The sequence below is a fragment of the Apodemus sylvaticus genome, chromosome 4, assembly GCF_947179515.1.
Source record: "Apodemus sylvaticus chromosome 4, mApoSyl1.1, whole genome shotgun sequence".
Taxonomy (NCBI): Eukaryota; Metazoa; Chordata; class Mammalia; order Rodentia; family Muridae; genus Apodemus; species Apodemus sylvaticus.
The window spans coordinates 83,519,032-83,747,596 of NC_067475.1; the positions used below are offsets into that span (position 1 = coordinate 83,519,032).

The window sequence follows — 228,565 nt, forward strand, 5'->3', positions numbered from 1 at the left end:
GATCTACAAAAATGGATTTAATTTATCCAACCATAGTATGGGTGTGGGTGTGTGTATACAGAAGAGAAGTCAATACCAAGTATCTTTTCTCTGTCACTATCTCCCTATGTGCCCTGTTTTTGTTGTTTTGATATTTATTCTTTAATCTTTTAACCATACAATTGTTATCCCCCTCCCAGCAGTCTGCCCTCTGACTGTTCCTCATCCCATATCTCCCACCCACCCCCACCCCTGTCTACCACCAGACCTTCCTACTCCCTGGAGCCTCCAGTCTCTTGGGGGTTAGGTGCATCTTCTCTGACTGTGTCCAAACCCGGCAGCCCTCTGCTGTATGTGTGTGTGGGTGTATGCTGCCTGGTTGGTGGCTCAGTGTCAGAGAGATCTCAGGGATCCAGATAAGTTGAGATTGCTGGTCTTCCTATGGGGTCACCCTCCTCTTCAGCTTCTTCCAGCCTTTCATTAATTCAACCACAGGGGTCCCCGACTTCTGTCCATTGGTTGGGTGTAAGTATCTTTATCTGTTTCAGTCAGCTGCTGGTTGGGCCTCTCGGAGGGCAGCCATGCTAGGCTCCTGTCTGTAACCATACCATAGCATCAGTAATAGTGTCAGGCCTTGGAGCCTCCCCTTGAGAAGGATCCCAAGTTGGGCTGGTCACTGGACCTTCTTGTCCTCAAACTCTTCTCCATATCTATCCCTGCAGTTCTTTCAGACAGGAACAATTCTGGATCAGTGTTTTTGACTGTGGAATGGCAACCCCATTCCTTCACTTGATGCCCTGTCTTTCTATTGGCAGTGGGCTCTACACGTTCCCTCTCCCCACTCTATGCCCGGTTTTTTTTAAAGACTGGGTCTCTTCACTGAACTCGGAGCTTACTGTTCGGCTATTGGCTGGCCAGTGACATGCGCCCCCAGCCCTATCCACCTCACAGGGCTGAGGTTGCAGATGCATGCTGGGGATCTGAACTTAGGTCCTCAGACATGCAGAGCAAGCACTCTAGCCCCACCCACATCCTCAGCCCCCACTTTATGTTTAAATCAGTCATGAACATGTTCAGGCTACGTGGTGTCTCATTAAAGTTGAGACTTTTCAGCTTCTTTTGCAAACTGGATGATTTAATAATACTACCAGCAACAAACCAGGGGAGGAGAATGGATCGGACTCTAAGATTCTATGGTAGAAAGTTCACTCCCCAGAGGAACACCACCATGCGCCCCCCGCCCCATTACAGTCCATTCTTCCCTAAGTCCAAAGTTGACAAACTGACTTGAAATTGAATATTACTTCCAAGTCCAGAAACTTTCATGCCATTTTGCATTAAATTTGTAGATTAACTCAAAGCAACTCATCTAAGAAAACAAAAAGGATGCCTGAGAAACACCTAAAGAAATGTTCAACATCCTTAATCATCAGGGAAATGCAAATCAAAACAACCCTGAGATTCCACCTCACACCAGTCAGCATGGCCAAGATCAAAAACTCAGGGGACAGCAGATGCTGGAGAGGATGTGAAGAAAGAGGAACACTCCTCCATTGCTGTGGGATTGCAAGCTGGTACAACCACTCTGGAAATCAGTCTGGCGGTTCCTCAGAAAATTGGACATAGTACTACCTGAAGACCCAGCTATACCACTCCTAGGCATATACCCAGAAGATGCTCCAACATGTAATAAGGATACATGCTCCACTATGTTCATAGCAGCTTTATTTATAATAGACAGAAGCTGGAAAGAACTCAGACATCCCTCAGCAGAGGAATGGATACAGAAAACGTGGTACATTTACACAATGGAATACTACTCAGCTATTAAAAACAATGAATTCATGAAATTCTTAGGCAAATGGATGGAGCTAGAAAATATCCTGAGTGAGGTAACCCAGACACAAAAGAACACACACAGTATACACTCACTGATAAGTGGATATTAATTAGCCCAAAATCTCGGAATACCCAAAATACAACTGACAGACCACATGAAGCTCAAAAAGATGGAAGACCAAAGTGTGGATACTTAGATCCTTATTGGAGGGTGGATCAAAACACCCATGGCTCACGGCCAACCCATAGACTGAGCATAGAGTCCCCAATGGAGCAGCTAGAGAAAGGACCCAAGGAGCTGAAGAGGTTTGCAGCCCTACAGGAGGAACAATAATATGTATCCCAGAGCTCCCAGGGACTAAACTACCAGCCAAAGAGTACACATGGAGGGATCCATGGCTCCAGCTACAAATGTAGCAGAAGATGGCCATTGGTCCTGTGAAGGTGCCCCCAGAGTAGGGGAATGCCAGTCAGGAAAGTGATAGGAGCAGGAGATTAGTGAGCAGAGGGAGGGAGGGAGGGAGGGAGGATGGGATGGGGGTTGTCAGAGGAGTAACGAGGAAAGGGGATACCATTTGAAATGTAAATAAAGCAAATATCTAATAAAAATTAATAAAAAAGCCGGGCAGCGGTGGCGCACACCTGTAATCCCAGCACTTGGGAGGCAGAGGCAGGTGGATTTCTGAGTTCGAGGCCAGCCTGGTCTACAGAGTGAGTCCAGGACAGCCAGGGCTACACAGAGAAACCCTGTCTCAAAAAAAAAAAAAAAAACCAAAAAACAAAAAATTAATAAAAAAGAAAAAGGATGTTTCAATTCAAAAGGATGTTGACTTGGAGTCAAGTATTCTTGGGTGTTCTTTCAATATCATAATTTTGTCATTTTTCCAATTATTTTTATGTCCTTAAATGTATTTGGGGTATTTGTTTGTTTGTTTCCATCTACAAGGAATTTTCTCTTATATTTTATCTTTTAGCTGGAATTATTTACATACCAAAGGGTGATTTGTTTTGCATATTAATCAAATATGATTTTGCATATTAATCAAATTTTATTAATTTTTGTGGTGGTAAGGATTGAACCTGGGGGAGTTCAAATGGTGGTACTTACAAGCTTCTCCTTCAGTGCCTGTGTGTAAGTTTATGCTTGTTGCCCTAGGTTATTGTCTGTCTGTCCAAACTCGATCATCTGGGTAATGTAGAAAGAAGTCAGCAGTTAGCTCGTGGTGCTAGAGTCTGGGAAGAGGCCCAGTGACAGCATCTGCTTTGTATTTGGGGAGGTAGTCCTTCCCTCTCTTCCTCTTTCCTTCCCTCCCACCCTCTTTTTTCTTCTTTTGAGTTTTTGCTTGGTTTGGTTTTCAGACAGTCTTACTATGTAGCCCTAGCTGTCCTGGAACTCACTCTTTCAACCAGGCTAGCCTTGAACGCACAGAGATCTACCGGCCTTCACTTCCCAGTACTGGGATTTAAGGCATGCACCACAATGCCCAGCTCCCAGATGAGACCTTGCTGCATGTAGAGGTATGAGTTCAGGTCCTGGTTTGATGCTTTGTTCCGAGAGCACAATGTGATGCTCACAAGCATGGGCTCTTGGCCCGTTTTATAGTACCAGCTATCTCTTCCTGTGGAGTGGGCATTAAATCCAAACAGTGGTGGGTTACTCCCATAACATCTGTACCGTTATTGCACCTATGGGCCTAGCTTGCCAGCTTAGTTAACTCACAGGATTCACAGCTGGGTAAGACTGACAATGGCTCTTTTCTCTAAACAGCCTACATAGCACCTTCCAGTCCTATGAAGGCTAGCCATCAGGGAGGAAGTCAGCACCAAGTTGGTTTCTTCATGCTTATAACCATAGAAGAACATTTTGTTTATTTATGCTTTGAGTATTTTTAGACAGAATGCCTATTGGGTTTGTCAAAGAGTTTTCTTCCTCTCTGTCTAGAAAGTGTTATGATCTTAAATCTACTGAGGAAAATGGTGTTAATGTGTTTCTTATTGTATAACCATCCACATTTCCCTTGTATAAAATTCTCTTGATTGCAGAGAGTTGTTTTCTTCATATGATGTTGAGTATATTTACAATGTTCTTATGAAATATTGTTTTATAAATTTAGTACCCATGTTATATTTGCTTCCTAAAAGATATTTGGATATTTTATCATTTCATGTGTTCCTGAACAGTTTATGCAATATTGGGAACATTTTGTCCCTGTAGTATTCAACTATTAATTCTGAAACAACAAAAACAAAAGTTAGGTCACTCCTTGTGTATTTCTGATAGTTTGTCTTCCACTTAAAATGTGGAGATATCGTCCCAGGTGAGACCACAGTTTAATTCACTCATTTTCTCTCTACTGTGTCTCATGAATTTGTAATGTAAATTTGTTGAGCCAAGATTGGCGGACATTTGGTTTTCATCTTATTTCAGACTATATTGAAAGAACATTTCTAAACATATCTCTTGGCACATTTGTGGGAGTTCTGAGAATGAATTCCTTGACCAAAAAAAAAGTCCTATTCATGAAGAATTAATCTTCTAAAAGGAGCTCGAGACAGGCCAGGCAGAGCTGAGGGTTATAGAGGAGAAGAGGAAGGGCAGACTCCAGGGCCTCGAACATCTCCACAGAAAAACCATCTACAAGTAGTTTATTTCTAAGAAATTGTTTTGTTTGTTTAAAAGATTTGTTTAAAGTCAGCTGGGACTCTTTTATCAAAACAGAATTGTGGACAATTTTGCATTTAGTTAGGTTTCATTAGTGGAAGAGTAAACATAATTTTCCACGGTCACCAGGCTGAAGACTGGCACTGGAAAGCCAACGGGCAAGTGCTTTCTGAAAACACTCTCCAGTCACCACTTCCCAGGGCAGAGACTGCATTGGATGCAGAAAGCCTGGGTTACTGTGTAAACCTGGGCTTGGAAGGCATCGTGTTTCTCATAACATTTTGAAAAGTAACTATGGGAACTTTTAAGTCGTTTAAATCGAACAGATGTACATTTTTTCGGTTCAGTTGTGGTTGTTAGCATGTTTAAGTAACCTGCCTTTTGCCTGTGTTTGTTTCCAGTGCAGGGTGCTAGGTGAGCGCTGGAGACCCACATCTGACTGGTTTGACCTTGCTCAGTGAGTTTCCATTACGGCTCTTTGGTTTAATTCTTAAGTCGACTGGAAAAAATATTCTGCCTTTGCATATACTTCAATAAAGTCAATTTATATCTACAGGGATTGAAATGGCCCATGCTCATTTTTTTTAAGACAAAAAATGGCATATAAAATAATAGCAGTGTTTTCCTCAACAGATCCCAAAGAAGAGCCTCCTTTTTGGAACTGTGTCAATAGTTCATGTAGTATGACTTCAGGGAATGCAGTGTCTAGATATCACAGTTCCTTTGCTTAGCCATGGTCAAGTGTCTGAGGAGATGCTTCAGCTTCTGCAGCAGAAGGACATCAGCAGTGACAGCTAGAGTGAGCCACAGTGTTAAGTGTATAATAAGATCATCTCAGGAATAAGACTAGAATGTTAGAACCAAATATAATCTAAAGAGACAGACGCTCCCAAGGCCATGTTGATTTTCATCCCTTTCATTCCTGTTGGCCCAGCACCTCCCCCAGTATTTGACATGAAAGGGTCACATGCTAATCTCCAGCCTCCAAAAGCCTCTCACGGCTGCTTGTCAGTAACTGTACTGTAAGTTATAGCCGGCTGTCAGGCAGCTGTTGCTATTGAGCCGTTTCCCCTCAGTCCTCTCAGCTGTGTCAAATGATTGATTGCCACTCAGGCTTCTCCTCGCTCAGCGGCACTTTCCGTGATTTGCCCTGTTAGTATTTTGTATTTTGCTTTAATTTGAGCCCTTCCTGCACAGTTGGGCTTCCCAGTCTCACCACCATCATTTCACCCACTTTCCATTCTAGACTCCACTGATGCTGATGACAGACCTGCTGGGTGCTGGCAGGAAGCTTCAGTGTCTCTGCCCAGTGTCTGACGCCTGTGTTGCCTGATTTTTTTTTCTTGACACATTTCCACAGTGTTTCATTAAACTAAATTTTCCAAATAAGAAAAATGCCATCCCTTCCCTTATGTCCCGGTACTTTAAGGATCAGTGAAGTTGTTCAGGACATTGCTTGTACATGTTACCCACGCGTGTGCGGTGCTCTTCTCCACTATTCAGAATGTTTGATATTTACTGGCTCATATTTGTAAAAACTTGGTTTAGAGACTGGTGACACAAACGTAAACAAGCAGGTTCAAAGGTAGTGTGACGTATTGTGGTAAGATATTAGGTCACACTGTGAACCCCGAGACTGTGTTATTCACTGAAAAACAACCCTGGTTCTAGTTGTGGTCTGGATCAGCCCTTTGCACATACCTTTACTGGTTGGGATACAGACACGCCCTTACACACACCTTTAATCCCAAAGAAGGTAAAGTTAGTTTGTAGAAGGGAGCACCCATGTGCGAAATAATACCGAATGGAGTGGCAGACAAAATGACGAATCAGAAAAAAGATTTGACAGAACAGACTATGCCTGACTCTCAAGAGAGGATAGAGAGGCAACATAAGAGGGAGCAGCACAGACAGGGAAGTGGGAAGGGGTGGATTGGGGAGCAGGAGGAGGGAAGAGGGTTTATGGGACTTTTGGGGAGGGGGGATCCAGGAAAGGGGAAATCACTTGAAATGTAAATAAAGAATATATAGAATAAAAAAGAAAAAGAGGGAGCAGCACAGCTGGAGAGAGGAGGCAGCTTTACTGGGTCAGTTACAGAGAGATGGGCTGGAGACAGAACAAGCTAGACACAGGTAAAGACGAGTGAGCCAAAGATTGAGAAGGACCCAGAAGAGTACAACAGATTGCCAGAGTTAGTCTGAGGCCAGGCAGAGCAGTTCAGTCAGAGGCTGAGAAAGAAGCCCATTTGAATCAGTCAGCTGAGGAGCTGGAGTCAGAACAGCTGAGCTGAACCAGCCAGCCACAGTTCAGAAAGAACTAGAGAGTGTGAGCTTATTCAACAGTAAGTCTCAGAGGCTGAAAACATTCTAGGCCTAGTAAGATTGTGAGGACTCTGGAAGCTTCCAGGACGAGGCCTAGGTCGGCAGGAGGCAGTAAGCTTCAAGAGGACAATTACATCAGGCGAATAATAGTTACTGTAAGGAAGTATGAAGGGCCTTGGAGATAGCCCATCTCTTAAGATTTTAACCCAGATTTTTTCCTATCTAAAGGAAATACAGGGATTTAAAGAATGGAACAGTCACCTCTTTCCAAGCCTGCTCACCTGAGTGGGATTCCCAGGACCCCCAGAACCTCCAGGGTGAAGAGAGAACCAACTCCTGAAAGTTGTTCTGACCTCCAGATGTACACTTTGGCATGTATGTACCCAGATGGTTTTTAAAAGGTTAAAGTATGCAGGAAGCCACAGAGGCAAACCCACAGAACTAGACCCTTCCCAGGGTCCCAATCTCTCATTCCAGCACCAGCTCGAGTGAGTGCATCTTTGGAAGTTTCTCCCTGTCCTGGAGCCCAGGACTTGATACTTATTTGAAAAAACTATAACCTTTAGTTTTATTGCATTTATTTTTAAATTTTATGTTTACTGTATAAACATATAAAATCCCCTCTTCACGCCCTTCCATGTTTTATCTCTCTCTTAAATTTATGCCCCATTTTTAAAAAATACCATTGTGAGCCGGGCAGTGGTGGCGCACACCTGTAATCCCAGCACTCTGGGAGGCAGAAGCAGGCAGATTTCTGAGCCTGGTCTACAGAGTGAGTTCCAGGACAGCCAGGGCTATACAGAGAAACCCTGTCTCAAAAAAACCAAATCAAAAAAAAAAAATACTGTTGTGTGTCGATATATTATATATACATGCCCCTCTCCATATAAATATATAGTAACTTTAGACAAATATAAAATAGTACAATTCCCTATGGGTTTCTTCAAACACCCTTAGAGTAATTTATCCCTCTTCCTCCTCTTCCTCTCTAATCCCCCTCCCAGTTAAACCCCCCTCCAGTTCCCCATTTTCCCTCCATATAATCTGCTTTTTATCCCAAGCCCACCATCCCCATGGCCCCTGTAATCTTCCCTGGTTTCTGTAGTTACCCTATGTTGTGCACTTGTATCCTGAGGAATCGGAGCTCTGAGCCCCAGAAGAGAAAGCCTGTGGTGTTTGTCTTTCTGGGTCTGGGTTTCCTCATCCAATGTGACAGTTACTGGATCCATCCATTTACCTGAAGTTTTCATGATTTCATTTTTTCTTTAGCTGATTAGTATTTCATAGTCTATATATACACCGTATTTTCATTATTAATTGAAGAACATTTAGGTTATTTCTACTTCCGCCCTGTTGTGAGCAGAACAGTAATGACCAGTCCATCAAGTATTCATGCAGTTGGATATTGAGTCCTTTGGGCGTATGCCAAGGAGTGATGTACCTGGGTCATGTGGAGACTTAATTTAGGTTTTTAAGAATTCTCCACACTGACTTCCAAAGTGTCGCCACCAGTTTTCAATTTCACCAAAGTGAATGAGAGAGGACATCTTTCCCCATGTCCTCACCAGATTCTTCCCCTCTTTTCCCCCTCCTCTTCCCCCTCTTCTCTTTCTCCCAAGTCCCTCCTACCCTTTACTTCCCTTGATTATTTTGTTCTTCTTCTAAGTAGTACTGAAGTATCCACTCTTTGGTCTTCCTTCCTCTTGAGCTTCATGTGGTCAACAGCTTACTTGATATATTTTCTATTTTCTTATTTAAGATTATTATACTTGTTTAAAAGGTATGGCTTCTACAAGAAGGTCTGGTGAGGACATGGGAAGATGTACAGAGGGTCAGGAAATTGAACAGAGGTATGGAGCAATGGGGGATGGGGAACTGGGGGTAGCAACCAGAAAGTCCCAGATGCCAGGAAAGCAAGAGCCTCCCAGGACCTGACGGGAGGGATGGTATTAGCTGAAACACCCCACAGAGGAGGGAGAACCAGTGGAGACCATATCCAGAGGTTAGGCATGGGCCCCCTGGTTGAGGGATGAGGCCACCCACCTATCTCCAAGATTTTAGCCCAGATTTTCTCCTGTTAAAATACAGGGACAAAGAATGGAGCAGAGACTGAAGGAAAGGCCATCCAGAGACTGCCCCACATGAGGATCCATCCCACTTGCAGACACCAAACCCAGACACTATTACTGATGCCAAGAAGTGCTTTCTGACAGAAGCCTGATACAGCTGTTTCCTGAGAGGCTCTGCCAGTGCCTGACCAATACAGACGGGGATGCTCGCAGCCAACCATCGGACTGAGCACAGGGACCCCAATGGAGGAGTTATGGGAAGGACTGAAGGAGATGAAGGAGCCTTATCTGGCATCAGTGGGAGGGGAGGCCCTTGGACCTGTGAAGGCTTGATGCCCCAGTGCAGAGGAATGCTAGGGCAGTGAGGTGGGAGTGGGTGGGTGGATGGGTGGGGGAGCACCCTCATAGAAGCAGAGTAAGGGGGGATGGGATAGGGGTTTTTTGGTTGTTGTTGTTTTGGGGTGTTTTGTTTTGTTTTGTTTTAGACAGGGTTTCTCTGTATAGCCCTGGCTGTCCTGGAACTCACTCTGTAGACCAGATTGGCCTCGAACTCAGAAATCCACCTGCCTCTGCCTCCCAAGTGCTGGGATTAAAGGCGTGTGCCACCACTGCCCCGCGGGATAGGGGCTTTGCAGAGGGGAAACTGGCAAAGGGGTTAAGATTTGAAATGTGAATAAACAAAGTATCCAATAAAATTAAAAATCAAAAAAAGTAATTTATTATTGCTTATAATGTCCTCGGGCCATATACTGCATTTTAATACAGAGAAAAATATATGTGTGATCATAGCTACTAATCTATTGACAGGAAAAGCGATAATATTGCAGAAAATTACTGATAGGGTTACCTGACAGGGAGATTCTCCCACCTCCACCCTATGGACACTAATTATTTTAAAGCAGAAATTCTAGAGCCGCTTGCTCATTCTGATATACCAGGGTTGCTTCCTGAGACCTCTGCAGGCAAGCCTTCTTTTGAAGGTTACCCGTTTTAGATTTACTGCAGTCCAGTTCCCTCCAAGGGCCCTCTGCAGTAGTGCCTGCTCACATGACCTGCCTGAAGCTGTCCTCTGGCTTTGCCTGTTCCTATTGGAATGTCTTGTAGCTGTTAAATTTCCTTGCATTGTCTGCATAGAAGACCTCTGTGGTCTTGAGTCAGCTGCCTGGGAGGGCAGTGGCTGATATGGTCAGAGCTATTGAATACAGAATTACAGGGCGAGTGATTGGAAATGTTCCACTACCCCCTGGAACATGGTCCTCACACCTGAAACTAGTGGAGCTGGAATAGAAGTAGGCTTGAGCTCAGTCCAGCTCCAAGTGTGAGTTTAGGTAAATTACTCAACACCCCCAAGCCTTCATGTTCCCTTTTTAAAGGCATGTAAAAATGGTTTCAGAGATGTTGAGAGTGTTTGGAGAGTTAATAAGGTGGACACTGTTCTTTAGTACAGAGGTGCTCAGCAGAGTTGTCATGCTCTGAACACAGCTAATTCTTGCTAGAGAAAAAGAAATCCCCACCAGTAAAAAGTACCATGGCCAGAGTGACTGTCATGGCTGTGCTGCACCCCCTCGCCCCCTGTCCATCATGGCTGCCCCACCCCGTCATGGCTCTGCTGGCCCCATCATGGCTGCCCCGACCCTGTCATGGCTCTGCTGGCTCTGTCATGGGTGTGCTGCCCTCGGAGCCAAACTTCACCAGATCTCCCTACACTCCTGCCAACCTCGACACTTCTTCACTTAGAATTCAGGCCAGTGGAAGAGGCTTCCAGAAATCGTAACTTGAAAATAGAAAACAATTTTCTTACAGAGAAACATTGTTCTACCTTCATCAACTTCATAAAGTTCATTGTGTTACCTCCATAAAATTACTTACGGGCTCCTTTGGCCATATCCAGCAATCAAAACTACCTCGTCTAAAATTGTATCTATGGGAAACTATGTTCCCGGCTCCTAACAACAGACTTAGAAATGAACTATTGGAATGTGTCTTGTTTGGGGGCAGTCTGTAGGTCAGCATTTGTAGGTCAGCATTTGTGACTCATTGTCAGTGAAAGAGAAATGGTATTTATTACACTGTTTCTGAAAACTACAGCACATACATTTCTTGATGAGGTCAAGGGTCTAACATTATTTAAAGCAGCAGCCATATAAACCTATCACACTGTGTTGATATCTGGAATCTTATATCCCAGCTACTAACCCAGCAACTAAGATGCACTTATTATCTGCTCTTTAGACATCGTCAGAATTTGCTATTTTTAAGGGAAGCAGAGCTTTGTGCTTTTGCATGTTCCTCTTACATAACTTCGAGCTGAAACCCTGTCCTCCCCCCCACCCTTCCCCTGCTCGGAGGCGTCTCTGCCCATGTTTGGTAACTGTTCCACAGCAGATTCTGTAACTGAATCAAGCCAGCAGAACCCTTATTCGGACGGGTTGAAGCTGAACAGCTCCAGACCTAAGGTTTAAGAATCCCCTGTGTGTGGGCAGGGGCTGCAGCTCAGCAGTGGGGTGCTTGGCCAGCATGGGAGGTCCTGGGCTCTATCTCTAGTCCTGCAAGAAGAGAAAAAAAATGTCTCCTGTGCGATGAATCTGTGGATCAGGGTTGATTTTTAAAGGCAAGGTACTCACGAAATAGCGCATTATTCTTTGTAATTGTAAATTATTATTCATTAGCTTCAAATAAAGTTGAGAGTAAGGCTGTGGTTGTTCTGTAGTACAGGGCCGACAGTGGTGGAAAAACTGTAGATCAAGATCCCATGAGGAGGTAGTCTGAGGACCTCTTGAATTTCCTGATTTAAGATGTAACTATTGGGAGAAAGCTGGTTCTCCCATTCATTCTTTCATTCAGTAAGCGTGTGCTGACAATCAAGGTCTCGTAAAGAGAATGGTTTACTTTGGAAGACACTGAACAAATACCCTAAGTAGCAACTGTAAGATGTGCCATGGCACCAATGCAGGATCCTAGAAAGGTTTAACTGAGGACTGTAGATTCATGTGGCAGTTGGGGGCATTGAACTTGAAACCTAATACAGACATGGCACGAGCATGTGTGAAGACTCTCATGGGAAAAAACAGAACCAACTATGGCAGAATGAGAAAGGCAGAGCCCCATGGCCAAGGAAGGACTGGAGTGGTAAATCTCTCAAAGCGTGTGGCAACTGTAATAGGTTTGCGTCTTTGGAGATAAGACAAAGTCCATGATCTGGGCCTGGGGATTTGATTGGTAGAGTGTTTGACTGCTTTGCATATATGAAGACCTAGATTCAGTTCCCATTACCGAAAAGAGCTGGGCATGATGGTACATGCCTGAAATACCAGCACCAGGGACATGTACACAGGAAGACCAAAAGATCAAGGTCATCATCAGCTGCATAGCTACTTGGCGGAGATCAGTCTGCTGTATGAAACTTTGGGGGGGGGGGGCTGAGGGGGAAGGGGAGGGGTGAGGGGGAGGGAGAGGGACACAGAGGCATACATACAGAGAGGTTATTTAAGTAAAAGAATTAACATTTTCAAGTTTGTATTTTTAAAAGTCACTCTGCGATATAGAATAGTTGTCACTAAATTTTGTAAACCATCTGACTTATATTATTAACAAAATATTTTATGCGATAGGGATGCAGCTCAGCGCCTATCTACCATCCGTGACACTCTGGGTGTCAGGACTTGGGAGGGTGAGACAGGAGGGTCATCCTCAGCTTCATTGTGAGTTCAAAGCCAGCTCGTGGTGACAGAGGTTTAAGTCTGGGAATGGTTGACACTAATAACTTCGTTCCTGTGGGAGGGCAGCGTGTTGTGGTAGAAGCACAGGACAGAGCAATGTCGCTCACTCCATTGCCAGGACTGAGTGAGAGCACAAGGGTGGGCCCGGAGTCCCACCATCCCCTTCAAGAGTACACTTTTTGGGCTGGAGAGATGGCTCAGTGGTTAAGAGCATCGACTGCTCTTTAGAAGGTCCCGAGTTCAAATCCCAGCAACCACATGGTGGCTCACAACCATCCATAATGAAATCTGTTGCCCTCTTCTGGTGTGTCTGAAGATAGCTACAGTGTACTTAGATATAACAATAAATAAATCTTTAAAAAAATAAAAAAAAGAGTACACTTTTGATGACTGACAGAGGCTCCTATTAGGTCCCACCCCTTGAAGGTTGCTCCACCTACCAATAACGTCTGCCTTGGTACCAGCCCTTTAGCATATTAACTTTTGAGGGACACTTAAGATAAAAGTCATAGAAAGTTTCTGGTATGGAGCTGGTAGGGACAAGATTGGGAGAGGATAGTAGTTACAGTTATTGTACTAATCTGGCTAAGAAGTGATGAGAGCCTAGAGCAGGCCAGGGCGGAGGTGCACAAAGAGTAAACCTCTCCTCGCACAACAGCGAAGACTTACTGTGGGGTGGAGGTCAGGCAGGGGATGCGCTGGCCAGCAGTTGAAGGTCATGGACTCTGGCTTGGAGTAATTTTGATGATGTTGTTAACTTTTCTTACAGCTAAATAAAGTGTCATTTAAGTTTTGGAAGGAAAAATAATAAAAAAAAAAGTTGTAAAAGTTCTTTGCATCAGTGTTTCACGAGTGTTTCGTGAGGGCATTTTCTTTAGTGCTCAAGGCTTTTCCTTTATTTGTCTGTCCTCAGTGATGCTGCCGTAGTCCTGAGCATCTTTAAACGTTGGCTAAAAGGACAGAGTTGGCAGTGATAGTCAGAATGGAAACAGGTGATGGCAGACCCACTCAGCCAAACCCAGACCAGACCAGGACCCAAACTAAAGCAAAGCAGCGTGTTCTCTGTCAGCGCTGGGATTACTTCTGCTTCACTTTCTTGGTCATAAAAATTGGAGAGCAAGCCGCAGACTCAGCCTGGCTGGGGATCCCGTGCCATGTGAGGACTCTTTTCTTTTCTTTTCTTTTCTTCTCTTCTCTTCTCTTCTCTTCTCTTCTCTTCTCTTCTCTTCTCTTTTCCTTTCCTTTCCTTTTCTTTTTTCTTTTTTCTTTTCTTTTCTTTCTTCCTTCCGTCCTTCCTTCCTGCCTGCCTTCCTTCTTCCTCTCTCCCTCCTTCTTTCCCTCCCTTCCTTCCTTGCTTTCTTTCAGTTGGCGGATTATAATCTGTAAAGTTAATGCTAATTTTTTTCTAGAAAACAGTCTTTGTAACTCTTGACCTAGCCCTAGAGAAATGCAACAGCTCATAGGTACAGATTTCTATAAAGACCTGGTAATTGTGTTGCTCAGAAGGGGGATTTTCCTTAGTCCAATGCCTCCAGGTCATTTGTAACATCACATCCACCCTTGTGTTCACAAACTCCCCCTGACTGCGCGGCCTGCAGTGGGATCCCCCCTCTCACTGTTCAAGCGAGGCCCTGCTCAGTGCTAGAGGAAAGCAGAGGTGCCTGGACTTGTTCAATGTTCATCAGAGGCAGCTGAGGGATTTACTGAAGGACAATGGGGAGGGGCTGAAGAAAGGACTCAGTTGGTCAGAGCACTCGGTGCTCTCGTAGACGACCCGGGTTTGGGTCCTAAATGGCATCTGAAACCATCTGAACCTCTTGCTCCTAAGGATCCAGTGCTCCCTTTTGACCTCTCTAGGCACTGCATGCATGTGGCACACATGACGATGTGCAGGGCAACACCTATACATGTGAAATTCTTAAAACGTATCTTGAAAACAAAGATGGGGAGAGGACTCATAGTTTTCTTCATTGTGACAAATGTCATGACTGAAAGAGAAAACATCAAGTCTCCCAAGGGAAGTCAAGGCAGGAACAGAAGCAGAAACCACAGGAGGAGGAAGGCTGCTTGGTCGCTTACCCTTCTTGCTCCGGCTCAGCCAGCTTTCTTACACAGCCCAGCACCACTACCTGCCCAGGGACGGCCATATGGGGCTGGACTCTCCCATGTCAATCATAAATCAAGACAGTGTCCCACAGACATGCCCGTAGTCTGATGGAGACAGTGTTTAGACAGAAGGAACAGGTGGTTCCTTCTTCCCAGGCAGGTCAAGTGGACAAGATCATACCCATCCAAACACTGGTCCCTGACCAGAATGGGTGAGCCCTTGCTGTGTAAACCCTGAGGCTAGATGAGAAGAGAGGGAAGCTAGGGGTGCTAGGAGTTTAAGGTAAGCAGCTGTGCACTGCTTGTCAGAAGGCAAGGCACTTCCCATCCCCCAGACAAATGCTACAAGGCAGGGGCACCGGGTCAGAGGACTAAAGAGCACGCTGACGGCAAGGATTCCCATGGCCCAGAATTGGCCCTAAAGCCTCCAGGAGCTGCTAGACCGCAGCGGACATCTTCGTAGCAGGTGACTGAGCAGACAGAGGATCATACACCACGGTCCTTGATATCATCGTGGAAGTCCCCAGAGCTGAACAATACAGTGGGAAAGCAAGGAGGGCGAGTCTCAGAAATAGCTGAAATAAAAAAATAAATTAAAAAGCTGTGGTGAAGTCTCCTGATCTGGGACTTAAAATGGAAAATAAGTTGATGTAGAAAATAAGCTTAGGTTCTTTGACAAAAGTAACTTTGTAGACTGATGAGAGGGAGATTAGTTTTGTATGAAATATAGAAATAAAGTTCCATTTTCCATGACCAGGTCACTGTGTACGCTGTGGAATGTGCTTGGTGTGATCAGGTTTTGTCATACCACAGCTCCAGAATGAAACATTGAAGAAATGATTCTAACTGTGAAGGGCAGAGTCACCTGAACAATCATCACCTGAGGTGGCATTTGAAGATGGAAGAGGATAGGATTTGCTTTTTATTTTTATTTATTTTTTATTTATTTTTTAAGATTGTTTAGTTTCTGGTGCAAAATATGGAAACCAGTGCCTGGTTCGTGGTAGGCAAGGCCTCTCTCCTAGCCCATTAACTGGATTTGTTGACAATAGTGGGCTTATTTTTTTAACATTATTTTATTTCTTTTTAATTATGTATATCGGGGTAGGGCGTATGCGAACACTGGAACCCTGGAATGTTGGACGTCCTGGGCTGAAGCTATAGCACAGGTGCTGGGAACCGAACTCTGATCTTCTGCCAGAGCAGAGGCCCTCTGAAAGGATGGATGTTATTCCCCAGTGTGCTTGCTTCTTTGGTCTTTGGAGATGAGCTCTTGTTATGTCTCTCCAGCTGGACACTTGCTCAGTAGCCCAGGCTGGCCCGGAACCTATAGCAATCCTGCCTCCTTCCAGCTCTGGGGTACTGAGATTACAAGTCTGCACCGCCATGAGATTATAAGTCACCTACATGACGGCAGTTGTAAAGGCCCTGCTGAATGTGTAGTCTCCTGAGGCAGCTTACCCAGTGCATGGACTGGGGCTCAGAGCCTCAGTGGGAGCTAAAGTCCCCATGGACCTTGAGAAGCCAGAGGTGGCGATGAACAAGTGACACCAGTCAGAGGGTGAACCTGACTCCCCTCACTCAAGGTCTGCACTGAGCGGTTGTACCAGGGCTAGCCACCCAGGGCTGTGAGGGTAAAACTCCACACTGGGAGTAGAGAGTCAAGTCCTGTGTGACAGAAACAGCCTGCCAGCATCCTGTGGGAGACTCACAGAGCAACCCGTGTGAGCAGGAGACGGGGAAGAACCCAGACGTGTTGGGAGAAAAACAAAATCAGGCGGAAGAGAGGAAGAGGAGAAAGCATTAGCAGCCCCTGGGGAATTCTGGTGGCAGCGGAAGTAAAAGCCACAGAAGCAGAAAGAGGAACTGGGGCTTCAGACGTGTCCTCTTCAACCCCCTCCCCCGAGAAGCAGCCATACTAGAGGAAGGAATGAAGGAAAATGTCCAGTGTGTACTGTTGACCTGGTTTTGAGGCAGGATGCGAAGCTCTGTTTAATAGAACATTGTCTAGGCTGGAATGGAAGGTTCCTAATCAGGAATGCGGTGCTTTGGTATCACAAGGCCTGAGCCTTCTACTCAACTTTGGAGCTCATACTTGGAAAAAAAAAGGGTAGGCGGAATTGAAAACCTTTTGGGTCATGTTCATGAGGAAAGGGAGGAAAGCAACATTAAAACTAAGAATAGAAGTTATTTTATCAAGAACTTAACGCATGTTCAAGGCAAGTTATAAAAACAAAGGGTGCATGTCTACCTGCAGCCAGCAGCTTGGCCACTGTAGGCAGAACATGAGAAAGTCACTGTCAAGTTGCCAGCTGCGATTTAAAAGATACTAAGAGCTAATGCAGTGTTGTGAGCCGTGCCCTGTTTGCAAAGCCAGGCATAGATTACCACCGTGTTAAAATAGGGACATTGAGCTAGCAAGAGAACTGTCACAGCCAAGACTTGACACTTTTTTAAATGTCTTAAATTATGGTGAAATATGCATAATGTAAAAGGTGTCACCTTAGCCGGGCAGTGGTGGCACATGCCTTTAATCACAGCACTGGGAGGCAGAGGCAGGCAGATTTCTGGGTTCGAGGCCAGCCTGATCTACAGAGTGAGTTCCAGGACAACAGGGGACTACACAGAGAAACCCTGTCTCAAAAAAAAAAAAAGTCACCTTGACTGTCCCATAGGGTGCATCTCAATGGCATCAGGTATATTCACTGACACCATCCAACCTTCAGAAACATTCTCATCTTCTCCATCTGAAACTTTTGTGCTCTTTAAAAATAACTTGCACAGGGCCTGGCGTGGTGGCTTGGCAGTTAACAGCATTTGCTGCTCTTCCAGAGGTCAGGGATTCAAGTTCCTACCACCCACATGGTAGTTCACAACTACCTTCACATTCTTAACTCCAGTTCCATTAGATCCAGTGCCCTCTTCTGACCTCTGTGGGCACCAGACACACGTGGTACTCCTACATACATGTAAGCAAAACCCTCACGCACACAAAATAATAAAATAATATACAAACATTAAAATTAAGAAAAGCTAGCCATTAGCTTTCCGCAGCTGCTGGCAATGGCCTTTCTGCTTTCTCTATCTGTGAATCAACTAAGTTCCTTCCATAAATGGCATTACGTAATGTTTGTTCTTTGGAACTGGTTAGTTCAGCGTACGGATCACCTATGCTGGAACGCGTGTCAACATTTCCTTTTTCAGGCAGAATGAGACTGTGCTTTAATTTTAAGGGAAATGCATAATATAAAAATCTTTCTTCAGAGGCAGGTAGATTCTGAGTTCGAGGCCAGCCTGGTCTACAGGGTGAGTTCCAGTACAGCCAGGACTATACAGAGAAACCCTGTATCGGAAAACCAAAAAAAAAAAAAAAAAAAAAAAGCCCCTATCCCATCCCAAAAATCCTTTCTTTTAAGAATTCTCCATCTTACACTTGCCCCCCTCCCTAGGCAGGTAGAGAGACTGAAGAAGCCGACACAGACACAGCGGTGGTGGCATACCTGCTCACAGTGTGTTGGCAGCAGCATGCACCACACTGCCCAAACTCAAGCCAGCCAAGATTCCAATACAGAGCGGTGAGGTGGGCACAGGTCCCACTCCTACTTGCTTGAGGAGCTATTGGCAATTGGAAGCTGCTGAGAGGAAGGGAGAGAAGGAGGAAGAGAGGAAGGGAGAGAGGGAGAAAGGGAAGGAGGGAAGGAGGTAGGGAAGGAGGGAGGGAGGGAGAAAGGGAAGGAGGGGGAAGGAAGGGGAGGAAGGGAGGGGGAAAGGGAGGGAGAAAGGGAAGGAGGGGGAAGGAGAGGGAGGGAGGGAGGGAAGGAGGGGGAAAGGGAGGGAGGAAGAAAGGGAGGGAGGGGAGGGAGGGAAAAAGGGAGGGGGAAGGAGGTAAGGAGAAAGGGAGGGAGGGGAGAGAGGGAGGGAGAAAGGGAGGGGGAAGGAGGTAGGGAGAAAGGGAGGGAGGGGAAGGAGGGAGAAGGGAAATAGGGGGAGAGAGAGAGATTTTTAAAAGGTAGGTCACGCTCCAGTGGGAGAGTGCACCCCTAGAGTTGTGGGTTGCATAAATTGGAGTTGATGAGTTGTTTTTTTAAAAAAAGGAGGAAGACACAAGCTTGGGTGGGTAGGGTCAGGAGTGAATCTGAGGGGAGTTGGGAGAGTGAATAGGATTCAAATACATTGTATGAAATTCTCAAAGAATTAATTCAAAGTTTCTGTTTCCGTGTGCTGTTTCATACCTTATCAAAGCTCTCGGTGATTACTGAGAGTTCAAGGCCAGCCTGATCAATGGTATGAGACTCTCTGTTTAAAAAAGTATTTTTAAAACTCAAAGAATATGTATCCGGGCCATGTTTGAAGTTGTTGGAGCGGTGAGCAGGTGTATTGATATTCATGAACTTACAAAGGGTGTAGGAGGCGGCCTTCGCCTTGTGGCTGCTCCTGGTCCTCTTTACTCTCTCAACTGGGCCATCTTCCTGTTTTTCATTTTTGTTTTATTTTAGTTTTGAGCTTCCTGAGCTCAAGCCATCTCTCTGCCTGCATCAGTCTCCTGCGTCAGTCTTCTGAGTCCCTCAAGCTGCAGGCATCTGTGACTCTACCTGGCGGCTAGGGAGGAGTTCTTTTTTGTTTTGTTTTGTTTTGTTTTTTTGAGTCAGGGTTTCTCTGTATAGCCCTGGCTGTCCTGGAACTCACTCTGTAGATCAGGCTGGCCTCGAACTCAGAAATCTGCCTGCCTCTCCCTCCCAAGTGCTCAGATTACAGGTGTGCACCACCACACCCGGCTGGGAGGAGTTCTTTTAATCCCAGTGACAAGACACTAAATCCAGACCTTTTGCTGGAAAGTGAGGTGGGATACCTTTGTCTTGCCTGTCCAACAATATGGTTATGTTTTTCCCCAGCCTTGAATGAAATTCTGTGTGGGAGGTAGTCAAGAGATATAGTTATTGATCACCAGTATGTGCCTGAGACTCCGCTCCTCACTTCCAGTCTGAAACCTGTCTTCTAGGGCTCAGAGCTCCACTACCACACCCAAGGGCCTGGGCTCTTCTCCAGCACTCTGTCCTGAGGGAGAATAACCAAGTTCTACAATCTCCATGTCTCCTCTTAGCAGCCCTTTATGGTTTAGGAAAACCAAGAACAGTACTGGAGATTTACAAAAGCAGGGAATTTTATATTTTAGGTGCTTTGAAATAAGTTTTCTACAAATGTCATTTCTTAACATTTGGTAATGGGTTAGCTGTAGCTTGTCTTTCATGATGTATATGTGTCTGTGTCTGTCTGTCTACCTGCCTGCCTGTCTGTCTGTATCTCTTGTGTGTGTGTGTGTCTGTGTGTGTTTGTGCATGTGCATGTACACGTGTGTGTAACTTTTTTGTAATCTTAGTAACTTGGAAGGCTGAGGCCTGTAGCTTGTGAGTTTAAGGTCAGCCTGGGTTACATAACACTGTGCCTCAAAAAAAAAAAATACTATGGGACTTCAGACATGGCTCAGTTAGTTAAGATTGAGTACCGTTCTCATAAGAGGGCTGTGTTGGTTCCCAGCACCCACATAGAGTGTCTCACAACCAGCTATGACTCCAGCTTCAGGGATCCAACACCCTCTTCTGGCCTCTGTGGGCATATGCACTCATCTTCACTTACACACATGCAAACACACGTTTAATGTATATAATGTATGTATATATAATATGTAGATATATGTATCTGAACGTATAGCTCAGTAGGAGAACATATATTTAACATAGGATAGGTCCTATCTTAGGTCTCCAGTATAGAGATAATATAAAAATATTTACCATTTGCAGGTAGACTGTTGGTGGTTAAAGCACATTCTGTTGTTATTTAAAACATCTTAATGTTCATAGAGATGGCGTTCCACTTTTTCTATGTCTTATTCAAAGGGTGATGCTTCGGATCCCTTTAGTCAACAACTTCACTTTGATATTAACAGTGAGCACATCCAGATGTGTGTGTGTGTGTGTGTGTGTGTGTGTCCAGTTCTCTGCTCCTCTGTGGTCTCTTACCCTATCAGGACCGTGGTTAGGTTGATCCTGCCCTTTCGTTCCGCTAAGTGATTTCCGTTCTGCTGTGAAGAGATGCCTTCGCCCACACAGTTGCTGCGGGAGTTCTCACGGGTTTTCTGTCAACCCACCCCAAGTTATTTATATCACTTGAGCTTTGAAATCTGGTAGTTGCGTCTGTAAACTACTTAAAACAAAACTCACCCAGGGTTTCCCAGAAGAGGCCCTGGATTAGAGATACCAGTACGAGAGAGAAGAACATAGGTTCTGGTGTAGCTGCTGGCTTCACTTCTGCCCTCTGAGTTTCCACTTTTATCATCTATCCCTCTGTCACCTTAGCTTTATCTGGTCTCATCTTAAAAATCAGTCCAGATGAAGTCAAACTGGCTCTTCATGGTTCAGACAGTATGGCCCAATGGTTAAGTGAGGGGCCTGTTAAGCTACATTTTTCAGAGCAAATTCAATTTTACATTCCTGCATGATTGTTGCTGATTTGCTCGTTTGTTCAGAAATGTTGCCCAAAATATGCATGGAAACTAAATGGAACCAAGGGCATTCAAGCATCTCAAGAGTAAGGCTAACATCAGGACCATCTTACAGGTTACTGATGCTCATGTGCTCTCCATACATGACTCCTGTACACGGAGGTCCTTACAGCTCAGTGGTAGCGCATTTGCCTGACATAAGCAAAGCCCTAGGTCCCATCTCCAACACCAGAAAAATAAAAATTAAAATAAGACAAGAGGAAGGGAAGGAAGCAAAGGAGCAATTAACTTTACTTGAAGGACACATAAATGAGAGAGTAGTGAACTCTACCTAGGGCGATACAGACGAGTGGACAGGCAAATCTGCCTTAGAAGATATTGACTTCTTCTCAGAGCTGCAGAAGGCTTTACTAGGTAAGATACGGGGCCTCTGGCACTCACCCTTGTACAATTAATTATGAAGTCTATGCTTACATAGCTGGCTTCATCACTTGTGTTGTTCTTATATATGTATGTATGTATGTATGTATGTATGTATGTATGTATGTATACACACACACATAGTTTAGGGAAGCTTAACGAAGCACATGGCTGTGTTTATATTCTTTATATTGTGACTACTTTGTATTGTGAGTAACTGCATCAGAAAGAAATGGGCAAGTTACTGTACAGATCAGCACAGCAAGAACATGGAATTGTTAGGTTTAGTGGGCTTTTAGGGAAGACAGTTCATTCCTGGTGTTCAAGGTAACTGTGGAGAGGAATAGCAAGAGTGCAGTGCTGGAACCGTGGTCTGGAATCGATGTAGAAAGCCTTAGAGGCACCTCTGTGACTTCAGACTTTATTCAAAGTTTTAAAGCAGGGAAAATCAATCTGTATTTTAGAGGAGTCTTTGGTACCAGCAGCAAGGCAGACTGCAAAAAGGGATGTTGGAGGTTCCCATTAGTTATTCTGTGAGTGGAAAGAGGAAGGCCAGAAATTGAAGAGAAAAACTCAGTCTTGTTATTAGGATTAAGCGAATGGAAAGAATTGAAAGTCACCAGGTTTCTACTGTGGGCTTGAACATTGTACAAGAAGCCAAAATAGAAATAAGAGGAGAATCCCGTCTTAGGAAGGAGGGGTTATTAAGACAGTTCTGAGCATTCTGAGTTTGAAGAGCCGATCTTTCCCAGGGAGAGCCATTGTGTTAGCTAAGATCAAGCCCAGAGGAGAATTTGGAGTTAGAAAAAGAGTTTGAGGTAAGATCCTTGGAGCCATTTGATCAGCTTAGTGACACAGAGAGATGACACAGCCAAGAAGAGAAACACTGTTGGCAACATGGTTCTGTAGTGGTTTGGATGAGACTGGTCCCCACAGGCCTGTATGTTTGAATGCTTGGTCCCCAGCTTGTGAAACTGTTCGGGAAGGGTTTGGAGGTGTGGCCTTGTTGGAGGAGGTGTGTCACTGTGGGTGGAGCTTGAGGTTTCTCAGGTCCATGCCAGGCCCAGTCTCTGTCTCTGTCTACCTGCAAGGTGTGGATCGGATATAAGCTCTCAGTACTGCTCTAGCACCATGCCTGCTTGCCTGCTGCCATGCTCCTGCCGTGATGGTCATGAACTCACCCATTGAATTGAAAACACACCCCCATTTAAATGCTTCCTTTTTTGCATTTATTTTATTTTATTGTGAGACTTTTTTATTTATTATTTTTATACACTTCATATTTTATTCCCCACCCTGCTAACCCCTGTCCCGGCCAACCCCTGTCCACCCTCCAACTGTTCCACATCCCATACCTCCTCCCCTCCCCCATCTCCATGTGGATATCCCTACCCCCCACCCCACCTGACCTCTAAACTCCCTGGGGCCTCTAGTCTCTTGAGAGTTAGGTGTATCGTCTCTGACTGAACCCAGACCCAGCAGTCCTCTGTTGTATGTGTGCTAGGGGCCGAATATCAGCTGGTGTATGCTGCCTGGTTGGTGGTCCAGGGGTCCAGGTTAATTGAGTCTGCTGGTCTTCCTACAGGGTCGCCCTCAGCTTCATTCAGCCTTCCCTAATTTAACAGCAGGGGTCAGCTGAAGACCCAGCTATACCACTCTTGGGAATATACCCAAAAGATGCCCCCACCATGCCACAGGGACACGTGTTCCACTATGTTCATAGCAGCCTTATTTGTGATAGCCAGAAGCTGGAAACAGCCTAAATGTCCCACGACACATGAATGGATACAGAAAATGTGGTTCATTTACACAATGGAATACTACTCAGCTATTAAGAATGAAGACATCCTAAGTTTTGCAAGCAAATAGATGGAACTAGAAAATATCATCCTGAGTGAGGCAACTCAGACCCAAAAAGACATGCATGGTATGTACTCACTGATTAGTGGATGTTAGCTAAATGTTTCCTTTGTAAGTTGCCTTCTCAATGTTCAGTGTCCTTTTTTTTTCCTCTTAGAAATTATCTAAACCCAGCAGGTCCTTGTAAATGGAGAGGACACAATTTCAGAAGTCCTTTGTGAACGTTCTGGCACTGTAAGAGGTAAGCTGGCATTCTTGAATTCAGGAGTGTTTCTCTGGTTGTTGAGAGATTTGTAGCTGTAAATAAAAGAAACGCTTTTGTAGAATCAGCTCACCTGGGTGTACATGAGCAGGCCTTGAAATGTCTCACAAGTCCTTAGGCACAGGGGACAGCACAACGCAGAAGAAAGGAACCGCTGGCCTAAGCGGCCAACCATGGCTGTTGTGCAGTGCTGTCATTGTTCAGGGGATGCTGTTGTGCAGTGCTGTCATTGTTCAGGGGATGCTGTTGTGCAGTGCTGTCATTGTTCAGGGGGATGCTGTTGTGCAGTGCTGTCATTGTTCAGGGGATGCTGTTGTGCAGTGCTGTCATTGTTCAGGGGGATGCTGTTGTGCAGTGCTGTCATTGTTCAGGGGATGCTGTTGTGCAGTGCTGTCATTGTTCAGGGGGATGCTGTTGTGCAGTGCTGTCATTGTTCAGGGGATGCTGTTGTGCAGTGCTGTCATTGTTCAGGGGGATGCTGTTGTGCAGTGCTGTCATTGTTCAGGGGATGCTGTTGTGCAGTGCTGTCATTGTTCAGGGGATGCTGTTGTGCAGTGCTGTCATTGTTCAGGGGGATGCTGTTGTGCAGTGCTGTCATTGTTCAGGGGATGCTGTTGTGCAGTGCTGTCATTGTTCAGGGGATGCTGTTGTGCAGTGCTGTCATTGTTCAGGGGGATGCTGTTGTGCAGTGCTGTCATTGTTCAGGGGATGTTGTTGTGCAGTGCTGTCATTGTTCAGGGGATGCTGTTGTACAGTGCTGTCATTGTTCAGGGGATGCTGTTGTGCCGTGCTGTCATTGTTCAGGGGATGCTGTTGTACAGTGCTGTCATTGTTCAGGGGGATGCTGTTGTGCAGCGCTGTCATTGTTCAGGGGATGTTGTTGTGCAGTGCTGTCATTGTTCAGGGGGATGCTGTTGTACAGTGCTGTCATTGTTCAGGGGATGCTGTTGTGCAGTGCTGTCATTGTTCAGGGGGATGCTGTTGTGCAGTGCTGTCATTGTTCAGGGGGATGCTGTTGTACAGTGCTGTCATTGTTCAGGGGATGCTGTTGTGCAGTGCTGTCATTGTTCAGGGGATGCTGTTGTGCAGTGCTGTCATTGTTCAGGGGGATGCTGTTGTACAGTGCTGTCATTGTTCAGGGGGATGCTGTTGTGCAGTGCTGTCATTGTTCAGGGGGATGCTGTTGTACAGTGCTGTCATTGTTCAGGGGATGCTGTTGTGCAGTGCTGTCATTGTTCAGGGGATGCTGTTGTGCAGTGCTGTCATTGTTCAGGGGGATGCTGTTGTGCAGTGCTGTCATTGTTCAGGGGGATGCTGTTGTTCAGCGCTGTCATTGTTCAGGGGGATGCTGTTGTGCAGCGCTGTCATTGTTCAGGGGATGCTGTTGTGCAGCGCTGTCATTGTTCAGGGGATGCTGTTGTGCAGTGCTGTCATTGTTCAGGGGATGCTGTTGTGCAGCGCTGTCATTGTTCAGGGGATGCTGTTGTGCAGTGCTGTCATTGTTCAGGGGATGCTGTTGTGCAGTGCTGTCATTGTTCAGGGGATGCTGTTGTGCAGTGCTGTCATTGTTCAGGGGATGCTGTTGTGCAGTGCTGTCATTGTTCAGGGGATGCTGTTGTGCAGTGCTGTCATTGTTCAGGGGATGCTGTTGTGCAGTGCTGTCATTGTTCAGGGGGATGCTGTTGTGCAGTGCTGTCATTGTTCAGGGGATGCTGTTGTGCAGTGCTGTCATTGTTCAGGGGATGCTGTTGTGCAGTGCTGTCATTGTTCAGGGGATGCTGTTGTGCAGTGCTGTCATTGTTCAGGGGGATGCTGTTGTGCAGTGCTGTCATTGTTCAGGGGGATGCTGTTGTGCAGTGCTGTCATTGTTCAGGGGGATGCTGTTGTACAGTGCTGTCATTGTTCAGGGGGATGCTGTTGTACAGTGCTGTCATTGTTCAGGGGGATGCTGTTGTACAGTGCTGTCATTGTTCAGGGGGATGCTGTCGTACAGTGCTGTCATTGTTCAGGGGATGCTGTCGTGCAGTGCTGTCATTGTTCAGGGGATGCTGTCGTGCAGTGCTGTCATTGTTCAGGGGATGCTGTTGTGCAGTGCTGTCATTGTTCAGGGGATGCTGTTGTGCAGTGCTGTCATTGTTCAGGGGATGCTGTCGTGCAGTGCTGTCATTGTTCAGGGGATGCTGTTGTGCAGTGCTGTCATTGTTCAGGGGATGCTGTCGTGCAGTGCTGTCATTGTTCAGGGGGATGCTGTTGTGCAGTGCTGTCATTGTTCAGGGGATGCTGTTGTGCAGTGCTGTCATTGTTCAGGGGGATGCTGTTGTGCAGTGCTGTCATTGTTCAGGGGATGCTGTTGTGCAGTGCTGTCATTGTTCAGGGGGATGCTGTTGTGCAGTGCTGTCATTGTTCAGGGGATGCTGTTGTGCAGTGCTGTCATTGTTCAGGGGATGCTGTTGTGCAGTGCTGTCATTGTTCAGGGGGATGCTGTTGTGCAGTGCTGTCATTGTTCAGGGGATGCTGTTGTGCAGTGCTGTCATTGTTCAGGGGATGCTGTTGTGCAGTGCTGTCATTGTTCAGGGGGATGCTGTTGTGCAGTGCTGTCATTGTTCAGGGGATGTTGTTGTGCAGTGCTGTCATTGTTCAGGGGATGCTGTTGTACAGTGCTGTCATTGTTCAGGGGATGCTGTTGTGCCGTGCTGTCATTGTTCAGGGGATGCTGTTGTACAGTGCTGTCATTGTTCAGGGGGATGCTGTTGTGCAGCGCTGTCATTGTTCAGGGGATGTTGTTGTGCAGTGCTGTCATTGTTCAGGGGGATGCTGTTGTACAGTGCTGTCATTGTTCAGGGGATGCTGTTGTGCAGTGCTGTCATTGTTCAGGTGGATGCTGTTGTGCAGTGCTGTCATTGTTCAGGGGGATGCTGTTGTACAGTGCTGTCATTGTTCAGGGGATGCTGTTGTGCAGTGCTGTCATTGTTCAGGGGATGCTGTTGTGCAGTGCTGTCATTGTTCAGGGGGATGCTGTTGTACAGTGCTGTCATTGTTCAGGGGGATGCTGTTGTGCAGTGCTGTCATTGTTCAGGGGGATGCTGTTGTACAGTGCTGTCATTGTTCAGGGGATGCTGTTGTGCAGTGCTGTCATTGTTCAGGGGATGCTGTTGTGCAGTGCTGTCATTGTTCAGGGGGATGCTGTTGTGCAGTGCTGTCATTGTTCAGGGGGATGCTGTTGTGCAGCGCTGTCATTGTTCAGGGGGATGCTGTTGTGCAGCGCTGTCATTGTTCAGGGGATGCTGTTGTGCAGCGCTGTCATTGTTCAGGGGATGCTGTTGTGCAGTGCTGTCATTGTTCAGGGGATGCTGTTGTGCAGCGCTGTCATTGTTCAGGGGATGCTGTTGTGCAGTGCTGTCATTGTTCAGGGGATGCTGTTGTGCAGTGCTGTCATTGTTCAGGGGATGCTGTTGTGCAGTGCTGTCATTGTTCAGGGGATGCTGTTGTGCAGTGCTGTCATTGTTCAGGGGATGCTGTTGTGCAGTGCTGTCATTGTTCAGGGGATGCTGTTGTGCAGTGCTGTCATTGTTCAGGGGGATGCTGTTGTGCAGTGCTGTCATTGTTCAGGGGATGCTGTTGTGCAGTGCTGTCATTGTTCAGGGGATGCTGTTGTGCAGTGCTGTCATTGTTCAGGGGATGCTGTTGTGCAGTGCTGTCATTGTTCAGGGGGATGCTGTTGTGCAGTGCTGTCATTGTTCAGGGGGATGCTGTTGTGCAGTGCTGTCATTGTTCAGGGGGATGCTGTTGTACAGTGCTGTCATTGTTCAGGGGGATGCTGTTGTACAGTGCTGTCATTGTTCAGGGGGATGCTGTTGTACAGTGCTGTCATTGTTCAGGGGGATGCTGTCGTACAGTGCTGTCATTGTTCAGGGGATGCTGTCGTGCAGTGCTGTCATTGTTCAGGGGATGCTGTCGTGCAGTGCTGTCATTGTTCAGGGGATGCTGTTGTGCAGTGCTGTCATTGTTCAGGGGATGCTGTTGTGCAGTGCTGTCATTGTTCAGGGGATGCTGTCGTGCAGTGCTGTCATTGTTCAGGGGATGCTGTTGTGCAGTGCTGTCATTGTTCAGGGGATGCTGTCGTGCAGTGCTGTCATTGTTCAGGGGATGCTGTCGTGCAGTGCTGTCATTGTTCAGGGGATGCTGTCGTGCAGTGCTGTCATTGTTCAGGGGATGCTGTCGTGCAGTGCTGTCATTGTTCAGGGGATGCTGTTGTGCAGTGCTGTCATTGTTCAGGGGGATGCTGTCGTGCAGTGCTGTCATTGTTCAGGGGATGCTGTCGTGCAGTGCTGTCATTGTTCAGGGGATGCTGTTGTGCAGTGCTGTCATTGTTCAGGGGATGCTGTTGTGCAGTGCTGTCATTGTTCAGGGGGATGCTGTTGTGCAGTGCTGTCATTGTTCAGGGGGATGCTGTTGTACAGTGCTGTCATTGTTCAGGGGGATGCTGTTGTGCAGTGCTGTCATTGTTCAGGGGGATGCTGTTGTACAGTGCTGTCATTGTTCAGGGGGATGCTGTTGTACAGTGCTGTCATTGTTCAGGGGGATGCTGTTGTACAGTGCTGTCATTGTTCAGGGGGATGCTGTTGTACAGTGCTGTCATTGTTCAGGGGGATGCTGTTGTACAGTGCTGTCATTGTTCAGGGGATGCTGTCGTGCAGTGCTGTCATTGTTCAGGGGGATGCTGTTGTGCAGTGCTGTCATTGTTCAGGGGATGCTGTTGTGCAGTGCTGTCATTGTTCAGGGGGATGCTGTTGTACAGTGCTGTCATTGTTCAGGGGGATGCTGTTGTGCAGTGCTGTCATTGTTCAGGGGATGCTGTGGTGCAGCGCTGTCATTGTTCAGGGGATGCTGTTGTGCAGCGCTGTCATTGTTCAGGGGATGCTGTTGTGCAGTGCTGTCATTGTTCAGGGGATGCTGTTGTACAGTGCTGTCATTGTTCAGGGGGATGCTGTTGTACAGTGCTGTCATTGTTCAGGGGGATGCTGTTGTGCAGTGCTGTCATTGTTCAGGGGATGCTGTGGTGCAGCGCTGTCATTGTTCAGGGGATGCTGTTGTGCAGTGCTGTCATTGTTCAGGGGATGCTGTTGTGCAGTGCTGTCATTGTTCAGGGGGTGCTGGGCTGCTAATGGTCTAGGTAGTTTCCAGCGGTGGCAGAGGAAGAGAAGTCCTGGCAGGCTGCGTGAAGCAAGGCTTGAACACAGTGCAGCCTGGCATGTGGCCCTGGGAAAGCCTGTTAATTCAGGCAGGGGTAGCCATCTGAGAAGCCCCTGGTGGAGAGGAAGAGGGAAGTGTTGGGAGTTAGGCTTTGGGGAGTTGCTGTAGTCAATAGAGTGCTTGCTATGCAGAATAAGGATTGGAGTTCAGATCCCTAGAACCTCTGTGAAAGAAGAGTGTCTGTGAGCATCTGTAACCGCAGCCCCGGGAGGCAGAGAGAGACTGAGTTTGCTGGCCAGTCAGCCTGGCTGAATCGGTGAGCTCTAGGTTCACTGAGCTACCCTGTCTAGAATAAAGTAAAAGTGTGAGTGACAGAGGAAGACATCCGATGTCAACCTCTGGCTTTGGCATGTGTGCACATTCACACTCCTCACGCACAAGTACCCGCACACATGAATACCTAGCACACAAACACACGAGCATGCGCAAATACACACACAGATACACATACCTGCAAGTACACCCAGGATGACAAGTACACACACACATACACATACACACCCCTACCTGCGGGTACATCCACATGTACAAACACACACACACACACACACACACACACACACACACATATACACAAACACCCCTACCTGCAGGTATATGCACATGTACAAACACACACACACACACACCCCTACCTATCTGCAGGAACATCCACATGTACAAACACACACACACACACACACACACACATACACACACACACCCCTACCTGCAGGTATATGCACATGTACAAACACACACACACATACACACACCCCTACCTACCTGCAGGAACATCCACATGTACAAACACACACACACACACATACACACACACATACATACACACACACACCCCTACCTGCAGGTATATCCACATGTACAAACACACACACACACACACCCCTACCTGCAGGTACATCCACATGTACAAACACACACACACACACACATCCCTACCTGCAGGTACATCCACATATACAAACACACACACACACACACACACACACACACACACACACACATAACACACATACACCTCTCTGTCTCTCAATAATTAAAAGTTGAAGAATATAAAACCTTAATGAAAAGAGTGATTGAGAAAACAAAATCAACATTGAATATAATTTTACTAAAATAAACAAATCAGAAGCCATAATAGATAAATCTTTAAAGATAAGATCACAGTTATTTTCTGTGGCTATGTGGAGGATGGGCTTTCTGGAGCAGGTGGAACAGAAATGATAGACAAACTTCAGATGGGCTGAGGAAGGATGGACAAACTTCAGATGGGCTGAGGAAGGAGGGGAGAGGGGTAACTGAAGACAGGAGAACCAGGGACCCACAAAACAGCAAGCTTGTGTGTAAAGCGGAGAAAGCAATGGAATGACAGAATGAGCATTTTGCTAAATTGGCCATTTTTTTAAAACTGTAGTTGCACAATTAATTTTATCACCATCTTAGTCAATGGTAACTCCATCCTTTTGGCTGCTCAGGCTACTAACCAGAGTCAGCCTTGGTGTCCCTGCCTTTCATCCACCAGGTCTTTTTGTTCTCTTGTCAATTTTTAAAACTTTTTATTTGAAATTGCTGTTGACTGCTGTGTGTGTTTGATGTGTGTGTATTCCTGTGTATATGTGTGGTGTGCATGTGCCAAAGCACTGTGCAGGGGTCCGAATACACAAGTATGGAGTCCATTCCCTGCTTCCCTTCCTTTTACGTGAGCTCCCGGTACTGAACTCAGTTCCTCAGGCTTGTGTGGCAAGCTCTCCCCCCTCTGAGCCATCCCGCTGCAATATACTCTCGGAAAATCTTGTATCTCCTTTGAGAACACATTTGGAACCTGACTGCCTCTCAGCCCCTCCACTGCTAATGGCTGACACAACCCACCACAACGTCTGGTCTGGATTGCTCCGCGGGCCTCCTCGCTGGACGGCTAATGGCCTCCCTGTCTTCAACAGGGGCACAACAGCCAGATGGAGCCTCATCGCGTGCACAGCAGAACATGTCACCCTGCTAAAACTCGGTCGGGACTGCTTAAATGATTGCAGAGTAAAGGTCAGCGCATCTGCTGTGGCCTCGGGTGCTCACACCCCTGCACCTGTTCCTCTCTGACCCCATTGCCAGGCCTCTCCCTCACAGGGACAGCTCCAGTCACACGGGCCTCCCGCAGCACCCTCCTGTGCGAGGTCTCAGCTGTGCTCGGCCGAGCTGTGGGGAAATATTTTCTCACATGCCACCTTTTTATCGAAGCCTGCCTTTGTCGTGCTGCTGAAACTCGTGCCTGTCCCCACTTAACACTTCCACGGCCGATCACGATCCCCTCTGCTTCCCGTGGAAGGCTCAGCCAGCTTCTCCTCTGAGGACGATCCCCTCTGCTTCCCGTGGAAGGCTCGGCCAGCTTCTCCTCTGAGGACGATCCCCTCTGCTTCCTGTGGAAGGCTCAGCCAGCTTCTCCTCTGAGGACGATCCCCTCTGCTTCCTGTGGAAGGTTCAGTGCTTCCTTCTCACTGCTGCATGGGACTTGCTTCCTCCCTTCCAGAGAATTCAGCATCCTGGCTTGGGGCTCACAGAGGTCCAGAAATAGACCTGCTTCTAGTCGCTGGCTTTCATGGTAAATGCTGAGCACAGTGTCTGCTGAATGAAAGAGGACGTTTCCCAAGTAGGACTTTTCATTAGACAGACTTAGGTCTTGCCAGTGAAAGAGGATCCATCATTAGTGTTATACAATTGCACTCCTTAGGGTATGGAGACATCTATTAAACAGAATTAATTGTTCTCTTCTATTTTATAATCTTACGTATTGCCTCCCCGACTTTGACATGACACCTTTTGAAAACTATATAAGGCTGCTTATGACCATATATATTTACAATATATATGTATATATGTTTTCACTTTCTGCTAAACATCTTTTTCATTCCCTAAAGGATTGAAATGATCAGAGTCAAAGCAATCTGCCTGGAAACGTACATTAAAATCTTTTTTTTTTGGATTTGGTTTTTTCGAGACAGGGTTTCTCTGTGTAGCCCTGGCTGTCCTGGAACTCACTTTGTAGACCAGGCTGGCCTCGAACTCAGAAATCCGCCTGCCTCTGCCTCCCAGAGTGCTGGGATTACAGGCGTGCGCCACCACTGCCCGGCCGTACATTAAAATCTTAACTTTCCCATTTTGTGGCTAAGCACCTTGAGGCTCAGAATCTGTCTAAAGTCACTCTGTGCTTGGACTATGAGTTAGTCCTGGTCGTCAGGCCTCCTGGAGGCCAGTGGATCAATGATCTCTTATCCAAGATCACCTTCAAAATGGGTTTGGGTCAGTGTGTAGCTATCCAGGTATATTTACTCACTAGCTGGCACTGGATAATAAAGTTGGGGCAAACAGGACCAAGCCGCCACCACTCGCGGCTTGCTTACATATGGATGAGATTTAATTTGAAAGTATGTAGAACCCATTTCTATAAAGCTTTGGCAATCCACCCTCTGGCATTAGCTTTGAGAATTATTAATTAGCACCCTGGTTCTATGTGTACATATACGTCTGCTTTGTAGGATCTAATGATCCTACATCAAATATATTCTTAAGAAATGCCAATGGTAGGTTTTGAAATCTACTAACCATAAGAAACAAACGTTAATTAAGTCAATGCAGCCATTCCATAATGTCTACATAATTTGTAACATGTTGTATACCATAAATATGTATTCTTTTTTGGATATTTAAAATGTTAACTAATTTTTTTAAATGAAGGGGTTCAGCACACAAAGAAACAGTGTAGACCTCGTCAGGTGATACTTTTGTTGGGATTCAGAAGAGTAATTGTAGAAGCCAAGTCAGGGTTGCTCAGATACTTGTGAGGCTGGGGACTTCAGAAGAGATTCCATCATCTTCCCTGTTATATCCAAGACACTCCCAGTGCCAGGGCCTAATGACCCTTTTTCTTTTTCCACTTACAGTTCTCAGTGGTCGCATAATGGAAGTCAAGTTTTCACACGTTTGTTGAAGTGTACAGACTTACTTTAGTCCAGGGATAGATTAACTGTAAACTCAGGTTGAGAATTTGCACCAGCACAGAACTGAGAACACATGATTTTTTTTATCTGTCATCTTTGATAGGAACTCGTTTGTAGGGTAATTGCAGAGATTTTGCAACTGTTTATACAGCATTTGAAATCCTAGACTTCTACTCCCAGGAGATCAGGGTCAGACTGTTTATGTCTCTCATCAGTTGAGTGAGAGTCCCTTTATTATTTTAAATGGTCTCCCCGTCCTGTCCTGCCGTTTCCTGATTACAAACCTTCACCAAGAGCTTGGAACAGGCAGCAGCAATTAGACCTTAACAAAGGACAGGTTTTAAAGCAAGCCCCTTATCTTTCAAGGCACACAAATTTTAAAAGCTGTTTTGTATTTGCGGGAGAAGGGGGCTGGGGGGACGGGGGGGGGGGGGGGGGGGGGCTGGGACCATAAGAAATGGGAAGGTAGGATGGACATAGTCAGGTTTACACAAAATTAAAGGAAAGGCACGCTCTAGTTCTATTTTACAATTTGCTGTCCCTGAGCATTGGCTGTTTGGAATGCAGCCTATGCCCTGTTGGCAGGGATTTGGAATCACTTTACAGTGTGTGAGATGGTAACACATGTTCTGGATCAGGGGCAGGGAATGTTCAGAGCTGTAACTCTGTCTCCCCATTAGTACAAAGTCTTGCAAACTCAAAGCTGGAGAAGTGCCTAAAAATGCTAGGTTCAGTGTGTGTGTGCGCACATGTGCACACATTTATAAATGGAATGCAAATCATAGGCCCAGGATAAATGCCATAAATTGAGGTCATCAAAAAAGATAAAGTCAAAACCCCACCTCCATTGAACAGATTTCCTGGTATTTGGTAGAGATGCTACTTTTTGTGAACTAGAAATACAGCTGTATGCACACTGAAATCTGCACCTAGTGTTACAACGATGTTCAACAGCAGCTGGAGAATGCATCTGAGACTCCTTGGTGGCGAGAAGAAACTCAGCGGAAAGCGTCCGTGTACAAAATTCAGACAGTGTAAGTTGAAATCCGATACCCCTGAGGCATGAGGCAGAAGCTGACTCTTGGCTCTGGAAGCTAAGCAATCAAGGGGCGTGTGTGCGTGTGTAAGTGCAAGCATGAGGCAGGCGTCATTCAGAAGCCTTGGTGAAACCGACTGGCGAGGCTCAGCCAAACGATGAAATGCTGTTCTTCGAAAGATGAGATTTGCACATTGAAATGATCAGAAAGTGTTATTTAAATCCTAAAACCTGTCGAGTTCTGGACACTTGTAATGAATGTCTTATTGCTTTTACTATACCTGTATAGACATGTGTGTGTGTGTGTGTGTGTGTGTGTGTATATTCTCTGATAATGGTCCCAAGTGAATGAATGTCAGTGTCTATGTGATTTTAAATATTCAGACTATAAAATCATCACACAAATCATAATTGACTTGGTATTTTTAGAACATTTTACTAACTGACAACGTGACTGACTTAAGTGTGTCTGAATTATCTATCACCAAAAATTTTGCCAAAAAAGAATCTCATTAAATAAATGGTCAAGAAAAAAAGCAGGCTGGAAAGATGGCTCAGTGGTTAAGAGCACTAACTGCTCTTCCAGAGGTCCTGAGTTCAATTCCCAGCAACCACATGGTGGCTCACAACCATCTGTAACAAGATCTGATGTCCTCTTCTGGTGTGTCTGAAGACAGCTACAGTATACTCAAATAAATAAAAATAAATAAATAAATAAATCTTTTTTTAAAAAAAAAGAAAGAAAAATGGTACAGCTTCAATTAGAGGAAAGATTATCTTACTAATGCTTTTTGGAGTTTAGAAGTATAAAAATTTGCAAAATGAGCCAGGCTTGGGCTAAGGCAAGAAGATTACTTTGAGCCTAGGAATCTGAGGTCAGTATGAGCAACATCTCAAAAAATGAAGAAAGGGGGGGCTGGAGAGATGGCTCAGCGGTTAAGAGCACTGACTGCTCTTCCAAAGGTCCTGAGTTCAAATCCCAGCAAGCACATGGCAGCTCTCAGCCCTCCATAATGGACTCCCTTTTCTGGAGGGTCTGAAGACAGCTACAGTGTACTTACATATAATAAATAAATAAATCTTTTTTAAAAAATGGAGAAAGAAGGGACAGGGCTGTAGCACAGTGGTGAAACGCTTGGTCCATAGTACTGAAAAGAAAGAAGGGCTGCCTATGGTGTTCACGGTCCCGTGTTGATCCCCAGTACCACGTGAACTGGGTGAAACTTAGAAGGTGGAGGCAGAAAATCAGGGATTTAAGTCTATCCTTGGCTACATAGTAAGTTTGGAGAAAACCTGGGGCACATGAAAACCTGTCTCAAAAAAACCATCTCTTGATTTTGCTGTGCCAGGAAACGTTTGTGCCCCCCCCCCCCCCCAAAAGACCACCAAGAGCCGATTCCAATGCAATCACATTAGGGACTCTATTCAAGCTGGACCTTGGGCCACACCACCATCTCTGACGCAGGAGAACGGGGAAGGAGGAAATGGGGTGGGGGGCAAGCCCAGCTTCAGGCAAGCATTTATAGAGGCAGGAAGGGGGTTTCTAGCCTGGTATAGATCTGATTGGGAGGCCATTATGGCCTTTAACACAATTGGCTGGTGCTGGGAGCCAAACCATAAACTTAAATGTTTGCTTTCCTCCTGAATGGTAGTTGCTAGGAAGTGAAGGGGCCGGGGCAGGCTTGAAACTTGGAGGTTCAGGTTTGTTGGGGAATAACCTGAAAACTGGTGCTAGATACAGGTCTTGTTGGAGGGTAACCTGGAATGCCTGAGAAAATGACTTAAAGGAAGACACAATTATTTTGGTGGATGATTTTGGAGGTTTAGACCCATTGCCCCTGAGCGCTCATTTGTCATGAGGAAGCGTGCAAGGAAAAGATTGCATGGTGGAGCAGAGCTGATCAAGACATGGCATCCTGGGAAGCAGAAATAGAGAATGAGGGACTGAGGACAGCGATCGGATTGCCTCCAAGGGCCTAATCCTTTCAACTAGGTCCCAGCTCCCGAGTTTCCACCATAGTCTATCAAATTATGAACTCATCAATGAACTAATCTGTACACAGGTCAGAGCCATCATGATCCAATTATTTCCCAGAATCCTACCTCTACATAGTGCTTCACTGGGGACCAAGCCTTGCACATACGCGCCTTTGCAGGGGGTATTTGTATGGTGTGGTATGATTACACCGTAACACCTTCTTCATCTTAACAGCAAGCATTATAAGGCATTTTTCCCCCAGCAACGTGCTTCTACATGCCTTACTCTATCAAATCCTACCTACCCATTCCCCTTTCATCTAAGATAACACACGGGCTTTTTCTTGAGAGGTGGCCAAACGTATTTAATTTTAATATATGAGCATCATTTTTCCAGAGATCTGACTCTGTTACACCAATTCCCCTGGACAACTAGGACCAATCTAGCTACTTCCTGTCCAGAACCTGCTCCTTGTGAATTGCCAACCTGGGCTTTCTTCCCAATGACCCCACTCCCAGGCTGGTTTATCTCCCTCAAGCATCCAAGATTGATGCTTGAAAAAAAAAATACAGTGTCAGTGTGGGTGCATGTGTGTGTGTGTACAGGAATGCTACCCGTGCACATTTCCACAACACACCTGTGGAAGTCAGAGGACAATTTGCTGAGGTCAGTTCTTGTACTCTGTGAGTCCTAGGATTTGAACTCAGGCCCTCCGGCTTGGCAGCTAGTGCTTTTACCTTGAGGTATCTCACTGTGCCTCCTGCATTTGATAGGGAAAGGAGCACAGAGCCACTTAGGCTGTTTTTGAGTAACAGTTTGTGTGTAAGCAAACACCCTCACCCAAGATGATCCTGCGGAGCCCAGTCTCCTTCTCCTTCACACATCCCACATTTCAGACATCTTCCTCCTTTGCATTTTTCCAGTCGGAAGTTCCTTTCTTTTTTTTTTTTTTAAAGATTTATTTATTATTAAGGTATTTATTATATGTGAGTACACTGTAGCTGTTTTCAGACACACCAGAAGAGGGCATTAGATCTCATTACAGATGGTCATAAGCTACCATGTGGTTGCTGGGATTTGAACTCAGGACCTCCAGAAGGGCAGTCAGTGCTCTTAACTGCTGAGCTATCTCTCCAGCCCTGGAAGTTCCTTTCATTAGCACACCCTCCTTACCTCTTCCTGTTAATGGGATTAAAATGTATACCCATGTGTTATGTATATTTGTCATTGAATACTTTCTCCCTGAGGCTGTCAAACTGTTTGTTTTTTATGCTTAGGGGCTTTACCTGGCCTCTTTCCAGTTTGAGCTCTTATAAATAACACTGCCATAAATAACTTGCAAAACATATTTAAATTGTTTACTCTAAACTCTAGTGGCTAGCACTTATGCCAAGGGCATGGCCATTTTTAGGGCTCTTATCCCTTATTCAGGTTTTCTTCAAGGAAGGGGATTGTCTCAAAATGTCTTTGGTACTGTAGGAGTGGCGTTCTTCAAATCCTTCCCCATACTAAATTTTACAATAATTCACCTTTTTTTTTTCTGGTGCTATGAACTTATATAAAGCAATACTGCAAGGCTGGAGATATAGACCGTTGGCACGAGTTAAGCCTTGGGGTTTAATCCCCAGCATCAAAACTAAATACAATACAATAAAATAAAATGCTACCACAGTTGTCCTGATTTACACCTCCAAGTCAGGCACTCAATCAATAACAAACTATTCAGGGGTGGGGAACACAGGCCAGTGGGGGAAGTACCTGCCACGCCACTGTGATGACCTGAGTTTTAGCTCTAGAACCCACATAAAAAGCTGGACTTGGGTGGTGCATATCTGTGAACCCAGAACTCTGGTGATAATGACAGGAGAGTCACCCTACTGTTCAATAAACACAGAGACAGAGACCTCACAAGAGACTTTGCCTCAAAATAATCATAGTAATTAATAATAATAATAATGAAGTAATAGCAGTATAACAACAATAGCAATAATAATAATGGGAAGAGGGCTGGAGAGATGTCTCAGAGGTTAAGAGTACTGACTACTCTTTTCCTAAGATCCTGAGTTCAATTCCCAGCACCCATGTGGTAGCTCACAACCATCCGGAATAGGATCTGATGCCTTCTTCTGGTATATCTGAAGACAGTGCTGGTGTACCCATATACACAAAATAAATAAATAAATAAATAAATAAATCTTTAAAAAATAATAATGGGAAGAAATGACTCCCCAAAACCTGCCCTGTTGTCTCCACATGTGAACCTGCCAACAGTTTCTCTCTGTCTCTCTGTCTCTGTCTGTCTCTGTCTCTCTCTCTCTCTCTCTCACACACACACACACACAAACAGAGGTAAATCTTTAAAAAGAATTCAGTACTCAGATAATCCTTAATGTATAGTAAAAATTTCATGATGGGTGGGGTAAGTCATTCCATATCATATCTATTGGGAAGTCTCAGGAAGGGGGTGGAGGGGTTGGACCTTTAGTTGCTAATATTGTAATATTAATATTGTAATTGCTAATATTGTTATTGCTACTGTTATATTGTTACTGCTGAAACCTGCATACATATTTCCTCAACCACTGATAATTGCCAATGTTTCTTGGCTATTTATCCACCCTCAGGTTCCAACCCCAGCACACCGCTTCCAGCTTAAAGTGCTCACACAGGATGAGGGCCCTAGGGAGGAGCGGAGGGGGGGGGGCACACAGGCAGCGAGAATGGGAACCGCAGTCCCCGCTCCCCCGCCCTACACAGTGCTCTGTCTCCCAGTCCTGCATTTCCCATTGCTTTCTGGAAATGCAAATGTCTCAGGCGTGCAGCTGTGTGATGCCTTCCCCACAGCCCTCCCCCAGCAGCCCGCAGCCATGGGCTGGGGTTCCCACTCCAGCTGTTTGTGATTCTGCTCCCTGGCTCCCAGCCATTGTCTCAAGGACTCTCTTAAGAGCTGGGCTCCAGTTGGTGATGCTTCCTTCCTACTGTTTCCTCCACGCTACTGTTGGCGGTGGAGTTGCCTCAGGTTATGTCTCTGAGAGTCTTGTTTGGCTACAGTGTTCTTCCCAGGCTGAAAGGCTGTTTCTCTCCACACCAGCAATGGCCAGCCAAGCTGTGAGGATTGAGTTACATGGAATTAGTTCTCAGTGCAGGTGAAGGCCCTCACTAATCGTGATCAGAAGCTTCTATTATGGAAGCATAGAGGGCCACGTGTCTCAAAGGGTGTGAAGTCAGACGCCATATTCTGTCCTCCTGTGAGGGTGTCCTTCTCAGTAACCGAATCGGCAATTCTAGCCCATCCAGAAGGGCATACTTTTATTCTCTCTCTACACACACACACACACACACACACACACACACACACACACACACACACACAGGCACACTCATAACAGAGATAAAGAGGGACAGAGATGGGGGTGGGAAGAATACACATGTACTGAATTTAGCCTGTTGTAGCAAAATGCACTGGCATATTAGTAGAATCAGGGGCTAGGCTGCCTGGGTTTGAATCCTGACTCAGAGGGAGGTTCTCTTGATCTCTGCCTACCTAGGTGAGCATTTGGTCCTTTCATTGTTGGGCATTTTGTTGCTGTTTTATTTTAGGTGTATACTACATGTCCGACCTGTTTATTACATTTGTTTGTTTGTCTATATGGAGATGGGGAACTGCCCTGATGCCTAGATTGGGCTCAAACCTCTGGGCTGAAATGCTCCTCCCATAGCCTGTTGTAACTAGAACTACAGGCTTGTGCCACTGTGCCTGGCTCTTCCTGTTCTTGTGAGCTCTGAAAAGGGACGCTGATCATGGGAAGATGGGCAGAGGGTAAGAAGACTTACCAGGGTGTTCCTTGCTCAGTCAGTGGCAGTTGTATGTGACCTTTGGAGGGACTAAGAGAGCCTTATCCTGGTGAAGGAGACTCTGACTTAGACCTCTGTCAGAGGGGAGAATTGAGGCAGGGCATCTGTGAAGGCCATAGTTTCTGCTAGTCTGGCATTGAAGTTGACTTGGTGACATCATTTTATGAGCCACCTCTCCTCTCCTGCAGTGTCCATCCAGATTTGTCTCATTCGGGGTTTCCTGTCCCTCCCCCTGTTTACATATATATATATATAAACTTTACCAAGTGATGCCAGATGGGCTTGCCAGGTATATGGGAGGAAAACAGACGCCCCCTTTATCACTCCTCCTTCAAAATATGTGGCTTACAAGTCCTGAAACAGCAGGTTGCGATCTGAACTTTATGTGCCAAGCCTAACATGACTGTAATTTGAAGGCACGCTAACTCAGGAAGCTGTGAAGTTGCTCTACATGGTAAATTCTGAAGCAGTAAAAATTGATGAATTTTAAAAGCTCAGGTTTCTGCTTTGCAAGCTCAAGTTTGGGCAGAAAACCACTCAAAGCTCGAAGTGGAAAGGACTTGGAGTATGTATCATTTATGACTGTTTTTAAAAGGCCATGGAGGTGAAGTGTCTAATAGACTGTGAAGCATATTGCAGAGAGGACGAGTCAGATAAATGCTCATTAGCTCTGGAAGCTGGTATACCGTGACTTTGGGGAGCTCCCTCAACAGCTGAGTTATAGGACTTCACTCATACAGTACAACAGGGTTACCTCAGTTAAATGGAAGGAAGACCCCACCCCCCACCCCATCTCTGTTGCTCCTGATAAAGTTGCCTCTGGAATCCTGGAACATTCAATAACCACAAAGGGTCTCTATGGTTCTGATGCTGTGTTAAGAGTGGTCCACGTCTCTGGTCCCATTGTGACTTCTGCTTAGTAGTTCCAGTTACATGCTTTTTGTTGTTGCTGGTGTTGGTCTTGGGTTTGAACCCAGAGCCTCGAGAATGTCAAGGCAAGTGCTCAGCCACTAAGCTATACGCTTACATCTGGTTACGGGTGTTCAGATGATCACTGTGGTCAGCAGGAGTTCAACTACATGTTCTCTTGACGAAGTTAAGAAGTACTGTCCCAATGTATAGATTAAGTATAGTTTAAGTACTAAACTATAGTATAGATTAATTATAAAGTATAGATTAGTATAGAATAGTGTACTATACTATACTAAAGTATAGATTAAAAACTTGTGCTGGGCGGTGGTGGCGCATACCTTTAATCCCAGCACGTGGGAGGCAGAGGCAGGCAGATTTCTGAGTTCGAGGCCAGCCTGGTCTACAGAGTATGTTTCAGGACAGCCTGGGCTACACAGAGAAATCCTGTCTCGAAAAAAAACCAAAAGAACTTGTTTTAAATTCTAGTTTTGTTCTCACTGTCTTATGACTGAGCAATTGACCCCTTGCTTCTTCTGTGTGCTAGGAGCCAGATGCTAGTGTCCTCTCTAGTTCACCTGTAGTATTAGGAGGTGACACTTTTGACAAGCGGTCAGGTTGCAAGGGTTGTTATTATTATTATTATTTTTTTTTTTTGCTTTTAAGACAGGGTTTCTCTGGGTAGCTCTTGCTGTCCTGGAAGTCACTCTGTAGACCAGGCTGGCCTCAAACTCAGAAATCCACCTGCCTCTGCCTCCCAAGTGCTGGGATTAAAGGCGTGCACCACCACTGCATGGCTAGTTGTTATGGTTTGAAGATGAAATGTCTCCACAGGCTCCTGTGTTGGTCCCAGCTGGTGCTGCGGTTTTGGGAGGTGACAGAACTTTTAGGAGGTGGAGCCTAGCCTCAGGTGGTTTCTGTCAGACATCCTGTCACAGGGGTTAGAAAAGTCACTAGCACAAAGGTGGAACCCTCAGGAATGGGATTGGTGCCTTGTCAAAAGACCCCAGAGAACTTCTTGCCACTTCTGTGATAAGAAGACATATTGAATAGATGGAATTAGGAGTTGGGCCTTCACCAGACACTGGATCTATGTTAACCTCAGACTCCTCTTTCTAAAATTGTGGGGAACCAGTCTGTGTCATTTTCAAGCCACCCAGCCTAGAGTATTTTGATATAGAAGCCTTAATGTACTAAGACACTGTGTCTCTATTTCCCCAAGTATAAAACAGTAATAGCAGTACCTATATTCTATGGGGTTATTGGAGGGAAGGAATGACTTACATGCAAAGTATTGAGGGCAGGCAGGGCTTTGTACATCATGAATGCTACATGAGCATTTCTAGCATGATTTCTCAATGGGAAACTCTCAGCAGCTGAGTTCCCATAGTTTAAGACAGTGGTTCTCAGCCTGTAGGCTACAACTCCTTTGAGGGTCACATATCAGATATTCTGCATATAGGATATTTACATTATAGTTTATAACAGCAGCAAAAATTACAGTGTGAAGTAGCAATGAAATAACTTTATGGGTTGAGGGGTCACCAACATGAGGAACTGTACTAAAGGGCTGTAGCATTAGGAAGACCGAGAAACACTGCTTTAAGATGTAAATGGTGATGAAGCTGAAAATGGAGGCAGCATTTCTGAGTCCCAGGGTATGTAGGATCTTAAGTAATGGTTTCCCCAAGACCATGTTACCAAGACATTGCCTCAATTTTCTTGCTGCTCTTAGACAATTTATTGTCTCCACCAATGAGGGAGTAAAACAAGAAAGGATGCAGTAAGGGATCTATACATTTTGACTCCTCAAGCAGACAATTTCAATCTCAACGTGAAACTCATTACTCAGTGTATTTTCTACCTTTGAGGTTTATATGGATAACTGTCTTGGTAGGCCATACGTCAGTACATACAAAGGTCCATAGAAGGACAAGGTCTGTATGCTTAGATGCATGGAGACTGAAAAGAAAGAGATGACAGATTATCACTGTAATGGCACGTGGGAAAGGCCATTTTTATAGTTAGTTGCAGCTCATTCCGTAAGCTTTACAGCTGGTCTTCGTAGGGTTTTTTTTTTTTTTTTTTAAAAACGTTACTACAAATATCCTATATCAAGTAGAATTAAAACCTGATATTAAAAAAAAGGTTTCTAATTTATATTCTTGTCAAGAGACAGGATGATGAGATGAGGTAGAGTTTCAACAAGAGTTAGTTGTTTCACCTCCTAGCCTTAGTTTCTAAATAAAATAAGGGTTGTGCTCGTTCCATTGGGTTCTTATGAAGTATATAGTCATGCAGGTACCATGAGTTTTCAATGCCGGATTAGAAAGAGGAACTTCTCTTTCAGGACATAGTTCCTGGCCCCGAGGCTTGGCCTTTAGTCGGTGAGTCTGTAGAATGCGATGCTCTGTTTGCTTTAGGCATCCTTGAACTAGGGCTTAGCATGGTTAACTCCAGCCACTCTGCCCTGGACACTCCTTGTACAGCAAGCACAACAGCACTACGTGAGTGATGGACTGCAAGAGTCAGATGTGCCGATCAGGACTTAGGGAGTTCAGCAGAGAAAATGCAGCGTGAGGGCTGTTGAGATGGCTCCTCAGGTAAAGGCTCCTGCTCCGAAGCCCGATAACCAGGATTATTCCCTGGCTTTGCACGTGATGCAAAGAGAATTGGCTCCCAGATCTCTGTGAGCATGAGGCCACGCTTGTCCAAACGGCCAGTTCCAGGATAAGATTAAAAAATATGTAATAAAAGAAATTTAAGGGGCTGGAGAGATGGCTCAGTGGGTTAGAGTACTGACTGCTCTTCTGAAGGTCCTGAGTTCAAATTCTAGCAACCACATAGTGGCTCACAATCATCCTTAATAAGATCTGATGCCCTCTTCTGATGTGTCTAAAGACAGCTACAATGTACTTACATAAAATAATAAATAAATCTTAAAAAGAAAAGAAAGTTCAAAGGCTCAAATATGGGTTTAGTACTGGGCTTGAAGAATGAAGACCTTGAGCTGAAGAGCACTGGTTATTGGAAAGGCCAGGCTAAGCAGTCAGAAGGTGGGCACGGACAGATCGCTTATAGTGCTTACAGGACAGCTTTACTCTAGTGTAAATTCTGTTTCTGCTACAGAAAACTACTGGAGAGCTTCATGTGCAACTGGGGCTCTATTTTTCCTTTTCTTCTTTCTTTCTTTCTTTCTTTCTTTCTTTCTTTCTTTCTTTCTTTCTTTCTTTCTTTCTTTCTTTCTTTCTTTCTTTCTTTCTTTCTTTTTGTGAGAAAGGGTTTCTCTGTGTAGCCCTGGCTGTCCTGGAACTCTGGAATTCTCTTTGTAGACCAGGCTTCCCTCGAACTCAGAAATCTGCCTGCTGGGATTAAAAGCTTGCGCCACCACCGCCCGACTGGGGCTCTATTTTCAAATGGCCATTCTGGGTCTGGTACAGTTGTGATGAAGGAACTCGGGAGCAGAGGGGCCAGTACAAGGATGCACAGGCACCTGCGTGAGAGACTGGGGAGCAGGCGTGGTGTTAACAGGATGGTGGAAAGGCAGGCCATGGGAAATGTTCTGGAAGTGGACACATTATGGTTTTGTGATAAATTTAAAGGGAATAAAGGAAAGAAGAATTAAATGATTCCTGGCTTCTGGCTCAAGGAACTAGGTAGATGGTGGTACCATAACCTGAACTTAAGATTTGGAAGTAGTAAGTCTGGATAGATGGAATTAATAATTTAAGACCTGTCTTGTTGGAGATGCTTATAATACAGTGACAAGCAGACAGTTGCATTAAGAGTAGAGCTTCCAGATGTGCTAAAAATTTGAGACTCATATCCTTAAAGATAATGGCAATACAGGACTACATGAGTCCATCCAGAGAAGGCATGAAAGGGATAGAGGACTACATCCCGAGACTCTTGCTTTAAAGTTTGGGCATGAGAGGAAGAGGATGCCGAGAAAATGCCTAGTGTCTTAGCTTGTTTTACACTGCTGTCAAAGAATACTACAGAGTGGGTACGTTATAAGCAAAGAAATGTATTCCTAACAATTCAGAACCTGGGAAACCTAACATGCCTAGTTTGTGCCTGCAGGGAGGGCCTTCTTTTAGGGCAGAGAATTCTTAATAATTGTAGATACTGGAGGTTTCAGGAGGTAAGATGAGGTGAGGTTATAGCAAGTGGCTAATGAGACAGCTCAGCAGGTAAGGGCTCTTACCTCTAACCATGACCCACAGTTCGAGTCTGGGACCCACATGGTAGAAAGAAAGAATGACCTCATGGGTTATCCCTTAACTTTCACACATACACTCACACCAATATACACAATAAATAAATGTAAAAATAATTCTAAAAAAAATGGTGTAGCAAAAAGAATGCCTTTGAGTTAAGGCAGCAGTTGGCATCCCAGGAATATAGGTTTCTACCCTGCTTGTGGGAATTTCCTTCTAGTCAGAGCTGAGGCTTAGATCCCCGTGGCTTAGTGAAACTCTTGGTCTTGTTTCATTGAGGTGAGGCCTAAAAGCGAAGGATGGGCCAGCAGAGGGCTGCTCCATATATAGGAATTATTCTAACATTTGAATGATAAATGGTATATTAATCAATAGCTAGTTTGTGCATTTGAAGCATTAGTATCACATTTACCCCTTTATAGGTGTGCCACATCTCCACAATGGGAATTAACTGTAATATGACTTGTAGCATTTATTGAGCAGTGATGCTTAGCATGCCTTATCACAGCTCATCTTCACAGTACTTCCTGTGACTTAGCATGCCGAATCTTTAGATCATTGGGTTGTTGGGTTTACCACTTGAGTCAAATTTATGTAGGATGTGTTGAGATATAATTTGTGTATAAACTCGCTTTTCATCTGTACTCTAAAAAAATACTGTTCATATCATGGATGTTTTAAAATAAAAACTGATATTATCATATTGTGGTTTTGTGGTGCTGAAGATCAAAGCCAGGGCCTTGTACATGGGGCAAGGGCCGGGCTACTGAGCTACATCCCCAGCCTTCTTTTCCTTTTTAATTTTGAGGCAGAGTCTCATAAAGTTGCCTAGGTGGTCTTTCTTTGTATAGACTCTGTTGCCCCAGGATGGCCTAGAGAGCTATTCTCCTGCCTCAGCATTGCTAGAAACCAGTTTTTATAGGCCTGGGCCACTAGGCAGAGTTGAGGCGAGTTTTTTGTCACTGTGTTTTGCTTTATGTTTTGAACTTATGATGCAGATTCAACAACAACAACATTAAATAAAAAGAGTAAAGGGCTGAGAGATGGCTCAGCGGTTAAGAGCACTGGCTGCTCTTCCAGAGGTCCTGAGTTCAATTCCCAGCAACCACATGGTGGCTCACAACCATCTGCAATGGGATCCCACGCCCTCTTCTAGTGTGTCTGAAGAGAGTGACATGGTACTCACATACATAAAATAAATCTTAAAAACAAAAAAGAAAGATTTTCCTCAGTTTCTCAGCTCTAACAGTCTGTGGCTCTGCCATCGATGGGGACAGCAGGAACACAGCAGAGATACACAGTTATCTTTGGAGAACAATTTTACTTCAAAACATGGAAGCTGCTTAATGGGCCGTCCCTTCCTGTGCTCATGAGTCAGCACGAGGCATACCTCCAGAGAAGGCCGCGTGGGTCAGATTTATCTAAGAAGACAGCTGTGTGATCCTGGATCCTTCTCTAGCCTCGAGGCTCGACAGATACATGCTTCTGGCTTGGTGAACGCCGGTCAATCACCCACTTTGTAAAGACCTCAGTGTGGAAGTAGCAGGCCACCCTGGAAAACCTTTGGTAGAAGAATAAATGAGAGCCGACTCAAATAATGGCCTACGGCAATATTCCTCAGTTTTTTAAGTAGTTCTCATCAAGACGGTGATACTTTTTAGTAGGGGACTTTATTAGTAAAAAGGTAAAATCATTTAAAAATTGGTGGAGTTTTGCATCATGACTTTTAAATTAGACTTGTCAACATTTGCTGGTTTTCTTAGTATGGGTTTAAAATTAGTTAACATTAAAATTAGCATGCAATATTATCATAATAAACAGTATGGGAAGACTGAAACCCCTAGGGTGGGCTATTCAGAGGTTGGTTTTATGGTTTTCTTGGTGTGGCACTGTGACTTGAACCAAGAGCCTTCCATATGCTAGCCAGGCTACGCCACTGGCCCAGGACATAGGCTTCTGTTTTTCTGAGACCCTTGAATGCAGTGAGGGAATTTCAGCATCCGAGGGGCAAATAGAAACCCAGAGAGGTAAAATGAAGCGGGAAAAGAGGGTCCAATGGGATAGGACAGGACATCCTTGCTAGGGACATACCCTGGCAATCTAGGGGGGCAAAGAGGGAATAATTGGAGCTGCTTGAGCTGGGCAAAGCAAAGTGAAGTACGTCTTCATGTGGACATTTGCTCTAATCAAGTGTTACATATGGCAAAGAAATCAGGAGGTGGTTTAACCTCAGTTAGAGTTACATCCAGACAACGAGATTGGGCTCACAGTCTGGTATTATGAAGAAAGCATCCATCGTTCATATTGTCCTTGTCCAGCATCTGACCTGCTATGGGACCACGTTTTTTATTTCCCCATAGTCTAGACTGGAAGGCTCCAGAAACAGTTAAACAGACGATCAATGTAAGCGGACAGGTGTACACCATCACTTCCTGCAGCTCACACTCTGAGTTTCATACTAGCTACGTTTGCTGCACACAGCAAATCAACTTAAAAAGCAGGCAGAAACTACATTTCCAAATATGACTTACAGTGCTTATTAATGTTGGAAACCGGCAGCCGAGCGTGCCCTCCACTTCAACTTCGTTTAGGAAGTGGCTGGCTCACTTTTGCAGTCTGATTCTGTTGGTACATTCTGCAGGGTTCTTGAAGGTCTAACCTAAGCTCTTCCACCTGTCAGGACTTGGACAGTCTCCACAGAGGGCGCTGAGCGCATTACCGCCACGCGGCGCTGAGGTCAGCCTCTCGGGTGTTGGGAGAGCTTTTTATTCTAAATTACAGACCTCGCAGCCACCGGATATCCTCGCTGCATAACTGGCAGTAGCTGTGCGGCTGCACTCGCGTTTCCTGACAACCACAGCAATATTTCCACTAATATCCTGTTCAAGGCCAGGCGCTGGGTTACGATTCATTCCCAGGACCCCTCCCCCGGGGGGTTACTGCCCCCACCGTGGCCCCGGTGTCATCAACAAAGAGAACCCCAGGAAAGTTCACGAGAACACCCTCTCCCCGTGGGCCGCGAGTCCCAGCCCCCAGAGTAAAGCTTCTGGGGGCCCTCGGGCACGTGCTGCGCGCTGTGAGCGTTCGCATTGTCCTCGTCCCTCCGCTCCCCGCCGCGTTCCATCCCCTACTATCTGTGGAGCACACGCGCTCGGGAGCAAGCGGCGCGCCGGCGCTGAGCAGCAGTCCAACAGCTGCGGGGGCGGGCCCAACAGCGGGGGGCGGGGCCGGAGGCGGGGCGGGGCCAGGGCGCGGGGGCGGGCCCGGGGCGCGGCTAGGCGGCCGCGGCGCCAGCAAGCTAGAGAACGAGATCGCTGCGAGCGAGCGCGGCGAGCACCACCATGGCGGGGCTCCGGCGCCCGCAGCCCGGCGCCTACCGCCGCACGGCCGCTGCCGTGAACCTTCTGCTGGGCGTCTTCCAGGTCCTGCTGTCCTGCTGCCGTCCGGGAGGGGCTCAGGGACAAGGTCAGCCCGTCGTCGGGGCTGGCTGTCCCCACCGCCCCGCCCCCCCTTTCTTTTAGGGAACTGTTGAAATCTGTGAGGGTTCGCGGAGGAAGGGGACTCGGGCGGCCGGGGAAGACGGGCTGCTGCAGCCCTGCGATCGCAGCGTCCCCTCGGCGGCTCTAGGCCGGGCCAGGGACGGGCAGCGCGGGGCTCAGGGACCGCTAGCCGCGCGCGCCCCGGAGCCTTTGTGCGCGGGCCCCTGCGCCCCGGGCGCATCCCCCGCTTTGTGTGGCGCGCGGGTGCCTCGCCGCGCCCGGCTTCCTGCAGCTTTGTTTCCCCTAGCCCGGTGGCTTGGGGGTCGCCGTGCCTGGTGCGGCGGCCTCATCCCCTGGTCTTGACCAAGCCCGCACGCCCTCACCTTCTGGACCCCGGGGTCGCCGGCTGGGCATTGTATTGCATCCTTGGCTCACCCGTCGGATGGCCTGCCCTGCGAGGGGAGAAGGAGACTTGTTTGGGGGCAGGCGGGTGGCACGAGGGGACGGGCGAGGAAACAGGAAGCGTTTCTTTTCCGTGCATTACAAACGCGGTGTGTTTTTTGGTGTCCGTGCAGCGTTTGAGCCCTTGCCGAACGTGGTGGAGCTGTGGCAGGCAGAAGAAGGGGAACTCCTGCTGCCCACTCAGGTGAGGAGGACCGGTGACAGGGCGGGTGTGGGCGTGTGAGGGAGGAGAGGCCTGGAGGTTGCCGGCCTTCCCCCAGTGGCACAGGAGCGCTCAGGTCACTTTGCATGGCAAATAAACGGTCATGCCGAGCCTGAACACCTGGCAACGGTGGCTCTTCAACCTCCTCCCGCGCCATGTGACAGGGTGTGAGTCAGGGCCGCCCCAAGTTCAGAAGCTGGGTGTCCAGGCCACCTCAGCAGGCTTGTATGTCTCACAGCCTTGCGCCTGGCTAGTGGCAGCTTCCTTGGCTTGTCAGTGGTCCAGGGTGGGCGGAGGACTTGCTTCTGGGTCTACACTGCTGTGTCTAAGCAGTCGGGTGTGGTGTGGATGGCAAGTGGCTGGAGGTTGGACACAATGGGAATATTGATTTCATAAATGTTAGTGAGTGGTACTTGCTATTAGCCTAAGTAGCTTTGGGATGAAGAAGTGACTTTAAAGGAGTATAATCTTGGAATTCCTCCAAGTGTCTTTAATTCCTGTTGGAACACACCCACTTAAGAACCTGAATTTCAGGTTTTTTCACCCCCCCTACGATGATATAATGATTACATGTGGAAAAATAATTGCTAACGTTTTATTGGGAATCTGTAGCGTAGAGGGCTTCAGGCTGCAACGGATGTGGTACTGCAAAGCTTTTGTCTTGAATTGCATATTTCAGTTATGCAGGAAATGCTCATTGACTTGCAAAAGGTAACCACTTAAACATAATTTTGATGACCGTTTTTCACCAGGAGTGTAGTAGAGACCCAAAATGCATTTGGGGGTGTGTGTTTGGAGTGATAAGAGAACATTAGCTTGCCTGTTTAAAGTGTTTATTTCTTCCCGTGCTGGCGGCAGCATTAGAATCAGGGTGTTGAACTCTTCTCTGCAGTCTCCAGCTTTACCGGTCTCTCTCTCACTGAAGCGGCAACAGTGCAGGCTTTGAGATATTTGGAATATTCATTTTGACCAGGGCCAATGAATTACAGCTTACAGGCAGAGGTGATTTTTAGGAGACATTTTCTCAGGTCTTTCCAGAAGGCCATCAGGCTCCAGGAGACCCACCCTTTGAGGATAAGACCCACTAGCAAGTAAAGTAGTTTTTCTTTCTCTTAAAAGTATATCCCCAACTGGATTTTTAACCCTTGATTCTAAATCATACATCTGTTTTGAAAAGAGTGGAAACAAAAGCTAAAACCAAAACCCAAAAAACCAACAAAACAAAAAACAACAAAAGCCTCAAAGCCGAAATCAGTCGTAACTTTAACTGAGACCCTGTACTTAGCACTTGGTGTATTTACTTTAGTCATATTTGTGAATATCAGTTGTTTAACAGCAGCATGAGTGAACTTTGACCCAGAGAGTTCTTCATTGTTGGGGGCTGCCCTGTGTACTGAAGTATGCTGAATATCATTCCTGGTCTTTGTCCCTTAGATACAGTGACACTTTCACTACAGTTGTGATATCGTCGTCTCTCTCTCTCTCTCTCTCTCTCTCTCTCTCTCTCTCTCTCCATTATGGTTGTTTGCCATTGCTTTAAAATAAGGCCTTGCAATGTCTCAGATACCTCCACTCAGGCGGTCCTCCTGTTTCATCCCTGAGTTAGTTGGAGGTACAGGAATGCATGTCTTCCACTGGCCCTGGCTCCTACCACCAGTTTTATCAAGTGAGAGTGTCTCCAAGATCCCAGGAAGCAGAATTCCTGGGGCCAGATGTCCTGGTGTGCCTTTGCTTTTGGGCTCAACTGAAGCCTCTATGTCTTAACAGGGTAGTGTTGGAGGCCAACCCAGACAGGAAAATAAATGATGGGCAGTATTTGTTTCTGCGTGTGTGAAAGATTGTGCCCAGGAATGGAAATGTCAAGGCCTATGGTAACATTAATTACATCATTTATAGGCTCAAAAGTTATTTTATAAAATGTCCAGTTTCTGGCTTGATTTTATTTAACGCGCATAGTTCAGTTTGTTCTGATAAAAATGGTTAGGATTGAAAATGTGCTACTCCAGAATACTCACCACAGAGGTGTTGATACCTAGGGTACTTTAATCCACGGTGGAGTGAAAGGGAAACTAGTATTCACAGTAATTTTCTGCATCTATCATCTCTATATGTGTGCCCTTTAGATACTGTGCCACTGTGCATATGCTGCCTGGGCAGGGAGGAGGGATGTATGTATCTTAGATACAGAGTATTCTAAAGAAGGTCATTTGGAAGGAGTTCTTTTCAAAGAACTTAGAATTATTTTCAAAAGGTTTTCTTGTATATGTCATAAGAGTCTGGAGAATATTTGTAGGTGCCATGTAAATCTTATACCATCCATTCAGGAAGACCAGAAATTGGCTTTGTACCCTAAAAGTTGTCAATGAGAGGTGAAATTAGAACATCACGATGTTGTGTTCAATGAACAATAATAGAGTTGCCCAATATTGATTATTTATACAGTTACTTATTTGGAAGTATTTTATTTTAACTTTTTCTTCTGGAACTGTAAGTGATTAAGAACTTGTTATTCATCATTCATAAAAAAATCTGAAGTTGGTCAGTAGTGGTACATGCCTTTAATTTTAGCACTTGGGAGGCAGAGCCAGGTGGATCTCTGTGAGTTTGAGGGCAGCCTGGTCTACACAGCGAGTTCCAAGATAGCTGGGGCTACACAAAGAAACCCCATCTTGAAAAACCAAAAAGGAAAAAAAGAAAAAAAAACGGAACTGACTTGTTACAAGCTGCCAGACCATCTTGTCTCTAAGTGTCTAGGTTTGGGTCCTGATGCGTCCCACTAGCCTAAGTCACCCTTTTGTTGTTGGAGGTTGAGCCCAGGGCCTTGCATGTGCTAGGCATGTGGTCTAGTCGCTGGGCTCTATCTGGGCCCAGCACACCTCTGTTTTGTAACGAGTTTTCTCACCGACTGAGTGGGGTATTTGTCATACTAATTTCAGAGGAGCCTCAGGGTGCTTGTCATCTTGGTGGTTTCTCTGCCAACTCATAAGCTTGGTCATGGAAAACAAACACTTTCCCTTGCTGAAGGGGCTGCACCAGGGCAGATAACTCTGTGTGATGGGCTCTGTGGTTAAGCTGATACTGATGTTATTTGTGTGTGTGTGTGTGTGTATGTGTGTTTCTTAATGTCCTAAGGATGGGCCTCAGCCTTACGCATGCCAGGCAACTGGTAGCATTGAATTATATCCTCCAGCTCTATTTATATATTTTTGTTATGTAGTCTCCTGTTAGGAAATTACTTGGTATAGTAATACAAAAAATTGTTTATCAGTCATAATGAGAGGAAAGAAGAACCCATTTGACTTTATTGTTAGAGTTACAGATCTAACCCTTCCCTCCCCCTCCCACCCCCCATTATCCAGCATCCTGAATCCAAAGCGGTGTGGTTCAGAAACCACACAGGCCTTTTCATTAGCTAGTGGTATGTAGCCGCCAGCAGCTACATGTAAACTGGGTTACCTGTTGAGAGAATTTTGGGGTCATAGGGAAGAGCGGCGAAAAGAACGTACGGCTAAGTCAATGTTCACTGATCAAAGCCGTAAACTTTAATGGCGCCGGACCTTTTAACAGTTTGGGCAAACCCTCCCCCCAGACTCCAGGCTGAGTTCCGGTGGAAGTTGTCTAGCTTCTCTTGGAGGTCTTCGTCTTGACTGCTCCGGCAGCTGGGTGGGTCACCTGTTTAATTCAGGAATCCCTATACCAGGAAGAACAATGAACTTAACCTTTACTACGTGCACTCCACCCTAGGTGGAGCAGGATCCTGGCTAACTGGGAGAAGTTAACCTTGACCAAAGTCAAACTCTGACCAAGTGCAAGACTGCCCCAATATGGCTCTGTACATGTCCTCCCTTTTTTTATTAATTTGAACACGAGGAGGTAGAAAACAAGTGGATAAATATCCTTCATAAGAAGGCGGGCCTTAACCAGGAGGGGAAGCATTGACCGTAATTCCTCTTAAATATTGTATAACGTCTTTTTCAGAGGAGGGGTAATAGGCTCCCTTATTATTTTAAGGACAGCCTCTCGACGTTAACCCCTATGCAATTAGGTGTACTTCCTGGGGACTCAGAAGCAGAAATTCACCTCCCCATGCAGTGCTTTGCCTCGCACGTCTCGCTGGTACCCATGTTTGTTCAAAAACAAACACACATAGATCTGAGTTCTATGTGGCTCCCTCTTTGGAGATCCACTTGTGTAAGTTTTGAAGCCAGGGGGGTCTGCAAGTGTCTTTAACAGACATGTAATCTCTCCATCCAGGTGAGCCTGGGTGGAGACAGCCAGTCTGCTTAACAGACAAGGTCAAGAGTTAAAGGTGGAATAGGATTAACTTGTCCCAGAAGTATCCAATTCAGTTGTAAATTAACAACTTTAAGGATCCAAAGCTTGGCCTCTGAGGTGGGAGAGGTAGCCTTGTGAATCAAGAATTAAGCTGTTACTTCTCAGGAAAAGTGGAGACTATATGTTAAATTAACACAGCTGGCTGAAGATTGTTAGCCATCTTCAAAATTGGAATCTTCAAAATTGGAATTATTTCTAGACCAGTCTATGGTTGAGTCAGCTGAGCACAATAAGGAGAAGAGTCATTTTAACTCTTCTAATTAATTTTTCCTAAGCTAGCATAACAGTCTCCATGTTCTGTCCCACAAAGTCTAAAAGCTTGAAGCTAGGCAATTTATCTAACCTGGGACATTTAACAATTGAGGTAAGTCAAGAACATATACCCAATATAGCTCTTATGTTACCATGGTCTGGGCATTCAGCAAGCACACAGTCAGCATATCTTCTGCAGCATTCTGTGGAAAAAACAGAGGACATGCCTTCTCCCCCAATATTAAATCAGGATCATGGCATATGTTAGTAAGTGAATTCCTTCATTTCACCTAGACATCAATATGTCTAATTACAAGATGTCATATACATTTAGCAAGGAGTTTCTTGGCATCCAAATTTTAAAATTTTTTTTTTTTTCTTAAAAACATGTAAGCATAATTTAAATTATATGCACAGGGACACAATTTCCCCTCTCTTCTTTCTTCCAAGAAGATATTGTTTTATTAATTTAAGTTGGAACACAAAGTATAAACCATAACATAGGCAATAACTATGTAATTATATAAAATATAGTTGCTTTTTCTGTTAGAGCAGTTGCAACTAGACAGCCTAAAAATGAATCATTAGTCACATGTACATATTTTTTTAATCTTTTAAATTAGAAATATGAATATCATTTATCTATAATAACTAAGTCCTCTAGGATTAACACCATTACGTGGTAGAGGTAGAAATTGAGGACATCAAGAACAAATCTTTATAATTTGATGTGCACAAAATATAAAATTATTTCAAATACCTAAAGGACAGTCATTTAGAGAACATATCCTTTGTTCTTAGAAATTTGAATCACATTTGTATAAACTGTAGAAATTAAGAATTAGCAGTATTAAAAATGGACCAATCTTAAGCAATTATAAACCATGAGCTATGTATATCTACTATTATTAAAAGCTTGACCTTTAACATCTTAAAAATAGCTGCTATAGCACCCAATTCAGGTATCTGTGTTGAAGCAGGGAGAAACTTAAAGGAATAAACATGTGATCTGATAGTACAAATTATCTTTTGGATAACAATTATTAATTTTGCCTAAAAATGCTTACCATGTAATAGACCAACCATTAATAATAAATTTGATTGTTGCTTGAAGCAAGGAACAAATGTTTCCTACCTTGAAAACAGAGGTTTAAGACCTTCTGTGGCAAGCTTAAAATGAGGTAAATATAAGATAAAGCCAATTAATATATCCTAACAACTTTTGAAAGCCATTTACCTAAAAATTCTAAAAGTCTATAGGAGCAAGGGCCTGTAACAAACATTCTATGAACATTATACACTGAAAATTTTAAGATCTTAACTTCTAGTATTGAAAGAGAGACAAACATTTTTTTCTCACAGGACATAAGGCTGTTAGCCATTCCTTGAGGCAAAAACTTTCTAATGAAATTGCTTTGTTGTTTCTTTAAAATTAGAAGCAAATGTTTTTATAATTATCAGAATGTAAAGTAAAAAACCAACCCTTTAAATTTACAATAATTTTGTAGGGAGTAGACAGGCCAAATGTTAATGCTTTTATAGCCTCCTTGACCTTTCATAGATTTGAACTGCATTTTAACCCACACCTGGATAAGTCAAAAACCTTTTTTTTTTTTTTTTTAAAGCCAAACACTCCCTAGGTGGGGCCTGTAAGGCAGAAACAATTTCTCAAAACTTCCTCACTAGCTTCCCCTGAGGCAGCTCTAAGCTTTGCATTAACTCAAATGTAAATTTTTTTATCTGCCCTAGGATCCACCTTGAGTCCTTGGCAAGGACTGGTATGAGATTCCTCAAATGTAAATATCTTCTAATCTGAGCCTTTTATCTAAGACCAGACCCAAACTATCTGTCCTGCAAGGACATTTTGAGGATTAAACAAAAGAAACCTGTAATTTCATGGTCAAAGGAACCTACTTGATATCAAATACATTTCCACTGAGATCTCCTTTTTAATCTTGGAGGGTTAAATTTTGCTCCTACCATTGTAGCCTATAAACTTGTGGAAAAGAGGCAATGGGCCTCTAAAACCCATAGCTGTATCACTCTCAAAATTATCTTAATTACAAAATGTTAATTACGAGCCTGCAAACTGAAAACTGTAGCCAATGACACACTGATTTTTATTGTAACTCAATGTTTTCTTGCAATATTAGAGCACAATTGTAATTTTGGAAGCAAATCTCAATTTTAAACAATCTATTTTCTTTAAAATCAATGGCAAACACATATTTACAGCACAAGGTTTGTATGCCAGTTCTTATGTTCAAGTGTATAACAGTGTAACTTATTAAAGAGACAATATTTTAAATCTTAATCTTCATTAAGTCTAATCTCCAGGCCAAGATTCACATGAAACACCATGCCAATTTAGGAGCGTCCCAAAGGCCTGTATTTCCTGGATTGCGTCATGCCACGTGGTGTTCAAAATGGCGACTACCCTAAACTACCAGCCTTAATCGTCATGCCACGTGTTCAAAATGGCGACTACCCTAAACTACCAGCCTTAACCATCATGCCACGTGTTCAAAATGGCGACTACCCTAAACTACCAGCCTTAACCTAACTTTTGTTAATAACATTATACCTTTTAAATCATGTGCAGTGACTTAAGCCAATACTCTATAGTCAAGACATGCAAAATATACCTTTAAATCCAATTATAAACAAGAACAAAGCATGAGTGGCGTTAGGCCACGTGTAGTTAGTTAAGATAGCTCTAACACTGAATCACCAGTTTTAAACTAACCTTTTCTTAATAACACTATACCTTTTACATAATAACCAATTAATTTATAACTCTTTAGTCAAGAAATGTAAAGCCTTATATCATTAAAACCAATTAAAAACAAGTATAAAGCGACTACATGAATTTCACAAGCCAAACCAAAGTCTTCCCAAATCTCGAGGTTTCTGGGCTTTTAAGAGCGGCTTTTTCCCCAGCCATGTTTCTGTCTTGGGTGAGTGAGCTACGCTGCTGCAGCGTGGCTTTGAATCAATCCCCACACAAACTGTGGCTAGCTCAAGAGGTTACCAGCAGATGTAATCTTTACCAATTTTTTCTTTTTAACATGAAACAGTCATTCACACAAAGACACAGAGAGGACATAAACATACACATAGACAGTCGGTGCACCGGGACAAACACGGAAAGATACACAGAAAGTTAAGCATGCTTGTTAAGCAATTGCATCCATTTTCCTCTTTAAACAGCTCTTAGAAGCTGTGGACATATGCCTATTTTTAAAAACCCCTTTCTTTTCGCCGAAATCAGCTCTTACGAGCTTTGGGCAAATGCCTACCAAATTCCTTCCCCATATTTCCCTATCTTATCAACCCAAGCAGTCCTGCGCTGGGTCCACGCAGTATGCTTGAAAAACTGTATCCATTCCTTGCACTCACAACCATAGACACGAATTCACTAGCGCTAGTTTTGCCCTCTATGTTGCTTACCGTGCGGACACCATTAATTTTCACCTTTTCCGCGAAGCTTCGCTGGATAGGGCTACCTCAAGAAATTCTCTCGTGCCAGGTCGCCCCACGTTGGGCGCCACTATGTAGCCGCCAGCAGCTACATGTAAACTGGGTTACCTGTTGAGAGAATTTTGGGGTCATAGGGAAGAGCGGCGAAAAGAACGTACGGCTAAGTCAATGTTCACTGATCAAAGCCGTAAACTTTAATGGCGCCGGACCTTTTAACAGTTTGGGCAAACCCTCCCCCCAGACTCCAGGCTGAGTTCCGGTGGAAGTTGTCTAGCTTCTCTTGGAGGTCTTCGTCTTGACTGCTCCGGCAGCTGGGTGGGTCACCTGTTTAATTCAGGAATCCCTATACCAGGAAGAACAATGAACTTAACCTTTACTACGTGCACTCCACCCTAGGTGGAGCAGGATCCTGGCTAACTGGGAGAAGTTAACCTTGACCAAAGTCAAACTCTGACCAAGTGCAAGACTGCCCCAATATGGCTCTGTACAGTGGTAGTTGCGATTGTCTAAGATACCAAACTTTGCACACCTCACTGATCCATGTATATATGGTGATATTCCCTTGACCTGCTATGGTCTTTGGGGGTCTCTAGCAGTCTGTCTCTTTCTCTTGTCACTCCTCTTGGGACTCTCCTCCAGGCTGGTGCTGGGCCTGCTGAGCCCAGGGTGTTGTCTGTGGTGTGAACCATGGATGTTGACTCTGGCTTGCCAGCACTTCATGGCCCGATCCTTTCTGAGTCTTAGATTGCTATGCTGTGGCCGTCATCTCCTTTCTGAATTTCCTGTAGCGTTTCAATAACCATGTGTGCCTTGTCTCTGCTGAGGTTTGAGAGTTCTGCTGTGGCCACAATATTCCCTATGTAGTTGGCATTTAATAGGCACCCATGATGCCTTTGGAGGAGAGGAGGTTGTCACATCTGGCCCTATGTTTTTTTATCCATGAAGTTACTCAAGTCCTAAAGATGGCAGATGGAATGCCTAAGCGTCCGTCCGCTGTCCTGTAATTGTGAACGCCACAAGTCTGCTTGGACTCGCTCATGACTTCCCAAGAGCAGAGATGAAGATACATGGGGCCTTGGTGGGCTGGGTGGGCCAGCTTGGCTTGGGGCTCCAGCACCTGTATAGTCATTGAGCAAACACCAAGCATTGGAATAGCACAGTTGAACGTTACTGACTTAGGGATGAAGAAGGAAACTTTGTCTTTAAAAGTACCATGTCTTGTTGATTTCCTCCGCTCTTAAGTCTGAGGTTATGGATAATAGAAATTGGCGGAAGGTTAAACCAGAACGGTACAGTGAACTTGTGCTTGTTTGTTTGTTTGTTTCTAATCCCAGGCACAGTGCTATGCAATACCTGCAAATCTGGTCAGTGAATCATTAACTAGTATTTGGAAAGCTTTCTGTCATAGAGGTTTATTTTTGGCTTAATCTCTTTTTTGTCAATATTGAAAAATAATGACTAACTTGGGTTGAGAACTGTCTGCATCATTTAAGTACCGTGCAGTTTTCACTCTATATCCATACCCTAAAGAGTGTGGAGTGTTTTGCCTGGTTTATACCTGAAAGACAATGAGGCATGCTGCAGGTAAGTCAGCTGCTGCAGTAAGAAAGTAGTGGGGGGGATTAGAACTCGGCATGTGTTTAGCCCCAGGGCTGCCACTTTTGGCTGTGATCTTATGTTTCTGTATCCTCTGACAAGTACTTTGGTGGTGATAAAGAGTCTGTGCTAGAGGGAAGTAACTTCACGTTTTATTTTGGTCCAGAGAAAGTTGCTTAGAAGTTGTGGGAAAGCCTGAGAGCTCTTAGCATCTCAGAGACAGCTGGGTTGCACTGAGCCTGCTGGCCAGGCTCTGTTTCAGGTACAGCTGGTGTTACTGGAAACCAGAACACCTGCCACTGTGACCCCAGTCCTCTGAGTGAAAAGGGCTCTGTATGCTGCTTTGAAAGATCCTTGAGCCTGCCCTTGAACTCTAGAGATCCTTGAGCCAGCCTGGGATTGCTGTAGCCAGTGCAAGGGCCCTGGGGCATGGGGCGGGTAGGAGGAACAGGGAGGGTTTGCTGTTGGGAGTTTGGTTTTGTTAAACAGATGAAGCTGGTGAAGCCTAGGGCCGCCTTCTAGTGTTTAAGAATGGAGAGAAGGGCCAGTGTCTCCCAGAGGGGTCACTTAAGGCCTCAGGCCAGAAGGGGCCCTACCCTGAAGTATTACCCGGTAGACAAAGTAGTTCAGTTTCTACTGAGACATTTTAATGGCAACCGGAGCCTGCTGGTTGAGAGGGAGGGTATGGGTGTGTCAGGGCCAGTGCTGAGCTGGGCAGACCCTCCCTGAAAGTGTTCAGAGTATAGCTCTGGACACCGCTGAGCTCTTGGAGGCATTTTGTTTTGTGAGACAGGGTCCCACTGTCAGCCCAATTTGGGCTGGAAACTCTCCACCCTTTTGCCTCAGCCTTTGGATCACCCTCAAGTACTGAGCACGGAGGGACACTGAAAAGGCATATGCTGGGGGGGAGGGGTAAGGAGTGACGTGGAGGGAGATGGGTATTGTATTGGTGCTTGCAGGATGGAGTAACACGGCACAGCAGAAAGCCCTGGATGTTCTGACAGCGAAGGCCTGGGGTTTGTCTGGTGGGCCAGTGAGCAGAGTGGACAGATCTGAATTTCCTGTTGGAGGGTTTACCTAGGGGTCAAGCATTGTGGTGGTGCGTGCCCTCAGCAAAAGTGGGGCTGGCTTGAAAGAGGTCAGAAGCTTCTCTCCAGGCTTGTGACACCTGTGTTCCCTGGGGAGTGGCGCTTGAGAACAGTGTAGGGCCTGGTGTTTGGAAGTAAGACCAAGCTGTTAGCAGTGTGCCATGCCTGCAGGGACCCTGCTGAGACTGGCTGCTGGCCTGCTGTGGGGTAGAGCAAGGCTTGCCTCTGAGGCTGGAGATTTGCCCTTGGAGGGAGGGCATTGGGATGTCTGCAGTGTGGTTGAGAGATGGGGTGGCAGAAGCAGTCTTAGCCTTGTAGTCTCAGTGTGGGTTAACGTGATAAAGTGCGGGTTTGAAACGCTTTAGTTATTCTTATTTACGTATGTATGTGGTTGTCCGATGGACAGGGAAGCCAGATGTTATTGGTGGTTATGAGCTACGTCATATGGGCGCTAGGAACTAAACCCCAGATCCTCTGGAAGAACAGTTATGACTCTTAACCACTGAGCCATCCCTTTAGACTCCGACACGCTGAAGTTGTAGTGCAGATGACCCTGGGAAGAGATAAGAGGAGAGGCCAGAGGGTCAGCTGCACCAGGAGGAGGGGGCGAGAGATGAGAAGCTGGAGAGTCAGGAGCCTGGAAACATCAGGAAGGGGAATGCCACCTGGGCCTTACCTGGTCTGGGCACTGTGGGCGCTGAGCTGGCCTTGGCTTTGTCCTGTGTCTACCCTGCTGATGTTTCAGTTGCTTTTTCCTTCTGACATACATGGAAGAGCTTTTAAGCTGGTGTTTACTTAATTTACAAAATTAGCAGCCTTTTTATTGATGTCAAAGCTTAACACATATTCTTTAATAGAATTCTGAGCTAAACAATGCCCTTTCTTTTTTTTTTTTTAATTAAATTACCATGTATTTACTTATTTTTGGAGACAGGGTCTCACTATGCAGTCTTGCTAGCCTCAGATTCACTATGAGCAAGCACTTTAGACTACTGACCCATCTCGGCAGCCCCAGCACCGCAGCGTCGCCCTAAAGCTGTCGACTATTACACCAGTCACTTGTAGGCATTCCCTGCAGCTATCACTCCACTGTTGGTGATTGTGTTTCTTTGAAACGGCTGTTAATGGATGCTCTCTTACTACAGGGTGATTCTGAAGAGGATTTGGAGGAGCCTTCTCAAGAACAGAGGTAAGGAGAGCAAGGGCAAGGGCAGGCCATTGCGGGCCAGACATGTCAAGTCTCCATATGTCTGTATATGTGCTTAATACTGTCTCCAGGCTTCCTTTCTCTTTGCCCTCTGTGTAGTCTACATTCTTTAGTCGTTAACCTGATTTTGCTTTAAAATGATGCAGAAACCTGTTGGCAGTGCTGTCTTGTTTACTGCCCCCAGCCTTGCCTTCCTGTGGTATACCTAGGCTTTCCCTCTTGTTCAGAAACATCTGTTGGGGTCACACTCTGTGCCCAGTGCTGAACATAACACACCAGCCACGACCTGTATTGTCTTGTGTGTAGTGTGGCAGTCAGTAACAAGTATGCTGAATTAGTAGCCTGGTGGTGGTGGTGGTGGTGCTGGTGCACACCTTTAATCCCAGCACTTGGGAGGCAGAGGTAGGAGGATCTCTTGAGTTTGGGGCCAGCCTGGTCTACAGAGCTAGTTCTAGGACAGCCAGGGCTACACAGAGAAGCCCTGTCTCAAAAAAAAAAAAAAAAAAAAAAAAAAAACCTAAAAAACAAACCTGAATTAAATTCTTTTTCCTGCCAGTTTGTTTTGTTTTTAATTTTTATTTATTTATTTAGTTTGGTGTATTGTTGGAGATCAAACCATGGGCCTTGTGCATTACATACACTATCTTTTTCTTCTTAATTAGAAATAGCATTTTTTCCCTATGATTGGAGACAGGATCTCATGTAGCCTGGGCAGTCTAGAACTTGCTCTGTAGCTGGCCTTGAACTTCAGAAGTCTCTGCTCTCTGGGTGCTGGGGACAGACATGTGCACCATCACACATAGTTCAGGGCAGTTTCTTTCTGTCAGTTTTCTTTTTTCAAGTCGCATTTATTAATTCTCTGACTGGGTGTGTCAGACAGACAGACAGACAGACAGACAGACAGCATGTGCCCATCACCATGGCATGTACGAGGAGGTTAGAGGGCAACTTGAGAGAGAGTGTTCTCTCCCACCGTGTGAGGCTTGGGGACTGAACTCTGGGTGTTGTGAATAAAAGTGACGGTTTTACCTGCTGAGCCATTTTACAAGCCCCGTTGTCAGTTTTCTACCAACTTACAGGCATTAGATGGTACATGTGTGTCTATGTCAGTATGTGCATGTATAACATGTATGTGGTCTGTATCTTTGCTTATAAAGAGTGAATTAAAGTTTCCATAAACACTTTGACCTTTAGTGCTTACATTTTATTCCGGTTTTTTGTCTTCTTTTTCTCTTCTTTCCATGAATGGAGTAATTTACTCACATTGAGATCAAATCTGTTTTCTAGTTCATTTATTTCATTTAAAAAAAAAATGCTGCCTAATAGCACTTGGGAACGAGAGGCGAGCCAGTCTCTGAGTTCAAGGCCAGCCAGGCTACTTAGAGAGAAGCCTCTGTCTTAAAGCGAAGCAAAGACTAACCCAGAAAGAATGGTTGCTGCACACCCTTCTTGGCGGTGACTTTTTCGAGCTATAATTCATGTACTATACTGTTCACTCTAGTTGTAGCCTGTTCCCAGTTGTACAAGCATCACAGATTTACAACCCTCTGTTCCCTCAGAAACACCCTTCCCCAATTGTCAGCCTTGAGCCTCCGTAGCCGTGGTTTGCTGTTGAGGTACAGCCTCACTGTACCTCATGCTGCTGGTAGCAGTCGGTCCAGGACTGCTGTTATTTTGTCTCCAGCCTATTTGCTTTTAACCTGTTGCCTGCCTTCCTTCCTTCCTTCCTTCCTTCCTTCCTTCCTTCCTTCCTTCCTTCCTTCCTTCCTTCCTTCCTTCCTGGATTCTATTCTGACATAGGTGAAGGCTCCTTTAGAGGGTCTTCTTTGTGTCCATTTCTAGGAATGCAGATTCTGGAGTTGTAAGAATTACCTCAGTGCAGTGTTACGTGATGGGTAAATTAGTCACTGACCCAGGTATGGACTGCTCATTGACGAGCTACTGCAAAATTGTCATTGTTTGGTTGTTTTTTTTTTTTTAAAAACTCCCTCACACCAGTTTACTATCTCGTGACTTTAAAAGTAAATGTTTGGATCAGACATGGTAGCATTTGCCTATAACCGGAGCACTTGGGAGGCAGAAACAGGAGGATCAGGAGTTCAAGGGTATCCTTGGCTACATTCTCAGTGTGAGGCCTTCCTGAACTACGTGGGACCACATCTTATAAAACCAAAGCCGAGACCCAAATGCTCAGAGACTTGCTTTAGAATAGATGAAGATTTGTAATAAAGGCACAGCGATACAGAGAGGGGGCTTGCATAACCGTCACTCAGGATGATGCCCTGTTGTCACTGCTAACATTTTCTAGTATGCTGGTACATTTATCACCGCGAAGCCAACACTGGTCTTTTCCTATTACCCGAGTTCTGGACTGTTTTTGGATGTTGTTAGTGTTTCTTTGCAGGGCTGAGGCATCTGCAGCCTGAGTTCTGGGTGGGAAGTCAGCTCCTCTGTTGTGCAGCCACTTGCATCAGTGCATGGATACTTATATCGTGTTTTAACCCAGCACATTCCGAGGTTACTCACCTGCTAAGGCCCCGCTGCTTCTCTTGATGGTCTTGGACCCCTGGGCTCTGGGCTCCAGGATCCCACGTACAGTTCTAACTGTCATGTCTTCTTGGGCATGGTTGTTTTTCAATTTGTCTGAGAGTTGGTTCCTCAGTTCTGATGACCTTTTTTGAGGGGGTTAGGTATTTTGTAAAGTGTCCTTGAATTTCAGTTTGTCTGGTAATTTTTCTCATGGGGAGTCAGGAGGAAGGCCACAAAGACAAGATGTCTTGCCACCCTGTCACTGTGGGCAGTGTTCCTTTCTCTTCTGATTCTGGCTTGGGCTTGCTGTCTGTCAGGGTTCCCCCGCTGTGAGCTCTCCTTACCGCCTCTTTTCATATGCAGATTTATTGCATAGAATTACGAAACATCATCATAAGTTGTTTGGAATTCTTTCTGTGCAGATTTGCCTCTTGTTTATCTGTCTAGTAATTCATGTGAGTATTCATTCATGCTCTGGGGTACAGCCCAGCCTTAGGGTTCCCTTCTGTTTTAATGCTATTATCATTAATCTTAATTATGAAGTTGTTAGTATCTCTTTATGCCTTTCGATAGCTTTTTTAAAAAATAACTTAATGAACTGCACCAGGAGACCCACTTTTAATGACATATGGACTTGAAGTCAGTTGAACTGCCTTCATCAGTTCAGCAAATCATGTGTTTCTGCCTTGATGTCCTGGAGCAGCTACTACTATAACAACTTGAGACTAGAGAAATAATCTTGACCACAAAACAGTCTGCTTTATGAGAAAGCATGATTGGTACAGCCATGGGTCACTGAGATACACTGCCAAGGCTGCCTGGGCTGGGCCTGACCAGGACATGGCTGATTCTGGACCATGAGGCCTCCAGAGGGGCTTGCCCGTTACCTCATACTCCAGTTGAGGAAGCTGTCAGTGTAATTGGCCTTGGTGACGATTTTGTTTGTGTTCTCTTGACTTCATCTTCTGTGGATGCTCTGTAATTGTATTTGGTTGCGAGCCAGGAAAGCACTATTTGAAAACTCTCTTCCTTCTCTCTTCCCCATCCCTCCTTTTCCCCTGGGTGTTCTCAGATATCAGCAGCAATCTACTTTGCCAAAGAAGAAAGATTGCTTTGGGAGATTCGGGATGAGAGGGAGCAAACCAGAGCAGGTTCAGCCCTTGCTTGAGTGAAGGCTGGGAAGCCGGCTGGCTCCCCAGTACACATCTCTTTGATAAGCCTTTTTGGAGCACAGTAGGATAGGATCTGAAAACTTTTTAAGGATTGCTAAGGAATGAATAATGTTGTTATTTTAGCTTTAAAAAGAATTATAGAAATAACAAACCCTGCCTGGCCAGGGACACTCTGTGTGGAAGGGTCTTTGCTGGTGATAATTTGTCCCATGCTGAGCATAGAACCCCAGCCTGCACTCTACCACTGGGCTGTACACCGAGTCCCTTTTGAGTTTCAGAATGTGTTTTTATCTGCCTGGGATCAGCAGCAGAGCGTGTTGCTGAAGCAGTTTAAAGCCAGTCAGTTAAAGGAAGATCCTGGGAGCTGGAAACCACAAGACTCCGTGGCCTCTCAGCGACGGAGGGGTCCAGCTGTTGGCAGAAGCAACTGCATCTTGAGGGAAGTTTCCGTCGAGTCTGGAGGAGATCCCTCAGCCCCAGGGCTTGCTGGGAAGGGAGGAGCTTGTCACTACTCTCAGAAAGCTGAAACAAGGTTCATCCTTTGGTAGGGTCTGGCTTGTGACCATCGTAGGCATTCTTTTCATTCTGCTCTGACATCTTTAAGTGACTTATCCTGTCTTTTTGCAGTTCTCTGTGAGAGAAGACAATTTCCGATCACTCTTGCTCTCCTCCCCCTTCACCCTCTCTCCCCACCCCAGTCACCAAGGTGCACTCCAGACACTTAATCTTTATCTTGTTCTGATACATATGTGTGTGTATGTATATGTATATGTGGAAAACAAATTGCACCTTCTACTTAGACGTCTCAGTGTCTACTGAAACCTTCCTGCCATCTTTAGATGCCTCAGAACTAGTGTGTCGTGAACTGAGCTGGGCGCTTCCTCCAGCTTCAAGGTCTGGGTGAGAGGAGCAAGTACACTGGTCTACTACTACTGTTAGCAGCTGTATACAGCACGGGAGGGGAGGGCGGGGGGGGGGGAGGGACAGAGGGAGGAAGGGAGGGAAGGCGGTGGGAACGAGGGTCTCTTCACTCCTTTCATACCCTCTCAGGACCAGCAGCCTTGGATGTGTGGCTCAACTTGAGAGAGCCTTCTGGCCCTCTTCAGCCAGGTCTTTATTCCCATCCCAGTGACGTGTTGGATGATTCCTTCCTCTTGAGATCAGCCTTTTTTGGTACCACACTACTGACTCCTAAGGATGGCACAGGCACAGAAGGTCACTTGTGGTTGAGGGTCCTTCACACATGGTGGTGTGTCCTCTCTGCTTCTTCCTCCCTCCCTCCCTTTGCTCTGGCTATATTCCTGACCTGCGCTGCACTCTGACATTAGTGTTAACACAGGATGCTTGCTCCTTGCGGAAATTGCCTTTTGTGGTACCCAAGGGCCAACCTAATACTCCTTCTATTGATTCCTTAGTTCCAGACTCAATAACTTGGAAAGCTGCTAGATACTAAACTGCAAGATCATGCTTTTAAACATTAGTCTTTGAATTCAATTTCTAGCGTTTAACATGCTCTCCGTATCCAAGACTGACGTCAGGCATTGCTGGTAAAGCTACAGCTTTAGCATCAGTGTTAGAGGTTGTGGCTTCAAATTGAGCTACTTGCAATTATCAAATGTTTCAGGAAACTGCTCATCAGGCCTCTGTCAATGTAAAGTTCCTTGGTGCCTTGCATCAGGCTGGGGCCCAGAGAATGGTACAGAGTGGATGAATTTTGGCATGGTCTTCATGGCTTTAACGTGAGGATTGTCTTTGTAATCATACAGGTTTAACATGCTATACATTAAAACTGTTCTCTAACCACAGAAACCTTTAAAAATATTTGTAAAAATTGTGTTGTGAAATTATTAACAAAGTTTTAGTCATTTATATAGTTATCTTTTTTAAATTTTGGGGTTTTTTTTTTTTTTTTGGTGGTTTTTTGAGACAGAGTTTCTCTGTGATAGACAGTTCCCTGGCTGTCCTGGAACTCACTCTGTAGACCAGGCTGGCCTTGAACTCAGAAATCCACCTGCCTCTGCCTCCTAAGTGGGGGGGATTAAAGGCATTCGCCACCACTACCCGACTAGTTATTATCTTTAATTGAAATTAAGAAAAAACTACTGGAACTAGCAGCTTTTCACGGTCTCTAGCTATTTAAATACATCTTTCTACAGACTGTTGCAGTGTTAGTTTTGTGTGTATTTGTGAGTTTATACTGAGTATTTGAACCTTCAGTAGTGCCATATCAAATAATTTTTTTAATCCTTCAAAAATTGTTAAGTGTTATTGTGTAATAAAAATAGGCAAGTCCCTTCATTAATGTCAGTGGCCCCTGGAGGAGCAAGTGGATTCACAGCAGGAGAGGTGGGCTTTGTATGAAAGTGGCAAGTGGTCCTGTCCAGTGGGACTCGTGCTGCTCCTGCCTACAGGTGGTTTACCTTAAGAGCTAGGGTTTAGCTCAAGACTAAAAGGCTCCACTTGCGCCTCTGTGGCTGACTCATTGTTTATTGCTACGGGACATAGTGTTCAGCTGCAGAATCACTTTAGGGAGCCCATTTCGTAGATGAGTATTCTGCAAAGAGAGCCAGGCAGCGGAGCAGCCCAGGCAGACAAGCCCATGGGATTGAAGCCTACATAGGAAAGACTCCGAGAAGTGAACCTGAGGCAGGAGCTAAGGCCCAACTGTGTTTTTTTGTTTTTTGTTTTTGTTTTTTGTTTTTTCGAGACAGGGTTTCTCTGTAGAGCCCTGGCTGTCTTGGAACTCACTCTGTAGACCAGGCTGGCCTCGAACTCAGAAATCCGCCTGCCTCTGCCTCCCAGAGTGCTGGGATTACAGGCGTGTACCACCACTGTCCGGCTGGTCCAACTGTGAGTAAGGGAGACACGGGTTATTATTAAGCCTTGGGAACCCAAATTTCGAAATGCCTTTGGAAAATCACGCCTCTAGAGAGGGCTGAATTGATGGACGCTTTGTTGGTGTGAGGTTGCTGTTAGGCGGTGGGCATTGTGGTTTGAATGGCTCTACATTGTGTTCAATGGGCCCCGCTCACACTACAGCAGCAGCTTTGATTAATTCTGCAAAGGTGTTCGAGACTTCTTGTTGCTTAAGATAGTAGCACAGCTTGGGATTTTAATACTTAAAATAATTTCCCAAGGCAGTACTCTCTGTCTGGGAACACCAGCATTAAGATTATGGGGTCTCCTGGGAGCTCGTTATTCTTTTAAATGAGTTGTCATCAAATTATTAGTTTGCCCTTAAGAGTTTTGCACATGTGAAATCTGACTGAGAGCAATAGTGTCTGGCCACCCAACCCCCATCACACGCCGTAGGAAAAATATGTTGTCACACCTGGTTACTGCGGCAGTCTAGACGGTATTCACAGATACTGGAGTTAAGAGCTCTGGCTGCTCCTCCAGAGGACCCGGGTTTGGTTCCCAACACCCACCCATATGGTGGCTTATAAGCATCTCTACGTCCAGTTCCAGTGGACTCCAGGCCCATTCTTGCCTCTGCAAGTCCCAGGCAACTGCCTGTGCACAGACATATGCAGACAAAACATAAGACTAAGAAAAAATTGCTGAGGATTTCCAGTTGTTTAAAGGTGATTCCTGTTCTCCAGAAAGCAGCCTTACGCGCTGTTGGCGGTCTCCTCTCTAAGGTGGCACCTCCGTCAGTTGAGAAACAGGTACAGAGGGCTGTTCTGCTCCTCTCCTCTCAACTCTGGGTTTGGTTCAGAGAGAATGACTTTGAGAAGGTGCCTCTCTCTGCCAGACCATTCTCCCTCTGGCAGCAGGACTGCCTGTGAGATGCTCTGAGATACCCAGCGCTGCCTTTGCCGCTTGTTGGAGTGTGGCCGCCAGACCGACCACGTGCAGCACGCATAGAGGATAACTCATGTCATCCTCCCACGCTGTCACCTCAGCCGTGAGTTACCTGCACTGCCACCTAAGCAGTGTCCAGGGATAGCTAAGATAGATGTGTGCAATAAGAATGTTGAAGTCTTCTGGGCTGATGATTAATCTTCAAGAAACAAAACAAAACAAAGGGCCATGCTAAATCCAGTTAATCCATTAAAATTGGATTTAAGTAATTGCCGTGGTATTGTACTTTGTGGTTTACAGATTGTTCTCAAATGCATTATCCATAGATAGCCAGGTAGATATGTGGTGTTATTCTTATTTTATAAATGAGAAAAGCTGTTCATAATCATAAACTAAGGTAACAGATCTATGGAAGCAGAGAACAGACATATTACACAAGAGTCCTCCCTCTCTCTGTGTACACTTGTCTACCCTGGTGTTGAATGCTAAGGAAAATAGGTTGGAAACTCGTTTTCCTCTTGGAGATGCTGACAGTGTGCTCCTGTGGGATGATTCCATGCCCAGGATTGGGCTGTGGAAGCTGTTCAGTTCTTTGGATAATTCCTAGCAAAACCCCTAGGAATATGAGCCCGGCTCTTCAGATTATCTCAGAGTTGGATCTTTTAACATGTGTTGGATCTGAACTTTAATTTTATGCTCTTGATAATTTTAGTCCTCCTTGAATGTTCTGCTGTGTCCTTGAAATAATCTGGAAATTTTAAACATGCTTCGTAGTATGCAAGGACTAGGGACTTTGCAAGCCACTGTGGTGGGAGCAGATGAGTTGTCCTGTTGACTTGCTTTTTTGCTTTGTGATTATTTTCAACGGTAAGAAACAGAAAACCCTGACTCAACCAGCTCCAACAATGAACACAGCATCTTGTCACCCAACCAGCAGCCAGGGGCAGGGTGGCTCTGGTGTGGCTCAGTCAGCTGGTTTCTTTCTACCGGCTTGCTTGGCTGTGCTCAGTGGGCTCACATTGCAGGCCTCGTCCCAAAGGACGGCCTAAAACAACCCGTGTCTGGTGTCTCTTTCTTAGGGGTAGCATCCCTATGCACCCCTCCTTGGATCTCTCCGGTCACAGGTGGCTTTGTCCATCGTGACCCCTTACTGGCCTAGGGAGTGGGGGAACTGCATGGTTGACCTCAAAGCAGGGTTTAGTCAGGAGAGCGTGTGTTCACTACCACCATCAGGGCTCTGCCCAAGTGAGAGCAGGGGCTGGGCAGGGAGAAGCCAGCAGCATCACAGCCTTACAAGGGAGGACTGGGGCCAAGTGTGGGGCCAGCCACCCTAAGCAGTGCTTCCCAAGGGTAGCCCTTCCTGCAGACTCAGCTGTACCTGGGAACTTGTCCTACAGCTGAGTTCTCAGACCCCACCCAGGTCTACTGAGTCAGAAGCTCCAGGGGAGAGGCCCAGCTGTCTGCTGAGGAGCCCTCTGGGTGATTCGGATGCAGGCTCTGGCTTGAAGAGTGTTGGACCAGGGCGAGACATCTAAGGGATCACATTTCAAAATTACTTTTGTTGGTGATAAAATAATGAGAAGCAGAGGTGCTCTCTTAGGGTCAAATAGTAGGTAGGAATTGGGAGATAGAGGTTGTTACTCAGTCTTGCCTGTCATCACTGGCTCAGGGTTTTAGCAGACCAAGCATGCCTTCATAGTCTCTTCAGATGGTATCCAGTTGTACCAGTGTGAGCCTTGGGTGAGCCTGGTGTTAGCGTGCCTTGGCATACTGGTGAACAGGTGGGTAAGGCTCTGGCACTGTAGCTTCCAGCTGAGAACTGAGAACCTTTCTCAAGCAGTCTATCTGTTATAAAGTGTGTCTGGCAGAAAACATTGACCTGATAACAGAAAAAAGCTCAGTTATTGAGTGGGAGTGGCCACTCAATATCCTGGGCAATGTGTATGCCCAGGCTGTCTGCTGTGGCGTGTGGCCAAGTTGAAGCTGCGTGTACGAAAGAGGCAATGAGGTAGGGAGGATGTTGGGGTGTAAGAGGATATTAATTAGGTAAAAGTTGTAGGTGTTCTGAGAACTCTAAGAAACTGGGGTGGGTCAGATCAATACAGATCCATTCATGCTGAAGGGGACTTCTGTATACCCCCATCTGTGTCTCCCTCCTCCCCCAGCCCCACCCAGTGACTCAGGATGTCAGGAACTTGGATGGTACTGGGGCAGGCTGGGGCCCAGAGGAGGCAGCTAGGAGCTGTAGAGAAGCAGTAACATTGGGACAAGGCTTATCATGTGCAGTTATGTGGGAGGGGGACTCTCCAACTAAACCATCCAGACTGGGAATTCCCTGAGGTCCCTCTGTGCTACTGCAGGAACACTTGCCAGCTGAGGGCTGGATAAAGTAGGACAGGAAGAAAGGGAACCACGTTCAAGTGTGCTGTGTTCATTTTCTAGGGCTGATGTAACAAAGGACCACGAACTGGTGCTTAGAACAGTAGAAATGTATCCTATCCATGTCTGGAGATCAGGGCCTCCGTCTGGGTGCTGACTGGTGCTGTTCCTTTTGAAACATGCAGGTCCTTCTTTGCACTGCTGGCTGGCAGCGTTGGTGTTCTTTGACTGGCAGCTGTAGCACTCACTCTGTTCTCTGCCTTTATCCCTACGTGTCTGTTGTTTTGGTGGGATTACCACACAAATTAACTCGTAGCCAGGGATAACTTATGAGACCTTGTAAGTATCCACTTGCTTTCCCTCAACAACCCCCCATCCCCCACCCCATCACCCCAAGCCCTCCCATACTCTGGAACTCACAGGAAGTAATTGTTTGGTCACAGGCAGGTTGTACAGCTCCACTTCAGCCGCACAGGCTCTCCTGAGCATTTCTAGGCAAAAAGTGAATGGATCTGCTTTCTGGATTCTTCCTTTGTCTATTTGTTGAAGTTCATGTAAAGAAAATGACAACAAATTGTGAACACTGAGCAATTCTCTCTCTCTCTCTCTCTCTCTCTCTCTCTCTCTCTCTCTGTGTGTGTGTGTGTGTATTAATTGTGAGAAATTAAGAGAAGGTTTGGGCATTCGTCAGCCCACGCCTTGGCATACACAACCCACAGCCTTTTCTGTGGTCACATCTTTCTGAATTCTAATTAAAGAAGTGTGGTGAGTTTAGAGGTGGCTTGCCCTTTACCTATATACAGCCCAGGTAGACCCTGTGGGCCATTGCTTGGTTTGGCAGACAGTCCTTTTGTTGTTTCCTGGAAATGGTTGAATCCTAGAGGTGAGTCTCTGCTTTCATGCATTTTAATGATAATTACCCAAGGGTGCTACGGTGCTGTCCACCAGGAATGGCTCCTATTGGGAGTTTAAATACTTCTTATGGAAGTCTGTTTTCAGGTGGACAAATGCCACATTCAAATTGCCTGTTAGTTGGACTTTCATGTAACTTAATTAGCAGCTTTGTGTTTGGGAGAAGCTGATCTCTGATCCTGAAATTGGTTCCGGGTGGGGTGGTATAATTCCTGGGTAATTAGGTGCCTTCCCAGCACCTACTCTAGTCATTAGAGGTCTGTGCAATTGGAGGCAGAACTGTGAGAGATGGAGAAAGTGCTTTTTCTCTTGTCCTTAATCTTTTAATCCATTTAACCCAGGTTGTAAAACGAGGCTCCATTTTAATTAGTATATTTAGGGGGCTTGGGAGGGTTTCATTAGTTCACCACATTTGGGTTCTAGTTGGTGGGGAGCCTATCCCTAATTGCCCGCTTAGGCTCCTAGGTATGGAGGCTTTAGGGCCCAAGTTCTTTGAGTCATTGCAAACCAAAATTCCAGGTTAAGAAAGGAGCCTAATGCTCAGCAGAAGCATGGCAGAGTGAGCTGTTTAGTTCGGGGATGTGAGCTGGGTGTGGCCTTTGCAGATTTGAGTTACGGTGCCAGTTTGTGGATTAGGGCTCTTGGCAATGGATTGGGTGTCAGTAGTTTAAGGCCTGCCTCACTTACATACTATTTACATTTCCTTTTTATTTCCTCTTTGGAACTGGGAATCAAAGGAGAGGAAAGAGGCATTGTTAAGAGACTCTGCAGTGAAGGGGAAGAATGTGGGATGAACTGGTAGGGAGGAGAGCAGGCCAGGTGGAGGGACTTGGGATTCAGGGGTTTTGCCAACACACATGTCTTTTAGGGATGCTGACCATGTAGGTGGAGACTGCCGTATTAGTCCAGCGGCGAGAAGTTCCTACTCTTTCACGATGATGTTTTCTTGGTGATTTGTATCTTTGCTGACCCTCTAATTATTCATGTGGTCAGTAAAGATAACTCGTATTCTCGTAATCATGTTTTTGGGCAGCTCGGAGTGCGTCGTCATTTTAGCCATTTGATTCTGCTCTGTGCAGGTTGGCATTTATTTTTATCACAGTTGTGTCACAGAGGCCCTCCTATTGATTTTCAAAGATACCTTTGTAGAATATGATTTTACTTGAATTACCATTTTTTGGTGCTGAGGATTGACCTTTATGCACACTGATCTACTGGTGTGCTCTAGAGCTGTAGTCCAGCCCTGACATTACTATTGTGTTTTCTTAAGCTTTCTTTGAGTTGTAGTTGATAGACTTTTAGAACAAAACAGTTACTTAGGCTTAGGCTTTGTTATTTTTCTAGCCTGCTTTGGCTACCCCCCCCCCCCCCACAGTGTTTTTCTGTGTAGCCCTGGCTGGGCAATTTTTAAAAAGAGATATAATCATAGTAGTAATAATAAAAAGCACTGAGCACTGCATTTTAGGCACTGTGCAGACAGTGCATGAGTATTGGCAGGCCCTTTTCCTGTGGACATTTTGGAGAAAGGTAGCATGGGATATTTGGGATATTTGTTGTAGCAAGTCAGCATATATCACTTCCTTTGGAAACAGGAGATTATCCTACTGGGTTAGCAAACTTCAGCATACTTCTTCCTGGGAAGAGTGGGCTCCTCTTCCCCCTCCCCCCTCAAGCATCCTTCACCCTTGGTGGGGGGGTTCTGCCCAAGTTTCCCCCCAGAGGACCAGCCTCTTATCCAAACTTAAGCAAAGGCCTCGTGGGCCGAAATGAGCTGAGTCTGTTCCTGCTCCACAATTTGAAATGCTATTTATTTTGTATTTTGTATTTTTTTGAGAAAAAGACAATTTCTTTTCTGGTATTGAACTGTGTAGTTAAGGGTGATAGAGAGAACTTTTAATCCTTCTGCATCTACTTCTGAGGTGCTGGGATTCCAGGCTAACCATGCCTTCTGTGTGTGCATTTTTTACTATAACGAGGAGCACATATCCCTTGTGTAACTCACCAAACTTCGTTTTTAAATGAATGTATTAAGAATGTGCACCTGCTCTTAGCATCCTGGGTCTTCTGTTTCTCCTCACTTCATGCTCATACTCTCAGAAAACAGATGGCTCAGGTAAAAAAAAATGCTTGACGTGAATATTATCTTTTGCTTTTGTAATGAAGTACTGTGAACAACAGTCACTCACAGAAAGGAGTTTGTTTTGGCTTATGCTTCCTGAGGGAGAGTCTCTAATGGTAGGAGCTTCAGTGCTTCCCTCAGCTGCGGAGGCTTAGGGCTGAAGACTACTGACCGGTGCAGAGGAGGAGACCATCAGACTCTCATCAGTGCGGTCATTAGTGTCAGCAGGTGCCTGGGACAGGAAGCTGAGCGAGGGCAGGAAGTGGGCGGTGCTACGAACATCACAGGCCCACTCCTCCCAGTGGCTTCCTTGTCTGGCAGCAGGGACTAGGCATCACCACCAACTGGGGATGGAAGGTTCTCAAATCCATGAGCCTGTGGGGAGTGTTCCTCATGCAGGCTCTTCAGGGCTGCCCTGACACAGGTGGAGGGGAGCCCTGCTGTAGAAGGTCGGCCTGACCTCTACCCGCACACTCTGCCATGCCACTGACCAGCGTGCTAATAATGATAAGTGACATAAGAAAGCAGACCTCAGCTGGAACCGTGGAAGTGAGAGAAGGTTCTGGCTAGAAGGCTAGCACCAGGCCCGGTTTCTGCCTGTTTGTCTAGGTATTACCTTGCCTAAGTTGTTCAGCCTTCCGAGACGAGGATGGCTGAGCCCCGTTTCATGCTGCTTGCTGAGCCTCAGACATGAAGTAATTGTTCTCCTCTGCGAATTCTTCTCACAGATGCAAAAGGCTTAGGGCTGAGACTAAAGGACAGTGAGGAGGCCACCAAACTGTGTCTCTCTCTCACATGTGCAGTCATGAGTGTCAGAGCTGTGGTGTGAGCATTGCTCTTCCTCTTCCTGCCTTCTCCAGCCTAAGATGAGGGAAAAGAGGTCTGTGTACTCCCATATATTTGCATGCATCACGACGTGGCTAATGACATAAACTGAGAAAATGCAGTGTTAAGTTGCAGAAACTCAGTGTAAAAGAACAGGGGGAGGTTATTTTGTTTTTGTTTTTGTTTTTTTTTTTTTTGTTTATTTAAAATACAGCTTAGCTCTAGGAGGCAAATTAAAATGTCCATGATGCTGCTGGGGGCTTATATTTAGTTTGGAGGTGCTGCACTATGATTAAGTACATTAAAATGGTTTTCCCCCTTAGTTCATCTTCAGTTTAAAAATAGAGGTTTGGGTCTTGAGATGACTCGGCAGGTAAAGAGGCCTTTGCTCCCAAGCATGACCAGCTGAATTGGTTCCCAGGTCCCACATGGGAAAAGGAGGGAACCGACCCCTGAAAGTTGGCCTCTGGCCTTCACACCCGCTGCCTTCTGTCTTGTCTGCCACCCCACCCCCTATGTCTGTCTGTCTTATCTGTCTGTCTCTGTCTCTGTCTCTCTCTCTCTTTCTCTCTCTCTCTCACACACACACACACACACACACACAGGCACACACAGGCACACACAGGCACACAGGCAGTAAATGTAACAGTTTAAAAATAGTTTATTAAAAATTTGAATTTCAACTAATCTTTATTCAAATGATTACTATACTTTCCATTAATGACTGCCATTATTTTTAATTAGATTTGCAGTGAGTACTTTGAAACCTTAGGTTAAGAAATATCTCAAGGTGGTATTTAAATATCTCAAATCTGTCAAATAAGGCTTCAAGAAAACAGCCATTAGAAGGCTGTATGGGGAAGGGGGTCTAACTCGTAGAAGGTTGCTGGCTAGCATCTCTGAAGCCCTGGCTTTGGTCTTCCACACTGCAGAAAGAAAACAGCAAAGAGCGAGTCCAGTGGAAATGATAAACTGGTTTCACAGTTGCTACAAAGGCCCTGAACATATTGCTCAAATCAGTAAGTTAGAAACTTTCTCTGTGCTCAAAGAGTGAATATGGTTTTGAGAGAACACAGGGCTTTGGCTCCTAGGCAGTAAGGTGCAACTGTGAACGTAGCTTCTGTTTAGTTCTTTTTACCTAAACCGTTTCTGGCTTTGCTGCCTTTGGCTCTGGGGATGAGGTGGAAGTGGGAACCTAGGCTGGCGAGTTGAGAAGGAGCGAGTCGGTGAGAGCCATAGACTGCGCTGCAGTGACAGCTGACAAGGAGAAGTAGGGAGCAGAAGTTAGAAACTGAGCCAGGCCAGGGCTCTTGTCCCAGGAGCTCTGTGGCTGTGGCTGGCCTGAGTGCAGGTGGGTACACAGTGGCTCACTGGGGCAGGATATTGTTTTCCTACCTGCGGCAGGGCTGCAGTGCAGTGACGAGGGTTCACATGGGCCCTGGCTACCTGGCCTTGACGCTGACATCTGCTCATCAGCTGGTGGCAATCTGCTAACGCTTTCTGCACCTTTGTTTCTTTCTCTAAAACAAGGGTACTGTACTGTTTCTGTGGAGTATTTAAAACTGTTCTACAGAAGTTGTGGTTAGTAAATATCAGTGTGTGGACTTTAGAGAGTCCACTTGTGAGAACTTCCTGAAGTGGAGTAAGTTTATCATACTGTATTTAGAATGGTAGCCATCTCCTTAATATACAGCCAAAGATTAGCAAGTGTCCAGTAGTGCACCTGTGTAGAGAGGATCGTAGTCACATACTCACACAGCAAGCATGCTCACCATATTGGATTCTGTTCAGGAAAAAGTTATGTAACCAGGATGACTTCATTCTGAAATGTTCAGTATTTGCCTTTAGTAGTGAGTTATTTTCTTTATTCCACCTTTTATTTTTGTTCATTGTGCTGTACAGTGATATATATTTAAATTTCTTCTTGTGTTTCTACATGTTTGTAGATATGTACATGCTATGACATGCTTGTGGCGGTCTGAGGACAAGTCTTGGGCATTTGTCACTCCTTCCACTATGCACACATCAGGCTGGGTGGGAAGAGCCTGTACCCACTGAGCAGTTTCACTCCCCTGCTCCCCAAGGTGCTTTGACTTAGGGAAACAAGTGGTAACAGGAACTGCCTTTAACATCCGTAAAGTCCCCTCATCCTCATCTGTGACCCAGGGAAAGTCCCTGTGCTAGACTGTCCTTTCCCAGCTGGGGTCTTGTTGAAGGCTACCTTGCCTCAAGATTGGGACGTTGGTTGTCTTCTAGCAAAGAGTGATTGTAGGGCTTTGGGAAAGAGAAATGCCAGAAGGTTACTTAGTGATGGGCATTTGAGGCTGTTGATGAAGAGGAGTTCCAACAGCTGACAGCAGTTAGTGTGTCCAGGAAGACACGCTTGAAGTCCAGGGTTCGGGGAACCGCCCACCAGACTGCTTTGTCAGGTGTCTCTTCTTTTGTCTGAGGAGGTCTGGGGGAATAGTTGCTGACACCAGAAGCATGGAGCTATTTGGGGTGTTAACAAGGATGTGGCTTTATGTATCCCTGCTTTTGGGAGTGCATATCAACCCTAGATAGCAGAGATCTGAAGGTGATTCCTAGAGTGCCTGCTTCAGAGTGTGATGAAATCAGGAGGTTTATCAACTAGATTAGAGAAGATTTAGTGGGTAAGACTTCTTTAGAAAGGACTCACATTACACTTGTCCACAAGTGTTAACTGAGAAACTTGCCCTAAACTAGCATGGAAAAACAAGTCCAAACATTTTCAACCCCTGAACACTTTATTTAAACTAAATTGTATCTAGAAGCCAAGCATAGAGCAGGTAAATACATAAGGGCTGCTCTGTTATGGGGGGTACTGAGGCGCATGGAGGCGGAAGGCTACTTGTCTTTCAATAATTAACTTTATCTCTGTAGTACTCAGTGATTGGGTAGGATAACCCCTTCCCAGCCACACAGACAGAGCTTCCATAACTTATGAGAGCCCCTCTGTACGGGACACCAAGGAATATTGTTGAACCTGGTCCCTTTGGTTTTGTTAGTCAACTGGTGTTCATGAAGGACTCTTTGAAAGGATCATCTTGGCGTGGGGCTCTGGGGAGGGCTAGCAGTGAGAGTGGCGTTGAGGGTAGGCAGAGCGCGTGGCAGGGCGCGTGGATGTGAGTCTGCTCTTGAAACTGTCTGCCCTGGAGCTCCTCTTCCTGCCTTGTTCTAGGTTAAACATCCTATGGCTTCAGGTCACAAACACCAATAACATCTGTGTTTTAGGTACCTCTCCTGGCCTGACAGAGAAATCTCTCAGAAAGAAACCGGTGACTCTAGTTGAGTTTGAAATACTCTGTCTGTAGAACCATTTGTGGAGAGAGGTAGCTGGTCAGGTTAGGGCCTGTGCTTGGTGTTCATCTTTTCAAAGTCTACCTTTCTGGCAAGGCATTTTCCTCACTGGGGCTTGAAGAATCTGGTAGATTGTGTGTGTTGGCGTTTCTTTATGGGTCCTGGGAGGAGAAGCTGTCTGGAAGTCACAGCTGGGTGAGAGCAGGGTGATGCTGCGGCACTGCCTCCCTGTATCTGTCCTTTCCTACTCTACATTAGCTTGTCTGCATTTGCAAATGTATTTGAAGATGGAGAAATATAGAAATGTTACCCACTTTTTAAAATCAATGAACATTTAAACAATAAGTTGGAAAAGCTTGTACATTGAACTTCCAAATTAGTTTATGTCCTTAGGTTCAGCTCTTGTGGGTGTCTATTGTGTGAGCAGTTAGACCTTCTTGATCAGTCAGGTTCTCAGCGCAGCTCCCTTCCAGCCGCCTGTCCCCTGGTCGTCTGGGGAGGAGTGTGGGCAAGGAGACAGAGTGGGAGGGAGCAGCAGCTCTTGGGCCGTCTGGGTCGCATTGGAAGTGTCCTATGCTGAATGCCATTTGCTGGTGGCCCTTTGTCTGTGGCCCTCTGTCTGCTCCTCCGGGGCAAAGGGGCTATGAGAGGCCCTTCTTGCTGGCCATTAGCATCTTTCATCTGCACTTTGACAGAAGGCGGCAGCTGCAGCAGGAGGCTGACCGAGGCCAGCTTCCCGAGCTCCTGCTGTCCCCGCCCCCTATGCCCACTTCACTGTTTAATATGATCCCGCAGCGTGCATTTTCGTAGATTAGTTCACAAAATTACTTTTCTTTTTCCAAGGTTCTAGACCAGAGGTTATCCAGGCCTTTAGACAGAGGATGTAGGGAAGGGGGGGGGGGGCTTGCATTCTCGGGTGAACAGTGACAAGAGCTCCTGTGCTCCTGGGCCCAGAGTGTTCTCAGTCTGAGCAAAACTGGCTTGACTTTCTCTCTGTCTTCAGCCTTTTCCACCTTTGTAGGCTTGGAAACCAGGCCTCAGGGACAAAAACCAGAAGTTCATGCATCCTTTGTAAAAGAAGATTGACCTCATCCAGACTTTTCGGGAGTTTATCAACGTAAAGGCCCTTAAACAGAGACAAGCCTCACGACCCTGCACAGTGTAAGAGGCGTGCATTTGCGGTCTGTGAGCTCGGAACCCAGCAGAGGCAACAAGTGTTCCTCAGCAGAACGTCAGCGTTAGCCCTGGTTCTGTTGGCTTTCTCCTGAGTGGAGTCTGACGCAGAACCTGTGTAGCCTCTCATTTTCTAAAACCTTGGTCTGCATGGTCCTGACCCACCCCTCACTTTTCTCTCTTCTTCTATTAGAATTCCACTGTGGGCTAGACCCGAGCCCTCAGTTCCAGGACTCCAAGTCTGTGCCGTCGAGTGTCTCGTGAGCACTGCTGCAGGCAGTGAGCTCCTTGCAGGCAGCGTTGCTCAGCTGTGGCCTCCAGAGCTCACACAGCCTCGGGGATTTGGTTCTGCCCAGCATCTCTGCTTGTGGCCACTGACCTGCAGTAGCACCAGATGTGGCATAGCAAGGCTTTGACACGTCCTCTGCAGCGTGTTGGTCTTGTCAGTACTCTGCCAGTGAAGACATAGTCTCTCTATGATCTATTATTTGTCTATCAGCCTCAGCAGGACAGCTTTATATGATGGGAAAGTCCCTGCCACTATGCTGGTTTGAATGAGAAATGTCCCCCCATAGTCTCTGGCATTTAAATATTAGTCTCCAGCTGGTGGCACTGTTTGAAGAGGCGTGGCCTGGCTGGAGGAACTAGGTCTGACCCTGGAGGCAGGCTTTGAGACTGCGCTCCTCATGCTTGCAGTTCCAGGCCCAAGCCCTCAGCTTCTGCCTCCTGCAGCCATGCCTTGGCTCTGGCCTCCTGGGTTCTGACCCTGAGCAGCCTTAGCCCAGAGAGACGTGCCTTGGCCATGCTGTTGTATGGCAGCCGGATTGGCCTTCCCTGATTGAGCCTCTCACTGTCAAGGCTGCCCTGCGAGTCAGACCTCACACTTGTTGTTTGGGGCTTTTCACAGTAGGCTGCAGTCTCCCACGAAGGGCAGTGCATGCTCTGTCAGAGGGCTGCCATGCTGTGCTGATTTAACGGTCCTATTGGTTCGTTTTATTGTATTTTTAACTTTTCCACACGAAAGCTTTCCTCCCCCTTTCCTCTTTCCCCCTAATGTTTGTTTAGTAAAAATAGTTTTGTTTTGTTTTATTTCAGTTGAAATTTTGCCAGAAGTGTTAAAGCGGCAGAACTGCGGTCTGAATGGTGCCGTGTGTAGAGAAAGCATTTGTTTTTGTATTCAGTTTTTTGGTTGGGTGGTGTTTATTACAACGAAACCTGAGACTTCATTGGTTCCTCTAGCTGCCTCTTCTTTGTATTTTTTAAATTAAAATTAAAATGACATTTATTTGTATATTTTGCACGAACATGTAAGGATGCGGGCGGAGCATCTGTGGAGGCCGAGGACAGCTTGAGGAGTCAGATCTCCTCTTCACCATGTGGGCTACTGGGACCAGACTCCGGTCGGTCCCTCAGGCCTGGTGCCAAGCACCTTTGTCAGATGGGCCTTCTTCCTCACCTCATGCTGGGTTTTATGGCCAAAGTAAAAATACCAAGCAGATAGGCTAGCCATAGGCCTTCTTTTTATTTTTTCCCATTTTTTTCCTCCTTTTTAACAGAGTAAGTTCTCTTTCATATTCTTAGGTAACTGAATGCATTAAGTATTTGCACCAAGTGTGGTGGAGCACAAGTTAATCCCAGCACATGGGAGGCGGAGACAGAGACAAACAAATCTCTGTGAGATCTAGGACAGCCTGGTTTACATAGTGAGTTCCCCCACAGTCAAAGCTATATAGGAGACCCTGTCTCAAAAAAAAAAAAAAAGAAATGTGTTTGGTCATTTTCAAGGTTTATGTTGTTGGCTTGGAATTATCTTAGCCTGTTGAGACCAAAGGGAAACACAACACCCCCCAATTCCCAGCACGTGCACGCAGGCACACACACACACACACACACACACACACACACACACACACATAGAGTTTCATGGAAAAATTGATATAGAATAGCCAGTGACTTAGTTTCCTTTCTTTCCCAAAATCCCAGTTAATGACAGGTGGACATTAAAAGAGAAGACATCCTCTCTCAGTGAAGAAACACATGGGAAAGAAACTGTTAATGGAGAATTTTCAGATAATTCTGGGCAATAGAAAATGAATGCAGAGAGTCAGAGGTCCAGCTTAGAGGGAGAGCAGTTTCCTATCACTCATAAGGACCAGGCTCTCTCCTGTCGTGCCACACCCCAGCCCCTAGAAAATGTTTGAGTGCAGAAGAAAGTAGAGAGCAGGCTGCAGCCCTCAAATATCAGCTCAGGTGATGTGTTTGGTCATTTTCAAGATATCTGCACCATCGTATGGTGACCAGCCAGGATGAGGAGGAAATTCTCGAAGTGGTGTTTTGTTTGTTAGTTATGGGGAGGGTTACCAAGATACATCCTAAGACATCAAAGACAGGATTGACTACCTTTAGGGCCAAGAGACTTACAATGTCCACCTCACAGGGGGTCTGTTACTATTAAAGTGAAAACTATATGTAAATCCCACATTGTATTTTCAGGCCCACAGCAAGGGCTAGCAGTGTGTGTGTGTGTATGTACATGGAAATGTGAGTATGTGTGTGTGTGCACGTACATGTACACGTGAGTGTGTACATGCACATATGTGTGTGTTTGTACATGTGTGGGTGCCTGTGTATTTGCTACTGGGATTACAACTGCTGCCTTTGTTGTCACTGCTGCTGCTGCTGCGGTGTTCTGGAAGTGTGTCACTGAGGTTTAGAATCAGCTTTCAGAGACAGAAAACACAGTGGCGTGTACACTGTAGATGTTTACCATGGCCTGCTTATTCCGACAGCAGCACACAGGCAGCACTCCTGTGTTCAAGTCTGCAGCTGATTCTGAAGCAGATAGACTTCAAACAACACTTTGTTTAAGGGGATAACAGAGGGTCCAGGACTTAATCCTAGATGGGGGCTTCCTAGAAAGCAATGTTTCATTTTGCTGGGTGATTATTTTTTCCCCTTGATTCCTGTTTTTCTTGATCATGTTTATTTTTGTTGACCCAAATACTTGAGATCAATTTTAGATGCAAAACTGGAGATGTGGAGGCTAATCCTAGTACACAGTGTGCAGGAAAATGGGCAGACAGCATTTCGGCTTCTCACATAGCTGGAAGAGCCTTTGAACTTTTAGGGAATCCTCTAAGAACCTTAACGCTTAGCAGGTGTGCACCTAGCTACTCCTCATTGCTGGGGCTTCTTGCTCGGTTCACTTTTTCTCTGACCCCGTTTCAGAATGGAAGGGAAATTTCTCATTTCAGAGATTGGGTTCTTCTGTCTCTGCGTGACAACCGGTTTAAAATTGCCTATAACCCAGACAGGATCAACAGTGTTGAAACAGGCTGAAGGTAAGTTGCATATAAAGTGAGGGGAGATGGCTCAGTGGATAAAGCCCTTGTCCTGGAACCTGAGGACCAGTCCAGATCTCCAGAACCTCACATGAAAAGCTGCGTGGGTGTGGTAGCTGCCCAGAGTCCCAGCAGGCAGGGAATACCTTTGCAAGAGAGTCAGTTAGACTTGCTGGAATTAGTGAGTTAAGATGGGGACTCAGGAATTAAAGTGCTGAGTGACAGAGAAAGATGCCAGAGTAAACCTTGGAGCCTCCACATTTATTCACACACATGTGCCCACACACATGTGCCCACACACATGAACATGCATACCCACGGAGCTTATCACACACATAAAATGAAAAAATAATTAAAATGAATAGGTTGCTTATAAGTTGCTATCCTTTTCAAATTATATTAGTTTGCAGTGACTTCTATTTAAAGCACCATAGCTTTGGAAAACCATTGGATGGAAATACAGTTGGAGGGAAAGAAATATCAGTGGTTGAGAGGAAGCAGTAGGTATAGGGTAAATTAATTCTTTAATTCTGTTTTGTGCCTGGAGCTAGTTAAGAAGACCCGGGATGGGCACTGTGACCTACTAGAGACCTGATTCAGGGCGAGTGCTTTCCCTCACCTGTTTCACCTCCAGTAGAACACGGCTGATGTCTCTCTTGGCAGCCTTATTGCAGGACCGCACTACTACTCAGGTTGTGAGTTTGCTTTGAAAATGACTAAAGATTAGAGAAAATAGGGTTGTGTGTCATCAAAATCATAGCTGAGACAACTTAAAACTCACTATTCTGATATCTCCAGCATAGAATGAAACCTTTGCTTTAAATCATAATAAGACACTAAATGACCTTTTTCTCGGCAAGAGAAATATCAGCCTATTTGAATGGTAATTATTTCGCTCTTTGTTTAGGCTGAGTTTTAATTTAGATTTTTCTTATAAATGATTTTCCCCCCATTTATCTTCAGAACCAGCAAATTATTGTACTTAACCTTATGTAGGCTTTGAGACTTGCTTTACCAAGAACCTACTTCCCTTCTCGTGAAGTGTAGACTACATGAGGGGCAGAATACTCGCCTTTCTCACAGGATCACAGTTGCAGTGGGCGACAACATGCTACTGTCAAGAGTGGGCGCCTGCACCTGAACCCTGACTTGTTTTTCCAGAGTGACCAGCCTTCAAGATCCTGTCTCCAGATAGAATCCCATCCTGAGATAGTGGGCCTTAGGACTTAGATATGCCTTTTACACAGACTGAGGGGGAAAGAAAGTTGTGGTTCTGTTTGCATTCTTGCTTTCTGTATAGGTGCATTCTGGATCATTAATTGTATAAGACAGACTAAAATTTTATTGTCCATCTAAACTGTCTTGTGCAGAAAAAGTAGCAGAATTGAGAAAACAGGAGGTAACATGATGTGTGTGTAGAGAGCAGTACTCATTAAATGCAGAGCAGGCCCTGAAAAGAGCAGGGCCTTGTTGGAAATATGGGAAGCACCCTGGGCTTATTGGGCAAAGACTGCTGGGGCAGAGCAGAGGGCTGCGCTGCTGTTCTAGAGTTTCATAGCTTGACTTCTTTCCTGTGAAATTAAAACCTTTCCATGAAGTCAAAAAAATTCAGAAAGTGTTCTTTAAGTAGAAGATAGAACAATTGGCATCTTGGCAGACCTGGAGGAGAGAAAGGAAAGAGTGGTGTGGCCGTAATGCCAAGCAAATGTTCGAGAATCAAGCACCAGTCTTTTGGAAGAACCCACCAGCATCTTGGGAAGATTATCACCGCTTAGATACAGTTCTGTAAAATAGGAGATTTCCCAGATGAAAAGAAAATGCCTTCTCAAAGACACCGGCAAAATAATTGAATTCTTTTTAAGGGCAGGAGAATTGGATCATTAGTTTTCTCAAAATGCCATACAGAGCAAGATATCAGTGCACCAGGGGTTTATATTCAGCCAGTGTCAGCAGCAGGAATCAGTCTGTGCAAACGTAGATATTCAGTGTCTTCCAGCCCTTGTGGAGAGGTATGTGAGGGGGTGGGGGTGGTGCCTTTCATTGCTAGATCACACCTGAGAGAGCTCTAACAAAGCTTGCAGTCTGTAGAAGTCTGTGTGGCAAGGTAGCCTATTGTGCTCTTTAGAAGAGAGTGGGTAAACTAATCCAACTAATTGAAGATGAGTTTTAACTCACCCATTACTTGGTGTTTCTCTGCGTGTGCTTGCTGTATTTGGATGTTTTCTGCATCACAAATCTTGACTTTCTGAAAGAAAACACAAAACAAGAATAAAAGCATAGGAACCGTCAAACCACGGCACCTAGACTCATGGTGTGACGATGTAGGCCATGGCTTCAGTTCTGCCAGTCAGTCTGGGATGCTGGTGTGCAGTGAGAAGGCCTTACCTGTGCCGTCCAGTCAATGCTTGGTGATTATACACCACATCACCCATTGATAAGATTCCCAAAACAGATTATTAATGATAATTCTTGAAGGTTTGCTTGGGTTGTGATGCAAATGATGTTTTGCTTTTTTTTTTTTTTTTTTTTGAAGTATCTTTAAAAAGGTGGTGTATTTTAATCTGCAACATGTGGTACAATCTCTGATGCTTTTGTTAAAATACCTGGACTTGGGGTGTAACTTAATGGTAGAGTGCTTCCTTGTGGCTTTAACCCCAGTGCAGAGATAGAGGAGAGAAAAGAAGAGGGGGCAGGAGGAAGGGGAGATGAAGAGGAGGGGAGAGGAGAGGGAGAAAGAAGTAACAGCAGTTAACTTGGGTGAACTTACAAATACCACCCTTTCACAGCAGAAAGTAACTTTTATGCTTGGGTATTAATCAGTTTAGTGTGTCCCAAACCTGGCCAACTCCTCAGAATTTCCTAGGAAGCTTTTGAAGAATTACAGACCGAGCCAGCCCTACCATATAGTCATTTAATCAGAATATATGGGCTGCCACAGTTGGAAGCACACCGCTTTGCAGTAACTTTTGTAGTAGAAAGCCAGCTGCTTTCTGGTGCTTTCTTATTGTGATCTTGCTAACCGGAATAGGATCTGCCGGGAAGGGGAATGCAGTGTGGATTTTGTAGAAGGCTCAGTTTTCATTTTAAAGCTCGTCTTACAAAGTGAGCTGGCATGGAGACATTTTCAGTTGCTTACTCGTTCATTCTTGTGGTGCTGGTGATGGAACCCAGGGCTTCCGTGCTAAGTCTGTGCATTGCCGCTGTACAAGACACGTAAAGACACGAGAAACATACAGATTGTGAGACAATCTTTATGTTAGAGTTGGATAATTTAAGAGGCTTTATCTTCTTCTCTGTCATTTCTACTTGCCTTTGAACTCAAGGTTTGTCACCCATTCTGGTGACTAGCTGTGGCCTTCCAGCTGTAGGATGTGCAGTGGCAGATCTTTGAGGTCTCTTCAGGGACACCGGGCATTCATCACTTAGGGGAATCCATGCTGACACCTAGACCTTGTGGATTCTTAGTCCTAACTTGACCTTGCTGAGACGTTTGTGGCCTAGAGGCCTGCTGTACGTCCCCCACCTCCTATGTAGATCAGGCTAGACTCAAACTCACAGAGATTTGCCTGTCTCTGTCTCCTGAGTGTTGGGATAAAAGGCAAGCGCCACTATATCCAACTTTTTAAATTAATAGATCAGGCTTTCATTTCTTCCTTTATATGTCTTCCCACTCCCCCCACCCCCGCATCTCAAGACAGGGACTCCTGTATTCCAGGCTGAGATCAAACTTGCTAGGTAGCCAAGGATGTCTTTCTATCTCCACCACCCAAGTGGTGTAAGTGTATATCATTATGTCCTGCCCCTCTGCTCATTATTTTAAAATGTTAATTAATTAATTAAATGAAAAAAATCAAAATCCTTGGCGACCTGAACACAGGGTAATGTTTTTTAACACACAATGAACGGTTTCACAGAATTTTACAGCAAATGGGATTGTAATTCAGGAGTGCATTCCAAGAAAAATAAGGAAAATTTGATAAATAATTAAAAAGAAAAGTTTTTAATGGGTAGAAAATTAAGTTTCACATAGTTACTATGTGAAATATAGTTAGTATGTGAAAATATATTACAGAACCTGTAATATATTTTGACTTCTACTCATACCTGTAAGTGCATATAAAGCAGATTGTTGGAGGTTATTACACAAAGCACAGCTAAAGGCAAATCTGCCCCATCGAAGCTGAGAGGGACGGAAAGGAAACCAAGGTTGATTACTCGGGCTAATGGCCGTCTTTAAAGGGAGCATCCCACTAGCTTGCCACAGATGGCCAGGGCATAAGCCAAGCGAGCTTGGCAATCGTCTTTAGCTGCCAAGAGAGTGAGTGGCTCTTAGTGACTGGGGACAGGAGAACTTTGGCAAATATGGTTTTGTTTTTTTCAAAAACACTGAAAATTACTTAATTGAATGGCCAGCTGATTTTTAGATACCCCTGGAAGGAAACATTTCACTTGAAGTAAATATCCACTCCCATTTTGATTTGTCTATACTCACATCTGTAAGAGCTAAACAGCACAGTACAGTTCTGAATCCAGTATCACTCCAGCCATGCTCAGTTTCCACTAAGAAGGACCAGACTAGCACACACCATGTTTCACCACAGCGCACATTTCCATCTACATCTTGACTGATTCTGATAGTAAAATGTTAAAGTTTCAGACATTTGCAGGTCTTCATTGCAGAGACAGAACAGGGTAGACTTTGGCAGAGAAGTCAAGTGTGGAGGACTGTGAGGAAAGTAGCTGGGGAGATGAAGTCTAGGAGGGGTTGAGGCCCTGTTCCCAACTCTTATTTTCTCCTTATTTCTCCGAATAAATAGATGCTATGTGGAAAATGGCTGTGGCATTCCCACCAGAGTGAACGGACAGTTTGACTTAAAACTCAAAACTTACAGTACACCAGGAAATATATGCTTTGCAACAATAAAGAAAAGGACAATAGAAAGTTTAGAATGTTAACTTAGGAATATATGAAGGGACATGAGCACGTGCGTGAGCACGCATGCACGCACGCACAGGTCCCTCTTCCCCAGATGTTTTTGGTGTTACATGGACTAGATTGTTGGCAAGGCTGTCCTGAGGACAGGGAGGAAGAGGATGGTAAGCCTGTGCATTTTTCTTAGTTAAAAGATGATTGGATTGACATTTTAAAGCTCTAACTGTTCTGTTCTGTTTTTTTTTTTTTTTTTTTTTTTAAACAAAAAAGGGTTTCTTGCCTAACTTTGAATGGATCTGAAATGTGTGCTTTCTAAGATCGTTTCTACTGCCCCAATTCTCTTTGGGCCAGGCCATTCTTGGCATCTGGAAGTCTTCTGTCTTTGGTCTTCATCTTTAAAAAAAAAAAAAAGGCCTTCTTTTAGGTGAAGTGTGATGGTGCATACCTTTAGTCCCAGCGCTTGGAAGGCAGAGGCGAGAGGATCTCTGAGTTCAGGGACAGTCTGGTCTACAGAGTTACTTTGAGTGTGCAGGCTAATGACATGCTGATTTAACTCACCTGGGCCATTCTTTACCTTTTGCTGCTTTTCTTCTTTCTTTTCTTTTCTTTTCTTTTCTTTTCTTTTCTTTTCTTTTCTTTTCTTTTCTTTTCTTTTCTTTTCTTTTCTCTCTCTCTCTCTCTCTCTCTCTCTCTCTCTCTCTCTCTCTCTCTCTCTTTCTTTCTTTCTTTCTTTCTTTTTCTTTCTTTTTTCGAGACAAGGTTTCTCTGTATAGCCCTGGCTGTCCTGGAAATCACTCTGTAGACCAGGCTGGCCTTGAACTCAGAAATCCACCTGCCTCTCTGCCTCCCAAGCGCTGGGATTACAGGTGTGCGCCACCGCTGCCCTGCTGATTTTCTTATTTACTGGTTCAAAGTGAGTGTCACAGAGGCTAGGGGGATTGGTGGACAAAGGAAATCACCAGATTCTGGGGCAGGGTTAGTAGCAGTCGGATATTGTGGTCTAACCTGGCTGGACTGATTGCTAGCAGGCTGGCTGTTTTGCAGCTCTAGTGTTAATGTTAGCCTATGGGGGAAGAAGCCACTGTTTGCACTTTCAGAGCCCCTTTGCACACTGCCTAGAGGCGGTCGTGGGACCTGACCTTTGATAAGGTGGTTGGTGTTGGCCCCGGGCCTCTACTGAGTAGGAGAGTAGCTTCCATTTTGATGGTTTTGAAAAACACAACCCAAAGAGTTTTACCAAATGAGTAGGCTCAGGTTGAACTAGAGTATAGGGGTTAGTTGACTGTTCCAGTCCTGAGGTGGGCTAGGCATTCTCATTCAGGAAGCAGGCATAGTTTTCTCATTCCCCTGCTGAGTCCACTAGTTTCTGTTTCAGGGATGTGATGAGTGTTAACACACATTGGCCATAACGTGGCCAATGAGTCTAACTTACAATAAGTCTAACTCTTGACAATATTGGTCTCCATGCAAAAATGTCTCCCTGCTTAAACTTAGCTTCAGTTCCTCTGCCCCCATCTGGATTATGGCCAGACTGCAGAATTAAAAACTGACAGTGGTGATGTGATGCTTCAAGAGAAGCTGGTCTAAACATCACAGAGAATTCTGGGACACACATGTGAAACCTACGTGGTCTTAGGAAACTTCCTCACTAACAGCTGGGGCAAGAATTAAGTGACGCTCTCCGTCTCCATTCATCCTTTGCCCCGTGAAGGTTGGCAGCGCCATGGGGTCTGCCGCAGTTTACTGGATTTTGAAATGGTTATTCTCCTAACTTGTTTTTAAGGTCTGCCTGTCTCTAGCTGGTCCTTTCCCTGCCTGCTGCACTGTGGGGCTTGAACTCAGGTCCTCGCACATGCTAAGCAAGCACTGCACACAGAGCCGCATGCCACCCTCTTGTCTTTCACCGACTCTTACGGATTTCAAGTTGATGTTTTTAGCAGCTGTTTTGGATCTGCCATTTCCCCGGACACTGCAGGACGTGGCCTTTGACTTCATGTCACTTTGGGTTGAATTCTTGCTTGGCCTCTTGGCCTAGATGCCCTTGGCTGAGTGTCTGCAAGCTTTGATCTCCTGCGGATTGAGATTTACAGGCTCTTTTCTAGAGGCTCCTGGAAGGCTCACAGGAGTCCAGTGCTCCTGACGCTTGTGAGGCTTTTGTGAATTACTTGCTTGCTCCTCTGGGACCTCAATTGCCTTTCCTTTGGCATGAGTCTCGGCTGAAGAGAATTGCTTTTCCAGTGATGAGAAACCAGTACAAATGTGTGGAGGTATGAGTGGGAGGGCCTGTTTGGATTTCCACAGGGAATCTTTTTTCTTTTATTATAAAGATTATAATCTGGCTGGAGAGATGGCTCAGCGGTTAAGAGCACTGACTGCTCTTCCAAAGGTCCTGAGTTCAATTCCCAGCAACCACATGGTGACTCACAACCATCTAAATAGGATCTGATGCCCTCTTCTGGTGTGTCTGAAGACAGCTACAAAGTACTCATATAAATAAAATAAATAAATCTTTTTTTTTGTTTGTTTTTTTGGATTTTGATTTTTTCGAGACAGGGTTTCTCTGTATAACCCTGGCTGTCCTGGAACTCACTCTGTAGACCAGGCTGGCCTTGAACTCAGAAATCCACCTGCCTCTGCCTCCCAGAGTGCTGGGATTACAGGCGTGCGCCACCACTGCCCGGCTAATAAATCTTTTTTAAAAAAAAGATTCCAATCATGAGTTTTTGGTTTGTTTGTTTGTTTGGTTTGGTCTGCCCTTATTATGTCTCTTTGGATGACCCTAAATTCTTAGGCTATCATTTTGCTTCTGACTTCCAAGTTGCTGGGATTATAGACAAGCGCCACCTTGCCTGGCTCTGTAGTTCTTAATAGGTAATTAGTGAATCCTTGGTTTTTTCTTATACTTTAAAACTTGACAAATTTTCTCTTTACCATTCTACTAAAGCCAGTATCTGCAGATTTGTCCTTATTTTATAATGAGGTACTGAAGTTAGTGTTTAAACAAGCATGCTTAGCTGTAACTTTTAGAAAACATTGTAAAATGTAAATAAAATTAAAGCTATCATAACATATACAGATAGCCACTAAAGTTTTAAAAAATACTGCCTTTGTGTGAGTGCATTGGTGTGTGTGTGTGTGTGTGTCTGGGTGTATCTGGTGTGTCTGGGTGTGTTTAGGGGCATGAGTGCACTGCACCTATGTGGAGGTCAGAGGACACCTTGCAGGACTCTGTTTTCTCCATTCACCTTGTAGGGTCCGAGGGCTAAATTGAGGTTGTCGATTTGGCAGCAGGAACCTTCCCATTGAGCCACCCTGCCCTCTTGTGACTGAAGTCTGTAGATGCTAGCTTTGTTTGTGGATTTATTTTCGCAGTGCTTTATGCATGCTGTGCTGGGGTTCCACAGCGTCTGCAGCCCTGGGATTTTCTATTGTTGTATAAATATTTATCTCATTATTTTATGTGCATGTGTGTGGGCCTGAGTACACATTTATGCTCTGTGTGCAAGTATCCTCAGAGGCCAGAAGAAGGCATCAATCCCTGGGACTGGAGTTACCGGCAGTCTTGAGGCTTCTGATGTGGGTGCTCAGAACCAAACCCAGGCTCTCTGCTAGAGCTCCAGGTGCTCTTAATTTCTGAGCCATCCCTCCATCCCTAATAATTTTAAAAAATATTCACTATTGCACAGTCATCACAATGATCTAATTTTAGAAAAGTACGTGGGATGGGAGTGATCATTTGGTACAGCATTTCCCATGCATGATACGACCATAAGCCTGGCTGGGGTATATGCCCATAATCCCAGTATTCAGGAGATCAAAGCAGGAGAATTAAAATTTTGTCATTGACTATTTGGGAGTTCAAGACCAGCCTGGACAAGAGACTGTTAAAAAGAAAACAAAACAAAACAAAAAAACCAACTTTTATTACCTCTAGTGAAAAAAACCTAAAACCCTTAGCAGTCAGTCAGCTTGCCAGTACTTCCCTCCCATAAGAGTGGATTCCTGTGATCTGTGTCCTCTTGAGACTACTTTCTGCAGATTAGGGGCATTGAGTGCCTTGTGACAAGTTTGATCTTTGTGTCAGAATATCTAATTTCTTCTCCTTCTTGTTTCTTCTTTGTGTAAGACTACTTAACAAACCATGACTAGCTGGGCATGGTGGTGCACGCCTGTAATCCCAGCACTTGGGAGGCAGAGGCAGGCGGATTTCTGAGTTCAAGGCCAGCCTGGTCTACAGAGTGAATTCTAGGACAGCCAGGGCTACACAGAAAAACTCTGTCTCGAAAAACCAAAAACAATAACAACCAAACAAGCAAACCAAACCATGACCAACAACCAACCAACAGCCACCAATCTACACCCTACCTTTCAGGGCCAGAGCATTTATATACCCTCTTAAAGGTTCCCTGAATTTCAGTTGTCACATAATCTCAGAAACTGTCTGTAGCTGGCACAATCATGCCTCTGTTAGAGCACAGGGCAAATCATAGTCAGCGCTGCAGATGGTCCTGAGCAGCTGCACATCCCACACCTGGGATATAAGAACAGAACCCTATTCTTATAATAGTTCTGTGTTTTGTTTTCCTTGAAAGAAATCAGAACTTCAAAATTGCCACACCACCACATTTTGTTCATTGTTAGTTGATAGCATGCATCAGTTACCTACCATTTGGGGCTGTTGTAAACAGTGTCACTATGAGAACTGGTGTGCATTTTTGTGTGGAGGTGTTTTTCCTTCTATCCAGGATGTAGACAAGAATGGAATGCCTCGTTTGTGTGGTAACTGAGTATGACGGTCTGAGTAACTGCCCAACTGTTTTTTGGTGCCCTTTTACTTCTCCACTGGCAAAATGCAGTGCTCTTGTTTTTCATCGTCTTCAATACTGTCAGCCTCTCTGGAGGCAGGTTCTCAAGTGTCCAGGGTTAGACCAGCTCTGGACTCCTCAGCTCTGCGTCCCCAGGTGTCCTGTCCTGCCTGGCTCTGACTTGGGGTTGTAGTCATTACTGGTGGCCATGAAGTCAGGTCTTACTGTAGATTTGCTTCCGTTTTCTTTTCCCCTCTCTGACTGCCTCTCCTGTGACCCAGGCTGACTTCAGACTCTTTTTTTTGAAGGACTTTGTGTGGCCCAGGCTTGACCCGAAGCTGTGCCTGGCCATGGCATGAGTTTCAGATTCCCAAGTGTTGGGGCTCACAGGCAAGTGCCACTGTGCCCAGCTTCGAGTCACATTTCCGTGCTGACTAATCATTTTGAGTTTCTTTTCATGTGTTTCTTGGCCATTTATTCACGTTATTTGGAGAAATCTATGGTCAGATCCTTTGGCAATGTTTTAATTGGGTTAAGTTGTTGTTGTTGTTGCTGGGAATACCATGAAGTTTTAATGCTTTCCTGCAAGAATTGGTTTGTATTAATGTGATATATTTTCTTTCTTTCTGTGTTATGTTTTTCAGTGCTAGGGATTAAACCCAGGACTTAAGGCGTGTTAAATTTACTATCTACTATAGAGCCATGCTCCCATGCCCCATTGGATTATGTAATAGACACATAGAATTTTGTAAGCTACTTTTTAAAGTAATATGCTGTAGCCATCTTCTCATGTCTATAATTAAATCACCTTTTACAACTACTTTGTAGTTCTTTATATGAATACAGTAAAATTGAAGATCTAATTCTTTCTATGTGATAGTTATTTGTTTTTTTCTTAAATTTTATGTGTTGATGTGCGAGCTTTATTCATGTCCCGCGGGTGCTGTAACCCTGAGTGACACCCGGACTATACAGAGATTGATTTGATAGGGAAGGAGAAGCTCAGCACACAGCATCCATTACTTGGAATGCCTGCTTCCTTTCTCTAGGATGCTGCATTGCTGTTGCAGTCACTAGAGCAACATGTAGCATGTGGACAGATGCCCCCGCAGAAGCTGTTTCCACTTTTACATGCCTTGGTCGCCAGCGTCCCCACTGGTGTTCCCACTGCTGGGTAGGAGTACTTTTGCTTATTCAACCCAAGAGGTCCCGGTAGGCATTATATGTCTCTTTTAATTTGCATTTGTTTAATAACATAAAGCTGGTTGAGGTTGTGTTTATTTCCTCTGTTGACCTTGTTGTTCCTGTGTTAGGGGATTACTTCTGATGCCAAGAGTGTGTTTCCTATGCCGAGAGGTTATTCCTGTGCTCGTGCTACCTCCTCCCACACTCAGACACACCACCTTCCTTTGCCAACTCTTTACATAGGTTTTTTTCTAGGCCGTGAGAGGGTTCCTAGGAACATTTTTACATGGTTATATTTTTGATTAAGTTTTCAGAAGTTAACTTATACATATACAATGTATATATCCATGTAACCTATATGTAATATACTTTTTTCCCATAAAATGCTCTATTCCTCATCCCCCACTTATATAGGTTTACTCAGCCTTTGTGTGCCCCTGCCTGTGACACAGTATTGAATACAATATTGATTTGGATGGAAGTCTCTGTGCGTAGTGTCATTGGCATTCTTAGCATTTAGGCTGGGGCCCCTTGTTCTGTCTGTTTGGTTCCATCTGTGGCTTGGTTCCTACAAGACTATGGAAAGTACAGTAGTAGTAGAAGAAATATTCTGAAGATTTTAAAGTTATGACCTATTGTGTGTACAGGGTGTGTGGCACGGTCCTCCCATTCGCAAACTATTGCCCAGAAGTAGAAACGCCTATTTTGGTTAGTTCCTGTGATGACCCGGCAGAGTTACTTCATTTCCTAAAGCGTCTTTCTTAAGTAGCTGTGACTAGCTCCTTTCTTTACATTGGTAAGTCTTAGGTATCTGTTTCCTGTGGCTTGAACATTTGTCAGTCTTGAGTGGTGTGCCCTCCATGTGATTTGTTTACTAGTTTTCTGAATTTATTATGGGCACACATTTTATAACCCAGTGGGCACAAATCCAATGAACTATTCTTGACCAAGACACATTCTTACTTGGTTTTTATGAGTGGAGACCTGGAGAAGGGAGGTGTGGACATGCAGGGCTCTCATCCATTTAGCAGGCAGATGAGGTCAAGGTTAGCAGGCACTGGTGTGCCAAGCCTTCCCTAGTACCACAGATGCCAGCCAGCCCTGTCTGTGACTGTGGCACTGTACATGATTTTAAAAGGTCTCCTTTTCTGAGCACCTTTGATTGGCACTGTGGGAGGCTGGTAAGTGTTGGGGTATAATAGAGTTCTGTGGGACCCACAGGTAATCGGGTGCGTGAAGGGTAGATAAAATACAACCAGAAGAGGGCTGAACCTAGTGTTGGCTCCGAAAATAAGCAGACACTGTTAGCCGAGAAATTGTTAATGGAACAGCAATGTTTGAAAACCTGGTGAACACCATCTTGATGATTGCAGTTTTGCTTCTGTTCTGCGCCATCTTGGAGAGCAAGTGTACACGGGAGGAAAGCTTCCTGATGCTGTAGGGTGGGGTGCTGGGTAGCGACTCTGGCAAGGGACTGGGGAATAGTGGCTAAGTCAGTGGGAATTAGAGCCTGTAGGACAGTTTCAAAAGGACCAGGACAGGCTCTTGTACTTCGCTTTGTTTCCTGTGAGACGGCTGTGGCCCTTTTCCAGGACCCTTTTCCAGGACCCCTGGGGTGTATCATGACCAGATGTCAGCCTTCTCTCAGAGTCTGAGGAACTATGAGGACAACGAGGGACCTTACTCTGTCACGCTTGCTTAGATCATAAAAAATGAGCACTATTTCTACATTTTAAAAATGCTTTTCTTTTCTTTGGTTTTGATCGTTTTGATTTAAGTTTTACTCTGTAGCTCAGGTTGGCCTAAAATTATAATAAAGCCTATGCTGGTCTCAAACTTGGCGTGATCCTCCTGCTTCAGCCTCTGGAGTACCAAGGTTCTGGGCACACACCACGATGCATAGCCAGTCTCTCTCGCATGAGCAGCCTGTAGCCCCTGCCGGCGTCCTCTGCCTCACCATCCCTCTGAGGGGCCGCGTGCACGTGCGCGTGACTTGTTCGCTTGGTGGGTGACTGCATGCATTGCCATGTGAGAATGGAAGGTCACGTGAGTGAGAAAGTAATGGTAGAGGGTTAAAGGCAACCGATTCTCCGAGCTTTTGCCAACTGGACAGCAGCTGACCTGATGTCATGTGCAACTGTTCCCTGGGCTGCATGCTGGAGGCCAGCCTTCCGAGGAAGCGGCTGAAGATTTCTTAGTGGCATAGCACACTTATGTTTGATGTTAAAGGTGTGAACATGGTTAGCTCTCTCATTTTATCCTTGCGTGGATGTGTATTATAAGGCTTTATTTAGCTTTGGGTACTGTTAATAGAAGAAAAGCACTAGGCTAGCGCTCTGCGTCTCCTTGGGGGACTTCGTACGCCTTCCCTAGGCCTGCATTCAGAGTGGAGAGCAGCTGAGTGGCTTCCCACACTGCCCTGTGAGTTAGCCGGCAATGTGTTGGGCGCCTGTGAACTTGTACCTGTAACTCCAGAGACAGGGATGAGGGACAACAGGGTCCTGTAGGCAGGAGGGTCCTGTAGGCAGGAGGGTCCTGTAGGCAGGAGGGTCCTGTAGGCAGGAGGGTAATGGCTACCAGCCACATCCACACTGAGCTGCAGCTCAGGCTTGGAGAAAGGCAGTGCGTTTTGATGACAGAGGCATGCTGTCCTTTCGAACCCTGGGGACTCGTACAAGTACCTACACATACTAAATGTATGCTGTGGTCAAGCCAGAAACTTAGTGGGTGCTTTAGAGAAATCAGGAAGTTTGCTGGTCCCCGACCTCAGGGAATTTACACATTTCTACACTTGAAAACAAAACTACCAGGGAGAAGGCCTGACCTTCATGCTAGGCGGATGCTACTGGCAGCAGTCAGGTCTGGGGAAGCACTTGGCAGAAATTTTCATGAGAACCTGCAGCCAGGACCTGTGTGAGCTCAGAGAGCAACTCTGCTTCCTCAGCGGGCTGGCTTCTGGAGACAGGTGTCTTTGGCTCCTTTGAGTATATACCACTTCTTTCAAGCCATTTTACTATTTGAAGTTTGCCTTAAGATTGACTTAAATTTGCATTAAAATCAACTCAAGTTGAATGCTCAGTTTTTATTCATCTTAAAAATAGGTGACTAGTTTTTAAATATTTGTTCCATACAGTAAGCAGCAAATTGGGCTGGCCCCTGGGGACTCGAGGGGAAGTTTGAAAAGCGTCCTCATGGGAGACTAGGCCAGCTGTGAGCTCTTAGGTTTCTCCTTCCATCCTGACAGGGATGCATCTAGGAGCAGTTCCATTGAGGGGCAGGCTTGTGGGTGTGTCTGGGACTCTTGACTGAAGTGGAGTAATTTTGCCCTGAGTATAGGGAAGAACTGGGGACCCTGTAGCTTTTGGATTCGGCTGTTGAAACAGTTCTTCTAGTTCATAAAGCAGGTGGTGAGCATGTCTGTTTCAGGGGAGTAGGTAGGAGGAGGCTTGCGGCCTGCCTTGGACACTTCTTTGTGTCTGTAATTGAGGGAGGGAGAGCAGCGCCTCCCACAGGCTGGCAGGGCATCCACTCCAGCCCCCTCCTAGATCTGTGCTCTTGGCCTTCCATGGTGAAGATGGAGGAGTGGGGTGATGCCACCGCTCAGGTGAGCGTGTGCTGAGGACTCACTGCCGTTCGTTCCAGGCATGGGATGAACAGGCAGGGCACTTTCAGGGACATGCCATCTTGTATTTGGAAATCAGTCCCTTTCTCTGTCTTTAAAAAATGCTCATTTGTTTTTGCTTCCTTTGTCTGTGTGTACGTGCCGCAGCACTGCTGTGTCGGGCAGAGGAGAACTCCGGAGTCACTGCTCTCCTCCCACCATGTGGGGTCCGGGGATCAGGCTCTGACATCAGGCTCTGACATCGCTCTTACAAGCACCTCACTATTCTTTTATTGATGCTTCACACGTGCCAGGCATGTAAGCCACACTCCAAGCCCCTGGTTAGTCTCCTGTGTAATTGCCAGAACCATTGTACAGTGCTGGAGACAGACTGTTGAGTATCGTTTAGATAAAATACATCCCTTAAGACTTACTTATTTTCTGAGTAGTGGTAAATTATATTGAGTATCAAATGTACCATTTAGCCCACTGAAGTATCTAGTTCAGTATAGATGACGTTTCTTAGACATCCCACCTTAATTAACCAAGAGACCCTCATTACCATTCACTTCTAGAACTGTTTTTATCTTGCAAAACTAAAAATCTGTGCCCACTAAATAATAATGACTGCAGAGTGTGGTGGCACACATCTGTAATCCTGGCACCTCAGAGCCTAAGACCTGTTCTGGGCCAGGCTAAGCCAGCCTGAGCTACCTAGGGGAGGCTATCTCAAGACACTTGCCCGCTGTTCCTCTTGTTATTTGGCATAGGTGCTTCTCCAGGATTTCACTTTAGAATAGTATAATTGAAGGTAAAGTCCCCCACACAGTGAGAGGTCTGGTTTCTTCAGGCACAAGGAAGGCCATTGAACACAAGAGGAGAGGTGACTTGTGAGTGTGGGGCAGAGAGGTGGAAGAGCCCAGGAGCTCTGTGAAGTGACGTGGGAGCCCTCAGCTGCCCTGCATGAAGTGGAAGTGGGGCCTTCCCATCTTTGAAGCCTGCTGTGTGGGTTTTGAGTTCCTGTTTAATGCTCTTTTAATTCAAACTTTCCAAGTTCCTGAGTGGCTATATTGGTGAGCTACCCTCGTTGTGTATGAGTATTTCTTTTCATGTATGCCATTTCTTCCAAGGGGGTCCATCAGGAGAGCTGGGGGTTGAATGGCTGGGAACCACACCCAGTGGGCCTCTGAGCCTGCTGAGGTGGGGAGCATGACACTTCTGGGAAGTCTGCCCTCCCCAGCTTCCTGCGCCTTCTGCCCAGTGCTCTTCTTGTTTGCCTCTAGTCAGAGGGAGTTCTGTAAGACCTAGAGCCTCTGGCATCTTTCTCCCGACCTGGTGTCCTAGCAGCTGCTACGTTCACAACTGTTCTGTTCCGTAGGTTGAGTGAGTGAGTGGCGGTCCGTCCGCCCAGGAGGTGGCTGTTTCCATTGCTCAGCCTCTGTCAGTCTTCACGCCTTCTGTGAGCACTGGGCGCGCTCCCCTCCGCGCGCTGCTCTCCCGGGCCTGTCTCCAGCCGGCTGGTGGAAGGGAAATGTGCTGCTGCTTCCCACTATTGCGCTCTGTTCTGTCACATAGCTGGGCATGAAGGTTTTGGGGCTTCATTTGTGGCACTTCCGTGGTACTGCTTTTCAGTACTAAAACCATATAGATTGCCTATAGTTTTAACTTTGTGCCTTTAACGTGTTATATTAAAAGTGCGACCTGAAGTATGGCTGTGCGTGTGATCATCAACTGTTCTGTAACCCTGCAGCTGCCGGATGCCTGGCCAATGCTTTTGTGGGAGCTGGAAGTGCTGGTCCAATTGAGGAGTTTCTTTATGTCTGGCTCCTTGCAGCATGAAGTATCTATTTTCTGTAAATGTTATACTTAGTCTCAGTTTACTAAAAGCTAGAGAGGGAAACAGTTGTAGTTGTCTTAAGAATGATGCGGGATGGGTGACAAGTGTATCAAACTTTAAAGATTGAAAGAACATTCTTCTTCCAGGTATGTCCATCCTGAGGCTTACAGGCTTATATGACCAAGAATAGATATGAACACAGCCCACCACAAAACTGCAAACTTACTTAAAGCATGATGAGATTCTTGTTTGTAATTTTATTATATTTTTGTAACTTGATTGTGTAGCTTTTGAGTATAGGCTCTGGAGTTTGGAAGGTCCTGTTTCAGAGGTTGGGCATGGCTGGTAGAGGAAACCACCTCTGTGATGTAGGTCTGAAGGTCAGACCTGAGGTAAGAAGAAGGGGAAGTTTCAGAGGAAAAGCATGTATTAGCACATGCACACACTGATATTTGAAAGGGTGTACTTCTGAGAAACACTCAGGAGGAGGCCGTTTGCCTCTGACCGGCTCCCAGTGTTAGGACCGACTGTTCATAAGATTGCTAATTTATGGTGATAGATTTATAGAGGAAATCTGTGGACAGGAACAGAGCAAAGTAAAGGCTTGGGCATGCAGCCCAGTGGCAGTGAGCTAGCAAACTTGTCGGACGCGATTTTGTGAAGAAGTTCAGCTTCCTCTGGCGCCTTGGATTGGATTGCTGGGTAGAAGGCCGGGGCTTGCTTCTCAGCTCTGCTGAAAATCTGGATTCCTGACCTTGGGCCAGGGCTTCTCTGGGTTTGCAGTTCCTGACCGGTGAAGAAGAGATTTAGTCCTGTGATCTCTTAAGGTTGCTTCTGCCATAAACCCCAGGGTTACGAGTTGAGGCTGATTTTTATCGCTGTGCTGTTGAGAGGATTTTCAGTTATGTCATAGCCTTTGTGCAACATAGCCATCACTGTTATTTATTTGTTGCTGTTGGCTAGTGTGCCTCTCCCACTCTGACATGGCTGCCATGAGAAGAGATGCTATGCTATGGCCCTAGGGGTGCACTGTGGAGGGACCGTGAGGGGTGCCTCTGTGTGAGTGAGGCCTGGGTGGCATGCTGGCTGGTTCTACGTCAGCTTGACACAGCTCTAGTTATCTGAGAGGAACCTCAACTGAAAAAAGACAAGAAGATTAGGCTGTAAGCAGACATATCTGTAGAGCATTTTCTTGACTAGTGATCAGTGGGGGAAGGCCCAGTCCACTGTGGGTGGATACCCAGGGCTGGTGGCCCTGGGTTCTATGAAGAGCAAGCCTAGCAGCACCTCGCCACAGCCTTTGCCTCAGCACTAGCCTGCAGCCCTACCCCTGCCCTGTTTGAGGCCCTGTCCCGACTTTCTTCAGTGATGAACAGTGATGTGGAAGTGTAAGCCAGATAAAGCCTTTCCTCCCCAAGTTGCTTCTGGTTGTGTTTCATCACAGCCATAGAAACCCTAAGACAGATGGCTCGTATACTAAGGTCCACACTGCCATACATGGCAAACTTTTTAATGCTAAATGTGCTATGCTGCACTGTGCAAGCGTTTGACAGATATCCCCTGCTTTGTAGGTGAGGACTTGACAAAATGACTATTCTCTTAAGTGTGAGAATCTTACAAACAGGTCCTGGAGGTATGAGTTCAAAAGTTGGAAGGTCGTTCATTAAATCTTTAAGATTTTAGTTATTAAAATTTTATTTGGTTTTGCTTCATTTTGAGGCTTCCCTGTGTCTCCCTGGCTGGTGTGGAAGTCACTGGTAGACTCAGAGTGGCCTCAGACTTGAGGTGATCCTGTCTCTGCCTCCAAAGTGCTGGGTAGTGGGTGTGAGCTGCGCCACTTGGCTCTCTTTTTACCTTTCAGGATAGTTACTTGAGTAAGCAGTGGGCTGGGCGTTTACTATAAAACTGTTTGCATCCCTTTATTTTATTTAAAGGGTTTTCAGGTCATTGGGATGGCTCAGCAGGAGTGTCCTAGTTGCTGTGATAAAACACCAAGACCAAAAGCAGCTTGGGCAGGAAAGGCTGAAGCTTATCCTTTCCCATCTTCAGTCCTCCTCAGAGGAAGGCAGGGCAGGTGCTCAGGGCAGGAGCTTAAAGCAGGGGTGGGGGTGGGGCTGGAGGTGGAGGAGGGGCCTGGGGGGAGGGAGGGGCCTGGAGGTAGGTGCTCAGGGCAGGGGCTGAAGCAGAGGCCATGAGGCCACAGAGGACTGCTGCTTCCTGGCTTGCTCTTCCTGGCTTGCTCCGCCTGCTTTCCAATACAGCAGGGCCACCTGCCAGGGGTGGCCGCACTCCTAGTGGACTGGGCCCTCCCACATGGGTCCTTAGTCAAGAAAATGCCTGCATTTTCTCGGTTGAGAGTCCCTCTCCCAAACAACTTTAGTGTATGCCAAGTTGACAGCAAACCAGCAGGTGAAGGTATTTGTTGTGCAAGTCTGATGACCTGAGTCGGCTCCATGGCCCAGGTGTAGGTGGAAGGAGAGAACTGACTGTGCAGCCATCCTTTGACCACTGCACGCCACGGCACATACGCACACACGCACACAGGTACACATGCACATATACACTGACAGTGATGATGATGATGATGACGATGATGATGGTGACGAAGGCTTTCTCCATTGTCTCTTAAATTTGAAACAATTTTTCCCATTGCATTATTAAGCCAGCACTTGTTCTTTCATCTAGCCAACATCTGTGTAAACAAACCCTTTCCATTTGGCTCTTAGTGCTTTCTCCCACAGCTGCCGCCCAAGTCTTCCCACCTCTCACTTGGTGACTGGCTTCCCACTTGGCTCTTCTCTGAAGCACTGGGTCTCAAACACCGCAGTTCATACAGATCAGGCCTGGGGCTCCTGAGATCTGCTGGAGTGGCTCTGAGATTGCATGTCTGACCTTGCTCCCAGGTTGTGGGCGCCGCTGCTGGGGACTGCACTCTGAGGGAGGGCCCAGAGTGCCTGCGGGCCAACCCTGGTTCCACTGCTTTCTAGGCTAAGGTACGTTCTGGGCCTCACTGTCTGGCATCTTTGCCCAGAGTCTTTGACCTAGCCCTAGCTTCGGATGCCCAGATTGATTCTGAGAACTTCCTGCAGCCACTGTGTTGGGCCGAAGTTACAAGGTGAGGACTCTTCTTCCCGGCTAATGCTTACTACCTCCTGCTGGGCTTGAGGGAGCTAGCATGCTGTGACATGTACTGTAATCAAAGTTGATAGTTGATATTAGAGGCTAAGAAAACATCAAGTGGGTCATGGATTTGGTGGCAGAAGTTATGATAATTACAGTTTATCATCAGGCTCTGGGCTTTTAAGAGAAAGCTAGTGTTTGATATATTGTGCATTTTATCTTTGTGCCCTTTTTGTGGGGACAGAGCCCTAGATACGGCAGTGCTCAGTTAGTGTTGGATGAGTGAGGTTATCTGCCTCTTATGGAAAGGTCGAAGGTCCCTTTTGTAATGTCAGGCCAAACTCTTCCAAGTTACACCTCTGACATAAAGAGCTTAGTTAGCTAGGCAGTGGGATTATTTTCGACAGTGCCTGAGAGTGACAGTAGGAGTCACTCTCACCAGGGGAAGAACCGTAAGTGTTGCTGTGATTATGAGGACTCTGCTGCCGGTTGTTTCTTCTCATCCTTTAAAAACCTGCAGATCAAAACCAGTCTGGGCCAGTTAGATAAGTGATGCGGCCTACCCTTACAAGCCTCTTCACTTTAATGCCTAGCTCTTGTCATGGCTTTTCTGAAGAGATCCAGGGCTTCTGTCCAGTGAATCAGTCTGGGAGCTTCTTGTGCTTTTGGAAACTAAGCTGAGTACCTCAGGGAAAGTAGTGGACACACGGACCTAAGCAGTGTCTGGTCAGCCTTGTAATCTCGGGCTCTTGGCCCCAGGGTTGAGGCCTACTCTGTGATACTGGGGTCTGGCTGTGACCTCTGCTCGCAAGCTGATTAACAAGCCGTCAAAGACCACCTTGCCTCCTTCTCTTCAGGTTAGTGTTTTCTTAGTTTTTGAGTAGCTTCTTTATTCTTGGTTAGTTTAAGAGTGGCTGTTTATTCCTGTTAGTTTAAGAGTGGCTGTTTCTCTAGCACTCTAAATTTAAGATTTTTGCTGTGATGAAAGAGACAGTCCGTCCAGTGCCTGGTCTGCACCCACAGTGGAGACCAGCAGGTATCAATGGGCCGGGAACGAGACACTGTGGCCTCTGCTTAGCTCCGGATCTTGGCACCACACAGTATAAACTAGCTTGCAGCTTGCCCCTGCAGGTGGGGAGACTTAGGAGTAAAATGGGAACTGCTGAGGTGGAGACCCAGCGTAGGATGACAGACGGGAGCAGGGCCGAGGGTGAGCGTCTAGCAGTTGGCACTGATGGACTCACTCTGTGAGTTGCAAACATAAGTTTGATGTTTGATGTGTCATTTTTCAGTTACTAGAAAAGCTGCGGCATGTTTAAAATAGAGTGAGCAGTCCGTAATGCCCATAAGCCATTTCACTGTGGAAAAGTAGGGCAGTCAACACAGCAAAACAGTGATAGGTGAGAAAAGTTGTTAAGTTTGAACGACAGTAAAGAAGGAAAGGATTTACCTCTGAACTAGAGGAGACAGCTGCCTCCCGTGTTCTTAGCTCTTCTCTTACTTGCGTGGTCTTGCCATGCAGCCTCTTTGCCTGACCCCGGCACATGTGTGTTAATCTGAAACTCCATATGTAGCTCAGTTTCAGAGTCCCCAAGACAAATGGACACAGCCCTCCAGTATGGGCTGGATAGTTAGACTCAGACCAGGGAAGGGCCACTCACCGGCACTGGTGTCCATTCAACTGTGTATGTGGTGGGTCACAGCAGGCTTCAGATTTTTGCACTGTTCTGGGAGACAGCTGGCCTGTAGAGTCTAGCCTAGGAAGGAAAGACATCCAGTCGGCTTTCCAGAAGGTCCAGAGAACACTCACCAGTTGTTTCCCTGGAATCATTTGTATGTTTAATTTTGTCTTGGTTCTTGGGAGAAATGACACTTAACTCAGTGTCTGTGAACTTGGACTGGAATCTAGAAAGTGGAAATGTTCTTTTCCGAATAGAGCCACCTGCTCTTGCAGTAGTAAAAGAGATGTAGAATTTTCTATTTAAGGAAATTGTACATAGCATGCTTTTGAAATGTGGTAGGTGGGATGGAATTCTTGTACAAAAGAAATGAAAGTAAACTTTCCACGTAAACCAGTAGATTCTGTGGGTGTACCCCTTTCACTTTCAGTAACTTGAAGAGAAATGTAACTCACTGTGTGTGTTTCCACTTGCTGAGAGCAAATGTGTAAAGTGAGGGAACCTGTGTGGACTGTTGGCTTAGAAACAGATCCTGCGGTCTGTGGAAGGGGGTGGGCTGAAAGATCTGAAAAGCCAAAGAGGAGAGAACTGAATCCGCAGTGGGATTTCCTAAGTCAGACACAAATATAAAACCAGATCTGAGCCATAGATAGTTCCTTCCAGGAGAAAATAAGCTAAGGAATTTAAGGGCAGCCACATGCACATCTGCGCGTGTGCTCTAGCCGGATCTGGGCGTCATGAGCTCCTAACACCTGCCATTCCTCCACACCCCCTCCACATAACCTGCGGGAGGCTCTCGTTCCCAGTTAATACTTGTGTCAAACTCTAGGAGTCTTGCTGTCTCATTCATTCCCCTTAGATCTCTGCTAACCCCTCCTTGGGGGTTAGGAGAAAACACTCCTTGGGGTTTAGGAGCCCTGTTTCAGTCTTGTCTCCAATTGCTGTCAAAAAAGGTTGGTTGAGATTCTAATAATATGAATTTTTACCTATTTTCCATGTAGGAGAATGTTCGTTCTATCTGTTCAGCTGTTTTTGATAAGGGAATGACAGGAATTGGGAAGAAACAACTTACTGGAAAAGTTTCTAAAGAGCTAGACACGCTGCATTCTGAGCTGAATCAGAGATTGAGGAGATGCCAGGTACAGAGCTTGCATCTGAGTTAGTGGTTTCTCCATAGCAAAGTGAAACAGAGGACAGCCCGAGGAAGTAATGGAATAAGAGACTGCTTTAAAAACGCATGCGTCAGGGGTCTGCCTTATAGCTGAAGCTGGCTGGCAGGCTGAAGCTCCTTCCTAGTGAGCACTTTAAAAGAAATTTAATAGAGTAGGTTCTGATTTATTCAGGGTTCACGGTTAGCCTCTGAACCTAGTGCAGAGTGCGCTTCAGTTGACCTTGGACGGCTGACCCAGGACCAGCAGTGGAGGTAGCAGGTCTTTGGGTGAGAGTGAGGACATGACCGCTCCTAGGTATGGGCGAAGAGAAGGTTTTGACTGTAGAAGGAGCGAGCAGCCAGAGGCATACGGAAGGGTCCAGACTGAACGTGGCCAGCAGAACAGATCCATGAGAGGAGGGGGGAAGAAGACAAGACGGCCCAGGAGAGGTAGAACCAAGAAAAAGAGGACCCAGAGAGAGTGTGGCCATGCCACCCACCGGCTTTCTATAGGACTCTGAAGGGGGGGCGGTGCTGAGGGAAGGAAGCAGAGCTTCCCTGTGTAGGGTGGGATGGGGTGGAGAGGTGTAGGGTAGAGGCCAGGGGTGAGGAGTATGAAAGGAGTCAGGACTCTGCCCAGATGCTTGTGCTGCTGGGGAGCCTGGCAACCACCATCCGCTTTAATGTGTTGACTGCGCAGCACAGCCATCGTCCAGAGTGTCTGTGGGGCCTGACAGTGTTGGGATGACAGTCCCTTTGGTGCTGGAGTGTACCCAACCTTCCCAGCATTCCAGAGGCACCAGCCCCTCTCCTGAGCCAGTTCCTTGTGACTCAGAGACTCGCTGAGTAACCTTGTACATACTGAACGCTTTGGATTAAGTCCCCTGTGGTGCAGATAGCTAGCTTGTTTCATGCTGAGACTGAGAATGTTAAGGTGAGAAGGAGCTTGACTGGACGCATCTTCCAGGAACAGTGAGTGATGGATGGTGGGCGGGCGGCCTGGAGCGCTGGAGGCTTTGACTGGATCCACCTTGGCTCCCAGATGCACACACTTCGGACTCCAGCTTCCCTAATGGGTTTACTGCGTTTGTTCCCTGAGAATTCCAGACCTCACCCCGGAGGTTCTGATTGGGGGAACTGGCATTAGTTACCTTTCTGAGGGACAGAATCCCTGAGAATGTTGGCTGAGGGAGGAAAGATGAGTTTGGGCTCACGGCTTCCGCCATTTTACTCTGGTTTAAGCTCTGTGACTTTAGTTCTGTGGCAGAGAAGAACATGGCAGAGTGAAGCCACTCACTCCACTGGTGGCTGGGAAGCAGAGTGAGCAAAGGGTGTGGACATAGCTGCTCCCTGGAACAGTTACCTCCCAGAGACCACTTCCAACAGTCACCAGCTTTAAATCACCCAGGGCTTCCTTCTTGATGAATGTAGTGCCTCAGAAGCATGGGCCTCCTCAAAGCCCGTGAGCTAGCCACAAGCTCTACCACCATCCCCTCACCTACCGCCCCAAAGCCCATAGCCAGTATCAGTATCGAGCTTTTATGGGGGTAGGAGTCATGCCCCACACAGGTTTCTCTGGCTGTTCTTAGGGATGGCCAGACTGGGCGCAATGGACTAACTAGCTGGGCCACGGGGATTCGTTCTTAGAAGGGAGGGGATGTTGAGAACCTCATGTCTTTAAAGACCCCACTACAGACAATTTACGTTCCTTGGGTTAAGTAGTTCATTCTGTCACCACTGACAACAGGTTTTCATATTTCCAGTCTAGAGTACACAGGATTTGTATTTTGTTATGCCCAGAGGAAGAACATATGTTGCTGAATGCCAAATGAAAATGAAATTGTCTGTAGTGAGAGTTAAAAATCTGACTGAAGGCTAGGGAGATGACTCTGGGTAAGGTCAAGCCTGGCGACCTGAGTTCAGTCCCTGGAACCCATGCAAATTGAAAGAAGACCAACTCCACAAGTCACCTTTGACCTCCACACATTCTTTGTGCCATATGCGCGCCACCCCCTGTAGCGTACAATAATAAATAAGTACATATTTGTTGGATTTAAAAAAAATCTGATGTTTGTTGCATATTTTATTATACATGTTATTGTACAACATGTACTATTTTATTGTGTAAGTTAATGTTAGTGTATTTTCTTAACTCTTTTAGCCAAAGGAGAAATACAGTGGAAGAGTTCTGTAAGACAGGAACTGCTTCCTGAGAGAATCAGGGATTATCTGGAAGCCAGTGAAACCAGAGTCACCAAGCAGTGTGGGTTAGCTGAACTGTGGAGGCTGGATAGCTGCAGGTCCCAGGCCCTGGAGTGAGCTCTGGGTCTGTCTTTTGCTGTCCCCACTTCGCCTTTCTGCCTGTCTTCTTGTTCTCTGCTGGCCTTGTAAAGTACATGCTCACAGGTTATAAAGGACTTCACCTGTGTTCTGTTTTAGTTGTTCCTCATGATTGAGACCGACGAGCCCTTCCTGATGGCGTCCTGTAGCAGCAGGGGTTGGATGGCAAATGGGTCTCTGCTGAAGGGCAGAGTTGTTGGCTGCAGCTGCCAGGCGCTTGAGATTAAGCAGGGTGCTTTTGCACTGGGATAATAGGCAGGAAATAACTGCAGCTCACAGAGTACTGCATAATCATGAGAGACTTGAAGGGTGTTAATCAAACGCATCTGCATATGACATTTTCATTATGTCCAGGAGGAGCTGAGTGTGCTTATGTGCACACAGATGCAAGGTCTGTAGGGCTAGGCTGGTGCACGTGTGAGAAGTTGCATCTGCCAGAAGGGCTGTTCTTTCCCACAGCAGGGGCGTGACTAGGTTGGGGGCTGGTCGGTGCACATACTTTAGCTCTCTTTTCTTCTTTTATCTTAACACTTTATTGAGATAATTCACATGCCATGTACAGTGCAAACTGGCGGCTTGCATTTCATTTTTAAGCATATTTTTAGGGTTGTATAGGGACTGTTATTAGGCTATTTAGATTTTTGCCCTTCCTAAAAGAAGCTGTTGAGTGTGTGCATAAGTGTGTGTGTGTGTTTGTGATGGGGTCCCAGGGAGGCCCGAAGAGAGTATCAGAGCTCCTGGAGCTGGAGTTTGACTGTTGTGAACTGCCCTGCGTGGGTGCTGGGAACTGGGTAGGCTCTGGTCCCCTGGAAGAGCCGTAAACATCCTTAACCTCTGACCCATCTTCTTGCCCTGTATAGTTTTAAGTACTTTTTCTCTCCTTTTTCTTTTTAATGGAAACACAGATCATCTTGGAGATTTTGGAAAGATACATTTCTCAGAAAGCAATTGTTTCATTAGTCACTGGTGATTTAACACTACTGACTTTTGGTCCCAGCCTCACGATTTAGATCATAGCTACTGGGCTGTATGCCTACCGCTAAGGTGGGGCCCTTTCAGGTTCACGTGAGTCCACTCACTGCCTCTAGCATGGCAGTTCTCTTGTGCTGGGACCCGGCGGTAGGGGCTTGAAGCCCGATGACTTTGTGGCTCAGATCCTTTGCCATCACACTGGCCAGGCTGTTACTTCTGAGGGGCCTTGGTGTGAGAACATATCAGCAAAATGAGTCTGTGAACTATGTACTGGGCCTCCACTCTGCCTTCCTGGGTTTTATGTACCTGGCTTATAAATGCTTTTGGCTTTTCATCATTCTGGGATTGTAAGTTATGAATGAAGAATTTACACGATGAGACCAGAAGAACTTTTAGGCATTGTGCAGTAATGTGCTACTGACCTGGTGGTGGTTTGCTCCCCAAAGGATCTATTGATTGTGAAATAGTCATATTAATGTAGCCCATGGCACGTGACTCTTACCCTACAAAAATCCAAGAGACCACAGAGTTGAGGGAGAGAGTTACCATGGTGCACGGCGTGACGACCATTCCCTAGTGGGATGAGATGCACGATCCCCTCTCCATTTGGACCAGGGATGCTTACAGCGGGATGTGCAAGCCACTCCCTGCACAGCCTGCAGGGTATTCAATGAATGACCAACCCCAACAAAACGTGTCTGTCTCCACCCAGTTACTGGGCATAAGTCTCCTAAGAAGCCACCGGAGGGCCCTGTGGTGGGACTGTCCTTTGCACTCAGCTTGCTTTAAGCTACATAATCTACACTTGCTGTGCATGTTCCTTGTCTGCTTTTCTTATTTCTCTTGGACATGAGACAAAGGAACCTGGAAGGGCCTGGCTCAGGACCCCTTTGGTGATCAGTAGTTCCCCCATATTAATGAGCCAAGAGGCTCCTTCACAATCAAAGAGCCTACATCATTTGGATTGGAGCCAGGACCGTACTTGGATGCTACTTTCTGAAAGCTTTTCTAAAACAAGGATCAGCCACACTGCCTTCCTCCAGTCCTGATTTATCTGTCACTCAGATTCCAGATGACTGGCTCAGTACATCTCAGAGTTGCAGCATTTGTACTCATCTAATGCATCATAATTTTGTCTATCCTTGTCATGATTACAGTTTATGTGTGTGTGTGTGTGTGTGTGTGTGTTTTGAGTGTGAAACCTAGGCTATGGACATACTAGGCAAGTACCTTTCCACAGAACTACATTACAATCTCAACTTGATATTTTGAAAAAGCTGAATAAGAAATATCAGTGACCTGTCATTGGTTTTTAAAAACATCTGTGAACGTTTTCATTGTTTTTGTTAGATAAGGTTAAGGTTAAGGTTGAAATGAGGAAATACTATTCATGCTGTTTTGTTTTTGACATGTTAGGATGAGACCATTTCCTATTGGATAATGAAAAAACATATTTCGAGGCTTGAACTGTGATTTTATAAGCCTGCGGCACCAGTTGCGACTTTTATTTAGCTGATGTTGCTTACTGAGAGACTGTTCTGAATGCTAAGGGCCAGCAAAATAGACCCACATGCCTGTCTGGTGCATCTTTGCAGCAGTGGGCAGCTGGGCAGCAGTGGGCAGCTGGGCAGCAGTGACCATGTGCAGACTCACTGAACCTCATGGGTGCTGGAGGAGTAGTAGGGACTGGGAAAGACAAGACTGTGGATTATAAGCAGGAGTCTTTTCAAAGATTTAAAGGAAGAAATTTGCCAAGATATTATCTGAGAGAAAGATGCTTGGGAGAGGGGACAGCAGCAGCCAAAGCCACCACCACCCCATCCCCCCCCCCCCACATATCCATGCTTTTTATTTTTTTCCTCTGTATATCTCTTGTATAGAGCAGACTGGAGCAGGAGATGAGGGCATTAAGCTGGGTAGGGACCCTGGGCGACTGTAGCTGGACTTTATTTATGTAAGACCCCTGAAAGCAGGACTTATCTGGAAGATGGAGGGTAGCACGCACTGACCATCTCTGAAGCTGGTTTTAAAGGACTGTATCTTCAGAGTCGGCCATATACCATAGGGAAAGCAGCAGCCAGTCAGTACAAGAGACCAAGCTTGCTGATGGGGTCTGCGCTGAGTGGTGGCATGTGTTGTGGTTTCGGCACCAATGTTGTGATCATAAAAAGAGAAAGAGGTTTAGAGACTATGGTATACAGCGGTGTGGGGGAAGGGGGAACAGAAACAGCGGTCCCATGCTGAGGCATACCGGCCCCCCAGGGACCAGACACACCAACATGGTATAGAATAGAGTGTATTCAGGGCAGAGGATGGGAGTTAATGGGGTAGTGGAAGCAGAGAGAGTAGAGGAGTAGAAAAGTGGAGGCCGGCCATGACCACGTGGAGAGAGGGGGAGGGGAGGAGAGCCCAAGAGGGCTAAGAAGGGAGTCAGAAAAAGAGCTAGAGAGAGAGGAGGGGCTGAGCAGCCCTTTTACAGTAAGCCAGGCCTACCTGGCTGTTGCCAGGTAATTATGGGGTGGAGCTTAGACAGAATCCTAACAGCATGGGCCTGGGAAGGTTCTACGTAGGGTTTGAGAGCAGATACAGGTTCTATGCATTGGATGTAGAGTTTGAGACAGAAAGGGTCAGGGAGACTCAGTGTTGGGCCATCTGGTTTGGTGCTTGCAGCAGCACGTTCATCTGTAGGATGAGTAGGCTGGGGTGCTCACTTGGGGAGAGCCTGGGTGTTGGGAGTGAGGTTGAAAGCCTGAAGCTTGATCGGTCTGAGAGCTCTGAGGTGGTAAGGTGGAGAGGACTGGGATACCTGCCCAGGGATGGACAGACAAGAGCCAGAGGAGAGTGTGCTGGGGAGAGGGCGAGAGGTAGGGCCCTGTGAGAACAACGGCATGCTTTGAAAGAAGGAGCAACAGTATTGGGTGTAGAGGCTCCGAAAGGTGGGGATGTGCTACTTGAATCCATCTGAGGGAATGCTACAGGCTGTGTTTAGTAAGTTAATACTCTTCAGTTGCCCTCAGTTTTCAAAAACATGCCATTCTGAGGATTTTTAAGGCTCTGGACACAGAAGCGCTTCACAGGAAGCACTTCCCAGTTTAGGAAATCTAAGGAAAGGGAAATATTACTCATGTTCCACTCCTTCAGCATTGCTGAGAGTGTTCTGGCAACAACACTCTCATTTTCCCTCCATGGTTTTTTTTTTTTTTTTTTTAATTGTAATTAAGTCGTACCCAAAGGTTTTCTTGCTTCTTCTCAGTAGCTCTTCCCCTCCCCTCCATTAGTTGCTATTGTAACCTACCTTGATGGAGAGCCTGCTTGGGAACTAATGGCTGTTGACTGAGCACTGGGGGAGCGAATCCCGCCCTGCTGGCTGCTGAGTCCTCCAGCTGCCGGCTTGCCTTTGTGAATCTGCACAGGACGCTTGCTGCCTTTTGTCTAGGATGGGGAGGGCGAAGGGAAGTGGTTAGAGGATGGGGTGAGCTGGAAGGAGACCCTGGAGCAGGCTGGGGGCTGACCTGTGATGAGGGGGAGCAGACCTAGAAGGGGCCCCGAGCAAATCGGCCGTGGCTCTGAGGCTGAAGACTGGCAGGGCCATTCTTTCTTTTACAACCTCTTCAGCAATTACACTTCAGCCCTCAAGGGCTTGAAAGAAAAATTACAATTTAAAAGGAAGACTCCGGGTGCATGATTTGCATATGAGTGGCATCTGTATAATTAAGAACAATTAAATTCCCTGGCTGAATTGAAAGGGAGGCCCCAGCTACTTTTACTGGGTCCCTGTGGAGTGCAGCCTGTGGCTGTCAGTTCCCTGGAATTCAGTTGGCAGAATATTGCCATCTTCCCTGACTCTGCTTGTAATAAATGAAATTCTCAAACAGAATCTTTGTAGCTCTCCCTGATTTGTCCATCTCTGATTCTCCTTTCTGTCTTCCCTTCCTTCCAGGAAGGGGCCTGCACTCCACCTGACCACTGACAGAGCTCCTAACGGGCATCTTTTATTCCATCCTTCTTTGAGTTGATGGGTCTTACTTCGCTAATAGAGGATATTGAAGGTCTGGTCTCAAGCCCCATAGTCAGGTTTTTTTTCTTTTTTTTTCTTTTTTTTGGATTTGGTTTTTCTGAGACAGGGTTTCTCTCTATAGCCCTGGCTGTCCTGGAACTCATTCTGTAGACCAGGCTGACCTCGAACTCAGAAATCCGCCTGCCTCTGCCTCCCAGGTGCTAAGATTACAGGCGTGCGCCACCACGCCCGGCTCCCATAGTTAGTTTCTGCGCACATTTCTAATTAGCCCATGTTCCCCACCTGGAACCCGCAGGGGTCATATTGATGACCCTGGGGATTTAGTGCTTTCTTTCCCCATGGCCGTGCGTCCCGTGGGCACCTTCCTCCCAGTATTGCCAAGGAAGCTAGACAGTTTCTAGCTTATTCCTCCTGGTTTTAAAGCTTTGTAAGGGTCCCTGTGTGGATCAACTCAGGTAGAACAGCACCGGCTTGCTGTTGCCGCCCAGGTGAAGGAGGCAGTGTGTGCCAGTAAGCACAGGTTGTGCCAGTCTTTGAGAAGTAGATTCATTTGGGCTCTCACTGATGAGGTTTGGCTGCTTTTCTATTATTAAGAAGAAACACCACGACCAAGGGAACTCACGGTAGATAGCCTTTATTGGGGGAAGTTACAGTTTTAGAGGATGAGTCCATAGCCGTCACACCAAGGCGTCTTGACGGGAGGCAGACAGGCATGGCGTGGAGCAGGGCCTGCTTACATGTGGTTCCCAAGCGGGGCCTCTGGGACAGTACACAGTAACTGGGCCCACCTCACACTCTACCCTTAATGACACCCCTCTGCCAACGAGGCTGTACTTCCTAATGGGTCTCAAACAGCTCCACTATCTGATAACCAAACCTTCAAAAAATGAGTCTGTGGGGGCCAGCCACATTCGAACCATCACAAGGCTTCCTTTTAGTGCTGTGTTTCTAGAAAGCCAGATGGGGACATCACTCATGTGTTCCTTTTGCCACCTCTTCTGTCTGTGTCTGTTGTAACATGTCAATCAGGAGTAGCACTCTGTCTTTGACTCCCTAAAGTGTCTCAGAGGCTCTCGAGCTTCTGTGCAGCTGGTAATGAGGCAGAACACTGATTCTCAACCAGCCCATATGCAAGCATTTGTCAGTGATGTCAGCACTTGGCTACAGCTATAGTTAGTAATAGTTAGTGGGCTTTTCCCAGTGAAGGGCAGTAGAAACCATCTTTTTTCTTTTTTAGACATTTGGTTTATTGACAGGTTTGGGTTATGTTTGTGCTACTGTTACCAGAAAGCTCAGAGCTTAGACACCATGAAGATGTGGCCTGGCCACCTCTCTCTGGTGGCAGGCAGTTGCTGTGGCGTTTGCATAGGCCTAGTGTCTGTCAGTTTCTGTCATTAGCAAAGGGCGAGAAATGGTCTCAGTTGTAAAGCAATGATTTAGTCACATCTCCCTTGAGAGAGGCAGAGCTGCGCAGCTGCTGCTCCAGTCTCCAGGGTCCCCACTGCACTCAGACTACTGTGGTTCCTGCCCTTCGCTGCTGTGTCATCGCAGAGTTGGAAGAGGACATAGGAAAGAGGCCACAGCATTCCTTGAAGTTTCTAAGCTTCCAGCCTGTTTACTAGAACTTAGATCACTGGCTATACCCGCATCAGAGGAGCCTTGGGTATGTGCCCAGCTAAGACCCCATTATGAGGCAGAGGAAGGGTCTGGGTGGTATTAGGGGCCCAGAGAACAATCTATCATAGATCCTGGCGTAGAAACACAATTCTGAATTAACCTCCTGTCCCCTCTGTCCTATTCTGTATTCTTTTGAGTTTATATGAGAGAAAATTGCCTTTAATTGCCATTCTGGCAATAGGATTATTACAGTGACCTTGGTGGTAACTCATGCTCTGTGGCCAAGTGTGTGACGGTGTTCAGAGGACAGCTCCAAAGAGCTGTTCAGAGACTTCTGCTACATTCTTATTTGTTTATCATTTATTTATTTGTTGGTTCTGAAGTTCAGTCACAGGGCTTATGTACTCTAGCCACATGCAAAGCTACACGACATCATTACTTTTTAAAACATTACTTTTAGAAGGTGATATATATATATATATATATCACCACAGAAAGGAGTTGAACTTTTTGAACGGCACCATATTGTGCAAATATTTATAGAGTAAGAATAGGCTCCAGCAGAGTTGGGCACTGAGCCACAGGTTTGGATTGTATGAGAGATTCTCATCATTGCTGGAAAGCCATGAGGCCACTTCATTCACTGTGGCCAAATGGATCTTGAGGTCCATCTTCAAACAGCAGTTAAAAGCATAGAAAAGTACACTAGATTTCTCTTGCAATGTTGCTAACATTGTGTCTATTTGTCTAAACAGTATTTTGATATTTTCTCATGTTGGGTAACAGAGCATAATGCAGATAGGTAGAAGAAGTGAGTTCTAAGAGCTTGCAATTCCTGTATTATTATAAAAATAAGTCCAACTATCAATTTGATTCAAGAGCTTTTAGATAATATTTTAAAGAGGCAGGCTCATAGTTGGCCTTTGATCACTATGATAAATACCCACAGTAATCAGCCTATAGGAGAGAGGGTTTATTACTTAAACTTGTGCAATTTTAAACTTACTGTTTTGAAGGTTCATTCCAGGGTGGCCCCGTCTCTAGTTTGGAGCATGTGGGAAGTCCGCACAGGTGGTGACAGAGTTACAGAATCCACCTCTGGCCATTCTTCCTTTGATGGGGTGGGGGAAGGGGGCAGAAAGCTCTAGAGAGAGGAAAAGGAGGAGCTGGGGGTCCCCATATCTCCTTCAGGACCATGCCTTCAGTGTCCTAAATCCTATTATTTGCCCTTTTAGAGATCTGCCAGTTCTCAGTAGAGCCACAGGCTGAAGACTATGCCTTTAATCCATGGTCTTTGGAGGACTTAGTTAAACCATGCACTCCCCTTCAAGGACTGTAAATACTCTCTCTAAGGACACTGGGAGCTGGGTGTGGCCACTCTCATTTCATGGGCGCATTGCTTGTCTCTACTCGTGGAAGAAAATCCCTATTCTTAGTCTGTTGCAGAACATAATAAATAAATCTATCCCACGCTACCCCCATCTCTGCCCTGGCAGTCTCGGTCTTGCCGCCTCCACGGCTAACCCCATGCAGTGACCCTTGCAGTGGTTCTCTTGCTATAGATTTCATTCACATTCCCAGACATCCACCCCCGTGGTCTGCGGTCCCAAATCCCAGTAACCTGGTTAAATCAAAACTCTAGAGGTTTGTAATTTGTAAGTCAGATTTATATCAGTAAATTCTCACCCCACAAAACGCCCACACAATGAACTTAGAGCCAGTTGATACTGATACAAGCTGCCCACCTAGATAAGACAAACTGTCCTGTAATTATTCATCCCTTATATTCATAGCTACCTGTGGCTATTTAAAGCCACTTGGAATCTGGATCGTCTTTCTCTTCTTCCATCTTCCTTCCTTCTCCTCTGTCTCTGAAACTCTCCCTTCTCCCTTGTCCAATCGCAGGCTCTTGCTGTATTAATATTTAAATTAATTGGGGAAAATTCTGCTACATTAGTCTCCCCATTTTTGTTTGTTTTCTGAATTTCTGCATTGTCTCCTTTGCTGTAAGATTACTGCTGTAGACTCCTAATACTAAATACTACTTTGCTGTCTCAGAACTGGAAGAAAAGACAACATGGATTTTGTTTTTTGCACATTATAAAATCATATTCAAATTATTTTAACATGATAGTATGATTTACCTCTAGAGTCTGGGAAAGATGTCAGTCTTTAAACCACAAAGGAGTCGTAGTGCCTGACTGAAGAGGGGAGAGAGTTGGAGCAGGACCCAGGGAAACATGCAGTAATTGCTGCCCTGTCATTTGACAGGTGTTTACAGCCCTTGTGGCTGCTGGAGTTCTGTAGAGCGCGCAGGATGTGCTGTGACTAAGTGTGAATATGGTGGCGAATTGTGAAGTTTGTTGAATTGGAAATACAGTGCTTTTTGAAACTGCAGGCCTGATGGCAGGAACGGAGACAGGAGACTTCTTTGGTGTGAAAGCATGAAATCCCTAGAGACCCTCAGAACCACTTGCTTGTGGAATTAAGGAAGGCTCTGGGGGTGGGGTTGCCCAGATGGCTTCCCCAGGGCACATGAGCCAGCCACTTAGCAGGGTGAGACTCACACACACTGGTTCACTGCCATATTGGGCTCCACCTGGAGGCTCTGGGAGCTGCCCCTCCAAGAGGTGCAGATGGACTGTCCAGCCAGGAGCTTCTTGGGAGAGTCTGGGCCGCAGACACACACAGGCCTGGGAAGAGTCCGCTAAACAACAAAAATAGAAGCAAAAAGGGAGTGTATTGAAAAGAGGTGGGAGCTGATAGGATCTCTAGGAAGAATTAAGAACAGGCCTGGGGAGCACACGCTGGAGCGGACTTGGCAGCTAGAGTGACGCCCAGAAGAACCTGCTGGGGACATTGCTGCCTGAGCCATGGACACAGCTGCACTACTGCTGTCGTTTCCCCCCTCCCTCTCTCCCTCCTCTTTGTTGCTTCAGTGCCTGATGCCCTGCCTCGGTCGGGCTAGTCAGTCTGGTTACATCCTGGTCATGTGACAGTATTCTAGCTGCAAGGGGACCTACCAGGTAAAACTGGTAGGAGCCGGGGCTAGAGAGATGGCTCAGTGGTTTAGAGCACCAACTGCTCTTCCAGAGGTCCTGAGTTCAATTCCCAGCAACCACATGGCGGCTCACAACCATCTGTAATGGGATCTGACGCCCTCTTCTGGTGTGTCTGAAGATAGCTACAGTGTACTTATATAACAAATAAATAAATCTTTAAAAAAAAAAAAAAAAAAAAAACCTGGTAGGAGCCCAGGGAAGGGTTCAGAAGCTGTAGAGTGGAAAATTTACAAATGTTGTCAGGAAGGTACTGAATAGGCACTAAGTAACAAATGTTTTTGCCATAAATCAACAGTCTTAATAGATGGTAGATAGAGCTACTAGGTGGGCAGAAACCCTTAACCAGAGTAAGAGATCTGAGAGGAGTGTAGGAAAAATATTAAAAATTCCATCCTGGGTCCTCTTCCCTGACATAGACCATTTATTTATGTTCCCGAATGAAAGACAAACCCAGCCTCCATATTTTTAAATGCCCTTAGCATCGTAGCTGGGCAGCACCTACCGTGCATGCTGTTAGAGTCTGCTTTCGCTACCCCACTATTTAGTATGTTCCTTCTGGGCCGCTCTTAACCCAGCGAGGCTCTCTGGGCCATGTTCTCTTGGCTCTTAGCCCATGGCGGCCCTTCTCCTTCCTGCGTGTTCTTCTCTCAGGCAGTTCCTCTTCTCCCTCCTTGTGGACCTCTCAACCCTACCTATGTCTCTTCTGCCCAGCTAGTGGCATCTTTGTTTGTTTTTGTTTTTTGAGACAGGGTTTCCCTGTGTAGCCCTGGCTGTCCTGGAACTCCCTCTGTAGACCAGGCTGGCCTTGAACTCAGAAATCCGCCTGCCTCTGCTTCCCAAGTGCTAGGATTAAAGACATGCTCCACCACTGCTCAGCATCTTTAATTACAATTACCCCTGCCCTGGGCCCAGGGGCTACAGGGACAGAGCAGTCCCAGGGCTTCCTCATGCTTAGCATTACAATAGACTGTAAAAGACAAGACCTCCGAGAGGAAGAGCCTCATTCAGTCATGCTCAGAGGCTCAGAGAGAGAAGAGCTTGAGGGGAGACTGTGCAGCTGAGGACAGAATGCAGCTAGAGTTCCCTAGAAACCCAGGAAGGGCTGCTCCAGAGATGGCGGCCAGCAGGGAGATTAAGGTAGCTCAGCCCGTGAGTCCAGGCTTGTGGATCATTGATGCCCTTAGCAGGAGGAGGAGGAGGAGGAGGAGGAGGAGGGGCAGGCTGTGGAGCCAGGGATTCTCATGCACTCACATCCATTCTCTGCCCTGGAGGAGGAGAGGGAGGGCTTTGGCAAGAGTTTGAAGCCCTCCATTTTCTCATGTATGAAATTGGAATGTGTGCTAGGTAACTTCCCGTTACTGTAGAAAAATATTTGAGGTAATCCACACTTTTTGGTTCTGTTGGCTAGGGACTGTAGTGGGTCCTGCCAGTCTCCAGGTGGCATCATCACTGTGTGTCTCTGGTGGAGGCGCTGGATGTTGGTTGTGGGGAACACATGTAGAACAAACTGTGCTCTTCATGGTTATGACCCACAGATGACTGCCTTCAAGGACATAGTCTCAGGGCCTAAAAACCTCCTCATAAGCTTTACACAAAGATTCCACCACCTCTCAGAAGCATCACTCTAGATGAAGACTTTAACAGATGGACATTTGGGGGCTTGGTGATCCTCACCGTAGCAGATGACACGTTTGCCCACAGCCTTTGAGCAGTTACGTGTGGTAAAGTTCTGGGCCAGCATCTCGCACCTCAGAAGGGCTGAACGCATGGCTGCTGTCATTGTTCGTTAACATGTAGACTATGAGAGGGAAGAAGGTTTGGAGAAGCAGGGAAGGTCAGAGGGCTTAGGTGACTAGGGCAGAGGTCTCTCCTTATGTGTGTGTGTAGGAGAAAACAGAGAGGGTAAAGTTGAAAATCCCAGGATCCATCCTGAAAGAGTAGCTGGCGAGTGAAAGAGGAATTCTCTCTGGGAGTTACAGAGGTGAGGACTTTCGTCAGCAATTTTGGAGACACTTTAGTGGAGGACACTTGTTATGGCCTTAGGAAGGCCTGGCCACCGACACACTGGGGCTGCCTTCAAACCCCAAGCTTTTTTTTTTTTTAAATTACTGAGCTTGTGTCCCACAGACCCAGGTTTCGCTCTCAGAACCCTTTATTCTTTGACATTCTGTCTCTGTGTGTTAATGCTTTGACCTTAAAATCTAAAACTTTTTACAGTAAAAAAAACTAAGAAACTGTGTTCTGCCAGAAGACCCCACTGTGCGATTTTAATGTGGAGGAAAAAAAAAACCCTAGTGATTTCAAGCACTGTAGTGAAGTTGTGTCTTCTGGATAACAGAGTCTAGACCTGAACTTTATTTTCTCACGGAATGATGTGCCCCCCTTTGATGCAGAGGCCTTGTGGAATGAGCGCCTATCATTTCTCTGGCCCATGCCCCCTTCACTGGCTGAAGTCATTGTCCTGACTTTTTCTTTTCTCTATAGGTTTTGGCAAAGTTTATTAAAAGGCAGCAGCTTGGAAGGGCTTTGATGGGATCAGACTATTGAGGAATATGGAGAATAGTCAGGTGCCATCCCCCCTCTCCTTCCGCGGGTGGTCACTGTTGTCTCCCACAGTCAGTTGTTTGGAAGGATCAAGTCTTCAGAAGCAGTGCTTGCATCTCAAGGAAGTGGCTAAACTGGGAGAAAAGCTTCCTGGCTTTATCTCCTGGAGTGTGGGTGAGCGCCCCGGTGGCCCAGCACAGCCTCTCCTGTGAGCCACTCACTGCTGTCAACGGCCCCCCTCCTGCACGCCCCTCCCACTTCCACACTTTTCTCAGGGTTTAGGGCTTTGTTTGCAGTCAGTGCTTCTGAATGTGGTGTCCAGCTGTGTGTGACACCTGTTCATCAAGGTCATTTCATACAGTCCATTCTCTGAAACCTTTGCTGGAGCTGGGACTCAAAATACCAGCCCGGCACACATGGAGGGAAGGATGCCAGCATGGTTTTTGCTGTTTCTTCGTTTTGTTTTGTTTGGTTTGGTTTTGTTTGGTTTGGTTTGGTTTTTCCAAGAGGTGCACATTTTCAGTAGGAGAGCCTCATAGTTTACCTGTTAGCAGACTCACACACCCTGGGTTTATGGCCCGAGCAGGTATGTTTCTTAGGGTGAACACCTGCCCCAGTGCTACCAGGGCTGGGGCCACACTCACTGGCCTTGCTTGTTGTCACGTTGGCAAGGAGGAGCATTGTCTCTGATCAGGTGACAAGCCACCTGAACAACCAGACAGCAGGTTATAGTTAACTCATTTCCACGCCTAAGTTGCGGGGCTGTTGTTTTAAAAGGGTGCGTGTGACGTCAGCACCTAGGCTGCCTTTTTCTAGGAGTAAGGAGTAAGGATTCCTCTTTTCCAGGTATCCATACAGTTCTCAGAATGTCAGCTGCATCCAGCACATTCTGTAGAATAGGGAACTGAGCCCTGAACCCTGGGCTCCTAATACAGCTGTATCTGATTCAGGCTGGCTCATGTCTGATCAAATGTCTTTTCTCTTGGGCTAGCCACCTTTCCAAACATGTTTTTAATTTAATTTTGTTTTATTTTATTTATTTTATATGTATAGAGAAAAATATGGCTGATATTTAGGAAAAAGCGAGACAAGAATTTGTATCATTTAGACAGAAATAGGCCTTTTTTAAAAAGTATGGGGTGCCTTGATTTGGGGCATTTAGACAGCAATAGACCTTTAAAAAAGTGTGGGATGCCTTGATTTGTGTCATTCAGTCAGAGATGGGCCTTTAAAAAGTATGAGGTGACTTGTTTTGAGCCATTTAGACTGAGATAGACCTTAAAAAGTAGGATGACTTAATTTCAGTTATTGAAACAGAGATGATGGACCCTTAAGTACTGTGGGATGCCTTGGTTTGGGTCATTTAAACAGAGATAGACCTTTAAAGTGTGGGATGGCTTGATTTGGGTCGTTTAGTATGAGATAGACCTTAACATACTGTGGGATGCTTTACAGCTATGTCTGACTGCTGAAAAGGTTCTGTTTCCTACAGAAGGCAGGCATTTTCAAAATAGGGACTTAAAGTAAGGTGTAAGGTTGTAGATCAGAAGAAAAGCATGCTGTTAGCTGCACATGTTAGCTGCACACGGCTCTGATTCATTTTCAGCCTCCATCATCCAGTAAGGACAAGAGCATGAGAAACAGGGTGCATAGACAGAAGCCCATGTCCCCTGGGGCATCACCACCCGTGCTTTCCAGCGCTATTCCTGTCCAGAAGTGCAGGACAGCTCCTGGGTTAAGTGTATCTTACAGATATGGGGTATGAATTTAACTAGCATAAGAACATAGTTGACTTCTACGAGCTACATTCGTTTACTTTGTGCCATCTCAAACTCTCCTAGAGTAAGAGAGGCCAGGGGAGGGTTGATGTTCCCCAGTAATGGACTGTGTTATTAAGGGTGAAAGTTGCAAAGGTAATGCTGGCCTGTGAAACAGTGGGGGTGAGAGAGTGGCTCATTTACCACAGCCTCTCAGGGTTATTTCTTTAAAGGTGTTGGTTTGCAAATGTCTTTGGCATTTGAACCACAGTATTAAGTTCTTAGTGTTGATGATCTGAGGATAATTTGTGATATCCATATGTAACTAAATTATGGCCACTAGCTCCTTACCCACTGTTGGAAGCCAGCCACCGCTTCTCCTTACCTTTTGCACCACAGTAATGAACACAAAGTCCCTGTGACTCTGAGAAGTGCAGCAGGAACCAGCCGGAGTCCTCTAGTCTAGCTCAGTTCTGACACTGTCTCTGGTCAGATCCTGCAGACCAAGACCACAGGCCCAAGCCTACTTCCTACATGAGGTGCCCAGACACAAGTTTCACACACACGTCTGACGCACAGGCTGCAGGCAAGGTTCCCACAGCCCTCTAGGGTTTTTGGTACATTGGATAAATAGAGAAGGTCACAGAAGCCAGGGAGACATTTGCTCAGTTTTGTTATAAAGGGTGTGACAGGGGACCCCCATGAATCAAAGCATAAGGGGAGGCAGGCAGGAAGGGGTGTGTATCGGGGCCACTCCCTACCGCTATGGTCCTTCCACGATTTCAGCTGTGGGGTCTCTGTGGAGACTTGGGTGCATAGGCATAGGTGCTGAGAGGCTGGGTAAGGAATCCGGCAAGGCCGTTCAGGGTCCAGCACAGCTTTCTCCACGCTGCCTGCAGGACCCCTCAGGATGACGAAGGTCTTTTGACCTAAATAAAGACAGGCCAGAGAATGTCTTAAAATGGAAAGGTTGGGAAGGATTGGTTTCTAAGACTTAAGTTGTAGTTTGGGGGGCTTGCCTTGGGGAGGGAGCTAAACTGTTAATCCTCAGCCCTTCTTTTTGAGAGCATGTGTGTGTGAAGACTCCAGACCCATACTGTCTCTTAGGGGCTTTTACCTCTCAGACCTGGTGGGTTTTTTTGTTTGTTTTGTTTTGTTGTTTTTTTTCCAGACAGGGTTTCTCTGTGTAGCCCTGGCTGTCCTGGAACTCACTTTGTAGACCAGGCTGGCCTCGAACTTAGAAATCCACCTGCCTCTGTCTCCTAAGTGGGATTAAAGGCGTGTGCCACCATCGCCTGGCGCAGACTTGTTATTTTAATTTACTTAATGTTAAGCTTTCATATGTCTTGATGTGCCTTCCAAATTTTTAAGGCAGATGATATAAAATCTATTAACAAGGAAAAAAAAGAATCTTTTCTGTGACTTCAGGGGGGTGAAAATCACTGATGGGATCTTGTTTTTCTTTTTAAAGTTAAAGAAATTTGGGATGTTTCTGCTGTTACTTTAAATTGATCCCCAGATGCCTGATTTTTGTTGAGCACATGAAGTTTCTGATTGTGGAATTTGAAAATCTGTTCTGTGGGAGATAGTCCAGTCTGCGCTTCATTTGTTCTATTCATAGACAGCCACTGTCCCTGCCTTGGGATCCCTTAGAGGCCAGCATGGGCACTGAGCCCAGTGGCCTCTCCGTTCGTCTCCTTCCTTTTTTATTAGATGAATGTCATCCTCTTTGTAACATGATCCTATGGTCATTACATAAATCATGAGCAGGCATGAAGCAAAGGCCGTGTCCTCTCACTTTATCTCCACAACAACTGTAAGCTAAGTACTGCTGCCCCTGCATTTTCTTTTTTAGACAACAAGGCAGGCACTAACAAATTAAGCTACTGACCTGCTCCGACAGGGAAACCGGTGGCCATGGGTGTGGAAGCAGGCTTGTCAGCCCTCAGCTCAGGCTGACATCCAACAGGCTATAGCTGGTTCCCAGATAGTGTTCTCCTTTCCAGCGGCCACAGGTCTGAGTTAGAGATTTGCCTCTTTGTGCTTTGTGACTTTGTAAGTTGAGGAAATCCTCCAGGCTTCGTCTGTCCACTCGGAAAATATGTGTAAAACCCGATGTTCAGCTCGTGACTCTGGTACTGGACGGGAAGGAGCTGCTCTTAGCTGTTCCTTGTTATTAATTTTTTGCGGGAAGGAATAAAAATACTATCAATATCCTGCACTATGCCGGGTGTTTTCAACTCAGCGGTCTCTCTGGCCCGGGACTCCCTAAGTTCCCTTGGAGGTTGGCTGCCACGCCAGCCCCATGCAACGACCACCCACCCCCAGGTCAGTGACCCCAATACCCAGCAACCTGGTAAAAACAAAACTCTAGAAGCTTATAATTAATTAGATTTATATATCAATAAATTCTCAATTCACAGGACGCCTACACAATAAATTCAGGGCCAATTGATAATGGTACAAGCCGCTACTTAGATTAGACAAGTTATCTCAATTATTCTATCCCTAAATGATATTGCATCTATCTGTGGCTATTAAAACCACACAGAATCTGAATCATCCTGTTTGTCGCCCTCCATCTTGCTTCCTTCTCTCTGTCTCCTCCATCTCATCTCTGTAACTCTTCGCTCCGCCTCCTCTTTCCCTGTCCAACACAGGCTTCTTGTTGTATAAATAACTAAATTAACTGGACAGGGAAAATCCTGCTACAATTAATATAGCACACTTCTGTGGCCTCTCTAAGATTGCTTGGGGTCGCCCTGGAATGCTAAGCTCTGACTGGCTTGGTGTAGAGCGGGTGCCCATGGTGCACCTCTGAGGTTGTCTCTTCTGTTCTGGAGGCAGCTAGTGGTCTTCTCTACAAGCAAGTCAAGGCATTAGTGCTGGGCTCTGGAGTCTGAAGGAGTCCAGTCTCTGTTGGGTGGAAAGCTGACAAGAAACCAAAGGGCCACTTTGGTTTTGAACACAGCTGGTGTTGGAGATAGGATGGAGACTCAGGTAGCTGGGACCAGATGTTTAGAGGAAGGGAGTTTGAAAAGATGCTGCTGTGTGTGGGTGAGGGCCTTGGGGCTGGTTCTCCCACCCTTCCATAGACTGCTTTCAGGAAACATCAAACCTCAGAGAAAGGTCTTTTAAAGGTCATATTACTTTCTAGCTGGCTGACTTAAAGCCCAGATGACAAGAGTGGGACCAGCTTCCTGAGAGCTTGGGGGGAGAGGGGGAAATGGTAAGCTTCTGTTATGGAGAATTATTCTGAGTCTCTAAATAAAGCATGCTCGCGTAAGGAGTTTCTTCCAGTAAGCATCTCTGTGCTGTGTAATAGTCATACCTCTGTCTGCCTGTCTATCTAATTAATCCATCTAAATGTTTATATATCTTGTTACAGCTTTATTATATTTTTCATTTTCATGTGTTTGATTTGTTTTTCTTCTGAATTTATCTATGACTCTTGACTTTTTAAAACAGTTTATTTGGTTTTATGTGTATTAGTGTTTTACTTGTTTGATTGCATTTATGTGTAGCGTGTGTGTAGCTGGTGCCCTAAGAAGTCACATTCCCTGGCACTGGGGCTACGGATGGTTGAGTCACTCTAGGTGCTGGGAACTGAACCTGCCTGGGTCCTCTGCAGGAGCAGCGAGCGCCCCTAACTTCCGAGCTGTCTCTCAGCCCTGTGACTTACAAAGGGAAGCGAGATCGCAGCGAGCACCCAGAGGTGCTGAGGATGTGACCTGCCATTGAGACTATATGATTCTTACACCATGAATGAAGGTTCCTCTCTGAAAACCCAGGCCTCAGGAGCTGAGGCGAGAGAGGTCCATGAGTTTGAGACCAGCCTGAGGTACATAGTGAGTGCCTAGCCTGGGCTACAGAGTGAGCCTTCACCTCAGAAAGAAACAAAACTAAATGAATAAAATCCAGACCTGGTTGGAAGTTATGCCTACCTTCAGCAGCCTGCGCCACACTGGCCATTCCCTGCAACTGTCGGCCTGAAGAACTTAGGGGCCAGGCCTTCCTTAAGCCTGCTTTACGGGTATGTTTTTCTTGGCTTGGGATGTGTGAAGACAGGCCTCACTTCATGCGGAAAGGAGCCTAAGTCATTAAGTGGGGCTTCCTTTGTGTCGACGTCATGCTGGCAAGAGCGGTCCATTTGATAAGTGTCATATTAACTGTAAGCTGGACCGTTGTGAATTTTTAGAACTCTAGTTCAAATTTATCTGTGAAGGAGTAAAATTATATAGCATGAATTTAGTCATTGCCCTGAGTATATGATTGCAAAATCCAAATGTAAAACTGAGCAATTAATGTCTCTCTTTTTTTGTCTTTTAGCTTCCCAGATAAACTGTTTATTGGAAAAGGCTTACATTTTCAGCCGTCAGTTCTAGATTTTGGAGTACAGTAAGTATTTTTTTTTTATTATAACTAAATCCATCTTATTTGTATTTATCTTCAGCATATCTTTTTAAAGTTTCGATTTTTAATTATATATGTGTGTGTTAGGGGTTGTAGTTATGTCCACATGACTGCAGATGCTGACAGAGCCAGAAGAGGGCATTGCATCCCTGGAGCTGGAGTTACTGGCATCTGCGAACTGTTCGATATGGGTGCTGAGAACTAAGCCCCAGTCCTCTACAAGAGCAACAAACTGATAGCATGGCGCCCTCTCTCCAACCCTGTCCTCAAGTGTGTCTTCCACATGATGATATATACACAGCATTATATTTTAAGCATATAATAATGTGAAAGGATATCAATCCCGAGACTTGTTAAAGGAATAGTTTCATGAAAGGGAGGGTATAAAAGTTATTTGAAGCCCTTTCGGTTTTTTTGATGTTTACATTGCAGAGGTTTGCAGTTAGGGTCCATGCCAGGCGTGTGCTTTACTGCCAAGCCGTGCCACCAGCCCATCCAGTCACTTCATGGTACGCTTTATACTATTTGATAATAGCTAGATGTCAGCAAGAAGTCAGTGGCAAGTCTTGGGTTTTTTGGAACAAGTTTGATTATTTTATAATAGAAAAATTGAAGACAGATGATCTCCAAATCCTTTTAGGCCAGATGCCCTTGTTTCCCATTCCTGGGTTAGTGGTGGACATTTGGCAGAGAAGGTGAGATATGCTGTAAGGAGAGTCACAGTGCTAAATCATGAAAGGAGGAGACACAGGCTTTGGGATCCCACGAGGAAGAGGAGGGGCTGGGACACAGTTAAAAACATGAAGCCTGGTGGTAGGCATTGAAAAGGCCGCTCAAAGCTGTGCTTGGGCGCACAGCCTGTTCAGGTGCAGCTGAGTGAGGGTACGAGGTGATGGATGACTCTAGGGCCAGTGGGGTCTGCAGTGATTTGAGCTTTCACCTGCCATTCTTGTCACTTTCTGTCATTGTCATTGTCTGCCTTTCTGAAAGTTAGAGCGACAAGGAATGAACTGTCTTACTGAGCTTTTTAAAGGAGGTTTTTCGAAGGGGAGGAAGAGATAAAATTGTTAAGATAGTTTGCTAACTTTACAAGTTTCTAGGTGTCTGAACTAATTACTGAAGTAATTATTAACAAAGTCTTGCACTATAGTTCTAGCCGCCTTGAAAGTTCCAGAGCTCTCTGTCTCCTGAGACTAAAAGCTTGTCTTACCATGCTCAAGAGTATTTTGTATTGAATTACTTAAAAAAATTAAGAAATTGTTAAAAGTTGAATTTATAATCATTCAGCTGATAATGTAAGTTAAATGATTTATAATCTCACTGACTTAAAAATCTGAGAGAATAGTTTACACAAAGTGGTTTTTTTTTTTAAGGATTTATTTATTTATTTATTATATGTAAGTACCCTGTAGCTGTCCTCAGACACACCAGAAGAGGGCGTCAGATCTCATGGATGGTTGTGAGCCACCATGTGGTTGCTGGGATTTGAACTCAGGACCTTTGGAAGAGCAGTCGGTGCCCTTAACCACCGAGTCACCTCTCCAGCACCCCCCCCCCCTTTTTTTTAAGGAAATTGTGTGTATGCCTGCAGAGTTATTTTAGAATTTTAGAGACTGTTTAGATTGATAGGAATAATGACATGGATCATGGTGAATATAGCCAGAGTAGGACTCGGCATATAGGATCCTGGCTGTCATTTTCTCTTTCAGAACATAAAATGCCAAGATTTGGGAGCTGGAAAGAGGGCTTGGGGTCAAGAGCGTCTGCTACTTAGAGGATGAGGGCTCAGTTTCCAGCACTCAAATGACACCTCACAACTGTCTGTAGTGCCAGCTCCAGACAGTCTCTTCTGGTCAGGCACCCGCCAAGCATGACACACACGTACTTAAGGCAAACACTCATATACATAAATTGGAGAATTTTTAAAACTCTGTGATCTGTGAGTGTGTGTATGTATATGTGCTGTATCTGTCCTAATTAGCCATATGCATTAATTACTGGTTCGGTTATCTAAAAACATTGAATGGATTGTAATGACTTTGGTTTGGAAGGGTTACTGGTTTTTAGACTTGAAATACCTTCAGAAGATTCAGTTAAGTTATGACATACTTTGTAGTTTTTCAGTATGTTAAGGTGTTTTGTGTCATTTGGGTTGTTGTGTTACTTTGTCATTTGTTTTTCTTTGAGACAGGGTCTCTCTCACTGGGCCTCCAGGCAGGCTGGCCTCAGGCTGTGGCAAACTTCTTAGCCATGCCTCTGTAGTGCTGCCATTGTAGACGTGCAGCAGCAGCAGCAGCAGCAGCAGCAGCAGCAGCAGCGTCATGAGTTTCTGATGAGCTCTGCAGGGCTAACGTAGCCGTTATCTGAGGACGTGTCTCCATCTGTACATGCCTTTGTGCTTGAGTACAGGACGCACTTGCTGCCGAGGAGCGGTGCAATTTGCCCAGGGTCACGTCTCGGGTGGACGGACGAAGCTGCCACTCAGTCATTCACCATGCTAATTTTCGTGGTAGTGACTGTCATTTAGTTTCATTTACAGCACGTTTAAGAAAGAAGTCACTGATGCTTCCCTCTACCTACCGCTGGCTCCTGTTTGCTACTACAGTGGCACAGCAGCCATCACACTCCTGATTCCCTCCTTGCCTGGTCCAGCTTCCCCTCACTCTTCTGGTATCAGCCTCAGGCCACAGTAGACTTTCTCCTAGTTTCCGTTTCCACCTTGTCGCTCCTTCTCTTCCTTCTGCTCCCTGAGGGTTAAAGTTCTGCCAGTTCCAAGGCTGGAAGTGCTAATCATTCATAAATTTTCATTATTCTTTGGTCATATTAAATTAATAGATTACCTTCCAGTTGTCACTACTGAGGGAAATTCATACCCTTTTAACACATGTAAAAATAGAATATTGAAAAGTAGAATAAAAATAGCCAGTGGCAAGGAGCTTGTGTGTCTCCTGGGATCCGGTGGCTGCAGACGCAGACACCCTGCTGTGGAGGGTGCTGCCATCTCTCCTTAGTGCCACTGTGAGGAGAGAGTCCTGTTCTCCGTGTTCTTGGAAACCAGAACACTTGTGAATAGTATGTAAAGTATTAGGGGCAAGTTTAAATAGCTCAGTTGATTGGTTGGTACCTTTGACCTAAGGACACTGAAATCTGTATTCATTTATGGCAAGAGAGGTAGACATGAGCCCAGTTCTCTGGCTGGGTTTATAAGGTGACCCTTATTTATGTTTATAGTAGGGGTTGTTGTTGTGGTGGTTGTTGTTGTTGGTTGGTTGGTTGGTTGGTTAGTTTTGTTGTTTTGGTTTTTCAAGACAGGGTTTCTCTGTGTAGCCCTGACTGTCCTGGAACTCACTCTGTAGAGCAGGCTGGCCTTGAACTCAGAAATCCGCCTGCCTCTGCCTCCCAAGTGTTGGGATCAAAGGTATGCGCCACCATGCCTGGCAGTAAATGATTTCATTTTAATTGAAGTATTTAATTAATTTAAATTTAATTATTTAATTAAATTTGGGGGCTAGAGTGGTAGTTCAGCATTTAAGAGAGTTTGCTGCTTTTCTGGGGACCTGAGTTTAGTTCTAGCACACACTGGGCCATCTCACAACCACCTAACTTCAGCTCCAAGAGATCACAGCCTCATCTGAACTCTGTGGATCCTCCCCTAGTCCACACACATGTGGCATGCATCCACTCAGATGCTTACCCATACACATAAATGCCACACACATGTGGCATGCATCCACTCAGATGCTTACCCATACACATAAATGCCACACACATGTGACATGCATCCGCTCAGGTGCATACCCATACACATAAATGACACACACATGTGGCATGCATCCACTCAGATGCTTACCCATACACATAAATGACACACACATGTGGCATGCATCCACTCAGATGCTTACCCATACACATAAATGACACACACATGTGGCATGCATCCACTCAGATGCTTACCCATACACATAAATGACACACACATGTGGCATGCATCCACTCAGATGCATACCCATACACATAAATGACACATACATGTGGCATGCATCCACTCAGATGCATACCCATACACATAAATGACACACACATGTAGCATGCATCCACTCAAATGCTTACCCATACACATAAATGACACACACATGTGGCATGCATCCACTCAGATGCTTACCCATACACATAAATGACACACATATGTGGCATGCATCCACTCAGATGTATACCCATACACATAAATGACACACACATGTGGCATGCATCCACTCAGATGCTTACCCATACACATAAATGACACACACATGTGGCATGCATCCACTCAGGTGCATACCCATACACATAAATGACACACACATGTGGCATGCATCCACTCAGATGCTTACCCATATACATAAATGACACACACATGTGGCATGCATCCACTCAGATGCTTACCCATACACATAAATGACACACACATGTGGCATGCATCCACTCAGATGCATACCCATACACATAAATGACACACACATGTGGCATGCATCCACTCAGATGCTTACCCATACACATAAATGACACACACATGTGGCATGCATCCACTCAGATGCTTACCCATATACATAAATGACACACACATGTAGCATGCATCCACTCAGATGTATACCCATACACATAAATGACACATACATGTGGCATGCATCCACTCAGATGCTTACCCATACACATAAATGACACACACATGTGGCATGCATCCACTCAGGTGCATACCCATACACATAAATGACACACACATGTGGCATGCATCCACTCAGGTGCATACCCATACACATAAATGACACACACATGTGGCATGCATCCACTCAGCTGTATACCCATACACATAAATGACACACACATGTGGCATGCATCCACTCAGGTGCTTACCCATACACATAAATGACACACACATGTGGCATGCATCCACTCAGATATATACCCATACACATAAATGCCACACACATGTGGCATGCATCCACTCAGATGCTTACCCATACACATAAATGCCACATACATGTGGCATGCATCCACTCAGATGCATACCCATACACATAAATGACACACACATGTGGCATGCATCCACTCAGATGCATACCCATACACATAAATGACACACACATGTGGCATGCATCCACTCAGATGCTTACCCATACACATAAATGACACACACATGTGGCATGCATCCACTCAGATGCTTACCCATACACATAAATGACACACACATGTGGCATGCATCCACTCAGATGCATACCCATACACATAAATGACATACATGTGGCATGCATCCACTCAGGTGCATACCCATACACATAAATGACAAAAGTAAATTCTAGACATCAAAAGGACCAAGGTTTGAATCACGCAAATGTGTTTTGTTTATAAGTGGAGGTTCTAGAATATTCATGATCTAAAATATATGTCAGATATATTAAAATCTTTCATTAAAGTAAGTGCTTAGAAAAGTCACCATAGAACTGGGACAGAATGTCCAGCATTGAGTGGCAGTTTCATGGTGTTCCACCTGAGAGAAACAACATGCATATCATTCTTAGTCAGATAAGATTTTTCCCTGTGTGAGGCAGGTAGCCCAGGCTGGCCCTGGACTTGCCACTGTGTGTAGGGAGTCCTGTCCTCAGTCTCACGGTCCTGCTAGAATAAACAGCACATCTTCATTATTAGAAAAATTAGAATAAGACTCTAAGAAATATGAGCACAACACCCCCGAGGATTTTGTTTAAATTGGAATGTAGGTCGGTTTGGGGCCACACTAACCAGAACCGTAGCTTTGGGGATCTGGAAGAATGCTGCAGTGCGGTTCTTGCAGGCTCCATGCAGCCTGGTGGAGCAGATGAAGTCAGTGCGGGACGTAGGAGCGGAAGGAAATGACCATTGCAGATGTGGCCTGGAGGCCTTTCCTGCGCTCCACAGTCCTCTTGCTAGGCTGCAAGCATCAACCTCCTGATGCTCTCCCACGGTACTGAGCTCCGTGAAAGTTCTGTCCTTTCCTTTCTCCCTCTTGAACTATCACACAAAAAAAAACCTGTTTGCCAAAAAGTGCAGTGTGAAAGTGTGCTTGCCCCAGTGTTGAGTACATTACAATAGGCCATGGAGGAAGAGGGGATTTCCCTGCTCCCAGGGGCCATCTTTTCCAAGGCTCGGAACTTCAGGGTTTGCTTCCTTCATATCATTCTTTCGCCTATAGCCGCCATCTCCATACATTGATTGGTCATGTGATAAAGGGAAAGATTCCCCTTAATACTCCTTGGCTACGTCTGCCCCCATTTAATTGCACTGATCATCTTTTGTGCATTCATTTCTTCAGCTTAGGAGAGTGGGCCTGGCTTGCGTGTTTCCTTGATAGGCTCTGGGAAGCTTTAAATGGTGAATACAATTTCTTACCTAAATTACATTAGTACATGCAGAGTATGTTTGCTTTATAAACAAAAAGAAATGTGAAAGCACTTAATAATGCAGGTATGCTGAATTCTTACAACACAGAAACAAATGGGGCGCCAGTGTAGGTTGTCATTACTTTTGCAAAAATAAAGGGGTTTTTTGTTTGTTTGTTTGTTTGTTTGCTTTTAACACTGCTATATATTAAGTGTTTTATTTCCAACAAGATTTGATAGTTGTTCTGTTCTGAGAACTATTTCCCTGCAGAGAGGAGTATGCAGCAAGTCTCCCCGTCCCACTAAGGTCCCAGTGACAGACCAGAGTGGGGCCCACCAGAGTGGGGCTTGGAATTTACTGAGCTTACTTACTGTGGATGAGAGATTACTGAAAAGAGCACAGGTAACCTCAAGGCAGCTGCACCGAGGAGCCTAGCCAACACTAACTCTCGCTGGCTCTGTAGACTGTGTCTCCTCTCAGGTCTCCACAGCCTATATCCTCCAGCCCCTCCTGTGAGGGAATGCCAGCTGTCAACACACCCGGCTGTGATCGTTTGCAACCAGACATAGCCGAACTCTTGATGATGGAGGCTTTTGGCCCTGAGGATGGTACTGTCTACCCTGTTCTTTGAACTCTTAATGAACATCGATGGCTCTCTGGGGTTAAATATGTATAGGCTAGAGATGCAGCTCAGTGGTGCACGCATGGCGTCCTGAGTTCAGTCCATAGCATGAATAATGACGAGTCAGTGCATGCATGAGGACGGTGGTATCACATGTACTTTGTCTCTCCTCTCCCCAACCAGGTTCCTGGGACACCCTGCAGCGAAGCTTCTCCATGCGTACAACCCCAGTAGGGACAGCGAGGTGGTGGTGAACTCGGTGTTTACAGCTGCTAGACATTTCCACGTGCCGCCTGTCCACTGCAGGGTGAGATTGAGAAGTTTGCCTTCTGCTCACAACCCCCGTGTGGCCCACGCTTCCATTTGGTAGCTTTGTGTCTGCTTTGTGTGTCCTTTCCCATCCATTTTCTTTCCTGAGTTCGGTAGCGCTGGATACTTAACGGGGAAGCATGATTGAAGAAACTGTCTATTAAAAAAACAGCATGGCTTTATCATGGGCAGAGAAAGTTCATGGTATTGATCTTAAGGTCGGCATGGATGCTGAGGCTTCTAAACCTGGCCCTGGGTGTAGAGTTGTGCCCCTCAGACCCCAGAAAGCCAGGGCTCCTCGTGAGGGGCTTCTTCTGTAGTTAACTGACATGGCGGCAGAACTTTTAGTTGTTCAGTCACCTTGAACTTCCTTAAGCTTTTAATATGTGGATGGCCATGTTGCTCGATGTTACAATTTTCCCAAACTAAGGAGAGCAAGGAGATGTTAACAGGGAAGCCCTACATTTGGCCTGTGGTTGGTTTGGTTTATGCAGATAAACACTGTCCCTGGATTTAATAAAGATATCTGCCCACCTGTATATCATTCTCTGAACGTAAATAGAAACAGAGCTGTTAGGTACAGACAGGTGAGCACGGGAGAAGAGGAGAGTAGAAAGTGGAGGGAGGGCGCGGGGCAGCTGGTTGCCCGGAGTTGGCAGCTGCTCTTGGAGTGACAGAGACAGTCAGTTTGGAGAGGCTCGGGGCTCCATGATGCTGATCATGATGCCTCCATGATGTGATGATCCAGGAGCTGTTTGCAGTAGTCAAAAGGAGAGAAAGTCTCTAAGTACTTTCCAGATGGCTAACTAGGTACTTTCCTTCCAGGTGATTCCAGCAATGGGGAAAACGTCCTTCAGAATTATTTTCTTACCTACTGAAGAAGGAAGCATTGAAAGCTCTTTATTTATTAATACCTCCTCACACGGAGTCTTTTCCTATCATGTAAGTACCTTCGGTTTGCCATATACTTTGGCTGTTGATTTGGAGTATGACTGTTTTTAAAGGGCTCTTGGAGAGATTTCCTTCCCTTCATGGCCTTAAACTACAGCCTATGGCGGTGCTAAGTCTATTAACTTCCGTGCTTCCCCTTAGTGGGCCACAGAAGACCTTCCCTGCAGCCAGATGAGCCCTGGGTCTGTGAAGTGTGTGAGAATGAAGCCAAAACTACATACTGTACAGTTTTCTAGACTAAGAGCTAGCAGGCTCCTCCCTCAGACAGGAAGAGGGGTACTGCGAGGGCCGCTCCAACATGTTTGCCTGCTTCCTCTTGCAGGAGTGTTTATGGTCTGGAGTGTGTGGCCGTCCATTCCTGGGGAGGCTCTCCATTCACATCACTACTGAAATCAAGATATTGGGGAGGGCACATGACATACCATTTTGCTGGCGTTCCCAGAACAGGGACCTTAACCGGTGGTACCCAGAGTATACTAAAGATGGTTGGTTGTGCTTAGTTCTCAATAGATTCCATTAAATACATTGGTCCCACATCAGAAGAGAAGAGTTTTGCATTCTGAGGAACAGTTAGGGGTGTTTGTAGATGGAGACAGATGTGTTGGTTGGCAGGTGTGTGTGGACAAAGTGTGCCGACACTGACAGACGTGTGCTTCTCTTGCTTTCCTGCAGGTATCTGGAGTGGGCACTCGCAGAGTCTCTACGGGAGGGTCTGCGGAGCAGCTGCCGAACTCATACTTTCTGCTTCCGCAAGTCCAAAGTATTCAGCTTTCGCAGACACAGGTTATTGGAATAGAGCTACTTGGAACTAATTTGTAGAGTATGCAACATGATCTGCATGGTTGTATTAGGGTTTTACTCTATTTGGAAAAGTCTTGGAATATGGAAGTATTCCAAGTAGTTAAAGCATCAGTGAAATCTATGCATTCTTCCTTTTCGTGTGGGTGTGGGTGTGGATGTGCGTGTGCATATCTGTGTACATGCCTGACATGCCTGAATCCAGGGCCTCTTTCATGCTAGGCAAGTGCTCTTGCACTGAGCTGTAGCCAACCCTCATACTTCCTGACAGCCCAGTGCTGCTGTTCCACAGTTCCCCTGACCCCACTGCTGCCCTATGAAATGGATTTGTTTCTTTATTTTAGCTATTGGGCTATGTGCTCATGATTCTGCCTCCCTTTTTGTGCATCCATTTCCTTGAGTATAACTTCATGATGCAGCTGAGGTCACAGATAGACCATGAGCGTTTTATAGGGCTTGCTAAATTTGACTGGCTGCTTTTCAGGAAGACAGAAAGAACTTCTAGAGCCACCAGCAGTGACAAGCTTCCAAAGATGTTTACTGTCCTATCCTCTTCTTACTCTTGTCCTGCCTGGTTATGACTTACTTTCGTTTTGGTACTTTGAGTTGGGCTTACCATGTATCCCTGACTAACCTAGAACTTGCTGTGTAAACCAACCTGGTTTCAAACTCAGAGATTTGCTTGCCTCTGCCTTCTGAGTTCTGAGATTAAGGGCAAGCACCACCACACCCTGCAGGAGGAACATTCTTTTATGTTTTAGTAATTCTATACATTTAAAAATTCTTTTCATGCACATTTCATTAGCATGTGCTAATTATAGGACTGGTACTTTGGTACTTACCTCTCTTTTCCCCAATTGAGCCCATCATCACCTGCTTAAAACCTGTTAGTGCATTCTTTCAGGTGTTAAAACTCATACTTAGTCCTTGGTACAGTCTTTACCCCAAGTGGCCTTGCATTCCAGGGAGTGGATCCAGGCCCTTGTGTATGAAAGGACAGTGCAGTGCTCCTGAGATGCAGCCCCCAGCCTGGCTGCCGGCTCTTCAGTCACAGTGCACAGCACTCTCCTCCCGTCACCACATTCCGCTAGCCTCCTCTGATTGTCCCTGGATGCCATTTACCGTCCATCACTGTCCTTTGCACCTGCAAGTTTCCCAAGCCTCTCCTCTCGTCTTCTCTAATTTGCCCTGATTTCTACCTCTTTGGTTCAGAAATTTTCTAAGACATGTGGAAGGGTGTCTGCCCTTCCCAGCCTGGCTCGTGATCCTTGGATGTAGTGGAACCATTTTCCTTTCCTTTAGAGCACACATGTCATGAGTGGGTAAGAGGGCTTGCTATGCAGACATGAGCATCTGATTTCAAAACCTCTGTTCCCACATGAGAGCCAGGCATGTTGTCTGTGTGCTTGTAACCATGGTGTTGTGGGAATAGCGACAGGAGTGCCACTGGGACTTGCTGGCCACCACCTAGCTTCTAGGTTCTGTAAGAGATCCCAGTCTCAATGTAAAACAAGGTGATTCAGGACATCTGGCTTCCTCCTCTGGCATCCACCCCATGTACATGTGTGTGTACATCCATACCTGGACATATTCTCCTATAGAACATGTGCCGTGCGCATGCACGCACACACCCACCACACAATGTAATCACCGTCTGAGCTTTGCTCCAAGCTCCGTGAACGTGGCGAGTTCTGATTCAGATTTCCAGGGGGCTCCCTTCCCCTCAGCGGGTGGCCATAGCTGAGCTCTCTGAGTTGTCAGTAGGCTCTGTGGCTGTCCTTGATGGGCTGGTTTCTGCTCGCTGCCCTAGGCTGGCCTTGCTGATAGTGACTTGGCTTTTCTTGATCTTGCTCTTGCAGATACAGGTTGAATATCCCTAATACAAAATTGTGAAATACAAAACATTAAAAAAAAATCCATACTGTTTGAGGGTGGATATGATATCCCTGTGGGAAATTTCATACACAATCTCATATACTTATTTACAACTAGAACATAGACACGCCAAAAATATTCTGTATCTTAGCTGTGCTATGTAATGTGTATGTGAAATATAAATAACTTTCATGTTTAAACCTGGATTCCTTCCCTAATATATCTCATTACGTACAGGCAAATATCCCAGAACTCAAAGAGTCCACCCCTAAAATCTTCCTGGCCTTGCACATTTGGAAAAGTGGAGTTTGATCTGTGCTTCTGCCATTTTTTCTTTTTGCATTTTATCTTATTTTAATCCACCTTACTAATGTCTAAGAGACATTGTAAAAATCTACTCATTGAAAGACAGCAGTCTTGTGTGTTTAGTCACAGCGTGGTGACTACTATTACCCTCTGACCTTGGCACATATTTCTTGCTTCAGGCACCTGTAGCTGCTTGTGGGGGTGCAGAAACTGCCTGATGGCCGCTCCATTATAAAGGAGGCGTTTTGGTTTGTTTGTGAATAAGAGACCATCCAGGGATCTCTGGAGGATTCCTGAGCAGAGAGAAAAGAAAACGGACTGGACATGGCCGGGGCTACGTGCAAAGGAGTAAGAACAGGGAAGGGGATAGAGGAGACAGGACAGGCAGAAGACAGCGAGCCAGTGAGAGACGGGACGGTGAGAGACGGGACGGTGAGAGACGGGACAGTGAGAGACGGGACAGTGAGAGATGGGATAGTGAGAGGCCGGGCAGTGAGAGACGGGACAGTGAGAGACGGGATAGTGAGACAGTGAGAGACAGGACCCTGAAAGACGGGACAGTGAGAGACGGGACAGTGAGAGACGGGACAGAGAGACAGTGAGAGACGGGACAGTGAGACAGTGAGAGACAGAGTACTTGGGAAGGGGGCATGAAGAGATCCAGGATCTGAGGTTTGAAGGCCCACAGAGGCTGATGCAGGGACTTTGAAATGTATGACAGGTACTTATGAATAGGGACTGAGGGAACCTGGAAGCCAGTGTGGTGGTCTTTGATATTCTGATAGCCATCATGGGTGTATGTTAATGGACAGCCAAATGCCTGTTCTTTCAGTCAAGAGAAATGGCTTCTTTTGGGGACTGGGTCCCAACCCAGTTTACAAATTCCTGAAGAATACTGGCTTTTCTCTGCCAGAAATCTTTCTACAGTCCAAATGAAGCCCATTTTTGGATGTGTGGACCGCCCGCTTGAGACCTAACGGTAGCCACTGCCCATGTCGTGAGTCTGCACACTTGACATAAAGGAAATGTGGTCTTTTGTGATTGGCATCTGCCCCTTAAAACTTTCCAGGTTTCAGTGACATCTTTCCTTTCTTTAAATTGCCAACTAGTATCTGCGTATGGGCAACATCACGCTATGTGTAACTCCATCCATTCATTTGAGTTGTTTGCTTTTGGCTGTTATGAATATTGTTGCTGTAGGCATTTGTTTGCTTATATCATGAAGGAAAGTCAGGGCTGGAACACAAGTGAGGGAACTAGAGGCAGGGAGTGAAGCAGAGGCCACGGAGGAGTGCCGCCTGCAAACCGGATGGCTCTTCACGGTGGCGTCTGCGGCTGGCCGATCCAGCCCAGGACCAGCCATAGGGCAACATGGCCACAGTGGCCTGGGCCCTCCCACGTCAGCCCTTAGTCAAGCATCCCATAGACTTGCCATATGCCATTCTGAGTAGGGTACCTTCTCAGTGAGGGTCCTGCTTCCCAACTATGTCTAGGTACACCAAATTGACAAAAGAACCTAACGGACGTAGACGTACACCTAGGAGTACAATTTTGCTAAGTAATATGTTTTAGGAGCTGTCAAAACTTTAAAAAAGTGCTTATATCATTTTATAGTGCCACCAGCAATGGTCATCAACTTTGTCATTCTGCATCTGGATTATTTTAAAAACAAACATCCTAATGGGCATGAAGTCATTTGATCTGCATTTCCGTGATGGCTCAATAAAGAGCGTCCTTTGGCATGATCATTGAAACTTGGGTGCCATTTCTGAAGTGTCTGTTTATATGGCTTGCCCTCCCTTTTAAAATAAGTTGTTTGTGGGCTGGAGAGATGGCTCAGCACTTAAGAGTACTAACTGCTCTTCCAGAGGTCCTAAATTCAATTCCTGGCAACCACAGGGTAGCTTACAACCATCTGTAATAGGATCTGATGCTCTCTTCTGGTAATCCTGAAGACAGCTACAGTGTACTCACAGTCATAAAATAAATAAATAATAAAAAAAATAAACTTTAAAGAATGAGTTGTTTTATGTGGTGTGAGGTAGGATGGGGCTGCACATATGCCATGGTGGAGCTCAGAGGACAGCTCCATTACTTTGTCCTCGTCTTGCATTGTATGGGTGTGGTGACCCAGCTCAGCCTCTAGTTTGGATGTAACTCACTACCACCTCCGCTTCTTTTATTTTTATTTTTTATTAATTTTTTAAGATAGGGTTTTTGTTTGTTTGTTTGTTTGTTTTTAATGTAGACCAGGCTGGCTTTGAAACTCCCTATGTAACCAAAGATGACCCAGACCATCTCATCCTACGACTACCTCCTAAACACTGGAGTCACACGTGTGCATGTGTACATGGTGGTTTGAGCAAGCCCAGGGCTTTCCCCAGGCTGGACCTGGCTTGGCCAGCTGGCCTGCATCCCTCTGCCTTTCTCTCACTGAGAAGAAAGTGAGAAAAGTGGGAAAATGTGTTGACTTTTTAGTTGTGAGACGTAGAAGCTCTCTGTCCTAGAGAGCATGACTTTTATCCAAGTTCATGATTTGTAAATAGATTCTCCCACTTAGTAGATTGTCTTCTTTTGATAGTATCCTTTGACGAACAAAAGATACAGATTTTGATAAAGTCCAGTTTATCCCTTTTCACCTTTGGTTAGTTAATAGTTTTATTATTTCATTTAAAGATTCTCCCAAATTATGGAAAGACAGTGCTGCCACACCATGTGGTCCTCATGAAAGGCAGTGCTCCCACACCATGTGGTCCTCATGAAAGGCAGTGCTGCCACACCATGTGGTCCTCATAAAAATAGTGCTCCCACATCATGTGGTCCTCATGAAAGGCAGTGCTCCCACACCATGTATTCTCATGAAAACAGTGCTCCCACACCTTGTGGTCCTCATGAAAGACAGTGCTGCTACACCATGTGGTCCTTATGAAAACAGTGCTTCCACATCATGTGGTCCTCATGAAAACAGTGCTCCCACACCATGTGGTCCTCATGAAAGGCAGTGCTCCCACACCACGTGTTCTCATGAAAACAGTGCTCCCACACCTTGTGGTCCTCATGAAAACAGTGCTCCCATACCATGTGGTCCTCATGAAAGGTAGTGCTCTCACACTGAGTAGTCCTGTCCCTTACCATCATTTCTCTTCTCTGGGCTGTGGCATTCTCCTTTGCTTTTGTCTGTACAGAGATTTGTGCCTTTATTTAAGTCAGGCCCTGTTGGATGTAGCTCTCTCCAAAGCCAGTCAGTCTGTCCATCAGTTAATCGATAGTTCTTGCGTGTTCCAGTCAATATGTGGGATGTGAACAAACTCTGTAGTGCCCCTACTCTTTTGCTGAGTATGTTTCAAAGTTTGTTGACAGAACTGGTCCCTTGTCAAAAAGCAGCACAGCTGTCCAGTTCCGACATCTGAAGGTGCTTTCTGGAAGGCACATATTTCATGGTCTCTTAGTCATGGTTAGGAAAAAAAAAAATCTTAAACTGCTTTCCAGGGCTTATTATATACCTAAAGGTAAAATCCTACAAAATTTAAACTTAAAAAGTAATTATGGAATTCCTAAAAGCATATTTGTGTTATAATATTTCTACACTCAAGCTGTGTGCTTGTGCATCTCTGTGCCCCTTGTGTGTGTGGGCCTGTTGTTGCCAGCTCTCCTTGTCAGAAGGAAAGTCTTTATTCTCAGTATTGTCTTGGGAGTCTTCCTTCTGCTAATGTTGCTCATCTGGGGATGGAGGGTTGTGTGTAGGACATCATAATTCTTCCAAAGGGTTCTAGGTCTCCAGTGCTCAAGGCAGAACTGTGGGTTTTTTCCTGGCATCAGGCTAGAAAGTATGCCAAGCATAGCTAAAGAGTGAAATGTTTAGACAGAGACAAGTGCATCATCAACTTTAAAAAAAAAAATTGCCTATTTCCACTGAAAGGGAAGTGACTTCATTTTGTTTAAGGAGAAAGGTGAAGTTTAAGAAAAGTAATACAACTATTTTATGTGTAAATTAGACTAAGATGATAGAGTGATTCACAAATGTTTTCAGTGAAACAAGAAGTTCATAGAAGTGTGTGTGTGTGTTCCCATATGTTTATGTGCTTGTGCATGTGCACCCATGCACCTGGGGTGGGGCGTGTTTCTATGATAATGTGATCTTGTGTACAGGGAAGTGCAAGCTTCTTAGCTTTGTTACAATGGAAGGCCGTCCCTAGCTAGGGTCCAGTGGCCTCTCCTTCCTTGGAGCGCCTGACTCTTCCTTCTGGGCTGATCATCCTTCCCGGAACACACACCATCCCTCTCTACCCGCTCCTCTTTGTAAGGTCTAAGTGTGCTAGCTCAATATTCCAAGACCCATTTCAAATGTATGCTCTTCTCAATGTTCCCCTGGTCCCTGTCAGCCCTGGGCTTTTCTCTACAGCACCGGGTCCACACCCTGTTGTGATATGTCCCCCCTACTCTGCTGGGGAGAACCTCACCTAGACAGAGCCAAGTTGCCACCAGTTTTAGAGTGTCCATGTCAGCTGGCTGTGTAGTACCCTGAAGGCCCTGAGTTTTAAATAGATAGGTGAGTCAGTGGGAATTTGAGCTGACCCACAAATAGCACCTAAGCAGTCCCTCCCTCGTTTGAGCTTCCCCTTTTCACCATGCACTGACCTTCAGCAGACAACCACCGCAGCAGGTGCCATTGTTCTTATTTTAGAAATTGTTGAAAGGACTCGGAGTTCAGATTACTTCATTGGAGGATTAGAGCTAGGACTGCAAGTGACTACTAAGTTGCTTTAGTTTTTCCCTAAATGTAGTAAGTGCCATAATGATTTTCCTCTGTAATAGTCATGATACAGGGAAGAAAAATGCCAATAAAATTTTTTTTGCAGCATTTTTATTATGACAACAAACCCGACATAGTTTAAAGTTCCACAGTGGAAAAAAGGATTTTGACCAATTGAACTGTCAGCTTAGTAGCATATTAGAGCTCTGTCCAGACTATGATTTGGAGGTCCACGTGGAAATGTTTGACAAGTGTGTAAGCCCAAGGTTGACTGGGTGCTCTTATGGTGTAGCTCTGTGGTGGTAGAGCATGTAAATACGATGTTAGCTCTCAGGAAGGCAGGCACTGATTGATGCAAAGGCCATGGAGAGGAGCCACTTACTGGCTTACTTCCTCTGGACCACATGTCCAGAGGTGCTACTGCCCCCAGTGAGCTGAGCCCTCCCACATCAGTTATTAACCAGATACGTGCCCAGAGGCCAGTCTGCTGGGGGCAGTTCCTCCTTTGAAGTTTCCTATCCCAGATGGCCTTGCTAGCTCTTGTCAAGTCATTAGAAATGAAGAAGGAACCAGCACAGTTTGTTTGTAATTCATAATAATTAAAATATGGTTACATTATCACCTCTCCCTGTCTTCCAACCCCTTTCATGATCTCTTTTCCAAATTTATGACTGCCTTTTCTCTTATTATGGTTATATACATATAAATATACACATAATTGTATACACACAACCTGCTGAGCCTGTTTAGTGTTGCTTGTATGTATATGTTTTCAGTGCTGACCATCTGCTGTTGGGTAACCAGTTAGGAGGCTCATCCCTGGGGAAGACCAGTTCGCCCTCCTTTGGTGGTACCAATTGCCCATGGCTCTTTGTCTAAGGGTTGCACCCCATGAAACATATTTTCCAAAAACATTTTCTTCAATACCTTCATAGATCTAGGCTGCTCACACATAGAAAATGTTTTCTTGATTTATTTGGTCAAAACAATTTTTGAAATTGTCATCCCAGTATCCATCAGTTGTGTGAAAGGCTAAAGGAACTTAAAGTTTTGGAGCCATTGTAGAATAAAAATTGTCTAGAATGAAATTGTAGTATAGGAAAGCTAGAGAAGTTACAGTTAAAGGGAGTCCGTGGCACACAGTTGTATTGTGTGCACACACTTGTGCACGGTGACACACTAATTTCTAAAAAGTATTTTTTCAAGATACTCTCTGATTGCAAAAATTATGATTTGTAACAAAACAAAAGAAACAAACCAGAGGAGTGAAAAGTAGAGGGTGGCTTTTATCAGAGTGTGTGTGTGTGTGTGTGTGTGTGTGTGTATGTGTGTGTGAGAGAGAGAGAGAGAGAGAGAGAGAGAGCATGTGAAGATCAATATTTTCTCTGTGTGTGTGAAAACATCATACTGAACGCCACTGATAAATGCAATTAATATATCATAGTAAAAAAAAAGTATTACAAAACAGCCACACTTTGCAGAGGTCACCATTGTTGATAGCTGTTGTGTTCTGTAATTTTCTAATTTGTGTGTGGATGTGGGATGGCTCTCTGACAGTGACCATGTTGCTGTCCTGTGTGGTGAAGAGACTTTCTTGGGTGTATGATGTCTAAGATACCCCTGACCAGACAGGAGTTAGCTTTTGAGAGCTGGCACAGCCTTTGCTGCTGGCACATGATGTCAAGGCTCATACCTGCCAGGAACGGGCTGGAGCCTGACGTGAGGGTGTCCACGTAGTTGCTGTTGGATAGTCAGCTTCACGGGTGCTGATTCTGTCAGTTCCGTCTGACTGTGGGATGGGGGAGGGGTAAATCAGTGTGGGGGGGAGCTTGAGGGAGACTTTCACTCACAGTTAAACCGTGGAGAGGGGGGGGAGAGGGCACATTTTACATCATCATCATCATCATCATCATCATCATCATCATCATCATCATGTGCTGGACTGTTGTACACAGTAGGGAGGGTCAAGGGTCCCCACAGTGGTCTTGATCTGTGGATTGCCCTACATGATTAGTGGAGTGGGGTGAGCAGTCTTCTGAGAGGCACAGTTTAGATAAGGGATATTTCCCTCTACTAGATTATAAACTGAATCAAGCTTTATGTCCTAACTAATAAATGACATGGTCTGGTCTATTATATGAAATAATAATTGAATTCAATAATAGGGAGATAATCTTAAGGAATTATAAGCTGTTTATGAAATTATGGCCTACAGTTTTTTTTTTTAAAACTTCTTTCAAATAGTCATTGTATTAGAATACTATAGGAAGTCTTCTGTTAGAAGTCTTAAAGCTGCCTTGTTGACACTGTTTTCTGACCAGTTCTGAACCTGCATGTGAAGAATCAGGTGTTAGGAAGCTAAGCATGGTTGGGCCAGGCATGTTGGAGGATGCCTTTATTCCAGCACCAGAAAGCAGAACTCTGAGTTCTGGCCAGACCCTACCTCAGAAATAGCAGGGGAGGGAGGGTAGACAGCAGTTCAGCCCTAGAGAGCCCGAGGTTAAGAGTTCGAGGCCAATCTGGGCTGTATAGTGAACCTCTTGTCTCAAACAAAATCAGACAAAAACAAAAGAAAGTTGAACAAAGAGAAATAAAAGGACATCTTAGCATATTTATATGACTGAGGCATGTTCTCCTTTAATATCTGGGATGAGTTACTATCTCCCTGTCCCCAGGTTAGGGCACCTGGGCCAGTGGAGAGCATTCATAGCAGAAGGAGACTCCCTTGCCCTGGCACAGAGAAGGGTAAAGCTACAGGGTTCCCCCTTGCAGGACAGGATCCTAATCTGTCCTCACAACAAGGAGCTCCTGTGCCTCGTGGGAAGGCAGTTGGGCCGAGAAGACAGGAGAGCCGGGGCAGGGATTCTTGGAACACTCCTGGATTCACAGCCTTGGGCCAGTTGACAGACTTACGGAGCTGGAGGAGAGAGCAGCCCTGTGCTTCCACCTTCTGGGGCCTCTCTCCAGCCCCCAAGCAGCCCTTTCCCTGTGCCTTCTGTATTTAAAACATGTACTAGGTGTGCTAAAGGTGACACAGCCAAACTTGAACACTCATTTCCATCTCTGCCCCTATCCCAAGTCCTTAGCTATGAGTTCCTCTGTCATGGGGTCACACTGCAGCATTAAGACGCTCCTCTGAAGGATAGCTTGCCCTGTCCAGTCAGTGATGTGTGATGCTAGGGGGTAAGGAGAAGGACCCCCAGACCTGAACAGTGATTGTGGTTCCGGGTAGCCTTGGCACTCAACTAACCTTCCTGCGCCTCATTCAGTCCATGAAGGGCTAATTCCTGGTCAGAATAGGATGCTCAAGTCGTGTAAAGAGCTTAGAACCAGTTCCTAACACAGCTAAAATCCTTTCCTCTCGACTTTAAAAACAGGTTTTGAATATAAACCCTCTATTATAAAACTTGAGGAAAATTTTCAAATTTAGACTCAGTTTTCTGGCAAGGCATAGAAGTTGAAGGCTATAGACCCATATCAATTTGTCTTGGCCTATGAGTTCATAGACAAAGAATTTGAAGTCCTTCCTCATTTTCTTTGTCTTGGCCAGAGAGCTTCTCCATGCCTGTGTGCAGCTGGGGAGCTTTGGCTGCCACGTGCAGGTCTCTATACCATGTGTGGCTTTCCCAGGTTTCAATCCTCAGGTTCCCTTGAGCCACTCTTCTGTCTCGAGTTCTTATACGATCCCCAGAGCATCAACCTTACATGCACTGAAATGGGAAGACATGCTCCTCCCTGCTCTCTGGACACCCATTCTAAGCATAATTGTCCCCAGTAGGAGGGTGGAGACAGCACGCTGGGTTCTTGGGTTGTTTCAAGCCCAAGACATTTGTACATACTGCTTGCCGGGCTGGTATGACTGTTGGTCAGGAGGCTCGTAGGGTACTGTGGGGTTGAGGGTAGCCACCTCTCAAAGAACTGGCACCCGAGACACCGGCCCCTCCTCCAGAGCCTGGCAGTGTCCTGTAGGCCAGCAGCTTGCTCCCTCCATTTTCTTTCTGCTCTACCACTTTGTGGGTCTGTTTTTTTCTTGTGTCTTGTTCGTGATGCTCAACTGAATGGTGTCCAGACTGTAGCGTCCCCAGGCTGAGGTGTGGGGTGCATTGGCCTACCGTCACTTCTGTCACTGTTGACCTGGAGGCTTCAGACCTATTTCTTAAGGAAGGTTTCCCTTCTGTACTGCCTGCTTGCAGCAGCACAGTGCCCTCAGCAGATTCCCGAGGGGTACAAGAGCCCAGGTGGGGGAGCCGTCAGCCTCATGCTCCGTTCCTTCTTGGTAGATTGGAGCAAACTCTTTACATTGCAGGGGAAGTGCTTTGCTTGCAGTGTTTTTGGCTTTGACCACACCCATTATGAGCAAGGCTGTAACTCTCTTTCATTTAAAAGAGCCAGTGAAATTGTCCATTTCCTCCAGATTCTCCAGTTGTGTTGAGTACAGTCTCTTGTAGTAGGATCTGATGATTTTTTGGATTTCCTCAGTTTCCGTTGTTATATCTCCCTTTTCATTTCTAAGTTTGTTAATTTGGATACTTTCTCTGTGCCCTTTGGTCAGTCTGGCTAAGGGTTTATCTATCTTGTTGATTTTCTCAAAGAACCAGCTCCTGGTTTTGTTGATTTTTTGTATGGTTCTCTTTGTTTCTACTTGATTGATTTCGGCCCTGAGTTTGATGATTTCCTGCCTTCTACTCCTCCTGGGCGAAATAGCTTCTTTTTGTTCTAGGGCTTTCAGGTGTGTCATTAAGCTGGTAATGTATGCTCTCTCCATTTTCTTTTTGGAGGCACTCAGGGCTATGAGTTTTCCTCTTAGCACTGCTTTCATTGTGTCCCATAGATTTGGGTATGTTGTGTTTTCATTTTCATTGTGTTCTAAAAAGTCTTTAATTTCTTTCTTTATTTCTTCCTTGACCAAGGTATCATTGAGTAGAGTATTGTTCAGTTTCCACGTGTATGTGGGCTTTCTGTTGTTTCTGTTGCTATTGAAGACCACTTTTACTCCATAGTGATCAGATAGGAGGCATGGGATTAGTTCGATCTTCTTATATTTGTTGAGGTCTGTCTTGTGACCAATTATATGGTCGATTTTGGAGAAGGTACCATGAGGTGCTGAGAAAAAGGTATATTCTTTTGTTTTAGGATAGAATGTTCTATATATATCTGTTAAATCTAATTGGTCCAAAGCTTCAATTAGTTTCATTGTGTCCCTGTTTAGTTTCTGTTTTCCTGATCGGTCCATTGAGGAAAGTGCAGTGTTGAAGTCACCCACAATTATTGTGTTAGGTGCAATGTGTGCTTTTAGTTTTAATAAAGTTTCTTTTACGAAAGAGGGTGCCCTTGCATTTGGGGCATAGATGTTCAGGATTGACAGTTCTTCTTTTTGTATTTTTCCTTTGACCAGCAAGAAGTGTCCCTCAGGGTCTCTTTTGATGACTTTGGGTTGAAAGTCAATTTTATCTGATATTAAAATGGTTACTCCAGCTTGTTTCCTGAGACCATTTGCTTGTAAATTTGTCTTCCAGCCTTTTACTCTAAGGTAGTGTTTGTCTTTGACCCTGAAGTGTGTTTCCTGTAAGCAGCAAAATGTAGGGTCCTGTTTACGCATCCATTCAGTTAGTCTGTGTCTTTTTATTGGGGCATTAAGTCCATTGATGTTAAGAGATATTAAGGAATAGTGATTGTTACTTCCTATCATTTTTGACGTTATTTTTTATCAAACTCATCTGGAACAACAAAAAACCCAGGATAGCTAAAACTATTCTCAGCAACAAAAGAAAATCTGGGGGAATCAGTATCCCTGACCTCAAGCAATACTACAGAGCAATAGTGTTAAAAACTGCATGGTATTGGTACAGTGACAGGCAGGAGAATCAATGGAACAGGATTGAAGATCCAGAAATGAACCCACACACCTATGGCCACTTGATCCTCGACAAAGAGGCTGAAAACATCCAATGGAAAAAAGATAGCCTTTTCAACAAATGGTGCTGGTTCAACTGGAGGTCAGCATGCAGAAGAATGCGAATTGATCCATCCTTGTCTCCTTGTACTAAGCTCAAATCCAAATGGATCAAGGACCTCCACATAAAGCCAGACACTCTGAAGCTAATAGAAAAGAAACTGGGGAAGACCCTTGAGGACATCGGCACAGGGAGAAAGTTTCTGAACAGAACACCAATAGCGTATGCTCTAAGAGCAAGAATTGACAAATGGGACCTCATAAAATTACAAAGTTTCTGTAAGGCAAAGGACACCATCAAGAGGACAAATCGGCAACCAACAAATTGGGAAAAGATCTTCACCAATCCTACATCAGATAGAGGGCTAATATCCAATATATATAAAGAACTCAAGAAGTTAGACTCCAGAAAACCAAACAACCCTATTAAAAAATGGGGTACAGAGTTAAACAAAGAATTCTCACCTGAAGAACTTTGGATGGCGGAGAAGCATCTTAAAAAATGCTCAACTTCATTAGTCATTAGGGAAATGCAAATCAAAACAACCCTAAGATTTCATCTTACACCAGTCAGAATGGCTAAGATTAAAAATTCAGGAGACAGCAGGTGTTGGAGAGGGTGTGGAGAAAGAGGAACACTCCTCCACTGCTGGTGGGGTTGCAAATTGGTACAACCACTCTGGAAATCAGTCTGGCGGTTCCTCCGAAAACTGGGCACCTCACTTCCAGAAGATCCTGCTATACCACTCCTGGGCATATACCCAGAAGACTCCCCACCATGTAATAAGGATACATGTTCTACTATGTTCATAGCAGCCCTATTTATAATTGCCAGATGCTGGAAAGAACCCAGGTATCCCTCAACAGAAGAGTGGATGCAAAAAATGTGGTATATCTACACAATGGAGTACTATTCAGCCATTAGAAACAATGAATTCATGAAATTCTTAGGCAAATGGATGGAGCTAGAGAATATCATACTAAGTGAGGTAACCCAGACTCAAAAGGTGAATCATGGTATGCACTCACTAATAGGTGGATATTAACCTAGAAAACTGGAATACCCAAAACATAATCCACACATCAAATGAGGTACAAGAAGAAAGGAGGAGTGGCCCCTGGTTCTGGAAAGACTCAGTGAAACAGTATTCGGCAAAACCAGAACGGGGAAGTGGGAAGGGGTGGGTGGGAGGACAGGGGAAGAGAAGGGGGCTCATGGGACTTTCGGGGAGTGGGGGGGGGCTAGAAAAGGGAAATCATTTGAAATGTAAATAAATTATATCGAATAAAAAAAAAAAAGAGCCAGTGAGTGTGGTTGCTGCGTAAGGCTGAGGAACTGAGTCAAATTCCCAGCATCACAAATGTCTGGGACCCTCTGCTGTACCAAAGTGGAGACAGGCAGATCGCTTGCAGGCAGCCCGCCTACCTGTACAGAGTGTGGCTGTCTCAACGGAATGAGGTGAGGTTTTGGACAGGTCACCTGCTGTCTACCTCTGGCTCTCACGCATGTGCCCCAGACCTGCACACACATGCCTTCCCCCAAATTTTAAACAAACTGAAAAGAAGAGGAAAGAATGACTTTGAGTCGTGTTCCCAACATTGTCAAGGCAAAGCAGTGTTTCCTGGTGAGCCTGCCTGGAGGACTAAGCAGAGCTGTGACCCTTGCGCTGGCTGGGAAGCAAAGGCAGGAGAAACCGCTAGTGGCGCCAGAAACCCCTTCAAATGGGAAGACCAAATTGTTTGCTCTATGTAGGCCACTTGCATTTGGGTTGATCCACCTCCTTACCTAAAGGCTACCTCATTCTAGATTGCTTACATCTGTCCTTCAAGGATTCTGGCAAGTGTGCTTGGGTGGGGCTGGGGGTGGGGCACATGGTTATAATCCCCCCTCACCTTTGGGTTTTGAACTGTTATATTAGATGAAAAGAATTTGAAGTATTTTAGTAACAAAATATTTCCCTTAGAAACAGAAGGAGTGAGGAAGAGGAGTAAGTTCCTCCTCACAGCCTCAATGTGGGAAAGCCACTTTTCACAAACATCTAGATTGTTGTGGAATTAAACTAAGGAAGTGCATTAATTGTGAGTGACTACGTAGAAATAAACCACCCCTCTCCTCTCCTCTGTGCCCAGTAGTTTGCACATGTGTCTCACTATGGCCAGGGTGAGTTCAGTGGCTCTCTCCTAAGGATGGAGGTAGAGTCTTATAGTAATGCAGGGGATGGCTGGGGTTTGATTTTGAAATGATACAGATTAACCCTCTTTCTTTAGAACAAAACAAAAAACTAATTCCAAGCAGCTCCCATTTGTACACATGTTTTATGGGTGTATCTGGCAATATAAGTAAGGTTTCTTGTTTGATTGGGTGTTTGGTTGTTTTTCCGCCCTCCATAGGAGGATGGATGTTATTAGTGAGGATTGAAACAGGATTACTGTTTAATATCAGGGAGAAGCAGCCATGCCGCACGTCCTGGTAATTGAGCTGAGCTGTCATCAAATATTGAATGATATTTGTAGCATCTGAGAGTTGTGGGCAAAGGGCAGGGCCCAGGCTAGCTCTCATGCTGCCCAAGGCCATGACTGTGCAGACTCAGGTGTAACAGCCTTATGTGTTTGGGCTGCCGACTGGAATATCCCATGGCCTGTCCAGAACTGGTGTTCCTACTGTTAGGCATGTTGACATAAAAGATTTAGCATCTGAAGCTGTGTAAAGCATCTAAGAAGAATAGGTTATAAAGTTGGGGCTTTCCAAAACAACTTTAATTTGGAAACCTAGTTTCAGGTGCCTTGTTTATATGGTCTGGTTGACTGAGCTCTGATTCTTCTGCGGACTCTTCTGGGGATTCTGTGTACTGACTCTGTCATCTGGTGGCTGGCTGTTGTCGATACAAGTCCTCAAAATGATTTAGCGCTATTCCACTTTGTTTCCTTTTTTATCGCACAGTCTCAGAACTTCACACTTTGTTCTTAAAAGTCTTAGCCAGTGGAAGGAGGTGGCTTTTCAGATCCCGGCTCCCAGCTCCCTGCTTTCCTTTTACCACAAACCACCAGGCTCTATACAAAAGTGGCTTACAGCATTTCTGCTTTCTTGAGTGCTGTATCTTGAAATGGCTTTTAAAATCTTATGACTGTGCTGGCAAAGTTCTGGTCTTTTAAGAACCTAAGAAGAATATGCTCAGTCTATTCTGGTTTGCAAAAATAACTTCTCCCACTAACTAGCTGGCCCCAGGACTGATGATAAGTCATTGACCCTGCTAAGCTATATTTCCTCCATGTCTAAAAGGGAATAATACTACCATTTTTTAAAACAAAGACTTAATATATGTTATATTCTAAATTATTAAAGTGAAAGGGCAAGTTTCAAACAGTTGTTTGCGTAGTTAGTTGGTTGGTTTTCTCAACTGCTCAGGCACTCTGGGTTAGGAGGGGATGTCTTCCTGTCTTGATTGCTCTTTTGGGTTCTTTCAGTGGAATTTACAGTATTTTCATTGTTGTTCCAAATGCTTGGTACTTTGGTCATAGTTTCTCTGTTAAGATTGCAATAATTTTGTTCTTTTGGGAAAGAACTGCCAACTTTTCCATTTTCTTTTGACAAATGCACACGGGTCCCAGGCAGTGTGGAGTGCTCCAGCTCCCCCTTGTGGGGTTCTGAAATACAGTCTCTCAGCAGGAAATGACAGTCTGAATCTCTAAATCATAGCATATGAAATCAGTAGTCCTACTCTAAAGACAGAAAAATGTTGAGCCCTAACAGGACTCCACAAATGTGATAGTTCAGTGTACACAAAGTTTTTCACTGGCAGAATTATTTTAAAAATAATGTGTGAAATTATGTCCAGACTCTATGTATAAAGTGTATAAGACAGAAGTGAATTTTGTGTTTAGACACAAGTCCCACCCTCAGAAGAGCTCATGAGAAATGAGAGCGAATAGTCCAAAATTAAACATTTCCCTTTTCAAGCCCCTAGAATAAAAAAAAACACAGAATCTATAGTGATTTCTTTATGTTATGCTTTTACTTAGCACACAAATCTTGCTGAATTTGGCAGATTATAAAAATCATCTATGCAAAAATTTACCAAGAATAACAGAACGTTAGCTTGTAAATCAGATGAGGTCGCTGTGTTCTTTTTGGGGTGTTTTTTTGGGGGGCAGTTTTTGAGACAGGGTTTCTCTGTGTAACCCTGGCTGTCCTGGAACTCACTCTGTAGACCAGGCTGGCCTCGAACTCAGAAAACCACCTGCCTCTGCCTCCCAAGTGCTGGGATTACAGGTGTGCGCCACCACTCCCAGCTTCACTGTGTTCTTAATTATGTTTAGATTGTCATTCTATGCTCTTAACATTATTTATTCTTTCAGAGAAACGTTAGAGGGAAGAAAATTCATTTTAAATTTAAAAACCCACTTTTCTTTATAAAAGTATACACTATCAAGATCCATTTTTTTCTCATTAAAATGGAAAATTTGAGGTCAAAAGTACATGCCAAAGAGTCAGGTTTTGATGTATTCTTTTGCATTATAGGTGTGGTTTCTTGCCGTCAGGCTGTTGCCTACCTCAAGCTTTCTCAGTTGTATGGTGTCTGTGACTACACACCTTCTGTCAGTTTGCCAGCCACATAGCAGCTGCCTACTTAGGCAGAGCATGGCGCTGAGTGCTTATGATCTCCTGGAGAGGGTAGACCTGACCACACTGTTATGGTGCAAATGAGGAACGTAGAACAGTTAGGTAGCAGGTGCCCATGTGTGGTGACTGGTGGCTCCCCAGGTGTGGCTTCTGGGGATATTTAAGCTGAGGTGTGAAGGGTAAATTAGATACCAAGTAGCAGGTGGTGGTAGGCAGGCTAGGAAGTGGGTCCGCTATACAGCAACAGCAGTTTCAAGATGCCAATAGAGCAGTGTAGCCAATGTGGACATGGGGTAAAAGTAGGCAAGAGGGTGCACTCTGACTTCAAGAAAGGACTTGACACTTAGGAAACCCTTGAAGGATTTGAAGCAAGTCACTACATCATGGAGTCTGGGTACATATAAACTCAACTATTTTGCTTGTTTGTGAGACACAGGGTCACGATGTAGCCCAGGCTGTCCTCAACTTTGCAGTTCTCTTGCCTCCACCTCCACAGGCTTGGGTGGTAGGTGCTGGCTGGCCATCATGGCTGCCTGGTGAACTCAGCCTTTGAGGAGAGTGGAGTGGAAAGGGTACTGGGAGGAAGTTGCCACACCTCAAGTTTCTCTCTCGATTACTGTGGCTAGTGTAGTTATTTAGGCTATACTACGCAAGGCCGACACTCAGCATCGATATGGTGCAGAGCAGACAAAGTGTAGAAAGTAAAGTGGTCAACTGTGTTCCAGGAAAGCCTCATTCACAGAAACAGGCGGAAGATTGCACTTAGGCTGGGGACACAGGCCACCATCCTAGACCACCATTGTGTTGGGAGTGGAGGCGCTTGCATGGTGTCTGGGGGGATGGAGGAGGCCAGTGTAACTCGCTGTCATGGAGACTCAGACGGGAGTGAAGTGGGCATCTCAGGTGTAAGAATGCCAGGGCTGGTAAACAGTGGCGCCAAGATGTTGAGTGAGTTTGGGACCTCCAGTGCAGCAAGGTGCCCAGCTGCTGCAGAGCCCCCTTGGGAGGGGGAGGAAATAAGAAACAGCACCCGGATCAACTGACCAATGGTCGGGAGACTGAGGCAGAGAAACAGGAGAGAAGCAAGCTGTTTTGGTGCATGTGTTTGGTGGAGGGATTTGTTCATACTTTTACTTTGAGAGGTTGTTTGGAGACTCTGTTGGCGGCATAGAAACCCATGTACTCTTGACTGAAGAGTGAGTCTTCTCTCTGTGGACCACATCTTGAATGAGAAACGTCCGTGTCTATACAGTGCTTCTCTGTGTAGCCTGGGAAGCTTCAGGAGGAGCACACATGGAAGGAGAAGGAAGGCATTCCTTCTCCAGCCAGATCACAAAGGCCCTTGAAGATGAGCGGGACAGATGTAGCCAGGAGGCTGCCCTGGCAACCTCATAGCTCTGTTCTGCTTTAGACCGAGTAGGATATTATTTACTAGCAGTAACTTTGTACGTCTTTGTGTGATTTCACTTATATGCTCAAAGTATCTTAAGTATTTTGTACTATACTTAAACATGTAATATACATTATTATTTTTTTCTGTACTTCAATTGGTGTGAATGAGAACCAAAGTAATTCATTTTAGTACTGAGAGATGAATCAATGGATCCAGGTCCCCAAATATCAAAAATCCTCTGTTTTACCCTTGAGTTAAAACCTGATCCCTAAAATGTATTCTTAGGTGATGTACTTGGTTCAGGGCTTATAGAAGCAAATCAAACTTTAGGGTAGCGAGTCTGCTTAGCCAGTGGCTCTGCCTGGAGTGGGCACTCACACGTGCTTAGGCCTCACACGTGCTTAGGCCAGCGTCCTCTCTGCTGGGCTTTCCCAGTGCTCAGACTCTAGCTCCTGGGCTGAGTACGTTTCTTTTATGATGACTATGACGGAGACCTTGTGCAAGCTAATCTGTCCAAGGCGCTGGTCCTGAGATGTGCGTGCTCTGCTAACTTCACTGTCCCCCCTATGTCTGTAGCCCCACCCCCAACCTCGACAGTGGTGCCCCTCCTTGATTGGGGTGTTCTCATCTTTTCCTTGAAGTTCTATCAAGGTGGCTGAGATCTTTGAGCTTGACAGAGTCCTGCATCCTTTCCTTAGACTTCTGTCTTCCATCTCTTCTGTCTTCCATTCCAGCTCTTTCATGTGTTAAAATGGCAGGCAGTTGACATTTGGTCATCCATTTTTGAAGTTTCTGCAGAGTCCAGAGTCATGGCTTCTAGTGGTCATTGAACATTAAAAGGCAAAACAAGCAAACAACCCAGGAAGTTGATTGGGTTTAATGGTGCATCCTTGTGATCTTAGCATTTAAGACGATGAGGCAGGATCATCTCACGGACAATCAGGGCCATACTGTGAGACCTGGTTTCAAAATCAAGCAAGCATGGGCTGGAGAGATGGCTTCATGATTAGGAACACTTGTTGCTCCTGCAGAGAACCTTGTTTTGGTTCCCAGCACTCATGTACAGAGGCCCACAATGCCTTGTAATTCCAGCTCGAAAGAATCTATTGCCTTCTTCTAGTCCCTCCAGCACTAACACACACACACGCACACGCACACGCACACGCATGCGTGCACGCATATCTTTAAAATAAGCAAAAACCAGTAAGTAGGTTATTAGTTAACCCCATGTTAAAATAAAAGTGTAGTTCTTTGTTTTAACCAAATACTAAACACACCCGAGGCAGCATGGACATACATGGACATGCATGTACTTGCTTCCTGCCTTACTAGGAATTTGCATTACCTCCTTTAGCGTGTAAGCCTGCTGACAGCAGAGTGTATTTGCAGCACAGCATAGCACACAGCCAGCAGCTGCTTGGAGCTTGCCACGTGAATGACCTGCTGTTAGGGCTGGATGATGCTTGGCGCCTCCACTTAAGTTCTTTTCCTTCTTTCTTTTAGGCAGAGACCACTAATACCAGCCTCCTGCGGGTGCAACTGGAATGCAGTTTACATAATAAAGTGTGTCAGCAATTAAAGGTATAACAGTATTTAGCAGATCTCTGTTTTCTTTCCTGCCTCTTAAAAATCAAAATCAAAGCTGCAGTGTATTCTCACCCTAGGCAGGCTCTTGCCTTGACTGTTTCTTTTTTTCAAAAATATGCAGACACAGAGTTCAGATGCTTTTTGTTTTGTTCTGTTTTATTTTGTTTTTGAGGTTTTTCTTCTTTCCTCACACTTCCCGTTTCAGAGTTGCTATCTGGGATCTGATGACGTATTACACTGGGAGATGAACATCATTGTAGCAGTGGAAAACTCCTCAAAGCAGCCTGAAGAGAACACTCAAGCGCTGTTAGATCACCTCTCTATTGTTTATGTAGCCACTGATGAGTCTGAGAGCTCAGGTGAGGCGGGGGCTCTTCTGTTTCTGTTGTGGGTCCAGCTCAGTTGAGTGTGCACTGGGTCCTCCTGGCTCGTCTCCAACAATTGAAGCTACAACCTTCTTGCAGCATGAATAGGTTTCCCTGGCTCATTGGTCGGTCTGTCAAAGACTGAAGACAACCTCTGCTTGGTGTAGATCACAGCAGGCGCTGCTCGGGCTGCGGCTACTCTGGCCTGCACCACTCCAGGGAGGCCAAGTAATCACAGCAAGCTTTTTGAGTCTCCTTGGGAATAATTTTTCTTGGCATTTTGCAGATAGTAAGCAAATGAAATGGATACGACTGCCTAAATAAATGTCCACGAAGGGTTTGAAGTCCAGAGTCTTGCCCCAGTTGCTGAGTTGCAGAAGCTCAGTTGAGCAGATCATGCTGTTCCGTATTCTTAGCTGGTTGTTTCTGGATGTTTGACAACTTGGAGGAGAATTCTTTGGAAATGTGTGTTCTACTTACTAGAAATAGCTTATTTTGGCAGTCCAGCTTCTGAAGAACACTTGCAGGAGGTATATATTATCTGGTGTATGAGATGCAGAACATAGGACTTGTAGTTACATATTGGTTATAACAGCTGTGTTCACATGTGAGTGTATATTTATTACTCACTCAAAGAAAGAACAACACAACGATACAGGAAAGCATGGTTACTTATCGGCGGCCAGCAGTGTCGAGTGTGCCATGCCTGCCTTCCTTCCCAGTCACAGGCTCATCTGGGGACTGACCAGGGCTTCTCACGTGCATCACTGCGCCTGACAGTTTTAATTGTTGAGCAAGCATCATTTACCTTCCAGGTTTTAGAAATGGATGTAGTAGCAATGGCCAGAACTCCCCTGCCCCCTGGTTTATAGTTTGTTGGATTTTTTAATGGCCAGGTGGATACCCAGACTGAGAAGACCCCTGTCCCTGGGGAACGCATTTAGATGATGGATAAAGGGGAGCCTGCCTTCCAAGATGCTAGAGTTTCATTCCTCCCAAGTGTGTTGCTTTAAGTAAGGAAGCACAAGGCTCTCCAGATGACTGAAGAGAATAGCTTTGCTTAAAACTATCTAGTTGGTTACTATTGTCCAAAGTATGTCAGTTTCTGTTCTGCATGTTCTTCAGCATGTGAAAGCCTATGTGCATAGGTCAGGTTTGCACACGCGCGCACACGCGCTCACGCGTGCACAGGCACATACACACACACACACACACACACACACACACACACACGCACACGCACACGCACACGCACTCGGGCACATACACACCTTCCTTCCTGAGACTTAAAGATCCATCCCAAGTGCATAAAGCTCTGTCTTTGATCTCCAGCATTGAACTCAGCCATGCACACATCCCAGAAGCTGCCAAAGAAAATGTATCTTTCATTCAAGTTCAGTGTTGTAGAGATGTTTTCCTCTTTTTAGAAATGTATACTGTGTATAATTGCAGAGATTCTATTGCCTTTTTAAAACCTCATTGCTCTGCTTCTTTTGGACAGATGAATCCGCAGTAAATATGTATGTCCTGCATTCAGGAAACAGCCTCATCTGGATACGGGTAATTGCTGAGTTGCACCTAAAGTAATTTGAAATTACAAATGTGCATTTCTGCAGGTCCTTAGGGATTCCCAGGGGCAGAGACTTTTTGTGTCTGTTTTCTTTTGCTGTCATTTAAACTCTCTGTCCCTCATTGAGCACCCTGTTTGTGTGAAGCTTGTCAGCACCTTTCTCTGCTGTTGCAGACACAGCTGCCAAGCAGTTGCTGGGAATTTTACTAAGTGTTGTTTTCTGATGTTCTTCTGGTTGAGAGGAATAACTTGGATTTATTGCTTGTTGTTGCAGGATATACATCATTTCTCACAGAAAAATGTCCTGTCTCTGCAGTTTGAACCAGTACTGCTATCTACGTCCACAACAAACTTCACAAAAATTGCCTCATTTACTTGCAAAGGTACTCAGCTAGGATCTGGGGTGCACCATGCTCGGCTGCTGCAGGTGGCAGTCTCATGCAGCGTAGTTCCAGCCGTGGGCGAGGCACAGTTTCTAGAAGTTGAGTAGGTTCTGTTCCTGTAAACCAATGCCATTGGTGTGATATAAAACTGCTGTGGGTGCAGCCTGTATTTTGCCATGCCTATAGGATTTTGAGTTTCAAGCTTTACTTGGTAGTGAGATGTAGTTCAGTATGCGTATTCTGTTGCTTTCTTAGGGAGCAGAGTCGCAGGGCTTCTGCTCAGTTTACTTGATAGAATGTTATGGTGAATGTCCGTAGCGAGTTTATATCCAGTCCCGTGTTTAGATTCTTGCAGTGTTCTTTAAAAAGAATTCCCATGGATCCAAATTGCAGGGAAACATACCCAAATTCATTCATATTTAAACAGTTTCAATTTAAAGCAACAAGAGAGATATAATATATTATAGAGATCAATAAGAATTTTTAAAAGGCATTAGTGTTCTGTTTTTAATAATAACGAAGGAAAAAAATTTGTGTATGTTTCAGCTGAGAACTGATGCGGGTTGTTGAGAAGGAAACTGATTAATCTTGATGACAATTTTAAATGCTTCAGTCCTTACCTCCATTTTAACAGTGTACTCTACAGACATTTGTATTTTCAAATCTGTCTCTATGCCAAACATGGTGGCATGTGCCTGTATTTCGTTACTGTGGTAGTAGAGACGGAAAGATCTCTTGAGCTCAAGGAATTGGAGGCCAGCTATGGCACCCCCTTCTCTAAAAAACCAAAGCCTTTGATTAGAAACAGGTTTTGACAGAAGAGCAGCCTAAGAGCCCAGTGACAGACAGATCCCTCTGCTGTGCAGCCACTAGGAGACATCCGGACACACACTGCAGGCAGAATGCGGACATTGGGTGTTTAATGGGCTCTCTCAGTGTCCAGCACGCACAGTGTTCCTGCAGGAGTGTTCAAGAAAGCACTGGGGTTTGCTGTCTGAGATAACTGAGAAGTGGGCTGAAGTTGACCCTACTTTGATGGGTTTTGTTAATGTTTGAATTTGATTTGGAGCCACATGTACTTTAAGTAGAAATAGTTAGAACGTGTGAGTTAAGGATTCAGCAGCAGTGATCTGATGCCATGATCTAGATCCAAAGCAGGCTGGGACTGGAGTTTGTGTAAGCATGCTCTGCACTGCTCCCCAGGGCTATTTGGGTCTCAGTCTCTCCCAGTCTCCCCAAACTCTTCTCTCCTCCGCCCAGTGAGCTGCTCGCCTCTCCCTGCCCAGCTAAGGCCCTCCCTCTCATCTGTGGAGAAGACAGATCTTTGTATAGGAGAAGCATCAAAGTCCTGACTCCAGGTTCTTCCCTGCAGGGACTGAGAGGCTGGATAAGAAGGGAGGGAAGGGTGAACATACTGTAATCCCGATGACTGTCGACAGCCGGCCAGGGAGAAAACTGGGGACAGAGAGGAGCTGTTTCCTTCTGTCCTACCTTAGTGGAGACAGCAAAGGCAATTCAGATGTACACACTGCCTCATTTTTGTTCAGGTTTAATGAAAAGAAAGATACTAATTTCACATTTATTTCTCTGTACCCACAGCAGGTACCTCTTGTGACAGTGGAATTGTGGGTTTGAGGAAAAGAAAAGACAGCCCAGCAATGAAAGCCTGCCTGTCCTCTCCTGTGCTTCAAGGGTAGGTGCACGCGGCCTTCTCCTGACTTCCAGTTTTGGTTTGCTCTTACAGGTTTTTTTGTTTGTTTGTTTGTTTGTTTTTGTTGTTGTTTTATTGTCATCTAGCAATGCTTTAAAAGTGTGACTGTTGTTACTGCATGGCTTTCTGGACTGGCATCTCCTGCGTTAGCATATCGAGCACAGATGGCTTTTGTATTTGTAGCAAAATGGAGAAGAGAGGCTAACTAACTCATGGGGCAGGGAGTAGGTTTGAACCAGGTAATCAGAAGAAATTGCCCCTGTGGTGTTTCCTGAGGTGTGTTTGGATCCGAGCCTTGCTCTGGTCATGGTCAGCCTTGCCTGCATTGCTCTGTGGGCGAGCCAGGAGGCTGAGGGAGATGCTGTTTGATAGTCATTTCCCACAAGAATGTTTTCCATTCCATTTCCACATTTGGAGGCTCCATAGAGGACAGACAGCTGTGCTGCGTGCTAGGCTGGACACGTGTGCCTTTTCTTCACAGGTATTTCCGAGTGGATGCCTCCACAGCCCAGTTTCACATAGAGAGTCATGAGACTGCAACAGGAGTGTGGTCAGTATGGTACCGCAGCCATTTCGACCAGAGCATTGTATTAAAAGATGTGTTTGTTTCCAAGGAGACCAAGCACATTTTAAAGGTACACAGTCCCTTTTCTTCAACCTTTAGCCTAGTTTAAGCTTTGTTTAATATCAGGCTATGAAACTAGTATCTATAACACCTAATTCTGATTTTAAAATTTTAAAGCAAATATAGTTTCTTTATAACATTTCAGATTTGTTTATAGTTCAGTTGCGGCTATCTGTACTTTCCCTCTTTCAGAATAAGCAGTGTTTATGATAAAAAAAATATGTGGTTTGACAAAGTACTTTAAGATTTCTGCAGTATTAACTTAAAATAACATCTATTGAAAAATAAACTTTGTTTAAAATCATAAATATGGAATAAGCTTCTAGTTTCTAGACTATCGAGCAAATTTAACATGATGCTATAATGATTTTAGTTATACAAGGGCTAGAAAGTAATTTCTGCTTCTTTTCTGTTTAGGTTCTGAGTTTCCGTGGCCCTCTATTTCTGCCCCCTGGCTGTTGGAATATATTTTCTCTGAAACTTGCTGTTAAAGGCATTGTCCTAAACCTGTTCACCAATGTATTTCTGACTACTAACACAGGGGCCGTCTTTTCAATACCTCTGCAGATTTTCTCGGCCCCAACCAAGGTATTGTGCCCAGTGCCCAGTGCTGTACTGTCATTTACAGTCAGAGTTGTCTTGTGTCCCCCGGGGCTAAGTTCCTCTTTAAGGCTAGCTAAGAAATCACCAAGCCAGTTTGAGATGGTAGACTTGCTTAGATGTGAAATCTTGATTTAGAAAGGTTATATCTCAGGAAGTAGTGATTATTTAATAAGACCTTATCAGAAGATTGATCAGTTTCACTTCTCTCTGTGCTGCTGAGGAACAAACACATGGTCCTGTGTTTGTCAGGCAGTCTCCCCTTCCCCAACGCTGGGGAGTAATATTTGCTTGCCTTAGAAAGCACGATTGAGCTTGTAATACACGTTTGTAGAGACTTCAGTTTAAATCAGTTTATTCAGTGTTTTAAATTGACTTAAGTGATTCTTAGTTGTTCAGTCTGGAGCCTAAAAGATTCATGAGGGAATCCTTCCTAAAATGTGGGCAAATTGTGTTCAACTTAGATTATTTTAAGCATGTCTCATTTTTTTTTCTTAATGTTTATTTTCATTTAGTTATTGCTTCCTTTGAGCCCAGCTATTCTGTATAACACTGAGTTCTGATTTTTCACAATGAGACATTCATGCAATCATCTTTATGGTTTTTTTCTCACTTATCAGTGTTGATGTTTTGTAGTTAGAAATGCCTCACCCTTAGCTGAGGGTGTGAGGGTAGGATTTCACACACCCAATTCAGTAAGAGTGTGAGGAACATTCATTTAGTTATATTTTGAGCAGGAGGAATTTGTTAGAAAATACCCATTTCCAATCAAGTGATGCATATAAAAACAGTGTCCAAAGAGACGAGGCAGGCTTCAGGAGCAGATGGAAGTAGAGCGTAAACACTGTCTAGACCTGAGGAGCGGTAGCTGCAGGTTAGCAGAGATTGGCATACTCTGTCTAGAAGATTAGAGTTAAAGGCAAACAGAACCCAAAACCACCAGAAATGTTCCACGCCTAATCCATATGGTAGCTTGGTGTCTTGTGGGTCCACCGGTTGTACTTCTAGTCATTGACGGTTGGACAGAAGCCTCTATATGTTGTTACTGTAGACACTGATGATTGTCCAGAGGTCATGGTAGTGACCCTGTGAGGCTCAGCCCAGACACCTCCGGGCTGACAAAGGAACAAAGAAATTGCTTCTTAGTTGTTTGGCTTCTGGTTAAGGGGATCCATTGAGGTAGAGGCTACTATCTGCTTTGTATTTCAGTGTTTAGGATTTTTATGCTGAGTGTTGTGTCTGAAGTTATTCATATATTACTTTTCAATCTAGGAAGGGAGTCTGGGTTTTGAAGTGCTAGCACATTGTGGCATGCATTATTTCATGGGAAAATCAAAACCAGGTAAGTGGTTTGCTTTAGGGTTTCTGTAGCACTACAGTTTGGGGGGAATGGAAAGCAGTGATAGAAATTAGCATTTGGAGATGGAATTAATGAATAATTAATTCTGTTAAAGCGATTACATCATACTGGATGCCGAGAGAACACGATCACTAACAGACAGGATGAGGTGACATGGGCGGCAACCCTGCAGGTTCAGCCAGGGTCTTTGGAGAAGTCAGCATGCCCACTTTTCCTTAGGTAGCTTGTGCTTTTATGAGCGATTACAAAAGATTGTACAGGCCTAATCACCAGGCAAAACTGGGAAGCTGGTGTTCTTCCCTGAAAGCTGAGCGATGAAAGGCAGTGTGTGGGCATTCCCAGCCATGGGTCCGCAGCCGCGGGTCCTAGGGCTGAGGGCATCAGCAGGTGCTGCGTGTGGGGAGACCGAAGGAAGGCCTGCACAAGGAGCTGGAAGTTGTTCCTGGATTTTGGTTTATTTTAATTTTGTATTTTGACTTACTGAGATTTCTGATGTAAGGAGAGTTTTATAGTACAGACTTAGCTTTGGGAGAACCCCCTTTTTCTCCCTAGCACCCCAGTTAGTGGAGACAGGCTAGGGCAGGTGTATGGAGTTGAAGTAATCATAGGTGAACATGCATTGTAGAGGATCAGCCCCCTGGCCTGTGCCGACTTCCGAGAACCACTGTTTGTCCCTCCATGGCTCCGACCTCCGTAGCACCCTGAAAGACGCAGCTGGGAGATGGGGTCTCCATGGACACAGCTGTGCACTTGAGAGCCACGCTGTTGAAATGCTGCATGCGAATTTTTGATTTCTCTCAGGCTGTATCATGAGCCATGTGTCTTTTACGTTATTGCCTTCCCATGATTCGCTTGAGTTTTGTTTTGTACATGTTCATTTCATTTGATGTTATCATGTGCCATTGAGTTAACAGGGATTTGGGGGAAGCAACAGATGTTATCCTCTCCACTGTCCTTGTAGTTTGTGAAGGTTGGTCAGCCCTTGGCATTACTTACTAATTTAATTGTACTTTGTAAATCATGTTTTAATTTGATCTAACTTTTAGAAAATCCTAATTGGGAAAGAAGTCTTTCTCTGGATCGGACTACCTGGGACGTGGATTCTGAACTTGCAAATAAGCTGTATGAAAGATGGAAGAAATATAAAAATGGTGATGCTTGCAGGTGAGTTCCTGGTCATCAGTGAGGAGTAACCGCTCCATGGTCCAGGATGCTCTGACCGTTAGTGACTGGGCAGGGCGGCACAGTAGAGAGTCCTCAGCTGGGGTTGCCCATCAGCTGTGAAAACTGCACGTGTTCTGTATTATTTCTGTGTTTATGCATACACACATATTCACTGACTTTTTTTTCTGAGTTGTTTGAAAATAAGCAGTGAATGTCATCCTCGAGCCCTCCGTTCTCTATTGGGAGAGTCTCCAGCCATCCACCTGGGCTCTCAGGAGAGTTTCCAGCCATCCACCTGGGCTCTCAGGAGAGTCTCCAGCCATCCACCTGGGCTCTCAGGAGAGTCTCCAGCCATCCACCTGGGCTCTCAGGAGAGTCTCCAGCCATCCACCTGGGCTCTCAGGAGAGTCTCCAGCCATCCACCGGGGCTCTCGCTACTTCATTAGAAAAGGACTGGAGAATATTCTTTTATATGTTTTATATGGTTACCACTGCAACCAGCAGTTGGACAATAATAAATCATATATAGTTCATACTAAAAGCTTTCTAGTTAGCCTATAATATCTGTTGCAGGACCCTCAGCGCCCTTCCCCCCTTTTAATTCAGATTCATTCAGAGCTACACCTTCTTGTTCTGTTTCTGTACCCTATAGAGTAGAACCCCATCCGTCTTCAGTTTTTATCATGTTGACAAACTTTTGAGTCTAGGCCATTTGTCTTCTAGAAAAGCCCACACTGTGGGATTTCTCAAGTTTGCATGTATTTTAGTAAGACTACTGAGTCCTTGCTGATGGGATGACTGTGTCATTCTGTCCAGTGGTTAGTTAGCATCGTTAAGTTAAATTGTTAGCTTTAGGTGATGGATTTGTCAGTTCAGTAGCCTGACCGTATAAGCTCTCTGATCTCTCAGACTGCACCGAGGCTGTAGTGTCCATGGACACACCGTGCCTCAGCAGAGTGACTGACCTGGGAAGGGTGTGGTTTACTTCCCGTGGCCCTTGTTACCACATACTGTGCTTTTAAAGCCACCTTTGAGCCTCACCATAGTTTCCACCGTATGTGTGTACTTTATTTCTGTCATCAATTGTCAGTCTGTGAGTGGGGTGTATGTGTGAGAGTATGTGTGTGCACACCTTCTCACATAAGCAGGAGCCTGAGGAGGCTGTGGTAGGTAGTGTCTTCTGTCCTCTCCACCTTCCCTTCCCCCAGACTGACTCTGACTCTGACTTGGAGCTCACCATTTTTTGGTCCTCAGAGCCCCAGGTGTGTTGGCACCATGCCCAGCAGCTTTGAGGCCGCCAAGAACTCAGCAAACGCTCTGACTGAACCTGCTCCTCTGCCCCATAATTAGTGGTTTTGATGATGAATTCCAAGTTCACTGTAACTGTCCTTCCGCGTTGCTTGTGTGTCTCTTTGATGTGGTGCCAGAATAGCAGTTGTTCTCTGAACACTTGCTTGCTTTCCAGTAGAACAGGTTTTTCTGTTTGAGTGTGTGTGTGTGTGTATGTGTGTGTGTGTGTGTGCATGCGTGCGTGTGTGCTTACATGTGCTTGTGTGTGTGTGTGTGTGTGTGCTTAATGTCGGATATTGAACCTGGGGCACTGATATGTAAAATACGTGTAAAATAACAGTCTGATGACATCACCAGACTGTTAGGATCAGTTTTACACTCTCTTTCCAAATTCTACCAAAAGCCATTTCCCAAGAGTTCTGTTCCTTTTAGGGGATATTTAGCATTTCCTTCTTCTTTGCCCCCTAAATGTTGAGGTTGTTTTTCATAAACACTTATTATTACTATTCTTTGTTCCTTGTCAATTACACAGAAGAAACGTTTTGGGAATGGCTCAGTTTGCATTTGCAAAGAAATCCAAGGAAGCAGAGCTGCTTGTCTCCTTCCTGCCCCGGGTACTCCTGGATCCTGGCCTTGTGTTGAACTTCAGTGCCACTGCCCTCAGGAGCAGCGTGGTAAGGACAGTGTGACTCGAGCTCCCTTGTCAGTGACGTCACCAAGCCTGGGACACTCGGGTCTTATCCCTGGAGGTTTGCTTTAGAAGAAATCAATTGAAATTCACACACGTACACCATTAGGACTTTGATTAGGGATATCACAGGGACAGCCCTTGAACAGAGAAATATTAATTGGATATGAACTTTCTGGGTTTTTTTTTTTTTTTGAGGGTTCTATTTGTTTATTTAAAGACAAATTTTAAAAAGGAAAATGAATGGAACCAGGTGAGAGTAAGATACATTAAACAAACTGCAGCATAGAAAAAGGGGCTGACTGAAAACTGATGGACACTGAAAACATTTCACAGACACAGAGAAGAGCTCACATTGTCAGTAGCATTAAGCTGCTAGGAATTCTCCCCAGAATGTCAAGCTTTCATTTTGCTCAGCCTGAGATCTCGCTCCATTTCAGACTGCCTGGGGCCACTCAATCCAGAAAAGCTTTGCGTTGTTGTACCCTTCCTTCCCTCAGTTATGGACGGCCAGTTCTTCACCAATCCCTTCTTCCTCCTTGAAGCTCTCCCAGTCCAATTTGGATTTCTCAAGGGTGCTCATTTTCTGTTTTTTGTGGCTCCAATTTTCCCTAAAAGGCCGCTCATATCACTTGATCTTTTTATCCCTGATCCAGCAGGGAGCAGTGTCGCCGCTGAAGTGACAAGAGCCTATAGTTTTTCTTTCCCTGTTTGCTTGAGGAAAGACTTGGCTTCCTTAGCTGTGGCATCTACTTCCTTAGGTACCCTTATTTCTTCGTCAGCAAAGTCAGACACCCTGGTAATCCTCACCTTTTCTGAGTCTTTAGGTTTCTCTAGCTCATCTGCTTTGACCAACGGTTTATTTGAACTGGTCTCTTCAGTCTCCTCTGTTACCTTAGCTTGTGAACTTGGGGCTGCCTTTGACTTTGGTCCTACATCATTTAGGAAGCTGGCCCACAAGTCATCTTCCTTCTTCTTCCTTGCATTCTCTGACCCAAGGCCTCTTCATCTTCTTCACTACTACTACCTCGAGTCTTCCTTGCCATCTTCCTCTTCATCTAACAAGAGGCCACTTTGTTTCCTCTCTGGAAATTCCTGGAATGCTCTGAGTCTTCCTTCTTTTCCCTTTGGTTTTCTCAGCCTGCTCTTCACCATCCACTTCATCTTCCTTCGCTAATTCATTGATGCCATCTTCACTGTACTCTCCACCCGACGGCATGTAGTCCTTCCTCTTCCTCATCCTCATCCGATGTGGAGAAGTCTTTGGAGTCCAATTCTTCCATAGTGCTGTCACTTTGGGCCTGCTACTAACATGACTGCAGCCACTGTCCCCCAAAATATTGAAACTCTAGGACGAGACTATAGAGGTACAGGACCAGCTAGGGCCACCTTAGAGACGCGCGCTGGATATGAACTTTCTAAGATGGTGTTTGAGATGAGCGAGTGAGTATTCAACAGCTGGCTGTAGAGAGACTCTTAGTCCACACCAGCTGAAATAGGTTTCTGTGCCTTGGAGAGATCCTCAGCCGAAGGAAATCTAGAGGGAGCCAGGTTGCTCTGTGATGCTGGGCCTGGGCTGTTGACTCATCTTTAGCATGTTGGCTCTCTAGCTCATGGGCTTGTGTCACCTAGTCTGGGTGGCAGGAAGAGGCAGACGGAGCACTCTAAGGACAGTGCATACTAAGTCACAGTGTGCACTGCCCTTGTGCTAACTGAGGCTTCTTGGCTGCTGTTTTGGAATTCCCAACTGCTCCCGAAGGATTCCTCACTCCTCCGTGTTTGTTTACTTAACTGTGCAAGCATGAGCGTCCAGTGCACATCAGAGGACTGCTTTCAGGAGTGAATTCTGTCTTTTCATCAAGTGGGTTCTAGGAATTGAATTCACTGTGTGAGGCTTGGTGACAAGAATCTTTATCCCAGGAATCCTCAGTGTTTAATGAGCCACATTTTCCTGGTCATTCCCCCTCTCCTTTGACAAATGTGTAGTTTAGTGAACCACTGACTGTAAGACATGGGGCTGTCCCTCCTCTGACTGACTATATGCTCTTTTGGCAGGGATATTTTAAGAGGTTACCGTGTTCTTTGCCATATTAACCCTCCTCTCCTCAAATCTAGGTGAAATACTTTGTGGTGAGGAACCCGTCTCCTCGGCCTGTCTCCCTGCAGTTGCTGCCTCTCTCCCTGTACCCGAGACCTGAAGCCGCAGTGCGCCTGCTGCACAAATGGTAGGAAGAGCCCCGGGTGGGTGGGCCTGCCTGCCTTTGGGAGTCACTGCTAAGACTCACCTTGTCCATGCTTTGTGTGGTGGCGCACGGTGTGAGCCCACCGACCTAAGCACCTGGGAGCCTAGTCCCTTTAGGCGTGTGGCTTGATGGAAATCTTGGCTTTGTTTTGTGTGGCACCCTCATTGTCACCGTGATTGTTCTGTCATCCAATGGAACACTCTCTTCTTGAACTAAAGAAACCATCACAAATCTTCGTGTATACTTGTAAAGTTGAGAATCTTAAATTAAGACGATCTTTGGAAGCACAGGAAGTAAGTTTAAAGACAGGTACAGGGGTGCCTGCCTGTAATCTACTACTTAAGAGGCTGAGACGGGAAGGCCATGACTCTGAGACTAGCTTGGACAAAGAGGTACACCTCTCTCAGGAGCAAGAAATGAGCTGAGTGGTAAACAGGGAGAGATGGCGAAGCGGGAACTCTGCTGTCAACAGTGCGACCAGAATGGAGTTGTAGGTGTGTTTGGGATGTTCCTCCTCTTGCTTAGGAAAATGGGTGGCAAACTTGGTCTTGGGATTTCTCAGCTTTTGCCCTGTTGACATCACTTCATCACAGATGCTGCCATTTAGAAGAAGCAGGGACCAAACAGTACTAGAGGGTCTTCAGTACTGTGGCCAGTCTCTGCTCACTTGGGGCCAGCAAGGCTTCCCCAGTCATGTTAACCAATGTGTCCTGATACTGCCAGTTCTCACAGGCATAAAGCTGCCGTTGGTTGAGACCCACTTACCTCACAGTAGGCCATATGGATGCAACTGTGTCGTTCTCAGTGTAGATCTCTGTGGCTGTGGGGTTTTTTGTATTCTGGGCTACCTACATCATTCATTGATCAATACTTGCCTAGCACTTACAGCTGCAGGTTGGTGTGGAGGGGCTGAGATAGACCAGCTATAGGCTGAGGGCAGATGTAGGAGTGAGCCTGTGAGTATGTGTGCTACTCTATTGCTCATCTCAATGCTGGATTGAACACTGGAGTTTTTGGTTTTGTTTGTAGGTTTGGCACAGATATGCAGACGGTTAATCTCTCAACTGGTGAATTCCAGCTCACCAAAGCTTGCCCTTACCAGGTAGGAGTACATTTCAGACATTGAATATACTGACTTGGTAGCTGCAGAAACAGTAGGCTTCAGCACCTCGTGTTCTGGGGGCCCTCATGCGTGTGCGTGCGCATTCATGTTGGCCCTCATTTCCCTCTCTGGGCATGAGGCATATGCAGCAGGGTTGGTTTGTTTTTTTAATTACATAGCGGTACAGGATGAGTTTAGCCTGTGTGTCATTTTAATGTGATAGATTAGATTCATGCACAAGAAATACCAACTGAATCAGATGCATCTTGTCTGTTCAGAATCAGAGCCATGTAAAAACAAAACAAAATACAACTAGAGATCTAAGAATTAATTTATAAATCTCTTAGAATCCCTTGGTCCCTTCACGTTCCTTTTTAGGCACTGTAAGGAAAAAGGAGATACATTTTAAAAAATGTGCACTGGATGTGGTAGTACACACCTTTAATTCCAGTGCTCGGAAGGCAGACCTCTGCAAGCTCAAGGCCAGCCTGGTCTACATAGTGAGTTCCAGGACAGCCAGGGCTATGTGGAAAGAAATCTTGTCTGAAAAGGCAAGCAAGCAACCAACCAGAAAGGCTTCCCATGACTTAATGCTTGGAATAATCACCAGTTCCTGTGATACTCCGGTTCTTCTTTTAAAAGGTTTCTTTAAAATTCTTAGAGTGGAGGCAGCCATGTTGCCTTTTCTAAACCCTAGGAACAGGAATCAAAATGCATGTGATGAGGTGGTGTGTGCCAGTGGCCATAGCAGCTTCATTTCTTAGTCTCTATTCAGGAGTGGAGGATGCATCTTGTCTGTTCAGAACCAAAGTTAAAGCGACTAGAAGAAAACTGTATACAGCTGTACACAGGATCTCCTCAAATCCCTCTAAAACTACACTTGTTACAGTGTGTGGGGAGAGGGGAGGGAGGGCGCAGACAGCCTGGAAGGTTCAGCTAGAACAAAGCAGAGCAGGCTGTAAATACACAGTGGAGACTCGTTGACTGTAATGAAGAAGTCATTTCTTAGCTCTGGAGGGCAGAGCCCAGTGCTGGGGTGCAGGGGCGGGGGTCCTCCCACTTCTTCCCAGGGAGCATGCAGAGTGATGGAGATGATTAGTGCAGAATACTGAGGGATGCTGTGCCTACTTTGACTAAGTCATTTGTAACTTGAAAAAAAAATGCAATTTATTGTATGTCTTAATTATTTTGTCAAGATTTGAACAAATTGAATAACTCATCTAGATAATGGCTGTATTGGCTACTAGAGATTTTTTTCCCCCTAAGAAATAACACCTTTGTGATGGGGTGAATAATTTTTTGTTAACTTACTTAACCCAAATAAACCCAAATAAAACCCAAATACAAAGCTGAAATTTTTAACTGGAAATTGTTAGCATTCTTTTTCGTGAAGAGAAATGACTTAGTTAAGAGCACTTGTCCCCCACCCCCTGCAGAGAACCCAGGTTTAGTCCCTAGGAGCTCCCATAGTGCAGTCCTGTAACTGCAGTCCAAGGGGTTCAATGGCTTCCTCTAATCTCCATAGGTGCTTGCACAGAAGAGGCGCATGTGCATGCAACAGGACAAACATGCACATAAATAAAAATAATATTTTAAAAAGCTTAAAACTTTTTATATAAAAAGGGGGCCTTTGACATTGTAATTTTGCTGACTTGCTTGTGGAAGCACATTGTCTTTTGTTAAGATGTTTGGGGCTGGCTGGTGCAGGCTAGACCTCAGCTACTGTTGTGATTTGGGGCAGCCGTTTCAGCCCATCTTTGACCTTCATAACAAAGTTCGACTATTCAATAAGGTTTATAAAATGAGTGCCTGGTGTTTTGTGTGGGTTAAATGATCCAGTGCCTGGCGTGGAAGAATACTTAGTAGAGTGCTGCTGCCGTTGATATTATTCCAGATTTAATACAGAAGATTGGCAGGGTTTTGCTTCACAGTTTACACTTGTAAAGCAAGGTTTCGTCTCTCAGGGTTTATAATTTAGTGGATAGACCCAGGCCCATCACCATTTGTTCCCCAGGGTAGCACAGGGAATGTCAGCCGGCTTGAGGATAGCCACGGAGAGAATGTTACCATGTAGACTGTATATTAGACCTGCCGAAACCCAGTCACTATTCATGAGCTGGGCGAAACAGCAGGATGATTCATAAAATAGTCAACAGTATTGATTCAGAGGAACACTAGAGAACAAATATGAATAAAAAGTGGTCTCTCTCCCAACTAGAGAATCTAGTTTCTGTAGATGGTTTCTGTAAAACATAAATTCACTATTAAAGACAATCTATGCTTGTCTGACGTGGGAGGAGAATCGTTTTCAATTGCTATAGAATTAAGCAGAGGAAGTCTGTTTTCTGATGACTGTTATATAGTCAAGGCATTTGGTATAGAACTCCAACCTCGCCGGGCAGTGGTGGCGCACGCCTTTAATCCCAGCACTTGGGAGGCAGAGGCAGGTGGATTTCTGAGTTCGAGGCCAGCCTGGTCTACAGAGTGAGTTCCAGGACAGCCAGGTCTACACAGAGAAACCCTGTCTCAAAAAAAAAACAAAAAAAACAAAAAACCAAAAAAAAAAAAAAAAAACCAGAACTCCAACCTCCATCTAAGTCAAGAGGCAAAGCCACTTTGCAGTATCCTGCTAGATTGTGTGCAGTTACCAAAGTTTCTCAAATAAGGTGTAGGAAGCATGTGTCAGCTTGACAGCTTCATAGCAAACAAGTCCAGCTAGGTTGGGAGGATGGGTGGAGCCCAGTGGTATAACCCTTGTCTACATAGCGTGTAGACAGCCTTGAATTCCGTCCCCAGCACAAGTACAAGCAGCGGAAAGAAGTCAGTTGGTGAGGATGGATGTAGTCAAGCTCCTAATGGGTGAAACCCACTCCGCGGGGCTGAGATGCTTAATGGTGTCCTCTGTGACCTGCAGGGTGAGCCTTCTGAGGAGCCCCGTTTGGGCGCTCTTCACGTGCACTTGCAGCCTTTGGAAACGAGGAGGGTTGGTGTCGTGTTCACACCCGCAGACTATGGGAAAGTCACCTCCCTCATCCTGATCAGGTAGGTGTGTCTCTTTCTCACTGAGCGTTGACACTTCTCGGAGTGTAGTGATGGGACTGTGTGGTAGGTTAGGAAGTGGTGGGGGCTGGAGAGAGGGACCCTCACTTAATCCTTGGACTTCAGTCCTCCTCTAGTAAGCTAGTGTCTCTAAAAGGGAGCGTATTTCAGCCCCTGGTCAGATATAGTCCCAAGAGGCAGAACAGGCCCACACATTTACTTCTTTGTCTTTAGCGAGAAAGATAATTGCAACATTGCTGTAGACTCTCCCATGAGTAGATGTGGACCACCCATCTCTAGGCTCCGGAGCCCCAAGGACAGTGGAAAAGTGCCCTGCTGGGCGGGCCCACCGGCTCATTTCTTTTTTTCTCGGATGACGGTTAATGCTCGCTGCCTGAAGGACAGCTGCATTTCATTCTTTACTTTCCATTGGGTGGTCTTCAGGAGTGTCTTCTTGCAAAGGCTGCGGGATAGACCTGAACTGAAGCTCTCTGCAGTGGTGATCCTAACCCAAATGTAGCTTTGGTTAAGTTACACTTTACTTTCCAATGACTCTTCTAGGATCAGACCAACTGCCCAAAGTTTACTGGAGCTTCCTTTAATACCAGTTTGTGTTCTGTAGCTGAATGAGACTAAAAAGAACGCATGCTAAAGACAGAGCCTTTGTGCTCAGAAGCTCAGACCTGGGACTCCCCGCTTCCCAGGGGGTCCGCGCTCCATTTAGAACCTGTTCCTGAAGAGTGGGTTCAGACAGCATTTAAGTGAACTTTGCTTACCTAGACTTGAAAGTTAAGGTTTTTATAGTGGTTCATTTAATTTTGATGACTTCTTTATTGATACATTATTTTCTATAAATCAGCCACTTATTGATAAAGGCTTTATTTACATCACTAACCAAACTTCAGCGATATAAACATATTTCAGAGCATTTTGCATAATTAGACATGTAGATAAATTCTCTCTGCTTCTGTGGCATTGCCTTCCTGGTGCTGGGAATTCAGTCTTGTGTGTATCCGTTAAACTTTTCACATAATATTTCATCTTACAAGCATGGTGTCTGTTAATAAAACAATAAACACTAGTCTGTATCACTGCATTAATAAGAATCTGACTAATTATATGTAAGTAGTGAGGTGATTTTTGGAGTGTCTAATTCTAGGGTTATCCCATAAGCCAGTATTTCTTCTCGTCACAATCACTATGAAAACTTCTTAATTCACTCTATAAATAGTTTTATCATTTTGTCAAGTTTGTTAGCATCTGGGTCTGCCACTGTATTTCGTGTCTTGGTGTCTGGCCATCACCCCAGTGCCAGTTTATTAGAAAACTGAACTGGCACTGGTGACAGGCGATTGGAGAGTGATGTCACTCACCCCTTCTGCTGCCAGTTGGCTGAGTACGCAGGACTAGCATTCATTCCTGGAAGCATCTTAGTCTGTGAGAGGCAGGAGATGCCACCACACTTGTAAGAGATTGTTGCTGGCTAGGAGCAGTGCCAGGGAAGTTGCGTTTCTCTCTTACCAGGTTGTGTTTTAGTTCTCTGTTGACTTAGGCCTGGGGTCATCTGTTGTGTTTCCCTTTCCTGTAGGAATAACTTGACTGTCGTGGACATGGTTGGTGTGGAAGGATTTGGAGCACAAGAGCTCTTGAAAGTGGGGGGAAGACTTCCTGGTACAGGAGGCTCCCTTCGATTTAAGGTGCCCGAGTCCACCCTGATGGATTGTCATCGACGTGAGTTCACAAGCTTGGCACTGAAACACGGGCTTTTTCATTCATTCATTGAAACCATAGAACTAGTGAGAGTGTGTTAATAACTTGACAGTTAACATCTTAAGTTCTTGGTTCTTTCCCAAAACTCCCAATATAAAATATGCTTTCATTTATTTTCAGAGGTTTGATATCATATCTGGGCTGTTTCTAGTAACTGTGATGTTAAAGCAAAAGTGTATGTAAACCCTGGGGCGGTGGGACACACCTGTCACCCCAGGACCTGGGACGTAGAGGCAGGAAGCTCAGAAGTTTAAGGCCATCTCTGGCTACTACATAGCAAGTTTGAGGTCAGCCTGGGATACATGAGACCCTGTCTCTTACCTCATCCCTAGTTCAATATAAATAAAACTTCCAGGGTCTCAGGGTACATGATACATTGTGGTAAATCTAAACTCTTAAGCTCTTGGAAGAATAAAACATTTAAGTATCACTTGAAGAATCTGGACTTCTTTATTTTTATTGTTTCCTCCTTGTTTAGCAAAATCTAGAGATGATAGAATAAGAAACTATTCTATAAACAAGGTAGAAATCAGTTTTTGAGCTATGTTAGCTTTTCCACTTTCGTAATGTTTTGATTCAGTAAATTATTAAAATTAGTTTTGAAGTTTATGTATACTAACTGAAATACCTTGTTCCTCACTAGAACTGAAAGACAGCAAGCAGATTTTATCTATTACAAAGAACTTCAAAGTTGAGAATATCGGACCTCTTCCCATAACTGTGACATCTTTGAAAATCAATGGGTATGACTGCCAGGGTTATGGATTTGAAGTGCTAGATTGCCATCCGTTTTCACTGAGCCCGAACACGTCCCGAGACATCAGCATCGTGTAAGTGCTGGGGCTCAGTTCATGCCGCACCACTGGGGAGGGAGATACCCAGCCCGTTAGTGAGACAGCTTAGGCTGCTTTGGGCTTTTTAATTTTTTTTTACTTACTTTCTTTCTTTCTTTCTTTCTTTCTTTCTTTCTTTCTTTCTTTCTTTCTTTCTTTCTTTCTTTCTTTCTTTCTTTCTTTCCTTTCTTCCTTCCTTCCTTCCTTCCTTCCTTCCTTCCTTCCTTCCTTCCTTCCTTCCTTCTTCTCTTTCTCCCCCTCCCTCCCCCCCCCTTTCTCTCTTTCTTTCTTATTTTCTTTGGAGACAGGGTTTCTCTGTGTAACCCTGGTTGTCCTGGAACTCACTCTGTAGACCAGAATGACCTTGAACTCAGTTCTACGTCTCCCAAGTGCTGGGGTTAAAGGCATGCGCCACCACTGCCCGGCAGTTTTTTAATTTTTAAAAATTAATTTTTGTGTGGATGTTTGTTAGCATATATGTCTATGCCCCAAGTGAGTGCTTGATTCCCAAGGAGACTAGAAGAAGGTATCTGATTCACCGGAACTAGTGTTGCCAGTTGTGAGCTGCCACGTGCGTGCTGGGGAATGGAGCCCAGGTCCTCTGGAAGAGCAGCCAGTGCTGTCAGCCACTGAGCCATCTATCTCTCCAGTCCTGAGTAGTATTTTGTTGGCCTACGTTTGGCTTCTATTCTCATTCTGCTTTGTAGTGAGAATTAAAACCAACAAATACTCATAACAATGAGCCACTTACCCCTGTAATCAGTCAATAACGGAGCCACTTTTTCTAGGTTTACTCCGGACTTTACTTCTTCCTGGGTCATTCGTGAGCTGACGCTGGTCACTGCAGCAGACCTAGAGTTCCACTTCACACTCAACGTGACCCTCCCTCACCACATGCTACCCTTGTGTGCAGAGGTGGTTCCAGGCCCCAGCTGGGAGGAGTCCTTTTGGAGGCTCACTGTCTTCTTTGTCAGGTAAGAGGACTACCTTTCTCATCCTTCTTCTCAGGCAGAGTAGTCCAGTCATGTTGCAGACTTACTTGGAAATACAAAGTGCTCGAGTATAAGACTAGACAGGCAATCTGATTGCTTGGAGCCCTCTGGCCTATGGTCAGAGACAAGGCAGTGGCGGGAACTGTAGGAAGGGTTGTGTTCTCCATACAATCTTGGCAGCCACAGAGGCAGATTTGAGAGCTGATAGTTTTACTAGCTCAGCCGACTCATTATTTGACATTACAAGACCACAATGATCCCTTAACAGTAACTTTATTTGGAAAATACTTCTAAACATTGCATTGTCAGGTCAACCCTATGCATTTGCACATTTTAAAAAAGCTGAGTGCTTTTTTTTTTTTTTTTAATTTTTAAGAAATAGCAGAAGTTGCATCATACATTTAATGAAATGTGTTACCTTACCTGTAGCTGTTTTCTAGATTTCATCCACCACTGTTCTGTAATGAAGAAAAGGTCGTTTTTCTTTGTTTTAGGGTTATGTTTTGTTTGTTTGGTGTTTTGTTTTTTCTTTTTGAAGTAGTCTCATTATGTTACCCAAACGGGATTCAAGCAATCCTCCTGTCTCAGCTTCTAAGTCGCTAGAACCACAGCTGGGTTCTACTATGCTTGGCTCTTAGTGGGTCTCCCTCGTGCTATTCAGCGCCATCCAGTAAAGAATGGCATTGGTTTCTCCCTAGTTTGTCCCTGCTCGGTGTAATTTTAATAGCCTTCCAACAAGCACAGTACATTTTGATGGAATTCATGAAAACAAGACAGAGGCAAAATGGCAGCTCTTCACAGCAGAGCGGTGACCCAGTGGATATGATCAGCTCCCGTTCTCACAAGTAAGCAGCCTCCCCTGTGTGCTGAGGGTGGGTTCATCTGCTCAGTTCTGATTCTCTCCAGGTAATGGAGGTTTTAACCACTCTTGTGTAGCTTGTGTGAACAGCTGCATTATTTTCTTAGTCTTTGAGGGCGTAGTTCGTGGGTAGCCTCCGCAGTGGGAACCTCATGGGACTTTGAGAGGCGGGGAAGCTGGAGCCACTCAGTGCCTGCCTCCAATTGCTTCTAGCCTTGTGTGTTAGGAACAGAAGGGAAGTTTGGTTTAATTGCATTCATACTAAATGTTCTTCTTCTTGTATTCAGAAGCACTTGCAAGAACTTCCTCGACACATACAGCCCATCTGATAAAGGCAGAGGGAAGAGCTGCCTTCCCGTGAGCCCGCCCCTGAGCAGGCTCCAGAATGCTGCCAAGAGGAGCCCGGCCACCTATGGTCATTCTCAGAAGAAGCATAAGTGCTCCTTCTACTACAGCAAACAGAAACCCAGTGCGGCTGCGGCCAGCAGTGCCAACGTTACCACTGAGGAGAAGCAGACTGTGACCCTGGCGAGCTCCCCGTCTGCGGCCAAGGAAGACATTTGCACTAATGTCCTCAGTGAGAACTGGGTCAGCCTCAGATACACCAGTGGTGTGAATGGCAGCTTACAGAAGAATTTAAGCCTTCCCAAAACTGTACTGAACAAAGAGGAAAGCTCACTGAAAAACACAATTGTCAATAATACTTCTTCAGAATGTAGTATGAAGGAGGGAGTACAGACATGTGTGTTTCCTAAGGAAACTGACATTAACAGTTCAGAAAATGTGGCTGAGCTCAAGGAACCAGAGCCCTGTCCACACAAGACTTCTAAGAAGCCACCTGAAAGTACTTTGCCCAAAACCCCACCTCAGTACCCTCAGTCAGACTTGCCAGAAGTTTCCAGGAAACATGGTAATTTTGGTCACTTCGTGATGGTGGTTCTCATTTGGTGTCTTGTCTATTCCCAGTGAGATTTGGTCTCCCCTGTAACCTTGAGACAGTGTGGAGCTATTCTCTGCCCTTCTCCCTCTCCTGATCTCTCTCTCTCTTAAGATTTATATATTTTTATTTATATGAGTACACTATAGCTGTCTTCAGACACCCCAGAACAGGGTATCGGATCGTGTTATGGATGGTTGTGAGCCACCATGTGGTTGCTGGGAATTGAACTCAGGACCTCTGGAAGAGCAGTCAGTGCTCTTAACCCCCGAGCCATCTCTCCAGCCCTCAGATTCTTGTCTGACTTAACCAGAACTGTTTAGTCATCCTCCCAAGTCATGGGGTTACAGGGGAAAACTACCATGCCCTGCTGGGACCTTTAATCTTAATTGTGTGAGCTGAGTGCATTTGTGCACAATTTTAGCAAAGGCACAAATTCAAACTCGAGTTTTAATATGAAGCACCTGCTTTGTAGAATGCTATGGCTAAGTAGTTCAAGTTTAGAACAAAGTGGGTGTTACTATCATATGTCACTGTGAGAAGGATACCTATATATTTCTAATTTGATCTCAGCTTCAGGCGTTTTGTCTAAAAAAAAAAAAAAAAGTAGTCACCCTGTACAGGTTTCCTAACTAAATAGATCTATACCAGCTTTTCTTTCCTTTTAGTTTTTTATTGTTTCTTAAATCTTTTTTATTCTTGTTTTTTTTTGTTGTTGTTGTTTTTTGTTTTTGAGACAGGGTTTTTTGTGTAGCCCTGGCTATCCTGGAACGCACTCTGTAGACCTGATCTTGAACTCAGACATCTGCCTGCCTCTGCCTTCTGGTGTTGGGGTTAAAGGTGTACACCACCACTCCTCCAACTTTTCTACTAGCTGCAGCATCTCCTATTCCCTAGCTTGCTTCTTTAATAGTATCTCTTATTGAAAGAAATACAGATGCTATTGACGGGAGGAGGAAATGGTCAGTGTACCCTAGTTGATGCCTCAGCACTACCTCCTCTCTGCCCTCATCCATTTTCTCTCTGATCAATATATTAGCACATTCCTGTAATTGGTGGGGAAACTCTGTTTGTTTATTTGTTTGTTTGTATAGACAGGATCTCATTAAGTAGCTCTGGCTAGCCTGGAACTAACTATGTAGACCAGGCTGACACGGACTCACAGAGATCCACCTGGCTCATCCTCCTGAGTACTAGAATCAAAGGCATGTGCTACAATACCAGTCAGGCTTTGGTCTTAGCATTTAGTGACTAGTACTTGTTGGCCAACTTCATGTTACTGCAGTGAAGTATCTTTTAAACAGTGAACTTGCAGAGAAAGATTTACTCAGGGCAAAGTTCTGGAGCTTCTAGTTCGAAGTCAACTGGCTTGATGTCTTAGCATCTGATTGGTATTCAGCCAACAAGGTAGAAAGTATGCCTCAGAAGAATACACCCACATCTGTCACGAGCCAGGAAACAGAAAAGCTAGTGTAGAGGGAAGAGATCGAGTCTCAGGATCTGACACCTCCCAGCAGGCCTGCCCCTAAACATCCACTGCCCTTCCCAATAGCCAACCTTGGGGCCAACGTTCAAACCCAGCATATCTCATTACTGTTACTTGTTGATACTGAAGCGAAGTTATGGAAAAGCTCTAAACTAATTCTAAAGAGCTTTATGCATTTGGCACAATCCTTAAGTGGAATTTTGAGTATTCCATAAAGACTATTCTGATGTATAAAAATATTTGGGGTTCTCTGAAAGGAACAAGCACTATGATTCAAGTTGTTGGGCAACTGCTCCCTCAATCTACCATCAGGACGTCCCGTCGTCCCAAACAGTGGCTCTGTGTCTACTAAGTAGTAAATTAAACCCCACTTGTTCCCTCTCACTCTCTTTCTGCCTGATTGTGACTACATTAAGTTTCTCTTTCTTCCTGGCTTACTTCATTTAGTATAAAGGTTCCTCAGACTGTCTTCTAACCAGGATTTTAATTCCACATTTAAAAAAAAATCATCTTAACTAATGTAAGTGTTGGGTTTGGTAGTGTTAAATGAAAGCCCCATTACACAGTTTTCCACTCCTCCACTGGCGGACAGCAGGTTTCCTCCCTTAGAATACTGTGAATATTGACAGTAATGTCAGTGACCCACCCCTGCTCCGACATCTTTTAAAGATTGGAGGACTTTTATAAGTATATTTCACTTGTGAACAAAGTCAATTTCTGGAGAATCGTGGTTATTAAATAATTGTGTCTAAATCTCATTAAATTAAATGAAAAAAGCATTTAACTATGGAGTATATGAATGGGAAAATACTAGAAGCTGAATTTTTTATTTATTCAAGGAAATAACCAGCAAGTGCCTGTCAAGAATGAAGTGGACAGCTTTGAAACTGTGAAAGCAGCTGATACAAAGCTGTCTTCAGGAAAGAAGACGCAGAGGGCATCTCCAGAGGACACGTGCTCTGAGAAGCAGGACACGCCTTCAGCAGAGGTCTGCCTTCCCTGTTCTCTGTCCTAGTCAGAAGAGCACAGCACACACTGCAGGCAGGCACGCTGCAGACAGACAGACACACTCCATGCAGACAGGACAGAAGCCTCTGATAAGTATGGTTCTTTCTCTGTAGATGCTAGCAAAGGTTTGATGTGATTGCTCAGAAAGTTTTATCTTCTGATTATATGGGTGATAGAACAGTGATTTGCAGTGAATCCAGGTGGCTTTTATTCTCTGGGAGAACTAGTCTTCAGCAATGGGTTAATTCCTAGTGAACTTAGTAGAGCAAACCGACCCAGAACCTGTTCCATCTAGTTAGTACTGACACCTCTTCCTCAATGAGTCTGGGTGAATTGTTTATCTATTCTTGTCCTATAGTTATTATCATCTTTCTTTTCTCTAAAACATCAGAAAAGTTATTATTGATGTAATAGAAGAACATTTTCCTGCAGTGAGGGAAGAGTTCTATTCATTCATGACAGCGGCCGGCTCTGTAGGTCTGAGAATACTGGTGCATAGCAGGCAAAGACATGTTCTACATAATTTATGAAACTCGGGGCATAAAGTTGGCCCAGAGCAAGGAACACAAGAAACAACACAAACCAGCTTGCTACAGATGTCTCTGTGGAATCAAATAATGTCAGAAAATGGTTGCGGTAATTCCCAACCCCAGTTATCCCGTACCAAAACCACACAATCCAGTTGTATTTATAAGCGATAAGCCGAGCTTGGGCAGCTCTGGCACTATACTAACCTACTCCCCAGCTGTGAGACCCTTTGCTCCCTGCAGTTTCTCTTGGGCCGCGTGGCTCCATCTCTGCTTCCTCCTTTTCCTCTGTCCCCTCTCTTTTCCTCTCGCTCTTCTCTCCCTGCCTGCCCGCCCCCACTCTCCAAGACCTCCCGGCCCACCTTCCCCTTCCTCTGCCCAGTCACAGGCTTTAGCCTTAATTAACCAATAAATGGGAGAAGGTTCACATGAGATCCAGAGTATGTGATTGACTGCTCATCTGAGGGCCGCCCTTCTTGAGGAAGAGAATTAACATCAGAATTCAAACAGCATCAGGACAGCCCACAACAGAACATATTGATGCAGTATCATTGAGAGAAAGAAAATGTGAGCAAAGAATATTTGTCCATTCAAGTTGAGATATAAATGCAGCAGATATTTTTAAATGAAAATGAGCCTGTAAACTTGTCCTGAAAAAATCAGGTTAATGAAAACCCACCAAGTAGAAATGAAAATTCAGGGCTGCAGCAGCTACATTAAAGGTCTGTTATTGACATTGGCTTATTTTATATCCAGACCTAAAACTAAATAGCAACAATAAAGCCAGATTGCAAATACTAAAAACCCTAGCAGATATAGTAATATCTAAAAGATATTACTGAAGATACAGTCATATCTAAAAACATAGAAGGTGGAAGTGATCAAAGGCAGGTGGAAGTAAATTTTAACTGTGATCATTCTAGGCAGAGAGCAGTCTTGTGTGTGGGTCTGTTTGTCTGTCTGTCCCTGTGGCACTAGGGATCAAACCCAGAACCTATAGATGATAAGTACCACTGGGATACAACCCAACAATCCTATTCTTAACCTTCTTGTTGTTCTGCTTTGGAGACAGGGTCTCTACATAGCTCTGGCTATCCTGAAACTCACTATGTAGATCAGGCTGGCCTCAAACTTGCAGTGGTCCTCTTGCCTCTGCCTCTTGAGTGTTGGGATTAAAGGCATATGCCACAATGTTTGTCCCTTAAAGAGATCTTTAATGAACTAATATGTAATGCAGAGAAAAATGTTATAAAGTTGGTAATTCCTTTGATTCTACTTTGGTTACTTTAAAAACATTAGATTCTTATAAAATTGGACCGTAATGTTTGATCTAAAGGTAACTCATCATCTTGATATCACTCCACCCATTACCTGTTCTGTCACTGTTCTGTATATGTAAACCTACACATCTACCTCATGGAGAAGTATTCAGAAGGAAGGATTATGAACTAGTGAGCCTGGTTATTTTATATTCCAGGCTGTTCTGTGTTCTTTAAATGGAGGTACTGCAAGATAAGGAAACCGTAGACCTTCCAAAGTGGACTGAGAAAGGCACAGGGACATGTGTGTACTCAAGCATTAAGACTACTACTGGGCTACAGCGTTCTGCAAGGCCTGCATGGGATAGCATCCTGTACAGGGAGAGCACAGAGACAGGCCAAAGAAGGCAGGCAGACACTGCAGAGTCTCCAAGAAGACCCAGCAGGGCAGACGACTTTGGGTGTCTAGGGAGCCCATCTGGTTGAAAGGCAGGCACCCACAGGGAAACATGGGCAGGAAGGCTCTTGGGCTCTTTATATTGGGGCCGCCAGGCAGGAGTTAGGAATAGGGGTTGTCCCTATGGATCTGGATCTGAAGCAGCCTGATTTTATTACTCAAAGTTCTCTCTCCATACACACACATTATGTATGTATGTATGTATGTATGTATGTATGCATGTATGCATGCATGCATGCATTATGAATATATGAACTGATAAAATGAAAATATGAATATATACATACATGTATATGTATACACACATATAGTATGTGTTTATTACACACACACTATATATATATACTGAATTACCAAATGTTGTCTATATAGTCCAACAGGGCTGTTTCTGAGAATTCTGTAGCTGTTTAGTCCATGAGACAGAATGTCTCTGCAGTCCCAGTCTGGTGCTGGATTCCCAGAGGATTCCTTGACAGCTGCTGGTTTTCAGTTTGTGTTGGAATCCTGAAGGAGTTGGATTTAAAACTGGCTACAGCATCTGGATAGACAAACTCACCAGTAAGATTGAGAGCCAGAACTTCCTTTCCCCATATCCTTTCATGTGTTCTGCCATTGTGTAGCGCAGATTGAGGGGACTGTTCTACCTAAAGTGATCCAATCAAGAAGATCCCTCACAGGTGTGCCCTACTTTGGTGGTTTCATTTGATCCCAGATGTAGGTCAGTGACAATCAAGATCAGCCATCACACTTCTCTACAGCATGCGTGAAGGTGTGGCCCGAGTCTGAATGCTGGGTGCTGATGGGGTGCATGTGGGGCAGAGGGACAGAGATACAGGAAGGTACACAGAGAAGAAACAAAGTAACCACATTTAGGAGTTGAGCATGGATCTGGTGACGCCAAGGTTCCCTTGGTCTCATGTGGCCCTGAGAGGTGGAGGTGACGCCGCTGGCTCCCTCTGCCACACACATGAACCAGGACCCCAAGTCTTCCTGCTCCTTGGACCTGATGAGCCTTGTCTATGCTGGCCCTTCATTATGAGGGTTTTTTGTTGTGTGTTTTAGTTTGATATTTTCTTCCATTCATCTCAACCATCCAATCATTTGAGGGCCTCACCGGATCCTGTGCTTGTATACACTCTGTGTCTGTGCAGCTGTCATTCTGCATGCAGTGTTGTCAGCTTGCTTAGGAGGCTGCCAGACCAAAGATTTGGGGCATTCAGAATAGACCTTGGGACCCAAGGATGTACCCTTGGTTGCAAGGTAGATCCTCTGGTGCCATCATGTGTCTGACCTTGGTCATTGCCTTGGTGTCTCAGTGTCCTGATTTTGTGGGTTTGTTTCTTCAGGTCAATGGAAGCTCACTGTACTGCACTGTCCATTAGAGTCACTCAGTGAGCACAGTCACTCAGTGTGCACACCCTCTCTGTGAGCACACCCCGTCAGTGAGCACACCCCATCGGTGAGCATGGTCACTCTGTGAGCACACCCCCTTGGTAAGCACACACACACACACACACACACACACACACACACACACACCGGTGAGCATGGTCACTCTGTGAGCACACCCCCGCAGTGAGCACGGTGTGCATGTGTGCATGCAGTTTGCAGGTTTCTTTCTTAGGGCCTAACTTGACAGCTTGGAGGTTCTATAATCTGCTGTGCACAGACAGTGCTCCTCTAGCTCTCTCTGTTGGTAAGGAGAGGTAAGGAGAGCTCCTCTAGCTCTCTCTGCCTTGGAAGCCATTGACTCAATTCAAATCTTAGCTCTGGGGTTTTATTTTCTCTTAAGTGCATTTTTTATTTTCTTTTAAGTGCTTTTTTTTCCTTTTTAGAAAAGCAATTTATGATTACAGAGGCATAAAAAAGAAGGGGGAATAAATGTATCATGCATCCAAAATATTATGTTTTTTGAATGAGCTTTTTTAACTTTTTTTTAGTGTCTTATAGCTAAAAGAATAACTTATTATCGCACATATATAGAAGTTGTAATCCTGATTTTCTCATGTGGTTGAGTATAGAGAGGGAAACGCTACTCCATCATCCTCTTGCAGGCTGAATTTCCTCTTCATAAATAACTCTGTGATGAATGACTGCAGTCTGACTCACCCGTGATGGTTGCAAGCAGGGCTGACTAGTTCAGCTTCCTCAGTGCTGTGTGACTGCCTTCCAGGAGGGTGACTCCCGCTGACTTTCTCCTGGGTGGCAGTTGAAAGAGCTGGCCTCATTCTCCTGGAAGCATCTTCTGTTGTTGGGCTCAAGGCCACCACATGCTAAGCTTGTGCACTACCACTGAGCTATACCCTTAGGCCAGTTAGCAAAATAGTAGGCATGTGATAGATGAACAATAGTCTTTGCTTTGGGGGTGTTGTTGTTGTTGTTGTTTAGGTGATGGAAATTGGATCCAGGACTACTTCTGGGTGGAAACAGTTATGTTTTCTTTTTATTTTATCTAAGGAAAGATGAACATTTTCCTCCACTTTGTATGTGTGTAAAATTGAGTTGGTAGAGGGAAGCTTTTTTAATCATCCATCCAAAAATTCCACCATGGGAAACAAACTCTAAATTAAGTAGGCAAGCCCTGTTCCAGTATCCTGCTGCCCACCCAACCTGGTATCCATGAATGTAAACATACTATTATAAACACACTTGCTTTTTAAAAAAAAATACAAGATACAAGCTTACCTACACTGATCTATCTAAGCACAGTTTTATTATGAAATATTGTGGATAAACTCATCTTTTTTCATCTCTTCTCTTTCTTCCTCAAAGTTTACATCCTTTGCCTACTTTGCATTCAGTGTTAGCCCCCACCCCCTCAATCTCTCTGCTTTCTTGAAAGCTCTGGGACTCTTCCTCCATTAATCCCCTCCTGCCCCAGGGAGCTCATGGAGTACTTAGTAATAGAGATGGGTGGAGACCAAGGAGCGAGGTATAGGCTCACAGACACTGTGCATCCGCCTGCCACCTCCTCCTCCTCTTTCTCCTCCTCCTCCTCCTCCGCTTCCTCCTCCTCCCCAGGAGAGCCTGCTCAGCAGGCTGCAGTCAGCCCTGACTTCCTCTTGCTCTTGGTTCCCTGCTGGACTCCCCGCCCATCTGTACCTCCGCTGCTCCTGACTCTGGGACCCTTCTCTGCTGATGCTCAGTTAGCGCTCACTTCCCGAGTCTGAGCTCCCTCATCACTGCATCCTCTGTTCTTTGACTTCCTGTTTGTGCCCTCACATTTCCCCTGGCAAGTGGCTCATGGACTCTGCTTCTCAGACCTCTCGCTTGGCTCTGAGTCTCCCATGTCTGCCTCCTCCTTTCTCATCTCATCCCCATAGACTGGCATGCTTCGATTCCCACATCCCTCTGCTCAGCCATCCCCGACATGTTCATCCTCTTGCTTGCTTGTACAGGCCGACAATTCCTGTACGACCTACTGATGTCAGAAAGGCAGACAAATGTGAGTGACCGTTGACCACCCCTACTCTCTGACCCCATTTCAAGACCAACCCTTGACCTATGCTTGTTCTTGGACAGCAAGACTTCAGTACTTGAGTTGACAAGCCTTTGTTGGCTCTTACAGACAAGGTGGGCACAGTGGGGGACACAGACAAAGCACCTCAAGCAGCAATTGTGGGAAAAAACAAACAGTGAGTGTGTGGGAACCATTGTTCTGCCCAATCAGTCTTTCCTGTGCCTGCTTACCATCAGACTAAAGCCCTGGGAATGGGTCTTTCTGTGTGGGACTTACAATATTTTTAAACACATTTAGAGTTAAAAAAAAAATCACTTATTTAATATTGGGAGGATCTAAAAAGAAAGCAAAACCCCATGGCCCACTGCCTGTGTGGCCAAAGCTCCCTGTCATTCCTAGGCCCCCCATTGATGTTGCAGATGCAGGAGGTTCTGATATCCGGGACTTAGGGCAAGTGGGGAGTTGATCGCTTCAGCTTCTCTCTTTCTCCTTCCAAGTCCCAGTAGCCAAATTTCTGCCAGCTTGCCAAAGGATCCTCCGATTTCTGGGCCTTCATTCTGAAAAGGATGGGGAAATGAGCTAATCTTTGCTTTGTTCACAAAAGAAGTCTTAACCAATAGAGAAGTTCTGGCCCAGGGGTACGCCTCTGGACCGGGGGTAAGCTTCTGGCCCCGGGTACTCCTTTGTACTTGTGGGTATCTCACCCCTGTGAAGTCCACAGAGGATGCAAGTCCATCCTCCAAGCTGCAGGAGTGCTGTTAAGCCTGAGTCTCTGCCTGTGCTCTGCTTTAGGGAGGTGGGGTGGGGGCGGAGCAGGGAGAGAAGGTGCACACTCTAGAAGATGGGGAAGATGCTTTAAAGGACCTTAAGGCAAGGGACCATCCCGCTGCCACCAACTGAGCCTATGTATAGACCACAGCTGACAAGGTTTTACATGTATGTCTATGTAGCACCCGTATCTCTGTCAGTATGTCACCCACTGGATTAAGGTCTTCATAACCACATTTGCACATGAAACGTGTTCTGACTTTAATTCCCCAAGAAGCTGTACCTAGTTTGGAACATTCTCTGGTAGTCTGACTGTTAACAAAAAGTTCATCTCAAAAGAATTAGAGCAGAGACGCAGCTCGTGCCTTCCTGGGTTATTCTGATTTTGCTTGAGCAGTTGATTCAATGAGTTACAGACACCAGATGACCAAGCGGAGGCAGAAGGTTCACCAAAGCCACCTGGATATCACTGGCAGATCTTCCCCCCTCAGCCCCTTGAGGGTTTTGTAAGCAACAATTATTTTTTCTTCTCTGTCTGCCAAACCTAAGAAAGCAGACACAGGGGAATGAGAACAAAGCAGGGACAGATAGAGGTGGTCTCAAGACTGGAGTCTCGAGAGCGGAGGTGTTCTAGATACAGAGAGTTGGTCCTCAAAAGTTAAAGGCAATCTTGAGTTTCTCTTCAGATATAGTCTCTTGAAAGCACAAATGTTTCCTTTTTCCTCTTCAGCAAGAAGATCCTTACAGGAAGAGGAAGCTTCAGGAGAAAAGAGAAGGAAGCACACAAACCCTCAATTGGAATAAAACTCGAACGTGTAGGAAAAATAAGAAAAGGGCCTCTGCCCAGGCCTCCAGGTATGCCATGTTGCGGCCCTTCCCAGTTCAATCCTGAGCTCCATTGCACAGCAGTGTTTCCTCTCTGCAGGCTTAGGACGGCAATACAGCTCAGGGCAGTGTTGTAGTCAAGTCTGAAAGGTATTTGCCGAATAAGTAGAGTTATTCTAATTTTACTCCTTAAAAATACTGTAACATGACCTTTTAAGACTTATATTTTACCTGCAATTTTACATTTCATAAAATGCTGAAAGCTGTGAGAAGTTTTAGAGAAAGGACCTAAACTGTCCCTTATATCATGCTACTATGAAGTTGGGCACTATGCCTTAGGAACTGTGCTGCTTAGAGACACTTTTCTCAGCCTAGCATTTCTTTATCAGGAAGAATAGGGGACTAAACTGTGTCTGGAAGCTCTGTGCTGCTGGGATTCCAGAAGTAATCTCTAGATCTAGTGTATCAGTTTCCCAGCCTGAAGATTTTTTTAACCTAACGAGTAGTGTGTACATTCATTGAGTCCATATCCAGCACAGTGGCCTTTGAGTTCTAGTTTTTCATCCCTGATTCTCAGCACAGCACACACATGTTGGAGCCTCTAACAGACATGTTCTCCTTCCTTTCCTTATCTACAGTTAGGCTTTTCCGGTTCCACAGTTCTCCCCTGTCTGCAGGATGCCCCCTGCAGTACCTAGTTTTCTATAGAAAACTCCATTCCGAGATCCTGACACCTGTTCTCAGCAGTCTCTAAGCAGCATGAAGGCCAAGGCAGGAGTCCTCTCCCTCATGCAGGCTTTCCTTTTGAATCCTGGCATCCAGAGGCAGCACCACCTCGTGAGCTTGGTTAGGTGCTCCATGCTTCTTTATAAGGTCCCTAGCCCTGGCACATTTGAGTGGCTGTGAGGTTCCACTGTGCTATAATTGATCATGTTGAGGGCTCAGAGCACTCAGGAAGGCTGCCACCGAGCTCAGCACTGGAGGAGGCTGTCACCAAGTTTAGCACTGCAGGAGGCTGCCACCGAGCTCAGAGCCCATGGTTCAGCATTGTTACAGCTCCTCCTAGGTCCTAATCTGTATTCCGGGAAGATGGTCATGTGGCAGTCCCAGGGGTGGCAGTGCCAGGGGTGGCAGTGCCAGGGCAGTTTTCTCACTCTGCCTTATACCTAATTCACACAAAGCAGTCAGCACAGTGGAAATAAACGTATTACATACCATATCATATATAGTTATTTATTTGAGAATTGGAGTTCAGTATTCTGTATAAAGGAAACATTGGGCCTTTTTGTATTCTCCTATTTATATTTTCATAAATTTTACTCATCACTTTAGCATACTGTATTTTCCTAAGTAGGAACATATAGAAACATAAGAGTACAACTTCACCAAGTAATCTTAGGAAACTTCTTAAAGCATATTTCTAAGATCCAAGCAATTGTTTAAAAGTAACTAGCAAGTAGTCTGCTCATAATTGAGAACATGGGAAACATGGCAGGCGCTGCTGGATTGTGTCTCTGGTACCTGTTCTGTCCACATCTTTCTGCCTTGTTCAGAGGTCAGTGACGTCCTGCTCTGCATCTCCCATGTCTGGGCTGCTTTCTTCTCATCCCACACTCCTCACACAGGCACTGCCATGACCTGTGCAGAGAACCGTTTCATTATTCACAGGGTGCTTCTATGTTTTCTTTAATTAAAAAAAATGTATTGGTATGTGCACACATGTGGGCATGTGTTGGGAGTACATGTTAATGTGGGTGTGTACACACATGTGGGCATGTGTTGGGAGTACATGTTAATGTGGGTGTGTACACACATGTGGGTATGTGGTGGGAGTACGTTTTAATGTGGTGTGTGCACACACGTGGGTATGTGGTGGGAGTACATGTTAATGTGGTTATGTGTGCACACACGTGGAGTTCAGAGGCTGATGTTGGGTGTCTTCCTCAGTCACTTCTCTTACATTATGAGACAGTTTCTCACTGAGCCTGGATAGCTCATCTGCCTGGCCAGTGAGCTCTAGGAATCCCCCTGTCTCTGCTGCTTCAAATCTGGGTGTAAAGGATGCTGCTGTGTCTAGTTTTTTACATGTATATTAGGGGTGGAATTCTGGTTTCCATGCTTATATACTGAGCACTTTATCAAGTGAGTAATCTTACAAGCCCATGCATTTGTATATTTCTACTTAGAAAATAGTATTGTAATTATTTCCTTGAGGAGTTAATGGCCCCATAGCAGAGATGTGGTTTAACTTAAGAGCCTTTGGGGCAAGAGCCTTATTCTTTGTACTGACTGCACTTTCACAACAGTGTGCTTGTAGGCAAATGTTTGCAAATGAGGAAGAATATATTTAAATGAACACTCAGACCTTCACGAGACACAAAGCAGCAGGCTCACTGAAAATTCAGGAAAACAGGCTAGGAGCCCTGGCTCTACTCCTGAACTGCCAGGCCACTCTGAACAACACTGTGGAATCTGTTCTTCTCACTGTCAAATATGAAAATAGACTAAGTATCCCTAAATTCATTCTAATTCAAAATGGTAGCCTCTTTGGGGGATGCAGGAGTGTGAAAAAATTGAACCTATGACTTGTGCGTGCTAAACATAACTCTATCTACCACTGAGCCACTCTTCCATCTCCCATATCTTTTAGGGGCCTTTCTTGTTCACCCTCCTACAGGACTGAGAGAGGTGGCCTCAGACTGATTTTTTTTTTACCTGACCTATCTCAAGCAGCAAGTGTGTCTGTGTAATGAGGTAGAGATGTGATCTTTCTCACAGTTCTCCCAGGCCTTCCGAACAGAGCGAACAGAGGCTTGTCTGCAGTGATGTCAGAAGCTGGTGTGCACAGGACAGCGCTGGGGAGACTTGTAAAGTTGGCACGGAAATTGCGGGCAGCTCCCCTGGACGGAGAGAGGAGGGTATGTAGCCCAGAGCTACCGTCGGTGTTCTTGTGATCTGTCCTCTGAGCTTTCAAGAAATGTCATTACAGGCCATGTAGCTGTTGGCAACTCCACCAGAAAGGCGTCAGGGTTAGATCAGAAAGCACATGCCCCTTAGATCCTGAACATGGCTGCTGCCCCTCAGGTCTGTCTATTCCTGCCTGACTTTGTGCATACTGTTGAAGGTACAGGACCAGTGTGCGCAGGCCTTAGGCAGGGCCCCTTGGGGAGAGGGCAGAGCCAGCTAAGGCAGGCTGTCTCCCTTGTAAACTGATTTCTGTGTGGCTCTGTAATTTCTGGATTAGACTGCTGGTACACCAGAGGTCTATTGGGCAGCGCCCTGGGAGTGGGAGCTGTGGGGACACCAATGCCAGAGCTGGTGTAGGAGGGAGGACAGGGGGCAGGAGGCCACTAAGGGTGGCAGTGTGGAGCATGTGTCCATACTGACGTGCCCACATACTAACTCCACTGAGCACACTGGACGCCAAGGCAGTGGTCTCTGTCCCTCTTCCTTGGTGACCCTTGAAAGACTGGTGCTGCTCTTCCATCTCAATTGGGCATCAGTAGTCAGCAATATTTTAAAACCTGAAATAATAATTTTAATAATAAAGGGGTACATTATGAGTCTCTCATCTATTCAGTAGAACAGACTCAATTTTCTTGATAGAAATTTTGTTTGTTATTTCTAGAACCATTTGTGTGTAATTCAGTCTGTTTTGTAGTTTGAGGCTCAAATTCCCTGCTAGGCAAGTGCTCCTCTGCTGAGCTCCCCAGAGCCCTGGAGCCATTCTCAGACGGAGGTCCCGCTGTCTGTCCGCAGGCAAACCAGACTTAGCTTGTGCCCTGCTGGTTCCTCAAGTCTGCAGTCATTTTTCACTAGCTGAGCAGAGGTGGCGGCTGAGCATACCCTGCCCTTCCTACCCCCTTGTCTGTCCACTTGCTCCCACGGCACTAATGGGAACTGCCTTGGTGCAGCGCAGCCCCTCTTCTGCCTCTCCAGACAGTTACTACCTGAAGTCTGAGAAGAAGTGTGCAGACAAGTCTTGCTCGGACTCTAGCTCTGACTGGGGCAGCTCCTCTGGCAGTGTGCGGGCCAGCCGGGGCAGCTGGGGCAGCTGGAGCAGTAGCAGCTCCGACTGCGACAGGAGGCCCGTGGTGGACATACAGCAGTTCCTGCCACCTGGTGAGTCAGAGGCCCCCCCGCTGCCTACAGCCAGCGCAGGGCTACCTTGCTTGGGCCGGGGCCTTGCCTGCCTCAGACTGTCTGCTTAGCTCTCCTTCCCTCTCCTCCCAATCTCCATTGTACCTGGTACTGTTTCTGTCTTTGAGACACTTCAAAGCCCTGAACAATTGTATACCTTTTTTATTGTACTAAAGTATTTCACAGAACTCACTTTTTAAGCCATTTTAAGTGTACAGAGTGGCGGTATAAAGCATGGTCTTTCACCCTGCACAGACGTCGCCACCAGAGCTTTGCATTCTTGCAAACCGAGACTCTGCCCATTAAGTAGTAACTCCTGTTCCTCTGCAAGCCCCTGCGTGCCTGCCTCTGCTCTCTGCCCTAACACGTGATTGCTTTGATAGCTCAAGTAATTAAGTCATGGATGATCGTAGACATGCATGATTGTCGAATGTGCAGTGTATGGTTGTCCTGTGTGGAGAGCATAGATGATTATGATCCATGTATGTCTTTTGTGGAACAAATGATTTTGGATTGTGCTGTTGGTCATGTATGTGGGTCAGATATGGTTATTTTTTGCTGAAAGATTGATTTCACCCCGTGACATCCTCAGGACTTATCTATATTGCAGAACATGTCAGCTTCCTTCCTTATCATGGTTAATGACATTCTATTGTGCATGTATAATATGTTTGCATATTGCAGTTCATCAGTGGGCAATTGGTCGCTTTTACCTTTTGGCTATTGTGAATAAGAATAATGCTGTTGGCATGCATCCCCTCTTGTTTTTGAGAATTTAGTGACAAGAGATCAGCTGCGATTGTATTCCTGTCTCCTTGAATTAATATCTTTGTTGTCCACATTTAGTATTTCACAGTTTTTGTTGTTATGATAGTATTACATTTATTTGTTATTAGGTATGTGCATGTTGTTGTGTGTGTGTGTGTGTATTTTAAGTGTTTGTATACATACACTCCACACATACACACCCATGTTTCACATGTGGATGTTAGAGGACAACTTGTGGAAGTTGGCTCTCTCCTTATGATCCTGTGGGCCCCAAGGGTTAAACCTGAGGCCATCAGGTATGACACCAAGTGCTTTCACACACGCACACACACACACACACACACACACACACACACACAGAGAGAGAGAGACAGAGAGAGAGATTTTTTTAAAGGGAAGAAAGCCCTTGATCATCTACCTACTTTTCCCAACAGAATCACTATCATGATATTTTGTGTGTACTTTTAGTATAACTTTTATGTTCATAATTCTATCAGAAATATGGGGAATTGTTTGTTCTTAGGTTGTATAAAACCTAAGTATGAAATTGTAGCTCAAAATAGCATTCTTTTTGCTTTTTTAAATTTTTTTATTTTTTAATAGTCCTGGGTCATCAGTCCATTTTGTGAAGTTGTTTTCAACACAGTGAAGGGGACATGCAAAGACTGAGTAACCTCATTCCATGATCCCCCGCGTACGTAGAAATGTTTACCTTGGACCCAGAGAAAACTGTAGTCGTGTCTCTGCTCCCAGTCTAGATATGCATGAGGCCTCCATTGCTTGCCCCATCCTGTGCGGTGTGCTGGGTGGCAGTTCATGGGTGGCTCAGTGTTTCCCAGAAGCCCAGGGTTCTTGCCTCCCGTTCCTGCCCTCCCCATTATGGATGCCTTAAGGGAAGTGGTAGACAGATGTGGTGACCCAGCCCTGGACAGGGGCCCAACTCTGGCTCTCAGGCTTGTTACTGGGGATCACAGCTTTCAGATCATAATGTTAGGCCCTGACTCAAAAACCTGTAACAAAGAGCAGGGATGTGTAATAGTTCAGTGGCTTCACATGTGCAAGATTCAGGCTTCAAATCCAAATCCAAATCCCAAAAGGAAAAAGATGGATGTGAGACGTAAGTCCTGGGCAAGGCTCACCGGTGACTCCATCCCGGGTCCTCAGAATCCGTCTGTTTCCCTCCTTGTTCTCCATTTACCCCTTCAGTGTTTCCCTGGTGCTCCCACGGTTTCAGTGTCACAGATACATGCTGTGTGTCTGTTTGGAAATGGGCTTCATGTATAAAAAGGTTACAGTTTTCTCAGTTTCTGTGAACAGATCTCCCGCTCCTTGGAGAAAATCTCAGCCTTGTGGAAACACAGACCAGATGAGGGACAGGCTTCTGGCATTTTGGTGGGAGAGGAGGATTTTTATGGCTAGAGGCAGCCTGGTTTTCACACACTAGTTTTGTACTCTGTTTACCAGAAGACCAAGAGTTTGCCAAGTAGTACACACGGGACTTGAATTGAAAAACCTTCTAGGAAACATAGAAGGGCAGATTTGGGGGAAGAGAGGGTGATGTTTGAAGAGCGGTAGCACTGTCTTCACATTGTCTGAAGGTCAGCATGGCAGGAAGCCTTTCCCGGGCTTGGATGCCCAGCACCCACAGAGAAGCTGCTATGGGGAAGCCCTGGGGGTGGGGCAGGGCAGGTCCTTGGAGCTCATGGGCTTAGCTCTGTGTGTAGGGGCAGGCCTTGTCTCAAAATCCAAGAAAATGACAGAAGAAGACATGCAACATTGACCTCTGCCATCCACATGCATGTGAGCATACACCTGTACACACACACGCAAAATCGACAATTCAAAGAATGAGCGAATGTGTGTTGGTTTGAAGTGAAACACGAGCCCCTCGTTAGGGGCGGATACGAACAGCGTCTGCATCTGGGCATAGAACGTGTACAGTTGAATCGAGACGACAGGCTCTGATAACGCCTTGCTTTTAATGCAGGAGACGGTGCTTCCCCACAGGATTTCTCTTCAGAAGCTTCTGTCCCCTTGAGCCTCCCACAGCATGTCTGCAGCTCCATGTGAGTATTGTGGGTCCTTGCTCCTCGCTGCCTCAGTGCCACATTCTGCCTTTCTGTCAGTGAGGTGCTTCTTGGTGCTTTGCTAAATAGGCTGAAACAGAAAAGCCTTTTAAAGACAGAGAAGCCAGATCTGATTGATTATATTAGTAGTTCAATGGAGATTCTCTGGTTTCGTTGTCTTCTCAGCGATGTGGTCACACTGGGAACCATCTCCCTGAGTAGGACTTGAATTCACTCTGAGCACCGATAGTTCAGTGCCTCCAAGGGCCTGGGAGACACATTCAGTCTCTTTGTTTTCTTCAGCATTGGATGAGAGAGAGAGAGAGAGAGAGAGAGAGACAGAGATACAGTGGCCCCTCAGTTTCTGTACGCAGTAGGTGCTACAACCTACACACACCCCCAACTCTACAGATCCCTCATATAACATGGATAGTGACATGTGCCTGTCATCCTGGCACTCAGAAGACTGAGGCACGAGGATTGTCATGAATTTGAGCAGCCTAGGCTTTGTAGTACTAAGGACTAGACTGATTAGCCAGTATTATGTAGCAAAGCCCTGTGTCAGCATAAGAACAAAATGACAGTATTTTCATAGGACTGTCTTTGCCAGTCCTCCCATGTACATCAAGTCATCCCAGATACCGAGAGTGCTAATGCAATACAAATGCCTTGTGATATAAGTGTCAGGCTACCTTTTTAGGGTATCCTGACGTGAGAAAAACATGTGGATTTTCAGTATCTACAGCCTTTGTGGGTCCAGTTCCACAGAACATGGTAGCTGCGGTGCGGTACTTTCTCCAGATGTTCTCAGGCCGCCCATGTGGCACCTGTGATGGCTGAAGGCCAGCTGTGCCTCTCATGATGAGAGGAATGCGGCATCAGCATGCAGGACGCACTTTGGCGTGACACAAGGTCCCCTGGATGCCTTGTGAGAGGGCAGTGTGTGGTGTGTGTAAGGGAGGCTTGGCTCACATCCAGGAGAGCTCCCTGTGTCTGTCAGAGGCAGAAAGCCACCTAGCTGTGGAGACTGCTGCTGTCTATATAGGAATATTGGAAGCTGCAGTTACCCCTGGTAGTCCAGTTGGTTCAGGCAACACGTCATAGTATTCCTCAGCTTTTGCCTGGTTCTGTGCATCTTTAATATCTGTTTCTGAAGGGACTATGGTGAGACTCAAGTGAGATTTGGTGACATGGTTTTTGGATTTCCTGCATGGAAGTCATGGTTTCCTGTCTTCCCTTTGCCCGCAGAGATGTGAGTGGCCTGTCTGAGTTCACAGAGTCCTCCTGTCCTGGTCTTCCTGCCACACCTGCAGGTGCTGGAGAAGAGAAAGGTGAGGCTCACTACGGCAGGCATCAGCCAAGCTCGGTGCTGGGAGCTGGAGAAGGCACCACAGGTGGGGGCCCTGCTCTGTGGATAGACATCAGCTGCCCCAGCCAAGCATTCTGCATCTGTGTGAACACCTGCAGTGGCTGTGGTAAAGCCAGCCAGAGATGTCCTAGAGCTCTCAGCAGAGCCTCCCGCCACACTGAGCTCACTTACCCACTCAGAGATAACAGAAAAAAGGGAAGCAGAGCTGAGGTGGGGAGCAAGCCAGGACAGCGGGCTTGCTCCTCTCCCCTGGCCCTCCCCTGCGCATCCGCAGCCCAGGTGGACAGGCAGGGACAGGTGTCCTGACCCAGGATTGAGGCAGAGCTGAGCACCAGCTCCCCACACCTCCTGCAGTGGCTTGGAAAGGGGAAGCTGAGGTGGCCAGAAGAACCCTGCCTCCTGCTGGGGCCTCCAGTAAGGAGTCCGCTCTCCTCACCACCCATTCCCAGCTTTAATATTCTCTTTCTCGTCATCTTCTGGCTGCCTTTTCTCTGGTGTCCTGGCTTAGTCTGGGGCTCTTGCAAATCAGGGTCAGGAATCACGGAATGGCATGCCTGAGACTTCCTCCTCGTGGCAGCAGTAGGTGTGACGTATGTCCTTGCTTCTGTGCATAGAAGTCAGGACACACACAGAGCTACCCAGAGGGAGGAGAGGTCCAGGCCAGCTTGAGCTACACAGCAAGGCAAAAGCTGTACCCACTGGAGAATAAGGAGGAAAGATTAAGCTACCTCTGTGCCATCTTGCATCTGTTCTGAACTTGTCAGATCGGTAATGGAAATAGATGTTGGTGAACTGGACCTAAGCATCAATCCATACAACACAAATGTTTCCAATGAAAGAAAATGCAAAACTCAGTCATTTCTACTTTGCCAAGCCAAGGTTTGGATGAAGGTTTGGCTGGATTACTGTCATTTCTGTGAGCTACTAGAAGGTAGGATTTAGTAAATCCTCCGCTCTGTTAAGAAACAGCAACCAGCTCCAGATCCCAGGGCCAGCAGAGCTGGGCAGAGCACCCGCCTGGTAAGCACAAGGCTCTGGGTCCCTCACCACCAAAAGCTGGCCCTCCCTCAGCGTCTGCTAGAGTTTCTGGGAAGCCTGGTGTCCCACTCGGTTTTCATGTGTGTTTCAGATGCCATTACCTGCTACCCACTGAGAATCTACAACTACTTCTTAAAAATCACCTCTTATACTCCCTGGCTGAGTTCTGCTGAAGTCCAGGCCTTCAGAAGTTCCCCTCACCCACACTGGCCTACCATGGAAGGCCATCCGCTTCTCTCCTGTTGCCACCCTCTGTCCTGGGAGTCTCGCCCATCTTTAAGAGCCTAGCAGTAGTCGTGCAGTGCCTCAGGATGCCCTTCTCTGCCTCCTGTTGAGTTTCCTGGCTCCTGTCCCAGAGGCCTCCTTGGAGAGTCTGTGTTGGTGATGGCAGCTCCCTCTGCCCTTGCACTCCACGCCTGCCTTCTCACCTCCCCGCCGCTCCCCTGAAGCAGGAGTCAGGTCCCTGGCATGGCTGTGCTGCCCATCCTTGGCCCCGTGTGTCTTCAGTTCCCATAGACCAGTTTCAGTTGTGGGTTCCTTGTTCAGTTCCTCGTCACCCAAGAGTAACCCAGGTTCTTCCGAGCTGAGCCTTTGTGCCTGCCCATCTCTCTTTCCTGTGGTCGGCTCCTCTGTCAGTCATCTCCACATTTAAAACTTCAAGTCTCTACTTGGATTCCCACATCTCTCAGATTTGTGTCTGTAGCTTGGGCCTCGCTCCTGAACTATGAAGCCTTCGTACAGCCAACTTCTGGTAGAACCTTTGCTTTGGATTCTAGCAGCGACTGTACACCAAGCACTCTGGTGACTATTCCCTCTTCCTAACTGCCTGGGCCCCAGACCCCAGTCATCCTGGGGCTTTTCTTTCCTGTGTCTCACGCGTGGCTTGCTGTCTTATTCTGGTCACTCTCCCCTTCTCAGTCTGTAGAGTCTGACAGTTTGCTCCCCACCTCCTCCCTGACTACCTGCTCCCGGAAGTCCTTATGGGACACTTGCCATATCAGTCACAGCCTGACAGATGACCTTCTGCCTCCCCGCTTTTACCATGTGCGCATAATGTTACGCATAAATGGAATCACATGACTGTCAGGGCTGGGAAGCCCCTGAGATTTTCTTCCTACTTTAGAAGTTAACGTCTTGTCTGAAAACAGACTGGCTCAGACAAGTCTTAGAACATCTAGAGGCATGAGTTTCGTTCTGTCAGTTCTTCCTCCATTGCACCAGGGATAGCACAGACCTGAATGGACTCCTGTTTTAGAGAGCCCAAGACTTGATGTGTGGGAAGCATTCTTCTCCAGAGCTTGCTGCGTGTCTGTGGTGCAGCCACAGGTGGACATTGGTTCTGCCCTGTGTGGGATGGCCAAGCCTACCATCTGGCAGGCAGCCGTGGTCCCATACCAGAAATGTAGTACTTCCTTTGGCTGATTGTGAAAGCTAGGCATGTTTCGTGCAGTGCAGAGACGGCCTGGCAGCGAAGGTGCGGTCCTCCTAGACTGGCAGCTTGTGTGACAGAATGAGACACAGGTTTCCCTAGAGGGATAGTTGCCATTCTGTCTCAGACATTGCCCAGAAAGACACCTGAACAAGATGGATGCAGATGTGGTAGGAGGGGAACCTGTCTCTGTCCAGCAGCAGGCCCGTGCTCCAAGACTTTGCCTTAGCAAATGTCTGTGGGAAGATAGTCCAGCAGGCCCCCAGTCCATCTGCTGGCTGAATGTGCAAAACAGGCATAGCTGTGTAGACCTGTGCCCAGCACTCCTGCTGCTTAGCAACCCGGGTTTCCTACCAAAGCACAGTGCTAATCCAGTCAGCTTCTAGGCCCTCCCTCTGTCCTTTACCATTTAATCGCCAGCTTTTCTCTGTGGAGACCCAGGCACACCCACCTTGGGGCCTTTGTGGACTGTTCCCCGCCTAGCAGGAGTTTCCGGACACTTGTGACTCATTCCCTGTCCTCAGTCACATCTTCAACAGAATGTCCCCTCAGAGAGGCCTGAACCACCACACTTAAAATTGCCACATGGACTCTGCCATGTTGTGTCCTGCGCACTTAAACGTACCTCCTTAAACCCGCAGGTCTGTATCCAGCTGGAGGCCTGTGGCCTTCCCAGCCAGTGTGTCTGACCAGCGGCTTCAGCTGCACAGTGGAGAATGGTGCCCCGGGGGTGTCGCAGGAGCCCACCTCCATCCCTGACAGGTAGGCCCCCCTTGGCCTAAGGCCCTCGGATGGAGCCCAGGGTATCCTCAGGGAAACTCGGACTGTGCCTGGGAACTGTGTCTCCTGCCTTCTGGAGTTACACTGTGCTGTCAAACGACCAGCCACTGTGACGTCAGAGCAGTGCAGCTGGCAGCCCCATCTGACATTCCCATGTAGGTTAAAAGCATGATGTCATATGGAGCAAGTGCTCCTGTTACCTTCTTCTCCCTGGCTCATGCTTGAACACACTTACAAATTAAAACCGATCAGAAACCTGATATCAGAAAATTGTTACCCAACAGCAGTTGCTTCGGTGTGCCATGCAGCATTGTGTTAGTCAGGCAGGAGACCTGGCAAATGGCAGTGTCTGTTGTCGCAGGGCCCGCTTGAAGGCTTTTGGTTTAGCTCATTGTAGCAGTATTCCCACCTTATCCCATAATGCACATGCGCTGTGCCCTGACCACGGTACCAGACAGATTATAGTGGTAACCTTTCAAGCTGAATGCTGCTTCTGTAGTACCAGACAGATTATAGTGGTAGCCTTTCAAGCTGAATGCTGAGGGGGCAGCTGGGCATTTGGTTAGCAGGGCCAGCATGGCAAAGCTCTTCAGGTGTGTACTGAGTACCCTTGTCTTTCCATGGTGCTCACACAGCTGCAGCCAGATTCTGTGTCTGGCTATCAAATGCACTTTGAAAGGCAGCTTGCCTTTGGCCCAGCCAATCGTCCTGTGGGTAAAATGTCCTTGGCAAGAAGCAAAGCCTCTGGCTCTGACTTGACAGAGCACCCGCTTCTGTCCCTCACCTGGAGATTGGCGGATGAGGACATAGGGCAGTGGAGCCACTCTCTGTCTTTACTCTTCTCTTGGTGTCCTGTACCCGAAGCTAGCCCTTGATTTCTGTTTGTTTTTTTTGTAGCGGTTTCATCGATTGGAGCGCATCCTGTGAAGGCCAGTTTCCCAGTGTGTACTGCCCTCTGGAGCTGACGGACTACAATGCCTTTCCAGGAGGTAAAGCACTGGCCAGTGCCAGTGGCACCCTTGCATCCTCAGACATCAGAGTAAGGTGTGCGTGCATGATCAGTGATGGCCCTTCAGGGGGCTGCCTCTCATCTGCTTATGCACACGGAAAGAGGCAATTTTGAATGACCCTCCCGGCAGCCCTTGCTCTTGTGTCTGGGGGCTTCTGTGTGTAACCTCATCCCACTGAGTCCAGGAAATTAGGTAGAACTGAGTCATTTATGCCTCTGTAGCCTTAACAAGGCAGCTGTTCTATTGGGCAGCGGGGGGCACTAATCAGCAGGTGGATCTCCTATCACTCATTCTTTAGTATGTCCTGACTACCCATGGGTCTGGGGAACCCTGAAGGAAGAAAACAAGCCTGGAGCAGGATCAGTGGGCACATACAGGTGTCCATCACAAGATGTGTCGTAATAAGTAACATAAGAGTTAGGAAGTTCCCTGATCATCTGGAAGCTGCAGATACAGCTGGGCCAGGATTTCTCCTGCTGGTAGGCACATCTTTCCCAGTCATGTATCCAGTGTTGATTCTGACCCTGCATTACAGCCAGCAAACCACAAGAGGGAGCTGCAGGCACCGCCTCCCTAGGATTAAGGCTTTTATGTCTATTTTCTTGGCGATATGTAGAAGTACTTGGTTTACAAGTACTTTATCAGGACATGTGATCCACATGCAGGTTGATGAGGTTGGGGGACTGGTTATTAATGAAATGGAAAGCAAAATAGCTGGGTGGTGTAGCCAAGAATGCCTGAGACCCGAGGGTTCGATCCCCACCCAGCACTGAATGTGCGGCGGGGATTGAGGGTAGCTAAGAATGTTGGCACTGTTCACTTCTTTAGAAATGCTCTGAGTAAACCTTGTGTGTTAGAAATGTGCCTGTGTAGTGAACAAGTGCAGACACATCCGCCCTGCCAGGTGCTCCGTCCTCACGTGCAGATGGACTCAGTGTTAGGGCCGCCTTTGTCCTAGACTGAGAATTCGGCACCTCATGAGCACAGTTTCTCTCCCATTCCTCACAGAAAACATGAATTACACCAATGGCTTCCCCTGCTCCTCGAAAGTTCAGACGGACTTCCTTGGCCACAGCAACCCCTCTACCTGGAGCCCTCCGGCCAGCATGCCCGCTGCCTGGGGCCACGCCAGTGTCGTCAACTCTCCAGTGAGTGCCGCCCTCCCTGCTCCCCCACGGTGCTCTGCTCCCTTCAGCACAGGGTTCAGGTCAGGCAGAGCTGTGGGATTTATACACAGGAGTAGCGGCTGTAATGTGGAGACAGGCAGGAAGTCTGTCACAGGCCTTCCGTGGCCTCCACAGCCTTCCGTGGGGTTGGAGGTGGAGAGGAGCTCTGCAGGTCCATCTGTAGTGCCCACACTGCCTCGCCTCGAGCTCACACCACACATTTCTTCACATGTAACATGTGACTGAACCCTTTAGATTGCAAGTAGACTTAACAGATCAGATGAAAACCTCATACCCACCTCAGACAACCCAGAATGTGTGGGGTTTAGCAGCTCTCAGGGAGCCTCCACATGACATCACGTGACATCACAGCTGTGCCCCGGGGTATCTGTTCAGTCTGTGCTGTGTCTGGAAGGCCCTTATTGGTTTCTAACCTTTGGCTCTCATTTCCACCTTTATTTCCACTTCAGTCCTACCTCACAAGCACCCGAAGTTTGTCTCCCATGTCTGGACTTTTTGGTTCCATCTGGGCCCCACAAAGTGACGTGTATGAAAACTGCTGCCCCGTCAGTCCTGCCACAGAGCACTCAACCCACATGGAAAACCAGGTCATGTGCAAGGAGTACTACCTGGGCTTCAACCCATTTCGTGCCTACATGAACCTGGACATATGGACTAGCACAGCAAATCGCAATGCCAACTTCCCCCTGTCCAGAGACTCCAGCTACTGCGGGAACGTGTGAGGGACTGAGTTTCGAGCAGTGTGAATAAAGGGCCTTGTGTTTTGATTCCTAGCGTAAACTGGTTGTTGCGATAGAGTACAACATTGGTGGATATTTTGGCACTTTTATATAAAAATAAATGTTTTGTTTGTTTGTTTGTTTTTGTTTTTGTTTTTTAAAATCTGGGTGTTTGTTTTTTTGAACCCTTCGTAAATGAATTTTACAGACTTGGCATCCCTGGATCGTAACTTCCACCATTCAGGAAGGGGTGGCTCTGGCTTCGGTCTGAGCATCCCAAGGATTCCCGGGGTACTACGGAGAGTGTGACTCAGTCCATCCCTGGCAGCCAGTGCTTTGGAAGAGGACCTTGTGCCCTGGTGAAGGCTGGCGAGGAGAGCCCACCTGGCCGGATGAGGTGTCCCCTCCTAACGGAGGAGGCTGTCCAGGGAAGGGCAAGCCTTCTGTCCTGGGGCTGCTTTCCCTTAGCCTCAGGGTAACAGTTGTCCTTGCCGCTCTGCTAGGCAGTCAGGGTTGGAGGTCTGGGATGCGGGGCACTTCCTTCCTCAGCACTAGTACCTCGGGGAGTCGGGGGCTGGTGGGAGAGCCCTTGCCTTGTTGCTGGCATTAGAAGCCTGCTCTGAAGTGGCAGTGTGTGGTGCTAGGTATAAACGTTGAGAACATTTTCAACTTTGAATAAAAGTTTCTTATTTTTATATCCCACTTTGTCTTTATTGGATTGAATAATATTAATTTAGTTTTATTTTTGCTTCTATAGAACAAACACAAGGCCTTAGATACCTTAACAGCCATGTCCCCGTTGCTCTTCATAACAGCACACGCTTAATGACAGATTATAAACAGTGGTGCATCCAAGGAATGGAATGCTACCCCATCTTAAAAAGGAGTGGAACCGATCCATGCTGGAAGGGTAAGCTTTGAAAACTGTGCTGAGTGGAATAGCCAGGTAAATGCTGGCTGGTCTGCCTGCGGTGGCCTGAGGACAGCGGAACAGTCACTTCCCGAGATGAGGGCAAAGGGTGGGGGTGGGGTGGGTAAGGAGTTAGCCTCGCGTGGCATAGAGCTCCTGTTTGGGATGACGAATTCTGCAGACAGAGAATGGCTACACGGCACCGTGAACAGTGCCCATGAACACGGTTAAAAAGGTTGCGAATGGTGACTTTTGTGCTTTGTGTGTCCATCACAGTCAAAGCATCGCGGGGCAGGGGGAGAGCCCCGAAGCCTTGCAGCAGCAGATGCACACTTGGCTCCTAGAGTATGAGACATGAGATGTTAACACTGCTTCAGAACTGCTGCGGCTAATGCTATATCGTGGTCTAGCATTATCTTAATTTCCCACTGGGAAAGTGAAAAGACACTATTTTAATTTCTTTTCTATTATGCACCCAAAATAAATTTTTTTATTTTTACTGGAATGTTATCTTTAACCTTAAGACTAAAGAAACATGGAATTAGTTATCATCTATTTAGTATTTGCTAAACAGTTTCTCAGTGCTGGGAGCTGTCTTGGACTGTGGACAGGACAAACTGTTGTAGCAAAGAATAAGATGCCATCCGGATGTACTGCTGCCTCCTGAGGCAGAACAACCCCCGACGCCACCCCCCAAAAACCCTCAGGGAATTACTTGAGATGCTCAGTGCCCTGAGTGTCGGTGAGAGACGGGCTGGGATGAGGGAATGGGCAACAGGTCCTCTGAAGTGATCAGGGCGTCTCAGGTACATTTGAGGTAAAAACTTTGACTGCAAGAAAGATGGTGTCTACCCCCTTCACAATAGCCACAAACAGTAGAAAGTATCTTGGGGTGACTCTTACCAAACATGTGAAAGATCTTTATGACAAGAACTTCAAGACTCTGAAGAAGGAAATGGAAGAAGACCTCAAAAAATGGGAAAACCTCCCATGCTTATGGATCGGCAGAATCAATATAGTTAAAATGGCCATTTTGCCAAAAGCAATATACAGATTCAATGCAATACCCATCAAAATCCCAACTCAATTCTTCACAGAGTTAGAAAGAGCAATTAACAAATTCATCTGGAATAACAAAAAACCCAGGATACCTAAAACTATTCCCAGCAACAAAAGAAATTCTGGGGGAATCAGTATCCCTGACCTCAAGCAATACTACAGAGCAATAGTGTTAAAAACTGCATGGTATTGGTACAGTGACAGGCAGGCGGATCAATGGAACAGGATTGAAGATCCAGAAATGAACCCACACACCTATGGCCACTTGATCCTCGACAAAGGGGCTGAAAATATCCAATGGAAAAAAGATAGCCTTTTCAACAAATGGTGCTGGTTCAACTGGAGGCCAGCATGCAGAAGAATGCGAATTGATCCATCCTTGTCTCCTTGTACTAAGCTCAAATCCAAATGGATCAAGGACCTCCACATAAAGCCAGACACTCTGAAGCTAATAGAAAAGAAACTGGGGAAGACCCTTGAGGACATCGGTACAGGGAGAAAATTTCTGAACAGAACACCAATAGCGTATGCTCTAAGATCAAGAATTGACAAATGGGACCTCATAAAATTACAAAGTTTCTGTAAGGCAAAGGACACCATCAAAAGGACAAATCGGCAACCAACAAATTGGGAAAAGATCTTCACCAATCCTACATCAGATAGAGGGCTAATATCCAATATATATAAAGAACTCAAGAAGTTAGACTCCAGAAAACCGAACAACCCTATTAAAAAACGGGGTACAGAGTTAAACAAAGAATTCTCACCTGAAGAACTTTGGATGGCAGAGAAGCATCTTAAAAAATGCTCAACTTCATTAGTCATTAGGGAAATGCAAATCAAAACAACCCTGAGATTTCATCTTACACCAGTCAGAATGGCTAAAATTAAAAATTCAGGAGACAGCAGGTGTTGGAGAGGGTGTGGAGAAAAAGGAACACTCCTCCACTGCTGGTGGGGTTGCAAATTGGTACAACCACTCTGGAAATCAGTCTGGCGGTTCCTCAGAAAACTGGGCACCTCACTTCCAGAAGATCCTGCTATACCACTCCTGGGCATATACCCAGAGGATTCCCCACCATATAATAAGGATACATGCTCTACTATGTTCATAGCAGCCCTATTTATAATTGCCAGATGCTGGAAAGAACCCAGGTATCCCTCAACAGAAGAGTGGATGCAAAAAATGTGGTATATCTACACAATGGAGTACTATTCAGCCATTAGAAACAATGAATTCATGAAATTCTTAGGCAAATGGATGCAGCTAGAAAATATCATACTAAGTGAGGTAACCCAGACTCAAAAGGTGAATCATGGTATGCAATCACTAATAAGTGGATATTAACTTAGAAAACTGGAATACCCCAAACATAATCCATACATCAAATGAGGTACAAGAAGAAAGGAGGAGTGGCCCCTTGTTCTGGAAAGACTCAGTGAAGCAGTATTCAGCAAAACCAGAACGGGGAAGTGGGAAGGGGTGGGTGGGAGGACAGGGGGAGAGAAGGGGGCTTATGGGACTTTCGGGGAGTGGGGGGCTAGAAAAGGGGAAATTATTTGAAATGTAAATAAAAAATATATCGAATAAAAAAAAAAAAAGATGGTGTCTGTGGGAAAGTTTCGCCATGGGGACACAGTGGAGACACAGTGTCCTGAGGCAGGCTGCTGGTGTATCGGGGCTTATTGGTCTGGGGGTCACCATAGAAGGACATTGGAAGGACACCTTCGTGAATGCTTTAGGGACCAAGAGAAGGGTGGGTTTTCCTCCTGCGCACAGTAGTAACGTTCGTCCAAGTTTGAAAACCAGAAGTTGGCTGCTGTGGTCGAGTGAAGGTGGTTGATGGGAGATAGAGGGTGATGTGCAGAAGTGCTGAGCTCTGGGTCCATGAGGTGGGGACTGAGGAGAAGGGAGTCCCTACAGCCACAGGGAGGTAGGCAGGAAATCACTGCAGACTGCAGTACCAGCAACAGCAGGGGGAGGGGGCCTGGCCTGTCTCCCTGCCTCCTGCCTGTCCTAACTGCAGCTCACCTGTGACCTCTCTGTACCCTCGTCTTCCTCTGGAACATGGGGATAATAGCACGTCATGCTTCAGAGACCCATAAGCATTAGCAGACTTTATTGAGCTGCACGGAGACCCTCGGCTGCTGTGAGTGCTTGATGCAGTTACTGACATCCTTAAAGGAACCAGGGCAGGTAGGATGCCAGGTCCCAGCTCTGGCTGAGGCGAACTAATATTGTGAGTTATTTTAATTAAATAAAATCACAAAATTTTCTTCCTTCCCTTCCTCCCTTTTGCCCCTCTGTACCTTCCCAATTCATGGCGCCTCCTTTAACGATGGCTGTTAAATATACATGTTACAAACATGAACACAGTCTGCTGGATCTATTCCGTACTGCCTGCAGGCCTGTGTTTCTAGGGCTGACCACTTGGTATTGGATTGATTATCAAGGTGCTCATCCCTGGGGAAGGCTAATTCTCCCTCTCTCTCTCTGGAGAGATGTTAATTGCTTGTAGTCCTTCATCTATGGGTGGTGGCCAATGAGCTTGCCCCGTCTGTTGGGATGTCAACAAGTGTTGGAGTTGTCCACATCCTCTCTAGACAGCCCTGCTGCCAAGGTTTCCTGGCTGAGGCTTCCCTGTCGAAGCTAGACTGAACCCCACAGCACACTTCCTGGTCCTCACTCTTACAGTTATTCAGCTTCTTCTGCAACGTTCCCTGAACCTTAGGTGTGGTTGCCTTGAAGATGTATCAATTAGATCAGATGCCCTGTGCTCAGTTGTTCTCTGCATTTTGACTAGTGATTTTCTCTAAGGATTCCCTGCTACAAAAGGGAGCTTCTTTGATAAGTGGTGAAAACTACCTGTATCTGAGACTATACAGATAATTACTTAGGATCCAGTTAGGAATCCTTCAGCATTAGGCAAGGGGCTGTAGTAGATTCTCCTCCGGGGTCTCTCCAGCCACTAATCGCTGGCTAGCTCTGCAGTATCAGCTTCATTTCCTGTCTGCTCACCAATGGACAATTGTCCTTCCAACTAGACAGCTGTTGGTAACTCCCAAGATAAAGCCACACTGTTGCACCATGTTGCCAATCCAATCATGATTGATAGGCTACAGCTGTATAGGGCTACCAGCTTCTCAGTAGCTTGCATAGGACCTTCTGTTGCTACCAGAACAACTCCTCAAAAATGAGCTTCCAGATTAGGTCTAGTGTGATGGCTCCAAGTCCTACATCCCAAGAGTGTCATGTCTACAGCAACAGGGACTTACTTTCAAATTCTGCAAGGCAACTAATGACGGTGGCAATAACCTATGTTGCTTTGGGGCTTCATGGTCTCAGCAGGGGATTTTTATACTTTCCTGGTAGGCATTCAGATTGACTCATCTTGTATGTTGGGTGTCTTAACTTCTGGCTTCCAAGGAAAATACTAATTTGTGCACCAAAAACTTTTGCATTTGTTCATTCTTATTACAACTAATTTTCAAAAAGACTTGTAACATTATATAATTAAAACACAGATACAGCAGTAATTTACACACACACACAGACACACACACACACATATATATATACATATATGTGTATATGTCTATATATATGTATATATATGTATATGTGTATATACATATGTATATATATGTATATGTGTATATGTATATACATATACATATATATACATATATATATTAGGTGTTTGTTTTGGGCTTATGGCGGTGGGAATTGAACTTAGTCACACCACCTGCCCTGCATCCTTTTCTATTTTTCATTTTGAGACAGGGTCTCACTAAATTACCCCAGCTGGCCTTGAATCTGCAAACCTCCTGCCTGTTCACTCAAGTAGCTGAAATCAAGAGACCTGCATCACCACAGCCAGCTGAAAGTGTTCATTTTAATTTGCTGTCAAGTCTACAGCTGCTAAGGCCCTGCTTGCTTTCCCTGCCAAGACTAGGAAGTACACCCCTCTCCAGACATCAGGGCTTTCAAGTGTCCTTTCCCTGACAAGACTAGGAAGTACACCCCTCTCCAGACATCAGGGCTTTCATGTGTCCTTTGCGATGATGTGCAGTCTGTCAGACAAGGATCGGATCTACTTGATGTTTCTCAAAAACTTAGGAGAAAAATGCCAAGACTTCGCCTAGATTTTTCTATTGAGATGGTGGCTTAGCCTTGGTTCCCTAAGGTAGGATGAATTACTGGTGAGCTTGGGCAGGAATTCAGTTCAGCACTTTTCTTTCTGACAGCCGTCAGCTTAGCCCATTTTCATTGTTCGACGCCTCCATGTGGATCTGTGCTGTGTGCCTGTCAAGGGCATGCTGTCCTCTGAGGATTCCTAGGAACACAAGAGAGAGCCAGGAGCCCCACAGCCTCTCATAACTTCAGTATGGAGACTTCTCTGCCCTACAGACGCCACTCTTTCCATTGGCTGCCAGCCTGGCCTTACTGTCCAAGGGAACCCTGTTCTATATTTGTTCAAAAGATGAGAAGCAAAGTGAGCAAACACCATTCCAGGAAGTCATAAATATATAAAAATATTCTTAAACAAGAAAGACAACTAATCATTTTAGCTATTTCTAGCTGTGTGTGTGTGTGTGTGTGTGTGTAATCAGAGAAGTATGGCCTATTAAAAGATAGTCACTTTTCTTTAGTTTTCCTGAATATAAGGCATAAAACATAACCAATGTGTGATAGGGGGAAATACTAAGTAGTGTATTGTAATGGTGTCTAACCAAAATTATCTAGTTCTAAGTGTTGGAAGGATGTCAGGAAGGTTGGGAGGGGTGATCTTGGTTATCAACTTAGCAGGCTCTAGAATCAACTAAGAGACGCTGGTGGACACACCTGTAAGTGGTTTTCTTGATGAGGTTACTTGAACTAGAAGGAATTACCCACAATGCAGGTGGCGCTTTTGGTGCTGGCCAGGTGAAAGGCGGGATGAGGGACAGGCTTCGCTTTTTGCCTGTTCGCCTCAGGTCTGACTGCTTGCCTCGACTGGTGTCAGAACCCTGTTCTTTGGGCTTCCAACACAGACTGAAGACAAGCAGCTCCCAGGACATCCCCCAGGCCTTCAGCCTTAGGTTGGGACACCAAGATGGCCAGCCTTGTGGACTGCACATTTCCTTTCTTAGCCTCTCCAGAGGGAAGCAGCCGTGCTTGGCCTGCTCAGCCAGTTACGTACAAGCTAGCCAGTGTATCGGTTTTGATTGTTCCTTCTGTGAAGTGTTCCTCTGCAGAGCACTAAAGGGTGTAAAGGTCCAGGTTTTTCTTACCCCTTTGGTGTTTCAGTTTATTTCATGGGAAAGAACTTGTAAATCTGTAAATCCCTCTTTAAATACTTTCAAGTAAGGGTATTGGTATTGATTGGTTCTGTGAGTTTGGTGTGTGAGGTGCATTGTGTGCTTTTTACTGTGTGTGTGTGTGTGTGTGTGTGTGTGTGTGTGTGTGTTTGTGTGCCCTGTGTGGCTTGGTGCACGGGCCTGTGTTGGTGCATGTGCACATATATTCAAGCACAAGTGGAAGTCAATGATGCGTCTCTTCGATCACTCACCACTTTGAGACAGTGTCTCTCAGCGAACCCAGAACTCACTGATTTAGCTAGGGCAGCTGGCTAGCAAGCCCCAGGGACCCTAGGATTATAGGCATGTGCCAGTGCAGCTGGGTTTTTTAATGTCTGGGTTGGGATTGGGTATCTAATTTAGAAACTATGCCTGCATGGTAAGCACTTCACTTCGCTGACTGAGCCACTTCCCCAGCCTGTTTTTACTTAAAAAAAATTTTTTTTTGTATTTTAAGGCAGTACGTAGGGAGAAATTTGTTCATGGTAGTTCAAACTGTCATTCATTTCTTTTAGACAGTTGGATTGAAAATAATCCTTTTAATTTCAAAAGGGATTACATTTTAGACTATGCATGCAGTAGAACAGGCGAAGACACCCAGTAAGGGTCCTTCCGTTCACCCAGAGTTCTTCCGATTATGCTGTCACCAGCACTGCCATTTTTGGGAGGGAAACTTTGGACCTAACAGACGGGTTATTTGAGTCTCAGGAGGCTCTGCTGCCTTGCCTGCCTCCTCCAGCTTTCCACACACCATGGCCCTTACCTCAGACTCTTTCCTCAGAGCTCCAGGGTAGCATCTATCAAGTCTGCTCTGGGGATGCGTCCTTTACTCTGGCCAGAGGCAGCCAGGATCTCCTGCTTTAGGACCCCGTGACTGGAGCAAGTCTGCCCTGGATCATTGCCTTGTCTTTGATGGACAAAGCCACTTATTTATAGCATCCAGGTATAAAGTGTTGGCCCCTGGGTCATCATTCTGCCTATGACAAATTCTATAAGAGCGTGGTCACTATAACATTTAAGGAGCTGGAAATAAGCATTCCAACGAACATATCAAATGATGGTCATACAGATACTGGGGACACTGCTCTCCCTTTATTCAGTCTGACTTCTGTTTTTTCTATAAAACAATGGCTAACCATGGTCAAGAAACATTATTCTAGAGGAATATTCTAGAAAACTGTGCCATACTGTTCTGAGTAGCATAGTGAGCTTTTTCCTTTCCCCTCCATCCTGATGAGAACATGGACCATACTGTTTCTAAGGTATCTATGCCTCCACCATTCATCAGCAAGCACCATTCTTGGTTGTCAGATTGACTCCTTCAGCATCAATCGATTGTGGGTCCACATGGTGGACAGTGAACAAATTCACCCAAGCCAGAACAGAGTAGAGAAAGCCAAGTTTGTTAGCTACACTGCAATGGAGCGGGATAAGGCAGTGGAAGAACTGTCGTACCTCCATACAATGGGGGTGTGGCTGGTTTTATATGGGATCTACCTGTTCTTGCTGTGCAAATGTGGGACTGAAACATGGCAATTCTGGTTAGCTGGTGTTTGACTCTGGGCCGAAGAGAGGTTGAAGGTCAGCAGCTCTATAGTACAAGGTCATGGCTGATTTGGTTGTTCTAAATCATAAGATTTATGATTTGAACCTTTAAGAGACTGTTCAAGTCATGACAGAAGATCAGTTTAGCAGACTGAAAAACAACATTGATTCCTCTTTGTCCAAGAAACTCCCCAGCTCTGTTCATGGTGGGCCAGACTATGGTGCTCCTGTATGTACAAATGTGGGACTTGTCTGTTCTCCCATATAGTGCTTTGTTCTGCTTAATGGTGGCCACAAAGCACATGAGGACCTGTTGCTAAGGAGATCACAGTGTGGAAGGAGTGAGTGGCTCTGGAGCTGACATGGTGCGGCAGGATATCAGGGAGAACTGTGTGTGTGGTTTGGTACTCTTGACACTTCAGGTGTCTACAGGGATTTCAGAAAGCATCCCTTCAGAGAGGCTAGGAAGGCGGCTCCGTGGGTAAAAGAGCTTGCATGCAAGCCGGATGGCCCACGTTTGATCCCCAGGAGCCACATAAAACCACATTAAATTCAATGTCTTGAGTTTAGTTTCTGAGACTCAGGCAGTAGAGGAAGAGAACCAAGTCCTGCAGGTTGTCCTCAGACCTCCACGCATGTGCCGTGGCATGCCTGCTCAAGCGCTCACATGAGCACACACATGCAAATCAATGTAATAAAATGTTAAGTAGGATGTGGTGTTGTGCATCTGTGATACCTATAGCAAGATGGAGGAGGGGTGGATGAGGGAGAATCAGCCAGAAGCCCACTCTGGCCTGCAAGCAGGAAAGCAACAGAAAGACAACGCTCTAGTGCCTCAATAAGGTTGAAGGAGAGAACTGAACCTCTAAAGTTATTATCTGACCTTCACATGTGTGCCATGGCATGTACACACACAGGCACATGCACACACATACCCACACACCACACAACACTCCCTACACACACAGTTTTCTCTTCAAATATATCCCTTGAGGATAAGTGGGGGGTCTGCTATACTAGGAAGACTAAAACTTACTGTGAAAGCCAGGAGTGGTGGCATTCCTCTGTAATCCCAGCACTCAAGACCATGTTGATGTAGAAGTATAAAATTCAAGACCAGCCTGGGCTAAGTAGTGAAGCTGTGTTTCAGAAAACAAAAACAAGACAAAACAAAAACCCACCACCAGCACAGCAGATGTAAAATAAAGTTATGGGCAATGCTGGAGGTAGATTAGGGGCTACTCACAGCATGCAGGGTCGGGGTGCTGTAGTGAGCAGGATTCCAAGTGATTCCCACTTGTTTGTGATTTTTCCCTGCTTTACGGGGAAGGCATCTCCGTTATAAGCATGTTTACAGCTACTACCCCCTCCAGTCCCTGAAACTTTTAATTAAATCTTAGGGGAATTTTATTTAACAATGGTGAAAAGTATCTTAAAAACAAATTTTAAAGTCCTCATAAAGCTTACGACGTCATGCTGTAAAGCACATGATTTAAAGGCGGAGGGAAAGCACAACTTTGGTTCTCGATACCCAGTGAAGTCCCATAAATTTAGGTATGTAGTAATGACTTGGCAAGGCACAAAGCAAGGTCTTTAAACAGAGTATAGTCAGCATACAAAATGCATGCAATCTAATTACAGTTAATCAAAAGATGGGCAAATATTCTAAAAGCTACCTTAATATCACAGCCATGTCAAATGCATCTCCCATGATTCTTGTGCAAACTCCAGTTCTACATCCTGTTGTATGTAGTTCTTACTGCTTTAAGCTCGGGGTGATCACACTACCAATCCCTCCCAGGTTCCCTCAGATCCTCGGATGAAAGACAGACAGACAGACACACACACACACACAGAGAGAGAGAGACACACACTAGCTTATTTTTCAACCTGCCTTAATGACTCAATTGCTGAGTGATTCTAATCTCCCGTGGGCAGTGTGCTCTTCCCAATACCCTTAGCTCAGCACCCTAAATCTGCCCTCTACGTTAGTTGCTACCCCAGGCTCAGTTGGTGAAGTGGCTGATGACCACTGCACCCTAAACCCCACATGGCTGGTGGCCTTTTCTTCCTCTGAAGCATGAAGAAATATTCCTTCCTCCTCCTGCTTCTCTTAGCCTCCTGCAGGGACTGTCTCTTTCCTTCCTCCCAGAATTTAGCCCCTGCCATCTTTATTGATCTATCAAGAACCAAATGGGGAACAGGACCTTAGCATCAGAACTCCTCCACCCTAAAACATCCAAAGTTACTTCTTTATGACCTAGACATTTGAACATTTTCTTTACAGTGCTAGGAATTGAACCCAAGGCCTTGTGCATGCTAGGCAAATGCTTTCCTGGTAATCTATATGAACTATAATATCCCCAATCCTTAGACATTTAAACAATTCAGTGTTCCTGTTGGAGCACTAACCAAAAAATATACTTGGATTTCAGCCAATTGTTTATTTTAACTTCTTAACTGTGTACCTGTATATGGAATATGTGCTTGTGCATATAAATAAAGGTATACATACTTGCATGAGTGTGGCTGCATGTGTGTAAAGTATATGTGCATGTATCTGTGGAAGTCTCTTGAGATGGGTGTCTTTGTCAGTCACAGTTGCTTTCCAGCTTATTTCCTGAGGCATTGTCTCAGTTGAACCCAGAGCTCTCTGATCTGGCTAGTTCAGCTAGCCGGCTTGTAGGGATCCTGCATCCAGCCTCCCAAGCATTGAGATTACAGGTAGGCTGCCACACCTGCCTGGATCCAAACTCAGATCCTCGAACTTACACAGCAAGCAGGTTACCCCCTGAGCTGTTTCCCCAACCCTACTGACCAATTATTGGCAAAAAAAATCTTTCACAAGAAGAAGAAAAAGGAGAAGGGAGAAGGGAGGAGGGAGGGGGGAGGAGGAGGAGGAGGAAGAAGGAGGAGGAGGAGGAGGAGGAAGAAGAAGAAGAAGGAGAAGAAGGAAGAAAAAAAGAAGGAGGAAGAGGAGGAGGAGGAGGAAGAGGAGGAGGAGGAAGAAGAAGAAGAAGAAGAAGAAAGAAGAAGAAGAAGAAGAAGAAGAAGAAGAAGAAGAAGAAGAAGAAGAAGAAGAAGAAGAAGAAGAAGAAGAAGAAGACAACGACGACCTGCAAACACACACCGTTGTTTGTGCCTGGTGACATTTCTGTCTGACCCCATTCTCATTCACTTACTGTAAGGACATACAGCTGGTGCTGTGGCTCCGTGGGTAAAGGTGCTTGATGTGCAAACATGAACCTGAGTTCAGTCCCCAGAACCCACATGATGGTGGAAGAGAGAGAACTGCCTGCACATAGTTGTCCTCTGTCCTCTGCATGCACACTCCCCACCTTATCCCCTCACACTTTAAAAACGATTTAAAAATCCCAAAATGACTGAAAGGAATACACCTGTCACTTGGACCCTGGATTACATAGGCTACAACAGTAGAGTGAAATACGATCATTCAGTGGACAGCTCAGGATTGAAACCAATCCCTTCAGCGAAACAATCCCACAGCGCTGGGTCAAGCCAGGTTCATGTCCAGCACAGAGAGTCTCAGTGCTGGGTAATAAGCCAGCCACTCCCCTGATTCTCTTATTTCACATTTTAGAAATCCATGGAGCCCAACACTAGGCCTGCACAGGGGACTCAGATCCGAACTCAGGACAGCCACACCTGCCTTACTGTGCTAAGTGTGAGGATCTGAGTTCAGATCTTCAGCAGTTGGGATAAATTGGGCCATTAGCATGGTTTTGTGTGGATAGAACAATACCAGAGAATGTGTCGTTTACAAATAGCACTTTATTCTCTCACTTCTGGAGACTGGGAAGTCCAGGATCAAAGTACCACACTGGGAGAGGGTCTGCTGGATGTGTCAGCACAGGGTGGAAGGTGGAAGGACATGACTGGGAAAGATAACCCCTTGCTGGGAACATTTTTAATTATTGCCTCTTATGGGAGTGTAGAGTGGGCGTTTCCAGGTTCTTAGCCTCTCATCCACATCCAAAGAATTGAAAAGAGGGGCCCTCGTGGATTTGCAAAGAAGGAAGATGACTTTATCTTCTTTTGTTTGCTTTTAGAGCAAGGCAGTGGTAGAGATTGGAGAGGTACACACTGTCAAGACTGACATGGGCCTCCTGAGTGGGAATATTCAACAGCCCAGGGTACAACCTGGCAAGGCTCTAAGTTCTAAAGGGAGAAGGACTGGTTACTGGTGGTGCCGTTTGGATGACCCTTGATTTTGATGGGTAGACTAGGTCAGAATCATTTTTTCCTACTGCATATGTGCCTTTCCGTAACGTAACTGACTTTAACCATATGCATTCCCAATTATGCATACATGTAAGATGTTAAATAGGAGATGCAAATCTCTGAAAAATTCACTTGAAGGATACAGTTTGCCTTACTGTGCGTTTGGGCTGGACTGATCTTTCTGTTCTTTAAACATACTCCTCCCATTCATCCCGTATATCAGGAATACATTTAAACAAAAATGATCTCAATTCAGCTGTTGTTAGGGGCAGAGAAATTACACTTTCATTCAAAGATGGATAAACATGTGTCCAGTGCAGGCTGGTGTTCAGACGGGTTTGAGGTGGTTAGATGAATTATTAGAAGGCTGTGTGTGCATAGCATGTGCAAATGAAGGAACTAAGCTGCCAAATGCATTATTACAAGGGGAGGTATTGTGATATGCATAACCCTAAACATAACCATAACCCCAGGCTCAATTATTTTCTCTGTTTGCCTACCTCATGATATTGATCTGTTTGTAAGCATGGAGACGAGGTTCTAAACACCTCCCATTGGGTCCTATCTCACACCTCTACACTGGGAATTTCCTTTTTATCTCATGAATCTCTTGAGGACACATTCAAATCACAGCACTAGAATACGATGCAATGACAGATGAGTCCCCAAAGAAGTGTAGACAGTGTTCCTGTTCAGCTGTCCCCAGTGTGACTCCACTTTTCAGGGCACTTGGCTCTTATGACTGTCATCTCTACAAGAAGCCTCCCTGTCCTCCCCCTACCCCCCAGAAGAAAGGCCTGGAGTTCAGCAGGCTTTTCTGTGTTGTTACAGCCCATAGGTTCCCAACAGCTAATCAGCTCTTCTCAATGAAGAAAGGCCCAGGGGTGGGGTGGGGAATGAAAGCATGCATGTGTCCAAACAGATGCAGACACTGTTAAGAAGAACTTGCTGGTTAACCATTGGTCTTGGAGATGGCATCTTTAGGAGGAGAGGTTTGGGTTTCTAAGCCTCATGCAGAAAGAGCCTCTACACTCCCAGAAGCAGTCTGACTTGAAGCCCTGACTCTGGTTGTGCCCTGGGATTTCCATAAAGCATGCACTAAACCAACCTCCAACCCTCCAAGCCTTCGTCCAAGCCACACATTGCAACAGGAGCTCGTGTCATCAGTGGGAACCTAATCAACCTCTACAAATACAGTATGCACTTAAAGCAGAACAGGCTTTTAGACATCAGAGACAAATATATGGTAACATGGATATTCAACAAGGGAAGCATACCAACAGCTCACAAAAGAACTATATGTCTGACCGCTGTGTAGCCCTGGTGAACTGATTCCCAAGAAGAATTTAGTGGTTGTCCTAGAGCTAAAGCACTGACTTCCTGTAGGGTAGTAACAGCATCAACTTCTTCTAGGTGGAGACACAATAAGGGCAGATTTATGGTTAGATCATGGTTTCATGCATGGCTGGATAAGGGGATTTTCAAAATGTCTATGGTACAGCACTGTAGCTTTTGTATAGAGACACCATCGGGCCTAGGAAAAATCTGGATGACTGATAGGTGTGAGGCAAACAGGTTGGGTCTGGAAGACGGAAGAGTCTTGATGCTTCTAAGGCTGCATGCCTTTGGCAGTCAGAACAAAGCACTGTTCAGGTCCACAGCTATAGAAACAACATTGAGGCCTTGCTTACTGTGACCAACGGCCTCTGGCCTCCCTTTCCTGGGGTTACCTCTTCCACCCCATTGCTTCTGTGATGCTCACTTTTAAGGCCACTGGGTGATCCTTATCTATCTCTTATGAATGAGTTAAGGGATAGGAGCGGATGTCTATGGTAGAGTGCTTTGCATTTGTAGGGCTCTGGATTCAATCCTCAGTACTGACTCCCCAAAAGAATCCAAAAGTTGAAGTAACTTTATTACTTGTTCCACTAGTGCTAGGAAATATAGCTAACTAACAGAAAAATGCCCTCTAAAGCGCATAGCATTTGGTGCACAGCCACTCAACTGCAGGGTTGTAACCAGAGAAGGTACTTACACAAAGCAAGAGAATGGGCAATAGTCAAGAGATCGAGAGGCACATTCAAGAGTAAACACCAGATGCAGGAGGCTGCCACTCTTACAACATGCGCGTTGTGTCGATAAGAACTGGAACATGTAACCAAGTCATTTTTTTATCATTATAAGTGCTGTGTGCTGTGCATAAATGCACGTGCTGGACTGTTAAATGACTGCATGCAGCAGATTTGTCTCTGCACGATGAGCAACAGCACTTGGATTCCATAACTGTACTGTCGTGTCACGAGGAGAGAGAATGGTCCAGCCCTGTTACGATCTTTGTTTTTAAGATTACTTATTTGGATTATATCTCAGGTGCACACATGTCATGGTGTTCATGTGGAGATCAGAGGGCAACTTATTAAAGTTAGATCTCTCTTCCTACCAGGGGGATTCCAGGGATTGAGCTCATGTTGTTAGACTTGTGTTAGCTTGGTGGCAAGTGCCTTTGCCCACTGAACCACCTTGTCGAGCCTCCGTTATAACGTTGAAAGACCATTTTATGGTCTGGTGTGACTTACTGTTGACCTATGTGTGATCACTCTCCAGGTGTGTGCACACGGACCTCTGTGCATGAGCATGCATGCTCTGTATTGTGTGAAAATGATATTTTGGTTTTTGTTGTCTTTGATTTTTTTTTTTTTTTAAAAAATGCCTTGCAGTCACTATGCCTTGCAGACAGTGACTCCATTTTATAAGCAGCTTTGGGTCCGTTTTCAAGAAAGAGGACTATAGCCCTTGGGTTTACCTACAAGCTACAAGGTCAGGCACCACCCAACCAACACAGACTAATAAGAGACTTATTCCTGGGAGTAGAAAGAAGACACCCTACAAATTTGTTGTGGTGACTTGCAACTTTGAGAACACCCCCCACTCCAATATTAGGCACCCCAGACAGAGGAAAGATGGTAATTCCCTTCCTGGGATCCCATAAAGTGATGGACTCCTAAGACTATGATGTCATGGCCCCACAGCAGTCTATCACCAGATGCCTGGTGTTTGTGTCAAAGACTGAGAAGCAGAGGACTCTCAGCTGTCTCTGGGGCCCCACGGCTGACATGGCCTACTCAACTATCCATCTTTTTTTTTTTTACCTGAGTTGGTGAAAATAAAGGTTTAGTACATGGTCCTGAGCACTCTGTTGCCTGCTCTTGGAGCCCATTGTAGCCTTCCGCCTTGCAACCGGAATCTGAAGCTGTACTCTCAAATCCTATCTCCAGCAGCTCCAGTAGCAGCTTTCTCTCTGCACTGGTCTGCTGTTGTAAGACCCCAAAAACCGAGGGTGCCCCAGCACCCCACACCCCGGAAGGCGACACCCAAATCACTTGCGAGAAACAGTCTCGATGCAATAGCATGAGGATTTCTTTTATTTCCAGAATTCTGGGTTCCATAGCCGCCGTGCACCACGCAGGGTCAGAGGACTATGGACCACGAGTGCCGAATTGAGACAGCTTTTATAAGTTTACGACAGAACCCGCGAATCACAAACCAATCATTTCTTAGCATGGAGAACCCTCGAAATGCGAGCCAATTGATTTGTACCACTCCATAGTTTATAGGCCAATCAGTTTAAATTATCGGAGCCTGCGCTCAGTGAACCAATTAGTTTCCTATAATGTCTAAGGCTGCGTGAACTCCTGCTTAGGGGTAATGGCGTAAGTTTACAGAAGCAAGATAAGCTTAGCCCATTTTCAGTTACCCTATGGGGCCAGGATCACCTATTCAAGGCCTTTCTGCTAGGTCTAAACAAAGGGCGGGCTCTGGAATGTGACCTTTTACCTAGTTTCTAACAAAGCGAGATAGCATTTTAAACTACTGATTTCTTGGGGTCGTTAGAATTAGGCTGTATTATTTTCTATCTTTTCACTGTGTTATCCTCTCCATACAGACTCTTTCAGCCGTTCTGTAATAGTTTGAACTCTGTTGCACATATGTGTACATGGACTTATAGATATATTTACTGTCTGCAATGTGATAAAGTTAGTATTAGTAACTAAGATTGGGATAAAAGAACCTACATTTTCTTTGGCCAGGTTATCAAGATAGATAGGATTATCAGTCAAACTATTGCCACTGAAATGGCTGAACCTTGTGAATTTATTGTTACTCAATAAACACTGACACCGTGTGAAGAAACAAGCATGTTTGTGTTTCTGGTGTAGTGCACCCAGGAAAGTGAGTGTGTCAATCTATATGATGTTCACACTCTTCTACAAGTTATTATCCTCACTATCCTGTGAACAGCTAGGCTATTTCAGAATGTTCATTAGATACTTGGCATCTCACACTCAAAGTTCCAACCTCACCCACTCTAACCTCCTCCTAACCCAAAGTCAGGCCTAGCTTGTTTATTATTTATTTCTTCAGTGTATTTCAAGTCCATAGCAGGGACCTGGACACCTGATAGCTCAAATAAATAAACAAGTCCAGACGCACTCTTGGACTGGACCGTTGTTTCTGAAGGCTATGAGTCAGGGCGTGGTGTCTTAGTCAGTGTTACAGCTGTGAAGAGGCACCGTGATCACAGCAACTCTTACCAAGAACATTTTATTGGAGACTGGCTTACAGGTTCAGAGGTTTAGCCCATTGCAGCTGCGCAGGAAGCATGATGGAGTGCAGGCAGACATGGTGCTGAGAGGCAGCTGAGAGGTCTACATCGAGATCTGCAGGCAGCAGGACGAGAGAGGGACAGTGGGCTTGGCTGGGGGTCTGGAACCTCAAGTCCTCCCCTCCCAGCCACCACACTTCTTCCAACAAAGCACCTCCAATAATGTCACTCCCTATGAGTCAGTCTATGGGGGCCATTTTCATGCAAACCACCGCACATGGCTTCTGGCTTCTGTCTTGGAAGGGGTGGAAGTAACTTCCCAGGCTGAGGCCATCTAGACTTAGTAGGTGTGGGGGTGGGACAGGGATGGATTTGCCTCCAAGTTCCATTATGTGGCTGCTGTTAGCAGTGTTTGGCTTCTGGTTAGATACTGACTGCAGGACACCTTTAGTGTAGGCAACAGGTAGTTCTTTATTGGGGCAGCTGACTGAAGTCAGAGCAAGCAATGGAAGGGAGGAAGGGGGAGAGAACAGGAGAGTGAGGGGAAGAAACAAAGGAGGGAAGATGTGGCCTTTTCTGGAAGTGACCCAGTCACCTCAGTGGGAGAGGTTGTTCTCAGTCCTGCTAGGAGCAGATATCCCAGTAGGGCGGTACCCAAGGGGGCGGGGGCTCCCCTGCTCTGAGGAGACAGGGAGTAGGTAGTTGGGGAGGGGGTTGTAAAGGTGGGAGAGGGACTGCAATCGGGATGTGAAAAGGAACATTGCCTTGCTGCTCATCTTCTGCAGATGGGATTACCTAGAGGAGTACTAAGCTCTAGGTGCTCAGGCACAGTACTAGGGTAAGGATGGGAAACTACAGTTCACAATAACCTACCAACACTCACAGTAATTGAAACGGATGAGCTGAAAGACGCCAGGCACAAAAATAAGATGGAAATGGTAAACCAGGTAGTGGTGGCGCACACCTTTAATCCCAGCACTTGGGAGGCAGAGGCAGGAGGATTTCTGAGTCTGAGGCCAGCCTGGTCTACAGAGTGAGTTCCAGGACAGCCAGGACTATACAGAGAAACCTTGTGTCAAAAAACCAAAAAAAAAAAAAAAAAAAAAAAAAAAAAGATGGACATGGTACTGTACTGATTGGATCAGTTCACACTGCATTTGTGCATGGACAGGCCGTGCCATGCCCTATAAAAAGATAGACTTACTAAATAGCAATCAATTCAGCCATTAGAAACAATGAATTCATGAAATTCTTAGGCAAATGGATGGAGCTAGAGAACATCATACTAAGTGAGATAACCCTGACTCAAAAGGTGAATCATGGTATGCACTCACTAATAAGTGGATATTAACCTAGAAAACTGGAATACCCCAAACATAATCCACACATCAAATGAGGTACAAGAAGAAAGGAAGAGTGGCCCCCTGTTCTGGAAAGACTCAGTGAAACAGTATTCGGCAAAACCAGAACGGGGAAGTGGAAAGGGGTGGGTGGGAGGACAGGGGGAGAGAAGGGGGCTTATGGGACTTTCGGGGAGTGGGGGGTTAGAAAAGGGGAAATCATTTGAAATGTAAATAAAAAATATATCGAATAAAAAAAAAAGAAAAAAAATGTTGAAAGAGATGGAAACTACCCTGATTTGGTCATTGCACACTCTGTGGATGCATCCAATTGCTGTGCTGTGCTCCATACATTTGTACAATTTATATAATAATTCATATTTGAAAGAGAGAAGCAAGTCTAGTCTTTCTTTTTTAGACAAAGAACATCTGGGAGCCCGGAGAGGAGACTGCTCTGGTGTGTAACAGGTAAGCAGAGAAGAGCTGCGAGGAGGGCCCCGCCTGAGAGTCTCCTTCAGAACAAGCTACAGAAGTGCAGAATGGGAGACCAGGGAAGACTCAAGGAGCTTGTGTCAAGCCAGCCGGCTCAAATGGCAGCGGCGGAAGAGGGAGCCCGGTGAGGGAAGGAGGTGCTGACCAGCATGGGCGCTGCACACTGGCTTTCGAAATCTTGAGCAACTTCTCTAAGACCACACAGCGCGTCAGAGACAACACAGACGAGGATTTAAACCTCCGCTTAGCTAATGCTCAATCCACAGTTAGGCCACACCCGTGTCTGGAAAGCTGACTACAGAATCTACTAGAAAGGATGAAGCAACACTGCCCCGTAACCAGCAGCACATGTCTCAGCTTATAAGACTCGGGCTAATGCCAGGGCAGGACTGAGGACGTGGGGACAGTGCAGTGCCAATGTGACCATGAGTTCTTTGCTACGATGTCAACCCAGCTGAGCTAGTGGCCTTACATCAGCCCAACAGGGACTCTACTGTGCCTTCTGTTGCCAGGAGAATAAACTATGGCTGATCCTACCCAGTTGAATCACCTCCGGTCAGATGTTTCTCTTTCTGCAGTTGTTTCCCTGTATCAGTCTGTGAGAAGTGAGGAGCCTGGGCAAGTCCTTTGGATCCCCAGGCACCACAGGCTTAGGCCGCAGGTACAGGATCCTCACAGACTCGGGCACTATTGCCTCCTGGCTTCTGCCTCACGCTGGCTTGACACAAGCTCCTTGAGTTCTTTCCTGATTTCTAGCTTTGTTTTCTCTACCATCCAGCAAGATGACGTAGCAGGTGAAAGCAGGCAGGACGGCTCAGGGAGGGAAAGAGCTTGCAGCCTAAACCTGATGACCTGAGCTTGATCCCCAGAACCCATCGTGGAAGGAGAGAACAGACATCCGAAAATCGTTATCTAACTTGTACTTATGTGTGTGCATATGCATGTATCCACATATACATATGTACTCCATACCATACATACATGCACACACCCCCATGATGATGATAATAATAATAAATTAGAACAGTCCACGGCTGAAGAGTGTGCATTGAGACATAATTGAGTTCAAAAGCCACATCAGCTGGTATCAGCTAAGCTACAAGTCCTTTTATCTTTTGTCCTTTTGACTATACCTGGGTTGCTTGAAGATAGAAGTTGGCCACTATAGCGACATCTCTCCTGTCAGTCTGTAAGCCATGAGCTCGGGCCTTCATTTCTGTTCCTTCCCTACAGGACTCTGCAGACTCAGCTCTGACTGTCAGCTGTGTCTTGACTCCCTTAGAGGCCTCTGCCGTGGAAGTCATGTCCGCTCTCCCTCCTGTGATGAACAGTACTTCTCTGGGTAGACCGTGCTCCTTACCCCATTAGCAGCCTTAACGCAGTGAACTGAGGTGCTGAGAGACAATTGCTAGCTTCCAACCCCACTCCCAGTGGACCCTGACAACCACAGTGGACCCTGACCACCAACCCCTTTAGTCTATGACTCTTGCCCTCTACCCCAGAGTGGCAGATTCAGACCTAGGCTGCTTTTTGAGCCTGGGAAAAGAATGCAACAATCTAATGTCTACAGGCTGCATCTCAAGTTGACAGCAGAATGGCTCTGTCCCGTATGTAGGGTTTTGAGTCCCACATCTGCTCTGCCACAGGGCTCAGCTGCTCAGGAAGGCTGGATGTGGGAAGTTGACCACACTTACCCCCACATCGTCGCTGGTTGATGGCTGGGCTGTGGGGAAGCCCCTGGGGCACTGCTCTGGGGGGTTGGGGTGGGGAAGCACAATCTGAGGCACTGGACAGCCGGAGCTGACTGGAGGGTCCCCGGGGGCCTGCAAGGAGGCGGGGCCTATGGCTTTCAGGCTCTTGGACACCCAGGCACCGCTGGATGCCCTGGAAGAACTGAGAACAGAGTGGAGGAGGAACCCCCCCCACACACACACACATACACACACAGGCTGGATCTAGCCTGGGGGGGAGGGAAGAGCTTCGGCAGGTAGTGATGGGGGGGGTCCTTGGTTTGAAGGTGGTGACCTTAAGTTTGAGTTTGGTGACAACCATGGCTGGGAGCTCAGAGAGGCCTTCTCCGGGAGATTAGGTGGGGACTCTATGAGTAAAGGCCTTCTCTATGGCTCCCCACAGCGGATCCCGATGAAAAGAGGGAGTCCATGGTTTTAAAGCATTTATTGTCATGGAGGAAAGTGGATGAGTAAAACCATACTCCACTTACTCCACTTCTCAGGGTGGGCCTGAGATTAGATACCTTTTACAAGAAGGAATGTCTGGGAAGGAAAGCTTATTGGCTAAGACTCCAGGCCTTTAGGTATCTCATTAAAATGGAGATCTGTCTTGAGCCTGTGTGACCACAGGTTACATCCTCTACACATGGAGGGGCTTGGGACATGGGCCATATGTGACTGATGGCCACAAATCTATGGGGGCTGCGGCTAGTGACAGGGGCCTGGTGGCCGGGAACAGACAAAGGTCTCTTCAAGGTCTCTGGGGCTTCAAGTCTCAGCTCAACCAGGAACCAAGATACCTTTCACAGTCCCACACCCGCAGAGCTGGATTTGTAGGTACTTAGAATGCAAGAAAGATGGAGTTGCAGGGCTTACTTTTGATGAGGCCAGGCAGTGTTCCATGGGTAGATTTCCTGGATGAGGACCCCTAGGATCTTCTGTGTGAAGGGGTGAGACTGAAACCTCTGTCGCTGTGGTGACTTTGGGATGTTGGAGGCCAGGCACATGGGGCATTTTCTAAGGAGATCTGTAAACACCAGTGAAATTGGCCAAAGGAAAAGCCCCATGTGTCCTGGGGACAGCGGTTCACAGGCATAGGCTCTGCAAGAGTTCGGATGATGTCATCTTAGATGATGAATGTGGACCCCCTGCTGAGTGTGTCTGCCTTACTTTAGTTCAATCTTTACTTGCTATGTACTTTTATTTCTCTATACTTGGCCCATTTACAGAATATTACTCTGTGCCATTATATGTTGTATTCCCTAGCTGCCTACAGCTATTACGAACTGGGTTGCTGGAACAGAAGCTGAGGGATAGATGGGGAAGGGGCAAAAAGAAAGAAGGGCCAGGATAATATTTTACTGATCGAGGCCGAAACTTTAATGTTGGTCGGACCTTTTAACAGTTTGGGCAAACCCTTCCCCCCAGACTCCGGGCTGAGTTCCGGTGGAAGTTGTCTAGCTTCACCTGGCGGTCCTCCTTGTCTTGACTGCTCCAGCAGCTGGATGGGTCATCTGCTTAATTCAGGAATTCGTAGACCTGGAGGAACGACGAGCTTAACCTTCACTCTGAGTTTCTCTACCCTAGGTGGAGCAGGATCAATCCAGGCTCAACATAGGCTGAGAGAAGTTCACCTTGACCAATGTCTAGTACACTCTTAGCACTCCACCCTAGGATAAAAAGGCCTGCCTTAACCTACTTCCCCATTATGCCCTAAGGTCAGATTCCTGCCGGAAGCCAGGGATTGTCCTTGGCTAATGTCAAGTTCCTACCAAGTGGTATGACTCCCCAATATGGCTCTGTACAATTATATAGTGGAATGATACACACACACACACACACACACACACATATATATATATATATATATTATTTTATAGGAGTTCATAGTTAACAGTTTATCTTGAATATTAGAAAAGACTTTTGGAAACATTGAAACTATTAAGACTATGGTAACTTTTGAAGTTGGAATCAACGGGTTTCGCAACATGACATGCCCATGAGCCTATAAGGCAGGGGTGGATGAATTGGCTTTTCATTACGAGATACCCATGAGCCTATGAGGTGCAGAAGTGAAAGTTATGGTCTGAGCACGAAGTATTTCCTCAGGCTCATGTATCTGAGTACTTGGTCTCTAGTTAGTGGTGCTGTTCTGAGAGACTGTGAAACCTTCAAGACCCTTCAAGACGTAGGACCTTACTGAAGAGGTAGGGCACTTGGGAAGGAACTTTGAGGGTTATAGCTCAGCTCTGTTGCTGGTATGCCATCTTTGCTTCTTGGTCGGCTCTGTGATTCTCCCACTGCAAGCTTCTGCCTCCACAGACCCAGCCATTTTACCATGTTTTCTTCATCATGGTGGGCCATGAACCAAAATCAACTTCACGCTGGGAATGGTGGTGCATGCCTTTGATCCCAGCACTTGGGAGGCAGAGGCAGGCGGATTTCTGAGTTCCAGGCCAGCCTGGTCTACAGAGTGAGTTCCAGGACAGCCAGGGCTACATAGAGAAACCCTGTCTCAAAACAAAACAAAACAAAACAAAACAAAACAAAACAAAAAACAAACAAACAAAACCAAAAAACCAAAATCAACTTCGCTCCTCTAAGTTATTTCTCTCAAATGTTTTTTGACCTGACAATGAAAAAAGTAACTGATGCACCAAAGTTTCAACCACAGAGTAAAGAAGCTTTAAAGCCATAGATAGGCTATTGGGATAGTCTAAAGAACATCTATGATGGCAGGAGTGGTTCACACCTGCAATCCAGGCTTGGGAGACAGAGCTTGGAGGACTGCTTGTCTACACAGTGAGTTTCAGGACAGCTTGGCCGGCAGATCATGACCCTTTCCCAAAAACCCAAAGCAAAGAAGAGCAAAAGAGCAGCTGAGTGTCCTTTCCTGACTCTGGAAGCAGCTCGCACTTCCATCTCAATACCAAGTTGTAGCTTTCCAATTACACTGAAGTAATAGCCTCCAAGGGGTTCGCGCCTTTCCCTTCTGCCTCTCTATTTCTTGCTGCTGGCTGTCCTGCCTCCTCACCATCTCTTCTATACACTAAGGGTGCTTTGACCGCCAAGTCTGTGTGAGTTCTGTTCTGTCTGAAGCACTCATTTCCTAGGTTTCTGTGTGACATTTTCTGATTCTGATTGCTACCTGTGACTTTATTAGGGGACTTTCCTGATGGTGGCCACATAGAGATGCTACTTTCTTGTATATTATTGCTTTAGACAATGAATCTGAGCAGAAGTTACATCTGTAACTTCTAGGCTGAAGCATGCAAAAGAGTAATCATTGCCCTGGGACTGGTCAGGTGTTTTGTTTTAGGTTTTGTTTGTTTTTGTTTGGTTGGTTGATTGGTTGGGGTTTGTTGTTGTTGTTGTTGTTGTTAACTTGACACATGCTAGAGTGAGTCATCTGGGAAAAGGGAAAGAACCTTGACTGACCTTCCCCCCATCACATTGTCTGTAGCGAGTCTGTAGGACATTTTCTTGATTAATGATTGATGTGGGGAGGCTCTGTCTACTGTGGGTGGTGCCTGGGTAGGTGGTCCTGGATGATTTAAGTAAAACAGCTGAGCAAGCCATGGGATGCAAACCAGGAAGTACCATTCCTCCGTGGTTTCTGTTTCTTCATGACTTCCTTCAGTGATGAGCTGTGATCTGAACTGAAAGATGTAATAACTCTTTTCTCCCCAAGCTGTTTTTGGTCAGTGTTTTATCACAGCAACGGAAAGCAAACTAGAATGGCCCTGTTGAACCCACCCAGAGGGCCATGTGAGTCAAGTGACTAAATTGCCGGAGACACAATGACACAAGCAGAGATTATTGAGTAAACACCTAGAGGAAAACTTCCCTGGGAACCTGGACGGGTTCCCAGTATGCTCTGTGACTATACTCCTCCCTACTATACACATGAAATGTTGCCCTTCCTTTCCTCCTGACACTACTGTTTTCTCAGTGGTGCTTCCTGCCACCTAATATGCATACATTCGTTTATGTAGAGGTCATTAATGCTCCTTACCAGAAATTTCATCTCTCAGGAAATACAGGACATTTGTGGTAAGGACATATCATATGACTGTGGTTAGGTGGGACTATAACCCAGAGTCTCCCTCAGTACAACTGGCCCCTTGGGATCATTATAGGGTGTTGAGTATGGCTTCAGTGGTCTCCATGATTCCTGACTCCCGGTGGGTATCCTTGTAAAGTTCCTTCCCCTTGATAGTGGCAGTGACTATAATTGACCTTTAGCCAACAGAATATCATAAAGGTGATAGGTTGTTACCTCATGGCTATGCTATGTAAGATTCTGCCTTATTAGCTGACTCTGATTTTGGTTTTGGCTTTGAAGAAATAGTTCTCAAGCAAGTCAGCCAGGTTGGAGAAATCCAGGTGATAAGAAGACTGCAGCAAGCCAAAGCAACCTCAGGCAAGGAACAACCCTTTGCCCACTGCCTCAGGGAATGGATGGTGCTCTAAATGAAGAGCTTTCTGTGCATACTTTCTCTGTTTAGCTGTTGGCACCATCTGGCTGGTGGTGCCAACCTGTCCTACTCGCTTACTGGCAAGGCATCCTCTAGCCAACGTGGCAGTCTCTATTTCCTTTGTCCCCACCACCATTCACTGGAGCTCAGGTTGCCAGCAGCCCGTCTCCTTTTCTTACGCACTCAACCTACTGGTTCCAACACATAAAGCTTTGCCAGCCTCCCAGATGGACCCCCATGTCCAACAGGAAGTCCAAAACCCCTGTTGCTAAATAAAAATCACACCTTCATTGTCATCCAGTTTTAGGACCCTAATGGTACATCACCCAAGCTCAGTAACCTCCCCCGACACACACACACAAATGCACTCTGTCTCTAGAGCCTCAGAGAACATATGGATATTATCTCTGACTTCCTGTGAAGAAAACTACTTTGCCCCCACATCTTTTGCCACGTGAAGTTAGGAAGCCCAATAACCTACTGCCTGTGTCATCTTCAGCTCATCGGTTCTACAGTGGTCTCCTTCTACCCCGTCATACATGACCAACCCTTATACACTCCTTTCTACTTTTCCTTCAGGGACCTCCATTTCTTGGTTCTGGACCTCAAGGACACCTTCTTTTCTATCCCCCTCAACATCCAGTCACAAAACATTTTCCTTTATCTCTCCCCAAACCCAAGCTCACACAGTATGTAGATGACATTCTCCTCTGCAGTCTGTCCCTAAAATTAGCCAACTGACACTTGTGCTCTTGTCCAGCCAAAGCTACAGAGTCTCAGTATCTAAGATCCAATTGTCTATCCCTTGGGTCACCTACTTGGGACTAACAATTACTCCAATCCACAAAGCTGTTACTTTGAATAGAAAACACTTATCCGGCCTTTCATAGTCCCTTCTGTTAAAGAGGAAATTCTTATCATTCCTAGGAATAACTGGCCTTTTTGTCTGCTTACTCTTTGACCAGACAGAAAGTAATTGTAAAGAATAGCCAGACAGATATGGAGGCTGCCCAAGTGGTCTTGCCAATACCATTCACCATACTTAAAATCTCCTCCTGATTCCCTCTTCTATTTATGAGATAAGACCCTCTACGTCTATATATAGGACTCATGAAATTCCAGATGGGAAATGGGCACTTCTGGTAACCTCTACATTTCTCCAACTCCAAGCTCCAGGTAAGCACAATCAGTATCCAGAAAAAAAAAAAAACAAAAAAAAAAAACAAAAAAACACCTGGAACTAGGTCACATGTGCCACTTACATTCTCTTCTGTGACCCTGTCAAATAATCCTGCCTCACCATTCAGTAGCTTCCCTGAGCCTGGTGGTGCCATGACTCCCAACCTTTTTCTTATCACTGTCTTTGGCAATCTGTTCTAAGGCATCTTGGACTCATTCTGTAGGAGCATTAAATCCCTCGGACAACAACAAAACCATAACCTTTGATAAAACTTCATCTCAGCCCCAGTGCCCTACAGGCCACAGACCTCGATTCTTTGTGGTACTCAGGTCTGCCACCACCACCTACCCTCTAGCTGGTCAGGAGTTTGCATGCTAGTATTTCTCTTCACCACGTTGGGGATGATATGTGGACAGAATCCCTGCTGGTTCCAGTTGTGGACTCAATAACTGCCTGGCATAATAAAAGGGCAGTTTCAATCTTGCACCTCCTGGTTGTCACAGGAATAATTGTAGGTGTCCTCCCAGAACAGTGATATGGACACTTCCCTGACTTTATGTCATCAGTTTTCTTCC

At 45.7% G+C, this 228,565-nt stretch overlaps 1 protein-coding gene, 2 long non-coding RNA genes and 1 pseudogene across 4 annotated transcripts; 2 read left to right on the top strand and 2 right to left on the bottom strand.

Moving 5' to 3' along the window:
• Nucleotides 1-31,277: 31,277 nt before the first annotated feature.
• Nucleotides 31,278-48,193, bottom strand: LOC127683217 (uncharacterized). The gene is made up of 3 exons (XR_007977504.1): nt 47,509-48,193; nt 46,368-46,538; nt 31,278-31,606 (listed from the first exon to the last, which is right to left on the bottom strand). It is a non-coding gene; the product is annotated as an uncharacterized LOC127683217 (long non-coding RNA).
• A 63-nt stretch (nt 48,194-48,256) lies between these two features.
• Nucleotides 48,257-201,210, top strand: Tmem131l (transmembrane 131 like). 2 transcript variants are annotated; one of them, XM_052180285.1, is made up of 35 exons: nt 48,260-48,442; nt 49,032-49,102; nt 61,017-61,060; nt 125,600-125,668; nt 132,882-133,005; nt 133,833-133,949; nt 134,631-134,741; nt 155,161-155,238; nt 155,450-155,603; nt 157,111-157,169; nt 157,454-157,562; nt 159,162-159,255; nt 159,755-159,908; nt 160,316-160,486; nt 161,771-161,840; nt 162,905-163,022; nt 164,845-164,986; nt 167,116-167,225; nt 168,273-168,345; nt 171,260-171,387; nt 172,973-173,115; nt 173,798-173,984; nt 174,776-174,961; nt 175,678-175,824; nt 176,126-176,748; nt 179,101-179,249; nt 186,471-186,595; nt 189,344-189,483; nt 190,505-190,687; nt 193,461-193,539; nt 194,788-194,870; nt 198,017-198,137; nt 199,053-199,144; nt 200,174-200,313; nt 200,802-201,210. In XM_052180285.1, the coding sequence occupies exons 1-35, from the start codon at nt 48,319-48,321 to the stop codon at nt 201,072-201,074; spliced, it is 4,791 nt and encodes a 1,596-aa protein (XP_052036245.1). In that variant the 5' UTR covers nt 48,260-48,318; the 3' UTR covers nt 201,075-201,210. The 2 variants fall into 2 exon arrangements, with proteins under 2 accessions (XP_052036246.1, XP_052036245.1); XM_052180286.1 differs by lacking the exons at nt 193,461-193,539; nt 194,788-194,870; nt 198,017-198,137; ... (1 more) ...; nt 200,174-200,313; nt 200,802-201,210 and having other exon boundaries at nt 48,257-48,442; nt 190,480-190,610.
• Nucleotides 129,803-131,374, top strand: LOC127683218 (uncharacterized). The gene is made up of 3 exons (XR_007977505.1): nt 129,803-129,993; nt 130,358-130,409; nt 130,722-131,374. It is a non-coding gene; the product is annotated as an uncharacterized LOC127683218 (long non-coding RNA).
• On the bottom strand, nt 165,206-166,283 carry LOC127683216 (craniofacial development protein 1-like; annotated as a pseudogene).
• Nucleotides 201,211-228,565: the final 27,355 nt, after the last annotated feature.

Bases quoted from the DNA above. Each gene is read 5' to 3' on its own strand.
- Tmem131l (XM_052180285.1), top strand. From the start codon at position 48,319: ATGGCGGGGCTCCGGCGCCCGCAGCCCGGCGCCTACCGCCGCACGGCC. The intron at 175,825-176,125 runs GTAAGCAGCCTC...TCTTGTATTCAG, and splicing joins ATCAGCTCCCGTTCTCACAA to AAGCACTTGCAAGAACTTCC. The intron at 194,871-198,016 runs GTGAGGCTCACT...TTAAACCCGCAG, and splicing joins AGGTGCTGGAGAAGAGAAAG to GTCTGTATCCAGCTGGAGGC.